At 32.1% G+C, this 288,358-nt stretch overlaps 8 protein-coding genes and 2 non-coding genes across 15 annotated transcripts; 6 read left to right on the forward strand and 4 right to left on the reverse strand.

The window, feature by feature from the left end:
* The first annotated feature begins 8,914 nt into the window (after positions 1–8,914).
* On the forward strand, positions 8,915–8,986 carry TRNAP-AGG (transfer RNA proline (anticodon AGG)). The gene has a single exon. It is a non-coding gene; the product is annotated as a tRNA-Pro (tRNA).
* Positions 8,987–15,834: 6,848 nt separating this feature from the next.
* Positions 15,835–186,322, forward strand: LOC143198310 (uncharacterized). 2 transcript variants are annotated; one of them, XM_076407446.1, is made up of 10 exons: positions 15,835–16,168; positions 103,328–103,372; positions 165,538–166,273; positions 166,334–166,592; positions 168,582–168,841; positions 177,539–177,670; positions 178,710–178,897; positions 184,953–185,096; positions 185,156–185,280; positions 186,081–186,322. In XM_076407446.1, the coding sequence occupies exons 1-10, from the start codon at positions 15,987–15,989 to the stop codon at positions 186,170–186,172; spliced, it is 2,163 nt and encodes a 720-aa protein (XP_076263561.1). In that variant the 5' UTR covers positions 15,835–15,986; the 3' UTR covers positions 186,173–186,322. The 2 variants fall into 2 exon arrangements, with proteins under 2 accessions (XP_076263561.1, XP_076263562.1); XM_076407447.1 differs by lacking the exon at positions 15,835–16,168 and adding an exon at positions 65,920–65,949.
* LOC143198311 (uncharacterized) lies at positions 75,985–78,168 on the reverse strand. The gene is made up of 2 exons (XM_076407448.1): positions 78,032–78,168; positions 75,985–77,929 (listed from the first exon to the last, which is right to left on the reverse strand). The coding sequence occupies exons 1-2, from the start codon at positions 78,048–78,050 to the stop codon at positions 77,064–77,066; spliced, it is 885 nt and encodes a 294-aa protein (XP_076263563.1). The 5' UTR covers positions 78,051–78,168; the 3' UTR covers positions 75,985–77,063.
* LOC143199215 (U6 spliceosomal RNA) lies at positions 120,883–120,989 on the forward strand. Its single transcript, XR_013006388.1, has one exon. It is a non-coding gene; the product is annotated as a U6 spliceosomal RNA (small nuclear RNA).
* Positions 186,323–194,055: 7,733 nt separating the features above from the next.
* Positions 194,056–203,275, forward strand: VhaPPA1-1 (Vacuolar H[+] ATPase PPA1 subunit 1). The gene is made up of 3 exons (XM_076407985.1): positions 194,056–194,444; positions 194,508–194,711; positions 202,944–203,275. The coding sequence occupies exons 1-3, from the start codon at positions 194,198–194,200 to the stop codon at positions 203,135–203,137; spliced, it is 645 nt and encodes a 214-aa protein (XP_076264100.1). The 5' UTR covers positions 194,056–194,197; the 3' UTR covers positions 203,138–203,275.
* A 1,632-nt stretch (positions 203,276–204,907) lies between these two features.
* On the reverse strand, positions 204,908–206,249 carry LOC143198647 (ADP,ATP carrier protein 1). The gene is made up of 5 exons (XM_076407992.1): positions 206,014–206,249; positions 205,695–205,956; positions 205,403–205,637; positions 205,202–205,343; positions 204,908–205,148 (listed from the first exon to the last, which is right to left on the reverse strand). The coding sequence occupies exons 1-5, from the start codon at positions 206,168–206,170 to the stop codon at positions 205,048–205,050; spliced, it is 897 nt and encodes a 298-aa protein (XP_076264107.1). The 5' UTR covers positions 206,171–206,249; the 3' UTR covers positions 204,908–205,047.
* Positions 206,250–206,479: 230 nt separating this feature from the next.
* veli (L27 and PDZ_signaling domain-containing protein veli) lies at positions 206,480–207,679 on the forward strand. Of its 2 annotated transcripts, none has more exons than XM_076407987.1 (4): positions 206,480–206,637; positions 206,705–206,876; positions 206,939–207,167; positions 207,221–207,679. In XM_076407987.1, exons 1-4 carry the CDS (start codon positions 206,601–206,603, stop codon positions 207,374–207,376), a joined length of 594 nt encoding a protein of 197 aa, XP_076264102.1. In that variant the 5' UTR covers positions 206,480–206,600; the 3' UTR covers positions 207,377–207,679. The 2 variants fall into 2 exon arrangements, with proteins under 2 accessions (XP_076264102.1, XP_076264103.1); XM_076407988.1 differs by having other exon boundaries at positions 206,506–206,637; positions 206,723–206,876.
* LOC143198646 (uncharacterized protein CG1161) lies at positions 207,619–208,600 on the reverse strand. Of its 2 annotated transcripts, none has more exons than XM_076407991.1 (4): positions 208,442–208,600; positions 208,261–208,382; positions 207,966–208,209; positions 207,619–207,903 (listed from the first exon to the last, which is right to left on the reverse strand). In XM_076407991.1, exons 1-4 carry the CDS (start codon positions 208,493–208,495, stop codon positions 207,760–207,762), a joined length of 564 nt encoding a protein of 187 aa, XP_076264106.1. In that variant the 5' UTR covers positions 208,496–208,600; the 3' UTR covers positions 207,619–207,759. The 2 variants fall into 2 exon arrangements, with proteins under 2 accessions (XP_076264106.1, XP_076264105.1); XM_076407990.1 differs by having other exon boundaries at positions 207,957–208,209.
* Gmd (GDP-mannose 4,6 dehydratase) lies at positions 208,574–214,829 on the forward strand. Its single transcript, XM_076407986.1, has 7 exons — positions 208,574–208,988; positions 209,066–209,192; positions 209,253–209,432; positions 209,493–209,621; positions 209,677–209,909; positions 214,232–214,447; positions 214,518–214,829. Exons 1-7 carry the CDS (start codon positions 208,935–208,937, stop codon positions 214,647–214,649), a joined length of 1,071 nt encoding a protein of 356 aa, XP_076264101.1. The 5' UTR covers positions 208,574–208,934; the 3' UTR covers positions 214,650–214,829.
* Positions 214,830–227,239: 12,410 nt separating this feature from the next.
* Positions 227,240–246,845, reverse strand: LOC143199199 (forkhead box protein C1-A). 3 transcript variants are annotated; one of them, XM_076409022.1, is made up of 5 exons: positions 246,669–246,845; positions 243,763–244,021; positions 243,533–243,675; positions 238,377–238,489; positions 227,240–227,629 (listed from the first exon to the last, which is right to left on the reverse strand). In XM_076409022.1, the coding sequence occupies exons 2-5, from the start codon at positions 244,002–244,004 to the stop codon at positions 227,447–227,449; spliced, it is 681 nt and encodes a 226-aa protein (XP_076265137.1). In that variant the 5' UTR covers positions 244,005–244,021; positions 246,669–246,845; the 3' UTR covers positions 227,240–227,446. The 3 variants fall into 3 exon arrangements, with proteins under 3 accessions (XP_076265137.1, XP_076265138.1, XP_076265136.1); XM_076409023.1 differs by having other exon boundaries at positions 243,533–243,645; positions 243,763–244,028; XM_076409021.1 differs by having other exon boundaries at positions 243,763–244,028.
* Between the last annotated feature and the right edge of the window lie 41,513 nt (positions 246,846–288,358).

The following is a 288,358-nucleotide window of genomic DNA, read 5'->3' on the forward strand; positions in this document are numbered from 1 at the left end:
TTTCCAGTTCCAAAACATCATCATCATTATATTTATACTTATTTCTAATTATCTTTAAATATTCTAATGTGACCTGAACAACTGCCGTTCCCAATATTCAACTTGTAGTCATATTTTCCTTTTCGATAGGTTAAGGCAATATTAGAATATATTAAAGTGTAATATGTGACTATTTCCTGTTCTTAGATCTCAAAAGAATGCTCGCTGGGAAGAAATTTTCGTCGAATCAAGGCGTGATGGCCGAAACTGAGGCCTATTTCGAAGTAAAGGACAAATAGTACTACAAAAATGGTATCGAAAAGTATCACTCTTGAAGGGAATTATGTTGAATAAGAAAAACTAATTTTGCCAAAAAATGTGTTTTACTGTGGTAGACCGGAGGCTTTTCAATTGACCTGTTATATCCCTAATTATCTTCATCCTAGGTTCCCTGGTCGTTCTGTGGTCTTTTTCCTTTCCATTCTTGCTTTCTTTACCTATTTTATATGGTGTCATTCATATCGTGTAGTAAGTGTCTGCACCAACTAAACTGACTCCTTTCTATGTACTCTTCTACTGATTAAATATAGAAGTTTTTAATAGCTTTACTACTCATTCTGTTCTTGCTATAGTAGGTGCTGATCTGAGGTATTATTTCCACGGCTTTTAGTCCACCCTGACAAGTCATACAATTGAATATTAGAGCTGGTTTATATATTGCTTTATACACTACAATTTTCATCTTGTTTCATATTTATTTTTATTAATGATTTTAATATTTGCAGCGAAATACAAATTCATGGTTTTTCCAATTCTGGCATTAGTCCTCTTTTCCAAGCTTCCATTTATATCTTCAATTTCCATATTTATGTCTTCTGTCTCTCACATAAAAACCCCCATTCTTTTTCTACCATTTCCCACTTTCCAACAAAAGCAAATTCGAAATTATTAACCTTTAATCTTAGTTTGATAATAAGTTATAGGTATTTTTAATTATGTGTACTTTCATGTGTTTGTGTTATTGTTAATGACTAATAAATAACTCCAAAAGCTTGTCCGTGCAAAAATATATCTTAAACAATTGATTATTTCCTAGATAATTCGGTAAGGTTACTTCTAAATCGCTACCTTTCTATTTCAGCAAAACAAATAATAGGTTAGGTAATATTTATTTAAAATAAACCTCATTAATTGTCTTTCGCTAATCGATTTTAATGGGATGAAAAAAGCGCAGCGTTGCTGAATCAAAGTGAAGAAATATTTCTCGATAACATCTTGGAAGAAAATGGATTTTTAAATGAAGGACAAGAACAATAACCGACAAGAATTGATTTAATGTATTATTCGTAGTGTTTTTAGGTGTTGAAAGACGACAATTATGTTTTAATTGCTGGCCAAAAAAGATGAAATTAGTATGCCACGTCTATTATATGACCTTTACCACGTTTTAGCGCGAAAAAGATTGAGATCAATCCGTTATAACCAGGAAATACGAATATTTTTACACTAATTGTTAAAAATATTAGTTATAATTAATCTATTTTTAGCTTTTACGCGTTTTAAGGCTGTATTATAAAAATAATTTCAACGAAACAGATTGCCAGATATTGTTAATAGTTTAGTTGTCAATTTGATAACCTTGGAGACTAATTTAAGTTTATCAACAAAGCCATGCTACATTGGTTTAAACAAGTGATAATCAAAACTTATTATTTCTAGGGAGTACGCTGGGAATGTCGTCGTTATTTTTCAGAGAACTGTTCATTTCTGTATGGCAACCAATATGACCTCGATGTTGAAATGATTGGAAACGAAGCTTTATGGTATCTATTTTCGCTCATTTTAGAAGGATACATTGCTCCACAACATCTTCGGAAAACAGGGAATAATCCGAGTTTCACGCATGCGTATATACAGCTTTATTTACTTATTGTGATTATTAGACTTAATGTTGAATATATTAAGGAGGTAAATAGGTTCAGGAATTAAATAAAAATGGTAAAATTTTAGAAATAACACATTTTATTTGAAAAAACATTGAATAAAACCAAACATATTACACATTATAAATTTTTTAATTTAAATAAAAATACACACAGAGATTTTTTTTATTAATCTCCTAGAACGTCAACTTCAGCAAATCTGCCCATGGGCAATAATTATTATTATATGATTTCAGTTATATAATATAACAATCCTGACATGCAGTAGATCACTACCATCTATACCATTCTAACTTATTTTAAAGTCTATCCAAACATATTCTAAAAACTATTCTAAGTTATTCTAGAAATTACTAAATCTCACTCTATGTTTCTAATAATCAGTTCGTATTGCAATTTGCGTTTGAGCCTACGCACTTCACTGTTATTGCGTACATTTAACTGTTTGGCGAGTGCACTGGGATGCACTAATAGTCTTTCAGAGTACTTCGCACAAACACTCCGAATCACACTCGTTATGGGTTCTATGGGGATATCGAGCTGAATCAGTTTGTTGGACACGTAATATGGAGCATCGACCATGACTTGCAACACTTTATTCTTGAACCCCTGGAGGATATCTCTATTAGATTTGCTAGTAGTACCCCACAGTTCAATACCATAGGTCCAAATGGTCCTAATTATTGACCTATATAGCAAAACCCTGTTATCTAATGATAATTCAGATTTACGCCTTATAAGCCAGTACATTTAGTTTAGTTTAACCGCAATCTGTTTGCGTTTTGTCACTATATGTTTTTTCCATGTCAAGATATTTAACGTTGCTGGTTGCGGAAGTTCATAATTATTCAATTTTACTGTGGGTCATGTTCTTATACAGAGGGTGAGTATCACGTGGTTAGATTTTATCTCATTTGCTTTGATACGCTACAAATATCACACAAATATGATAAATAATTGATTTAATGTTCGAACTATATAAAAGGAGAGAAATAAATATTGCAAATATTTTGAAATAACATATTTTATTTAAAAAATTATTGAATAAAATGAAGTAGTAAAAATAATTTCTATATGCCATTCTCTTTTTATAAAAACACCATATATTACTAAATTTACATATTTGAACAATTAACAAGAACTCCAAGAACCATATAAATAAGCATTAGTACAAAAAAAGCCCAAAATCGATTAGATCAAACACAGCGAATATAGTTAAAAAAAACGAAAAAGCCACCACTATATACGACAGCAGTAAAATTTTCATAAATATCTCCAAATATAATCGCTACTATTCTTGATCCACAAACCCCATTAATGAATTGACTACCTCGAGCTTTCGATTAACATATTGTACATTTACTGGCCTAAAACGAATAGATGATTATACTATAAAGGTGAAAGACATCTCAGCCAATACACCATTATATTTACAAAACAATAATGTATTTACCTATAGTCTCATATAAAAATACATTGTATTTTCCTTGTTATTGGATCATTAGGGTGTCGTTAATAGTTTTATATTTTTTTATTTGATTCAAGTCTACTTTTGTTATCAAATTTAATTGTTTCAAAGTAATACTGTACACTGGCCTTAATCTTAGCAAAATGCTGTCTAATTTCATATTCTCTGAAATTCATATTCTTCGACATTTACTCACAACAAATTCTAGCTACATATTAGCTATAAAATAAAATTCAAATCATGAATGTCATAATTGTCTTATTTAACATAAATGTCTATTTATTACCAGTTACTACAGCTTTTGCTACTATTCTTGATGGTCAAATTTCATTAATGACTTCACTATTTCCAACAGAGCAAGAATAACTTTCTTCTCTGTTCTTATTATGACTTTATAACTTTTAAAAATTTAACCTTAAATTCTGCACTTACCCTTGCTTTTCCATATTTTAAAACCAATGTATGTTAAAGCACCAAGAATAATATAACAATTTAATTATTATTACAACAGAATTATATTGTAACACTATATCTAAATATTCTAGATTTTTTTGTTTTTTTGATATGATCGACCGTACCGATCGACTCGAAAAGAATGGACCGCCATTAGAAAAGGAAGACAATATAGTTTCATATAGTTTATTCTTTTCTATGGTTTATTCTGTGCAGGGGTGTGCGCATGCTCCAAATCCTAAGATGTGGAGCAATGTATCCTCATTTTAGATCCCTACCATGCTCTGTAAATATCTAGAAACAGTTGGTTCAACAGCTCCAGTAAGCAGTTTAAATATTCATCGAGAGCTGAGTTTTAGTTAGATTTTTTTTTAATTTATTTAGTTCTTTGTCGTTAACATTAAAATAAAAACTTTTATATCATTAAAATTAAACCAAATCATTCGGATATGATGAAACAGTCTCATCAAAAGGAAGTTTTCAACAATTGTTCCATTGGCTTTGGTAGCAGTTGAGTTTATGACTATAGTTGACAAAAGTATAAAATGATAAGTTCCATCCAGATAAACAGCATTGGGTGAAGAAGGTATTCTAAAATGCAAATACCAAAAAACAAACGTTTCTCACTGCTAGTGTAATAGTACTGCTATTAACAGCAGTAATCCGCTATCTTTTCAAGAACTCCGTATCAATCTTACACATCTAATATATTTCACTAAAAAATCACTATCACTTACTATCGATTGCTTTTACTCTGCTCTCGAAAATGTCAACAATTAGACCATTTAAGAAAATTGTTAATAATGATTATTTCCACAAGACTCTAGTCTCACAAGCGCACAACCGAGCCAAACAAGACCGACAGTTTCATCAATAGATGGTGTTAAGACAATAACGAAAATAGAATAGAAAGATGTTTAACCTAAGTGCCAAATTTTACTCAAAAAGCTTAATGGATTAACAAATTTATGTTTGAAGATATCTAAAGCAAGCAAATTATATTATAAACGACAAATTTTAGCAATTCCGATTAAATTATCTGGTAAACGATTACAAAGTTTTTAATAGCTCACATGCTTAGCAACTAAAACGGGTCTTCGCTAAATGTTTCTATGATTTTGTTATTATTATTTGTATTCACCATTCTGACCAGTATTGCCAGTATAACATTTAATTGTAGCCGACTTGGTGGCGCAGTGGTAAAGGCGATAGGACGGTCCTCCTACTGTTGCGATAACCGCGGGTTGGAATGCTGCTGAGGCATAGCCGTAAATTTATGTTTGTGATTGTTTACAATCAACCCAGTCACGCCAGTAACCAGACTAGGTAAGACCGGATGTCTTCTGGGGTGATTTCTAAAGTTGGTCACTCGCCAGTCGGTGGGCTTAATGCTGAGGACTATGGTTCGGAGCCCACGTTAAACTGTAGATCCAGTCCGGATAAACCCTCGTTGGTAAAAAGGAGACTTTAAAGGAGACTATCGAAAGTGATTAATAGAAAATGATTGAAGAAATGAAGATGAAATGATGAACTGAACAAATATTTAGGATAAAATATTTCACATAGATGATTACTTGCTGAAATAATCTGCAAGATTATGTATATAATAATTATCATAAAATTAATTATTGACCTGTGTTCATCCGCTAAGAGTAATAGAGAAATATTTCCTTTACAATAGACTATCATATTAAAAAAACCGTGATATAAGGGAAAATATTTTGAGTTTATATTATCTCACAGCACTGCTTAGAAAATAGCACGTATATTAAAACACCAAATTTATTTTTGATCCTGCCATGTCTATGGGAAGGAAATTAATAAACGCTAATTCGTTTATTACATAAAATTTTATATAATAAATAATTGTTCTGTCTGTTTAATATGATCTTCCGCGTTGAGTAACAATATTGACCAAAACCTGCAACAACTGGGGAATTAATCTCGTATTATAATCGATTTTTAATATCGGTGAACAAAACGGCCCATTATTCGTACAAAGATAAGGTGTTCATCATTCTCGGCAAGTTTATCATAGACAAAATCTACCAAAACGGTCAGTTCCGTGTGTTACCTTCACTTCTGCATCAAGCCGTTTTGCAATAAAGCTTTTAAATTCGACTGGGGCAATTTTTATTTAGTCTCGGTAATAAACTGACTTTAACAATGGTAAATATGTAGAATAATTAGCGAACAATTTCGAATATAATTGTTACGACTACCGACTGACCGGACGACCTGGTTGGCAACTGTCCATATCAAAACAAAATTGAAGAAATTCACGAAAAATCAATGCCCGTTGCCTTTGCGATAATAAATTAACACCGTTTTTCGTCTTTGTTTATTATTCGAAGTGAACTTGCCACATTGCTTTCTAATTCCTTTTTAAATACTCTTGCTTAAAATGAAGTATTAGTCGGTATAGTAATTAGTCATTATTTGAACATTGTTGTAGGGTTTCGGTTTCAAAATAATTAGTTAATAATAATTACGCAGGCCAACGATGAAAAAACTTTCAATAATTTCAAATAACTTATGCGTTATTCGATGTGCTTATTCCATTTATAATAATAGAAGAACCATTTCATCTATCAATTTCTCACATTTTAGTATTTTAATATCATGTTTAAAATGTTTGTTATAATATAATGGATATACTTATACTTAATTTCATGTCGCTCAATTAATCAATTCGAAGATAACTTTAAATTAAATCTAAAAACTTTAATAAAATTTCACAAAAAAAAATTACAATTATATTTTAAGTAATTTATGAGTTTCACATATTTCACATTTTTTCTTCTCCATTATTCTTTCCAAATCCAAATCCCAGTAGGTTATCCTAAATCAGGTCATCTAGCATACTGCAATGCTAGGAACTGATATCTTTTCATTGGAGAACCCGACCAGTAGAACACTTTGTATTTGAAGTAGAACGTGACGAGAAGTTGATTCCAAAAAGATATTATTGCCACATAAATAATATCAAAAAGTGAGGTTAATAAAAAAAATCGTAAAAGGTTGACCTATAACCATATAGATTTAGATAACTCAAAACTCTTAATTTTAATAGCTTTTTTGTACAAATAATTGAACAGTTTTCTAAAAGCTGAGGTGGTGTGAGTGAATAGTAACGTATACTGTATTCATCAGATTATAAAATATGTTAAGAAGCGATATCAAAGACCATGAAATATCAACATTATGAATCATTATTGTTAATATATTCATAGAGAAAAGGGAAAAGAAATAAAAAACATAACAGGTCAATTGAAAAGACTCCGGTCTGATGCATATATGGCGCTACTAGAATTAAATCCATATATTTTTTAGTTAGCCCTAACCCTTAAAAGATGCGTGTATAAATTTGAATGCTGTTGGATCATTAGTTTGTTAATTATAGCATTTTGAGTGACTTTTGTTATTCTTATTGTGAAATGGACAAAAAGGAATTTCGTATTTTGATAAAATATTGCTTTTTGATGTGAAAAATACAGTTGAAGCAAAAACTTGGCTAGATGCCGAGTTTCTGGACACTGCTTCAGGAAAATCAACCATCAAGGTGAATGTAGTGGATGCTCAAAAGGGGTTGTTACCGAAGAAAAAAATTAAAAAATACACAAAATTATTTTGAATGACAGTAAATTGGAATGGAATGAAATAGCAGACACTTTAAAGATATCAACTGAACGTCTACATCATATCATTCAAGAATATTTTGGTATGAGAAAGCTCTGTGTAATGTGGGTGCCGCGCGAGCTCACTTTTGACCAAAAACAACGATGAGTTGATGATTCGGAGCAGTATTTGAAGATGACCAAGCATAATAAACACGAGTTTTTGCGTCTTTATGTGACAATGGATGTAACATGGCTCCATCATTTCACTCCGAAGTTCAATCAACAGTCATCCGAGTGGACTGCACACGATTGACCCGCTGCAAAGTGTGGGAAAACGCAACAGTCGGTTCTCAAAGTAATTTTCATTGACTACCTTGAAAAAGGAAGGACCATCAAAAGTTATAACTATTACATAGCGTTATTGGACCGTTTGAAGGACAAAATCGCCGAAAAACGGCCGCATTTGAAGAGAAAGAAAGTGCTACTTCACCCAGACAATGCACCGCGTCACAAGTCAATGAAAACGATGGCAAAAATCCATTAATCCACCGTATTCTCCAGATCAGGCCCCCAGCGATTATTTCCTGTTCTCAGATCTTAAAAGAATACTCGCTGGGAAGACATTTTCGCCGAATCAAAAGGTGATCGCCGAAACTGGGGCCTGTTTTGAAGCAAAAGACAAATCGTACTACAAAAATGGTATCGAAAAGTTGGAGGGTCGTTATAATCAGTGTATCACCCTTGAAGGGAATTATGTTGAATAAAAAAAAAACTAATTTTGCCAAAGAATGTGTCTTACTATGGTAGGCCGGGGACTTTTTAAATGACCTGTTAATATGCACCTAGAATACTAAATATTATGCAAACTTTTTCCCAAATATAATATATAGGAATACTTATTTTTTTTCGAAAATGAAGAAATGTAGACATTAAGGAACTTTATCTTCAAAAGATTGGGTCCCTTTCTTGATTTCAATACCAACTGAAATAAGAAAACAAATAATTCAACAGGAGCTTTATTATATTTTACAATTATTATTTTAACCGACCTTATTAATAAATAATCGCTCTGTAAGTCCCAACACTAAAGCAGAACAATGTTCTATTTTAATACTGCATCTAACTTTACTATCTAAGAAGATTTAACTCTTGCTAATTTATAATTGTCGAAGTTGCCTGGTTATGTCCATCTAAGCTATATTCATGTTGCAAAAATGCATTAGTTGGAAACTGATGAACTGTAAATTATAGTTAGTATTACTTATGATGGCATTTTAATGGGTTTGATAGTAATTTCCTACAGCTAGCAATTAATCTAATGACAAAGAAGATTTAAATCCGGAATATCTAATTCTATTTATCAGAATATTAAAAAAATCTCTGTGGTCTATAAATAATCTCTAATATTTTAGTACAACCAGGAATAGACAGATTAGAAAACGTAGCGGCACGGCTCGTTGGTCTAGGGGTATGATTTCCGCTTAGGGTGCGGGAGGTCCCGGGTTCAAATCCCGGACGAGCCCAGTAACATTTTTGTTACAATAACTTAATATAAATGAAATCATCTTTAAGAATACGCTTTATTTTTCTAGAAAATACCACTGTGACTGAAACATGTTACTCTGTTAGCAGAGAAACATAACTTAATAAATTTAGACCCCAGGACAATACCCAGAGCTGGTTCTCATTATTATGGGCAAATTCACACCAACTGATGGAGTTTGAAATAGAAACAGATATAGGAAAAACACCAACAAAAATAGCATATATAATCAGACAAAGCAAAGAAAATTACCAGGTGTTGATAAAAATCACTCAATCAATACAATTAATCTATTAATATATATATATATATATATATATATATATATATATATATATATATATATATATATATATATATATATATATATATTACGTAACCTCAAACGATTTAAAAAAGAAAACACCAAAACAAAACAAAAACTAGCGGAAACAGTAGACAGGCTCATCATGGACGCATAGCCAACACGTATATAATTACCCGGCACGTGACGTCACTCTATGACCTACGATGAGCACAAGATGATTCTTGAATGGATGCCGCCGGTACTCGTATCTTTAACTGCGGCGCATTGACCCTTGCGTACGACGGCGACGTTGTCACACCTATGTGGTGTAAATCAGTAGGCGTGACACAGTTTCCGATGGCCTATAGGTTGTTTCGCAACAGTTGTCTAATTCGTTGATGATCAATCGATGATCGCTGTTCAGGACGAAGAACTTTTAATATATTACATCAACGTCAGAAATATTGCCAAATGTTTGAATTTTTCAGCAACATTATGTTTAGTTCTGCTTGTTTAAAATTATCATAAAAAAATAAGGAAAACGATTCCGAGGAAATGTAACTGATGAGAAAATTTTATCAGCCTTATTGTTTTGTTGAAAACAATTATTATGAGATAATTTTCTACTAATTTATAATATAAAAATATCAAAAGTCATTCGAGATATAACAAAATTTATATATTTTCACTCATTCTCGAAATTACTGAGAACTGTCTATTTCCAGAAATTATTTTCATATTTTTCATTTAATATATTATCAAATATAATAGAGATTATTTTATACAATATCCTCCATATTATACACAGTAAATGTACTAAAACAATTGTATGAAAACAAAAATCAAACTGAACAAAAGATATACTAAAACTGTGATTAATGATTCACATTAATTAATATTTGTAAAACATTCGTAGTAGTATTAAGAGTTTAAAACACACACAAAAAATAAATATTAATTAAACTGTACACAATCGATTATCTAAAAACGAATAGATCAAAATCTACGCAGTCACAATGGGATATTAATATAAATAACCCACTCACTCTGGCGTAGGCATATTCCGATCACTGTCGAATCATTCCCGATTTCCGTGACGGAACGACAACGCCGCATATCACAGCTGATACTACTTTTATACTGGCCCAGCCACCTGTTAAAATAAAGCCGAGTCCTTACAATATTGGTACTCATAAGTGAAAGTATGGAACAATATCAGGTCCGGATTTTGATATTTCAAATTTTTTTTATCAATTAGCCTTATCATTTGTTATTAGATAATTTTGTTTAATTATTGTTACTCAATTTATTTGATATAGAACTGTGTTAAAAAATATTACCCAAATTTTTAAATTGAACAATTTGAAAAGCTCTTTCTAACCTTTGAAAAACTGGTAGCCTTCTATGGTTCGATTTTCGCCTTCCTAGTCTATGTAAAGCGATATCCCTGAAATGACGTTTGGAATTTAAGGAAGAGACAGAGCTAAATCAGGTAAGTAGGGCTGTTGCGCAATGAAAAATTGTGAATATCCAGTACTGTGTAGGAAAAAATAGTATCATAACGAATAAACCAAGGGTTATAGGTCTATAATACGACTCATACTGTTGTTGTATTATTTTTATGTAAGTATGTTCTAATGCTGCCAAATTCCAGTATTACATAGCAAGAGAGTGTCCGTAAAAGAACAGAAGAAGAAGATATTTGAATGCACTAATTTCAGATGCTAGAAGTGGTGGTATTATAAAAGTATGTAGCTTATTGCGAGAAAATATCTCAACTATAAAACAATTGAAAAGAGTGAATCCTATATACTGAATAATTCATTTGTTGTCATTTTTTGTAGAGAAATCTCAAAACTACATAATTTAACAATCAGGGTAGGTTGTTTAACAGTATTGTATTTTGTATTTTATTATTGATCAAAATATATGGAAGCCATAGTATATGAAATAGAGGATAACAGGACTTCCATCATAACATAGAAGGGTTTCTGGTTAATTGATGAGCAGTCAAGATCAGTGTCAACCATAACATCATTTTTAAATCTTAGTAATTCTAGTGACTCAATGTCGATTAGTTTTATTCGGCATTTGACAGGTAGCTTGCTTAAGTTTAGTCATCTATAGACTTTTATTTGAATATTTGAAGAAAGTTTTCGTAGAAGAAGTTTGAATTCCTAAATATCTTGTCTGACTCTCAAGAATTGGTATAGATTTTATCCCTGTTTTAACCAAACGCCTAGGGGTATTACTTGGAATAGAGTTACTGAAATATGTATGAAATCAAACATTCCCTTGTATCTTCTAATTTCGCCCATAAAAATCTAATAATAATGTATTGCACAACGGTTGCTGGTGATTTTTAATTAAACTGTGATGCATATTCACTTTCTACTTGTACTTCATGTTACCATTTGGTTAAAAGTCCAAAATTCGGTTTATATTTGAAAGCTCTTCCAGTTATCACAATCTAAAACAGTTTAAAAATTGAAGTAGTTATCAAATATATGCTACAAAATAAAACCTTTACTCAAAATCAGAATTTATGATAATTTTTATTATAATGATAATGATAAAAGAACAAATTTTATTCTTTTAACATATTAGGTCCTTCATTATATTTTTATTCGTGATATCTATCGATGAAAATGTGAAGTATTAACGTAAGCAACTGTTCAGTAACCTAGTATAATTTTAAACTTCAAAATGGCAGTTTTTTATATAGAATAACAATTAACCATTTAGTATCGCCAAATTATTCAGTTTAAAGAGATGGTAATCGTGGAGCCTAAAAACTGCAATAGTTCTATTGTTTGTTTTAAAGAACTCTGCTGCAAAATCACATTAAACACTTTAGAAGCAAGTGATGGTAAAACCAAACTCAAATTATTAAAAAGGTAAGGTTTTATAAGCTTAGCAGTTGATGAATAAAATGTTTATAAACATTTACACGCAATGATATGATTTCCGTGTCAATTTACCATCAGGGTTTCATTGACAAGTAATAGATTAGTCCAAGAGAGACATTAACCACATTAACACTGACGCTGGATATGATCATAAAGTCTTGTTGTGCGTATGATGGGATCACCAAGAATAATGGCCATAATTATTTTTAAAAATTAATAAAAGTGTTACTTACATATGACAGTATTTATAAGCAATTTAAAATAATAAGTATCAGCAATAATTTAATTCCGACGCACACTGAATCAAAAATATATTTGATTATATTGTTTATTAAAATTTAGCCCAGAAAAAAATACTACTAAGTATCAAAAATCATTGATATAGCTATTATAGTGGCAATAAAATCATTAAAATGTAGTTGAGCTAAAACTGTATTTCCCCCTTTTTACCCATATATTTTTATGACAGATTTTAATATAAATTAGAGAATCTTTAAAAATATGTATTAGTAATAATTTGATTCACACATCATGGAACAAAAAAGGATTTAATAATTCTTAATATCAATAATTACCTCAGAAAAAATTGCTACTGAATATTAAAAATAATTTAATTAATTAATCAAAATATAATTGAGCTAATATCGTATTTTATGATTTCCTCCTTTTTTATGCATATATTTTTATAGGAAATTTTAATAAAAGTTGCTGAATCTGATATTAAAAATATATATTGACAATACAGGACTTATTATAGACCATTAACATCATTGAACCAAAACTGCAATAGTTCTATTGTTTGTTTTAAAGAACTCTGCTGCAAAATCACATTAAACACTTTAGAAGCAAGTGATGGTAAAACCAAACTCAAATTATTAAAAAGGTAAGGTTTTATAAGCTTAGCAGTTGATGAATAAAATGTTTATAAACATTTACACGCAATGATATGATTTCCGAGTCAATTTACCATCAGGGTTTCATTGACAAGTAATAGATTAGTCCAAGAGAGACATTAACCACATTAACACTGACGCTGGATATGATCATAAAGTCTTGTTGTGCGTATGATGGGATCACCAAGAAGCTGCTAACATCGAACGAAACTGTTAATAAAAATGTCTATTGACTAGGAATAAATTGAACAACATATTGATGCAAACCAACAGCAATAGTGAGTAATAGAAATATAGTCCTCCTCTTGTATGACAACTCTTGACCACACCATACAAGAGGTAGAGACGTAAGAATGCACTATTGCAACTCGAATAGGAAGTTCCACCGCACCCATTGTACTTACCAGACATTACCTTTTGATCATTTGTTAACATTGCTTAAGCATTTTCACAATATTTTAAAACAAAAGCCGTTTTAAAGTGAAAAAATGATGACGGAAACATCCTAATGGACATTTTGGGAAAAATCAAAACTAGGAATGTCATTAGCCATTTCTTTCTTATTTTTACAGCATCAGGTCTATGTCAAAAGACATGATTTGATGCAATAGTTATTAATGTTGTTAATGTGTTTACGATTATATCGATTATTTCCAGAAATAAGAAGTGAAATTCAACCTAACTAAGTTGTAAATAAAACAGATATTAACAGGTCAATTGAAAAGTCCCTACTGGTTATAGAGACCCTCCAACTTTCCAATACCATTTGTGTAGTACGATGTATCCTTTGCTTCAATATAGGCCTCAGTTTCGGCGATCACCTCTTAATTCGTCGAAAATTTCTTCCCAGCGAGCATTCTTTTAATATCTAATTACAGGAAATAGTCGCTGGGGGGCATATCTGGTGAATACGGTGAATGAGGAAGCAATTCAAAGCCTAATTCATTGATTTTTGCCACCGTTTTCACTAACTTATGATACGGTGCATTGTCTTGGTGAAGAAGCACATTCTTTTCATTCAAATGCGGCCGTTTTTCGGCGATATCCTCCTTCAAACGGTTCAATTATGCTATGTAACAGTCTCTGTTGATGGTCCTTCCTTTTAAGGTAGTCAATGAACATTATTCCATGAGCATCCCAAAATACAGACGGCATAATCTTGTCAGCCGACTGTTGCACTTTCCCACGCTTTGGAGCGGGTTCATCGTGTGTAGTCCACACGGATGACTGTCGATTGGACTTCGGAATAAAATGATGGTGCCATGCTTCATCCATTGTCACATATTGACGCAAAAGCTCAGGCTTATTACGCTTGATCATCTTCAACCACTGCTCCGAATTATCAACTCGTCGTTGTTTTTGGTCAAAAGTGAGCTCACGCGGCACCCACATTGCACATGACTTCCTCATACCCAAATATTCGTGAATGATATGATTTACACGTTCAGTTGATATGTTTAAGGTGTCTGCTGTTTCATTCAATTTCAATTTACGGTCATTGAAAATTATTTTGTGGGTTTTTTAAATGTTTTCCTCGGTAACAACCTCTTTTGGGCGTCCACTGCAGTCACCATCTTCGGTGCTCATTTCACCACGTCTAAACTTAGCATACCAATCCTTGATGGTTGATTTTCCTGGGGCAGTATCCGGGAACTAAGCATCAAGCCAAGTTTTTGTTTCCACTGTATTTTTTCCTTCAAAAAGAAATATTTTATCAACACGCGAAATTCCTTTTTATCTATTTTTTTCCAATAACCAAATTAGCTTCACTCAAAATGCTATAATTCACAAACTAATAATCCGACTGCTGTCAAATTTATACACGTATCTTTTTAGGGTTAGGGCTAACTAAAAATATTTGGGTTTAATTTTAGTAGCGCCATCTATGTGTCAAGCCGGGGACTTTTTAATTGACCTGTTATATACATTGTATGGGAAAATTCAAATTTTAAACAAATTCTGTTCTGTAATATAGTGCCATCAATATGCAAACCAAGACAGACTTTTTTACTTATTTTAAAACATATTTTGTCGTTTAATAAAACGTACTATAATGTTTATAATGACGACAAATGCTTTGATTTATGACAAAAACAAATAGCGAAAAATCTAACCGTACTGATCCTGGATAATAGAAACAAACATGTGCGCTAGAAGGTTTTTTAATTGGAAATTGTGTGTTTGGAATGTCGGACATTAACGGCGTTACCGTTATGGTTACAATCACTTTCGATTTTTAGATGAAAAATGGATAATATTTCGCAAGCCGGCTCGTGAGGTAACAATTCGCAAGGTTTCCACCAAATCGCCCTTCTAGTAGGCGTCGGAAACAGTTATCCGCCACGGCGGAGTGACATCTCGATGTACAGTTAAATGTTTCTAACATTGAAAAGTCCCGAATCCGAAGCCGCTAACAAGTTGACGGTTATTAATATTAATTATGCCCACGCTCGGCTAGTTTTAATACGGACCTGATACGCTCAACTACAAGCCACTGTCTGGGTACTCGCAAACCATGGCGGTACCCATTTAGTACCATACTGACTATCATTGAGATCGAAGAATCAGAATCAGTTACAGGTGGTGTACTCGTATCAGAAACATCGCAAGCCGACGACTGGCTTCACCATTAAAGTACGCAACATTATAACGCATTTTTTTTCTTTTTTGTTGGTTTTTTTAAAATTATTTTTTCTCGATTAAAAAACAATATTTTTTTTTAGTATCTCCTCAATTCCGGTCCATCATAAACTCGGCAAATATATACAGAAAGAGGAAGATAGTCGCCAAAACAATTATTAATATCGAACTATTTTTTCCTGACGTTGGATCTCTGGGAAAAACAAACATTTTTATTAACTTTTACTAGTGCCGAGGTGAAAACGGTTCGTCATGGGGTACCAATGGTACCTGTTGACTTTTCTGCTGCTTCTTGGTGTTGTTAGTGTGTTCGGAGTGTCTTCGAGATTACCTCGTACTAGTGCCGCTCAACTAGCAGCTTCGGTATCAGCTCAGAATAAGACTCTCCCTGAATCGAGGGGTAATAGAACGACGAAAAAGATTACCAGACCCAGGTGAGTCCGTTTTATGATTACCCCCTTTTTATGTATATAATATTTTAAGGCAATGTATTTTTATGGGAAATTTTAATAAATAATGGCCATAATTATTTTTAAAAATTAATAAAAGTGTTACTTACATATGACAGTATTTATAAGCAATTTAAAATAATAAGTATCAGCAATAATTTAATTCCGACGCACACTGAATCAAAAATATATTTGATTATATTGTTTATTAAAATTTAGCCCAGAAAAAAATACTACTAAGTATCAAAAATCATTGATATAGCTATTATAGTGGCAATAAAATCATTAAAATGTAGTTGAGCTAAAACTGTATTTCCCCCTTTTTACCCATATATTTTTATGACAGATTTTAATATAAATTAGAGAATCTTTAAAAATATGTATTAGTAATAATTTGATTCACACATCATGGAACAAAAAAGGATTTAATAATTCTTAATATCAATAATTACCTCAGAAAAAATTGCTACTGAATATTAAAAATAATTTAATTAATTAATCAAAATATAATTGAGCTAATATCGTATTTTATGATTTCCTCCTTTTTTATGCATATATTTTTATAGGAAATTTTAATAAAAGTTGCTGAATCTGATATTAAAAATATATATTGACAATACAGGACTTATTATAGACCATTAACATCATTGAACCAAAAATGTATTTAATAATTTTTATTATTAATATTTATCTCAAATAACATTGCTTTTCCATATTAGTATTATTTGTCAAATATCCTATAAATATTTGTATAATTTTAAATAAAAAGGCAAAATATCAAAAATCATTAATATTGATATAAATATATTGACAATAAAACAATTAAAATATACAAAAATAGTCCCCTATAATTACACATAAATAAATAATTAATTAATGTTTTTTTACAATTAAGATTTATTTAAGAATAATATCATGGAATTTTTGGGTTCAGCATTATATACAATATTTTCAAGTAATATTTTCTATCAATAAATATGATTCAACTTGCATAATACTACTAATAGCAACAGCTATAATTTATAACTATATAAATACATTGAAACCGATATTAATGAAACATAAAATTGCCATTGTAGATTATACAAATAATACATTTTTCTGTTCAACTTTCATCTAAGAACGACAATTAATTTGTCAGTATAGCTTTTAAACTATTTGGTAAACGATTTTAATTATTCTCTGATTTTTTAATCATCCACAGGTGCATATAACAGCTTTTTAGAATTACCAGATACTTTCATCAAAACTATTTCAATTATTTGTAATCATATTACACATTATACAAAACTTACGTTAATGAAGAAAAAAACTTCTTTTATAGTACCAACAATATACAACCTATATTATTTATAGTATTTGTAAAAAAAGGAATTTTATTTTAAACATTTTCGAAAGGAAATCATCCAAAGAAAAAAAAATTGTTAAAGGAATTTTTCAAGGTCAGCCAAACATATTTATTTTTAATTTTTTTAGAAATAAGTTTGTTATTTAACTTTTATTTTGTCCATTCAAGCTTAAAGCGCACTTATTCCGTTTTCTTATAATTAATTTCTTTAATTATCTTATATTTTAAGTTCTTCATTTATTTAATTAATTAATTATATTTGCAGCTTTCTTATAATTAATTTATTTAATTATCTTGTATTTTAAGTTCTTCATTTATTCAATTAATTAATTATATTTGCGAATATTAATATTCCCTACACACTAACGATACTAATGATTATTGAAAAGTGTTATTTTGAGACCGATTAACGACAACTTTAACATTTCCAAAATAAATAATGCCAAAATTATCACGAAATGCTGTTATATCATCAGCACACGCAGGCTAACATTGACCCGGCGACCAAACGAAATGTAATTTATTAAAACTACAAGACAGTCGAAATGGAAAGCGGTCTGCATGTTATGCGCAAGATGTTATAACGACTGTTTATTAGTTTAGACGCCTCATCAAAGAGACTATATTGTCGGCTGAGGTTTTTTTTTAAGGTATCAGGGTGCTGTTTTGCTTACTTACATATTATAGATTATGTAAAATAGTGTCATATAAAATATAATAAGGTTTGACAGCGGTTTCATTACTTTATTCATTAAAGATATTGTCTCCTATGTTTTTTCTTCAATATAGGAGAAATTTTTTATAATTGGAATTGTTATTTTTAATTTATTTACTACATTGTCTCTAGTCGTTGCCGACGAATTTGCCTTTAAAATACCTTGAATCCAGGTATATGTCTAGGATCGGCACTATCTTAGCATCTGGGGTAATAATGTTTTTGAATAAACACTGCTGTTTTCTATTAAATGTAACTCGCTATGCTGCACAGGATCAAAGGGTTTGATTCTGTATCATTCTCTGATATTATCCAAGAATTATAATACTTTGATATTAACAAGGGAATGGTGTATTTCTTCATGTATCCTTGTGATTCTCTTGTTTTCCTGAGTGACAGTCGGTATCTGAAAGTATTGGTGTAACTAATCCTCTAGTATCTGGGTACAGCTACAATACTTCTCAGGGCCTTGTTTTGGAAAACTTGTATCGTAGCTATATATTTTTCCCGGTCCTTTAAGATCCCCATAATTGAATTGCGATTTACTTCCAATTAACCATTTTCTTCCATAAACATTTTTCTATATTTTAATTCTAGTTTTTTCGATTTTTTACATATTGCTTCCACCGAAGTTTTGTAATGTATGATTTTAATAGTCCATTGTGTTGTTTCTGTAATATTTTCTGTAGCTTGTGAGCAGGGCTGTCATGCCGTAGCTTATCGAAGGCCTATGCTACATCTAAAAATATAACGGAACATACCTTCTTACCTTCACAGACTTCATTTTACTTCATTTACATCTGTTATTGTAAAAACTTTCTCAATTATTGAATGTTTGTTAAAACGTCGCTTTGTACATTTGTCATATTTAGAATTCGAAACTTACAAATTAACGAATATTTTCCTTAAAGGTATCAATTATTTTCTTATTTATTGTAACCAAATTGGTTCCACATGGTTTACATTAAATAGCGAATATAAGAATTAGTAAACAGGATACAATTGTTGCTCTACCACTACTTCAGTTTCAAACGTAGTACTGTTGCCAATGTCGAAATAATAGGCACTTTATATTAACACCAATATTTTGGTATAAATAAAAAATTATAACCTATTTAAATCGTTTTATAGATATAAATAGTAAAGTGGTATGAGCTGGTTGTAATTTCAATGCAGCTTTTTCATATTTTTTTAATATATTTGCGGTTAGAAAGAATGAGATATCAAAAATTCCCGACAAACCTTTCACAAATATGTAATCAACCACTATATTATTTATGTTCAAACATTATAAACACAAATCTAAGACATAGTCCCTAAAAAATAAAAAAAGTTTTTAGTTTATTAAGTAATTATATTCATATTTCACTTGTTCTGCCTTTATGTATGTTCCATATAACTTTATATTAATACATTTTTGCAGTTTCTAGTATTTCATGAAGCCACAGTTTATAAAACAATTAAAAACATATACATATCAGTTAAATTCAGGAGAATTTTATAAATATATTTCACGATCAGTCTTCCTTCAAACTATGAAAACTTATTTATGTTATTAATATTCTCATGATTTGTTGGGTTCTTTGACCGTCAATATATTTGTCATCAATTGTACTAATAATCAATAGATCAATTTCTTAACTATGTCATATATTTGGCAACTTACCTGAGTAACTCATTATATCATTGTATCTCAAATATATAAGGAAAAAGTTTTCATATCAAAAATTCTTATGTTTTCTTTTGTTTTTATTTGTTGTTGTCTTGTTGTATGTATTTGTTGTAGTAATCAATATCAATGCAGTATCAATATCTTTACTGTTAGTTAGCTTAAGGTGTGACAACAAGAGAAAATTATATGTTGATTTCAGGAAAGTACCCACTTCTGATCTTGAATATTAGCATTATTTGTATTAAATTATCTAAACTTTATGCTTGTGATGTTCGAGCCATTGTTGGAAATCTATTTTGTTATAAAGCTATATTTTTATAGTATCTTACACTGTTAATAGGATATATGGGCAAGGCCTAGTAAGACAGTTTATTAGAATATAGCGAATATTTGTTGAAAATTCCCCTATTTTATTACAAATAATTGACCAATATACTTAAGAAGATATATTCTAATTAATATTGTTATTACTTTTGTGATACAGACTAGAGTTGATGTTATATTGATCTTAACCAACCTACATTTCGATCAAGTTCAAATCAATAACGAACACGAGAGAGAAAGAGACATGGATAGAAAGAACAAGCAGAAATAATTTAGTTTCCCTTCGTTTTTTTAGCATAATGTGCTACGGATTTATATACGAACGGATAAAGGAGCAATTTTTCATGTACTGAAATAAAAGCACCTGTACCAGTTGTCCTTAGGTTGACAAGGTCACACAGAAACTTTTCGATTATCTTTCAATAGCGGAGACCCAGTACGGTCGCTCCAAAATTTCGGTGAAATATGTATCCGATGTTGAGTGCTATTATTCAGATTAGAATTAATTTAAATTTAAATGATTATTAATCGTTTTATTTCATGTCTATATATATGCAACCAAAATTGTTGGATTTTGTTACATAATAATATATACTAGCAGATGAAATAATTAGCGTTAACAGCATCGAAATGAACATGATGCAGTATATGATAGTCCAGTTGAGCGTAGACACATTTAAATTACACGAATGACATTTCAATTTGATTTGGTTATGTATGATGTTCCGTGTGTTTTATTTCGTTGAGAAGCTACAAAATTGATTTTCATTGAAAATAATTCATTATTATGCTATTATGATTTTATTTGAATTATTTATCTTATATTTCACAGTTAGAAAGAGGCTTTGAGTAATATATGGAAAGAAAAGATAAATATAAAAATTGAACTAGGATTTATCAAGTTCAAGTAACCTAAATTTACCAACATTTGATTCGTCGATAATCACTGTACTCCGTGGCCACAACTGAAATAACAATTTCAAAGGGAATAATATAACTTTTATAGAAATGAAGTGTGTGAATATTTCGGATACACTAACTATGAAATGTGGCAGAATATTGAAGAACATTAGGTAAAAATACTATCAGTGTAACACTTGGCAGGAAAATTAATAAATACAGGTCAAAGAGTGAGTAATAAAAGCAGAATCTCTTCAGAACTCTGAGAATAATATTATTGAAATCAAGTGCTCTATATTTGCTATACAAATCAAAACCAAAATTGTTTCGAATGTAAATGTGTTGAAAAATATTATGATATAATAATTTGAAAATGCAGATGTAAATGTATTAAACTGTTACCAAAATATGCATTTTCTATAGTTGAACAAAATTATGGTTAGGGACAAAACCAACCAAATGTTTAAATTATATACATTTGATGATTCAGCTCTGTATTGTATCAAATTACCTTGTAATATTTGGACAAATAATACGCACAAATTGTAATTTTAATAATTGCCTGTCAATTTTATAAGCATGTGGAACTACAATAATTCATCGAGTACAAAATTTGTGTTTAGACATACTTTAACATATCAGTTTTTCACGTTCAGTATTTGACGTTCATATATTTTCTGTACGTAAGTATTGTTCGAAATGTTTCAAATTTGTGATTGCCGTAACGTAGATACCATGCTATAAAACCTTGATAAAATCACATTGTTCAATCGAATATGTATAAATTACCCTTGATCTAGTGAAGTCGAATACATTTGATTATTTCAAATATCAATATTTCTTTCAAAACGATTTTTTTACAGAAATAACTTTCATTCCGAATAAATTAAATACATAGAATTTTTATAAAGCGGGTTTTCAAAATTTTTCGTTCATCTGGCCTATTGTATTAGTGTTGCGTGTAGAATATATTATAATTTATATTCGTTTTATTAAGTGGGCTTAATATATTAATTAATATAAACTCAATTCAGCTTTACTATACTTTCTTCATTTCCTCTATCACCAGTAAAAATAAAGTATTTTATTATTTTTCTTTTATTCCCTAAATTTAAGGAAATTATTAAATTTTCGCAACAATGCATAATAAATTAAGTTGGTAAGAACGTAGTCACAAAAACAGAGTAAATAATAAACATAAGCAGATGTATATTATCAAAATTCTCGTGCACATAGCTAATGAATATTTTACTATATCTTATTAGTTTCCCTGTTATCTTCATTTTGTGTGTAAACATGTCAAAAACATAAATAAATTTCGCCGATCAAAATACATACAAGCACCTAATACATTAAATAATTACCTTCACATCTTAATCTTTTTTAAAATGTTAAAATTTTGGCGCCACCAAAAATTTTGCCACCATACATTGCCACTTCTACCACAATTGTTTTTATGGTTGAACGAGCCGCTGGTATTGTTGAAAAAAAACTGACATAGACCCATTTTAAAGACAAAGGACCAACGGCCACATCTTCATCTAACGTCAAATAAGATGAATGTATTCCGTGCCTGTTTCCATTTCTGTTGCAATCTAACGCAATTACCTACGGGACAATTGAATTTTATACGAATTCTGTACGTTCGCTTCGATTTCGATCGCCGCATAATCCGATAAAGAACAGCCTAAATCCGAGGATGTAAGATTAACATATTAATATTTTAATCGCCGGATATATGCGGCGTTCTAGCTATTTGCATAATTTTCAGATTTACGAATATTTATTATCTAATAGGCTTAAAAGTGCTGTATGCAACTCTTAATGTTTAGACTATATTTGATTGTTTATCGGTTATTCGAAAATAATGCGGCTGGAATAGTGAATACATTTTGAGGTCTTTGCTATACGTGACGTCATTAGTGTTATATTATATAAAATACGAGTACTTCTGAAAACATGTTATCTTAATGACTTTTCATTAAGTATAATATATGAATACTATATTTGTGCCATTTTTTTGGTCTGAAATACGACGGGGTGGTGTCGGCTGTGATAGAATAAGGCTACGAGGAGCCGAATGAGTTATTGGCCTAAAATATCGGCCAGCTCGGTAATACATCTATTGTCCGAGAGACGAAGAGTGGAGAAATATCTCGAGTAAACCTCGGATATAAAATCGTGAACTTGGGGGACGTCTGTTTCTCTATGAATTTGATTGTTCCTGACGAACCAGGGGGCATTGATTATTCTCCTGAGAATTTTGTTTTGAAAGAAAGAAAGACTTGAAGACGTTCCACCTGGCTAGGTGAGACGTATTTTAGATAGACACTGGAGCCGTATAGAATGACTGATCGAACCAGCATCTTGTACAGGAGAGATTTTATAGATAGAGGAAGCCTGCTGGCCCGGTTGATAAGCGGGAACAGCAAATTAACAATACCTTGACCTTTATGGAGGGACTTTTGAATGTGGGAATTCCACCTAAATTTGCGATCGAAGACAAGACAGAGACAGGTGGCTTCTTCTGACCGTGGGATTTCGGCGTTCTCGATTTTAAGACGCGAAGTGCTCAGTGAAAAACGCTTCTTGTGGAAGAAGATGGCCTGGGTTTTCTGTGGGTTGACCTGCGACCTCCAGAAATGTAACTACTGGCCCGTCTCATCGAGTTGTTTTTGGAGTCTGCTTCGGATGTGCGGTGCTACTCTTGAAGAAGCAAAGTAAGCAGTGTCGTCTGCGTAAACAGCAGCCTCAACTTGTGGTCTCCTAGGGATATCTGAAAGAAAAATATTAAATAGAGCGGGTACCAAGGGGGAGCCTTGTGGAACTCCTGCGTCGATGGTTTTCCGGCTAGAGAGAATATCTTTAATCTTCATAGGTAGTCATCAGGTAGACCCAATCGGATGCATTTCGCCACTAAGCCTTCGTGCCAAACCTTGTCAAAGGCTTTGGTTAGGTCCAAGAAGACCGCTCCAAGTCTTTCACGTCGGTTAAAAGCACAGTTGATTTTTGCGGCCGGCCGATGGGCCTACAGGCAAGGATATGGCGTCGTTATCACACCACGCAGCTTGCGGTACATGAGTTAATCGGTCGCCGGGGAAGGTCAAGACAATTTGAAATTAGAGCACGACGGAACAGTGTCGACTGTAATAGAATACGGCCACAAAGAGCCGAATGAGTTATTCGCCTAAAATACCGGCCATACATCTATTGTCCGAGACGAAGAATGGAGAAATATCTCGAGTAGAGCTTGGATATAAAATCATGAACTTGGGGGACGTCTGTTTCTCTATGAATTTAATTCCTGACGAACCAGGGGACATTGGTTACATTGATTAAAAACTTGAAGACGTTCCACCTGACTAATATGTTCTCTTTTGTATTTTTAAATTACTTTGGTTGTGATTGTATTTGAGACTATTTAATTATTAAAGCTGTTTGAGGTTATTTAAGTATATGTTACTATTCGCACAACCCAAAATGAATGATATGTACTTAAAATGATAACATAACTTTACCAATTTTTACAGTTCTTATTCATAGATTAATATATATATATATATATATATATATATATATATATATATATATATATATATATATATATATATATATATTATTAATATATATGGGATGTATAATATATGTATATATTTAATATGTGTTTTTCCACATTAATTAATTTGATCTCCACAATCAAAAGTTACTTTTCTTACACCTGAACACTTATGTTCTATACCAACAGTGAAAAATATTACAATGGCTACATTTGCCGACGAGACTGCGATACTGATTGCTGGAAAAGTCAATCTCGAAAAACAACTGGAACATGACAACTAGCGAGTGACAATATAAACAATTAGACCGAGATATAGAGAATGAGAGTTAACCAAAGCAAATATATGGATATTGATATCATCTTATACAAAAACGCATTATTTGGTGATGTATTCGATGCTGCAAAACTCCTTTGAGAGGAACACATTGAAAAAAAAATTGGATTTGATATATAAATAAATATATGTAACAGATATAATAACAAAATAAATCTAACACAACTAACAATAAACAAACAAATTATCAACCTGATTTTCAGAATTCCTTGACAATATCGCCAATTCATTGCCCATTAAAACATTAACGTCGAAAATAATTATTCAAGATTCTAACAGATAAAAACGTTAAACTTTAATCTTTAGAATGTCTTCAGCGTGCACGGTCCGCTTGCAAAATGAATTTACTTTTAATCTATGACCTACTCTCGAAGATGCGCGCATCTATAAACTACCTATACCATTTAAATCCTTTATGGCATTTAGCAGTTTAGCAACTGGCAGTTTCGTTTTGAAAAAAAAATGTATTAAATTAATCGGAATCGGGCATTCTACATATTGTTCTCGAGTGATTTTTTCGAAAGGGTATCTTTTTAGTGGGTTATATATATCGAGATAGTTTTGTTGGTTCATCTTCATTTAACGCATATATTAATTGTGTTAGGTTTCTAGCTGATATTTACTCATCAAAAGGTTACTTGCGGTGTTTTAGTTTAAATATCTAAATCGTTTGAAATTAAGGCTACAAATTAATAAAATACCATCTCATTTTTTAAAATATTTGGTCAATAGAATATAATTAATGCAAGTGTTGTAATTAGGATCAGTAGTGTTATACAGAGTGTTAAATCATGATAGAGGTGTTGGCCACCGAAAAAAATATCGGTATTTCGATATATCGATATTTTTTAAATATATCAATATATCGATATATTGGAGGAAAAAAATATCGATATATTTAAGAAGAAATAAGAATAGCGAAATATAAGCATAAAAAAATATAATTTTTTTTCTAAATTTCTAAGTATCAAAATTCGCTAAACAATTGAAATTAAGTACCAATTCTAAATATTTATTAAAAATTGTATTTAATTTCTTCGATATATCGGCCAAAACCAAGCCAGGCCAGCTACCAATACATTTTCCTGAACTTGATGTTGAATTCATCGAGCTTCTTTTTTATATTTTCTTTCTACCTGAGCTTGGCATCCGGGCTCGTGCCAGGGTATATTGCTGTGTTGGCATATGGAATTTGGATGCCGTTAATAAAGACACGCTGCGTCGTGATCCTCTTATTTTTTAATTCAATGTGTGTATTCGCCATTCTCCAATCCAGATAACAAGTTTACCGAGAGAAGAGTTTCCGGATTTAACTCTCTACAATCTCTGCTACTGCTAATATAAAGAAAGTTTAAAAGAACATTTTCACATTGACCTGAAATATCTTTCTTCGTCTTTTAGAAATTCCGTTGTTATATCCGATATTGTTAGTGTAACCTCCTTGAATGCTTCGATGTAAAAAGCCTTCGTTTATATGTAAAATAAGACACTTTCTATCAAGTGAGGGCATCTTCCTAACTAGATCAAAAGAAAACTGTTTTAAATCGGTGAATTAAATTGCGAATTCTTTTAAACAACCAGTTTATTTCCCATATTTAGCTCTGTTTGTCATAACGCATCAAAAAGCATGCGAAATTTTTTTATGAAATATATCTTGAATTTATAAAATTAATACTATTGTTTTCTTGTACTTACTTCAATACTCAGGGAAGACAAGTGTGGCGTAACTACATCAGTACGTTTTCTCTAAATTAATATTAAAATACTTAATATGCAATATGCAAGTTCATGTGGTTTGGTTTGGTTCAATCTTCTGACTTCCTGCGTGTTGTCTAGCAGCTGCATTGCTTCTACGTTTCTGCCATTTAGTAACTTTCTTTCATATTTTAGCGCCAAATCTTGGTAGCGTTGTGATAATATCGAGGAATATCCATCCAAATTAACTATGATTTCTCATTATTCGTTAACTATTTTTCATAATGTCGAATGCTTGACATGGAAAAAGTTTTTATCCAAGAAGACATTAAAAATATGATTGTTTTTCATGTGCAAAAGTTCTAACGAAATTTGTATCTATTTTGCACAACATTAACTAAAAACAATAATTTTAGTGTTCCTCTGAACTCTTTATTTCAGTGTAAACGCAATTAACATAGGTTTTAACATTGTAGAACCCTTCCTAATAAAGCAATGATGTTTTTACATTGTTGATATGTTTAACTGGCTCTCTATGAATTTACAAGAGTACCTTATTAAGATAAGAAAGTCAAGACCTTGATATGTCTTTCCTTTTATGAAAATGTCTAAGGATCCAACTTTGTTAGCCTCAAAAGGACTGAAGGGAAATAGAGAAAAATGTGTTGTATTCACGTAATGGGTATCCATACATTGCTTTCTTAATAAATATTGGTAAATCCTTGTATGATCGGTAATCTTTATCATTATTTATAATAACTTTTTCTTTATTAAATGATAACTGAAAAATATATAAATATATAAAAGATAGAATAAATGAAAACTGATACATCATTAGATATTATAGATGGATTAATAAATAGTTCATTTAATCGGATGAAATATATTAAAGTAGATATATTTCAATTCATATGTTACATATATCATAAATATTTTTTTATTAATACATTGTTATATTGGACTAATCCAGATATTGTCATTTATGTTTTTAGATATATATTTTGGAGAACCTATCGGTCCTTACTTTGCATCTACAGTAATATTGTTCTAATTAGCAATGATGCTTTTTTGTTTAAATAACTGAACTATACCACAATAGCAAATGGTTTGATTGTATCCTGCTGTTGTGTTATCGATGAGTTGCAATATTTCGGTATTAGCTTAAGAATGTAACGTCTTCCATCATCTTTGTGATTGTCCTGATTTGCTGAGTAGTATTTGGTATCTGAAGGTCTCGGCGTAAGTAATCATGTTTATATCATCTGGGTAAATCGATCATCATCGTAAATCGTAATTACGATAGTACTTAAGACTATATTCTGAAAAATGTGTATTGTTTTTGTTTGGTTAGTTTTCACCGATCATAACTAAATTCCACAATGAATTTTATATTATAACCAATAGACCAAATAAGTCAACAAAATTTATTTGAACCAACATTACGTAATGGCTCACCAGCCAGAAAATAAAGAAACTAAAATCGATGAATTACACGGGCAATTTGTTCGGAACCAGTGACGCAATTGAAAATTCGGTACGTAAATATTTCAATCGACAGAACGGCAGAATTGGAGCACGCAAGAACAAGAATCAAATTTACTTTCAAATGCAGAGCGCGATAAAACAACTGGTATTGCTTTAACCAGTCGCTGATTGACTGGTCCTTTTGCTTTACATATTTCTGACAGTTTCTCTCGTATATGTGGCTTTTTTTTCAGAGAAAAACTTTCGATACACTCGCTTTGTCAGCGAAATGCGCATAGTTGAAAAATGCTTGAAATGTCTGCATTTAATGGAAAGGTATGTTAAGTGTTTCCGTTCATGTTAGATTGTATATTGTCTGAGTGTGTAAATAAGTTTGACTATGTGCTGGGATGTCATTTTATTTGAAATATTTCATTTTAAACTTAATTTAAAGACTAGTTTGAAGGAAATTGTGTAATACACGTATGCATTCAGAGTTTTTAGAAGAAATCTTGGTTAAAGTAGGAATGTGATCTCTCTTATTACTTCAAGTTTTGTAGTAGTATAATAGTCTTCTACGATCAGATGCCCCATGCCAATGTTATTGTATTGAGAAAAGGTAAAGTAGGTAAATAAGTTCAATGAAGAAGGTTCTGCATTCAAGGAACCAACGGTGGAGTGTGAGGTTACTTTTTCAATAAAAGAAGACATAAATCTAGTACATGGTTCATCTTAAATAGGGCTTTCTTAGCGCTTTTAACACGCCATTTTGATTCGCATTTTTTGAGAAATTATGACTTTTATTAGCTAATTTAATGCTAATTCATATTATACTAGACGATTCATTTCTCAGGTAGATGATGCTTTGTTATTGCCGTGTTTCATGTTGATAACTTAACATAACTCATTTATTTATACTAATTATATAAATTTATACAAATATTCACCTTATTTCACGAATAATAATTATTTTTATATCTACAAGATACAACAACAAAAAGAATGATATCAAAGAATATTACACAGTTACTTCACACTTACAATAGTTGCTTCCCTGTAATTCATATTATTTTTATATTATTATTTAATTTTTACATTGTTACTAATCGTTTCCGACTAACCTACAATTTGTCTTTACGATAACTTAAATATAGGTATATAAATAGGACCCATCGGCCCTACCTCAGCCTCTGGTAAAATAATGCTTATATTATATGCTGTATATTTTATTATATGCACCTCATTACATAACACTACACAAGATCAGATGGTTTGATTATTTTGAGCCTGTGTCCTGTTCTGGTGGTATCTAAAAGCTGCAATACTTCAATATTCTCATAAGAATGGAGTCTTTCCTCATGCCCCCTTGCAATTCTCTTGATATCTTGACTGACGGTGGGTATCTGAAAGTCTCAATGTATGTGATCAGTTCTATAGTATTTGGGTGCGCCCACAATACTTCTCAGGACTATGTTCTGAAAAATTTGTATTTTGTTTATGTTACTATTTGCAGAACATCCGTATGTCCATATAGGTTTTAGTATTTGCTAATTTAATAGCAATTTATTAAGTACTGATAATTACGATTTTCTTCCAATTAGCCAGTACGTTTTCATATATTTCAATTCCAGTTCTATTCTTTTCTTCTTTATATGTTCCTTCCAGCAAACTTTTGCACGAAGGTTCATTCCGAGATATATAGCGTTGTTACTATATGAAATGATAGTATTATTTATAGTATCATTATCATCAGCAAATATAGCCATCGTAATATTCTCCATTTGTGGTATATCGCAAGTGTAGAGTAGATAATGCATTGGCTCTAGTAGACTTCCTTGTGGTACTCCTGTTTTAGCTTCTTTTATTGTAGAGTAAGGTTCTTTTTGTTTGACTCTAAACATTCTAATTTTAATCTGCAATTTTAATAGTAAGATGTGTTATTTCGGTAGTTTATGAGTAGAGCCTCCATGCCAAACCTTATCGAAGGCTTGAGCTACATCTTAAAATATAGCTGAGCATACTTTTACTTCCGTATGCTTTTTCAATAACATCTATTATTCTGTGGACCTGGTCAATTGTTGAGTGCTTGTTAATAAACCCAAACTGGTGTATTGGTATTAAGTTTTTTCTCTTTATGATCGGTTTTATTCTTTTCGACAGGAGTTTGTCAAGAACCTTAGATATTACTAGCAGGACTTTTGGGATCATTATAATTTCCGCCATCTTCCAAATGCCTGGTACATATTTTAATCTAAATGCTGTATTTATCAAGTTGCCTAGTTTTATAATTCCCTTCCTTGGTAGTTTTTGCAGTAATTCTCCTGTTATTAAATCGTAGCCTGGTGATTTCCTGGGTTTAATATCAGTTTTAATAACTTTGGTTAGATCCTTTGGCGTGATCAATTCTATCATGGTCAATCTATCAATTCATCTATGTCCGGCAGATTATACTCAATATTAGTTTCGTTTGGTTTGAAAGTTTTTTTTAAATTTTCAGCAAATGCTTCTGCTTATATGACACTCAAGTGTCGAGGTTTTTTTCTGCATCTAGTCTAACACGAATGGTTTTAATTATGTCGAGTGCTAATGTTTAAAACTATCTTATGGCCAATATTTAGGCGCGAAGCGATATCACAAGTTGAATTATGTCGTTTTACATTACTATTTTAAAGAATATTGTCGACTTTTCCAACGATTGTCAACGAAAATAAACAAACAAATTATGATGCTAGCGTTCCTCACTATAAACACTACACCATTTTTAGTGAGCTTCTGCTTCTTCCTTTTTCGAAAGTAAAAAGCAATATACGGCCAACATCGCCTTCTGGAATCTGCAATCAAAATCTGCTTTCAACATGTAATCACTTCTTCTGACATTTTTAATACTTTTTTAAAAAATTAAAGACGGTACCTTTATATCCATGATATACGAGTACAACACTGTAATATTGCACGAACTTATATCTTATCTTTCAAACGCTCTATAGTACAGCTTCATTAACAATCTAATGCCAAAGATATGAGAATGTATAGGCAGCTGTTAAATAATATATGTTACGTGCTCTATATCTTAAAACCATAGCAAAATATCATTCAGAGTTGTGCACATAATTATAATGTATACAAAGGTTTGATTTAATTTTATTTTGACCTAGAAATCAAGTGGACTTAGTAAGTTATCCAAGGTTTCGTTTTGAAATATTAAATATTCAAATTAAAAAACACAACAGCGTGTCAGCAACATGGCTACTAGATAACACGCATTGAATCAGAAGACTGACGCTAACCAAATCACATGAACTTTTATATGTTAATATATATATATATATATATATATATATATATATATATATATATATATATATATATATATATATATATATATATGTGCTTAATTCTAGCTTTAGCTTAGTTTATTGATGCAAGTATAATATATATTGATGCATATTTTTAATAGGCATACCTAATGAAAGATTTAATTGATTAAAAAAGTATTTAAATCCGAAAAAATGTTGATGACCAAATATGTCATTAGATGTTGTCACCTACCCTCAACATTAACGTCATCTGGGCATATATTTATCGATAAACTAAACCATAGGTGTTAATTTCGTTCGAATTATTTCGATATTATAGACAAAATAAGCAATCCGATACGCTTATACAACTGTAACACCATAAAGAAGTAATTCGAACTCTTTCTCGACTGTGTTTCTTGTAACACGTCGTCCTTGTGATCATTTTACACCGACATCCGGAACTTTTTCTTTCAAGTCAAACGGCTACGCCTATCGTTATCAATTTTTAGTGGAAAATCTAGATAACAATTACATTTTGACAGGTTTTTTTCGCTTTACATTTATCGACACTCTCGACTGCTGATCTGTTTTTGTTAATAACCATGGGTATGTGTAATTGGAAGTTCTCATTGGCTATATTAGAATATAAGATTAATCAATTATCTGACACAAAATCGATAATGTTTTAGACGGGGAATTTAATAACTTATTTTTCAGTTTTGATTAACCGATGATTGGCAAGGTTATATAGTCGGTTGTTTTACAAGTTTTGTGTTCGATAAACAGAGGCACTATTAGGATTATCGTTTTACATTGAGATTATTTAATTACATGAAATGTATATATTCCTCAGAAAGTTATTCAAAGTATTCGTTGATATAGTTAAGTGGAGTTTGTTCAAAAGTATGTTATAGTAGTGCAAGCAACTATCAGAATAGGAAATATTAATTCCTTGAAAAACATCCCAAGTCAAAGAACACTTTGACTTCCAGACACAAGCGTCGTAATTGAAAATACAATTTCACCAAATGCGGCTGATATTTAGAAATATGATATGTGGAAACTTGTGTAAAATCAATGCTACTCAGGAGATTGTCAAAATTGGCGGACAAAGTTACAGGCAATATTAACTAATAATTTTACTGTAACTGTAGCTGTCCAAACTAGTCGTTTCAGGAATCGTGATGACGTGATATAACCAGTGACATGTTTAGATTATAAAGATTTTGTTTACATTGGAATAGTATAGAGCTGACAGTGTTGTGAACTGAGGTCAATAAGTGGCCATTAATTTCCGTAAGATAAAATACTTTCTAAGTAAAATAAAAGTGTTTGTAATTTTTTTCCAAAGTTAGTCATCATTATATTATTCGATTTAGACAATAATTATTATAATTTCGTCAAAGACAACATCGACTTTTCCCAATTATTCCAAATATCGAAAGAATTAAGCTGCGATGAGCTTGTTTTCTTTGCTTTCTGAAGCCGATAGGTATAATATGATAGGTAGAACTCTTGTATAGATTTCTAGGCAGATCGAACTCACCAATATATATAATAATAGCTTGTTGCAACAATGCGGTGATATAGACTTCTTCATTCCCCAGTGTTTTCTCAAGTCCTCGTCTAGACTACAAAACTTTAATATTTTTTTCGCTTATTTTTATTATATTTTTTCCTTTCCTATCAATCACTATAATGTCTGGTCTATTGTGGTTGATCTGTCGGCTTGTTAGTAGGCGCTGTTAGTTGGCTGTTAGTAGTTACCTTTTGTAGGCAGAGTACTTTTCGGAAAGTTCTTGGTATATTATCTTCCGTTTCTGGAATTATCCATCTCGATACCATAGTTACAATACGCCTCAATATTATAAGATATTGACTGGTAAGCTTTGACTAGATGCGTTCCATGAATCTGTGGCCCTTTCAGGCTGCCGTCTTTTCTGCATAATATTCTTGGATATAGTTATCTTTTAGACGTAAAGAAGTGAAGCTATCCACAGCTTGAAAGGAAATAATTCCCCATATTCTCACTCACTGTTTGTTGATCGAGTTGCTTGCCAATATCTATCAATTCCCTTCCTGCTATATGTTTTTGTGTATTTGTTCTTAAATATATTTAAAAGTACCAAAGAGGTTTAGTTCAGAGGATATTAATCGTTGCTCTGTACTTTTTTTTTAATTTCAGGTCATGTTTTATTTCCTAGATTTCTCACAATATGATGCGAATTATACTTTCATTTATCCACTGTCCATTTTTTACGCTTTTTTATAAATTCTCCTGTGACCAATGGAAGAAGGTATCTGTACCTTCTTCCATTGGTTTACAGCGAGAAACCGCTGATATTCAGATATTACTCATTGGTCAGATATTTAATTATTGGTGTTATAATGTTCTATACATATTAGTCCATATAACTAGTTCAAATTCGAGACTAGCACATATCTTCATTTTTGTCTTCAGTCGTGCATTACATAAACCTCCTCATAGTTCATATAGATCAGTATGGATACAGACTCATTCGTACAATTATAATTGATTCTCGTCAAAGGTTCGACTTTCTTTGTTACCTCAGAGTCGAGTGTTGCAAGTCATCGCAGTAATAAACGTCTAATATTTACGATGTGTATCGGTAATTCTACCATTTGTGAAAATTTAAATTGAATTTTATTGCTGTCTGAAGGAACGGAACTTTCATTTTTTTCTCTCTATGAAATTTTATTTATTAAATCGTTAAGCCAACGAGAACAGGATAGTATTTTTCCGAACAGGAAATGTATGCTCGAGAGTTTTCTCCTTTGTAAACTATTGGAAGCAATACCTTTATTGATATTTTCACATATTTTCACACGATAAATATTATTAGATGAATGTGTGTTGTGTTATTAGTTTTATTGGTATTATTTAAAATTTTAATTTTGGTAAAAAAAAAATTAACAATATGTACTTTAGATATAATAGAAATATAGTATAATATAATAGGGAAACAACATGCGCATTTGTTGGGTTTTTGAATTTAAATAAATTGTTTTTGTACTAAATTTTATAAAACGACAACGTAACAATAAATTTCCTTAAAATTAAACACAAAAGTAGAAAAGCTACAAACAAAACCCAAGATGTTTTAGACTTTGTTCTGTTATATCTGAGAAAGAACATGAGTAACATTCGATTGAAGCATATATTTTTGTTTTACAGAAACAATATTACTTATTTTATTTAATTGATGTTAATTCTCATTTTCATATTGTCCAATCAGCTTTCCCTTTCAACGACATTTTTTTATTGAAAAACTGTGTATGAAATATTACTAAATATTGAACAAATGCCTTTATGTTGTAAATTATTGCTGTATTGTTTCTAAATGCTTCATTGATTACCTGCAGAACTTATTTAATGAAATACATGCTGATTTTGAAATACTCATAATTACATACCAACCATGGTGGTTTTCTTCTTACATAAGTTTTTTTTTATTAATTTCAACGAGAAATTTCAGTAATAAATGAAAACAAAAACATTTATATCTGCTTTGCATAATTTTTTGTTGTTTGGTATAACGTACATATTAAATCATATAAAAAAAAGCGCTAAACCAGCATGATACCAGTGTTCCAGATGGTTGACTGACCATCTTATTTAACACTTGGGTATTATTCTGTGAAGGAATTTAGTTTGTTTTTTGTTTGATGCGGTTTAATTCGACGATAATATATATGTTTGTGATATATTTTTACAAAATTGAGTATTTTTTGTTCTTATTCTGTAGATAAATTATATATTCGTGATATTGTTGTACGCAAACTGTTTTAGTATTAGTTTTTATTTATTATATTGTTTAATATAAAAGAGCCATAACTGCAACCATCAGAACTTTTTTGGTAATAACTGAAAAAGGTAAAGATAGATGAAGAATCTTACAGCAGAAAATGTTATTTCTTCTGTTGCTCAATATTACAATAGCTTAAGGAAAAATTAGGTCGATCTTTTCCATGTTTTTCAATGATAATTTATTCAGATAAATTTCTAATACTAATAATTGATATATTTACTATTTGGAGCATATTATATATACATAGATGATTCATATTTCATTGCCCGTAAATCTTGTTTCTTCATCCCCTTCAGAAATTGCTCGCTTTTATTTGTTTTCAGCTGAAACTCATTAAAGGGGACTAACTCTTTAATTTTTTTTACATTCTTACTTTCACATTTCATTACTGATGATATATGGATAATATTAATTAGAAAATCGATTATTTGAACACCAGTAATGTTACAAGAAGAGGCTGAAATTAAGAAAGGGTATATTTTGAATAGAGACTATAAAACAAGTTTGTAGTTAATCTTCATGATGGAATTATTAAAAATCAATAATAACGGGGTCAGTTTCAGCTCTAAATCGTAATATCGTATTTTATATTTTCCGTATACAATTAACAAAAAAATTTAAAAATATTTTTTTTGTAACGTAATGAGAAAAAAACATACAACAAAAAAGAGATATGTTAAAAATATGCCACCAAAGCATTACTATTTGAAAAAATTCATACAGACATCTCTATCTTTTGGTAATCTTTTGAAATATCTGTAAAATCATAAAAGTACAAGCATAAACTTATATAAATATGATTATTCTTCATTATTATTTTTACTATAATCTTCAAACAAGTTCGATTTTCACATCATATAACATAAATTTCCCGTTCTTCCATCTCAATATACCAAATTAGTGTTACTTAATGATAACTATTTAGTAAATCATACCTTACACACGTATTCTCGTATTGACTGTTCCTATTTCTTTTTTCTTTAAACAATAGATAACTATATAAACTAGAGAATACTAAACTCAATTGAAGAATATACTTACAATAATTTTATATAGTACAATACATATTTTGTGGCGCAATGAGGTAAAATCATACAACAAAAAAAGGACCGGTTAAAAATATGCCACCGAAACCACGTGACCATTTCAATATTTCATACAGACATCTTCTACCTTTTGTTAATGTTGGGACAATTGACCCGCGATTTTGGTTCATCAAATAATAAACTGTATTTTGAACAGTTTATGGACTCTATTCACTTATTTTCATTTGTACGACTACATATGTTACCTTAAACGTTTACATTCTTGTTCTATTTTACAATACTTACTGTTTTCCTACTTATATACTAACTTAACCTAACTTTTTACATATGTCAAACGTTACAACTAATTACGTCGAGGACATCCGAACTATTTTAACCACCGAAGAAAGAAATATTACCCATCGACGTGTAAAACATTAATAATAATAAGCGTCTTTACATATAAGGACGCAACAGTTAATCTTTCAAATATCGGCAAAATCATAAAAATACAAGTATAAAAATATATAAATATGATTATTCTTCATTATTAAGGTTATTACAATATCTAAATAAGTTCTATTTTCACATTATTTCACAAAAATACCACCACTAGGCTCTTAAACAAAAACGCATGATTACTTGGCATTCAAATGACAGCTAGAAATACACGAAATTTGTAGGAATTGATTATTGGTTGATGAGGAATACAGAATATTTAACAGTCAGATAAAATAATGTATTAATTATTAAAAATCTTTGACCCAACACCTCATACAAACGATTAAAAAGACGTCATAACTTAAATTCAATCTATTAAAATTCATAACCTGGTTTGTTTTAATTCCAATTGTGATTCCATATTAGATAGTGATAAAAACTTTCTTAAACATTCAATATTAGTAAAATATCATCGTGTAATCAAGACCTATTCTTGAATAACCTTTCTAATATAGGAATGTTATATAACGCCTAATTATACTTGGACCATACTCGGTATCAACTGATTTATTTCGGTTCGAGCCAAACGAGTATAAAACCTCCGACGATATATGCACGTGAAATTGATTGAATATTAAACGTAAAAGACATTATTCGCGTTTTAATAGACCAATGTAGAACCGGTATACTGTCCTAACCATCTATACGTTATAAATGGATCTTGCCCAATATGCGCAACTTTAATTTCATTAATGTTAAAAATATTATTAATCCTTTCACTTTATATGTGTCGAGAATACGGACTGTGCGCTGATAAAACTGTGGCGTTTAGCGTGGCTTTTTTTTAGTCAGATACCGATTTTAGATTCGTCACAGCGAATAGAACTATTCGAGAGAAGCAATGAAACATGAAGGAATGTGATCGCGACACAATATCAATAGTCATGCAAGAAGTTATTTATTATGTATAAAGTGCATTTTTAGTTAAATTTTAATAATAACTAACAACAATAAGAATAGTAAGCATGCTTGCTGATTAAAATCAAACTTATATCTAATCACTCTGAAATCATAGAGAGAAAACAACTTAATACCAACACACCAGTTTGGGTTTATTAACAAGCATTCAACAAGTGACCAGGTTCACAGAATAACAGATGTTATTGAAAAAGCCTACGGAAGTAAGGTCCGATAAGGTTTGGCATGAAGGCCTTGTTCATAAACTACAGAAAAAGTTACCAAAACAACACACCAAACTATTAAAATCGTACGTTACAGCCAGAATGTTTAGATTTAAACAAGAAGCTTACTCCACAATAAAAGAAGCTAAAGCAGGTGTAATACGAGGAAGTGTACTAGGAGTAATACTTTATCTACTCTTACTGATGATACTGCGATTATAGCTGTCGGAGACAATAGTGAAGAAGCCACACTAAAATTACAATAGGCAAGTGCAATATAAATAATTGAACACAAGCTTGGAAAATAAAAATTAACGAAAGTAAATCTGTGCATGTGCAGTTCACCTACAATCAGACCGTAAAAGTACCAATAACATTAAATAATACTATCATTCTATATAGCAACAATGGTAAATATCTCGGAATGAATCTTGATACAAAACTTCGCTGGAAGGAGCATATAAAGAAGAAAAAAAAAAGAACTGAAATTTAAATATAGGAAAATGGAAGAACAATCACAATTATGAGTACATAATAAATTGCTATTATGTAAGCAAATAGTGAAACCTTAATGGACATGGACACAAATGTTTTATATGTTGAGGCTATATATGAATCGAGCCAATTTGGTACATGTTTATGTATTATGACATAGTGGTCACCCAGGACATGCGACCGTCTAACGGCCTAGCCTTGCGAATAAGACTGGAAAGGTGAATAATGCAACCTTATTTTGCCGAACAAAACCTTCATATTTATCCAATAGATCTTCAAATGGTCTTAAATATGTGCTCTGCGGTGGTTATACTTACACTAACATTTCTTTTTTGTTCTGTAAACGATGACTCTGATCGGTTTTCTGTTTAACATCATTATATTATGAAATGTAGAAAGAACTTCTTTTCAGGACAAGGTATTTGATTGCACATCAATGTACTAGAAACAATTGGATCTCTATGTTAACGAATATACTGTTAATCTATCTATTGGAGGAGCTAGTTTTACAATTATAATAAGATTGGATATTTTACCGTATATGTTTTAGAATATTATATAAAAAAATATATTTAAATTCACTTCCGTCGATAAAAACGTATATAACATATTATTTGCAATTTATGTGTTTTTTTAATAAATTACAAGATGACACAATTGAGAATATCGAGGATACAGTTTTTAGTATACTAGATATCTTGTATTGATTACATTTTTATTGTATTAATAACATATTTCTTAATATATACATGTTTATTCATTATCATCTTATTATTCATTGTCTTATCAGTAATGTATATTATTTTGCACATTTAATTTGTAACTTAAAAGAAAATTTTGATATAGTTGTTGCATTCAATTAAGTATTTTCTTTAATTAAATTTTTTGGTTGCCAAATTCAAATATGGTGGGCTTTGTATTCACAAATGCTAAAACAAATGTAACCTGAATAGATAGGAAATAATATTCAAATGATTGTGGAATTATCCATATCAAACTTTTTATAACCATATAAAACTTCTGTCGTTACTGAAAACATGCAGAAATATTAAAATTAATTTTTTATCACTTTCGATAAGAAATTACTATAACTGACATTCTATCTACAGGATTTCATTAAATTGCGATGTTCTTTATGGTGGTTTTGAGTTTAATTTAAATTTTAAAACTTCGGCTTGTGATAATTTATAATTCACTTAAGTTCACTTAAGTCAGTAAGTCAAATTAAGATATAGAAAAGCGCAATTCTTTTAAATATATAATGCAATTCAAAATAAAGGGCAGCAAATACAAAAAAATTATCCTTACACAAATAATTAGTTAATTCGAATTTCTAACTCTGAAATAATTTATTTTGGTTCCATAGATAAGTTTGCTTTATTTATGAAAAAACTTTTTGAAAAGTCTCTCCTTTGGTGTCCGTAATAATATAAATATTATATTAGACCTCCATACGTTATGATTATATATAAAAGACAGATATAAAAGAAATAACATATGAGCCAATTTAAATGAATATATATCCTTGTTTGAATTGTATTATTGTATGAATCTTAAAACTCCATATTTGAGCGGTTTTATATATCAGTAAATATCACAACCAAACTTTAGGTCATTAGTTACATCCTCAATAATTTTATTTTATCAATATTAATGAAATCTATTGTTCATGTGTGTCAATCTATATATTATTCTGTAAAAGACGTGAATAATGTACTGACAAAAAAATTATCCTTAAGATTGAACTGAAAAGAAGATATACACAGCCGGCTTGATGGCGCAGTGGTAAAGACAATAGGACGGTCATCCTACTGTTGCAATATATGCGGATTCAAATCTTGCTGGGACATAGTCGTAAATGTATATTTGTGATTGTCCTAGACAAGAGTGTAAAATCCGACAAGGAAAATGGATTCCAGTCACACCAGTAACCAGGCTGGGTAAGACAGAATGTCTTCTAAGTTGGTTACTCGCCAGTCGGTAGGCTTAATGCCGAGGACCGTGGTTCGGAGCACACGTTAAATAATAGGTCCAGTCCAGATAAACCCATAGTTGGTAAAAGACTTATATATATGTATTCACACGCCATATATTATGACTTGACAGCATACTTTAAGTCATTTGCGAAAAAATCCAACTTACTATAATAAAATAAAAAAGTTAGAATCAAAACCTAATTAACAGCAGTTATCATCAAAAATCTTCCAAATTTGTTATAGATCTTTGGTTTTTTACCAATGAAGAGGTATAAAATAGAATTTCTTAAAAGTATCTTATTTTCAAGAACGCACTTTCTAATCGGAATGTTAGATTCCTATTATATCATTATTATTTGAATACATGTTTTACCAGTATTTTCTTTTTGTGTGCAAGTGTGCAACGACAAATTTCACGCGTGTTTATCCATCGAGACGACAAGCAGAATCGATTTGTCCATGAAATGATATTTTTCCTGTCCGACGTAAGGAAAGGACAACAAGACATAAATAAAAAACCGGCGTTGATTAATGGGAACGATGAAATGACACTCTATCGTTGTTATTTATGGGCGACGTGGTAAATGATACACATTAATTAACAACTTCTTCGGAGATTTTCAATGCTAATCTGATTTAAATGGTTATAGTGATATTATACTATTTTTTTTGCAAATGAAACTCTTTATTGGAACAAAGTGGACGAAATATATGGGAAAAATGCCCAGGCAGCAATGATAATAGACGGAATGAAATGCGGGCACAAATTTTTCTGAAATAAAGCTTTAATCAGCTTTACTTTAAATCATAAAAAATGTTATCAGACCATTTTAGAGCAAAATTGTACACCATATAATGTAATAATACAAGTAAAATAGAATGTATAAACACACGTATTTTAATTGTATTTTTATTGTATCTTAAATACTTCTCTATGACCCATCCTGCAAAATTAGGTGAATTTGTATCTCTATTTTTACTTTATGGAGATTGATGACACACAAATTTGTATATATGTATGACTTCCATATGCGTGATTCCGTATATAATTTCAAAAAATTAGTTGGCTAATCAAAGGCACAAAAGCATTAGAACTCTGTGGTACCTCTTTATTAGATATTGCAATGCCTGAAATTCTTTGAGTTATTCCTTTACACTTCCAACCAGCTAAATATACTTAAATATATCTTTATGAAACTAAATCATCCTAGCTCTAAACTTATTATTATTGTTAATAAGTTTGCTGGTATTATTGAAAATAATTGACTATTTCAAATTTTATACGTATTTCAATTCAATTTGACTGATGATTATCAACCAGTTGCCAGCCTACATTGTTGGAAATACAATTCTCTTAGAGTTTTTCATTATGATTTACCGTCATGTCCTAATCGATCTAATCCAATCTAGCTTGTTCAAACCGCCCAACTTTTATCCCCGCTAGTTAGTCAATACGATTTTAATTTAATGTATTTATTTACTGTTATTTATCGACAATTCGTTCATATTTTCTTCAGTAGAAAGGAATATTCAATATGTATCAAGTTTCACATCGCTTTTCGCTTTTCTTTATTTACATGATTCTATTTTATTTCACATTATTCGTCCAATAATATATCTTCCATATACAGTCGATCTATCCACCTCAAAAATAATTATTGTAGCAACATACGCAGACGACACAGTGAATATCCAGTCACAGCCTCAATGAACCTACAAACCCACCTGGAGCAACCAACTATTGAAGAAATTCGCATTAAAGCCAGTGAAATAAAAGCCACCCATATAATTCTACTCTGCGTAGAAGAAAATGTTTACCAGTGAATATCAGTCATTGTCAGCTCCCCCAAGCAGAGGATGTTAAATATCTTGGTATGCATTTAGATCCACGCCTAACCTGGAGGAATATATATATACCTATAAAATATAAACTTAAGAAATACTTATTGCCTATTGGGCAGATTGTGGAACCATTAAGAGTGATAAAAAAAATTACAAATTTATATTATTGTATAACTCTAGAAAATATTTAACCTATCCATATGATGTCACAAGTCGTTATAATCTCGGTTAGATGTTGAATTTATACCAGTAAACATCAGAGAACATTATAATTAAATTCATTTTAATCATAAACAATTACATATTGACACAGATCCGTTTTTCTCTGCCAATTTTCTTAAACATTTCAAACAGGATCTAATATCGTGAGTTATATAATATCGATAAGTCAGGATGAAATAATAGCACATAGAAAATTAATTCATTCTAAAAAGGGTAATAATAACATTATTGCGTATCTCCGTATAAGTACAGACCTTTATGGCGGTGGGATCATCGGTTATTTAATCGTAATCCATTAAAGAGATACCAAGGCTGGTCACTTTGGAAGAAAACTTTCATTGTCGTTATTTTACACTTACCTGTAAAGTAATTAACATTGATAAAATGCGTTGGAAAAGTTTCAAGTAGTATAACGTAATTCTGCGGTATGATAAGAATAAATTTAGTTTTTTTTTTCAAATTTCAACTAAAACATGCATTTAGAAGAAAAGAAGATGAATGAATTTTATATTATTCTACCATACCTACAACTGAATGTTTGAAATTTTACTGCTTTTTCCGTAAACGAATGTAAATAGATTAACAATTCATTTTTAATCGTCATAATTTCTTTCGGTCAAGATCCCTTTCAATTCCAAATACTGCTAGAAAACATATCAAATTTCTAACCTAGATAAAGTCATAGAATATTTTAAGGTGTACTCAAGAAAAGTTAATGTATAGAGAATGACTTCGTTTTGACGTAATCATAAGTCATATTTCTCATAACTGATATTGCCGTTCAGCTAAGAACGCTTCTATACTCGTCAATGTGCTTTTTAAGTGTGTAGCTCATTTGAAGGCAATCACTTTCATTTAGTTCCAAATTTCACAGTTATATTTAACAATTATACTTAGAAGTATAATTGATTCCTTTCAGTGTTTTCATTAAAACTTTCCGATTGTTCTAATGAATTTAATAGTACCTCGTATTAAAGATGAACAATTAAATTAAAGAATGAGCTACAAACAAATAACGTTTCTTTGAATTTTTATTATTATATTAGAAATTAACATCATCTTAGACGAAACACATTAGAACCAAAATAAAACAATTATACTGGTTAGTTGGAAGATACTCTCAACTTGATCTAAAATTGAAGAGATTCAACATTCATTCATTCAACGCTGCCAAAACAAAAATTCTTGGAAATCAAATGGATTCGCAAAGTTATCCAAGATTTTGCGTTGAAACACGAAATAAGATTACTAACATATATAGTAACATGGAAGCAATACAACTACTTGACAACGCGCACGAAATCAGAAGATTAAAGCGAACCAAACCATACGAACTTATATAAAGTGTATCACTTTAGTATAAACTATAGATTGAGTAATTATAATTTTATAATTGAGGAATATCTATTGATGTATTTATCTCTCGCGTCCTGCTTTTGAATTAGTCTAAGTACAAATTAAGTGTAGTAATAAATTAATTTATAATTAAGATTTTACTCAGCATATCTAATAAAGATGTTATCAAAAAATATATAACTTATAAATTCAATTCAATTATTGATTATCATAAAATACATATTAAAACCAACATAATTACTTTAAAGGTGATTTTATAAATTGTGATAGAATAATTTCGAAGGTGGTTTTCGTTCAACATCATATCATTCCATAAACTGCCTAAATTCCTTCAGGTTTAGTGGTATATATTTCAGATGACACACCTTGAAAGTTTGCAATAGAATCCTTTTTAAGCACCACACTTTTCGTGCAACCATGCTGCAAGAGAGACAGCAAAAAAGAGATTGTTGGTACGTTTACTGGGCTTCAACTAATTATCTTTCAATATATATTTTACTTAGTCTAAATTATCGGGTCTTGAGAAATATGGTAGCCAAGACATTCTTATGTAATTGCGGGTGATAGTAATGTTTGACATTTCAATAAAGGATAATAAATCAATCAACTGCCTGGTCAGTAGTAAAGTTATCTGACTCGTTAAGTTCTACACTCAGCCCTGTTGGATTTAATAAGTGAATCATAATTTTCATTATAAAATATATTTACTTTCTAGTTATATAATATATTATTGTAACAAACAGTTTTCAATTAAAACAAAAACGGATAATCAATTTTTGTGGCAGGCTTAGATCAGGCTAAAAGGGCAGTCGTGGAATGATCTCTATGAGTCAGTGCCCTGTGAAACATATTGATAACAAAAAATATTATGATTTAGTATTTTATTTAGAGATAAACATGGTCATTGAAAACTTGAACAAATTTTTGCATATAGAATGACGATTTGACTTCATTCCAATAATCATTTATGTTATCATTTCTTATATACAAGCCTGTCTTAAACTAATTTGTAATTGTTATTGTGTTCACCTTCTAACAGTACTCAAGGAAATAATATTAAATAATATTATTGCGTAATTCACTTAGATATAGGAAGAAAAAATATTGAATAGTTTTCCTTTTAATTGCTCAGAAAAAATTACCGTACTAGTTCGTTAGTGAATAAGTTGGTTAATAATCCTTCTAATTAGGATTATAATTTCAATATATTACAGAAGCTTGTGATGCTATATAATATAAATTACGCCATCTATTGTGTATCATTAAAAAATAATTCATCTACTACATAAAATTGCGTAAACTACTCATACTTATGCGTTTCTCACGTACATACACGAGTCGAACATTCACGTGAACATGCTTTGTTTTAGCAGAAGATAATAAAGAATGTAATAAATACATAGAAGCTTCATTGGCGCAGCATCCAAGGTGACATGAAGGTCTTCCTACTGTTGCGATAGTCGCGAATTGGAATCCTGCACAGGCATGAATGTACTTTATATTTGTGATTGTAATTGTAAATATCTTGAAAATATCAGTGAAATACTCAACAAGCAATAACCATTCGAGCCACGCCAGGAACCAAGCTGGGTAAGACCGGATGTTTTCTGGGATGGTCTCCAAGTTAGTCACTGGCCAGTAGGTTCAATGTCGAGGACCGTGGTTCGGAGCCGACATTAAAGTGTAGATCCAGTCAAGACAAACCCTCGTTGATAAAAACACATATCATATATTAAAAAATAAATAAATAAACTGTAACTATGCTTGAATATAAAAAGAGTTGAAATTTAAACATAGACTAATTTATCAAACTGGAGCGGTTGCTATTGGCCAAGTAAATATTAAAAATATATCCAATACATTAAATGTTAAGTTTAATGCATGGGGTGTTCTCACAGGAACTTGGATAATAAAATTATAGGAAAGTGTATTTTTCCATATATATATATTTGTTGTGATTGATTTCTTATCAGAAAACAACATATCAATGCAATATAGTAAAGAAATATAGATTTCTATGGTTGTGAACAATTTCCGAAATTAAAGTAAACTTAGATCATGAGAATACGAAATCAGAACGAGTTTACAATTGGGAATTTATAAAATTTGCAAGTGATAATTGATGAAATGATTTCAGCAGAGAGATCTGCTACACTCAGGTCTTTCTGCTTTAAGATCGTTGTTCTACAAACAATAACAGTTGTTTTAAAAACTCAGACGTCTAGGAAAAAAGCAAAACATTTGCTTAAAATAAATAATATCATTTAAAATTAATTCTACATTAATATCATCAACTATTGAAATTATGCTCAGTGAACAAGACCTGCATTAATGCGATTCAGCGTTAGTAGTAATAGTAGCAGCGTTACAAGTATTGTGTGTTTGCATGTATTTTGATCAGCGATATTTATTGATAAGAATTCGAAGTATCATTGTATGTCATTGTTATACAACCTAACTATTAGATTCAATGGTAGTTAAAATTTTTCCATTTAGTATTATTGAGGTATTCACGCTACAAAGGCTCTAATCATAAAACATAGATCATGTATCTCATAGCTGACATTGCCACTCAGCTAAGAAAGTTTTTAAACAAAACAAAAATATGCATTTTATGAGTGTAGCTCATTTGAAATTAATAACTTTAATGTGCCCCTCAAAACTCTAATATTGTGATTATTTGTCCAACAATAATTGCATTTACTTCCAAGTTTAACTGAAGCTTTCAAATTTTTATAATAAAGTTAATAAGACCACATCAGAAAGAAACCATTAAATAAAATTAAAAATAATATCTTAAAGGCTTCTGGCAAAATTGTTCAAGTCTCTTCAACCAAGCAAAAACGTCTAAATTACAAAAGCATTGAATGAACATTTATCTGCATTGTGATTTTTAAATTGTATATTAAATGTGATTAAGCGTAATTTTTGATATAAAATTATTTCCCCTTCCTTTTAGTATTATTAAGCTACCCAATGTATACAAACGCTAATAATGAAACTCTCAAAATTGCATTTGCGATTTTCATTATTTCTGTTCTTTGATTTGAACAAATCTGTTTACGAAACACATCGAACGCTATACCGAAAATGTTGATTTGTTTTTATGGGGCGCCTTTAATGTCCAGGACCCCAAGTCACTGGAGGAACAAAACATTTCAACCATAATGAAATTCGAAACTTATTGGACGAAGACCTAGGTTAAATTATTTCAAACAATTTAGCAGCTAATCTATTAGTACGAATCATCTAACAGACCATTTCGAAATTTGAAGAACTGGGAAAACAGGTCGATGATCAGATGACAAATAGTCAGAATACACATAAACGCCTAATAAATCGCCATGTTATCTCTTCAAATCTATCTCAACGTGATATTAAGATAGAAAAGTCTCGCTTTTCCATTTTGAAACGTCTAACTAGTGAAGAAAAATTCATAAGGCAAAATTTTCATTGACTGTCAAATTTCGATGTTTAGATACCAGATCGTGAGAAGGTTGTTAATTTTTATAGTATAAATTTTCGTAATATTCGGAATATATTTGTAGCGATAACTAAAAAAAAGATATTAAAGGTTTTCGAAGAATTGTCAATCATTAAAAATATTTTCGAAAAAGCGTAGGAAGTTAGTCAAATCAACTAGAAAGTACCGTTAAAGAGCATAAAAATAAGGACTATTAGAGACATACTAACCAACCGCACAAGAATAATCATTCTGACTTAATATGCATTAGTAAGAAAAAAATTATTAATGATTTTTTCGCTCGTATCATTAATTATCCGGTCAGCAATGGCTCGAACGGACGACGATGGTAAAACGTTCGAAAACAGAACAGTTTGGGTTTTTCTTCCGTCTCCGAGGTAAGTGAAACGGCGACGGCCCGTTTTTTTCGAAATCGTATCATTAATTTTACGATAATAGACAATAAAATCGAACGAGACCGACCGAATTTAACGGCGGCCTCCAGTTCGCGATTGAACTTTTGATAAATTAATCCGCCTCAGTTTCGGCATTAACACAACAGGTGTTTCGAGTTAGGAAAGAACATTTTCGAGCTGTTAAACTACATTGTTAATGTTTGAACATTAATTAATTATAGTACATGTTCTTTTCTATATATAGTCCGTTCAATAAAACGGTGAACTCACGTCATCTGAATCAAAACGTCGTAATGTTACCGCATCAACTCTGAGTTTTAGTTCATTTTGGCTTTGACATACAACAAAATTCTAATCTAAATAAAATAATTGTACACAAATAAAGTTATTAAATACAATTGATTTTAAATGTATAATACATCTAATGCATATATTATCGAAGGACTTAAAATTACTATTAATTATACAGATATAATAGTGTGTAGGTTAAGGTTGTGTTTTATTATATATGTACATTGAACTCTTTTCCACACCACCTATGAGGTAGAGTTCTAGGCGGGTTTTTTATGTAGTGATATCTGCTAATCCACCTAATTAACAATTTTATATCGAAGTAATGTATTTTACTGCCATTTGAGAACATAGTCAGTTTTTACGTTTAATTCTTGTTTCCTTCATTGCTGTGTTTTCTTGTCAAATCATTTTAATATAACTGTATTTCTCTTTTCGTATCTTTCGCACTCTGCAATACGGTTTTTATAGTTATTTTGTATACTCATCTTTAGTTGCTTAAATTCTCATCACCCTCTTGGTAATTTTTAGCACTGAATCATAATCCCACATTCAGATATCTTAAATCTGGTTTATTATGTATTTTTTATCATATATTTTATATGGTATGGTGCAATGTCCACAATAATATCTGATGAGCAATCCAAGTCCATTAAGAGCTGTTTTTCAAACCACTGCAAACACATGTTATGGTTCATTTCTCCATGGCAGTCACCCTCGGACTCAGAGAAAAATAGTTATTATGCACCAAGAATAAAACCATTCCTATTTCCAATATAAATATATCTGTAATGATTTGTTAATAATTCACCAAAATCTATATAATGACCAAAAATATATACTACTTGTCCCATAATATTTACAGGTATTAAAGTATTTTGTATATTTATATAAACTACTTAATTTCGAACCCTTGTTCAATTAAGTTGAAAAGAAACAATAACTTAGGTTAGAAACATTAAAATTTAAAAGAAATGTTACAGGTTTAAAAAAGATCTAAAACTACTTACCCATTACTTTTAATTAGCTTACCTGAAATTGCTGACCAATTTTATACGTCAAAAAAATTTAATTAGAAAACTAATATTTCTACCATACCTAATTAATATTGTGGTAAAATTCATTTTTTTATTACATAAGTGCCCTCCACACATATAATACCTGGGTGTTGCAAAATATTTTTACCTATCACAAATATACACAATTACACCAAACATGTGTATATTACTAATGATATTACCTTCTATTACGATTACATATACTATAATATTAAAGATAAATGATTTTTTACTTATTGAGTTTGTTCCACTATGGAGAAACTTAAAACATACCAAAAAAATTCTTGAAAATGATATTGTTTATAATTACAAAGTTCTCAACGATATTATTTTCTTTTGTTCATACAAAATGCATTTAAATATAACAATTATGTTTTTTAAAGTTTGCTTTTTTAATAATATAAACATATGTTAAGGTTTTATAGAAGCTCTTAGATAAAGTTTGCCTCGTTTTTGTTTTTTTTTAGATCGCAGAATTACGATTAATCTAGTTACCAGTGGACAAGATCAAAATGTATATTTATTATTTAAGAGACCTAAGGGATTTATTAAAATTTCAACAACATTTTGTTAGAAATAAGTCACTATATAAATATTAATATATTTATATATTTGTAATATATAGTAAAATAGCTGGGATCAGTATAAAAATAAAACTACAATTATTTATTTTTCTTTTGGGCTCTACCCTGTTGAGACACCTAAATATCTAAAGTGATTCGTCCTTTAAATATCACAACAAATTGTCGTTATTAATTGTTTAATAACCATGACAAAGTAATTATATTATTTATTTAATTATCAGCTATATATTATCGTCTATGAATTAGTATAATCAGATCCTTCAATCAACTTTTCAGTATAAAAATAGAAAGATATAAAAAACATAATGGTTAATCAGTCTCTTTGATTTTAGATCAAGTGGAGTTCAAGCTGGAAGATACCAACTAACTAATAAGTGCAATTCCTTTGTGCTTTTTGTCTAACGTAATACATTTTCATACTTATGATTTAATAAATGATAGTTTGTTAAATCGTTACAATTTTTGTACGTTTTACATTGATTCGAACTCATTAATAATATTACTGTTTTATTTATGTAAATTATTTATATTATTATTTATAAGAATCACTTATAAATCACTTATAAATAATTTACATAAATAAAACAGTAATATTATTAATGAGTTTATTGTTGATATCGGAAACAAACGGTATTTTTTTCCCAAAAATGCTAATTAATCTTGAACTTTTTCCATATTGAGTGAATAACTGTACCAAACGTTGATATTCCCATCGCCCATCACAAATATCAAGGTTGTTTACACGAAGTATTATTAGAACAGTATTTAATTCTGATGGTTGAAGATGCGTATGACCCCGAGCATTTATTTGATGTTTCGCAATATAAACATTGATCCTCCTCCGTTCTGACAATAAGCAAACAGTATAAAACTTATTGTTATTGAGTTGATTGATTCTTGCAAAATAACGATATTTGTTTATAAAAATAATTAAAATGGATTCCCAAATTTCTTCGTAACTTGCTGTATTTTACATACAGCCTTTTATTTAAATGTAAATACACGAGAGTGTTGCGAAATTTTAGTTAAATTTGTTTTTCTATATATATTTTTTCTAGTCTCCTTTTACCAACTATGGATTTATCTGCACTGGACCTACAATTTAAAGTGGAACCACGGTCCTCGGTGTTATGCCTACCGACTGTCAAGTGAGCAACTTAGAAATAATCCCAGAAAACATCCGGTCTTAGCCAGCCTGGTTACTGGCGCAAATGGGATCATTCTCCTTGACGGAATTTGCATCCTTGTCTGGGACAATCACAAACATACATTTACGACCATACCCCAGCAGGATTCGAATCCGCGACTATCGCGACAGTAGGTGGACCATCCGGTCGCCTTTACCACTGCGCCAACCAAGCCGGCTAAATATGTTTTTAAATAGTATTCATTATATTTTATAACAAGAATAATTCTATAATTGTCTCAAGTTTTCTAGAGAAACACTATAATTGTTTAATTCTATAATTGTCTTTGTTTTCAATTTTGATAAATGACAATTAAATATAGCTCTTATGGACTTTATACTATAATATATCAGACCAAATATATCACGACATGATGAGACAAGTATGAATAGCCATTATAATGGTGTACTATTTTAAAATTAAAGAAAATTTGCTAATCCTGTCCGTTGTTCCGAACTAGCCTTCAACCAACATTAATCTTTCTGCAATCAGTTGAAATTACGGAACTATTTTCCATCCAGCAATAAACTAAACCCCTTTAGTGAGCAACACAAGGGCTCCTGTTATAAATTCTATACAGTTTGTAGTTGCTTATCGCTGGCTTTTCCACCGATATACACATCCGAGGATAGATTGCCTCCATGACGACTGTCGCAGGTGATTGTTGATCTTTCCATGAGGATAAAACGATAATTCTGACTCTAGCCAATTTAATCAAAATAAAACTGGGAAATATCCTGAAAACCTTTTCATATCCTCGGACGGTTTCAAGAGCAATGAATATGTGGGGGCAGTATTTACGTCGGTGATATAGGACCATGTACCTGACCTCAGTACATGACGTGCAAGAAATACGATTAGTTATCGCCTCCGATTCAATGAGCTCCTTAAAGTGCCTCCAATCTTTATGTGGCTCCATTCTCTCTCTAGGATCATTGAAAATGAAAGAACAGATCACTAAACCAAGAAAATGGAGGAATCACTTAAATTTCCTCTTCTGGAGTAGATATATGAAGCACCACTCTACTAGAATATTTATACATCTAGACCAACTCATATGTGATCTAACATATAACAACAAGTTTTGGGAGGTAAAAAAAGATTATTACTAAGGTCTTAACACCACCAACATCAGCAGGCGCGACTTAAGCTTATTCTCTCGTGTCAGAATTGGTTACTGTAAACTGATGCATTAAATTCTCATTAAGCGAACAACTCCACCGCTATGCGTCGAATGTGGTTCCTCACGGCCAACCAAACACATACTAATCGAATGCCGAAAATATAATTCGCAAAGACGGTTGGTCAACCTGGGAGAGACTATGAGCAGTATCTTAGGCTGGAGAACCTGGAAAAACTGATTAATTTTTTAACTGTAACAGGACTACTACAAGAAATATAATAGTTTGCATCTATGTAATATCATATATGTTTATTTGAATATTTTGTATCTTTTATCCTTATCACTCTCATGAGATTTACGACCTTTATACTGTAGCATTCATATATTCATGCATCTTTATGCTTATACATATGTTACTTGTCATCTTGCAACATACTTGTAATAACATTATATACTTTAATTGATAACTGATACTTTAAATAGGTTGTATATTATATATCTGTAAATAGACCCTACATAGTCCCGGGGACTGATGGGTCTACAATAAACAAATAAATAAATAAATTGATCCATATAGATATTTTTTTAGAAATTCTTCTTCCGTTTCACTAATTTTTAGTAAATATAATAAAATAAATATATAAATATTCAAATGGAAACAATTCAAACAAAATTTAATTTTAAACTTTTATTGATTGATAGTCTGAATCAATCTGAATAAGAAGTCAAAATTGAGATGCACCTTTTCTTTGCCTCTAACAATTGACATTATTTATTATTGTGGATTGTTATTACGCCCAATGAATTAAAACACATTTCCAAGGCATTCAAGTGGTTATGTTGAAGAAGAATAATATATTTAAGTTTAAAAAACGCGGATTATTTTTTTAAAACGTTTAATATATAGGAAATTAGAATAAGGTAATTAAAATTCAGCAAAAATATGTTACATTTTTTTAACCTTGTATCCAACCTATTCGATAGCTCGTATCTAATGTAATCTTTTTTTGAAATGGTAGAAAAAAAAACGCATATTATTGTTCACCTTGGACTATAAGAAGTCAAAATGAACCGAATTCAGATTTTAATGCTAATAAATCAGTTTCGAGAAAAGTAATAGGAACGCTGGCCTTTTTTCATTATGGGCGGACTCCATGGTAGCATGATGTAAAATTTTGACGAAGTGTTTAATTTTTTTATCGATATTCTATCGGTAGCCGATTTATATAAAGCCGAAACGGAGATCTAAACGACCGGTTTTTTAATATTTTTCAATTAAATCGATAGTAAATATCGAGTCATACTGATGATGCAAGGTCAGGATCATACGAACAACTTCTGACAATATCTCTAACTAATAATATTCTTTAGAGTCAAATAGATTTTTTTATCAATAACTATAATATAATCACGAGTTGTTTACTAAATAATATGTTTAAATAAAGTCGCAACTCGTAAGGTTAGTCAACTTCTTGGGTATCGAAAATTCGCGGGCCTAACAATTACATGGCGCTATTTTTGTTGCATTCACTAGTTTTTCGTTTAGTACTAACCTTGAAGAGAAATCTGTTAAAATGTTATGATATTCTACTCATAACTTTTTGAGTTATCATGCCAAAAGTGACACTACTTTTGTCTTTTTCAAAATCATGGATCACAAACAATTTCCTGTTTTCGTTTTACGCTGCTTTATATTTTATGGGCAAAATACCATTACATCGTAAAAATATCAAAAGAAGCGTATTAGGTTTCTATTGCATGAGCATTTGACTATGAGAAAGCTCTGTTACCCAAAAACAAAAACGTGTTGATGATTCTGTGTAGTGTTTGGCCATGTTTAAAATATTATTTTATTCATCCGTCGAAGATGACCAAGCTGTTCATTTACCAATATGATTTTTGAATAGCGCTAGACCTCAAACTTTCAAAGCAATCCCTAAAAACGTGCATATTGGTGAGAACTCACTGAGTATATCGAAAGTCAGCTATCATGATTTTGTTAAGAGTATATTCTGATCCAGAAGTATCCAATCCAATTTTTTAAGTATATTTTGAGGTGAAATAAGCAAAAGCAAACAATATTTTACACAAGAAATTAAAAAGATAAATTTAAAAAGACCCTACTTTTGTTATTTTCAAAACAATGGATCAAAAACAATTTCCTGTTTTCATTTTAGACTGCTTCTTTATGGGCAAAATACCATTCAAACGAAGCAATGGCTTGAAAAGTATTTCAAAGTCCCGCTCCATTAGAAACATCAATAAAATGTTGGTTTGCTGACTTCAAACGTGGTCGTACAGACACCGATGACCCAGTGGACGTACAAATTGATGGTAGCACCAGAAAACACAAAAACGTCTATTAAAATAATTGCAAAACTGGATAAATTGGACTTCAAATTGTTCCCACGTCTATCGTATTGTCTCTGTAACTACTGGCTGTTCGGAGACCTAAAAAAATTTAAGAAAACACACTTCACCTATTTTAGGCGAAAGATAAATCGTTCTTGTGGTCTTGTATCGTTTTCAAGTGGTCTTGAAATGTTAAAGCTGCGCTGGAATGATTGTGTCACGCGTGATTGAGTTTACGATGATGAATAAAGTCAATTTTAAAACGAAAAAAATCGCATTTTCTTTGTTACACCCGGGACTTTTCAGTTCATGTGTTAGACCATAGGAGAATCTATAAAGAACGCTTGAACGTATTTCAAATAATTCGTTTTCGAGGAACTTGAGATATTATGTCAAAAGCATCGAAAAAATGTTGTTTCGATAAAAGTACGTCTACAATTCGTTTTTAGACTAAAACAAAAAGTTAAGTTTTTTGACTAAAACAACTGTATCTCCACAAATAATTTAAGTTTTCAAAAATCCTCTTAAAGGTACATTCTTGTGGGGTTAAGATTTGGAGAGATGAAAAAAAAGCCCCTCAGGTTAACACTAGTGAAATGAACCGGATAAAAATATACGAATTATTGCAAACGAAATAACCAGAAGAGCAACAATTATAAACGGAAAAAGAAGAACTGATGCATTGCAATGTATAACATCGAACGCTGACATTCTCCAGCTCGATAATTACTGATCTTGATATTTGTTCATACGTGATTGTTACATAGTAGTTCCAATACAACCATAAAGATCACGATCACAATGTTACCATCAAATAGGAACAACCTTGAGCCCATAAAAAACGTTATAATAAATTAATTACTGTTATGCAACAACACACAAAAACCAGCAGTTATTTCTAATTTCAAATATTGTATTCCTTGTATTGTTAAATTATTTTTTAGTAGCGAACGACAATGAGGTGAAAATTACGATGTAGTTTTTTAATTTTTTTCCGATATTATTTATTCTAGTAAAATGCAGCGTATACTTTATTCTATTTATCTGCAGAAAATAATTATACTGAGTAGGTATTTAGTTATTATTAATAAACGGAAAGCAATTTTAGTTTGTACCTAGTTTACTAATAAAATGCAGTTATCATTTATTATACCGACTACTATAAATTATTTTTAACCATCAGGTTTTTATCAGTTTTTGTGTAATTTCTTCAACTTAATGTGGTTATAATTATGATTTATATGATGAAAAATATTTTTCAAATGTACAGGGTGAGCATAAAACAGGGTCATAAGAAAGTTTATTCTTTCAAATTTTAAATATTAATGTTATGACAATGTACATGAGTAATTATAATAACATTTTTGAACCTATATAGGATAAAAGAAATAACACCTGACACATACCTAATATTTATTGATTAATAAAATGTTGAGCCAACATTTACTTTTTTATAAAAATGTGGCAAAAGTCCCACTACCATTTTGTGTGTCTGTTGTGTAGAAGACCAAATTTTATTATGGATAAACATACGCCACAAGAACGAACAGAAATAGTGCCGATATTTATTGAAAATAATCGTTCCATTATTACCACTCAGAGGAAATTGCGTCAAAAATGTCATAATCGTCCATTGCCTCACAAAACTACAATTTATCGTTTACATGCGAATTTTCGACAGTACGGTACGACAGCAGACAACGCTGAAAATGTGTTTTTGGCGCGCAGTAGTGTTGCACAGTCTACAGAAACATTAATTCGGAAGTGTAGTTCCCAGTTACACATTTCTGCACGCAGTTTAAGGCCCATTTTGAAAACTTACTTGAAAATGTTCCCGTACAAAATTCAATTAGTCCAAGAATTGCTACCGAAAGATCCTGATCAACGAGTTCAGTACAATAAGGCAATTCTAAGGCTGTCAGGTGAAATTGAATATTTTTCGTCTAAATTGATAATGAGGAATGAAGCCCATTTTCTTCTCATTGGCGATGTCAATGTTGCAGTTACTGTTGCTGTTGAACGGTACCAAGAGACGATTCGAAATTTTCTTGTGCCTGAAATGGAAGAGCAAGGAATAGAGGACATGTTTAACGTGGTCTTCGAACCACCGTCCTCAGCATTAAGCCAACGGACTGTGACCAACAAGACATCCCGTCTTACCCTGGTTACTGGCGTGATTATGTTACCTAAAAAGACATTTACAATCACAAACATAAAAAACATCCATGCCTCAGCAGGATTCGAATCCACGACTATCGCAACAGTACCTAATTACTCTTAAAATAACTGAATTTCTTCGTAGAATAGCGTTTAATTAGTTTTAAATGGGATGTTATCCAATTATTGTACTAAAATAACCGTCTATTTCTTCAGCGATATTGGAGGTAGAAATCTAGCCCTCACTCTTTGCTCTAAAATTGTTCATAACTGTTCAATTATGCTGAAGTCTGATGATTTTTGAAACTGATGAGGGAAGATTTTTGATGCTTTTTTCATGCTCCTCAAACCAAGACTAAACATTTTGTTTATATATGTTATCACAGTTAGTCATAGCAAAAATGTTTTAATTGAGGATGTCGACATGTCCAGTCTTAGTAACAATGAACAATGATGTGAGGGAGCACCAACTGAATATCACGATATTACTGTCCGTACTATAATGAAACCGTCCCCATGCTTGACTGTAGGAAACAGGTAGTCCGTATATTCTTTAGAGGTTCTGCCCAGCCATGAAGATAATACCATTTTATCCAAATATTTTGTTTTAAATATGTTTTAAAATTATTGAATAATTCTTGAAGAGGAATCTACTTTTTATGTTATTGCCAAGAGAGCACATGAGAGTCCATGGTGACCAGTTAGTGATCAGTCACTGCTTCTCGAAATAACACTGACGTTAGAAATTCAATTAATGCCTACAAAAGTATGTATTGTGCGTTTCTCCTTAGATCCACATTTTGCCAATAGTATTTCTTAACGATTATTAATACTATAAATTCTTGGCTTAAATTGATTGTTTAGAGTTGTTATATATGGCTCGATCAATGGAGGCAGGATGAAATGAAACAGTGGTGGTTTACATGGTGTGACTGTTATTTATTGGAAGTTATACAAAAAAGGTGAAATTACAAAACGATAAAAGGGATAGCAGCGGTGTTACCTGAAGAGGGGGCTTGGGCCATCGATGGTGGAACGTCTGAACTGAACGATAGTCAGACACTGAACGAATGAAAGTACCCTTCAATAATCCTCCAGATAAACGTCCCCAGATATTCGTTATCGTGTACTAGTTGGCGCTGCTGGCACCGTGTTCAACCTATGGGATTATATTTCTGGGTATTTTGTAGAGAGTTATTGCATGATGTAAAATTCGACATGCCCCAAGGTCGCTACAATTGGAATGTTAAACATATCTGTCAATATTTTCAGGTGTAGTTTCGATAAATTTATCAAGAAACCAACATATGCCCAACCCTATAAAATTTGTTTTGGCAATTAAAATAGGACTAAATGACATACTAATTCATGCAAATGTCACTGCTAAACGACGCCTATCTAAGCATATATTAAAACCAATATAACTTCATAAATAGGTCAATGTAGGTCAATTTTCTTTCAAGACATTGAATCACCATAATTTATACTCAGGTAAGACTTATCGGACTATTAAAATATCCACTACCCATATTCCATCGACAACACAATCTATTTCTCTAATTAATAGTGGTTATTTTATTGACCTGATAAGACAAGATAAAAATGTGGGTTACATGATGTAAGATAAATGCTACAATACGACACATACACGCGCGCAATCGTATGATTTGGTGGTATCGTTTAAATTAGCAGCCGGTTCTGTTCTACGGCCTGTCCATTTGTTTTTGTTCGCTGAACACGAGTAATCACCCACATGACCTACAGCAGCGTAAAAACGCTGATTTCAATGTCCTAATAATTAGGCTGACCCCGTGACATTTACGCGGATCGATGTCTTTAAGAACTTATTAATGACCAGGTATTGTTTTTTTAGAGCAGCAGCGAAAACAACGACTGTGGTGATAATTTATTTTCACTTGGAATAGGTCATTGTTAATAGGCGTTAGTCTATATAACCTTATCACTCTAATTTGAATGCTTTAGAAGGATCATATCACCAGCTAAGTTCAAAACATACGCCATTGATTCTGACGTTGAACGAAAATATAATAAGAAAAGAAAGAAACCCAACGTTAACAAACAAGAGAATAGACTGGGAAGGATTTGCTGAAGAACTGAACAAACGAATTCAACTAAGGATCTCTCAAGAGAACTGAACAATTAAATTTTGAAGCAGAAAAATTCGTAGTAGATATTCAACAAGCTGCTTGGAGTAATACTCCAGAAATTACAGCACAATAAAAGGAATTAATTATCTAAAATGAGTGAAGGAAACGGTAGCTGAAAAACGAAAATTACGAAAAAAATTACAACAAAATAGAACACCTGATAATAAAAATAGTTTAAACAACATAACCCAAACACTGGAAAGGGAAATACTGGAAACTAAAAACAAAACCAAAAATGACTATTGAAAGTAATGGGCCGGACATAGAAGCTGTAAATTCGATGATTGCATTAGTCACGCCGAAAGAGCTAACCAAAATTATTAAAACTGACATTAACCACAATAAATCACCAGGCTACGATTTAATAACAGGATAATTACTGCTAGAACTACCAAAAAAGGGAATTATAAAACTCACTAACTTGATCAATATAACATTACTGTTGCGATAGCCGTGTGCTCGAATCCTGCTGGGGCATGGTCCTAAATTTATGTTTGTGATTGTTTAAAATATGTGATTATCCTAGGGTGTAAAATCCGACAAGGAAAATAATCCCTGCCACGCTAGTAAGCAGGCTGGGTAAGACCGGATGTCTTCTGGGATGATTTTTAAAGTTGGTCACTCAGCAGTAGTCGGTAGGCTTAATACTGAGGACCGTGGTTCGGAGCCCACGTTAAACTGTAGGCCCAGTCCAGATAAACCCATAGTTGGTAAAAGGAGACTTTAAAATATATTTTAAAAAAATGTTGGAGAAATATTTGAATAATTAAAATTAAATTGACATTTCACTATAAGTTTTGCGTTTTATTGTTTCTCATAATATGGCATAATAATAACATACTACAGTAAATACATTATAATGAACGAAGATCACTTAGTAAAATATCAATTGTAGTATAAAATATAACTCATAACTGGCCAAGACAACGTAGTGATCCTTCTAGTACCACGTAGTTTTGTTTTAAATCAAGTTCAAGGTATCCGTCATAGTTGTTGTTGTTGACAACATGCTAGTTGATAGATTTAATGCCAAAATGATTGGAAACCTATGTTAACCTATGTTAAGTTATAAAAAGTATCTAAAATATTATTTAAAATAATACATACGACCTTTCAATGTAATTCGAAAGACCATTTATTTACATTTTCCATGTGTTTCTACAAAAAGAACCAATGACTAAGCTTAAAATCGAAAACAAAAGAAGAAAAAACGATCGCAAATACATTAGTGAAAGTTTAAATGAATAATACATGAATTTAATTACATGGAGAAAAAAACTGCTAAATGTATAAGTTCAAATGAGCTGAATAATTTCAAGATCAAATTGGGATACGCTTGTTGTACGCGAAAATAGAAAAGCAAAACAACTAAGTAATTAGAAGGAAATACACGTTGTCATTTGAAAATCGTACAGTGTTCATGACTTAAAACTCAGGTCTTGGAGATTGAAACCTTGGAGATTATTAGATAGGATTTCAATAGGATTTACTTTTTTGGTTTATTTCTTTCGCTGCAATTTCTTTCTTGTGTATTTAATGCAGTTAAAAGTTATTTAACATATGTTCGCCGATTTCTACGTCAATTATGAACCGATTTTCAAAATTATTTTTTTATTCGAAAGAGTGTCCTTTCGAGATGATCCCATTGAAGCCAAGTTAGGACTAAAAGGGGGGAATGGGAGAAATCGAGGGAAAACCTCTAATTTCATACGTACAATGTTTTCACATATTTTTTATCTAAAATAATCACATATTTGTGTAAAATGTTATTGCTGAACTGAGATGACCAAAAATCAGAAGTAGTTAAGTGTTTTACCATTCAGTTTGCTTACCATATCATATGAACAGTCGTAGAAATATGGTAGCCAACTCATTCAATGGTGTAGTAATTAGAACGTTAAGCTTACACGCAGATGTCGCGGGTTCAATTCACATAAGAGCAGAAACTTTCTTTTTTCTAGTTGGTTGAAACATTTGTTAAATCACCTAAACTCTAGACGCGGGCTCCAGTGCCTGAAACATTCCTCATTTTCAATTATTGTTTCTTTATTCCTATTTTTCCTCATTCGGGCTGTACTTATACTTGAGCTATCAATTGTAATACTTAATAAAATAACGAAAATAAGCTTAATTTATTAAGTATTTTTTTTTACAAAAAAAAACTGAACCGACAAAAAATAAATAGGGAACTCACTAAAATGTAAAAAATAATCAACAACTTAGACTTTTAACACAAAAAAATGTTTTAAAATAAAATGTGTACGCAATAATCGTTGTAAAAACTAAATAAAGATCAGTTTTATGTCGGTGCCGAGCCCTCAAATAATACAAAAATAATAATATAAATTTATATCATAAACACGAAACTAAAAATGAACAAAACAAATCTAATTTAATATAACGGGGCACGGTGCCGACTTTGAACTGATTTTTATTTAGTTATTACTAACATTACTACGTACATATTTTATTTTAAAAAGTTTCTTTTTGTGTTAAAAGTCTAAGTTTGATTATTTTTGACATTTCAGTGAGTTCCTTATTTATTTCTTGTAGTCGGTTCAATTTTTTTTGTAAAAATATTTTATGGTTCAAATGTTTCTCCCGTTCGACAAAGGATAAAATTATCTGATATAAAACTCCATATATTTAGATTAGACATCTGTCAATGCGATATCCTTGAAATGATAGCGATTTAACATTAGTATGCTATATATTTTTTCCTTTCATTCTTTAAACATTTTAGGTAATTTGCGTGATTTTTTTTTAATTTTTGGGGATAGGTGATTGATGAACATCAGTTACTTGTAGACATATAAAGCTGACTTAAATAAGTATAAATATGTAAATAAAAATTAGAAGTTTTTGAGTTGAACATAAAAAATAATATAGTAATAATTTCTCTTGGCAGAAAGACTAAAAGTAATTTTTCTCCTTGGCATCATACTACTAGCTGTTGCAAAACTGAATGTACTTAAGCCGTACTTACTATAGTTATAAACACAGATTATTTTGACAAATACCGGAAAGACGTACAAAAGTATTAATTTTGCTATTACTAATAATTTCGTTCTCTAACCATCTAAAAGTAGTTATAATAATAAAAGGTGCTACTTTTTATACTATATTGAACTTTTATTTATCTTTCAATTAGCAGTACAAAGTAATTGATATATAGGGAGTCTTCTGGTCTATTTTATTTGATTCTACAAATCAGGTATACAACATATTTTAGACCGAGGATGCAATATAATCAATTAATATTGATTATAACTTGATTATGTGCAAATAATATTAAATATACACTTCTCTATGAACTGCACACAAAAAATGGTATTTGAAATAAAATAACTAGGTAAAAATATGTACCAATCAGATATTCCCGAAGGTTATAGTATAGAAATTCGCCACGAAACAGATCTCAAAGATCGTCTCTATATTCAAATCCTTTTTCGAATTTCTATCCAAAGCATTCTTAAATATTTGTTAGATAACTATTGACGTATATTGTGTAATTTTCGAGATATTTTGGCTTTATACTATTTTTTTATCCTTTTCTCAAAGCTCTATTAGCTTACATTACCTACTCATTCTACAAGATCAAGTTAAAAAATAATTAGAAACATATTCGTAATAATTAGCTATATATAACCTAGTATTACATTTTTTATTACAACCCATTTATATAGGAGAATCCCGGTGTGCATTTGTATGTATACGGCTAACCACTTAAAAACAAATTGGTTTACACCATTTTACGATTCATCTCACAACAAATGAAAACAGTGACCAACAAATTACGTATCGTTCTCCATTTTCAGATTAAATCCTTCATTAAACAGTAGTCTGAACAATTCTCGCATGTCTAACAAAAACACACATATATAAATATAGAACAGTTCATCGTTAGAATATAAATCGAAAAGAAAATTTCAGATTTATAATAATTTCAACGTGCTTGTTTAATTGAGTTGTTGTTTTATTAGTTTGAATTCACAAATTTCATAAAAAAATCTTATTACGTGTCAAACAATCTGATTAAGAACGATATCCCCATAGAACCCATAACGAGTGTTATTCGGAGTGTTAGTACGAAGCGAAGTACTCTGAAAGACTCTTAGTGTATCCCAATACACTCGCCAAACAGTTAAATGTGCGCGATGACAGTAAAGTGCGTAGGCTCATATGCAAACTGCCATACGAACTGATTAATAGACACACAGAGTGAGATTTAATTATCTCTAGAATAAGCTATATAAGAATTGTTTTTAGAATAAGTTATAGAATATAGAATTTAAGAAGTCTCTACATTTTTCTCCTTATGGGGCGACATTGCAGTAAATATTTATTTAATGAGATAATATCTCGTAATATTAGTAAAGCCTTGTTAATAAGTTCTTATTGTAAGAATAAATAATAATTCATCGAGGAATATTGTTTAGTCCTAAGTCACTATAAAAACAAATTTCCATTAGAATAGTTCGGTTTTCAATAACTAGCTTTCACTACCCTAACACTATTCTCTGATTTGAAATTAATACACACTCTACACCAGCTCAAAAGTTGTTGGTTTGAGCTACGATTGTCAGATCTGCGTTGTTGGACCTGGATTAACTCCTAACTAAAAATCCTAAACTGATTGGGTTAGACATGAAACAGATTTATCATCCTTACAGCGTGTGTCATAGACATTTTTGTTATACATTTAAACTTTCCTCTAAGTACTTATGAACAAGTGATGACGAAAATAATACCACGAGCCCAGAATATGTACAAATGAAAGTGGATTAAAATCAAAATGATATAGAAGGTAAATTGAAGAAGTCAGTCACATTTCTGTTAATAATTGTTACCATTAATTTCTAAACTGTCTTTATTTGTAGGTATCATCGACATTTGAAGAAACTCAAGAAGGTAATGGTACAGTTTGTATTATTTCAGCCAGTATCCCCCTTTCTGCTCATTCTTATCGTTAATTACTTGACCTATTACTTCAGTCCAAATGTTCCTATAAGAACAAAGTTCAGTCCAGATGTTACAATAAGAGAGCAAACAAAGTTTTACGTTGTACCATAATGTACATCTCAGGGTATTTAGTAAAACTTTGAAAAAAGAAATTAAGTGTGACATACAATTATGAATAAATCAGTAAACCTACAAATTGAGACTGATTAGATAGAGGCAAGACAATATCTCGTGCCCCAGACTCAAACAAAATTGTTTTATTATACTATCAGTAGGTCTTTGAGATATGTCTTATTTTATTGAACGATTTTGCCACGTCTATAATATAACAATTTTTTGTCAAATGTAAAAAAAAGTAATTTTAAAACACTTCAATTGTAAATTCCATAATGATATTTCAGATAAAATATTAAAAATAATAACAAGGTGTGCGATATGGTTTTGAGTAAAACAGCTGAATACAATATTAAGAGGGAAAGACTCAAAGTTTGCTTTCAATATAAGAAAAAAAAGACAGAACTCTGGTTGATCGTATTAAATTTATGACACTAAACAAATTTAAAAAAAAGACGGCAGAGATAATTTTGATTTGCAATGCACGAAGGTTTTTTGCTTAGGGTTTTATATATTATATAATTTACATTATATATTTATATTTATTGTTATAGATTATATTTATATTTATTTATTTTTACAGATTATATTTTTATTTATTTATTTTTAAATATTATATTTATGTTTAATTGAACTTTATTTAATAAATTTATTTCAGAAAAAAAAAAGTTTTTGATTTAAATTTCATTGGTCAATTAAACATGACGTCAATGCTGTCACGTGCCAAACATTACTAATGAGCCAATCAAATGTCTTCACAATAAAATATTTTTCTTACAGATGTCTATAATAGACATTTAAATTGACCAATAAAATTACTTGAATGACCCATTATTGCGCCCTCTGGAGGTTGGGCAAAGCAAAACTTTGCGCCAGAGTCCCCTATTGATTTGCATCTCTATTACTCTATGTATATGATCAATAAGTATCTGTTTATGGCTTTTGTTCAGTTATTTAATGGCCTATTTTAATAACACTTTGTTCAGTAACCGTAGAACTACGTATGCTATCTATAATCGCCTAAGGACATTTTTCTACAGAAAAGCTATATTGTACCTTAACAAGGTATTATTTTTCCTTATATATTTTTCTAAATTTGTATCTAAAATGCCCAATGTGGTTCTCAGTTATCTTGCTGTATTAACCTATGGTATCTCCAAAGATGTACTGATTTCTATTATTTGTTAAATTGCCTTGGAGATACTTAATCTCATTCAATTTGACAAGCCATTGTTTAATCCTACTGTTAATTTTGTTAACAAACTGTATTATGGCAACAGGTATTATGGCAATAGTATAAAGTATATATTATATTATATTATAGTAATACAATAATCAAATTAATTAGAATATTAAAGAAAAATAATGAAAGAGACACATTTATATAATATAATTTGTAATCTGTACCTCTATACACCAGAAAAGTTTAATTATTTGTATTTCCTCTTGCTTTAGACATTTAATTATCACCAGCAATTATTCAAAACTGCACTCAAATTTCACTCACCAACCTCGCCAAGTGTTTAAAAAAATTCTTTTCAGAAACACACAAAATTTCTTAAAAATTAATAAAATATGCGTCCGTTTCACCTAATTTGTCAAAGAAATGGTTAAAATAATCTTAGCAATGCCAGAAAATAAATTATTAAAGTTGGAAAAACGTTTATTAATATTTGAGGTATAGTGTGTAAATATATGTATTACACTGAATGAATATGACAGTTTTTAAATTAATAATTTTTTATGTTTTGTAACAATGCTATGACAGTACCAGTACTGTTGAAATACTCCGGTATCTAGTATTTAATAATCGAATGCCTTCGAGCAATAACAAAATAGTATTAATTGATTGTTGTTTTATAACGTGTTATGTCATAATTCAAGTGGTGTGTATTGAATATAATGTGTACGTTATATTGTGGGACGTGACAATATTTATGTTCTTCACGTCCGGGTACCGTATATTTATAACATATATACCTACATTTAATATATTATAGAATATGATTTTATTTGCGATATTTTCATTTTTATTACCATCATTGATAGTTTAAAGTGCTCATGAATAAAATAAAGACGGCACAAAATATAGCAATTACGCTATCGCCACATGTTTGTCGTGAATGAACAACTTTCAGTGAATTTATTTAGTAATTTTCTTTGAATCTAACAGGAAATTTAATACTAAAGAGTATTTAAATTTTTGACATAAGGTAAGGACTTAACAGGGAAAAGACTTAAGAATTTAAGGCATCTTGTTTTGCATAGTATATCATCAAAAAGATAAGTAGCGGTTTGGTTGGCGCAGTGGTAAAGGTGACAGGACGATCCACCTACTGTTGCGATAGTCGCGGGTTCGAATCCTGCTGGGACATGGTCGTAAATTTATATCTTTGATTGTTTAATATTTGTGATTTTCCTACGCAATAGTGTAAATTCCGACAAGAAAAATGATCTAAGTCACGCCAATAACCAGGCTGGGTAAAATTGGATGTCTTCTGTGATGATTTCGAAGTGGGTCACTCGCTAGCCGGTAGGCCTAATGCCGAGGACCGTGGTTCGGAGCCCACGTTAAACTGTAGACCCAGTCCAAATAAACCACTAGTTGGTAAAAAGAGACTTTAAAATATATTAAAAAAGATAAGCGTTGTAAATATCTTGAAATTATTACACTCAGAAATCAGGAGCAATCAAAGTAAAAATATAATAAGTAAAATTAAGTAAAATAAATAAAATTAAATAAGTAAATGTAAAAATCCTAGCGATGTTTCTTATCAATTCCTTACCAATATTTTTTTACAATAATGTATGTGCCAAAAAAAATATTAGTAATATTTTTTTACATATTTTAAAGTCTCCTATTACCAACTATGGGTTTATCTGGATTAGACCTACTATTTAACGTGGGCTCCAAATCACGGTCCTCAGCACTGAGCCTACCGACTGGCGAGTGACCAACTTAGAAGTCATCCCAGAAGACATCCTGGTCTTACACAGCCTGGTTAATGGCGTGACTGGGATCATTTTTATTGTTGGGTTTTACACTCTTGCCTAGGACATTCACAAATATTAAACAATCATAAACATAAATTTAGGACCATGCCCCAGCAGGATTCGAACCCGCGACTATCGCAACAGTAGGAGAACCATGCTGTTTCCTTTACCACTGCGCCACCAAGCCGGCAATAATATTTTAAATTTCTGCTTTATATTTTTGTACTCAATATTATCTTTAACTGTTGACATATTATGACAGAATTGATATTATGATGATAATTTTTATACATATCCCTTTTATATAGAAGGCGTTTCAAACCTAACGGAATATCATCACCGATTAAATGGTTTCAATTTTTTAAATGTCGAAATCATAACATACTTTCTCAAAATTAATAAATTAGTTTCTCAACAAGATTCTACCATCATAAATACGATTTTTATACAAAATGTTCGAGTTTTATGTTAACTCTGGTGGTACCGGTCTCGATTTTTCACTAATAAATATGTGTCTCGGGCAATTTCACAATTTTAACTGTTTTAGTCTTTTTTTATTTTATGAAATCATCGTGCTTACATAGGTGCGTATGATGATGATGCGGCAGTCACACCTATGCTGTGAAATATTTATTATCATTTAGAACGAAAGGTTTGGTCTGAAATTATTACAAAATCTTTAATATTGCTACTTTTTCAGAAAATTAATAACGTAACAATATAGATTAGAAATCTGATTAATTTCATCAATCTGTAATTATTATATATACAAGAAAATGAGATAATACAAATAACATACATATAATTATGAATGACGGCTTGATTGGCGCAGTGTTAAAGGCGACAGGACGGTCCACCTACTGTTGCGATAGTCGCAGGTTCGAATCGTGCCGGGGCATGGTCGTAAATTTATATTTGTGATTGTCCTAGACAAGGGTGTAAAATCCGACAAGGAAAATGAACCCAATCACCCCAGTAACCACGATGGGTAAGACCGGATGTTTTCTATGATGATTTTAAAGTTGGTCACTTGCCAGTCCGTAAGTTTAATGCCAAGGACCGCATTTCGAAGCCCACGTTAAACATTGGGTCCACTCCAGATAAACCCTCATTGGTAAAAAGGAGATCATTGTTTCTTTATTTCTATTTTTCCTCATACGGGCTGCGCCTTTACTTAGTCTACCCATTATAATATTAAATAAAATAACTGCGTAATTGATTGAGTAAATATATAACACTAAAAAGAGAGAAACAAAATGTTTTTAACAGAAAAATTGAAACGATTTCAAAAAATAAATAAGGAATACACTAAAAATTAAAAAATAATCAAACTTAGATGTACATATTTACGATTATTATGTACATATTTTATTTGAAAATGTTTTTTTTTTCTTAAAAATCTGAGTTTTTAATTTTCAGTGAATTTTTTATTTATTTTTTGAAGACGGTTTATTTTTTTGTTAAAAATATTGTATAAAATAAATGTATTAGAATACATGCAAAAACCTAGTGATAAAATAATATTAATAATACCTTTGTTATTAGTTTTGTCTAATATTGATAATGCCGGAATATTATGTGACACAATTTTGAGTATTGCGTAATTTCAAAAGAATGGATGTATATTACTATTAGAAAAAATAGCAAAGATTTTGCAATAAAAATATTATTTACTTTTAAATATATTCAATATTAAAAAGTTGAGTTTTTTTTGTCAAATCAATAAAAACTAACTTCCAATTACAAATTATGTGGAAATATTGACTAATTTATGATAATAGCAAGTGATCATGATGCTGATGAGACATAATAAAAAGTTTAACTTCTAAATTAATTGTTACCATATATTCAAGATCTGGATAAGACGGGATGAACGAAGCGCACATTAAGCTGTAAGTCGTGACCAGATAAACTCTAGGACTCTAAAACACAACAAAGGTAACAATGAATTCAATACAAATATAACCAAAACATTAAAAATAATCAATTAAATTTCAATGTTCATTGTATTTTCTAGTGATATTTTAAGTTTAATGATGTATAAATGATCGTTAATTAAATAAAATAAAAATAATACCACTAGCATAATAAGATCAATATATTCCAGGTTATAATGCATTTGTTGGAGTCTTTGGGTTATCTGTATTTTATTTTCTTTCTGTCCATCAGTCTTACTTACCTTCCATTAAAACGAAAATAATATATATTTCATACTATGTAGAAAGAGTATAAATTTTCCTGAGATTCGTAATCAAAAACAATCATCCTGTTAATTGTAAAACCCATAAATCAGCAGACTTACTTAATAACGGTATTAACTACCTTTAAGGTTAGTTTAATATTAGCAAAACCTTCATTCCTTCAAAACCTTCAAACCACAATTTGTTTTGAATAAAAAATAATGACATTAATATATAAGTATTTCTTATGCAAACATAATTAATCCGCGATAAGTACCGTTTTATTGTCATTTACTTAAAATTTTATGGCTATGATACCAAGAGCTATTTCCTTGACATTAGCCGTGTCCACAAAACAAACATAACCTTACGCACAAAATAATTAACGCTGATGGTTCCACGCATATTACGGGACATAAGGTCAACGTCGACCTCTTCACCATCTCTATCTGTTTTTACCGTTAACTTTCTCAAGATGTTGTTGAGCAATCGAGGAAACTCTTCCACCCCATTGACATTTCTCGACCCGTTAGTTTTTGGAAAAAACCTTGATATATAATTCAAAGGTTTTTTTTGTGTCACATCGATCCGAAATATTATGTTTAATTATGACGTGATGCCATACGTATTCTAATTATGTGTTTATTGTCAAGTTCATTAATAAATTTACGTGTTTTGTTGCTTTTATTTAGTTATTTGGTCTTGACACCTACGGAATAACCGTTGTTTTGCTTCATTTACATATTTATAAAAATAAACTTTTGGACTATTTATGGTTTATGATAAAATTGCATTTTGTGTTTATTACTTATAAAAATTAAGCTAGATTACCCAAACATAATTCAATTTTTGGATATCCATTCGGGATTCCAAATATAAGCAGTGTCTTCTTTAATATTTATCATTGCAAATTATAGAGAGCAATTGTACATCACTTTTTTCTATTTCTTAGAGGTAAATAACCCAAGCAATGCACCGATGCTGATGTTTATAACAAGCCGAAGTGTGTAACTTCCAACGGAGGTGATGTGGCTTCAATTAATTCAATATTTTCTCTAATCTGTTTGTAATTAACGCAATCTATCTATCAAGAAAAAATCCACCAGTTTTCTCAGACTGTTGCTAATATAAGGTTGAGCAAAATTCCTTATAGTTTTTTTTGCTGTGAAACTAAAGTATGTATATTTGACAATATAATTTATTAAGAATTTGTAGAAATGTGACTAATTTACGAACATATGTATTGCTACTGTAAAATGTAAGCATATGGTCTATATAATATAGTAGTACAAAAATTTAAGACAATTTATCTTAAAAATATTCTTAATTAACGTCTTTTTTTAATGTTTATTCCTTTAAAGTTCTTTTGCTAGAAAATTTCCGCGAAATTTAAATTCCTTTTGGTAGCTTGACCGATAGAGCTTCTTTTGTTAGATTTTGGTCATCTTTTTACCAAATAAAATTTATTTGGGCTGAACCTATTGCTTTACGTGTGCTCAAAACCACAGCTCTGGGCATTAAGCCTGCCAACAGAGGATTAGAGATTAACTTAGAGATCATCCCAGAAGATATCCGGCCTTACCCAGCCTGGCTACTGGCGTGATTAGGATGATTTTTCCCTATCGGTCCGATTTTCCTTATGGACAATCGCAGTTTGAAACAATCACAAACATACATTTACTACCATGTCTCAGGAGTATTCAAACCTCTACTATCCCAACAATAAGAGGATAGTCCTCGTTACCTTGTCCACTGCGCCAACCAATCCCAACCCACCAATATTACTTATCTTTTGTATATCTTCACATTATTCTACTGTCATTATTTTTCAGTTTTTAAATACTATATGATTTAAAATAATGAGCAAATGTTTCGAGGTGTTAGGGTATATTTCTTGCATATAGTGTAAATAGTTAACCATATTACCATAAACCATAATGTCCATAATCATATATAACCATAATACCATCTCTTTTACCGACTAAGGTTTACCTGGATTGGATTTGTAAATATATAATTTGTAACACTAAGTATTCACAAGAAACATTTCTATTAATGAAAACAACATAATTTAATAGCTCTATTCTTATTTGTTCAATACATCGCAATTGTGGATATTTATGAGTTGATTTGTTAATATTGTAATATTTAATTATCTTTGAACGCGCACAATTCTTGATGCCATTGGTTCTAAAAATATCTTGAATTACTTATTAGCAAATATTTATGATATGGATATTATGATATTTATTATATACAGGACGTTTTCCAAAATGGATTAACCCCTCAAGCCAAATTAAATAATAAATTCATTAACAATTTGATTCATTAACAACAAAGCACCTTTACAAAAAAGTTATCGTTTTTTAATTTTAATTTGCTGGATAGGCAGTGGTTTAGTTTCACAATATAATGTTTTATTGTTTTTCCAGACAAAATTGACACTGGTACTGGTACTTAATTTATATTTATATAATTCGTTTTCGTACTGAAAGCGAATTATTAGCAGGTCAAGCATTGCATATATACGTTAAAATGGGTAAATTTGCCATCTTCCAAATATAATAATATAAATAATAAAATAAAAGAAGCAAACAATAACAGTACTTTAAATAATATATCTAGTGAGGAAAGATAACAGAGACATACCCATGGAGACAGATATATAAGTCACATAATAATTCATAATATAGAGACAGAGCTCCTTATGTTTTGTAATGTTTTTTCTATTGCTATAATAATTATATGGATCACATTATTTCATATTACTTGCTTAATATTATCATTAATTAAATAATATGTTGATAAAATCGGATATCATTTACATAACTCACATCCGCCTGTTGAATATAAATGAGTGTTACGCTGTATGTTTCATTAGCGGTCATACTGTAACTATTTACTTAATAATAATAATGAGTATTAAATGTTTTAAACATTATTACATCGTCGCTTGTTTGTGGTTGACATACCTTTCTACCTTTACCATTGAAACTAAACCAAACATGAACTCTGCATTGACTATCAATTAACCGAAATCTGATTTTATTTGTTATTAATATTAATTAGTTTTATGGATTATTAATAAAATATTTATACCATAAAAATAGTTGTGTGAAACATTTTTTCAGTGTCTTTTTCTTATGAGTTTTTTTTTGCTATTCTATCTAGGTGATTTTTTATTTAATTTGTGATATCCGAGTTGCATTCAAATAAAACAACAGGTTTTATAAATTATTCATTGATATTTGAAAATGTGAACAACTTTATGGTTTTTCAATTAGATTGATTAAAAAGTTGTCCAATATGGTCTCCATTGATTAGGCCAAACTATTTAATTGAATAGTTTTTTGTCAGGAAGTCAAGGAATTTTATTTATAGAATATTGTAGGCCTAATGGCTGAATGAAATGAAGCCCAGAGCAATCACAAATATTAAACAATCACGAACATAAATGTACGACCATGCCCCAGAAGGATTCGGACCCGCGACTATCGCAACAGTAGGTGGACCGCCCTGTCGCCTATACCACAGCGCTAACCAGGCCGGCAATTTTCAACAGCGCTTAAAAGTCTTCTATTAATTTTTATTAGTTTATTATTCCTATATGCACGGAACAATAGCAACATTAAAAACTATTAAAGTATCATATGTAGTTAAAATAGTTTAAATCCATAGTAGTAACAACAAATTAATGTGTCCCTTTTCCAACAAGCTTATTTATATGGGAAACTATCCTAACAGGTTTAACAGAATTCGAAAACAAGCAGGGCAGATGATCCTCCTTTTTCCACAAGAACAAAATGTTGTTATTTCTTTCAACTTCCACATGCATAATATAAATGTTAAGGAATTGAATTTAAATTTAAAGAAATCTAAGATATTTGGTTTCTGAAAAATATAGGATAGTGGAAATAAACTTTTATTGGTGAAAAATGACAGTAATCAAAATGGAATCTAGTAACAGAGTATAACAACGAACTTTCTGTAAACATTTTGTTTTTATAACTTAATAAAAACTAATTAAGTAATTAAAATAAATTAATTAGTTTATAATAACTAATTGCAGATAAGTATATCTAAGGTTTAGTAAGTAAAAGCATAAAGAACCAACCAAATATCTTATATAGTAAATATGTAGTTACATATTGAGAATTACATACTACAAATAAAAATGGTTAATGGATTACAGTCGAATTTTCATCATATCTTAATTGTACAAATCTTCTCATATGACTATGACTATTACACGTCACTGCCATTTTAGTATTACAGACAAAGAATTTGTTTATTATCAGCATTATTTTCTTTATATCTACAAACTATGAAAAAATAATTAAGTGACATTTTAAAGGAAATTTGTTTTAAAAACTTGCATCTATTTGTGTTACATAACCTAAGTTTTATTATTTTTTGACCAATAGATAGAGTCAGTGAAATAAAAATATAAAAATGGAACACCCCAGTATACTCAGGTGTAATTTACGATAATTTCGAAAATGTTTCCTAACGTAGGTGTGACATAAATGGTATAAATAAACCTAACTGGTGACAAGAAACGTAAACCACAAAAATCGTACAATAAATTGCAAAGATTTCGCGTATATTAACGGTTAGTGTTTACTGTATATAGTTATTTTTTACGTGAGCTGTTTTGTGAGATAATAAGCGAAATTATGGAACGGTACTACGTGATTTTTTTGACATGTGCGAAATAATAAAAATGGGCCAAATTTCACTAGGCAATTTACGTGCCCCTGTATTAATAAAAAACCGAAAATTTCTCTCATTATTACTGACATTTCTAGTATATTAAATATTTTCTAAAATAATTGAGGTTATTTAAATAAATTCATTATGGTATAAAAAACATGTATTTATTTTTCATTGTCTTTTATTTTTTGATATTTCTGTCATAAGATAATATACTTTAAAAATGCTAGCAAATATGTGGATGATTAAACTTGCCTAACTATATAGATATACTATGTAGAATATTTAGAAAATTATCTAGATGGGCTAAAAGAAATATCATATATTTATGGTTTTTAAATTTAAAATTGTTAGGGTTTGACGAATATTGTTAAGGTGTGATAAGAATATGTAACAGTTTGTCTTACAAAATTCTTCACTAGCTGAAAAGATGACAATGTCGCTTGTCTTCAAACACAATTCCAATTAATGCTGCATAGTCTGACTGAGTAGGACTTTTTTAAATATGGATAAGATACCTGAATGAAATCAAAAAATCAAGATTATTCCGGTATCCACTTTTAGTTAAGTTTAGTTTTAGTTAGAATTATTCAAAACTATTTTATTGACGATATTTAGATTAACAATGTTGTACAAAACAAGGCAGAATATGAAGAAACTGACTTTCTGGAATCTCCATTCTCAAAGTATATTAACTTTTTAATAAGTAAAGGAATAAACTTACATTAACTTCTAGAATATTCTATGGACGGTTACCTTAAAACACGCCATATATACCCAGATTAATAAAACAGTGAACTCACGTTATCTAAATTGATGACGTGAAAACGTTGCAATGTTGCGGCATCGACCCTTTTGTCCATTTTGGCTTCAACTTAACAAAATTATAATCTAAATTAAATAATGAAACAATATTAATACTATAGCCTGCTTGGTTGGCGCAATGGTAAAAGCGACAGGACGGTCCACCGACCCTTACGATAGTCGCGGGTTCGAATCCTGCTGGGGCATGATCGTAAATTTATGTTTGCGATTGTTTAATATTTGTGATTGTCCTTGGTCAAGAGTGAAAAATCCCACAAGGAAAATGATCCCAGTCACGCGAGTAACCTGGCTGGGTAAGACCGGATGTTTTCTGGGATGATTTCTAAGTTGATCACTCGCCAGCCGGTAGACTTAATGCCGAGAACCGTGGTTCGGAACCCGCATTAAAGTGTAGGTCCAGTCCAGATAAACCCCCGTTGGTAAAAAGGAAAGTTTAAATCATTAAATATATTAATAACTAGCTGACCCGACAGACTTCGTCCTGTCAAAAAGATTTGTAATGTGGCAGTTTTTGTGCCTACGTATTTTAAAAAATTCTCCTGAACAGAACCATCACCCTGGTGATAGGGCGTTGTGAATAAAAAATAATTAAATAAAACATATATAAGGATTGAAAAGTAAGTAATCGCTTTATTGTTAATCATGTGAATCATAATTATTATTATTATTATCATTATATTGCTTTGTGGTATACGATGTTTTTTGTTTGATTACCTGGCGCATAGATAAACAAATCTGATGGTTTTCCAACACGGGAACAGGCAACATACAATTGACCATGTGAGAAACATGGGTTTTCTAGATTAATACCACAAACACTTAATGATTGCCCCTGGGACTTGTTTATAGTCATAGCAAAAGCAAGCCGTCAACATGTCTATAGGAAATTTGCCATTACCAATGTCAATGAGTTGTTTAGAGAATATGTTTCCAGATTGGTCATTTTGCAACTCGACACGCATATTCTTGCTTAAATGAAGTACTTTAACATGTTTCCACAAATTGGAGGACTTTAGACATGCATTGAGTTCATCAGCTGGCGTTGATCGTGGAATCACTGGCAATGTTTGACGAAAATCTCCTGCTAATAAAATCATTGCACCACCAAATCGGTTATTATTGCTACGTAGATCTTTTAAGGTTCTGTCTAAAGCCTCCAAAGATTTTTTATGTGCCATCGTGCATTCATCCCAAACAATCAATTTACATTGCTGCAAAACCTTTGCCATTGCAGAGTTCTTCGAAACGTTGCAGGTTGGAGTTTCATTGCTTTGCATATTTAATGGCAATTTTAGTGCTGAATGGGCTGTTCGACCACCTTCAAGCAAAGTTGCTGCGATTCCCGACGAAGCGAGTGCAAGTGCAATTTTATTTTGTGAGCGAATTGTTGCTAATATTAATGAAATAAAAAAAGTTTTTCCTGTACCACCAGGTGCATCTAAGAAATAAATCCCTCCAGTTTCATCATTTGTTACTTTCATAAGAGTTTCAAATACATACTTCTGTTGTTCATTTAACAGTGGAAGATTTGTTTGAATTTATTCTTTCAAAGCGTTGAGATCATACAGTCTTTCTCGATGCAACTCTTGGTTAAAAGCGTCATGCATTGGACGATTGGGCGCGGTCAGGCCTAATTGAATTAATAGTTTGTTTGACATTATCAAGCACATGTCCTCAATTGAAATCAATGCTTCATTGTAAATTTCTTCACTGATTTGTATATTTGGATTTCCCATTCTATTCCGTATTTGATACAAAATATCATCACACATATAATCTTTGTACTTCATCCACAAATCAATTGGGTTTGATGGGAAGCATGTAGATATGATTATAGAAAACAATGTTCGTATTTGATGAGCGTGTGATGATATTACAGCATCATTGAGAGTTTGATCCCAATGAGCGTCATTTTCAAGCAATTGCAAACGTTGACAGGCTTCTCTGTAGGATCCACACAATTCACCATCAACAGTTCGTAACTGTTGGAATGATGTTGGGCCACGTACATTGACTAATAGCAGTCGTAAATAAAAACATTCATCATTGCTTGGATGTACTGAATAAATCCGGCCAATCGCATCGGTGGAATATACATCTGTATATCCTGGAACTGGTTTTCCTTGTTTCCGTCGTATAAATCTCCTTGAGGATTGATTCCAGGTATAATATTTTGGCATTTCAGAATATAGCAATGTTTGTGCGAAATCATCGTTTTGGCATGTCTCAAAAAAACTGGTTAATGTAGTAGATGGTGGCTGAGCAGCTCTTTGTACTGCGTTCTGTGCTGTAAAATACACTCTTTGTCCATTTTCTAAATGCACAGCTAAGTGAACAACAGAAGGGTGTCTCTCATGAATAAGAAAAGAAAATATTCGCCAAACTGCTTCATTACTACTGACATAGCGGCCCATTTGGTATTGGGTAACTTCATCATTAGAATTCTCTGCACCAATTCCAATCACAGCCATATCACTCCCTTTGGTTACATATTTGCAAATGTATTTAATCGATTTCACTGAATGGCAAGATTCAACGTTGATGTGTGCTTTGAATGTCTTTGATAAAATGGGTGAATATGGAACAATCCAACGATTATCTATTTCAATATCTTGTTAATTTAATTTGACAATTGTTGATTTTCCATTGTCTGCTGTCGATCTGCGACGATACAATGGATAACCGTCATTACCAGTAATTGTTTCCGATATTAATGTCCGTGGATATCGTTTTGAACATTTACCATCCATCATACACGGTGAATTTTGATTAAGAGTTCCACAGGGACCATGTATCATGTTTTTGATAACTACCTCATGCAATCCAGGATCTACTTGTACATTAGGGATTTCAGCTGATATCACTGCATCAACTTCATTTGGCCTTATCTTTTCAACCAACCAAACCAAAATGTGTGCATGTGGCAATCCTCGTTTCTGCCACTCCACAGAATACATCCAGCAGCGTGTCTCACCAAACACATTATGTTTTACGATGAAATTCATTAAAGATTTCAACTTTTGTCTAAAGACTCTGGCTGTAATATCATGACGATCAATGGATGATTTCCCAGGTAATAACTCCTGCTTAATTTGTATCCATTGCGGATTGCATGTAAATGTGATGAACAAATCTGCTGTACCATAATGACGAACATACGACATGGCATCTTGAGCATATTCGTGCATATGCCGAGGGCTTCCGATGTATGTTGCTGGAAGAATAGTCATCCGACCGACATTCTGTGCATTTCCATCAGTATTAATCGCATCTCGAAGGTGAATATACTCTTCAGATCGGAGTTTGGTTTGATTCAACCTGATGAATGTTAATCTCTCCGTTTCAATTTTAACATACATGTCATCAACATATTTGTGATATAATCGCCGACATTTCAATATGTGATTATCTGCATTTTCCCGAATCATTAGGCGGTATGAATAATAGTTCATTGAACTGACTTTTTTGTTGGTTTCAGAACCTGTAAACAGATTTTGTTTTAATAACATTCAAATATAAAATTAAAATACATAATATAGTGACTGAGATATTATCGCCATAGCTAAACTAATATTTTAGTTACCTGTAATGGGATTTATCATTTTTATTGATAAATCGTAGCCATCTTCACCTTGCCAAAATATAATGGGATATTGCAGTGCATCATATGAGCGGTGTGTTTCCTTTATAGGTTGTAATTGAAAATTCCGACGATGTAAAAAATATCACGGGATTCCAAGTTTTCTCCAACTACAACGATAGCAACTTCATCAATAGTTGGTGCATTAAAACGTCTTGTATGTTGACCTGCAGGTGTTTTATCAGCTCTGATTACAATTTTGTGATTATCGGATGGCATCAGATCCAGGGCAGTTTTAAACAATATAATCAATTGATTGTGTTTCAATTGATGAAATAAAGTTTGTAATTGTTCTACAATAGACCTTTTTACTAAATTGTTATGTGCACAACGCAGATCAATTTCTTGTGGTGAATTGCCCATAAAATAAATTTGCAGGAATTTGTTGTCGCTATCTGACACTGGTAACAGTGAACCTGCTCTGTGATATATTTGCCCTTGTATCTGTAAATAAAAAAAATATTATGGTGTGGTATAAATTAATGGATTGTCAATGATCAAACTTAAATAATATTTGATCTTAAAAAGTATATATTTAGTTTTAACTAATATCTATCAAATATAAAATATAATAAAAGTGTCACTGAAACTGAATCACCATATAATATGATGACTAAGTGATATATTTCGTAATGATTAAGAAATTGAAGATTAGTAACACATCTTAACTTTGGTGACAGAAAATTTTGTTCGCTAAAATAATTATGAGTAACTGCTATAATACATACCTTGAAAGTTGGCATAAAATTTTCCCGAACTGCATTTGTTGCCCCAAATGAAGTCATTTGAAAGCAATTGTTATATTGTTGAATATGTGTCAAAAAGTGTATAGAATCTGTTCCTATTCCTGAAACCAATGAGTACAATGGTTCTGGTGGTGGATCCAATTGTATCAATTTCACTTTACCATTTGCGCAACACAATCCATTGGCTTCGTTTTTGTATTTTAATGCCTTACAGTGTGAGCAAACCAAGTTCATAGAACCAATAACAACACATTGGTAGTTACTGTAGTCAATTGACACATCGTAACTGAAAGCAGCTGGATTCAAACTTGCGCGATTATTAGTTGAATGTCGCGCTCGCGCTTCACGCGTTTGTGATATCCGAATTCTTTCACGTTCATTTCCGTCGTCACGTTCTTGTGCAGTACGATTAGATCGGTAATTAGCTTGGTTTATAGCATTTCTGGTTCTTCTACCTAAATTGCTTCGTCTTATAGGAGGCATATCAAATATAAATTATTTTTTCACTAATCACGAACTAAACAAACACTAACTAACTAAACACTCTGCACAAAACACGATATACGAATTTGTTTCGTGTATCACTTGACAATTCATCTGTCATCTGTCAAAAGTCATCTGTAACAGACAACTTTTTTTTTTAAATTTGATATGACTTGAACTCAAATCCTTTTAAGCCGTACGAATTGTTTTATTTATTTAAAATTTGAATTAAATTTTAAACAAATAAAAAATTTTAAATAAATAAAACAATTCGTACGGATTAAAAGGATTTGAGTTCAAGTCATATCAAATTTAAAAAAAAAAAGTTGTCTGTTACAGATGACTTTTGACAGATGACAGATGAATTGTCAACTGATACACGAAACAAATTCAAACAAAAAGGGCTATTTTTAGGGTTTTTCCAGCAATAATTCTAATTTTTCTCGCCGTAAAAACCATCCCTGAACTTCAACGAACATTTTAAAAAAAGATTTGGCCAAATTGGTCCAGGCGTTGTTGAGTTATGCGCTTAGGAACATATTTTGCGATTCATTTTTATATATAAGATAATGTTATCAAATATGATTTATTTTAACATTACAGTAAATCTAATAGGTATATATTATAGGAGAACTTAGACTAAAATTAAATATACCGTCAAAATAGTTTGTAGGTTCGAGATGTGTTTTATAATATATACATTTAACTCTTTTCTACACCACCTATAAGGCAGATTTCCAGACGCATTTTATCTACTTTTAGTTTTTTATCTTTAGTTAGAACATATTACCTTTACTTCCTACTTCTTTCAGTGTTTGTCTGTTAAATTATTTTCATATAACTGTATTTCTGGTTAGTCTGTTACTACCTGTATATATCTTTCTTCATAAAACCAGATCTAATCACTGCATTCTGCCTAATAAATTTGCTTTCCTCCAAATTATGTACGAGCTGATTTTCAAACCAAATCAAAACATGTTATGGTTTATTTCTTTACGGCAGTCACTCTTGGAGTTAGAGGAAAATACTAAGCCTGCGCCAGGAAGAAAATAATTCTTATTTCCATCATGAAGAAAAATCTATCTGCAATAAATTATTAATAAATGTTATGACAAACAAAACCTAATCAACGTTTACCTTTTTCCATTGACTTTTGTTGCCTTTACACCATTTTTATTATCATCTTGCCAAGAGTAACCCTATGTCCCATTCTGAAATATGGATGTCTCATCTAACTACACAAATGACAATAAGTCTTCTTTCATTTAAATATATGCTTTTGAAAATTGTATTCTTCTAAAAGTCTGGAATTTCCATCAGACCTCTTGGTAAGTTAGACCATTTAAATCCTATATTACCCAGCAGTGTATGAAGAGATGTTCACAACCCTCAAAGAGCTGCATATATAAGTTTTCTGTGGTTACCTTCAGAAGTTTCAGTTTCCTACGAAGTAATGGTGCTAAATTATGTTTTTATTGAAAAAAATACTCATTCTTTTTATAAATTTCATATATTGGATCTTCGATAGAGTTAATATCAAGGTGATCTTGAGTCGTCACCCGCTTCATATGGTTTCGTTTCCAAGATTATATTGTTTTTAATTTTTGATATATTTTTACTAATAAATAAATATTAAAGAAGTTAAAAATATGGACTAGAAAAAACTGATATTATTTATTCACGGAATATTAAAATATTAATGAGTGACATAAATCTTCCTATGTTCCATGTTTTACTAAATCAACGTATGAAGTAACTGAGTCTATCACTAACGTACACAAGCCTATATTCGTATTCAAATATCAACTGCGATTTCTCGTACATCATATCCGATAGGAAAACGCAACATATTTCAACATACCACTCGCAAAGAGATAACTACGCCAGATATTCACAATACATTTAATTGAATACATACTACATATAGATTCGTAATTAGTATAATTTAAAGTCTTTTCCATTTCGCAAGAGATCGTGAGATTAAGCTGCAAATGACCACAACGAATATCTATGAGAATTGATCAATAATATTAATAATTCATGAAATATTATGGTCAGCATGCACCACAAGGAAGTGATAAACTGTAATTGCTCGGCGTTGACTTCGGTTTTATGTGTTCATTAGATTTATCGGCGATTTTTGTTTAATTGAAAATACGATGCGGTGAGCATGTAAGAGGGTAATTATTTTCAGTAATGAAATAATGTGATTAATGTTTTCGAACTAGGTAATAGGGAAGTACATAAAAGTAACATATCTACTGTGACAACTGCGTTAAACTTAAGCTAATAACTAGTGGTGATATACAATCGTAAAGCATTTCATTCTTAAAGTAACTTTTAATAAACACTAATTAACACAAATTAACAACCACAATCCCAAAAAAAGGTTCCTGGAATTGATTTTATTTTACCTGGGTTCATCATGTTCAAATACGCACTCAATGCCTGTTTGAGACTGAAGCATGTCCATGAATGTTTTAAGTTTGCTCGAATAATTAGGCTTAAGACACGAGATACACAGGCAGAACAAGTCGGATCTTGCAGGTCTATTTCGCTGCTACCTGTGATATCAAATTTTTTTGAGAAACTGTTAAAACTTATAACCATTTATAGAAATACCAGATTTCGAGATTAGATTTCGAAACTGCCACTCAAAAATCAATTAAGTGCACAGTGTAACAGCGGTTGTTGAAAAGGTATTCGAAGAAAAGAAATGTTGCTCTGCATTATTTCTGGATGTCTCGCAAGTTTTTGAGCGGGTATGGATTAATCTACACAGTAAGGAAATTGTTACCGTAGAAATACTCTCGACTACTGCAATCATATATTTTCCAAAGAGAATTTAGAGTCCCGCATGAAGGGGTATTCTCAAAACTTAAACCTATTTCGGCTGGGATTCTCCAGGGTCTTGGGACCACTCTTACATGTGTTCTATATTGCTGATCCCAATAATAAAAGAATTAATAGTTGGAACACTTGCCAATGATACAGTTACCATGAAAAAATGTATCTATCTGCCCAAGGTTGTAGAAAAAGTAGTAGTCAATCATATGTACAAATGTACTAGAGACAAATACAGTTTAAGAGCTCTAAATCTGTCGATTTTAATGTTGCGTTACGGCGAAATGACAAAAACCTAGTTATCTCAATTGACGGATGTCCGATTCCTCAAGCATTATTAGCTAAACACCTCAGTATACATCTGTATATCATCTGAGGGTAAGTTAAATTGTAAACATCATATTCAGGCTCAAAGTCAAGTAACTATACCAGATAGTAGAAAGAAAATCTCAACTTGATCTAAAATCAGAGATTGGCTTAACAGTCAAAAATAATACCAATTTGGAGCTAACCAACTAAGAATCTAACGCACCCAATGTTCTACTATTAATATCCAATTCTGCAATGTAATCAACGAAGAGCTGCCGATGACATCGAAATCAAATGGATATACGATGTGATCCAAGATTTCGCCTTAAAACATGAAAAAAGGTTGCTAAAATCACAGTAACGAGGAAACAATACAGCTACTGGATAACACACAGGAAATCATAAGATTCTTTACTTGTTTGGTATTCTTATCTACAGCTTAAGTAGTTTATTCATATTTTTTTATTGAAAAATATATACTGAGGTATTAATCCCGTACTCGCCTTGCTTGTATATTAATGCAACTACAACAAATCAGTAATAAATTAATTTGTAAATTAAGATTGTACTATGCATATCTAATGTAAGTAAATAATAAAAAATACTATATTAATCAAATTTTGCCAATTTTGGGTTAAGAAACGAACATAAATAGAAATATATTTATTATGTTAATTCTAGTTATTTTTTGTTAAAAGCTTATGTTAAAAAAAGGTAGTATTCTACATGTTTTGCTATTGAGGTAGCTGTCTTTCAGCTGTTCTTATGAAAAAATATCCTGAGTATTCTGCTGAAGATTCCACTACTGTAAAAACTGTAGATTGACTATTGAAAATCCTTCAATTTCCATTAGTCAATTTGTGATATCAACTTTTTCCTTAAAATCAGTGCCATGAGTATTTGAAAATTAATTTAGTTCTTCTTCTTCCACACGCTCATCATTTGCTGCCTTCAAACCAAAATTTTGGGCTAGAATGTGGAAATGGTAAAGAGGGAACTGGCAAAGTGCAGGAAAATTCTAGAGGCAGACAAAGGATGAGTCAATTTTTATTGATGATGATGTCTTTACAAATGAAACCAAGAAAACTTTTGTAGGCTCTCGTCAAACCATATACATATTGATCGTTTTTAACTATATAGAAATTGAACATAAGTTTCAACGTATGTGAAATCCATGATTTACCCTGGACTCCTCCATTCATATCAAAATAATGAAAGCAGAAATCAAATTACCTTTCTGTTAAAAAAATGCAATATGAAAACAAAAAATTGTTGATTGAATTTACATATTTCTGTGGTATGCTTACATACCAAACAAGGCCTAGATTATGGCTAACAGTAAAATTTCACTTATATTTCTAATACTATTGTCTAAGAAATGTTATTTACGTTGATCTTTAAATTCAAAAAATGAAAAGAATGAAATTAGAGTAGAATGTTGGGCAGATTTTTATGATAATTGCAATTTTTTACAGTAATACAACAAAAATATAAATCAACAATAAATTAAAAATTGATACTACAGTGAGAAAAAAATCATTAACCATTGCGAAAGCTACATATTTTATTAAAATTTGCCTATAAAATATGCCGGAATTTATATAGAGAGACTAGAACTGTTCTTGTACCTACTTAATCGTTCAGATCAATGCCAGGATAATTAAAAAAAAACGTAATGTAATTCTTATAATGTATTTTGATCCCATTCGAGTAAACTACGTTCTAAAACCTGGTTAAATAAAATGGATAATAAATCATTACCAGTTTATCGAATGATTTGAAAGAGTTTATGAATATTTCAAGGATATTAGCTATTAACTTGAAACTCTACCTGTCTATTAGGTATCAATATTCATGCAATTTTATATATTTACTGTTATGGTGTACTACATTACGTTGCAATGTGCGAGATAATACCTAACGTTTTTTTGCAAGTTATGTACGTACTTCGTAGTAGATATTTATGAAGTTGTTATGAGTTGTAAATATAGAGTTGGGGAAAAGTAATTGTGGACTTTCATAACACATGAGCTTAAAGTAGCATATCTCTAGCAATACTAGATGGAAAATTCAGAAAATTCATAATATAGCACCGTTGAAATGTAACACCCCATAAATATTTTAGATATCAGCCAATACTTTCTTTTGTCATATTTTGCTGTTATAGTTCCGAAAAGAGAAAAATGCACCCCAAGCCCATCGAATATTTTGCGGTGTTTTTATTATAAGTCATTAAGAGCGCCAAACGTGCCAACAATCGCTAAAAAATTAAAGAAATTAAATATCGACCATAAAACGGTTATGGGTAATTTACATTCCAACAGAAGTTCGATACTTGTGTTTAATATCCATTAACGGGGAAAAAATTAATGGACGGTATTTCCATTTGTGAATCACTGCTGAAACAAACTACCATTTTTGAAAGGAATGACTGCGAGCGATGAAAATCGCCTGCATAAGACGATAATGTGTCAGAAACCCGGGAAAGCTTCATAAAGGACTGGAAATCACGCTTTGGTGACAAGAATGTTACATGCTAAGTATTTCCTTGGAATGGTCTCAGTTGTTCATCAAGTTCAATTCAAGAAGAGGGTTTTTGTCTACTTTCCGTCCATAAGCACAAAACATTCTACAAATGCTTCAAAAGAATTTTATCACTGATTAAAACCATTGAGAAGGTTTTGTTTAAATACAAAAACTGAAATTACTTTTCGCCCAACCTGTTATATATAAAATGCTTCAATTAACTGTAAACAATAAATAACGTAAATTATAGCACAAATAATAACTACTCCCATACGAGCTACTGTATTACACATTATTTTACATGCTTCAATTGTAATGATAATATACTAGTAATTACTTAATTGCAAAGAAGTGTTGTATATCATTTGGAGACTCTGTAATTGATTTTAAAATTAATTTAATTAGATAACAATCACCGCTCGTATCGATTAGAATTCGCTCGGTTACTAGTTTTCCTGCTAATCCGTATTTGGTTCTCGTAAAATACGACCTTCGAAGAGTATAACTGTTATAATTGCATTGTATTTAATTAGATTAGTAAATTCATGATATAGAAGACATATTTTTGTATTTTTTTTATTTTAATAGCCATCATTGACGTTTACATAGAAGGGCATTTGCTATACAAAAAGTATAAAACAATTGATTTAGGAAATAGGAAGTAGAAACAGAAATAGGAATCAAGCCAACCCACACAAAAGGAATTTAAAATTGTCCACATTTCGACAAATAGTCCCGACTAATTGTGAAATAGCGTTGATACTTAATTATAATATGCGTGACGCATGTGCTTTTAAATAAAAAATATTGATGTCAGGTCAATTGAAAACTCCGCGGCCTAACACAAAGATGGCGCTATTAGAATTAAATCCATATGTTTTTTTAGTTAGCCTTAACCCTCCAATTACAGCATTTTGGGCGAAGTAACTTATGTTATTGTGAAAAAAAATGGATAAAAAGAATTTCGCGTGTTGATAAAATATTGCTTTTTGAAGGGAAAAATACAGTTGAAGCAAAAAGCTGGCTTGATGCCGAGTTACCGAACCCTACTACAGGAAAATCAACCATCAAGGATTAGCATACCATCCAAGTTTAGACGTGGTGAAATGAGCACCGAAGACGGTGAACGCAGTGGACGCTCAAAAGGGGTTGTTACCGACGAAAAAATCCACAGAATTATTTTCAATAACCGTAAATTAAAATTGAATGAAATATCAGACACTCTAAAGATATCAACCGAATGTTTACATCATATCATTCAAAAATATTAGGGTATGAGTATGTTCTGCGCGAAGTGGGTGCCGCGCTCACTTTTGATCAAAAACAACGACGAGTTGATGATTCGCAGCAGTGTTTGAAGGTGATCAAGCGTAAGAGACCCGAGTTTTTGCGTCGATATGTGATAATGGATGAAACATGGCTCCATCATTTAATTCCCAAGTCCAATCGACAGTCATCCGAGTGGATTTCATACAATGAACCCGCTCCAAGGCGTGGAAAAACGCAACAGTCGGCTGACAAGGTTATGGCCTTTGTATTTTGGGATGCGCATGGAATAATTTTCATTGACTACCTTGAAAAAGGAAGAACCATCAACAGCGACTATTATATAGCATTATTGGACCGTTTGAAGGACAAAATCGCCGAAGAACTCAAAAGAAATTTGCTGGGAAGAAATTTTCGTCGAATGAAGAGGTGATCGAAGAAACTGAGGCCCATTTTGAAGCAAGGAACAAATCATACTACAAAATGATATCGAAAAACGGGAGGGTCGCTATAATCAGTGTATCACCCTTGAAGGGAATTATGTTGAATAAAAAAAACTAATTTTGCCAAAAAATATGTTTTACTATGATAGGCCGGCGACTTTTCAATTGACGTGTTACATCATCAGTTTTTAACTGTTTTGATACTTGAATTCAAGATGTAAAAGACATAGTGTAAGATACTTTAAATTAATTAATATAATCAATAGTTCTTCAAAACGCTGTTAATTACACGATATATAAATTAATACAACTAACGAAATTAAGACAATGACTTATGAAATGTATAAAGACATAACCATTATAGTTCCTAACAATAAGAAGGAAATAGTCGTTGAAAGAATGTTCGAGCTCTTAATTTCACAAATTGTAAATAATTGCCTAGTTAAATTAAAGACAGATCAAGGCCGTCAGAGCACCCATTCTCTATTGACCGGTCTCGATCTAAATCGCATAAATAACCCTCCTTAAAGTTAGGTCGGTTTTGTTTTGAAACAGCAGTAACTCACTTTGACATCTGCAAAACGATAATCCGGTACCGGAGGCCTTGGAGCGAGAAACAAAAGAACTCTAAACCTAAAAAGTAGAACGTAACTCGATAATCTGCGCATGTGAAACAATAAGCTTCGAAGCATTTTATCGATATAAACCTTTTACGTGTTTAATTACAATGCGGTAATGAATGGCTTAAGTTTCCACACGATCGATATGGGAATGATAATATTTAAAAACATAAAAGCAAGTAAATTCAATAAAAAACAATAGGTTTAGATATTTATTTTTTATTCTGAATAAAGGCGCTTTATACCTTTTTTTATTACTCTTCGTGAGTCCACAATCTGCCCTATTGGCAATAAGTATTTGTTCTGTCTATATTATATATACATGGCATGTAGAAAATCACTTCATTAAGCAATCTTCTGTATAAAATATTATCTTAATTAATTAGTCTTATTCTAATACTTATTCTAAAGTCTACATATGTCCAGTAATCAGATCAGGTGGTGTTAAACGTTTTAGTCTACGCACTTCACTATCACGTCGCATATTTAGCTGATTAACGAGTACATTGGGATGCACTCGTTATAGGTTCTAGAGGAATATCGTGTTGTATCACTTTATTTGAAATATAGTACGGAGCATCAACAATGGCACGCAACACCTTCTTTTGGAACCGTTGAATGATGGATATATTAGATTTGCTAGCGGTACCCCATAGTTGAATTCCATATGTCCAAATGGGCTTGAATATAGACTCATACAGCAATATCTTGTTATCTAATGATAACTTGGATTTGCGCCCAATGAGCCAATACATTTGATGTAATTTTAGTCCCAGCTGTTTCCGTTTAGAGAGTATGTGCTTCTTCCAGGTTAGGCGTCGATCTAAATGCATACCAAGATATTTAACATGATCTGCTTGGGGGAGTTGACGATGATTGATATTCACTGGTGGACATTTAATGCGCCATGTCTTCAACCATAATTGTATTTGCTCCAGGTGGGTTTGTAGGTTTATTGATGCTGTGAGTGGATCTTCATGGGATGCTAAGATTGCTGTATCGTCTGCATATGTTGCCACAGTAGTTATTTTTGTGGTGGGCAGATCAGCCATATACAGAAGATACAGTACTGGACCCAGTACACTACCTTGCGGAACTCCTGAATATATGGGATTTAGTTCGGTATGTTCATCGCCTTGATTTACAATAAAATGTCTGTCAATGAGATACGATTTTAGTAGCTGGTAGTCCGGATGAGGGAGAAGTTTCTTTAGATTAACCTGCAAGCCCGTATGCCATACTTTGTCAAACGCCTGAGATATGTCTGCGCTTTATATCAAAAATTAAAAGAGTTATGAAACGCTATCTATTTAATAATTTATTTTTGTCAATTGATGATATTTTGCCCAATTTAATGAAGATGAAGGCAAATCATAGCACACGTATAATTGTTCACATAAGAGGCAATCCTTGATGTAACTTCTGCATTCTACATTTTTCTCCCAAACATGGTGGTAGGAATGGTATCAATCGATTAAGATGCGATTTCCAGTGTAAAGGTGAGCAACAAATCCAGATAATATGCAGTATTTATTAGCTTGATATGCATATCATCGAATTTCTAACAGGTCTCTGTAGCGAAATTGATCTCTTGCATGAAAAGCTTTGTCAGCATCTTCAAGATAGACACTCGAAAAATAAAAGACTAATATTGTCCAGTCACGTCAGAAATATCACTCCTAATTTATTAACAATGGCGAGGTTTGGTGAAGAATATTCGAAGTTTTGGTGCATCAAGAACAACGCATTTATTCAGATGCAGACAATCTTTCCGATTGTTGACGAATGATAATTATGGTAATGATGATAATGCTCATGACAAGTGTCTAAAATAAAAAATTGTGAAGTAAGATTACTGCTAATTTCGGCAATGGTTCAATTTGTAAGCAGCCCTTCATCCATTATTCCACTTCAATATTAAAATATTTTCAAAATATGTAGCAAAATTCGACTATGAAATCAAAAAATATATTGTACTGTATCAAAGTTTACGAATAATCGGTGAAGAGTTTAATGAAAGAAGCATTTACATTATCATTTACATAGACTAACTCTATGAGTTTAATATGTTCTTTTAGTAAATATTTGAAAGTAGGGCTTAATTTCAACAGTTGTTAATATTTAAAACAGTTTACATGTATGAAATCATATTTAATCAACCATTTAATTTCAAATCAATAGGATTTAGTGCAATTAATTCAAATAACACGTGAACTAATTATATTTAGTGTTACTTCCTAAATCAATTTAAATATTAGTGCTCGTAATAATGACTTTATTATACATTATTATACTTGAAGCTAATGTAGTTATAATTGGTAATTGCATCGAAATATTATATATCATTTGGCGACGAAGCAATTGATTTTAAAATGAATTTAATTAAGCAACAGTCGCTACTTATATCCGCAGTTTTCGTGCTATTCCGTATACGGTTTGATTTACATAAAATACGACCTTCAGAAGTACGTAACTATTATAATTACATCGCATTTAATTAGTACATTAGAGTCGTGTTATAACTAATAGAGTTTCTAATATTTCTTTCAATTATTATCATGATTAATTAGAGTGTTTTTTAAAACATTTTTCAATATTTAATTCACTTACACGTCTCAATATCAATAAATAGGAACTCTACATTATTTGATAAAGGTTATAGTTAGGGTTAGTTTTCGAGAATGATTAAAAAAAAAGAGACAAAAATTTGTAAATATTTCTGAAGAAAGATGGACTTAGAAATTTAACATATCCTTAGTATATCCCAGAAAATTTTCTGTGCTTAATTAATATTTAGTTGATCCACAGAATATTTACTCTAATGTAGCCTTAATTAAGCAATTTGCACATCACTTGAATGATAATATATTAAAAGTGTTTAAGCTATAAAACTACCATCTTGTAATGAATGGTGAAGAAATAGTTTATTATTTCAAGGACTGGATTTTATATTTCCGGATATTATTGTCACTGACCCGAGATACTATAATTTCTGTCAAAAGTTTAGCGTTTTAGACTCCGCGTTTTATTCATAAAATTTATTGTGTATTGCGATAGTGCATATGCTTAAAATAACCTATTATAATTTTTCTTATGCTGGAATAACCAGATAAAAACATATAGGCATATTCGCTAATGTTTTGTATTTTACAACATAATTGAAATTAAACTCGTATAAATTAACTAAAATCAATTCATAATACTACAACTTTTGTTCTGAAGGGTTTGAACACCCTTTGTTCTGGATACAGAATAGTTTTTCAAAAATCTTTTAATCGTCTAATCCTTAAAAAAAACCTTAATCCCTTAATCAAAATAACATCCTTGAAGTGTTCTTTTTTAAGTTTTTTAAATTGCAGAATGGTTCTTGATGAAAATGTAGCGAAAAACTACTGTTGTTTTATATGTTGAAACAATATTATAGGGATTTTTCAGACCCTCAGTGCTCGATGCGTTTTAGATAAAATATCAATATTGAATAAAATTAAATAATATATCATATTTATTTACTTCCATACTTTGTAGATGTTATTTCAGTGATTTTGTCAAACCTAAAAGTAGAATAAAAGGAATTCAACTTTATCCAACATTCGATTATTGTTTTGAAACAACTAATGAACTAAAACTTGAATTCCGACCGACCATTTCACAATATCTCATTTAATATTGAAACAATAACCCATTGAGCGTACATAGGCATATTGTTGTTTTCTTTTGTTTTTTTTGTTATATCGCAAAAAAGACGAATTTTCACTTTTTACGACGAAATACCGAAAATGAAACTAATATTAATGTTAGTCGTATGAAATTCCTTGCCAAACCTGTAATAATAATGTGGTAATAATCACGATATTGCATTAATTTTCTTGTCGTAACGATTTGTAGGATAATATGCAGGTGATATGGTGACCTAAACCGAAAGAAATTTTTCGTTATTGATAATGGGTAGACATGCGTAACGCATGACATTTGTTGCTTACGAAAATTCCGATGAACCAAAGGTGAAAATAGCCTTAATAATTTTTTCTAAACATGCAAACTGTATTTTGAAACGACCGCATTATTGCTGGAGGTAACTAATAATTTTCACAATGATATTGTTCACTCCTCAAAGGTTAAATTGCTATTTATCGTAAATTGTGGTATTTGATACTAAATCTACACTCTTTTCGATAATGATGTTGGTTTTGGCACTTGATGTCAAAATTGAGTTGACTTATGTTATATTCCACAATCAATTTATTCGATCTCTTTATAAAATTGAAAAGACAGAATTATTAGTGTTTTATTTGCATAGTTTAATTTAGGGGTGGAATACGTGAATATGTATAGTCTGTTCAAAGTTTATTTATATATGCGTCATAAAAATTTGTGACGTCAAAACGTCGCAATGTCGCCTCATCAACTTTGAGTTTTAGTTCAGTTTAGCTTTAGTCTACAAGAAGATTCTAATCTAAATAAAATAATTAATCAAAATTACTGTTACGAAATATAATTTATTTTAACATTATAGTACATCTAATACATGTATTATCGAATGACTTAAAACTACAATTAAAAACACAGGTATAATATTGTGCAGGTTAGAATTGTATAATTTACATTAAACTCTTTTCCACACCATGCATGAGGTAGAGTTTCTAGGTGAGTTTTTTATGTAGTGGAATCCCCTGGAGGCCTAATCCACATAATTAACGATTATATATCAAAGTAATGTATTTTATTTTCATTCAAGAGCATATTTACCTTTTTACGTTTAGTTCTTGTTTCCATCGATGGTGTGTTTACTTGTCAGACCATCTTGCTATAACTGTATATTTAATTTCTTCTGCTACTATCTGTGTATATTATTCTTGATAAAATAAATCACTGAATTCCTTACCATACATTTTAACCTAATGCTCATGTTTAATTCTGAACAATTACAATCATATCTGTGCACACAAATCTTTCACGCCCTACAATTCCATTTTCTATAGCTGTATACTATTAATTATTTGCATACCTTTAGTTGTCTCCACTCTCATCACTCTGTGTCAGGAATTTCAAGCATTGCACAGCATTATGACATATCCTGAAAGTTTCCTTTAGTCATTTTCACTTTCCCACTCATTATCCAACTCAATCACTAAACTGTTAATTTCTTATCGGCCGTAGTCCATTTTCAGGCTTATGCAAATTTCTTGAAAGCAATAGTGTTAAGTTTTAACCCTTACCTATAAATTATTGTGGCTGTATAATTAACTGTAGTATTTAGATATACTATAATGTTAAAATAAATTATACTTGATAACATTTTTGTTCAATTATTTTATTTCGATTAGAATTTTGTTGTATGTCAAAGCCAAACTGAACTAAAACTCAGAGTTGATGCGGCAATAATGCGACGTCTTGACGTCACATATTTTGATGGCGCATATATAAATAAACTTTGAATAGACTATATGTCTATCAACGTTATATCAACAATGCAAGTACAACAGAATAACAGTAAGAATTAATTTGTATATTAATGTTGTACTAAACACATCTATTGTAAAATGTATTATGGCGAAATATTCAAACGTCTTAGTTTTGATTTTATTATTACTTTTTGTTTTGAGCATCCACGACTGAAGAAAACAAACAATCGTATAATACTTGTAGTAGCATTGGGTATTCGTCCTCTTTAATATACTGCATTTTATATGTATTATTATTGTTTATAGTACAGCCAACAGTAGACCCTGTAAATTTTGAAACATGCAGGAGGTCTATCGAAATTTGGAAACATCAAAAAAACACTGAAATTCAGAAGATTATCGAATGTAAATTGACGATTGAATTCTGAAACTTAAAGATTTCTGTTACAACTGAAGACTGTCCACGTAGAACAACGACCACATATTACCATTTATTGTCTTTTTCAGCTTTTTCAACATACTAACAATTTTTAACTAGTTTATCAAAAAATTTCTATATTTGCAATTAAGGTAATTTTGGATATATATTTAAGATTAGTATTTAAGTTTTCTCAACAAATCACAAATTCTGAACCGACAGAATAATACATTTACTGCTCGCTCAAAAACTAAATTAAACAAATTGCTAAATAAAATAAGGAACAACTAGATTTAAACCAAGTTCCTAACAAAAAAACGAGAAAAAATTCTATTACTTCTAACCATCCTAATATATTATCTAATTAATTTCATCGTAATTAATAATTCATAATTCAAATACAGTTAAATAACGAACATCACAAGTCTCTGGGTCAGTCATCGAACAGGCGGACTATATATAATTCGGAAACTATCATAGCAGTCAGTGTTTGTTTAATGAAATGGAATAATTTAAACATGGACCAGTTCTGATTTCTTCTAATTATCATATTATTTTTGAATTTTAAATTCGCCAGTCGTCGGAGTTGGGGTTTTTTCCTTCTATTCTAGTCGCCGTTCGTTCATCACAGCCATCGTCATCGTTTGGTTCCAAGAGAATACATCGATATCGTTTTCGAATCAGAATGGTCTAAATTCACTCGTAAATAAATCCGCGGGAGATGTGTTAAATTGTCTATATGAATAATATATATATATATATATATATTGTATATCTGAGTAGTGTATTTTACTTTTATTAGAGAGCATATTTATGTATTACGCTTAGTTCTTGTTTCTTTCAATGCAATGTCTCCTTGTAGTCATTATGATATTACCATATCATTCTTTAGTTTGTACTATTATTATCTGTATACATCTTTCTTGATAAAACTACATTTAATCACTGTATTCTCCTTAATGTATTTGCAATATCTGCAAAACAGTTAGTGTTATTTCTCTCCTCATGCATGTTAACCAAACGTTCATGTATATTCTGAACGACACCACACATGCTCATAAAGCTTTCACACTCTATAATACAATTCACTACAACTATATTAATTAATTAATTAATTATACAAGTATATTAATTGTATACTGACCTTTAGTTAAATGTACCATCCTGAAATATTCATGTCTTATTTAAATATATAAATTGATATATTTCTTCCTTGATTTTATTATGTTTTCAAAAATTGTATTATTTAAATGTAATCTCTGGAAGTTTCATTAAAACCCCTTTTGATTTCTGAAACATCAAGCTGATCTTGATTCGTCACCTGTTTCGCATAAACACTGTTTCTTTTTGGCGAATTTAAGGTTATATTGTTTTTTATTTCTTGAGATATATTAGTCTTTGTAGTCTTTTATGATCTCACAATGTTAAATCGCATTTGCATAGTTTATTTTATTGGACATGTTATTACAACTGATAAGTGTAATACATAAAATGAAAATATTTAAACCAAAAAATATATATATATAACTCAAATAATTATATTGTACGACTAATTGGTAAGAGAAAGTTTTTCAAAAACCATTATTTCAATAAGACCTTCTCATTCGACTTTGCACAATATAGAAACCCATTACTAATCAATTATGGAATGTGAATTTTAACACTAATTTCAAGCAATATGTAATTTATTACATACCAAATGTTTAAAACAGCGATATTAATTTTAATCGACTAGTTGTTTGTAAAAGAAATTAGTTGGTGATCGAGTAATAATACGAAAGGCAAATTATATCAAAAATGTTACTCAGCTTCTTATCATTCAATCAGTATCATTGTGTGAAGTTTACGTATTGGCAGGTTTAAATGTAAACAAAATCATCATAATTAGCCTTAAATGAATTGCAGTTTCAACCAATACAGTGTTGTTGAACGATCAGATCATCTTTGTTATAGAACTTCCCTCGCTATGACTTCAAATATTGTTTTAATACATTAATTTTGGTAAATAGTTAATACGAGATTCCAACAATTGTGATAATACAAAAATAATGATAAAAATAAATATTTTATATATATGTTATATATAAAATAATTAATATGATAGGCAGAAAGTAATAAACCTCAAAAAAATAGATCCAATAGTAAACTATAGCTAAAATATAGCCAATATTATTAAAATTTTCAGGAATTAGTCTCCTATCGATTATGAGGAATATGTGTTATTTATTCATTCTGATTTTCCTCATATACATTAGCGAGCATACATGCTATAATACTTCGTGCAGATATTTAGGCTATAGCTTAAAATTTTAAAAAAATGTAAATATAAAGTATCGTAAATACTAACAACATCTGATTAGAGCAATTATATGAGTTAAAGTACTTGGAATCAGTATTTTTAGATTAGATCAGATCAGTTTCGTTCCTCCAAGTTAGTGCGCTTGAAAGAATAGAATAAAATCAATCTAGAGGCGCAGTCCGCAATGGCTTTAATATGATTGATTGAAAGAGAACCCCAAAGCACATATTTTAAGACCGCAAAAGGTAAACTGTTTATAGCGATTGTGAATAGTGGCGAGACTTGAAAAGGAAGTTGAACTTTGAAATTATTTAACCGATTAAATTGTTCAGCAGCACATTATAACGACTGTATGTCAGCTATATGTCAAACTAAATTAATTTACTGAATAAAAAAATAATATTTTTTTAAATAAAATTCCGTTTATAAGTTAAAACCGTACATTAAACTAATTATTTTACGTCTGACTATTATAATACCCATATAAGTGGAGAAAAAAATATTTCACTATACATTACATTAGAAACATAATAGATAATGCATCTAGGAAATAGGTAAAGTAAAAATACCGTAACATCGCGTCTGTTGTTATTTAACAACAAGTTATGTTTAATTATGTTTAATAGCACTTGCTTCTGAGTCCGACAGTACGGACTAAAAGAAAAGAAATGTTTTCAACAAGATCTTAGTGACAGACGGGATATTATGCAACAAACGGTATGCGTATAACTGTTAAAATATTACACATTCCGACACTATTTGCGGCTAAAATGAAATGATTTGCTTTTTTTCATCCAGGCGGCAGCTTTTTATATCGATATTGTCTAAGAGAAAATTTGGTATGGTTACTTTTTTATAGTCTGTCTTTTGTAGTTACTATCTCAATAGTTTATATAAAACTATATATAAAATATAACCTAAGAAGTTTATATATTAATGCATAAATAAAATAAAATAGCAAGCCAACGATTCTATCGTGCTGGTCGAGCTAGAAGTATACGTCCACTTCTCAGCTAGTAAGCTGGTTTTGTTTAAATTTCAAGTTCAACCTCAAATATTATTCAGTCGCGGCCACGAGTCCTGTGACTGTGACTGTTGCGACTGAATATAATATTTTTCAGACCCGTGTACACATAATTTTAATACTTATTTCATATCTTAGCTGATGTTCTATTCAAAAGTTGACTTCACTGTAAAGTAATTATTCCTAAACATACTTGAACCATTGTATTATAATACGTATATTTAGAATTATACTTCTACTGCACATTGACTGGTTGCATCTATATTGGCTGAAAATACAAGGGCTCTGTTTTATAGGTCGAAATTTAAAGCTATTGATCATCGTGTGTTTGCCCCGCATTTTCAAATAATTTATATCTAAAACAATAGTGATCTAATAATGATAGGAATTCTCAGAAAGTCACCAATCTGAGGTACTTTATAAACTTTGATGGTAAGATATATAAACTATCCTTCTAATATTCAGAAAAAGTGAACATTAATACTTAAGCGATCAAGCAACGAACCATAGCAATATACAGTCTTTCTCCATGATGTTTCATCGATAGAAGTCTTGAGTCGGTCTATTATAAAATAAAACTTTCAGTTAAAGGTCGGTTTTTCATATTTTTTTCTAATTCTACTGCAATTAACATTAAATACATTAGAAATTTCAGGTACCGTCTCATCACAGCATTTAACATTGTTTGGAAATATTGAAGAAATTGTTCCAACATGAGTACTAAATTCAATAAATTTTACTTTCATGTAAAGGTAAATTAGAATGTTTACAAACCTTCAGATATGTTAAAGAAGCCAGAGTAATAGCATTATTTTTCTTTGGTTGGCTTTATATTTAAGGGTATTATTATATTATTGAAATTGAGATTTGTTGATTTTTATTCTGTTTTAAGAACAAGCAAGAATCTGAAGATAATCTAAAGACTGTACTTATTATATTAAGCATATATGTTACTCCTAAGAACATATTGTAAAACAAGCTAAATTTACTAGCAACCAAGACTGAAGATGCTATCTGATCACGCGGTTACTGATGTCTGAACACATATATTCATGTCCTTAAACCCTTCTTGTACATATGGTGGGATCAACAAAGTATTGTTCATTAGAAGTTGCTAACACTAAATGAAACTGTTACTGTAACGCTATTTAAACAAATTTAATTACCAAGCTTTCCAAAAAAAACTAATAATATGGAGTAACATACGCAAAGTCATCTTCTGACAGGACAGCGCTCAGTAACATATTACAGGAGTTGTGAAGTATAGATTGTTGCAGCATGCAACGAAATTCTACCATTTTTATCGTGATTACCAAACATAGCGTCTTCTGATTACTACTAGTTCAGATCTATTTCAAAATAGCGAAGAAGTACGAAAATGTATAAACAATTAGGTTATTAATCTTCTCAGCCATCATTATCTAGGAGCTGGAGAACCTCAACATTAATACGGTTATCCACAACTCTCTTGGTTCTCCTACTTGGTTCTTTCATTGATGAAATCAATATGCACTAATTTATTTTAATTTACTATGAAATTGCATTTTTCTCTCCAGCATTGTATTTTTCGCATCATCTGTTTGTAACTTTTTGGTTGATTCAGTGTCGTTATCTTCATTGCAAATATAGCAACAACATTTTCAATAAAGTTAGGTAAGTCCCGAGTGTAGAGTTGATAAAAGACTAATCCAAATACACTTCCCTGTAGCACACCTGCTTGTAAACCTTCCTTGTTGTTTCACTATTTTAATATGAAAAAATGACCAGAGTGCATACAAGCACCTAATAGTTCTAATACAGGAGGAACTATTCAACAATATTCGTTGATCAGTAGAGAGGTTTGAACAAACATATTCCACCAAAATCGTCAAAATAGAATAATCTCCAAATATATAACATAACCCCCGTATACGATACCCCATGGTGTAATTACCAAATAATGGCTTCATTATTGAAAATTTTGATTTGTGAGGTTTCTCTTTTAACGTCGAAATAAATCTCGAGAAAAACTAATTATTGCCCCGGTCTTGGTCGATAAAATATTGCCGAGGAAAGGTACGAAACCAAACACTCTTACAAAAGTGAAGGCATCGAACACAACCGGCAAAAGACATTTTTGCACACATAACAACCTCTCGGATCCTTCCCGAGAGGTGAAAAATATAGATATAATTTATAAATGTCCAAATTTATAATTTATTTGCAAAAAATGCAATATATTTAACATTTCAAATGCTTTAATTTCCTAATTTACGAAATCAATTTTCTAACTCGAATTCTGGGATTCTGGGACGATTCTTGCACCAACTGAAATTTTGATGTATGTAACCTTAGACAAATGTGGGTATAAAACATGGTGTAACATATCTATGCCTAATTACAATACTAGCACGATTCCTTGTTAAAACTTTATTATTCTTATATTCTAACCTTGTACCAGCTTCTTTAAGCATTTTTACTTAAACTCATTGTTGAAAGCTTCAGACACGATGTACTCTAGAACAACTGAATTCCACAATGCTAGGCAACTAATTGATATATCCTGTAACCCATAAGATCTATTTTGGCTATGCAATAAACTAAACAGTAGAATTTTTTTTCGTATCTCACTTTGTTTTTGAATAATTATGGTGATATACAAATATTATTGCTTAATTTTGTTATAGGTATTACATAGCTATAGAGCGTAATTTCTATAAATTCAAGGCTGATAAACTACACGTTGAAGCCAGTCTGCTATTATATTTTGAAAGACTTGAAAACGTTCCACCTGGCTAGGTGAGATGTATTTTATATAGATACTGGAGCCGTATAGAACGACTGATTGAACCAGCATCTTGTACAGGAGAGATTTTACAGAGAGAGGAAGCCAGCTGGCCCGGTTGATAAACGGGAACAGCAAATTAACAATACCTTGACCTTTATGGAGGGACCTTTGAATGTGGGAATTCTACCTATATTTGCGATAGAAGAAAAGACCGAGATACCTGGCTTCTTCTGACCATGGAATTTCGGCGCTCTCGATTTTTAAGACGCGAAATGCTCGGTGCAAAACGCTTCTTGTGGAAGAAAATGGCCTGGATTTTCTGTGGGTTGACCTGCAACCTCCAGAAATGTAACCACTGAACCGTCTCATCGAGTTGTTTTTGGGGTCTGCTTTAGATGTTCGGTGCTACTCTTGAAGAAGCAAAGTAAGCAGTGTCGTCTGCGTAAAAAGCTGCCCCAACTTGTAGTCTCCTAGGGATATCTGAGTAGGCTCGATCGTCATGACGGCCGCTGGTTTGGGCGTTGGCTGGGTAGCTGTCTTAGTTATCGGCTTGGTGGACGTTGACCTGACGGCATTTCTGGAGGTTGATGGTCTTGGCTCTCTCCTGGATGGATTGGGTAAACGGCTTGGCAGCCGGCTTGGTTGTAGCTACCTGTCTAACCTTATCGACCGCCTTCGACAGCTGACTTGGTTTTGGCGGGGTGATGGGACCCCTCTTCCTCTTTCCCGCCACGGTGAATCCAACATCCGGGTTTTCATTTTCCAACGGTCGGGATATGAGTTCATTTGGTGCCTCAGGAGGTTGATGTACTGACTGGGTGGGTTTAGCAAGGGCGTCTCGTATCAACATCCGCATTGCGGAGAGCTCGTCCCCTTGCTTTGTTAGCAATACTCAAACTTGAGTAACCTCAATTTTGAGCTCTGCATTTCCTTTTTGCAGATACTCGATAAGTTCAAAATCCATCATCCGGGTATCGTCAGGACTATCATCGGCACATTTCTCGATTGTTGGACGGCAACTTTCTGGAGGTGGTGATGGCTCTGGCATGCAGGACGCCATTGCCCCGCTTGTAAAACGCTTTTCGGCATTTACAAACATTTCTGATGTTTAGGCGAAGCTGCTGATGGAAGCGGTTTACGAGTCGATCGTTTGGTAATCAGCTGCGTGTAATTCTCGGAAGAGTAGGTAGGCTCGGAGGACCCGACACGACCCTTCCCTTTGGAAGCTAGCACTGAACTGTCTGCGATTACAATTTATTTTTTTCTATTTGATTCAAGATTTTAAGGTGCTAAACACCTAATAAAGAACATAACTTTTTACGAAAACTTTTAGTGGATTCGTCTACCCACTTTGCACAGAGATTTCTCATACCGAAATATTCGTGAATGATATGATGTACACGTTGCTATTGTACTTAATTTCATTTTACGGTCACTCAAAATCATTTTGAGGAAATTTAATTTTTTTAAAATGTTTTCGTCGGTAACAACCTCTCTTGGGCGTCCACTGTGTTTACCATCATCTTGATGGTTGATTTTTAGGCAGTGTCCAGAAACTCGGCATCAAGCCAAGTTTTTGCTCTAATTGTAATTTTCCCTTCAAAAAGCAATATTTTATCAACACGCGAAATTCCTTTTTATCCATTTTTTTCACAATAACAAAAGCCGCTTCATTCAAAATGCTATAATTCACAAGCTAATGATCCGACAGCTGTCAAATTTACACACGCATCTTTTGAGAGTTAGGATTAACTAAAAAAAATATGGATTTAATTCCAGTAACGCCATCTATGTGTCAGGCCGGGGCTTTTAAATTGACCTGTTATATATACTGTTATATAGACTTTTATGTATGTATATAAATATATACCGTTGTTTTTTTTGGACAGTTAAACTATTTTTGACCTTGTTACCAACAAATGTGCGGTAGGCATAATAATATTGGTCCAAAATAGTATAATCCCAAAATATATTCAAACGGACCAATGTTAAAAATATGAAGGTAAAGGTGATTACTAAAGAAGAACATTTTATCTCATAGTCAATCAATATTTGAATAGTGTCCAATTGCATGGTATTTTGAAAATATGCTTATTAAAGTGGTAACAATAAGCGATAAAATATATAAAGAATATATATATATATATATATATATATATATATATATATATATATATAAATATATATATATAAATATATATATATATATATATATATATATATTGGCTAATTATTCATATCAATATCAGTATGTAGTATCAAATAATAGTTAATGAGAGAGGTCCCCGGATGTTCTCTCTCTATTACTATATGAGATTGTCACATCATAATCATAATAGTTTCTACTATTTACTCGTTGTGGTATATTGTCTGTGTATTATTTGTCGATTTCTTGTTTAACTTCGAGAGATAACGAGCTCGAATAATTAACAGCGCTCTGAAACACCACTACCACGCCCAGTTCCTATGCAAAATTCAACATTTTAACACCAGATCGAACCAATTTTCGACCGCCACCCGAACGTAACTGTAACTTTTGACCTTAAACTCATTTTTCGAACATGCAAATCTACGCTAAGGCTACCTAAACTGATTAAAAAACCAAATCTATTAGCCTGTTATCTGATGTATTATTTATTAGGGTACTATTGTTTTATCGTTAGTAGCTTACTTTTCATATTGCTAATCGTATGCGTGTCGTTTCGTAACTACTAATATGTTTAACAATGCTCGTATTTGTTTAGAATACCGGTAGATTAGATGGGCTAATTTTTTTTCTCGTATGGGATGGGGTATGCCTACACTAGCAAGATTAATGACACGAAGCGAATTTTCTTTTGCTTTTGCTAGTTGCTCGTTGCTCGATCATTTACCAGCGTGCTCGTCTCTTAGAAAGTAAGCTACGCGGTAATTATTCAGTTTTACCCATTATGTTAATGATTTTCGGACAGTACGACGTTTCGAAATCGTTAAAATAAACAATACAAGATAGTTTCCTTTTTTAAATAGGTAATAATTGCTAATTGATTAGTGTTTTCTGAAATAACTTTAAATTAAGATTTTGCCGCTATGTTCTTTCATTTCTTTTTTCAATAATTTTTTTAATTATATATGGCTATTATATATAATATTATCTAACTATAATATAGATGACTTATATCTTCTTATACCACAATGCGCTAACACTCTTAGGAGGTACTTAACACAAACCCATTCTATTACACTTCTTATGGGTTCTAAAGGTATATTACGTGTATATCAATTGCACTGAATCATCTAATTAGAGACATTACATAATTGGCACACATTCATACACCTCATTTTGGAAAGGTTGAATGATTGCTACATTAGACTTGCTAACAGTACTCCATAATTGGATCTATATAATATCTTGTATTCTAATAATAAGTTGAATTTGCGGCCGATGAGCAATGACATGTGGTATAATAACTATAAGCTTGTATGGTATAAATATAAGCTTACCAAGTTCCAAGTTAGCTGACCCTGCCTGGGATAGTTAACAAGTGTTGCTATTCACTGGTTTGTACCAAAAATTTGCTTTTCCATAATTATTTTGCAATATTAATTTATTATTTTATTGAGTTGTAACATACTGATAAACATAACTAATAAAAATTTACTTGTTCTTAATATGATTAAAATGAACAAAACGATACAAAAGTTGTTCAAAGACATCCGGTCTTACCTAGCCTGCATACTAGCTTGACTGGGATCTTGTCGGATTTTACACTCTTGCCTAGAACATTCACAAATTTTAAACAATCACAAACATAAATTTACGCATTTTATTTACCATGCCCTAGCAGAATTCGAACCCGCAACTATCGCAACAGTAGGTGGACCGTCCTGTCGTCTTTACCACTGTGCCGACCAAGGCGGCTAAAAAAATTATTTTTAGGCGTCCTATTTATTATAGCTTAATTTATTTTCCAACATATTTAAAAAATATCATACTAAAAATAGACATGTTCATAAAAATACTTGCAGTATATTATCGAAGAATTTATGAAATGAAGATACGCTCTTATGTATTGTTTATATTTATAATTAATTATAACTTTATTGTTTCAGAGCAACAGCCAAGTCCTTACAAACGGATTTACCTATTGAAAGTCGGTAAGTTGCACAAATTCAACGTTTATTTCAAAATTACTTCACTAGATAGTAGAGTGTGAGCTAATGTGAATACACCAAACGAATAAATATACCTTCTAAAGCCATTCTTGGTTCTCAAATATGTAGCGCACATAACTTAGATTCCTTAGGACAAGGAAGTAAACTGAGAACTTATATAATCAGATGCGTTCTCGGTAAAATAAGGTAAACGACAACTAGGCATCAGAGCGCTGTATATCGCAACATATTCTGCAATAAAATAGTTTTTTTGTAAATAGAAGTGTAACATTTGAAACCATTCTAATTTTTAGATTTCTGTAAAATTTGCTAGTATTCCTCTGAAAGGCTTCGAAATATGTTGTTACATTTTTAATTGAAGTATGATTTTAATGAATAACAATTACAAAAGGAACGTTGCATCAAATTTTTGAATGACATTGGTATAATCTTAAATCTATCTCATCTGATAACATAAAATAAAAAAACAGAATGTGACGTAAATAACATCCACTTCATTCAACACTAATAAAAATGTACCATTTTGCTATGAAAATAGGTATAAAATATATGTATATATAATTCTACTGATTTTTCAAATACTTACCTAAACATATTATCACATTTATACTTAGTTCTTAGTATGTTTGGTGTTATACTGTCTGGTACTCTCGTTCAAAATAATCTGCAAAGAAACAAAATGTACATTTTTTACTTTCACACCTCCCCAATTTACTTCCTTAAAAAATACTTTATATTTGTACTTACATCTAATTCATCTTGGGGATTCTAATATACACTGAAAAACTACTAATTCCAATATTGAACTTAGTCATATTTTCCTTTTCAATAGCTTAATGCCAAGGATCTGTGTATATACACATAGATTTCTGTTCAGTTATCAATGTGGATTTTAGTGAAAGACTTACCATTAAAATCAAAAATTTAATTGCATCTTGGTTAAACAATGCTCTTCTAAATTTGGGCCAATAATTTTTCTGGTCTGAAATGTAAACAACAAGCTTTCCTGTCCAGAATCTTGAGCTAAGTATTTCATAAACTATTTTTGCAGTAAAGTTGAATCCTTTGGAATCGAATTCATATCATTTGAACCTTCGAATCAATGCTCGAAAAACAACGCTTTCGTTCTGTTTTTATACTTCGCATATTCTCTATCTTGTGGATAATAATAAATTATCCATTATATCAAAAAAAATGGTTGGACAAATCTTCATATTGATTGATCGGCTTCACTTCAGGTGTTTTTCTCAACCATATATGCTATGATAAAAGCTAAATCGTTAAATAATATACAAACATTTCAAGATGTTGAAATTATAGAAATATTTCTGTTCCTCTAAGTGAAGTGGCCCCTTTTATTCAATTTTAAAGTAAAGCTGAGGTGTAAAGTTTTCTTTACATCAACTTGACTTACTTTTTAGTAATAAAAATAACTTCAATAAATTCGACAGAATCCAAAATTGAGTTACATAACATATAAATAACTTGACTTGTGCTACTACAATGTTATTGTACATCTGTTTCTAGCGTTTGTCAACAATTCAAGGCATTTCTTTATTTGAAGTACCCAAATTCATGTGAAATCTTATACCATTTAATGTTGTAATGATGTTTAATTTGCTTTTAATTTGTGTCGAGTCTAGTCTTTAATAAATTTAAAAATAAAACAACTTGGAGATATTACAGGCGAGGTAATTGATGTGCACTTTTTTTTGGTGCTGTTAATGACGGGGAAAATAGAAAATAGGAAATAGGAAATGAAAGGCCCATCAGTTAAAGTAACTCTTCTAGTTTCTCAAGGCGGTTATGTGGTTACGTTTTAATTGACGTGTTTTTACGTGTGGTGCAAACTGATTGCGGAACATCTTTAAGGCAACAGAAATTGATTGAAGTTTAACCGTTTCTTTTTTCTTGATTCTCTTCAGTCGGTCAATAGTGTTAGTAAACATTAGTATGACTCACACGTAGCTATATTTATTTTTCTTGTTGAATTCGAGGAAAAATACTGATGAGAATTGTTGAGTATTGTTGTATGATTGCTGTGGTAGAAACATAGATTAGACATGTTTAAACGTGGTGATTTCTTTTGATAAAAAGGCATACTGTTATCTGAAAATAAGTTAGCACATGCTAACCGAAACTATCAAATGAGATTGTTATTAGTTATAATAGATGAATTTCACAGAAAGGTCGGAAAAATAGGCTCTATATGAATAGAAAGTGATCTTGCTTATGTCAATGTTATATTTACCAATATCACATGGTCTACTTGCTCGTAAGCTATGCTATCTGAAACTTACGTCTTCAGATCACATAAATTTACATTGATTACTCTAATAACTTCAATAAAAGCGTTACATTTTCATTTTCGACACGAATTAATCGCTTGCAGGAATTAAATCAACAATGATTTTTAGGTTGTTGATATAAAAGCGACAATACCCAAACCTGTTACAGCTTTATTTGACATTTTATGGACCCCTACCTCCATCTTCCTCTCCATCAGCTCTTATATAGATTCTATCAGGCCTTTGGTGTCATGTTTAGTGATAGTCCAACAATCAATTTTATTAGTTCTATAGGTACTAAGGATTTTCATTAATATTAGTTGTTTGCATGTATTCTGGTCATATTTTCCCTCCGAGCTTTTTTTTATTTTTGGCTTTTTTAAGAAAAATTGACCAAATAATGCATTAATGAAATAGTTTTCTAAAACTTTTTCGTCTATATCTCCCATAATATTCAGGAAGCACTGCCTAGTAAGTGGATATAATTCCCTGCAATAGTGTATCCTTATGTCCCCAAACTTTTTCAGTCACTTTTTTGCAACACTGCGTCGCCGTTCCATAGGTTCAAGTGGTCTCCATATTTGCTGGCAACGTGTTTTAGCAGCACGTAATATCCTACACCTAGCAAATTCCAGCATATGGACAACAAGACTTTATAGATGTTTAAAGTTTTCCTAAGTATCCTATGACTCATATGATTCATTATTTCCTGCTCATATATATTCTAATCAATTAAACATAGATATATGCACATGAATCTTTCGCACTCGGCAATATAATTTTCTACAGTTATCCTATATTAATTATATATTCACCTTTAGTTGTTCCTGCTCTCATCACCCTATCTTGGTATTCTCAGTTTTGAATCATATTCCCATATCCAGAAAGTTTCATTCACTCACTGCCACTTTCTGAACCACTATTCACGTGAGCTACGAAACTCATCCAAACAGAAGGCTGTTATTATAGAGAGTGCATTTCTTTTCACATGTCCAAACAGTTCTTGTCTGTATATCTTTCTCGGCCTGCATATCTACTGTAATAATCCTTTGCCACATCCCATAACAATTCGATTTGATTGAATATTCAGTGATAGGAAGTAAGATGTTACACTCTGTGGCCATATAATTCAGCCATCTGATCTACTGTGTACCTTTTTCAGGCCTATTTAAAAAAAGTAATTTATATAAAAGACAATTAAATATTTCATTTATATTTTACCACTTGACTAATTGAAATAATTGACTTTTTAACATGGTATCTCCAAAACTTTATTTATGTTTTGCAAGCCAATCCTTTATAACAGCTTTTGCCAACATTATAAAAATATTTCCAATAAAAACACCAGTAACTTCATATTTAATAGTATTAATACGTACCTTTCTAATGCATTTTACTAGTAAGAACTAACTATTACTATTTGTTTGCCCTCGGAATTTTCAAAAACAACCATGAAAAATATTAGGCAGCGATTTCAAACTTATCAAATCAAGCAAAGCACCAAAACAACCTTTTCCGGTTTATAACCTCTTATTATCACAAATATTTTAAAGAATTTTGTAGACGTTTGACAATCGAACGACTTTTGGAGGCTGATTCAGTTACATGTCCGAATTTTCAGGCAGCATTGCATTTCTTTTTAACTGGAATAAAATGAGAAGCAAAATATTGTCTGGTATTAAAACGAATTTATTAACTGCAACACTCAATACATTATACATCTTGATGACGTAAGTTCACTGTTACCTTGGAGAGATTATTTAGTCACTGCTATAAGGCAATAACATATTTGATACATTAATTTCTCTAGGAGTTCGTTATATGTTACTTCGTTATATTTACTACGGCACAATTTTGCTGATACTTAACACAGTCGCATTAACTGCGAAATTCTTTGCTCTGATATCTTTTTTCATATTAGAATTTGTACTTTTGTACGATTTTATAAATATTTATTGAGTTAAAATATTTAAAAATTAATTAAATGATGAAACTACATGACATGAACATATGAATTAATAGAGTAAATACGTAGATGATATGCTAATAAAACTATTAAATGTTAGAACAAATAATAATTAAATAAACAAAACATTGTTAGGTTTCCTGAAGAAAAACCACAAGTGCTTAGTTAACAATGTCCCCGTAATCAAGTCGACAGTACTGGTAATAAAAAATATCTAGTCTCTAATTACTAACGGTGATCCATACTATAAAAATAATGATGTACCCAATTTTGACAACGAAACTCTATCAATATCGTTTAATGTTCTACAATTCTAAGGAAAAATAGTACGTTTCTTATTTAAGTTTCCTTTTGGGTTGCAACACGTCGAATATAATCGCCGTATAAAATAACAGACGAGTGAAGAAACGATATCATACAAATTAACACGTTAAAAAAGAAGAAAGCACCGCCGGCCGGCAATATCGCCTGTGTGGTCCGTTCGCAAAAGGAAGAAGAAAAAAAGGAGGCAGCGAAGATACGATGAGGCTAATTTGGACTTCACCTTTCCCAGGCACCTGTTTCAGAACATGATAAAACTGATGTAATGGGGGTTATAAATCACGTTCGCCAAATTAATTATGAGGTACGGTTGCTAAATATTATCAGAAAGTTTTTAATATCGCTTAAGTCTTAAAAGAAAACCTCGTAAATCTTTCGGGTGTCTCTTCTTTTTTCTCTTCCTTCGCCAAGAACGGCGGTATGCTGAAAGAAAGTACTCTATTGATTCGCCACACAATCGCGACTTGTCATGTAACGGTTTTTAATAATGACGAAAATAGCCTTATATATTAAAGGCTCATTAATAATCGTGTCGTTTCTCAATAATTTTGCTGATATAATTCGGAAAAGCGTTGTCGAACTCATTCGGTCGGGTTATATAAGTAATATTTCCAAAATGTCTGTCAACGTTCAGATTTTAACTAAAGTATTATTTAATGCGAATAAATACGATAATATTCGAAGAATCAAAGTAAACAACTGTTAAACCACTTAAGTTAATTGTTAAATACAATACAATGCAATGGATTGCAAAACATATTTGACGAGAACCCAGTTCAAACTCTGACATAGCTTTCAGGGGATCAGCAGTTACTGAATAAACTGCTTTTTGATGATTACATGCGATGGAAAATATTGAGAATGAGGATAAATAGCTATAACGAGAATTGAGTGAAATTTTAATTTTGAATCATTTTAACATTGCTGTTTAATTATTGTCCAAACAAAGGAGGTTTTTTTCAGAGGAAAGCGGAAAGGAATAAAAAAACGCTGTTTAAGATGGTATCAGCAAGGTATAATGTATTATTACCGATGTCATTTAAATAAATAATATCTAAGGTATTTGAACAACTTTTGTTGAAAAGAATAAAATCGATTTTAGAGAGAAAATACATACACATCAGTTCGGATTTATTAACAATCATTTAATAATTGACCAGAGTCATAAAATAATACGAGTAGATGTAATTAAAAAATCCTGAAGCTAATGAATTATGAAAGTAACGAATTCTTCAGCTATATTCTTAGATGTAGCACAAGCCTTCGATAAGGTACGGAATGACAGTCTTACTCCTAAGCTACAGAAAATATTACTGAAATAACATACTGGACTATAAAAATCTTATATTACATCCAGAATATTCAGAATCAAACAGGCGGAAGCCTACTATGATATTAAAAGCTAACGCAGGTATATCACAAGGAAATATATTGGGACCAATTATTTACCTATATATCATGATGACTATAATTCTATATAGCATCAACATATCTCGGAATAAATTTTGATGCAAAAATTCGCCAGAAGGAATATGTAAAATAGAAAGGGAAAGAACTGGAGATAATATTCAAAAAAAAGCATCATTATCAGTACATCATAAATTGTTACTATATAGTGTGAAAAAAGTGTTAATAGATTTTAATGGACATACGTAATTCAATTATAGGGATATTCCCCGAAAGGTAATATAACTACAATACTAATTTTCTAGAAAAGTAGTATAAGAAATGTTGAGAATACCGTAGGTGCTTCCAAATAGTACGAGACTGATTATTTACACCAAAACCTTCAGATAGCGACTGTCACTCAAGAAATCAAAGGGAATTGCAAGGGGACATGAAAGAATCAAACCATTCGATTTTGTGCAGTATAATTTACTGAGGTGTATATACGTAAATATTATTACAGCAGCGACTACGGTAGTGCCGATGAATCCCCCTTGTCAATTGTGGGCCGGCAACGACTAGTAACAACGTATATTTAAATTTAATTTGTAAAAAAAAATTAAATAATACTAATGCACACGCAACTGCAGCAGCAGAATATAATGCTCTGCATAGATGCATCACCTAATATTACATATTATTAAATAAATATAGTTCTCTATTCCCACTAATATATAGATACGAATATATTGTTCTGATATACCATCAAGCACAAACCGATAACGATAACATACTGGTAGGTAATTGTTTGACATCAAACATAATTCTAACTGAACAACTACAAGAGATAACAGATTTTTAAAAAAAGTAAGTTGTTGACAATGATAACACCTATAATTATAATAATAAGTATATTAATAAAGTGTCTAAATTATACGAAGAATGCTCTGCTATTCTTCAGAAGATATCCGTTGAAATTTCATCAGTTAGTTGACGAAACTTTACTATGGTTGTTCAAGAATGACCATAAGCAGGCTGTGAAAGAAAAGAAATTGATACAGTTCAATCAAACAAATCATACAACCTATAAGAATATGCTAAAATGATACGCGTCGCGTCCTACATCACTACATTACAGTCTTACAATACAGTTTGATCAATTACTCATAACACCTCATCATCATCATCAACCCTTAGAAAACGCTGAAGGAGAGCGTCTACTTCTCAAACAATACACCGCTTTTGATGCCGCAGGACTTTCCTCACTAAATTATGCCGCAGTTGACGACTGACCGCAGCTGTTCCGGCTGCGGACAATGTTAGCTTTTATTATTTAGATCGTTTTCGATAATACTTATACAAACCTTTTTGGAGCTGTTTACAGCATCTTCCACCCGAACGATCGATTTCGCCGGTCGATATGTGGAATTCGGTCACCCTTCGTTCGACAGACATTCCCGAACCATTGCAATTTTCGTCTCTGATTTTTTTCTTGTGCTCTGTTTGTCGCACCTCAAACAGATGACACGACACATGATGAATGAATCATTTGTAATATCATCTAGGAGAGAAACGTGCAGATTGTGCTTCAAGTGTCGCATTTGAACGACCTCAAACCACATGTAATGTCAGGCTGGAACAGAATTCAACCCTCGGCGCAATATAGAAGAATTGGCAATATAAGCTTTGAAAACATGTAGATTTTCGCCGTCTTGATTGGTCTATTACATATTATTATTACATTTATTACACATTTAATTAGTCTCCTATGGCTTTCGTTAAACTGCTGCTCTCTACATTGCTTTGTGCCTGACATCAGGACCAAAAACTTACCAACAAATGAGAAATTTAAACATTAAGTTTAATTCTGATGCAGAAATTAGTGTATCCATTACATGCAACATTTGGTTAAGGATTTGTTACAAAATTCATTGACTAATGCAACCTTAAATGGGTTAGAAGTTAATACCTAATAAATTTACAGAAAAATGTTAATAAATTTTACAATTACCCATAAGAATTATTTATCGTATATTGATTGATTGATATTTATATTGTAAATCTGAAAAAGCTGCATGCGAAAATATTTACCGATATATATATATATATATATATATAATATATATAATAACCTTGTATACAGAGCACAGAGAATTCTTATTATTCTAGAATTTTGTTGATCTATATTAGCATGCCAGAATAAAGTGTTGCGAGTCATCGTCGATGCCCCCCATATTACGTGTCCAACAAACTGATTCAGCGCGATATCCCCATAGAACCCATAATGAGTGTGATTCGGAGTGTTAGTGCGAAGTACTCTGAAAGACTATTAGTGCATCCCAATACACTCGCCAAACAGTTAAATGTGCACGATGACAGTGAAGTGCGTAAGCTCAAACGCAAACTACCATACGAACTGATTAATAGAAACATAGAGAAGATTTAATCTAGAATAAGTTAGGATAAACTTTAAAATAAGTTAGAATAGTATCTAAAATAGATTATAAGTTGTACAGTAGATCACCTACTGAAGTGATCTTCTACATATCAGGATAATTATATTATATAACTGGAATTATATATAATACTTATTGCCCATGGGCAGATTGTCGATATTCTAGGAGATTAATATAAAATATATGTTAGCATGAAATTTTCGCATATGTTATGTTATTCTTTTACAGCTGAATATGCCTTCCGATAAAACGGACATATGAATTTGTTGTTCCTACAATAAATTGTGTGTGTCCTACATAAAATTTCACTGTCTCATATGGGTCGACTTCAAAGAAATAGCGCTAATTATGCCGCATTAAAAGAATTCTTCTCCGTAAAAGTTTGCCGGTCCAAGAATTATTATCGTTTAATGAGAACAACGACTGAAATATCTCGATGCGCCGATTAACATTTATCTCGGCGCATAATTGTGATAATGAATCGTCCCGCGTATAACGCTGTTGCTTTTGCCGCCGAATTTATTTGATCACAAACGACCCGAACCAATTAAATTGCCCTCTCGTTGGATTTGTTGTTACTGGCTAAGAGTTACCGTGTAACAGTTATCGTGGCGTAATGAGAGAGCCGAGTGCTAAATTAAACGATAACGATTCTTTTGTGTTGGTGTTACGATATCGAGAGTGTATTTTTAGCGTCCTCGCATAACGTGATTGAAGATTTTAAATTAGCTTTGGAAACTATAGACTGAAAACAGTCAAAACAGTCGATAGTCAAAAAACTAGCGACTAAAAATAGCAATTACTACTTTATAAATACACAGTTATAAATATACGAATCCTTTGCTATATAAATTCTGAAAGAAGAAAGGACGGAGATAACTGCTTGGGTAGTTAATTTTATATGTGGTTATATTTTCCAATGGTAGTATAAGAGAGACGGAGATGTATAAATTTCTTCATGAACTAACTTTATATTCGAATGTTCTGTGGATCTGTTAAAAGGAATGGAATTGTTTAATTGTACCACAAATGGTTAATTGTATTTGAATGTGTTTATTGCTATTTTTAACAAATATAGATAATCAATAGAGCTTAAACAAAACCTAAAAACTAAAGATGTACAGTAACCATAAATACTATATAAAATAAAAACATATACCTAATCATAGAAAAAAAAAATCTATGTCATAATTAAAAATGATGAGAATGAGATTATATGAATTCTTTATTTATTATTGAACGGAAATATTTTTAACAAAGATCGAGAGAGTAATCGAAATATTATTGCCATGAAAACATTCAAAAGTATTTTACTATTTATCATTCCAATTTTAATCTTCTTACCCTATTACATTGCCAAAATGCTGCTATATTAATATACAATATATTGTTATTTACATGCAAACTACCAAAAAAATCATAAAACTATATATATATATATATTAAATATAAATGTATGTAAGCATAAATTGGATACATTTTTGTCAAGGTCGCGGCTAGGACGACAAAGCCAGAACGTTAAAAATCAGTCGAATGAGACAAGTAGAACAAAAAATAGTAACTAAAAGTACGACTGAAACAGTCGACAGTAAATAGTAACAAAATCAGTCGAACCAAAAATAGCGACGGAAACAGTCGATAGTAAAAAGTTGTCAATTACTAAACAGTGGATAGTCGATTTCAGTCGATAGTTACCAACACTATTTCCAATGTTTCAAAGTTAGTTTTAAAAGAAAAATACGATTTGAGAAAACAATCTTGTATAGAGATTACAAATGTCTACAAAAAAGTCTCAGAGCTAGAATCTGGAAATTTTCTCTGAATTATCCAACAGTAGTGAGAATTCATTGAGACTCTCTGTTAAACTACTGTTCTGTTGTACTTACATTAATACACAAGCAACGCGAGTACGAGATTAATTTATCAGTATGTATTTGCCAAATTGAAATAAAACTAAACTACTTAAGCTAAAGTTAGAGAATACACTTATTATCTAAACAAGTTCGTGTAGTTTGTTTCGCATCGAACTTCTGATTGCCTGCATGTTATCCAGTAATTGTGTTATTTCCAGTTTACTGTGATTTAGCAACCGTTTTTAACATTTTAAGGTGTAATCTTGGATTACTTCGTGTATCCATTTGAATCCAAGGTCATCGTGCAGCTCTTTGTTGGTTACGTAGCTATAAGCATTGGTAATTAATCATAGAACTTCCTTTTGGGTGCGTCGGATTACTAGTTGGTATGATGTTTTAGTGTGGAGTTGCACCCCATATATCCAAATTGGCTTTATAATTAACTAACAAACCAATCTCTTTGAGTTTAGGTCAAGTTTAGAGTAAATTCTGATAACACAGCTGCTTGACTTTGAGTCTAAACTGTGCTTTTTGTCTAAAATGATGTTTCCAATTTAACCTACCATCGGGATATATTCCGAGGTATTCAGCTGATTCTGCTTGAATAATCGCACACCCCTCTAATGATATAATTGTGTTTTTGTCATTTCGCCTCAACGCAAAATTTATATGTACAGATTAGGAACTATATTTTCCAGTCTTTAGTACATTTTTAAATCTTGTTAACCCCTATTTATATTTTTTTCTATAAGCTTAGATAGAGATACATCTTTCTAAGTACCGTTTCTTTTATTGTTGCGATATCAGCAGTACAGAGTACAAATTTGCTTTGGAAAATATATGATTCCAGCAGTCGACAGTTTGCAAGCAATTTGCCAATATTGTAGATTAATTCCAAATGCCATACCCGATTAAAAGCTTGTGAGACGGACAGGAATATTGCAGAGGTGTACTTCTTTTTTTCGAATGCCTTTCTTTGAGTGGTGATTTAGAAATTCAAACTGGAAACCTGGTTTTTCTGTAAATGGGTTAATTCGTTATAACAACAGTTTGTCAAATAATTTTGATATCGCAAGTAACAGCTAAATAGGTCTGTAAGATCCAACTTTTTCTATCAGTTTGTCAGATTTTTTAAGAATAATTATGCGAGCAACCTTAAGATATTCCGGAACATGCTTCTAATGCTGTCTAATGTCCGGTCCAAAGAGCTGCTTCTGATGTGATGAAAACTTTGAAACTATGTATATTACTACTTTCTTATAAATAATTGCCTATAATAGTGACAATATAAATTTTAAATAAGAAGAAAATTAAGTCTAGGTAAAGTTAATTTTTATAGTTTAAACTCTATGGGGTATAAGATTTTGATTCCTAAAGTCCACAAAGCCCCTATAACTAACAAAATAAGTTAAGAATTTTTTATAGCTATAAATTACAAAAACAAAACTCAAATAATTATAAATATTGAAAAAACTATAACAGAATTTCTATGCAATAACAGAAAACCGAAAACAAATATAGGTATGATGGATTAGCGTTTCATATTAGTGCGATATTTAAATGCTCCGTTCCTGCTCCTATATATCTCAACATAAAATTTTAAAGTTGAAAAAATTGTATCTAGATAAAGTATATCTTTATAGTTTCAACTCTATACGTGATTGTAGCATTGACCTGACTACGTATTCTCTAAAAATACTGAACAGCAATTATATTTTAATTATCTCTTCTGCTTAAACAAAAGCTTAATGCCAAAAACTTCTCAAACTCAAAATATAACTAACGAAGTCGATTAACAAAATATACAATTTATTTTATAAATAAGAAGCTACATGTTTTTGATCACTAGTTCATTATTCAAGGCCGAAGCCAGTTAGAACTTCATATATATACAAGTAGATCCTTGTTGTCGGGTAAACTAACCAAAGTAGTACCTTTTTTCTATAAAAAAAAAGTATATAAAATATTTTCTAAATAAGAAACCACATGTCTTTGATCACTATTTCAGTATTCAAGGCCGAAACGTGCTTAAATCTCATATACTTTCAAGTATGTTCTTATTGTACGCTGGCTCGTACGTTTCTAAACACTTATAATGAACTACTTCCTCTACAGGTTTATGAAGGTGACGGAAATTGTTTATTATTCCATAAACCGAACGAACGCCGCTCAAACTAAATGGCTCTCGGTAATCAAAAAGGAAACGGCGTTCTTTTTTTCTTAAAGGCCACCAACATATAAATGTCTTCTTTGTTGTCCGTTTTTGGTAATATAAATATGTAAAGGTTTAATCAAGTAAATCTTTCAAAGTTCCATACATTCTTCTAAAATTACGAAACAGTTCGGTATATGTATCAAGAACATTTCTTTAATAATAACTTATTCGTTCAGATTTTAATTGAATATAGTTCTTGTTTGTATAAATGAATTTAAATGAGCGATGCAACTTTATAATCAATCAATCTTAACTTTATTTTTAATACGTACAAACGTTACAAGATTTTATACCCTCACTGAACCAGCTATAAAGTTTTTTCAAACAAAAGTATTTTTAATCAATGAGCAAGTTTATTTTCAAATATTCCTGGATTTTTTTTCAACCATCTCATCTTCAATTTACTATGCAACTAGGACTTCTTGCAGCTTCTATATCGCTGTGGTTCCATAAAAATAATCGAGAATCAATCCTTTGATTAATATTTTGTTTGTGGTTTTCGTAATAAAAATGTGTTCATAATACAAGAAAGTAGAACATGCATCAGTAGACGTGAAAAAATATTCATCAATAGCTATATCAAGTACCTACAATAATAGTAATTTTACGACAAAATACAATTTAGCCATTCGGCAATTTGAACAAACTCAGTTACATGTAAAAAATGTCACATTTGTCGCTGTTGGAATAATGGAAGCCGTATCTGCCAAACATTGCTTCTGTCGATGCTATTTAACTACAAGAAATGTTCTCTTTTTTACTTCAATACAATGTGTTCTCAAACAAATTAAAGAAATTATGACCAATTATGGAAGACAGTAAATACATCATATATCAAGTGTCCCATAATTGCTAATTGTATAGAGATGGAAAACAGAAGAAAATATGATGATAATTTTACGGTGTAGGTTCAAATGACAGGGCTATCAAAACGTTCATTTATTCAGCTACTAATAGAGATTACATATAATAGTTATAGTATTTAGATTATAAATATTTGATGACAGATGTTTGATTTTCTTCGACTTAAGCTAACGAAGTTGTACACTTTTAATGAACCACATTTTAATACACAAATTATTACATCAATACAATTATGATTCCAGTATATTTATAAAATCAACTCAAAATTCACTAATCTGTCACTACTTTATCAGACTCAACAATAAAAGGTGATTTTAGAGTTCATTCTACTTGAGCATGATTTCTGGTCCATTGCTACCGCAACTGATATATAATCCAACGCGGACAATCTTCTCTCAAACATGTATCTAACAGAAAATTTAAAATAAATATAATCATCACTCATATTAGTGCCTCATAGACATAACAGAAATAATAATTTGATACCTGAACTTAATTCTTCGTTCTTTTAAATATGAAGTAATTCAACGTAACATATTTTATTCCCTTACAAAATGTAGAGTTAACGCATAACTTATAAACCTTATAAATCAAGGAAACATCGGACGAAATCCGATAATGGACCAACGTTAGTAAGAAACCAGAGTAGAACGTTGCAATTTGCGATGACAAAAACCTCGATAAACCAGAAAACGGTAGCCACCCAACAAAACCAGTTGTATCACAATCACACGATAAAAACGCCCTCGGTCTTTACCATTTTTATATCACTGGTTTAAATAAACGCTTACCTTGTCGACAGAATTACGTCCGATAAAATAGCGTTTATGGTGATTTATGGAACTATTTCGATACGACACAAGTTTCAATACAAATTCAGCAATGAATATGAAATAAAGTTGAGACAGTCTGGTCGATATAGAACAGAATTAATGTACGATTAGAGAATCAAAAGAGGTCGACTTCTAAAGAATTGTATATTAAACCGAACGGTAATGATGCAGACGTATATAGATAGGTTCGCATAGAAAAACAATAGTTGTGTAATTATATAACAATGGAGACGGCCAATTATCTTATTCCGTGACCTTCCTCAGTGTTTATTGCGAACGAATAATACGAACGAGAAAAAAAAGCAGCGGGATCGCCGTATGTTTATATTTTTGAAGTTCACGTGCATCTTTATTTACAGTTTATTGACACTAAAGAATATTGGCGAATGATTATTGTGCATTTTAAAAAATTTGAGTACTTATATTTATATTTACAGAACTGTTTGGATATTATATTATAAAACGTATTGCTGTAATGAGGTCAAAATAGTTATTATAAGGTAAAAAATATATAATACATTATATACGAACACAGAGAACTTATAAAGCCAGAGCGCGCTTTATCGAGATTTATTGCCAAAAATTAGTACAATTATTATATTACATTTTATTCAAAATATTGTCCATCGTTCCCAGACCATTTTTCGTGTGTCTTCCTAAGAAGTGATATGACAGAATCAGTATTATGTTAATATAATTATGTTATTTTATTAATGTTTCCAATATGTCTTTACTGCTCTTGTAACATACAGTCGAGAGTTATGCTGAAGAATAACATCGTTATATCTTTGTTCATATTCCGACCATTTCTCACGCAGTGCTCGATTCAAACGCGATCACCATTGCTGGATTTATTATATTTTAGCAGCTTTTAGTATATTACACCAAGATGGTCTCACCAAATATAGGGCATTTAGTTAATATTGATGCATAACCAGGGGCTCCCCATGATTTTTTCGCCTGTTATTTTCTTAATGGATCCACCTTTCATCATCAGTAACAATACTATACAAAAAGCATTTCCTATTTTGCCGTTGAAGTATCATTTCACGGGTGTCCAAATGCCTTTCAATGTCTCTTGGCTTCAATTTATCGACACAAAATATGAAAGTTTCTGGATCATTACCATGTTCTTCAAGCAATGGTTTATTGGGTTGGATCTCAACAGCGTTGCGTATTGCGCACCAATCCCTTCAAATCTTTGTTTCGAATGAAATTTTTTCTACCTGCTCTTAAAATCTCATTTGGTTTATCGATATATCCATTTTAAAGTTGAAGGAGCATACTCTTGACTCAAACTGTATAAGAATTTGTATTGGGATTAGTAATTTATATTATTTGAATCAATAATCTCATATTTGATGATAACACGTTAATATTTGCAGTAGAAGAAACTTCAGAGAGCTCAACCCGAAAGATTTTGATAAAGTTACCATCAAGGCTAAAAAGTAGCGAACTAAATTAAACGAATGAAAATCCACATGCTTAGCTTTTACAAATTAGAAGATCGCGACATAGCGTGTCTTGTGACAACACAGCAAACTGCCTTGGCATGGCCCTGGATTACAAGCTTAGCCGGAGGATGCAAAAAAGAAACGCGATGAACTCAAGATCAAATGTAAATATAACAAATATAATTTATTTTAAAATTATAGTACTTCTAATACACATATTATACGTTCTAATAACTTATTAGAGAGGTAATCTGTTTCGGACTCTGACCTATCTAATGGGTTCGACATTTTCAATCAGGCTAATAATAAAAAGCGATTTGAAAGTTATCAAAACAAACAAAGCGTTAAAACAACGTTTGTCGGTGTATAAGTAGTGGTTATTATATCAAATATTTGGAAGTATTTTGCAGACATTTGACAACCGAACGACTTTCATAGGCCCATTCGGTTACATGTTAGAACGTATCAGACAGTATTGTATCACTTTCTAACTAGAATAGAATGAGAAGGAACATATTGTCTGAATATTAAACGAATTTACACATTGCAGCAGGAAATATATCAAACATGTTGATGACGTAAGTTTACTGTTATTTTGAATCACTATATGGCATCTGAATACTAAGTGATTCAGCAAAAAATATCCTATAGTCTATCCAAAGTTGCTGGGAACAAATGTCGTAAAATTTTTTTATGTATTACCTGCCGCAATTTGTAAATACAATCTAGAATCAGGCAATATATTCCCTTTTATTATATTCTAGTTAAAAAGGGACTCAATATTGCCTGAGAAATTCTAACACGTAAACGAATGAGCCTGTCAAAGTCGTGGGGTTTTCAAACGTATGCAAAATTCTTGAAAACAATAATGATAAAAGCTTATAACTCTAACCTATAAGTTATTAAGGCAGTATAGTTAATGTAGTTTTTAGATGCTAACAGCGTAGACAAAATAACGAATCGTTGAGAGTGACAAAACGTTAAATAAAAAAACTCACAAGGTAGTAATAGTGCGAAATATAATAGTTCACCTTTATTTATACGCCGATTTCAATTCCTACGTTATCCTGCAAAGTGTATTTCGCCGGTATACATGTCAACAAATATTTAATACGTTATATGTCTTATAAATAAAATATTACGCTCTTAGAATCGAGCGGTAACTATTGCATAACACCGTGCGGCTGTGCAGTTACAATATGTAGAAGGTGCGCCAGCCTCTAATACACGTTACAGTTTGAAAGTCGAATTGGAAATTTTTTCTCCGATGGCGGAATAATTGAAAATATGGTACAATTCAGCTTATTTATGCGATCACGCGCGCGTTTATGAAAATCCGAAGCTTTTTTACATAAGAGAAGTGGCTTTATTAAAGGTAGAAATCGAGCTTTTTAATCTCTCTGAGGTATTGATTGATTTTACATCAACACATTTTCTCCCACGTCCTCCAATAACTTGTCGTAACAATTTTATTTGTTTGAAATGAGTGTTGAGCAAAAATAAATTGCTGGCGGACTGGTGATAATATAGACGTAGTTACAGACAAATTTTTAAAACTAGTGATCGAAATTCGACAACTATTCTAAAATTAATGATTTTTCTCTCATATTATGTAAAAAGTATAACTTAAAAATGATAGCTTAATATTACTAAAACTTGTTTTGACAATATGGACAATATCAGTTGACATTAAAACCAAAGTATCATGAATAACATGGAATATTAAACTAAGTAATACATATTTGTATACTAATCAAGATAATAACGAATGCAATTATGCACTTTATTTTTTATAATATAGAAATTATATTAAAGTAAAGTAATGTAATTATCATATAGTTACATATTCTATTGCAGTACTCACTTCGGCGGTACATATACTAAAATTGGAACGATACAGAGAAGATTAGCATGGGCCCTACGTAAGGTTGACGCGCAAAATCGTGAAGCTTTCCATGTTTTTCTCTATGAGCAATGACTACGTGGGGGCAGCATTTACATCCTCAAACTCTCCGGTTTTTGACGTCTGAACTCATTGCCATGTAGACCCTGATCTCAGTGGAAGATGTGCAAGACAAATGATTAGTTATCGTCTCCGATTCAATAAGTACCGTAAAGTGTCTCCAACCACCTCTACCTCTACACCCGCTAAGAGTGCTTATCCGTGAACTAACCTCTATATTGGAAAGAAGCGGCAAAACCATCACCTTTATGTGGCTTTCTTCTCACTCTGGGATCATTGAGAATGAGAGATCGTATTACTTGGGTAAGAAAAGGGAAGGATCACTTACGGAGAACTTCCTACGGAGATATGAAGCACCACTCTAGTAGTATCTTTAGACATCTACACCAACTCAGATGGGATCTAACAGAAAACAGAAAGCTTTGGGAAGTTAAAAAAGAATATTATCAGGGCCTTAGCACCACTAACATCAGCAGATGCAACTTAAACTTATTCTCGCGTCTCAGGATAGGTCACTGCAAACCGACCCATAAGTTTCTCATTAAGGGAAGAAGTCTACCACTGCGGTTCCTATCTATCAGTTCGCTGTCTATCAAATACATACTAACTGAATGCCGAATATAAATCTCGCAGAGATGGTTGGTTAACCTTTTCTAGTCTCAACCGACCACTACTGGAAACTACTACTAGAAATATAATAGTGTGCAACTATGTAATTTCATACATGTTCCTTTATATTTTTTGTATTTTGTATACTTATCACTGTCATGGGTTATGCGACCATTGCACTGTAGTATTATTTTATTTGTCATCTTGCAATATATATACTCTTAATTCTGCACATTTAACTCTAGACTTTATATATGACTATGTATTCCTATTGTTCTTTGCACTCTATACTTGTATTAACATTGTCTACTTTAACTGATGTAAATGTGTATTGTATATTTGTAAATATACCCTAAATAGTCCAGGAAGCTGGTGGGTCTATAATATATAAACAAATAAATATTGTATTGCATTAATCGTTAAACATCTTAATATTTATTATCGTTTCAAAATATTTACCAAATTACTGTTAATAATTCATAATTTTTTTTGTCCCACGTGTTCACATTATATAGTTAGTTTTACTTTATCTACATATTTTCATTACTCCATTTATGGATCAATATAATTTTCATCCCTTATGCATATTTTTCACCTAAAATATATATTGAAAATCAATAAATTAAATTTGAAAAAAACAAGCTCATTTGATAAAAGAAAAAGTCTTTACCAACATTTTTTAAATAAAATTGCATAGCTCTCAATTATATATTCAAATGGATATATATATATATATATATATATATATATATATATATATATATATATATCCATTTAGAAAATATTTCCATTGATCAATTGATTCTTGTGTAAGACCGCTAGTAAGAATTATGTGTTGCCAATAACCCATATAATGACATGATTGTTTTCATATTTCAAACATAACAATGTAAAAAATGTACAGTATTAAATACTTATATCAACAACAAACTTAATGGGATGTGTAATATACATGAAGTCACCGTAACAATGATGGCAATGAAAGGCAGAAAAAACAGCGGTGCAATTTGAAACAACCGCATGATACTTTAGGCGTTTCTATTGAATGCATCCTCTGCCATTGTTTAGAAAATGAAAAATGTCCGCTTCGTTACAAAACGTGTTTAATAAGCCTTAAGTATAAGCCATCATGTTCAAAGAGATGATATCGATAGTTTGTAGGTCACAGATGATGCTAATAGCGCCTTGTCACCATTTGTTTTCAGTTTCTAAATTGCCTGTTGGTAATTGTATTGCATATTATTATATGTTTGAATATTCTAATATAAAACTTGAATACCGATAAATTTATTGCAAAAAATCTATGGAATATGACAAATAAACATATACCAAGACAATTCAATAAGTGCCTTGCATTCTTAAAAACTATTATAAACTGTTACTGTTTTGCTCTCCTACAAATGAGTAATACGTAATTCTCAAAGTAGGCTATTATTTGAATATCTTTTTGTTTCTTTCATTATCATATTTCACTTTAAAAGTAAGTTATATCCTACTATCAGGTCGGATTGATATTTGAACTAAATTCTTTAAATTTTCTAATAAAGTAATATCATGCACATCTTGTAATATAGAATATTATTCAACTCATTGGCACCAAATACAAAAACCGCAGTATTTTTCAGTGGCATGCTTCGATAGCACTCATATTGTCTGATATTATAAACCAACCATAGTGAATTGTTATTGCTGTTGTGTTGTACTTGCATTAGTACACAAGCAAGGCGAGTACGGGATTAATACATCAGTTTCCCAAATTAAAATAAAACTGAACTACTTAAGCTAAAGTTAAAAGCAACACGTATACACTATACAAGTTTGTGTGGTTTGATTCGCTTCAATCTTCTAATTTCCTACGTGTTGTCCAGTAGATATATTATACGTTGCTGTTATTTAGTAACCTTATTTCACATTTTTAAGGAACACTTCGTAAATCAATTTGATTTCCAGGTCATCGGGCGTTGATTACGTAGCAATAAACATTGGTAAGTGATCGTAGAACTACGTTTTGACAGCGTTAGATAAGTTGGTGTGATGTTTCAGTGCAACCCCATATTTGCATTCCATAGATCCAAAATGGCTTTATGATTGACCAATGCCTTTGATTTTAGGTCAATCTGAGAGTATTTTCTGACTAACCAGTACAATTACTTCATCTTGAGTCTGATCTACTTTGCTCTTTGTTCAAGATGTTGTTTCCAATATGTTCAACCATCGATATGAATGCAGAGGTATTTAGCTAATTCTGCTTGAGGAAACGGGCATAAAATTACAAATGATAAAAAGTTCTTATAAATATTGACTAAACTGTAAATAATTCAACATATTTACACTTTAAGGATTGTTTAAACAGTTCTTACTCGTAATTAGTTAAATAAAATCAATGCACTATTGCCAAAGTTATTCCACTCTAAACTAGGTAATTTATACTCTCGGCACATAGTCGTTTAGAATGTTAAAGTCATCTGTCCTCAGCTATTCCATTCGAATTTTATTGCGCTGAAAATGAAGATGAACGTGTATGTTTCTGTCTTAATTGCGTGTTTGAAGTAAACAATTCCGATTTTTATGGTCGTTCTTCTTTTACTACTTTTACAATCATTGTCCAGTAGGAGCTTCAGGTTCAAGGTGATTTGGCAATGTTTTATACCATCGAAATGTTTTATTCATTTTCACTAGTATTTATGTACGAAGAACATAAATACCATTCGATGCATTCAAAATAATTTACTATCACTAAAATTTAAACCAACATTGAGCAAAATATCTGTATAAATATCTGATTTTGCAAAGAAGAAAATCATTTCGCACCACTAGAATGTTGGTTCCCACACAGATACATTGCCGTTCGGTAAAAGTCAACAAATTGCCGTGTAATTTACTATCACAAGCTCTTATTTACCCGTTTTATGTTCACTTGTTATTTATTTGTTTCTACATCTCGCTTTTCGAGTGGCATTATATCACAGTCAATAAATTAGCGAATATGATAAATAGCATGTATAATTACTCGATCATTGAGCTAATATTTACAACTGTTTTCTCCTTGAAAACCTAAATATAAATACATCTTTTCAATTCATATATATATTTGATCATGTATGAAATCATTATCAAACAAAATTTTCCACCGAGTATTGATATATTTGAAAATATGTTGTTAGTTACGAAATTAAAAAATTATAAAAATATCATTAGCTCTACAAACAATTAATAATGACTGAAAACCATATCTGAAAAATATATTATATAGTCATATCCATCATGTCAATCTATGAAGATTCATATTTTATTTCTGTCAACCCGAAGACATCATCAAATGCATTTTATTAATGTTTCGACAGTATTATAATGACATAACTATAAATATTTTGTAAGCATCAAAATGTATTCCAATGATTCCGCACGAAACAAACATGAACATTATTGTCAATCAAATAACCAATGAAAAATACAATACACAAAATTATAGAAATCTAAAAGGAAAACGAAATAAGGAAACAGATAGTTTTTTAAGCCAGACGATACTTCCGCATATATAAAAGCGGCATATCAGAAACGGAAGAAAAAACAATGAATTGTAATCGTTATAATATCAAATTATTACTTCAGTAATATGCAAAAGCGAAATAATTGTATTGCATAACCTAGAATTTTTGTTCGCGTTTTTTTTGTGCTGATACACTATAGATAAAATGTATACTTCACATAATGTTAACAATTATGCAATTCTAATATGAATATAGAACATCAAATAATTAACAAGGATCTGAGAACAATAATTAGAAATTTATTTAAATTTTTGTTCATATTAAGTAAGTTTTTTAGGATTTATATTAAAAATTAACGGTAAACTATAGTTGTAATTTATACATCACCTGTTATTAATAATTATTTACAGTTACTATTACATTAATAAATAATTAATAAATAATTGCAAAATAGTCCAATAAACACTTTTGCATTATTATTATTTATTTTTAATAATCTAATACTGATTCCGTTTGATACAAGGTTGTTATGTATTCATTTAACATCATATAAGTTTTTAATATTTCTTCAATGCCTGTTTCTTTCTCATAAAGACCACGAATTTTGTTGCTGCCTGTCGTTGCATATACCAGCGTTCCAGAGACATAGAGCAAAAAATTCTGCATAGATATATCCTATCAGTTATAGCAGTCGATGCATTCAAAGGTATATTGCTTGTATTATAATAATAATAGAAATAAATGCTAAATATATGTTTTTGTATATTCTGATAATTCCAAGAAATATAGATTCGTCAGCATTGCCTCTATATGTCAACAAGTCGAGCATTGTTTCAGCCTCCCTCTAATTACTGGTATCCTTACAGTCGAGTTATATGGGCTTCGTACTGCAACAGCTTCAATTATCTTTTGGATCCCCATTCTTTTATTTATGTGTCCTGTATATAGTCCTATCTATTTTTGATGAAAGTTTTATCGGTTTTTGTCTATACCTTCAAGATATACATATAATTAAATATAATATACCAAATATACATATAAATAAAAATAATTTTAAAATATGATGATATAAGCAATTGAAATATAATTTTTGTTATATTTGAAGGATATCAATAAATAAAATATTTAGCCACACTTGCCATGTACTGTAATACTACGTAAAAGAAAAAAAAAAGATAAGACTCATTATTTCATATATTTTTTTTAGTTCCAGCGACAGGGAAATCGAAATAGAAAGTGTATTCAGAACTATTTATTTTACTGGAGCACGTCTAAACAGTAGAGCACTGTAGTTTTGACCCACCTCGAAAACAATAGAATTCATTCTTTACTCAATTGATAATAGTACCCAAATATGTGCGTTAAGATCTTAATTTAATACCTCTGGTTATTTTTAAGACGCCAGAAATGTAACACAACTTCATGTTATGGTCTTCCAAAGTGTTCATTCATCAAAATACTGTTTCGTATAAATTTCATTAAAAAATAATGACCTATACACATTTGAACTTACTTTTCAACCAGTTTGTTGAACACGATGAGTTTAGCGTTCTAGAACAGGAATTTATTGAGAAATGTAAGACAACAAAATAATACCTGCAAAAATACAAAAAAGAACATTTTTCTAAGCGCGGAAGTAAATAAAAATTATTCTTTTAATAAAAGTTATATTTAATGGTACGACGTGATTGAAAACCAAAGAAAGTCATTACGCAACGCTTCTAGTTACACGAACGTCGATTTTCCGTCGATTTTAACGCGGCGGTCTCATTTTTCGATATCCTGTCATAATATTTTCTGTCAAAGATCGTCGCAAATCGAGTGTGCTGAATCCGGCATTTCCTGAAACAAGAGAGCGACGGCGGCGCCTTGATTATTATACTGGTTCTCGTTCGCTCCGAACGTACCCAACAGAACAACAACCAACAAAAAAGATTTATATAAATACATCTCGGGAAAGAAAAGAGATGTTGAGATCCGTCAAGTGTGGGCCGATATTCATTTTTTTTTATTCGAAAGAGTGCACATCCGAGATGATCCCATTGGGAACAATTTTGTTTGTGTTCTGCTCAAATTTCAAAGACACGTACAGAATTATCACATATTTTTTATCTAAAATAATCAGATATTTGCATATAATGTTATTGCTGAGCTGATGTGACTTAAAATCAGAAGTCGTTCAGTGCTAAAGCCATTCAGTGACCGTAGTATCTCTACAAGGTTACATATATTATAGTTAGTGTTTAAAGTGATGGCTTTTGTACTGAACGACTTCTAATTCCCATCACGTCAGCTCAGCAATAACATTATACCCAAATATCTGAATATTTTAGAAAAAAATATGTGAAAACTTTGAGCATGTCTTCGAAATTTGAAACAGAACCTTCTCTTTTTTTTTCGAAGTCGATAAAAAATCATTGACATATGCTGACATAAAATTTGACTTATAGTCTTTATTTAATGCTGTACATAATTTTGATAATAATAATAATGAATCAAAATGTATTATTCACTAATGAAGTAAATTAGATAATTATGCAAATGTAAATTAGATGTATATATTATCACATAAACACTTAGGTCTTAGACTTTGTGGTTTTGTACTGCCTATTCGCTATATGTTTATCTATGAAGAGCAAATTCATCTGGTTCAAAAGAATGTGCAGAGAAACACATGTTGCTTTTTCAATAAACTTCAAGCTTTGAATAATGTTTTGGATTATTTTTCGAAGTTCTAAAACATAAGTGATAAAGAAAAGATGGTAAAGAATCCATAAGCAAAAGTGTTGTTTTAAATATATGTTTTGGATTATTTTAGTAACATTCTCACTAACACTTTCTTGAAAATATAGATGTAAATAAGTATTTTCTATTGTATTTACAAATCTAAATTAAAACAACTGATTAATGTAAGTATTACATATCAGTATCAATATCACTACATAGTATAAAACAAAGTCGCCTTTTCTGTCCGTATATCCCTATGTGCGCTTTAAATCTTTAAAACTATGCAACGGATTTTGACGTGGTTTTTTTCAATAGATAGAGTGATTCAAGAGGAAGGTTTATATGTATAATACATGCATAATATACTACGGCAACATTGCTAATTTTAGAGGTTTCTAACGTGATGTCGTAAATTAACCTATTTTTTTAGGCTTATTTAGCAATTAGCAAAAACGCTGCCTAACCCTACGAGTTAGATCAAATTAATGTACTACAGTATTGTACACCATAAAAAGGTCTACAAAAAAGTCTATCTTTTAGGGATAACCCACATTAACCATTTTTATTGTTTACTTTTTACGTGAGAAAATGGTTTATTTGCGAATCTATTTTAAGCAATACGGCATTAATCCTTATCGAATTAAGTACCTTAAATACAGTGTGCAATTAATATAGATCAATATGGTTCCTTACAGCATGTAAATTAAACAAATATTTTCGGAGATATTACAAATTTAAAATTTGCGTTTAAAAATGTGTAATGTAATAAAAATTGTATGAATTTAGATATTCCAAAGATAGCAGGAAATCTTCATAGTAAGTATAGGGGAAGAGGAATTGTTTTACTCAAAATTTAATGCGTGCAGGCCAAGGGCAGTAATGAATGAACCAAAAATACTGGATCGATTTTAATCATGTTTTCATTGAGTGACATAGGCATATATATTTTATGCCCGTGCAAAGTCGGAGCGGGCCGCTATGTTTTTATATACAACGTTCATATTTTTTCTGTAGTGTATTTAATTTAGTATCAGCATTGCACCCGTGTGAAGCCGGGGCGGGTCGCTAGTATAGTATAATTATAAAATATCAGCATTATTCATGTACAATGAATTTTTATTTATTTTTACTCATTATTACAATACTTTTGTAGCGACTTTGGGGCATGTCGAATTTTACCTCGTGGAATGACGGTCTACAAAATACCCAGAAATATAATCCCAGATGTTGAACAGGGGCGGGGTGCCAGCTGGCAACCTCTAGACGTTTATCTGGGATGTTATTGAAGGGTACTTTTGATCATTGAGTAACCGACCATCGTCTGGTTTAGACGTGCCACCATCGATTGCCCAAGCCTCGTCTCCTGGTAACACCGCTGCCATCCGTTTTATCTATTTTGTATTTTCAATAAGTCATATATCATCAATAAGTAACGGTCACATAATGTAATCACTAATGTTTCATTTCGTTTTACCTCCATTCACCGAAACCCTAAACTATTAATATGATGCTGTAATTTTACATGGCCTTTACAACAAAAACAATATACCTAATGATTCATCACTGTTTATTGCTTTTTATAATTGCTGTTTAATATTAATAATGGGTGTTTAATATTTGTGTATGTTATAATACAACAAACAATTTCTCTGCAATCATTAATAATTACTTATTAATGAAGATTATTAATAGTCTCTTCTAAGATAAACAATAACTTTCTCTAATTCGCATTAATTATTTGTCAAACCGGTTTTATAACTTGCATATTATTATTTATGTTATTACATAATTTTTAATCGGTATACATAGAGGGAACACCCCCATACATATTTAGAAATTCGTAAAATGGATAGGTTAATTAAAAATCAATGAAGGGCTAAAAAAATTTGTTTATCTGGTTTATCGATACCCATAAACAACTAAAACGCCAAATGTTCCATTGATACTCGTAACCAAGACCATACATTGCTAGCTACGTCCATTAAGCAATTTTATTGGTAATAAGTAAGGAAATAATGCAACCTGTTTTAATCCCTAAGAGAGGTTTTAATCCTTAATCCTTTTTATCTATATCAAAGAATACTTGCACAACTATCTCTTAATAAAATATCTTTTCTGTTTCCCATATTCACTATTCTTACAAACAACTGTATATATTATCAGGCAGAGTCAATAAATTTGGAGTGAGAGAATTCTTCTAGACATCTACACGTCGAGGCATTTTGTTAGTTCTACAGAGTATAGTTCATCAGTAAGAGTAGGTGCAGATGTCTGTTCCTTGTCATTAAAGTTGAGTTTCAGAAGCATAAATGTTTTTGTAAAAAAGCTTTTGAGGTTGACGGAAATGTTAGCAGTTTGTATTATGGTCATCACACCCTTAAGAATGATGCATATCGCTTCCAATTTTTCTGAAGAAATATGTGTCTATATCTAGAATACAGATAATATAAACATAAAAAATATGAGCCTTTGTGGTTCTTGTGAAGTTATGTTTAACTATAAGTCGTAAGCCAAAATGAAAACGCTAAATAACACAAATATTTTCAAAACATATACAATGACAACTCGTGATGAAAATTTTCTAATAAATTTTCTCAATAATTAATAAAAAAAAAAATTTCGCAGGTATTGATGTAAATTGGATGAACACCAACGGTAATTTTTACGTTTTTGTAACTCAAAACCATATTACCGAAACCAGACTTGAGCAAATACGGCAGTAAAGGAAACGAAGAACCAACATTATGCAAGAACAATACTGCAGGAAAATTTAAAAAATGATTGGTTGGGCGCATTAGATAGGCATCATCTACATCTAGTTGTATTTATTATTTCTATGGTTATATATTTACTTGCTTATTAATTTGTTTTGTGAAAAATGATAAGTAATGTAAACTATAACTAGTTAACTACTACAGTTTGGGGATGTTAAATTTGTATATCTAAATATCAGTGTCATTGTTTACAATAGTTTAAAAAATATGATATTTGAGATACATGTGATTAGAACTTGTTATGATTGAAAATTATATCGGCTAAATGGTGACCGTGATTCGCTATGCAAATTTTGGCTCTTTTTAAGGCATTTTCATGACATCCTGCAACAACTAAGGCTGAATTTCTTCAATTTCGCGACAAATATTGTCTTTAAGATGTTGAATCGTCTGGGGCTTATTCACATAAACTTTTGATTCAAAAAATTCTGGTGCTGTTAAATCCGGCGATCTGGCTTGTTATGCTAAATCGCCACTTCGCGAAATTAGTCTTCGTGGAAAAGTCATTCAATAATTGAATTTTTGAACGAGCTGTGTGTGCCGTGGCCCCATCTTGCTAGAACCACATGCCCTCTAGTCCTTGTTCTTCCATTTCAGGCACAAGACCCTACCATACAGTTGTTTTTAGTGGATGCAGCAATGTTTCATGAATTTATTAAGGATTCTGTGTTCCCCAAAACCGACTGCTCTGTTAATTGACGTGGCGATTAAGAAGAAAATGGGCTTCATCGCTCATTATCAATTTAGACGAAAAATCTTCAATTTCACCAGATACCCTTAGGATTGCATTACTGTACTCAGGGATCTCTCGGTAGTCTTTTTAGGACAAACTGATTCTTATACGGGAACATTTTCAAAACAGTTTTCGAAATTCGCCTTAAACTGCGTGCGTAAATGTGTAACAGGGAACCACGTCTCCAAATGTATGTTTCTGGAGACTCTGCAATACTATCGCGCACCAAAGCCCCATTTTCAACGTTACGAGACATCCGTTGTCTACCAGAACGAGGTCTGTCTGCTGTCGTACGGTACTGTCGAAAATTCGCATATAAACGATAAATTGTGGTTTATGTTGTGCGGAACTGGACGATTAGAATATTTTTGACGCAATTTCCGCGGAATGGCAATAATGGAACTATTATTTTCAATAAATATTGTCACTAGTTCTGCTCGTTCTCGTGCTGCATATTTATCTATAATAACACAATAGTTAAAGCGAAACCGAGCGACATAACTAAGATGGCATGCAATCAAAATGGGAATTTTGACCCACATGTTCCTACATCTTGTTCGCATTCTGTTAGCCTGTGAGAACTTCAATTTTTAACATTTTTTTAACTTTTGAAAATTTTGTGTCTTGCTACTTTTTACTATAACACTGTTAATCCTGCTCCCTTGAATAAAAAAAATCTGTTGCCGATAAAATAACCAAGATACTAAAACGAGAAATCGTCTACCACCACCACTAAGAACGGACGGCCACAGATACACTAGCATGCACAACTCGAAAGATCAAAACACCATCAGTCATTCGATTATTTCGCGAAAATAACCATCCCGCTCCAAATGTCAGGCTAATCTCTTCCACCGCAACAAATTAATTCTTTCTGCAGATACCGATCAGTAACGATCGGCTAAATAAATCATTTGATGTTTAGAAACGGGCCTATCTCTCGAACGTTTAATATTCCTTTATCTGGAACTTCAATCGTAGAAATCGTTGACAAATATGTACAGCTTCACGTCGTAATCTACCGAGCATTGTCAGTTTATATGACAATATGAGATACGTCGATAACTAGATTGTTTAATTAGACATAATTTGTTACAGCGATTTGTTATATTGGAAGATTTCGGGTAGATAGCAGGAGAAAATAGCAGTATTATTATGATAGCGGCTACTACATCAAGCTGACATGGTTAATATTTAGAAAATCGACTTGAGCGTGTTTGCAGGACCAGACCAGATCGATCAAATTGTGTTGGACTCTTGAGTTGTATAATAGAAATATTAATAGTGGCAATTATGGTTTTTGTGGTATCCATTAATTTTTGATATCAACTTATTTCACATATTATATAGTTATATAACACATTGCCATATTCGTTTATTCATATATGTACATTAAGAGTAATTAATTTCAAATTACATTTATCATTTTAAAATAATCTGTAATTATATATATTTACATTATACAATCACAAATTATGAGTTTTACAACTATAATTCTTTAATTATTAGTTACAATATTAATCTGGATTAGATCTGTGATGACAACCTTAATCTGAGATAACGTAAGTTTTAAATAAATAGTACATACATCAGAATATGTTGTTTATTGTTATATGTATTGAATAATAGGATGATCAAAGGATGATCTAATACTACTATGTTAATATTTTACACTAATAACTTCATATTATATGTAAATGAATATTAATAATAGCATAATGAAACTATAAATACTGCAGCATTATCTTATAATAAATATATGACATTATGTTTCATTATTTAACATACGAATTATAGTAAATGTATGTTTATGATGTATGTCGTTAATTGATTATATTGATATGTTATTAATTTATATAATAAATACTTTTGATAAATTGTTTTGCATTATATGCAAATACAAACAATAACACAAAGCAATCCCCATATCTGTACTAGTAAAACCTAATAGAAATGTTAACTAACAGCACCAGGATTTTAATTCACATGTTAACCAATTTATATAAATCATGGTTTATATATATGTATATATATATATATATATATATACATTCAAAAGAAAAAATCTACTGATAACAGTCAAACCCAGTGAATACTAAAGTTTAAAAAATCACAAACCAATTTGGTGGAATTAACGCCAAGCAACTTTCAAAAAAATGTTTCCTTTTACTATTAATTGTATCAATTTCTTTATAGACGCTTTGTTTATAAAAAAAAACCTTGACCAATTTTCATTCTATTCGTTAATTACCAATCATTTTCGATATTCGATAAGAAATTCCCAGTATTACTGATCAAAATTGAGTAACGAGTCCAATAATTTATTTCCTATTCAGTAAAAAAAAGTATATTTTTAAATTTATCAAGGAGATAAAACCGTGAAACGTTAAGAACTTCAAAAAGTGCAATTTCTTGCTAATCGAATGAACTGAGATAATTGACGCTGTGACAGAGAAATGTTCGATTTTTTCCATTAGACTCTCGTTAAGTGAAATTAAGTAAAGTGAGTAAATTTAATTAAAAGAATACAGATTTTTTATGTAGAAGGTTTGTCTGGACTGGGACTACAGTTAACGTGGGCTCCGAACCACTGTCCACGGCATTAAGCCTACCGACTAATTATTTAATATATATTATATAAAATATATTTAACAATCACAAACATAAATTTACGATCATGCCCCATCAGGATTCGAACCCGCAACTATCGCAACACTGGGTGGACCGGGCAGTCGCCTTTATCTCTACGTCAACCAAGCGGGCTCTCTGAAATTTATTTACTTGGCTTCACATTTTTGAGCAAACCAATTCTAACCCTGGTATTCACTTTTAAGCACTACCTATAAACACCACTGTAATTTTTAAGACTGCGCAACAGTCCTTTTCAGAAAAAGAAACAAAATGAGTAGAAACAGTTTCAAATATCAATAATATTTGGCTCAGTAAACAAACAAGAACTAGTCAAAAAGAAAAGGAAAGAACACGACTTTAAATATAGGAAAATGTTTTTAAATAATATATAATAGATTGTTATTACACAAACAAGTATTGAACCTATAGGAACATAAGGAATTATATACAAGTTATTCAGAACAAACTGCTGAGAAATGTTATAGGTGCATCCAGGTAGTACAGGACTGATTACTTACACCAAGTATTTGCTAAGATACAGGCAGTCACTCAGGAAATCTAGATAATCGTAAGAAGATATGAGGACAGGCTCCATTCTCATGTCAACATCAAAATATTACACATGTTGGATAACACTAGAATAGGACACAGACAGATATAGATATAGCCGCGGGTTCGAATCCTGCTGGGGCATGGCCGTAAATTTATGTTTGTGATTGTTTAAAATTTGTGAATGTTCTAGGCGAAAGTGCAAAATCCGACAAGGAAAATGATCCCAGTCACGCCAGTAACCAGGCTGAGTAAGACCGGATGTCTTCTGGGATGATTTCTAAAATTGGTCACTCGCCAATCGGTAGGCTTAATGCTGAGGACCGTGGTTCGGAGCCCACGTTAAGCTTTAGGTTCAGTCCAGATAAACCTATAGTTGGTAAAAGGAGACTTTAAAATATGTATAAAAAATAATAATAAAGAAATAACAAATGTTGGATACAAGATGTTCCAAGGATTGTAATTTTTCAAACGACTCATGACTTCATCTTTAAAACAATCTGTTAAAAAACTAAAGTGTTATTCTCCAATTTTATGTTTCCAAGATATTACAAAATTACACCTTTTGTGTATTATTTGAACATTCCAAATATTTAACATACAATTTAGGTCAGCCATTGCCAAAAGAAACATTAAAAACCATTTAAGAAAAGGCCCACCCAGACTTTTTCCTAACTCTATGCCCGCGTAACCAACTCCAATTAGCACAATTCATCGATATCGTTAACCGACACACAATAGTTATTTCTGCCGCGTTAATTTCTACTCGAATCATAATGGAATTAAAGTGACGCCATTCCGATGAATTTAATAATGCATAATTGCAACACGCCAACTCGGTTCGTAACGCTGAAACACGTATTATTAAGCTGATAGTTTTACATGTAATTTGTACGCTCTCTAGAATTATATTGCTCGCAAAACTAACTAGCGGCTTTTATTGTCTGGCCTTATACGAGTCAGTTGCCATCGGGGATGAATATCTGTAATGTCACTCGATTTGCACTATGCGAAAAAATGTTTTATTAAGCTCAAGGACTTAGAAAAACAGATTGAGTGACTATGTGTCGAAAAAATGTTTTTAACTTATTTTATTTCACTATCTTGAATTTGAATTCTTATGTTTGTCAAATCGGACAACCAAATGGTAATTGAAGCTTGACAGACGCATTAATGTAATGTTATATGTTAATTTACTTAAAAATAATTTGTTAAATGAGATACATTAACGGGTCAATTGAAAAGTCCCCGGCCTGACACATGGATGGCGCTACTAGAATAATATCCATATGTTTCTCAGTTAGCCCTAACACTCAAAAGATATAAAGCGTGTATAAATTTGACAGCTGTCCAACAATAGTTTGTGAATTATAGCATTTTGAGTGAAGCAACTTTTATTATTGTGAAAAAATGGATAAAAAGGAATTTTGCGTATTGATAATATATTGATTTTTGAAGGTTGAACTTTTTACAGTTGAAACAAAAACTTGGCATGAAGCCAAATTTCCGGACACTGTCCCAGGAAAATCAACCATCAAGGATTGGTATGGTAAGTTTAGACGTGGTAAAAAAAGCACCGAAGACGATGAACGCAGTGAACGAAAAGAGGTTGTTACCGACGAAAATATCTAAAAAATCCTCAAAATAATATTGAATGACCGTAAATTGAAATTTACAGACACTATAAAGATATCAACTGAAAATGTATATCATATCATTCACGAAAATTTGGGTATGAGAAAGCTCCGTGAAAAGTGGGCGCCGCGCGAGCTCACTTTTGGCCAAAAACAACGACGAGTTGATGATTCGGAGCAGTGTTTGAAGATGATCAAGCGTAGTAAACCTTAGTTTTTGCATCGATATGTGACAATGGATGCAACATGGCTCCATCATTTCACTCCGAAGTCCAATCAACAGTCATCCGAGTGAACTACACACGGTGAACCCGATCCATAGCATGGGAAAACGCAACGGTCGGCTGGCAAGGTTATGGCGTCTGTGTTTTGGGATGCGCATGTAATAATTTTCATTAACTACCTTGAAAAAGGAAGGACCATCAACAGCGACTAATACATAGCGTTATTGGACCGTTTGAAGGACGAAATCACCGAAAAACGGCCGCATTTGAAGAAAAAGAAAGTGTTGCTTCACCAAGATAATGCACCGTGTCAAAAGTCAGTGAAAACGATGTCAAAAATCCATGAATTGGTATTCGAATTGCTTCCAAAGTGACGTCCGAAACGAAATTCCTGTTCTCAGATCTCAAAAGAATGCTCGCTGGGAAGAAATGTTCGTCGAATGAAGAGGTGATCGCCGAAACAGGCCTATTTTGAAGCAAAGGACAAATTGTACTATAAAAATGGTATCGAAAAGTTGGAGGGTCAGAAAAGTTGGTGGTATAATCAGTGTATCACGCTTGATGGGAATTATGTTGATTAAAAAAGATCTAATTTTGCCAAAAAAATGTGTTTTACTATGGTAAGCCGGGGACTTTTCCATTGACCTGTTATTTATTATCAGATACATATTTTAATCTAAAAAAATCATTTACTAAACGTATCAGTTTTACAACAGCTTTACCTAGAACCTGCTTTAAAATTTATTCTGTAATCAAGCCAAAACCAGGAACCTGTTTTAAGTTACTGCTATTTATTTTCGTAGGAATTCCTTTTAGAGTAGTTAGACTAATATAAAATTATACTTAAAAATAAAACCACTGATAGAGCATCATTATAATATCAGAATATCAACCTGGCTTCAGGGAAAGACACTAAATTATAGACCAATTTCATAGAATTACGGGTATAGTTGAAAGGTCAAGTAAAATAAATATAAAAAACAAGAAAGAAGATATTGCTATATTGGCTAACAGTCGGACCAATCATTGAAGAATTAACTTGAATAAGACTAAATCTGTCCATGTCAATGGTTTTTTAAGGACTGTTATTAATTGAAATATTTCTGGAGATATAGTATATCATTGTGCTAGAGGTAATTTTAATGGTTGTTAAGAATGTTCTGCAAATTTTAGTGGTGTTAACTTGATTAATATTAATAACTGATTCATTTCAGGTTTCATTTGTACTCATTTGTTGGTGAGTTGTTAGTTCTCACGTGAGGCATAAAACAAAGTAGAAAGCAATAGATAAATGAAAAAAAAAAGATAAGAGAAATGCGCAAGGGCGCGATTAGAGATTGAAATAAATAAACAAAAAACAATGCAATTTTATTTAAACATTTATGTAAAGAAATTAATCTTTTAATCAATCTAGTGTATTTATTGTTTTCGTAATATATATTTTAGGTGACAAATATGAATAAAAGATAAGGACTATATGAATACATAAATGAAGTAATGAAAATATGCAGGAGTTAAAATTAAACTACCCGTAAGTTCATAACTTGCATAGATGAAATACATAGATAAATAAAAAAAATTACTAACATTTTAAAGCATTGATAAATATTAAGGTTTTTAACGGTTAATGCAATAAGATATGGGAATATATAAAATTGCATCAATTATTTTGATTACTAACTCTAAGGAGCTAAGTTTTGGAAAATCAATAGTTAAATGATTGTAAAGACATTCCTTTAATATATATTTCCGAGTTGTAAAAAATAAATTACCTAATTGTGTTCGTTATTGTTTTAATATGCACTCTAAAGTCAAATATCAATTTCGAAATTGTTTAATTCATATGTTCACTGGATTAATTTACAACCATGTATTAGTTCATTTATTATTCCATATTTATGTTTATAATATAAAAATAAATAAAGATCATGTATAGTTATATTTGACGCTCTGAATTTGTTACAGTTCTGAAAATGATCTTATTTATGATACTTTGCCATAATTTTCATTGGCGTAGGAATTTACACTTATTTGTACTTTGCTGATTATTGAAACTTAATGGAAATTATATTTAATTAAATGTAATTACAAAAATGTATCATATACATTTATTATCTTATATCGGAATTATTATGAAATTAAGTTGTTACTCTATTACGAAGGAAACATGATTAATTTAATATATTATAGTCGAATTTCTGCCACAGGGCGGTCCCTAGTCTCAATAAAAGACGATGACAACATTAGGCAATAACAATGATGAAATAACCCGCATAGTACTTATATAAGAAAAATCTTATTTCATAGTACTTAATGACATTGACCAACAACTGTGCTAGGATGAAGTATGACATGCGCACTCGGTATATACTAGTATATATACAATCTATATCTCTATCTATTATGTTCTATTTACTACTTATACAAAATAATTAATAAAATATATAATAATAAATACGACATAATAGACGGAGAAAATTAATAAATGAAATATTTTAAAAGAATTAAAAAGAGAATCTTCTGTAAACAAACTCGCCATTTGATGAAACTCAGCTTGGGCGACACAAAACCCAGTAAAATAAACTGAATACGAAAAAGGTAGTGACTCTGAACGTCACGTCATCACAATAAAACTCTTATGAATTTTTAGCGTCCCTGGAATGTGTTAAGATATCATATTTGGCAAATATAGCCCTCGAACAGACATCAACAATATTACCATTCATGGTAATTGCGAAGTATTCGCAAAGACGACAAATTCTACAACTGAAAACCATTTAAAAAACAACATGAATAACCCAAAAACTACCTGGTTTAACATATCGAACTACCCAATGGAATTCAAAATCGAAAAGTACCATAGATGATTTATGATTTCCTTGAATGGTACGTATCTTTATATCATTTAAGGAAAACCAAAGATCAATAAGATATAAACAAATAAAACCAAGTTCATGAAGAGGTAATTCTATAAGTAATAGCAGCACGAAAATCTTTACAATCCGACTAAAAATCAATTACAATAAAATCCGATAAAATAACAATTAGCAGGCAATTATTTCCGCTTAAACCGTCACATGGAAATATTTCCGAGAGATTGCGAAAACTCTTTCACGCCTTTTATGAAAACCATCAGGGAGGTGACGAAATCGATCAATTGTTTTGATTGATCTTCTCATTAAACCTCGCGACGAGCTCACTCGTCGTATATTCGTCCGCAATTTTTTTAAATTAATTAGCCCATATCGGATTTTATCTCTAGACATAATTGTCGAATTTTTCAGGTTTAATTGCTTTCGAATTCGTTATTCGTTGATTGATTAGGCAGATGTCGATAGAAGAGCGCCCGCAGAACAACGCGACAGGGCATGGGAAAATATAAATTGCAACATCTCGTTGGTATAACTGTTTAAACATATTTATTAACATCGATAACGAAATTAACGAATTAAAAGAATGTAAGAACGAGTTTAAGTTGATGAGCATAGTGTTGGGGCTATGTATTATAATATAATGGGTTGACAAGGAAGTAAATAATACAATAAATATCCAAACAATAAAAAATTTGAATTGGGGGTATATTTGACTTTGCAATATCGCATTTAATATTTTTATATTTTATTATAAATTTACATTTTTTTAAAGTTTTAATATATTTTAAAGTTCTTTTAACAACCAGGGGTTTATCTGAACTGGACCTACAGTTTAACGTGGGTTCCGAACCACGGTCCCCGGACCAACTTAGAAATTATCCCAACAGGCATCCGGTCTTACACAGCTTGATTACTGGCATGACTGGGATCATTTTCCTTGTCGGATTTCTTGGCACTCTTGCCTAGGATAATCAGAAATATTAAACAATCACAAACATAAATTGACGAACATGCCCCAGCAGGATTCGAACCCGCGACTATCGCAACAGTAGGTGGACCGTCCCGTTGCTTTTACCACTGCGTCTACCTAGCCGGAATTTAACAATATTGCTTAGGCTTTTTAGTTTCAGAACGAAAAACAAGTGACCACAAAAAAGTTATCTCTTCTCCTTTGTTCAGCTTTTTTTAAATTTATTCTTATTATTTTTCTTAGTGTTCTGTTTAATTTAAAATGTTAGTGTTAGTATTCTTTAGTCCACTTGCGGTATATTCTTTTTTCATCATTATTTTATTATTATTTCCCTCTTCTCAATTTTCTACGCCTTCGTTTTTTCTATCTTCTTTTAATCCCTTGTTCAATTTGGCTCACGTTGCTTCTCATCTCTCTCTCTCTCTATCTCTCTCATCTCGTACGTATCAACGTAGAGTTCTGACTAGTTTGCTAACCTTACTTAAATAGTTTAGAATATTTAGTTATTATTTACTATATATGGCACGCACTATAATAATTGCTTTGCATTTCCTTTTCAACCGTTTTCCTATTGATCTTCTTTAATTCCTTTTTGATTGTCTAAATGTATTCTCTACTGAAATTTTTATATATTGATCAAAGCTATTATTCTCACTAACATACTACTTTTTCCCTTTTCCGGCCTGCTTCTCAAAATATCTTATTTATCAACGTTGAAATAATAGATTTTTCTATTGGAAGTATAAAATAAAGCATTTCTATACATATCGTCCAAGTCACCTAAATACTATTACCATTTCAAGAATGGCTAAGAAGTTTGAACTGCATTTTAGTATATTCTAGACTTGGTTTCATAATCGAAAATCCAGTACCTGTTTAGATATGACATAATCTTCTGCAGGATTCCCAATGGTTAAAACTAAATAACCCGTGTCTTTTCATTTCAAAATATATATACGATATTAAACCGCTAAATACTAAAGACAACTCAAACTTAGAGAACAGTCCCAGTAATGATATCTCACTCAAAATTACACCAATAACTTGACTCAGAAGCCAGATTCATTGGTTACAAATATTTTAGCTACTATACTTTGAAAATTAGTGCAGGCATAGAACAATCATATTTTTTAATCCACCAGTATCGACTTAGTAACAAGTTTTTGAACTAAGGCTCAGAAAATATGTCGGCAAATTCAATTAACAAACAAATAATAAATGACAAATCTATTAAGTAAATAGACCGTCTCAATTTTATCTCGTAAAATACTACTATAGATAAATATGTGAAAGACTTTTATCGTTTGCACATATTATTTAATATTTATAGCCCAGTCGCTGTCGAAAAAATATATGAAACTATTGGATAAATTTCTACTGATTAACATCGATTTGATTTATGAATACACGGCGAACTATAAATCTTCAAATTTTCGTTAGATTGCAATTTATGGCAATCATTTCAATCAAGTGTTAAATTGATTTTAATAAATGTAAGAGTAAAAAAAACCCATAAGTCAATCAAACGTTTCTAAATTAACAAAAATAACTTAAAAGCCGTTTTTCGTTGTTCTGTTCATTACACCTCCTGATATATCAACTCATTTTAACAAATTTATACAACATGTATTTATTAATAAGGTGTTGAACCACCATTTGCTTTTAAGAGAGCTGCAGTTCTTCACAGAATAGATCCGTAAAGTGTTTGAGCACCTTCAAACGGAACATTGCCTCATTTCTGTACCAAAACAACCTTCAGTTACTGGAATAATCCGATGGAACGTTTGAGCAGGAAACCTACTTCTCAACGGTTCCATTATGTTGAAGTCTCACGATTTTGCTGGTCAGGGAGAATGTTTCGTTATATTCTGATGCTCCTAAAGCCAATACTGAACTTTTTATATGGCTGATATGTCCATCATAACAGGACCTACCTCATGCTTCACTGTAGGAAGCAGACATACAATCATTCTCATCTGGGCACAATCCTATTTAATGTTTGTTGTATTCATTCAATTAACTTTGGGTTTCGCCAACTATTTCTCTTCGCCGATGATCTTTTACCATGTCTTGAGTATTACCGTGGATATTGTCGGAGTTAAATAATTCAGCTATTTTTGTCACAGACACTCTTTCGAAGTTTAAAGGATCCTTCCATTTACCAATCGCTTGTCACAGAACAAAGCACATAATACACTGCAATATAATCTACAAAACTTGACATGTCAACTGAGAAATATAATCTCGTTGAATTATTTACATGTTGTTAACGAACATGTAACAATATATAATACTCTCCATAGTATTCATATTATGTTGTCTATTGCCTGTAGTTTATCTATATATATATATATATATATATATATATATATATATATATATATATATATATATATATATATATATATATATATATATATTATGACATAACTGTATTGCAGCTTATGACATAACAAGTACCATTTCCTTTGTAAAACTTATTTGGAATTTTGTATATAATATACTAATCAGTAAAACAATTAATTATCAGAAGAACCGATGCCTAATTAATAATGTTAGTTTGGTTTTAACTCTTTAGAATTTCTCCAATTTCCTCAGCCTAATAACCTATATTATTCAAAAAAATGGTCCAAACATAACGCCCTTTTAGTCTTTGTGGTCATATAGTACCCAGTTCTTGTTTTTCGGAATTACTTACATAGATCTACATGTTTACTTATAACTTTTTATCTATACCACATATGTGGTTCAACGTGACCGATTCGCTAATATTATTAATAAGGAACTACCTAATACATTAAAATTAATGCTAAAATTAAATGGTAAAATCCTATTAAAAAATCGATTGTTTACTGTTATATTCCCTGACCGAAAATTAATTATACTATTCCCATGTCCTTACCCACATGTTTATAATATTATAATAAATAAAAATATTTAATAAATAATTAATTATGTATCGCAGCATCTATAAAAAAAATCGGAGAACTTTCATCCAATTTAAGACTATTTATGGGCGTAATATATTGCTGGTTTTCAAACCTGCTTGGGATCAGCACCGCTGAAAATATTAACAACTAAAGATCAGAGATCAAAGCAATAAATGGCATAATTTTCCTTTACATCGCCAGACCGCTGCAACAGATGGGAGTTTAAACGAAACACCAACGATATCACACGGTACCTATTTATATTTAAATAAATTTAAATAATATTTTAATCGAAATATATATATATATATATATATATATATATATATATATATATATATATATATATATATATATATATATATATATATATATATATATATATATATATATATATATATATATATATATATATGTATATATATATATTTATATATATATATATATATATATGTATATATATATATATATATATATATATATATATATATATATCTATGTGTGTATGCGTATGTGTGTGCGTGTTTGCATAAGTCTGTATTTTAATAGATATTCCAATTATAATATATTCATCCTTGTCAGGTCATGTATTGTTATCAACCACATTTTTACCCATATACAATTTTATTCAACTTTTCCATGTTTTTTGAATAAATCTTGACTATTAGGAATAATATTATCAATTTAAGTGTCAACAATATCTCTATATTACTGCGATAAAAAATAGTGAGACATTATAAAGTCATGGCACTTATTACTGTCCCCAATGAACATTATTTCAGTGCCAAGTATCGTTCTGATGAAGTTATTCATAACATATATTCCTAACCATTATATTTCTTCTCAAAAAAGCTCACATTTGTCTGCTCTCTGCCCTAATTACCTAATTAGCCTAACTATTTCCTAACCTCAAGAAAATAAGTGCAGGGCAGTAACCCTGTTAAATTAAAAGACGCGATTAAAACCAAACTGAATAGGATTTTAAAAGACATTATTATGAAAGCGAATATAATTTCAAAGGAAACAAAATAAATAAAAAAGAATAAATAAATAAATTTGCATATTATATCAATATTCTTCAAACATAGTCAAACCAATTTTTCATCATTGATATTCCCAGTGTTATGTATTATTTTATAACTATGTGAAGAACAGTCTATAGTAACCGTACTATCTATAACAAATAGATCTTCCCACACAGCCTTATAATTAGTTTAGATTTAAATAGTGCTTGTGAATTGATGGAATTGAGAGCTAGTGAACCCCTGGACAACTATAACCAAATATTGTATTAAAAACGAGGTCACTTATCTAAGATTCCGCACTATCTTCGCTCACTAATTGATCAATCCAAAAGGGCAAGTACTCATATATTTTCTAAATATTAATCTTTACCCGTTACAAAAATAAAATTTTTATAAAATGAACAAATACTATCATAATGAATATTATTTTTTAATTAATTTAATTAAAGTTAACTTTAAAATATAATAACTTTTACATAAATTTTTTCATGCGGAACCAAAGAGTCTAAACTAACTGTAAAGTTCTATAAATATTGGGGAGTCAAATGAATGAAAACATATTTGAGGTTTCATTAGTTATATGTGACTAATTACACGACATAATAAAAGAAGCCTATAGAATAATATAAAGGGACTGGGTATATAAATATTGTATAACGTTGAATGAGATTATTATAATACTGATATTTTTACGGTGACGGCAGTTCCAGATACATCAATATTGTATGTTCTTCGATTTTATTCAATTCGTCTAAAGTTAAATTCTCGATGTTTTTTTACTATAGTTTTCAGTTCAATGTCGTACTTAATGCGTAGATTTCAAAATACAAACTATACATTTCCAAACACACCACAATATAGTTTATCCTTCTTGTTAGACCCATTAACACTTTCCTCCCAGTCACTTAAGAAATTAATACAGTTTGAAAATCAATGATAATGAATTTCGCTACTTAGAAATTTGACAAACGATCAGAGAAAATAATATATAGATGAACGTTCAATAATTTCAAACTGATTTTCTATTCATTGGCGATTTTTATGACCTCACGCTTCATAAAATAAATAAAACATCAGTCATTAATAATTTATTTTGCTTCATATTGATGTCACGGTGCGTTTACTTTTGTAACGAAAGCTCTTTCAACGAGAAATTATTGTCGTTTCCTATACGGGATATTACAAAATTAACATCAATAATTTAGTGTTAGTCCCGTTATAAGGCAAAATATAACCAAGTAATAAAAAGAGTTTTAGGTCAAAAACCCCACGGCCTTAATAATTAAAACTCGACAGTGTGGTTTTAACAGGATGAAGCTATCTGTCGCACGCACGCCTAACGTCATCAATATAGATTCACCATCGAAAGGAATGATATTCAGTTACCACCAGTGTCCGAACCTGCCACTGACAATTGTTTATTAGATTACAAATGTAACATACCCCAAAAAAATGGAACATCAAACTTGCAAATGTCTGGTTTACATAAATATATTATTGCTGAAGGTATAGTCTCGATCTCATGACTATTTGACCAGTTAATAAACGTATAAACTTTTATTTACTTTACTTTGTTTAAGACAAAACTTTCAAAACATTTTTTAAGCGGACTTTTATAGCCCACCCTGTATAAATTACAAGAAATTATATAAATTTTTATTAAAGTTTTATTAATTTTTCAGAATTATTAAAGTTTCGTCTAAAGCTTTCAGAGTTATGTATGAGGATCTTATTTAATATTATGAATTGAAAGAAATATAAGTTGGTATGCCCCTGGAAAGTGTGTTAGAACATTTTTACCTGATGTACCCAATGATATCCTGAGTTATTATACCTTAGCTGATGACTCTAGAAAGCAGCAATGAAATTGTAAACATCAATAAACTACAATTAGGAACACAAAAAATAAAAATTGCACCAAAGAATGGAGAGTTAGTTTAAATGATAACGAACCCTGTCAGAACAAATAATATCCAAGTATCAGGTCGAAGAAAGGAAAAAAATAACTGGATATTTATTTAGAAGAATGAATTTTCAGTAATTCTGTTCTGTCAACATACAATAAAGTGCTGCTGTATAAGACATCCTTAAGCCAAGAACAACAAGAACAACACAACTATATAGAACCAAGCAATCTGTACAATCTGTAATTTAACGGTTTTAGAACAAAATATAGAAGAGAACTCCAGGTAATTCAGAAATAGTGAACTCCATAGTGGTTTGCAAATGGGCACAATTAATTAGGGTATAACAAAGACTTAACCAGGGTCATGAACAAAGACTTTTTAACCATGTTAGTGTCAATGGTATAGGTTGGAAAAGTCTACTTAAGAGGACTTAAGAAGCCTTTTGAGCTGCTGTATTAGTGCAAAAGCAGATTAGGGTGCTAGTGTACACGTTAGTATTAATGTATGTAAGTAAATTGAACCTTAATTAGAATTTTAAGGTGAAAATCGTCAGATTTTGTTGCATCCTATTACTCACTGAATAATTAGTTATTTAGATTGTAGAATTTGTAATCACTGAGATATTGTTTAGTTAAAAAATGCATCCCTTGAAGAGCAAGAATTCTTTTGATTGGTTTGTTACCCGAAAGATGGGAAAAACTAGTAGCAATTAGTTCATATTCACATACTTGAAATACATATTCATAACAAATATTGTACAATATACTGATCAAGTTGGTTCTCCGTAAATTGTAAGCCGATTTTCAAAAATATTTTTTTATTCTAAAGAGTGTACTTGAGATTTGGTCCCATTGGAACCAAATCAGGATATATTGAACGGAAGGGGGAGGGGGGGGATGATCGATGCAAGCGCTGGCATTTCAAAGGCACGTACAATGTTTTCACATATGTTATATCGATAACAATCAGATCTTTGTGTATAATGTTATTGCTGAGTTGATGTGACGGAAAATCGGAAATCGTTCAGTGCAAAACCCATTTAGATTACATTTTAAGCATAAACTATAGCATACATGACGTCGTAGAAATATTGTACACAATTGCTTCTATGATGTAATGGTTAAAGCGTTTAGCTCCCGAACAGAGGTTATGGGTTCGAATTTTTATTTAGTTATTACAACGATTATTATGTACATATTTTATTTTAAAATATTTTTTTCGAGTTAAAAATCTAAGTTTGATTTTTCTTTAATTGTTAGTGAGTTCCTTGTTTATATTTCGAAGTCGGTTTAATTTTTTTGTTAAAAATATTTTAATTAATTACTTCAGAACATAAAATAAAAAAAACAAGATCTGAAAATCTGAATTCTCGGTAGTAAAACATATTTTCAGTTAATTTCAGTTAATTCTTGTAATTGAAAAGCTGAAAAAGTAACAAAACATTTATGGCAGATACAACCAAAAACGTATAATGCTAATGTGTGTTATTATTCTTTTTTTAGTTCTCCATTCTGTAATTTCACATTACTTTCATCAACCCATAAATTAAATTTCTCTTTCTATTTTTTCATGCAATTTGATTGCAAGCGTATAATTAACTATTCAATTATATTCAAAAGATAAATGACAATGTCCGATTTTTTTATGAATACTCAACGGTATCTTTACTCGTATTAATTTTCGTTTAATCTGAACGATTAGCCGCAAAGAAACATTGTCGTCGTGTTTAATTCCTGCCTATTATTTCATAATTTAGATAGTTTTTCAGTAAATTGCACTATCTGAACTATTAATCGCCGGTACAAGTACAATTATGTGGCAACCTCAGAATTCAAAAACTATTAATATTATGCGTTCGATTTGATATTGTTGCAACTAAAGCTTTTTCCTTTTTTCTTCGCCTGATCGATTAGCAGCTAGTAGTTAACATGTTCTAATTTAGATTTTATCAAGTTGCATTTCCTCAGCAGTTCAGTTATTTTCATAATTTAAAAAATATAAAATTTCATTTTAAAATTACATTTTATTATATATTTAATAACAAATCTTTTAAAATATTAGTTCCTTGTATATTTTATATGGTGTATATATATAGTTTATGTATGTATAACACACCATTCAGTAGACGTCAATCTAAAACCATTTTCTTAAATATTATTCAACATACCTACAAATTAATACACTAATATCAAAAATCCTCTATCTGTCTTCTTGATATATTTTAGTAGAACTATTTATTTTCTGCCACCTTGGAGATCTTTTACTGATTGTTATTAAAAATTCCAACGAAATTTTCATGTACTTTTGTATAGCTCTAAAGAACACTGTAAATTATCAAGTTATTATCATTTCAGTGAGTTTTGTGTGATTTTCTGAAAATTGACAACTTTGATCGGTCTTAGCACAATAATTGTTTATATAACCACGTTTAAATTCAGCACACTTGTTAATAGCAATTGATGCGGACTTTCAATAAAGCTTCAGCACTATTTTTCCTTATAAAAAATAAGATTATTTGTCCGTTTTTTAATAAAAAAAAACTTATTCCGTTACAATCGTTGCTATTTGAATAAACTGCCAGATATAATATAATTGCACTGACATAAAATAAGCAGGAGTACCCTATACTTATTAGTACTTAAGTACTGAAGAGTATGTACTCATTTTCCACACAGCATTTTATACAAGTAATACAGCTTCCTTCTCCGCCGGTAAAAGTCCCAACACCATCCGCGACTAACTGAAATCTAACTGAATTAGGCTATGGCGTGGTACCAATTCTGGCGGCTGCAGATTAACCCAAAAACTCAGGCTATTCTGTTCCAACATAAGGAGTTCCACGCGAGGAGAAGTTAAAACGGTCAGCGAAGAAAGAAAAACACTAAGCATTTTATATATATGCTGATAAAACTGGATAATTGTTGAGTAGCCACTTATGCTAAGCTGTTTAGTTAATATATTTATTAAAAATGAAACTAACAGGCAAGAAGGAAGCAGCGTGTGCGTTGATAATCTTTTCAGCTCAAAAAGAAATTTATTGAGAAAAAATGGTACATTATGTATTAATCACAATATATCCCATCGTTTTCTATTGATTTTTCTCGCTTTTCTGGCAACATAGCAATATAGTATCATAGGAATGCATTATGCTAGTTTGTCACTCGATCACCATCGATCAACAGTAAATCCGTTGCAAATGTTGGTGACCATTGTCATGTAAGTGGATGTATTTGCTATTGTTGATGTTTTTGCAACAACCATAATTTATCTCGGTTTTAACAGCACATAAGTCACTACACCTTGCTGATCTTACTATATGCACAGTATACTTCGCAACATTGGTAAAGCCCCGTGAAATATTAGAAATAAAAATATCCACAAAATTATAAGGTTAGTAATGGCCACCGAAGAAATAAAAATGTTTGCGAAAAAGCATCAGAGATCGCACGAACATAAAAACGGCTTAACGACAGGGAACTTACCCTGATGTCGAAGAGACAAAAATATTTCAAGAACTAATCTAGTTAAATTATGTGTGAAAAATGCGCCGTATTTTAAAGTTTTGTAGAGTTCACCTGTTCAGGACTGAAATTTTAAACCGGGACCAGGAATATGAAGAAAAAATTACTAGATAATTGTATTTTATAACAAGTTGTGTGCACTTTCTAAGTGAAAAATTACTATTTGTTAGCATATATATTATTCTAATTTACTAATAAATGTTATCTATATTTATTGTCTATGTTTGCTCGTAACAATAAACCTGACATAAAACTGTATCAATTAAATATTTTTAAAAATAAAAAAATTAGCACGCCACTGCCATCGTAACAATTTAATTAAATTTGACATCAGCCAATTTGTCAGTGGCAATGTCGCATCTATCACTGTAAAACAGAAAGTAGCCATTTCATTTTCTAATACGGTCGCAGATAAAGAACGACGAGTCGATATGGAGCATTTAGAATCATGTACGATTTTTTTTCTCCGATGATTATGAACGGTCAAATTAAGAGACACAGAAAAACCATTAATCCTTAACATGAAATATTGCCCGAAATTAATTGTCAAGATAGTGTCATATAGAGATTCATAAAAAAAATTATATATATATATATATATATATATATATATATATATATATATATATAATGATTTATTTTTAATTATATTTAATTATATCTTGTATTCTATAAACAATTTTTGCAACTTTAATTTAAAATCCCGAAATATAAAAGGTAACCCCCGTATAAAAACAAAAGCGCTAATATTCATGCGCGTTATCAAAATATTTGGCAGTATATGTATTCGATGCACATATCAAACAGTCATCTGATTACATATATATAATACAATGCGAAAGCGATTATAAGCAAGAAGAATACAAGTTCAAAGACATTTCATTACAATGTTAAACAATCGGAAGTCACGGATTATTAAATCGAAATTATACGATGAATTTTAAGAGGTCCCATTGTTTCGCCATTTCCAAACGCAGAACATTGCCATTACTTTTGGTCTTCGTCGTTTCCTACGGATAATTTCCTAAGGATTTTTTCATAAGGCACCAATTATGTACGATCGAAGTTAAAGATGCAATAAAAATCGACAATAGAAAAAAAGACTACTCTGGTACCTTCGTTCTGTATTCATGGCAGGTTTTTAAAAAACAAGGCATTTAAATTAAATGATCGAGTGTAATGAGGTTGGCTTCCCGATTCCCAATTTAAAATATATTGTTTGTTTATATAATGTTGTGGGAGAAAGTATAGTAAAACGTTTTCTAATCAAAACAGTTCAGTTTTTACATAAATACCATTTGTCTGATAATGTTAAGTTCATCAATCTGAATTGGTTAATGATATTTCCAAATAAATCATTTATAAAAGTACCTAAATATCAAAGAGATTCAGACTCTTGTTTGTGAACATATTTCTCCGTTATAAAACACTTGTAATATATTAACAGATCAACTAAGTTGACAATAAATAAAAAAGTTTCAAAAGATTTCACTGATTCATCTGTCAAAAAAAGACTTTTATAATAAAATGATTAAGCGTAATGATGTTGATTTTTCAATTTCCAATTTATAAAGTGTTGATTATTTACACAATGTTTTGAAAGAAAGTATTTTAAATTGTTTTCTAGTAAAAAATCTACAGTTTTTATAATAATATAATTTTCATAGTGTCGAATTGGTCGGCGCAGTGGTAGAGTCAACGGGACGGTCCACTTACTGTTGCAATAGTCGCAGGTTCCTGCTGGGGCATGGACGTAAATTTATGTTTGTGATTGTCCTAGGCTAGTGCAACATCTAACAGAGAAAATTATTCCAGTGACGCCAGTAATACGATTGGGTAAGACTCGATATCTTCTGAGATGACTTCTAAATGTGTGACTCGCCAGTCGGTAGGCTTAATACCGAGGACCGTAGGTCAACCCACGTTAAACATTCGGTCCAGTCCAGTATTTTAAAAGTATTAGTACAAAGGAGAGTAAAAGCAATATTTCCAAAAATATCACTTATAAAAACAGCTCAATATTGAATAGATTCGATCTCTTGTTTATGGCCATATTTGTTCGTTATAAAACTTTTGTAATATGTTAACGTATCAACTAGAAAAGCTTAAAAAACTTGGAAGGTGGATCTCATATGTCCAAAACTGAATACAAGTTAGAATAAGAATGACCACGTACCTTACACTGTTTATCTAACAAAATAGACTTTTAATTTGAATGATTAGGTGTAATGATGTTAATTATTCGAATCCCAATTTAAAAAGGGTTGGTTGTTTACATAATACTTAGGGAGAAAGTATAGCAAAACGTTTTCTAGTCAAAATCCTTCGGTTTTTATATAAATACCAGTTGAACGATAATGTCAAGTTCATCGATCTGTATTGGTTAATGACATTTCCAAAAATATTATTTATAAATACACTTAAATGGTGAAATAATCTTATTTCTAAACATTGTTTTTTCGTTATAAGTGACATTAGAAGTCACATGTTAATAGGTTAACTAATACTAATAAATGAAAAGATTCGAAAATATGTAAGGTGGGTCCCCATATGCTCACCTTTGATCATAACCTAGTTACATATATGAATACGTGTCTTTTATGATCCAATGAAAAATGGACTTTTTATGGAAATTGGAAGTGGTAGTCCGAAAGTGGAAGAGAAACTGCTTGACAATATCTGACCTCATGAACCTTTTGATCTTCTGCCGTACGTAACTTATTTACCAGATCTTACTCTGTTTGATTACCATTTATTCTAATGAACGCACACCGCACAATATTCTGGATAACTAGTTCAAAACACTGAATTATTAGTAACTTGAGAGTTAAGTATCCATAATTGAAGAAATAAATACTGGCCAATATTTACATTATTGTGTATTATTTGTATGAAATATATTTACTAAAATAAATAAAGTTCAAAAGTTTTACACCTAATACTAAAAACCATTCAAATCATCATCATCAATCCAAGTCTACGTTCTGGAAGTGTATTTATTTCTCAACCAATACGCTGCTATTGGTATCTAAGGACTTCTAACATTCTTGAAGTAGTATGTACAGTTGGTAATCGTCCGCATTTGTTCTTGCCTTTGACAGTGCTGGTCTCCTATTTTTCTCATCGTTTTCGATGAATTTGATCTATGTTTCTCTTTTCTTCCATCCGTTCCTTCTCTTCCATGCCCATCATCTTAGGTTCAGCTTGCTATTTCAACAGTAGATGCCACTTGTTTCTCCAGTTTTACTGACCTCTGGTATTTGAACTCCTGCACTTACTCTAACTGGATCCTGTTGAAGTTTGCAATACCAAGCGATCCGTCAGTTGTCAATACTTTAGCCTTTTCTTTATTCATTCTCAATCAATCTATAGTACGAACTATATCATGAAGGATTTTATAAAACTCAATATATGTTTCAGCGAGTATATCAGAGAGCATCAGATCGGTTCAGATATTTGTAGCATCATATTGAAATTAACAAAAACCAGTCAAATATTTCGAGGGTCTACATTACTTTGTACGAAGGCACTTTTATGGTTTCAGTCAGTCTTACTCAAAGATTTGCTTTAGGAAATTAAAAAATCACACGTCAATATGTCGCGTCAGTATTAAGGATTTACCTTAAACATCGCATTTTAAAAGCCTCAAGTTTACTGATGTCAGAATATAATATTATACGTCGTATACATTATAAGTTACAAGTCAGTATGAGTAATAGAGAAGCGTTAGTAAAATAAGCCTTCGAAAGAGGAATTTTGGTCTTTATTATATTATTTCTTCTCTTCCATACCGATCATCTAGGTTCGGCTTACTATTTGCTTCTTCTATATTATTGACCTCTAGTATTTAAACACGTGTATTTGCTCTAACTGGATCCTGAGTTTACAAGACCAAGCGATCCGTCAGTTGTCAATACAGAGGTCTTTTCTTTATTCATTCTCAATCAATCTGCAGTACGAACTATATCATGAAGAATACTATAAACCTCGACATCTGTATCAACCAATATATCAGAGAGCATCAGATCGGTCCAGATGTTTGTAGCATCATATTGAAATCAACAGAAACCAGTTAAATATTTCGAGCATCTACATTGATCTGCAAAAATGCTCTTTTATGGATTCTATCATTCTTAATAAATGTATTTCAGTCTTATAAAAATCACAGGTCAATATGTCGCGTCAGTATGGCGCTCATCATTCATGATCGTGCCAGAAACACTTGACAGGACTGACACCTTTCAGAATCGATTGTTTTCCAATAAATTATTTACATTCTTTATCATTGAAATTACTGGGCATTCAGATATCTATTACGAAATAGTATCAATGATCCGTATAATTACGCAAGCGAGATGAAAACAGTTAGTTGGTTCGAGACAATATCAATGCTGTATATCGTTAATGTGGTACTACGATTCGCTCTATTTAGTAAGAATTCGAAGCGAATAGGTCGTACCAACGCTGGTTCTAGAAATGGCCTATTTATAAATTAATTGAATTATTGTGGTAATTGATTAAAATTACGCGAGAACATATGCTGATAAAATTGGATAAATGTTAAGTAGCCAACATGGTGCCATGAAATATATCATTCAGCTGGTGAGTTTACATATTTAGCGTAAAAGGAAAAAATAACACAAGGCGAAATTATCCAGTAGCTATAAAACAGTTGTTCGAGATGATTTGGGTAAATAAGAAAAATAAAAATAGGTGGGGTAAAAGAGTGTGTTAGATGTATATCTCCTAATCGTTTTTCGCAATGCACAGCATTTTGAAACCGTGTGCCACGCAGGTGTATTCTTCACAACTCTTACAATGTATAGCCACTATTTCTGATATTTTTGACAACAATGTAGTCCAGTTTGTTCAACACGCGTCCGTAGATAACTGCAGTAACAATTTCATCTGGTACACCTTCTAATGCCAATCCGAATATTCCTCTTTTACGTCTCGATGTAATAATAAGAGTTCTCTTGGACTATGACATTCCTTCTTAGGCTTGGAATTCTCATCGTAGATCAATTTTTCATCGACAATCGCTACAGAATTTCTTTTTTTCCTTGAGCAAGGTTTGCATTTTCAGTTACTTGGTGTAGTAACCATTCGAATGTAAACATCTGGAAGAAGTTAATTCAACAACTGGTAAGCGGTCTAAAATTTCTTTAAGATTTTAGACTAGGTTTTTGTCCAATAAGTCTTGCAGTTCATTATCTATTTCGTGACTTTTTAATGGTATCAAAATTACTACCTTTAAGTCGTCGAAACCAGAACCGAGAGAACATCATCATCTTAAGCTTCTAAATGTGTTTGATGAAGTTCTGTAACATATTTCTTCAAATCAAACAATAAACTCTAAAAACTGCATTTTTCGACTTAATATTAAAATGGTACCGAAACATAATTAAAAAATTAGTATATTTGTTTTAATTTCAAAGTTTCAAAAATTAATTTTTAATATGTTTTTGTTTTAAAGGAATTGATTGTAATTTCTGTAACATAACTAAACATCCTCTATTAAGTTGTTTCTTAATAGATGGCATCAAGATCTTAAATCTTCTTTTCATTCCTTGCGATCTTCAAGAGCTATTAACTTATGTAAAAATATAAACAATACATACTCCTTTTCATACTAAACAATACAAATTGCAATTACGAATAGTATTATGCTAATAACGTTAGTAAAATGTTAAGAGGAAAATAATGATCGATGAATAGTAAAAGTCACACTTTTACTCTTCCATACTTCCTTGTTTTTGATCTACGATTTTTCGCGTGCATTATTTATGATCGGCATTTTGTTTAAAGGTCTCGGATGAGCATGTCTGTTATATAACTAAACCACTTTAATGACAGTGATCTTTTGTACTACAAGTTTTATAGTCGTACGTAAGTAATGAGTATCTTGGTAATAGAATATATTAAAAAATAATTATGGTTAGAAGTACAAGTGAACTTAAATTTCGAAAAATACTTTTAAGGATATAGGCTGAAAGGGTTAAGCTTTGAAAATATAAAAAAAAATTCTTCAAATTTCTACACAAAAATTGGAGTGAGCGGATTGTTTTCAAATTTATAGTACATATTATTTGGACAACAAAATTACGTCAAAAATTGTTTAACTATTTACATTTACTTGTCATTACAATAATAACTGTTATCTAATGTATTCAGAATACCATACATATAATGATCATAAATAACAATATATTCCAAAAAGTTGGCGCAAAAAAATTGTTTTTTATGAATTACATGTATATCTTCCTCCAATAAATCCTCCTTGGATACATTTATATCAACAGTTTTTTCAGTTTTTAAAGCAGATGTTCATTTGGATTTCTGAAATGACATTCTAAGCATTTTTTATCTAGTTCATCTTTCGACAGCAAATGTAATTTACTTAAAATTCATTTAAAATATTCTTCGGAATTTCAATAGCACTAGACCACATACATCTTTAAGAATTTATCAAAATTGAGACTAGTTGGAAAGTTTTGATACATCTTCATTTCAGCTCTGATCTTTCCTGTCAGACTATCATTTGTTTACGGCACCTGTATTAAAGGTTGATTTATGACTGAAGAAAATAATTAATGGCAAATGAATATGAACAAATCCTTTTTGCAAAATATTTAAAAATAAGAAAATAATTTTTCTTTACCTATAAGTATGGTTTTAAAAAAGGATGAGTTCAAATCAGTTGGTAAATATACCTTGACCAACCCAAAAATTTCGAAGAGAAATAAATTTAAGCTTAAACCAAATGAAATGAAATCAAACATGAAACAAATTATCCTTCTTTTAACAAAATGATCCGAAATTATCAAATTACGAGCCAATAAAACAAACACCATTTAACAATTTTGCTTTTCTTGTTTGATTAAGGGAAAGTACAGGTCATTCTTGTTTACAAGTTTTTACCATATAAAGAATAACATATAATTTGACTGACTTTATAATGACACTAAAAAGTTAGATTTTACAATTATCAAAAGACTTATTTTCTTGCTGATGTTATTATAGGACGTGTCACAATTCGCATGAATCTAATACAAATAAATTAAACCCTAAGGATAGGTCAAAAGCGTTTGTTAATTTCTTGACAAAATTAACTCTGGAAGGGTATGTAGACTTTTCTTAATTGCAAATCATAATACTGTTGCAAATTGTGACATTGCAACATGACTACCCTAGCGACTCGGGATTGAAAGAATTGAGTTGAATTGATTTATATATCTTGGAAATTCCTTTTATACATGTTTCAGTGATTTAGTATGGATTGTGGATTTAGAAACTAATGACAGCCTCGCTTCTCAATGTATTTAATAATTTCTGGCATACCATGAGACATCCAGAATCATACTCTAAATCTAATTTTGAAATATTTAGTTTTTGTTATCTTGGATGGTTTGGGGAATCGATACTTGATATATAGAATTTATAATATGTGAAAGGATATTAAACACAAAACTATTATTTTACGGAATGAAGAGGCGACTTCCTAAACAGGACCCAAAGCGACACTGACGGTTCTTATCTATTAGAAAACAGACCCCTCGGCCTTACTCGTTCTCCATTCAGGTATATTTAACACAGATAACCAGATAGTCAGGTCCGTATTACAAAACACCTCTCTCCTAAAGAAACGGACATCTGGACGGCTTATTATTACTATAAAAATTGTTTTTGTGTAGTGAAGATCTTCAAAATGCCTCTGTTTCAGACCAAATGTCCATGGTATCCCTATACAGAATAGTTTTCCTAATTTTGGTGAATCCAGATTCCAGTAGCCTTTAGTAGCCGTTCACCCTGAACTGCAAGCTTCTGTCCAAATTCGAGTAGACTATTTCATTTTGCAGCAACCCCAGGCAGCCTTTGGTGGCCTTACACTTTGAACAGTGATGCATGTGCTGAGAATCCACGGACTAGGGGTGTTTTTAAAGCTTGAATGTTTCTTACTTCGAATAGTTTATGGCTAGCGGTCGTTGAGCACCACCAATCCACCTCTTGTGAGCCTTTGGCTCCAACAGCGATACTTTTGCACGAATTCCACTTGATAATAATTGGTATAATTTGTGACAAGGAATCGTTGAGCATCCCCAATACGTCTTTTGTGGTTTCAGAACTGCAGCTGCGATAATTCTTCCCGATTTCCACGTAATTATACCAAAAGACACTTCGAGTAACTGCGCAAAGATTGCCAAACCAACGTCAACCGACATTCTTTTCTTGATAATTAATTCGATTTCCGGTTATACGAATTAATTCAAAAGAGAACATCTTTATGGTCTCTCCGCAATCGTACCGCCTGCGCCAGTTATAATATGTTAAAGTGTTTAGAAAACAAAATCTATTAATTTACTTCAAAATATTATTTTATTTCAGTGAAAAAAGGTGAACTTATTGAATGGCAATACTAAGTTATACTGAGGGTTCTTATTTATTAGAAAAGAGACCCCTCTGTCTCCCTCATTTACAGGTATTTTTTAAACAGATGGCCGGCTAGTCAAACCGCTATTATATAACACATACAGCTTGATATACAAGAATTTTATTTCAGATTGGTAGTCAGCTTGAAATACGCAGCAGATTTGCTAGTTGCCTTTGTGTAGGTATAATTCTTCTGGCCAAGAATTTTAATATTGACGCTTTGCAAAAAAAAGTAAATATTTAAAGCAATTAGTAAGTTAAATTTTATTAACAAGGAACTCCAAAGACAACAAAAATTTTATCGATGCAGTTATTACAGGAGATGTCAAAATTGGCATGAAGCCAATAAAATTTTAATTAAACCATTAACGATACTGTGATGGCTTGGACAATTTTACGAGACCAACAACGCCTCCGATCATTTACCAAAGGCTCTTGCAGTAGCGTTACGCGTAATGCAGTTATTGCATTTTAAGCTGTAACGATACGGGACTTCGTTATATTACACAAAATGTCAGATGCTCATAAACGTTTTAATTTACGACCGGTTAAATTGTTTCGGGTGACTTTTACATTTATTAAATAAAAATGTTGCACTTTTTACGATGTGCCAAATCGCCAGGTAAACATTCGGTCGCAATTCGCTCGTAAACGTTTTATATTCGTCAATTGAGCATACTCTCGTTAAATTATGTAGAACAAGAATGCAATAAAATGGTGATAAAATCAAAATATCATACAAATATATCATTATATTAACTATATGATGTCCAATCTTCAATCTGTCCAATAAGTTTCTCATAAGAGAGTACACTTTTAAAACCTTACCAGAAGGTTTGAATTCTCTTTCGACAAGCCTAGGTTTTGAATAAAATCGCTCAGTTCCGCTAACTCAATCTAGTTTATAAAATAAAATTTAACCATCTAACCAAAATCAATCTCAAAGATTTGTTAGGCTCTTCCATTATGTAATTTCGAAATAATTTTGAACCTCATTATTTTCCGGGAGCGTAGAACTTGATAAAGATTTTCTTTTGTTCACTGGCATAGAATATGTTATGTTTTATTTCTTCCCACAAAACGAAATGAAGAGAAGAAGCTCCTTTTTTCTTGTCAAATAACTCTGACAACATCACTGTTCGAGTTTTTATTGCAAAATAATTCTGCCCTAAATAATCTGTACAAAATCGAAATGTTATTTCGTACAATTTATGTACTGAATTGAATATTTTCTTGGCATTTTATATAAACGTTTTCTCTCAATTCAGAAATTCAACAATATTGTGAATATATAATATAGTAATGCGATCATAAACATATGAATAATTGTTATAATCTATAAACATATAATTTGATTGACCTATAATATATGTTGCTTCCAAAAAAAATTCTACAACAAAAAAAATTTCTGTGATAAATAAAATATTTTTTAAATTGTTGTCTTAACAGGAACCAACAGAATACAAAACAAGCCCTAAGAATATCATTAAGCGGTCTGATCAATATTTTGATTTAAATTTAAAAATAAATAGTTAAAAGCTTGTCAAGGAATTAAAAACATTTTGTTCATTGGTGTATTACAATTACAAGCTTTAACCAAAGTTGGTGAACCAAGGTATATTTAATCCACTATGATGTAAAAATTAATTTTCCCTGAAGCAATAAACATTTTTAATATACCTTTTGGGTCAGCTATGTATAAAAAGTAATACGACAAAATTGACTTACTGAAGGAAAATAAAATAAGCATTATTCGCCATATATAGCTACTTCTGACATTCAAATGTTTTATCCATTTACTTACTTCTCACTTCTGTAACTGCTTTCAAAAACGTGTATCCACCAGGCTGTATTATATCGATTTCAAAAAGTGATAATCCCAAATAATGATACTATGGTCGTTCACACTACCTTCAATGTGATGCTGAAAATGTTCATGCGACTGTTACTCTTTAGTACTGTGGGACAACAGCTCTTCATTCAAATTCATCAATTTAGTTTTGGAACATAAACAGATACACCAAATCGAATTTTTAAATGTTTAAAAGCTCAAAGTTGCAATTTTGACCTTCATCGCGTTTGTTGTTTGATTTAGAAATATCTGCCGCTGAAGCCAATCAATTGAAAAATCATTTTGACGTCGATGGCAAAGAACCGCCTGGAGGGTCAAAGTTCGTAGATCACCTTGACCTAGTCCAGATTGTTAAATAATTATCACACAGTTTTATAGATGATGAATTAACTATTTTCTAGCGGTAACATGGGTGATTTAAAGCTGTTTCAACATACTGATTTTATTGGTTTCCAAGAATTTCGGATAGATTAGTGTGATTAAAAGGGGGTCTATTACAATGATCTGAAGCTCAAACAGGCACGATTCAGGTCCAAGAGAGACCTACATCGACGCCGAAGCGGAATATTCATGGTCATATGGTGTTTACATATGGTTAGATCAGTGAGGTGCAATGATATCAAAATAAACTGCATATTGTTGCTAGAAAGATATCTTGCAAGAGTTATAGACTATAACACTACAGCCCCAAAATTTAAAAAATATATAGTATATAAGTCTAAAAATATATCGGAAAAAAATATCCAACAGCTCCAATATTATATAAGGAATCGTCATTTATTTTACCCGATCTATCACATTTATATAATAGTCGTTTTTAAAAATTACTATATTAAAATGTTACAAGTACCGCGACTAGAACTCCAACTTATTCAGGAAACGTAACAGCCATCTAGTTTTAATTTAATGAGAAAGTTTAATTTATACACGGTCGAGTTTTGACATTTTTTTAGTCGAACTCAACACACCTATTTCGGGAAACTTAACGAGCCGTTTATGAAATATTTTTAAATTGACTTCTAAATCGATAAATTTCGCCGATATGCACTACAACAATTATCGGTAGAAAGTGCCATGTTACATGTGGTCACATAATATCAAGGAACGATATTACATGGCTTAATTTTTGTTATCGATGGTATTTACGAGCATTAGTTTGTCAGGGAATATGTATACTGTCGGTTAGTAAAGTTTATAGCGTGTTAGAAATTGGATAATATTTAACAGAAAGAAAATTATGGTATTAAATTTAAAACATTTTTATTGTTAAAAATTTCACCATTTTAATTTGATGTTTCAATTAAAATAGATCAAGTTTTCCTTGGACTAATGTCCATAGATGTCATCACGACAATTTAATACTTAATTTACAGATGCTTTAGTAAAACGAATTGTACTTCGAATTGCTTTGCTACCGACCGTATACACCTGATCTAGTCACCGGTGACTGCTGAGGGCATAGAAAAAATAATATAAACACCATACAATATTGTATATCTTCTTGCATATTGGGAACACTGCTTCCGTTCAAGTCTTGTAGGATATATTTTAGCGTATTATACGCTTCATTTGAGGTTTGTTGTTTCGCGAGCTTCTGTATCCAAGAAGAACAGTGTACTACCGAGGACAAGTAACCGCAGAATTCAAAACTAACTTAAGTAATTCTGTTTCGACAAAAACAGTACGTGGAGTTCCACAAAGTTAACGTCCATGGAAGGGTTGCCCTTTCTAACAGAAGCCAACGCTAAACTGCGAGAAAAGTGGCGAAACGATATGCTCCAATGAACCATCGTTTACCATATATTATTTCCTACAAAAGGTTGGATCTATATATGGAGTACATATAGCCATACAGAACATACAGTCGAGCATGGGGAAGGCGTTGTTATATCGTGGTATTCAGCTGGTCCTCCCAATCATATCACTGGCTGGATTACCGCGAATTATTATCTCAACATCATCAGTAAAATTCTTATTATGACTAACATATTGCGGGAAGACCTCAACGTAATTGAACAGCTATGAGCATGAGCAGCATGAGTTCTAAAAGAGATAAAGTGAACAGACTTTCATCTCCAACATCACTGAAGCGGATATTTTAATATAAGAATGGGACATCAGACTGCTCAAACCTTTTCCGCCCAGAACTGTAGCTATTTTAAAAGCAAATAGCGAGTCAACACCATAATTATAAATATCCCCTGTAACTGTTCGAAAACTTCAAAAGAACGCTCCAACGTTCTATCAAAAATGGTATAAAAATTAGAAATGCCTTGGACTGCATGTATTAAAAAAATACTTTGATGAATTTTGAAGTTGAATTTTGTTTAATAATTGTTGTTTTGTTAGTGATTAGGATAGTCTTTAGGACTTACTAATATTTTAAATGAATCTTAAACAATGTGTAATAAGGGGCGTCATTTAGTAACAGATGCCTCTATTAATATATTAAATCTCCATTACCTCTTAATCCATGATATCTCAGCTCTCTCGAATTATTTATGGACCAGTAAAAGCAAATAGAAGAAGTGTTACTTTTTCCATTTTTATAGATTTCATTTAATTATGAGTATGCCGGATAACATAAAATTTGTCTTTACAATAGCTTAAATCTAGATATATATCTAGGAGGACCAATAGATCCTAACTTAGTCGTGTCTCGAGTTTAATAAGGTACACAAACATGTACAATAACTACATTATACTACTCAAGATCAAATGGTTCGATTATTTTGATTCTTTGTTCTGTTCTGGTGTTATCCACGAGTTGCAATACTCGTCGATATTAACTTAAGAATAGATGTTTCCTCATGTCTCCGATACTCTTGATGTCTTGAGTTAGTCACCATCTGAAGGTTTCGATATTAGGATTCAGTCCTATAGTATCTAGGTATATTTATTATACCCCCTAGGACTTTACTCTGAACAACTTTCTTAAAGGATTTTGTTCCAATACATTATCCTACATTTTCAGTTCTTTCTTTTTTTTAATTTGTTCCTTCCAGAAAAGGTTTATATCAAGTGTCATTTCGGCATACCTAGCATTGTTCATACATGGATTAATGGCATTATTTATTGTTGTTGATGTTTGTGCAGTCTAATTGTCGATGAACTGTACATGGACATATGTACTTTGATTAATTTTTATTTTCCAGGTTTGAGTCCAATTATTTATATTATCACTATCCTGTTAGAATTTTCGGTTTGTTTCTTCCCAACACCAAGTATCAGAGTATCATCAACAAATGGACCCATGGTGATATTTTCGATTAGTGGTATATGAGTAAATCAAGTAAATAATTGGCCCTGATACACTTTCTTGTACTGACGTAATTTGTTAAACATCAAAGATAGAATATAAAGACAGAATATGAAGAAAATAGTAACTATCGATGTACACTAGTTTAATAAATAAAGAGATACAAAACTGATTCATATCGTACAGTACAGTTTCACAGAAACCTTAAAAACCATCTTTTAACTATTCGCTCAACTCAAACAAAATAGTTAAATACATTATATAAGCCCATAAAATGTTCACTTGAAGCACTAGGTGGAAACATTTCAAAGATCGTGTTATATAGTTTTTATTTCGAACCATATTGATTCAATAATCGATGAACTCACGCAATGACGCTGATATTTCGCAAAAGCGCATCTTCTCTCGCTTCGATAGCGAATTCGTGTTCAACGATTTCTTCGGCGTTCTATTTCACACAATAATCGTGACATCTAATCATCCGAAAGCAAAACACAACTCTTTGACGACACTATTCGTCTCTGTGTTAGATAACGTTTTAGTTTTCTGAAATATCTGAAAATGTAAGCAATTTAGCCGTTATTAACTTGACACTAATTAACGCATCACTCGTAAAGACTCTGTTTGTAATATAAATGGCGCCACTGTTGCAAAATATATGATGAATACGATTTATGAATAATAGTAACCTCCGAATAATTGGCATCAAAATTACAAGTAATTTCAACTGTTAGTTTACACATTACAATTGTTTTCACAAATAGCGTTTCTCGTTTTCGCGATGGTTCAAATTGATCATTTGTTGTCGGTAACGATCACTACTAACTGTTTTACCAGGTTTAAACAGTCCGTCATACACCACCCCGTGTAATTCGATTTTATGAACATTGTATTGGGACCAAAACGATATGCTTTTAGAGTCGATAGGCCGGCTTCGCCAGGCGACTATGATTTTGATGATTTTGTTTCACGTAGAGTTTTCAAAATAAATCCACTTTTCATCACCCGTCACTATTCGATGCAAAATTGACTTCCGATCATACTTTTGATGCAGAATTTCACAGACGAATTTCGATTTGTCATGTGCCTGTTATTCAATTGATCTGACACCCATTTTCCCGTCTTTTGTATTTTCCTCATGGCTCGTAATCGATCGCTAATTGTTACTTTTACTAAGGTTTAGTCCAATAGCTCTTGTAGACTCGCATCTTCAAACTTTCTCGGACTACCAGAACTTTCTTTATCTTGCACATCGAAATCACCACTTTTGAGTTATCAAAACCATGCCTGACATGTTTTTAGAGTTAGAGCATGTTCACCGTAAATTTTAAAAACAAACAATGACTTTTGGCAGCTTTTCTCTTTTGATTAAATAACAAAAGTAATGCGTGCTGCAAATGGATCTTTTTAGACACGAAACTTGACATTTTTAGAGATGTATAAATTTATGACGAAATTACTTTCATAAAATATAACATCTATAGCTTTGAAACTTGATGGCAGTAGAGTAAAATGGCATTGGTACCAAATCATAACATTTATTAACATTACCTAAGCTTAGCGATATCTGTTATAAAAAGCGGTAATAATTTTCCAGTACATCTGGTATTATTACTGGTGGATTAATAAGTCGAACCGGTCAAGCTCAAGGAGCTTTCTCCTCTCTAAAATGACACATGTGGGAAAGAAAAAATAATACAATCAAAACTAAAATTCACGTCCTTCGAACGCTTAAATTATCAGTCCTTCTGTATAGTTACGAGATTTGAATATGGTTACAATCTGACATATATAAGTTTGACGGTTTGCAAATACAGTGCTTAGTATCAATACACGATTGAAATCCAAAGAGGTAGATTCTGGTTTAGACATGTCTGTCGAATGAAATATGATCAAATTCTTCATAAACTCCAGTGACAATATCAAACTTTTAGAATCGAAAATGTAAAAACAGATGGATCGAATACAAATGATCGGAACGGTTGAACCAACAGTGACTCCAACAGCAGCGAATCGGATGCGAAGTTTACTTTCACTCCAAGCACCGGCTATAGAATCGTGAAGCACAGTTGCTCTGGCAACAAGAACCAATGACCACATACTATATGTTCAAATTAAACCTGACAGCAAAATGGTTGAATTGGCAATGATGGTTAAAGAAAATTATAATAATTACGCCTCAAATTGCTCCCAACCAAACAAATCTCAAACGCTGTCAACAACTAATAATTGTTTCATAGCTTCATAATCACATAAAAATGTTGCTCTTCGCTTCAGAACATTTGTCGTATAATTTTTTTAAAGAATCATTTGAACTATGCTGTTTAATGCCACATAACAATGCAACTGCAAATTCAACTTATTTTTTTTTACAAATAACAATATTTAAAGTTATTTCTTGTATTTCAGGGAACAACACCTATTCGATGTCTTCGAATCCATCATATCCACGCTGGAATCCAAACTTCAGCGCATCGAAAACCTGGACAAAGCCGTAGAACACCTGATGCGCCGCGTGGAAAGCTTGGACTCTCGAGTCAACAACAACATCGACAAAACCGAATCGGTCATTTCGAAACTGAGGAATTTGGACGTGAAGCTGTTCCAGTCCACCAACAAGAACCAGTTCGAGATAGTGACAGATAAAAGCATCGCGCAAGGAGATATGATCAATTTAAGCACGAAACTGATATCCTTAGATCAGAAAGTCAGTGATATCGATTCGAAACTCAACTTGTTGAAGAACCAGCTCGACCATAACTATCTACAAACCGATGATATACACGTGGAGGCTAGCGAAAAGAAACCAGTTAGCATGAACATTTTGGAAATATCCAAAGCTCTGAACGGAGACATTTTAACGCAAATGTCGAAAGAACTGGACGAATTGAGGGAAACTACCGATTCGGTTGATCGAAAACTTGATTATCACATCAATTTTGTCTCGGAAAAGATGAGCCAAGTGTTGCATATGATGACCGATGTACAAAACGCTATCGTTGATGACACCCCAACTTATATGAAGATTAACAGAAGTACTACAACGACTACAACATCTAGACCAGAAACTGGTCGATCGAGTAAAATTGACACCTTGGTAGAACATATGAAACCAATTATGTCAGTATCAGAAAAAATGGATGAGGTAAAATTAATAATAACTCTGATTCTCTGTATATTTACAAGTTTTGTTATCATATCCTAGGTATGGAACGTAGTAGTAGGCACAAAAAGCTCAGTAGATGACTTGGTACCAAAATCTGACGAACTCCTCACTCAAACTCAACGTCAGGAACGCGCCATCGGCGAAATTCACAATGATCTGCGCTCTAAAACCAATAAGATCATAGCTAACCTCGACAAAGTGGAGAAACGTCTCAAGAAACAAGAGGATGATGTGGCTACCCTCGCTCAACGACCCGTTCCTGCGGAAATACTTTTAGCAGAAACAAATTTAACACCAGGTATACAAGATAGTTAGAAATGAATTTTAAAATTTTATTTGAAATTTTATTTTTATTCTCCTTTATTATTTATCTAAACTAAAATAAGTATGAACAACTAAGAACGTGTCTTATCAGCATGTTATTGACCTCATTCGGATGCCTATAGACTTATTTGCTTGTCAAGCCTTTAGTTAGAACAATCCAGCTGATAAATGACCGCATACAATATGTTTTTTGAGAAAATATTGGCGATTATTCTTATTCCTAATTTGATTTCTGTTTCTTTACATTTTCTTTATTCATTCATATATTATTACAAGCCATTGCCGACTAAATTAGAATTTATAATTTATCACTACAGCAACACTTATCTAAAAACCCACTGGCTGATACTAACGTCTATAATAAAACAAAATATAGCAGCACTTATACAGCGTTTTTACCATGTAGTGCACTTCACTGCACAGCTACACATTAAATGATACATTACTTATATTATGTTGATTATAATACTTCTCGCATCGAGAACATCCCCATAATTGAATTCCATAGATCTCCAGGGTTTGTTTAGAGGGCGGTAACTTATTATGTACGGATAATTTCAATTGTTTTCCAAATAATCAATACATTTTTTGTATTTTAATTCCAGTTATTTAAACCATTCATTCATTCCAGTTATAACTATTTACATTTGATATAAAAACAAATATAAGAATAGTTCTTTCAATTTATTTTTGGACAATTCTTTAAAAAGGCGATGTTATTTTTAAAACAATACACCTTGTATCTGCCCAAAAAAAATGCATTAAACATGTTAAGTGATAATTCAATTGAACCAGATAAATTTAGTAAAACAACACCCAATAACAGCAACATGATGCTTTAGTGTGGCTTTAGTGTAACTTCGAAGTGGCCTCCTACCACGGCTATACACGTGTTTAAATGTGACTTTAAATTATCGCCAATGGGCCACAGGTCTTCTGTTAAATACCGGTCTCATTCTCAAAGCAATAGTTGCTTCAACGATTCCAAACTTTTACAGTGTGTGGCACAGATACTGGCCTTTAAAACTGACCACGCGCTGTAGTCCGTCGAGTTGAGATCCGTCGAGTAGGGAGACCCTTCTGCCGATATGATGAAGTCCATAAAATGGACTCGACAACAGTCTTGTGCCGCTTTTGCCGTATGGGCCGGAGCAGACTCCTGTTGGAACGTCCTATTCGCATCGCCGAGGTGCTGCTGAGACCATGGAAATTCGACAGCCTCGAGAATGTCGCCACGATACACGGTCACCAGTTTCTCTTCTGTCAATAGGATGGGAATTGGGTAGCGGTCCGACGCTTGAGTTGACGACATCTTTGGAGCCGTACCTGCTTGTTGTCACTTGTGAAGAGCTAAACTTTTAGAGCTTATATGATCAAACCGATGACTTGCTTATAGCTCCAAAATGGTACTACGTTTGTTTGGCATCCTAAAAACACGACAGAATGAGTTAGCAGAAAGTCGAAACTTAACACAATGATACATAAACACATGAGGAATCCAGTGAGAAAAAGTTGGTTTATCAGGATACAATACTTTCGTGTTAGTATAAATTAAATTTTCATGACACCCTGTATAAAAATTGATTTGGCTTATTCATTAAACTTTGCTTATTGATAGAGGAAATACTGTTGAATTCGAGCAGCAACCCGATAAGTATTCTGGATACCCTACTCCAGAGATATAAACAGTTACTGACTAGTACTCTGGCTATAATTGAACGATCGTTCAAATATTATCAGATGAGTGCCGCTAAAAGCTATCAAAACAAAATAGAAACAAATTGTTTTACAACGAAGGTATCGGATCTTATAGAGAATCATTTCTTGCTTTTTACATTTTAGCGTATAGCGACAGCATATTAGTGATTATTTTGCAAGTAAAATTATTATTACTTTTATAGAATAAATTTAACATCAGAATAAATCAATCTTAAATATTAATAACGTGTAATATCTTAAATAGAATACGAGTCAACTGGAATAGCCGAAGAATACGCAACAGACACCACCCTACCATTCACGACCCTGCCTCCAACAGTCATCACTCAGACCTCGTTCTCCATCCAGAGCGGTAACAGTAGCGGCACGGTGGCGACCACTACCGAGAAGCGGCAGGAGAAAAGGAAAGGCGGCGTCATTTTCCCGAGTGTGAAAAACAAACCGGTCTTAAATAATTCAACTTTCGTCACGTCTGACATCGTCTCGAACGTACGAGACGTAAAGGTAAGCTAATTTATTTATGACGCGTTCTTCTCGTTGTTTTCGACGGTTCGCCGACAAGAAGCGGACGTGATACTTCGCATTTTTGGCATCAGCGCATACCGAAAGTAAGTTTAATAATTAAAAACTCGGTATTTTTAAAAAGGAAAAGCCGAAAATTGTAGAATATTGGACTTATATGTGACTTACTAGCTTATTCAATAAATAAACATATAGCCGTATCACTACTTATTCGTCAAAAGTAGACCTGGACATGTTAGCGTTTCATATTTCATAATATTACAAGTCAAATTCAGGATGAATTAAATAATTATCCATAGAGAAGCTCTTATTATTATTTTTACATATTTTCTTATTCTATCTCCCATTTCTATTCACACAAACCATGTTCAATTTCCAACCATCTCGACCTTGGTATCTTTTTCCTGTTTCTTATCATCCATACTGTGATAATATTTATATATTTTTGGTCATTTCATAGCTCATCATCTTTTTGTTCTGCTGTTTTGGTTAATTTTAGTGTGGCTTTTAATATTTTTCTTTCTTCTAATCTCGATTTCTTTTTATTATTGCCATTATTTTTTTCTCATTGCTATTGTTTCTACGCCATATGTAAATAATCAAATATTTAATTTTAAAATATAAGAAAACTCCAAGCATTGTACACGATTGTTGCAACTTTCGCTAGAAATAAAACAAAACCACTTATCATTATGTCGAGAATACATCATTTTATTAATGAGACTTTAAACAACCATCATGATAATCAAACCAAAGAAAGGGCGTAATAGTGTGAACTAACTTTAGGCTCATTAGGCTTCATACATTTCTAAAGAAAATATAATGAAAACCGTTAGTTTTATTATATATAGCCAAAGGAAGTTTGTTCCTTGGTTATTCTCACATTGGTCAGACAATATATAGATTATTGTTATTATGATGTTTCAGACTTTTTTTCCTTACGATAAAAGCTAAAGGAAAACGTGGAATAAGCAGGTATAATAAAGGAATTGATTTACACAAGTTATACAAGTTTTACTCTATCTGTTATAAGACAAGTATTGACAAAAATCTTCTTGATTTACCCAATATAAGAACTGTGCCGTTCTTTATTACGTTTCTCGTCAAGATAAACAAATTCACTAATATGAACTTCTTTTCACAACCATACACCCGTTTCTGTTCTTTTCGCGGACTTATTAAACAATCTAGTATTCCTTCTGTTTGAATAATATTTAAACAATAAAAATCACTCTCTATAATATAATTTCTGAGATTAACTGAGAAACTACGTATCATATGTAAGAGTTTATTGGCACTGAATAGCCACCGATATGTTCATAACAAGCCCTCAAGGAAAGCCGCCAAAGAAGTGCTTATTATATATCACGCGAAAAACTGGTATCTCCGTATATGATACTATTTTACAATCCGCAAAATTACTTCTTTATGTATGTTTATGTCTCATAGTATTGCTATTTTAAGTGTTATCTCTGGTTAAATCGCACGTTATTTATGTACAAGGCATGTTAAATCTTACACTTTTATTTGTTATAATAAATTTCCAATAAGAACGCTTGCACATTGATACAAGGCAGTCACCATATTGATGAACTAGTAAATTTAAAAATTATACTAACTGTTTTAAGGCCAATCTTCGTGGAAGCTTATAGTGATAACCTATTAATCAGTAAGTTTCTTTTATACTTCTTCAAAACATAAATTTCACAGAAAACATTAATACAATAAACAACAGCCACCCTGGATAATCCGTCCAAGAATTTGGTCACTCCCAAGTCTCAATTTGGAGAAAGAACTGAAGAAATGTTTTAAAAGAGCTGAATTTAAAGAGCAAAATAATGCCAATCTTATTAGGCGAAAACCTAACCCAAACACCCAACGAGCTTAACAATAAAAAAAATTTTAATTGATGAATTAACCAATATTACATTATCTGGATTAGAAATGCTGAAGAAAAGAACTTAATAGAAAAGGATGATTTTTAAGCTGATTCAATAGCTGAATTCCATAGGTCCACATGGGTTTTAATATATGTTTCTATACTATAAATACAACTTACTGTGTACGGATAATTTATATCTTCTCTCAAATAACCAATGCATTTTTATGAATTTTAATTCAAGTTCTTTTCTTTTCCTTCTGATGTGCTCCTTCTAGTGTGCTAAGAGTATTATTCATATTTATTCGTACAAAATTTTGGTTGTAGATGAAAGTAATATGTACTGATTTCTATCCATGTCTAACTCAACTTATTTATATTATCACTTGCATGTTGCAGTTGACTCTGGTTCTGTCCGTTCTTCTTCGGTCTCCAACAATAAGTAACGCATTTAGCAACATTTTCTATATTCCGAGGTATTTAACTGATTCTGCTTGAGGAATCAGGTTATTTTTAGAGAAAAATATTTTGATTAATATATATTGAAACGTTTGTTCACCGTAAATGTTTTTGAGGTGAAAAATGATTACATTACATGCAAACATCTAATATATAACACTTTTACATAAACAAACAGTAAATAGAGATGAAATTCTGTCATGAAAATCAAAATAACAAACGTCAGATAATTAATGGAAACCTATTTACATTGTTCATCAGCCTTCATTGAAACCATTAATTATTCGCGATGACTATAACTAATTACAGCCAATGTCAGTACTACAATGCCTAATAATTTCAAGAAATTGCGTAAAAATCCTGAGAAGAAAAATCAACGTTTCGTGATCAATTATCCTTGTAATTTTTCTTCAATTCTTAGCATTTTAAACTGTGACCTAACTGATGCTTCAACGGTTAATGTCATGATCCAATTTAACACAGATTATGTCGTTAATTCAAGTACGAATGGTGTAATTTAGCAACTCCGTTAGATTCATAAAAAATAAATGTCTTGTATTGAGGGATTTTTATGTCATATAAAATATGATAAATGGCATAGTATCACTGAATTATAACCACAAACTATAGTGAATAGCCTACATCCCACAAAGGAACTCTATTAGGTCTAATATCTGATAAGAATTGGCGTGCCGCAGAGTTTCAACAAAGAGGTGATACTATATTTCCTTTCTATCTTTTTGCGATTGGAATTTTTTACCGATTTCTGATACAGATTTAATTTCTGTACAATACAATGGACATGCGAAAGACAATTACTTATTATGGTTTACTGACTTTCTTCCAATTTAATATTGAAATGTTTAAGATTGATAACGCAGATCTGATGTTTTGTAGAGTAATCTTTATGTTTATTACACTATTACATTGAAATAAAAGAAAATAAATTACGTATTTTTATATTCCAGCCGGCGCTTAGATCGAGTTGATGTGTTTCTAACAGGTCAATTGAAAAATCCCCGACCTACCATAGTAAAAACCATTTTTTTTCGCAACATTTTTTTTATTCAACATAATTCCCTTCAAGAGCGATACACTGATTATAGCGACCCTCCAACTTTTCGTTTTGACGATCACCTCTTCATTCGACGAAAATTTCTTCCCAACGATCATTCTTTTGCTACCTGAGCACAGAAAATAGTCGCTGAAGGCCATATCTGGAGAAAACGGTGGATGAGGAAGCAATTCGAAACCCAATTCATGGATTTTTGCCATCATTTTCACTGACTTGTGGCACGATGCATTATCTTGGTGAAACAGCACTTTCCTTTCCTTCAAGTGCGGCCATTTTTCGGCGATTTCATCCTTCACACGGTCCAGTAACGCTATGTAGTAGTCACTGTCGATAGTTATTTTTGAATGAAAATTATTCCATACGCATTACAAAATACAGCTGCCATAACCCTGCCAGCCGACTATTGCATTTTCCCACGCTTTGGAGCGGGTTCATCGTGTGCAGTCCACTCGAGTGACTGTCGATTGGATTTCGGAGTGAAATGATGGAGCCATATTTCATCCATTGTCATATATCGAAGCAAAAACTCGGGTTTATTACTCTTGACTATCTTCTAAAACTACTCCGAATCATCAACTCGTCGTTCTTTTTAGTCAAAAGTAAGCTCGCGCTGCACCCACTTTGCATAGAGCTTTCTCATACCCAAATATACGTGAATGATATGATGTACACGTTCAGTCTATCAATCTTTAGAGTGTCTGCTATTTTATTCAATTTCAATTTACGGTCATTCAAAATAATTTTGTGAATTTGTTAAATGTTTTCGTCGGTAACAAACCCTTTTGGGCGTTCACCGTCTTCGGTGCTCATTTCACCACATCTAAACTAAACATACCAATCCTTTATGGTTGATTTTCCTGAGGCAGAGTCCGAAAACTCGCCATCAAGCAAAGTTTTTGCTTCAACTATATTTTGTTCCTTCAAAAAGCTATATTTTATCCACACGCGAAATTCTTTTTTTTCGATTTTTTTCACAATAACAAAAATTGGTTCACTCAAAATGCTATAATTCACAAACTAATGATCCGACAATGTCAAATTTATACACGCATCTTTCGAGGCTTAGTGCTAACTAAAAAACATATGGATTCTAGTAGCGCCATCTGTGTTTCAGACCGGGGACTTTTCAGTTGACATATTATTAGTATTTTGTTTTATATCAATCATAATAATCCATCATGAGGCATCAAGAATCACACACTAAATAATAAATTAGGTTTAAAATATACCACCAATACTATGCCCTCCAATTGTCAACGAGGAATGTTTTCCTTATTATTAGTTATAGCTGATTAACAGGGCCAATGAAAACGATATATATGGATGAGAATAAGAATATTCGTACGGTACAAAGGCTCAATTTTCAAAATGATTGAACGCATCAATAAAGTAGCTTCTCTCAGGAAAATGATACAATACGACAAATCGACTATTTAAGAAACATATGCGGATGAATGGTTACCTCGCCTTGATTGCCCATTAACGGCTTGAACTAGAGTTAATTGTTTAACGTTAACGTATATAACGCCTGCAAGAAATATTTTTAACAAACGTCTTATATTATATGATGAGTGCTTAAAAAGCAAACTGACTAACTTTACACTGAACTACTTCCGATGTCACTTCACGTCAGTTCAGCAATAACATTATACACCATTATCTGATTATTTTAGATAAAAATTATGTTAAAAAATTGTATAAAATATATATATATATATATATATATATATATAAAATGGCTTCAGTTTTATTGTCTGATTTCTAGAGAATTTCTAGCCCAATTTTAAAAATTTCTGGTCCTCTCCATTCTAACCGAAAACAAAACCAATAAATAATAACAAATAATACACGTACTCTTCATGTTTTACCTAGTCTTCTGTAAAACCACGTTATATAAACGGATATTTAAATCCGAAACTCTGCAAAAGTTGGCGACAATATACCCGATATACGCATGTAGTTATTGTCGGCTTCTTTATACCATTCGAGATCTTTTTGTCGAGCCAAAATATTACGGGTCTTTATGCCTTATTAGGTAAAGAAATGATCACGCCTTCCAGTACTTCAACCATAAATTAGATAAGATCACCGAATCGTTATCGCACGCAACAATCGCCGCATTATATTCGCGCGGGTTATAAATTTCTTCCTTGTGCGAAATTATCATTAATTTTCTACATATAAGCACGTGATATAAAAAAACTACAAAGCAAACTCTCTACAATGGTGGTGGAATGAAATGATCTACTATGGAATGGTGAAGGGGTCGACCTGTTCGTGTATCCACCAATTTGTTTAATATTTTTCTCATTACATAATTAATGAAATATTTTAATGTGAATCTGAAACATTATAACATATTTTAAAGTGTTAATATTTTATTTACAATATCCTCAGTAAAATATGCTGACTTAGGGCAGATAAAGCTAAACTGAACTTGGTTCCATAACAGTTACGACTACCATACATGGAAATAAACGAAATGTATCATTTCGATAATCTACATCTTGTTATGTTCATCATTTGTTAATTATATTGTTATGTTTTTAATTACTTATTGTATTTTGATATATGATAGCAAAAATTTGTTCAAATTCAGAAAGAAATAAAACTTTATTGTATTGTTAATAGAGCATATTTCAAAAATGTATTGGTTACAGTAAGTATTTGTTAGTATATTATGCTTTACCCGTACAAAATTAATAGTAAAATGTACAAACACTAAAACTGAAATATGAATGAAAATTATAATACATTCTAGATGTAACAACATGAAGAAATTACATAGCGAATGTAATGTATGTATGGCAGAGAATGTAAACTGTAACTAGTTACCAATATTAATGTCAACATTCGTAGAGGTTATTAAAAAATATATGTTGTTTAACTTAATATTTGATAAGAATATGTAATAAGTACGACACTGCTACAGGCAATATCGTACATGTTTGGAGAATATGAAATACATATAGTGTATTCAATGTTATTTTGTACATACGTCATGTAAATTTATAATCTCAAAACGTCGCAATGTTGTCGAATCAACTCTTAGTTTTTGTTTGGCTTTGACATTCAACAAAATTCTAATTTAAATAAAATAATGAAACAAAAATGTTATCAAACTTATATAGTTTATTTTAACATTATATTACATCTAATGCACGTATTATCGAAGGACTTAAAACTAAAAATAAAAATACAGGTACAATTGTTTGTAGCTGAGAGTTATTTTATTATATTTACATTGAACTCTTTTCCATACCACCCATGAGGTAGTTTTAGGCGCGTTTTTTATATAGTTGTATCCCATTGGAAACCTAATCGTCCTAATTAATATTCATATATCAAAGTAATGTATTTTACTTTCATTACAGAGCATATTTATTTACCTTCTTACTAAACGTTCTAATTTCCTTAGATGGTGTGTTTACTTGTCAAACCATCTTGATAACACTGTATTTTTTATTTCTTTTGCTGCTATCTATGTACACCATTCTTGATAAAAATAATCACTGAATTCTGCCTAATGCATATACCATATCTACAAAACAGTTAGTATTCATCCCGTCCTCACACATTCTAACCTAATGCTCATGTTTAATTCTTAACAATTACAATCATATCTATGCACATAAATTTTTGACACCCTACAATACCATTTTCTACAGTTATACTATATTAATTATGTGCATACCTTTAGTTGCTTTCACTCTCGTCACTCTGAGATAGAATTTCCAGTAATACTACATGAAAAATATCCATTGATAAGTTTCATTTTATATTTAGAACAAAATTAAAGTTTAAATTCCAATTGTCCTAAAATATTGATAATTATGAATAGTTTTTCAAAGAGAAACCATATTGTTAACTTAATTTGTTTCTCAAGAATATACGAATCTGTAAATAATTAAAACGCCAAACGTATATTTCATATATTTATTAAGACAAAATATAATATTTCCATGTCAGCTTTCTTCTACAAAACTGTTATAGGTTGATGAAGTACATTTTCCCACCTAAATAAAGACTAACATACTTAAAAATCAATAAAACAAATATAATTTCCTGCTAATGCAAGATTTATAGGCTATAATTACTCATTTGAATGGGACTGGAAAGCTGAATTACGCTATATAACGAAAAGTTTTATTGATAAAACAAAAACCAATAATATTAGCCCATTCTAAAATGTAAATCTTGGGAAACGCTGATTAATGGGTATAATAACTTCATTAAAATAAATAATAGTCTTTTAAGTTTCGTATTTATATGCATTTCACTTATAAAATATTTAAACTCATTTTATTTGACTTCCTACTATTTCCTATAGTGGGAAAAAGTAGTTTTTGCGCTATTTTCATTTCTGTTTAATGAGCTTGAATACAATTTTAAAACAAAAATAATATATTAACAGGTGTATATCTTAATTGATTTAATGTAGATAGTTTTTCTTTGTTTAATTAGTAACACAGGATATTGGTTTTAGTCTACTTTTTTAGTACAAAGCGTAAAGAGATTAAAAAGTTTTAAATTATTATTTATTTCAGTATATTTTGCTTGAGGAACATTCCTATTTAATGGCCAATAGCTAATAGCCAGCAAAAATATTTGGATTTTATTTTCACTAATCAGATTCGTTTTCAATTATGAAAATAGTATTTGGAATATCTGGCGATGACACAGTCATCATTTCATTTTATGGCAAAAAATCCTCTACCTAGGGTTATAGAAATAGTACATGGTAATCAGTCAACAACATCTACGAATGGACTGATTATTGAAAAATGTAGCTCAGTAGCTCGAAATATGACCAATTTTGCGTTGTTGTGAAATGACAAAAACCTTATTATATCGCTTGAGGAATGAATACCTTGGTGTTCATCTCGATGGCTTGTTAACCATATTGTTGGCCAAAAAGCAGAGTAGATCTTAAAATTCAAATGAACTTTAACTCACTTAGTCTAATTTAATTTCAATTTTGGAAATACATATTGATGTATTCATCTTGCGCCCGTTTTGCTTGTGTATTGCTGCAAGTGCAGCACAACAATAGTAATAAATAAATTTATAAACTAAGATTAAAATAGATATATCGAACATTTTTAATTAATTATAATTTTAACAAATAATGTATGATAAAACTTTTTATCCAATATATCGTGGTTCACAATCTTTTCTAACCATGTAGCAAATATATAGCAATTGTAATTGTAATTGTAATGTAGTTTTATGCGATTCACTCTATGTTCTTTTCTGGAATTTCCAGGGATATTCCTGTGCTGATCTATATTCTGCCGGAATGAGAAACTCTGGAATATATTATCTACAGATACGTGGTACCACTTTCTGGTTCTTGAAAGTATTCTGCGAGCAGGAAATAGCTGATGGTGGATGGATTGTAAGTATAAAACAACAATAAATCTATTAATTACTCAATTGGGTGTAATATTCAAAAAATATTGATATCCAATACTGATATTAAACCACGACATTTAGTAAATCAAAATTAGTCATTTCAGACTTTAACGCTTCCATTCAATAAAATTTAAATTGATTTTTTACACAAAATTAATAGTTCTAAGATGACCGAATTTAATTAATCAGGTAGAAAAATAGTTAAATGGAATAAAAGATGCCAACAAAAGAACCTATTTACCAAGATGTTACTGCTGATTTATTCCAGTTCAGTTCAATGTCGCAAGCGATTAGTGAAGCTATTACATTGATAAATCAAAGGATGAAGTCATTGAATATCCGAAAAAAATCAACCATATTAAATTCAATTTATTCTAGCATCAATGACTATATAATTTGCAGTTCGTAAGATAATAAAAAACAAATTAGCAAACTGCATTAAATTGCGATTACTAAATATTCAAAATTGCCTGTATGGTCATATTTGAATTGAGCTGTTCAGTGTTTTATTGTTAATTCCAAAAATGGAGAATACCCATACATTTTAATAAGCTCTGTTAATGTTATTACTTCTTTTTTTATCATATATTTTCATTCCGCTTGATATTTAATGTTTTAAAACAGAATTTGTGTAGTTTAATTAAAATTTTAAAATAACAAATTATAATTACACACTTCTACTTCACAAATTAAAAGGAAAATCACTTGTAAAAACTACCAGATATGGTATTCGTCATACAGCTAGTAATATGAAAATTAGATGATAAAACTTCACATGTTAAGTTAAGTATTAGACAATTTTTGATGATTAAAACTAGAACAAGAGGTTTATAATAAACTTATTACCCATTTACATTTCTAATGTCTTCCACACCAATTCGTGAAGAAAAATAGCAGTTACTTTCAAAAACCAATCAAAAATTTTGTTAATTAAGTCAAATCAAATAATAAGCTTTTAACCTTTCTGTGAAAATGATATAATCCCTTATGCTTTGTGAACGATCATATTTCTGTTTATTTAGGTAATTCAAAGAAGAAATGACTATGGCATTCCGCGAGAAAACTTCAATAGAGACTGGAATGACTACAAAAATGGATTCGGCGATCCATCGAAAGAATTTTGGTTGGGTAATGAGAACATCTACATGCTGACTAATAACGAAGAATACGCTTTAAGAGTGGAACTGGAAGATTTTGAAGGAAATAAACGGTAAGCTAGTCGGGTTATGTGTAAAAAATCGAAATAATTATTTCAGTCATGCCAGTAACCAGTGTAATATCGCCGTTGGTCATTCTACAATTATTAGCGTCAAATCTTGATAACATTAACGGATAATAGTAGTAAATATATAAACGATAAATCGCTTTAAACAATCCAATAAAATGGGATTTTAAATAAATTGTTTTTTTTTAATTTTGGAAATTATTAAATTTAAGAAAAAGTGAAAGTATTAAAAGTTTATTGTCAGAATCGAAATTTACATCATGACAGTTTCTAGTCAAACTTTTTTATAATAAAAATAACCCATTGAAGTCCTTATTCGAGAAAAGGTATATATTCATTAGTTTAGTATATAAGAACTTCCATTACTTGAGGAAATATTATCAACATTCACTACATTAATTTCAAAAAGCAATAATTCTGAGAATTCTCCTAATATTATATCTAGTTTTTATGTATTTATTTAATTTATTTTAAAGTTTGTCTTATTATGATTATGATCTTTATTCTTATTATTTTAGAACTTATATGTTTAATAAACTGTAAAATCTTCATTTGGAAGTGTTCTCTGTACAATCTACCAACATTCTTAACGTCAATTGCAGCGGCATATCATCATGCTTGTCCCATATAAACTTCTGTACCACTACTTATAATAACCAATACCTAAGAGCCGTGACAAATTTTTTCATTTTACAGGGATGTTCCAAACTAGTAATTTATTTATGTGATTTCGATTAAACCTTTTGTGATCATATATTATAAATTTTTCTTGCATGAGTCGTGAAGGATATTCGTTACTTTTCGAATTGATGATTGAAAGATTTAAATATCAGCGCGTCAGTCATAACATATAACAAGTCAATTTAAAAGTCCCCTGCCTGAGACATAGATGGCGTTACTACAATTAAATCCATATGTTTTTAGTTGGCCCTAACCCTCAAGAGATGCGTGTAAAAATTTAACAGCTGTCGGATCATTAGTTTGTGAATTATAGCATTTTGAGTGAAGCAACTTTTTCGAATTTCGCGTGTTGATAAAATATTGCTTTTTGAAGGGAAAAAATACAGTTGAAGCAAAAACTTAGCTTGATGACGAGTTTCCGGATACTGCCCCTGGAAAATCAACCATCAAGGATTGGTATGCTAAGTTTAGACGTGGTGAAATGAGCACCGAAGACGGAGTGGACGACCAAAAGGGGTTGTTACCGACGAAAACATTTAAAAAATCCACAAAATGATTTTGAATGACTGTAAATTGAAATTGAATTAAATAGCAGACACTCTAAAGAAATCAACTTTCATAATTCTCAATAACTGCTTTGGAAAAGGAAGGACCATCAACAGCGACTAGTACATAGCGCTATTCAACCGTTTGAGATACGAAATCGCCGAAAAACGGTCGCATTTGAAGAAAAAGAAAGTGCTGCTTCACCAAGACCGTGTCGCAAGTCAGTGAAAACGATGACTAAAATCCATGAATTGGACTTTGAATTGCTTCCTCATCCGCCGTATTCTCCAGGTCTGGTTCCTACCGACTATTCCCTGTTCTCAGATCTGAAATGAATGCTCGCTGGGAAGAAATTGTTGTCGAATGAAGAGGTGATCGACGAAACTGAGGCCTATTTTGAAAAATGGTATCGAAAAGTTGGAGCGTCGCTATAATCAGTGTATTACCCTTGAGGGGAATTATGTTGAATAAAAAAACTAATTTTGCCAAAAAAGTATGTTTGACTATGGTGGGCCAGGGTCGTTTCATCCTGTCATCCTTTCCACTTTGGCAATACATCTTCAACTACCGAAATCACAAATGCAGGTCAATATACAGACGAAATAAAGTTGAAATTATTGATGAACAGCACTATTTAACATGCGATTGATAAAAATATTAAGAATGAGCATCAACTATGATTAAATATTTAACATAAGATCATCTAAAACATTTAATCTTTTTCAATTGATAAATGATAAATCATTTGTATTATCAATTGATAAAAGTTATAAGGTCTTAGGCATACAGTACATATGGTACAACGAATATAATTGGCAATTAATAATATTTGTCAACAAAAAGCTTCGATAGAAAGCTGCAAGCACGATGATTGTTAATTAAAAGTGACAAATTTAATTGATGCTAGATATAAATCTAATATAACTATTGCTTGATGATGTTGTAGAAAGCTGCTGAACTACAAGGTGTCTCAAAAGAACGATTATATGACATTACAGCTTATAATGTCACTTCAGCTACTCTGTTCTCTACTGACAGTAACGGCAGTCTTTAAGAGTCTATTATGGGTGAGATATTGGTAAACGATGAAGAGCCCTCAGCGACCTGGTTGTCTGAGTCTAAGCATTGGTACTTTAATTTTTGCAACAACTATATTTTGAGGAGCACTTAAGTCTTGTAAGTTAATATACTTGTGCAAAATGCGCTGCATTGATGATCTACAAATTTAAAATGTTTGCACGTTTACAGTTAAATATTTTCTATGAAATCTTCAAATTCATTACGTTTTTTCTATGTTGAGGCTTCTAGTAATCTTTATGAAGTAAATTAGAAGAAAAGGCTAAAGATCGCTTTTGATCGCTGTTGTAAATCTTAATGGAATTAAGGAGAAACCAGTACAGGAGTAAACTTGAGACTGCATTAGAAATGACGTCATTCTAATTCATTTAAGATGTGACAATTGAATTTGTCTATCGAGGGTATATAGGTAAACAATTCCTCACAAGATTCTGTGGTGTAATGGAGCTGTTGGATGGAAAACGTAGTGAACAATCCCGAAAAAGAGATGGAACTTGATAACAAAAAGGGATTTAAAAAATGAGAAACTAATATCGTCAGTTACTGCCGATCGCCAACCGTGGCGAGACTTAATGAAGTCATCGGGCGCTGGATTGATTAAGGACACCACCTTATATTTTTAAGCACGAAATTTTGAAAAAAAAGAAACATTTGAACACACCTCGCTCGCTGTATACGTATTAATCGCAAAGTTGGTCGACCAGAATTCAACAAACACAATCTAAGATCGTACATTATACAAGATTCATCACATACCCGTCAACAATAAATTTCTCAACGAACAAAATGCAATAAACGAACAATCGTTTCTGTTATGGGTTTGATGATGATCGTTAAAAAAGTGTCGGCCGCGTTACGTAACGACCGCAGATCGGTTCGTTCTTTTCGAGTTTGATTCCTGTTTGTCAATTTACCTTCTAGTTGTCGACAAATTACGTGTCGATTACTCCGGTACCTATCCGAACAATTCATTCTGCATTTATACGAGAGAACTTTCACAATAAGGGAGATACCGACGAATTATCAATAAACGAATGTTACGACAATCGTTTTGGTTTCTTAATCGAGACCAAAAAGCTTCCTATTTTTATTTAAATTTAGTTATTTGATCACCTCCATGTCAGAACTGATTTTCTGGAGCAAACAACTAATTTAATAGCTTGATAATTCTATATATGCTGTTTTAATAGATAATATTGTAGATATTTTTTAATTGAGTAGCCTGTTTTGAAGCCAACTTTACACAAAAAATAGAGTTTTCTAGAGACCAGAAGAAATAGTAATCTGACGGGGCAAGGTCTGGGGTATATGGTGAATGTATCAAATCTTCCTAACGAACCTGTCCAACCTAGGCGTGTGACTAAAAGCGTACGTAGTAGATGATGTATAAGAAGCTCTTGATGAACACTTCGTTTCCAATACCACCAAATAGTTAACAGTACCTTCCTTAGCGTCAATGCAATGCGGGTAACTGTTTGTCTTCCAGACTTTAACCATGATTTTTTTTTGTATGGTGGTACGTGATTCATTCTCCGTAATCATTCGTTTCAAAAATCGCTCGAATTCGTTTAATTTCAAGAATAATTCACAAATTACAGTTGTCAGTGGATATGGTCAGTATTCCGTTGTTCAATGTTTCTGACAACCTAATTTTACAGTGAAAAATGTACTACGTTAGCCAGCCAATGCGAGGTCCAACCAATTCTCAAATTGGTGTTCACTTAAGTGTCCATCACAATAAACACTACACAAATTTCAATGAGCTTGCGCTACATTCTATTACGATCTTTATCTTTTCAAAGACAATATAAAATTCTAGACATATACTTAGCACAGTTAATATAACGTGAAGCAACATAAGTACCACAAAATATTCGCCAACTATACAGAATTTCTATGATAGCTCGCAGGTAGACTGCCAAATAGAGCAGTTCAGGCATCATCAACAGAAGTTCATTAAATCATGTTACAATTATCCGAAAAGATCGTCTTACGTAAGTTGGGAGACGAGATGATCAACAAACCGATACCAAACCTCATAACACCTATTGAGTTAATTAAAGGAATTTTAACATCTCTAAACCCTTAACAACTTCTAGATGTTGATTAATTTTTGTGTTCAGTTTGCTGTTTTGTCAGACGATAAGCATGTAATATCCTCTCAATTGACACCTTTTTTCACTTACTTACGTCTGCGAATGACAACCCGGAATCGTAGAGGAATATTTGTAACGAAAAATACATACAAATTCGTAAATTATTTTAAAAAATTAAAAAATTGATTTATAATAACATAAATAAGTGTAATATAAATAATAATGTAATATAATATTAGGCTCATAAATTAATTTTTTAAAAGTTCTTGAAGCCCTATTTTGAGAAATCGGTTTTGTCCATAGATAGCCGCTATTCCGTCTCAAAAGACGATGTATCTTTTGAGGATGTCTAGGAATCGACCCATATTTTTGGTAACTTCATAAATGAAAACCTGCTGATTGTCTGATTCTTGTCTGATTTTTCGTCGTTTTCGGTGTCTAGAACTCTGTTTGTCTTCGGTCTCAAAAGCACCACTTTTAAAACGTCTAAACCAGTATTCATATTTCGAAAATTATGAAGCATGGTAGCAATAAGTTTCACATGGATCTTCAGCCATCTTTGTCTTCCAACTGAAGTAAATATATAAAACTTCCCGCAAATGCATTTTACTGGGTACAAATTCACTCGTTTCACATCAGTCAAAATATTTTATAATGACATACATAAGTGTAATATAAATAATAATGTAATATAATATTAGGCTCATAAATTAATTTTGAAAAAGTTCTTGAAGCCCTATTTTGAGAAATCAGTTTTGTCCATAGATAGCCGCTAAAATATGTTGTTCATACTTGACTTGACGAAATGACTTGATGAAATGGGAATATACCGACATTTTTATTCTTTACGACATTAAATATAACATATGTAAATAATATTATCATCACTCAACTTTCATAAAAAAATGCAACACAAAAATACTGATGTGAATAAAAATCTAAATTATTATTATCACATTTACACTTAGTTCTTGATCTTTTTGGTGATGTACTGTCTGGTTTCAATCCAATTCAGGTTGAAGCTACGGATTCAGCTGTTTCAAAAGAATCTGTGGAGGAACACATTTTCGGTTTTCAAACCTCTGAATTTACGTTAAAAAAATTTCTACTTGTTTCTAATTCTTTTTGGATATTTTAATGTGGACTAAACAATTTTTGCTGATTACAATATTGAACTTATGTGTCTATATTTCCCTTTTTAATAGATTAAAGTAAGTGGTCTATGTATATCTCCCAGTTCCATCAGGTACATTAAGCATAGCGATAGACTTACTGCTTAAGTTATAATTAAAAATAGCACGTGCTTAAGAAATACTCCACATTTGCATCTGTAATCATCTCGTAGGAAATTTCAAATAACAAATGTAGGCTAGAGCAGGTTAAAAGATTCAGAAAACAGAAAGAAAAGAATAAACAAAAACAGAGAGAAAGATAAATTTAGTCAGAGATGTCTTAAAGACATTTTGCTTTTTATAATGGAATATTTGAAAATTGATTGTAATTATTGACTTGACTATTAAGCTGGAGAACAGGATTATTGCCTTTGTTCAGAATTATTCATTTTCTTGAGAGAGTAGTTTAGTTATTAAGTAAATTAATGAATACTATAGTCTTTAATAACATTCTTTCTTTTTTTATAGCTACGCTCAATATTCTCATTTCAAAATATACTCAGAAGGTGAATACTATAAGTTGGAAATCGACGGTTACGAAGGAAACGCTGGAGACTCACTGAATGATCCATGGTACGGCAGCAATAACAGCCCATTCTCAACGTACAACAGGTATACAAGCACCTATAACATTCACTAGTAGCATAATACAACCAAATTAATCATTTCAGAGATAATGACAGGTCCAGTCTGAACTGTGCTTCGATGCTGAAGGGGGGTTGGTGGTGGAAATCGTGCGGCAGAGGACTGAACGGACTCTACCTGAATGACCCACAAGATTTAACGGCTAGACAAGGTATGTTTACTATTATTGTTTATTATTCGTATATGGATTGGGCCAACGAAATGGCTTTACTCAATAAATGCCAAACCAGGCATATAGATGACGCCACCTTCAAACACAATAACAATAAAATGAATATAAACACTTCAATACATTGTCGTCAAACATAGAGTAATATATAGAGTGTTAATATGGGTGTCATAATATGACTCATTTTGATTTTAAAGTTTGGGTAATATTTTCATGATTTCTTCTGTTCTATTCCTGTAAATTACAATATATATGAATACAAATGCTCTATACGAAAACGACGTCTGATTTTTTTATTTCCGCACATATACTGGACACAACACTTTTGAGAATGAAGATACATTATAACCAAATAGTGATTATAATTAAGGCACAAAAATACTGATCATACTCAATGTCAGACACACAAAAATGGCGTCATTACAAACTATAGAAATAAGCAATCGAGTTATAGAAATTAGCCAATCAAATGCCCTTGTAGGGCAATTCAAACGAACCAATCGAAAAAGTGGTCTCAGAGCCAGCATTAGTTGGAGCGCACAAAACATTTCCTCGAAACAATGAAACAATCTGAAGCAAACCATAGAACCAAGCAATCGTGCTATAGAAGTGAAATGTCTTTGTATGGCAATTCAAACTAACCTATCAAAAAAGTATTGGTGTACTGGTGGTATCTCTATATAATACTCTATGTCGTGTAACAACGTCTTTTAAATTAATTCCTTGGTCCATTTATTAAGCGACTCACTTCGTAAATTTCATAATAATGTATATGGTTCTAGGTATCGTCTGGTTCCGCTGGAGAGGATGGGACTACACCCTGAAGAAGTCAGTCATGATGATAAAACCGAAGAACTTCTTGAACGGCACTTAAATCGGGATCAATCATCAAAACATTCTGTACAAATTGTAAATGTTTTGTGTAATATTTTATTCGAATCAGAATCAACGAAAAATCCAATTTATAATCAATCGAAATTATATACACTCTTCTCTTTCTCTCAAACATCCGCAATCATCACTATGAATCACTATTTCGGTCAACCTAAAAAAATATTATGATAACTCGCGAAACAGACCGGTTTTCTTTCGTTAAATTCTAGGAGGTTGACTTGATCAATGAGAAACATCAATGGCATTGTAGAAATCACTATATCTCCAGCTTCTGTCCTTATTTTTCTAACTTATTCCGCTTTATTATTATATCTACTAACAATAATTCGTTGAATAAGAAACATCAGTATTATATATACGATATATTTAGAGTTAAGATTTAGGATATTGTTCTTCACTTTAACTATTTAGACCGTCTCCCTCGGATTGCTTGATTATAAATTGGAAACATTTGATGAAAAACACCAACGACAAAGATTTAACGTAATTTCACCGCTATCGAAATGGAAAATTTTAAGGAAAAGGAAATTTTAAGACTGCAAAAACCTTATAGAAGTTAAAATTTAGAAAAACGAAACGTAACCTTTAACAATAAGCTTCTTCTAAACATTTAAGTATTTAAGCGTTATTTTTTGTATAATAAAATTGCGTACGCATGAGGCTTAGGTTCATGAAGGACACTTCGACGTTACCAAGTTAATGTGTTTTATGAATTTAGGAGGATTATTATATATATATATATATATATATATATATATATATATATATATATATATATGTATTTGATTGAATTTTAACTTATATTTTGTTACTGTAAATAATATTATATCAGAAAATGTATAAATTTTATATTTACTTTAATAAAGTTGATTTAAAATAATGATTTTTTATTATTTTATATATTTGCTGCCCCTTGTATGCTATAATTCAGTATTTAATGCGGATGTATAATGTTAAATTCTACATAAAAATGTATATTGACTGGACACAGTTACAATCCCTTTTGATCTTTTAAAATATAACTAGATTTCAAGGAAAACTAGTAGAGATGAGAAAGGTATAGGGTATTTTTTATATTTATTTTATGTTTTTTAATACTAGAAGTACAAAATAGTTTTCATATCTCTGTAACTAAGTCACCAAACGAAATAAAAGCCTATAGACCTATATCACTGCTGCCAGTAATATCTAATGTTTTTGAAATACTCCAGTTGAAAAGAAAAAAAACTATCATAGAGAGAAAAAACCCTATACAACAATTAACCAAGTCCACAGAATAACAGATGTCACTGAAAAAGTCTACGAAATTAAAATGTATGCTCAGCTATATTCTTAGATGTAGCACAAGCCTTCGACAAGGTTTGGCATGAAGACCTTGTTCATAAACTACAGAAAATGCTACCAAAACAACACACCGAACTATTAAAATCATACATTACAACCAGAATGTTTAGAGTCAAGCAAGAAGAAGCTTACTCTACAATTAAAGAAGTTAAAGCAGGTGTACCACAAGGAAGTGTACTGGGACCAATGCTTTATCAACTTTACACTTCTGATATACCACAAATGGAAAATATCCCGATGGCTACATTTGCTGATGATACTGCGTTTATAGCTGTCGGAGACAATAGTGAAGAAGACTCACGAAAATTACAACTGGCAAGTGACAATATAAATAATTGGACACAAGCTTGGAAAATAAGAATTAATGAAAGTAAATCTGTACATGTACAGTTCACCTATAAACAGACCGTACAAGCACCAATAACATTAAATAATACTATCATTCTATATAGCAACAACGCTAAATATCTCAGAATGAATCTTGATGCAAAACTTCGCTGGAAGTAACATATAAAGAAGAAAAGAAAAGAACTGGAATTGAAATATAGGAAAATGTATTGGCTAATTGGAAAAAAAATCACAATTATCAGTACATAATAAATTGCTATAATATAAGCAAATACTGAAACCTATATTGACATACGGAGTTCAATTATGAGGATGTCCTGCAAAGAGCAACATAAATATTGAACCTACAAATTTTTCAGAACAAAGTCCTAAGAGGTATTGTGGCCGCACCAGTATCTACCTCAGATATCCATAGCCAGTCAAGAAATAAAGAGAATTGCAAGGGGGCATGAAGAAAGACTTCATTCTCATGAGAATACTGAGTATTGCAGCTTTTGGATACAACCAGAACAGGACACAAAATCAAAAGAATCAAACCATTTGATCTTGTGTAGTGTTGTGTGGTAAGGTGCTTATAATAAAAAATACAGCAGTGACATGTACAAACATTATTTCACCAGAGACTGAGATAGGGCCGATGGATCCTTCTAGTTATATACCTAAATTTATGTTATCATAAAGACAAATTGTAGGTTAGACGGAAATGACTAGTAACAATGTAATAGTTAAATAATAATAAAAATAAAATATCTCTGTAAATGTACTCACAACACTATATTGTAAAATTCCTGAACTTTTGACGACATCCATGAATCTTCTAATTATTATATTATTAATCTTCATATACTGTATTATTCAGACAGGTCTTGTGACATCATCAATATAAATAAGTACTATTCAGAGGGATAATCTGAGTCTAGTAAATAGGTTTGATGAGGTAGTGTTTTCCATGTAAATATTCTCACATTCTTTCAAATAAGGCCCAATGTCCTCTCACACTTTTAAGCTTTCAACGCCTTCTCATGATGATTTACTTCCATTTAAACTTTTATCTCGATTTCTCCATACGGTTTAAGTTTCATAAGGTTTCTTCAAATTAAAGTCACACTTGACTCAAAATTTGAAAAAAGTACCAAGGGCAAAATCTCTAAATATTTAAATTTACTTGATTTGTTACCAGTACCACATAGTTGGATTACCTATGACCAAATAGACCTAAGCATTGATTTGTATGACAATAGCTTGTTATCTAAGGATTTGTATCCAACAAACCAATAGATTTGGTTTAGTTGAAGTCCAAGTAGTTCAAACTTGGCGTCTATCTAGATACTTAATATAGTTAACAAATTGAAAATTGAATTTGATATAAAACATTCAGGAGAAACTACTTAATTCTACATAGTACATTTTGACACTAAAATAGAGAGAGCTCTATCGACTATTAGAAACGCATTATTTTTAATGACTTAAGAAGCCTTCAAACAGATTATTTCTAAAACATTTAAGAAATGGATTAATAAACCTTGAAAATTACTTTTGTTGTTATTACTGGTGGTGTGTTACAAAACTAATGAGTAGCTGTCACACCTAACCTAATTCACTCAAAAATATTAAAATATATAGACCCATAAACGCACCTAATTCCATATCGCTAATTTAGTTTCCGTAATATTCGGCTGTTAGCTGGATCTATCCAGCAGTACCAATAATGAAATGATAAAAAATTGCTAAAACAAAATACCAAACCAAACTAATCATCATTATATATTCCAAGGCTATTTTATAAAGAAGTAAACATATGGAAAAACAATTTAATAAAATATATGAAATAAACCCTCTTCATTATATTGTCAAGAAACCAAATAGTTTCAATTTTTGGTAACATAATGTAAATTAAATTCGCTTAAAACATATTTTAAACCATTTTATTTGATAACTTTATAATATTCTCCTAACAACTGAACGTTTGACATATCACTCGAAGCTCATGAAACGAAAAATCACCTAAAAAAAATTAAATAACTATTGTAGAAATGTTCGTCTGGTCGGTCGGTCAAAATGTGTGGCTTTCGATGCGATTGTTTGTCCCAACACTCACTACTATATTTGGAAGAAATTTGCACGAGAACTAAAATCACTGATTGAAAAAATACTTGTTTATTGTGATATTAAACGATACATGTGGTCGACAGGAGAATTGACAGGATATTAGATTAAGATGAAGGAAGTACAGTAGCGCTGTGGAAGTGGTACTGTTACAAGGGGGTAGAGAAAAGAAAAGAGAGCGAGACGTCGTCGTGGTGGTCTTTTATAGCCGGAAACCGCATGGTACCAATCCACCGGCTTTGCCAACCTTTGAAGTTGCTGTAGGTGAATGCGTGGTGGCCTAAAGGGTGGTAGCGGTCGCTACACTATGTATCATTTTAACCACTGTTTTTCTGTTGTAAGTATTGCAAGTATTGAATAAAATATGAATCAACTCGTAAAATGTGTGAAGTAGAGGTACTTATATAAATAAGAACAAAATAAATGGAAGTAGACCATTCACCTGATTTAGCTCTAATTCACTATATTAGCTATATGTCGGAACTAAAGACAAACTAATTTTAAAAATATATTTGGGGAATTAAATAACCCTTTCGTGTTTAATTAGATACATTAAAAACTCTAAAAACGCATTTATTAAAAAAAATTATATATATATATATATATATATATATATTAATAGAAATGTAATATCTCAATCAGGTCCACCATCCATCCATCCATTTTTGGACTTCTTCAGCATTTAGCCATGCCACAGAGGCTCTTATATTAATGGCATGTAATAAAGAACATTCAACAAATGAGAAAATGTATTAGTGATACAGACAAAACCACATTTATGCAGGTAGTAGATGTATATATTACAAAATTGCAAGAGATGACATGCAAGAGATGAAATTGCAAGAGAAGTTGAATTTTTAAATTATTTGTACAATTATGTGCTAGTACTACTTTATGGACAATAACATTATGGTTATAATGTTTTCACAAATATTACTTATAAGATAGGGCAAAATGAAAATGTGAGTCCTTGAACACTCCCAAAACCAGATACTCTGTAAAATATTTTTAACAAAAAGTTGAACCGACTTCAAAAAATAAATAAGGAACTCATTAAAAATTAATAAATAATCAAACTTATAGATTTTTAACACACAAAAAAAACATTTTCAAATAAAATATGTACATAATAATCGTTGTAATAACTAAATAAAAATAAACAAAAACCTTATTTAACCTATCTACTACACGCATTTTATATTCTACTGTATATATAATTTGGCTTAATACCTACCTAAATCTATTCTATTTACAATATTATTTTAACTATTACCAACTGATCAGTTTGAATTCGGTGCCAAACTCAAACAGTTATATTAATTTAGATTTGTTTTGTTGGTGATTTAATTTTTTTGTATATCTCACAAAATTATATTATTATTTTTGTATTGTTTAGGCTTAGTCCCTTATTTACTATTTGAAGTCGGTTCAATTATTTTGTTAAAAATATTTTATTTTTCTCTTTTTAGTGTTAGATATTTATTCAATAAATCACGCAGTTATTTTATTTAATATTATTGGTAGGCCATGTAACGGTGCACCCCGTATGGTGATTTGGCAAATGTTCTAGCTAAACAACAACAAAACGCTATTGTACCCGCCGGGAGTCGAACCCGCGACCTCCGTGTGTGATTTTCTCTCCTTCCATCAAATGCTAATAACCATAAAAATAAAATAATTATAAGAGACTATAAGAAAACTCACAAAATATAATAATCCATACAGTTTTACAGCATTCTGGCAAATTTGAAGTAAGATATGAGAATAAAACGATAAAATATGTGTTAAAGTATGTCAATAAACAAAATAATCTACAAACTTAGTGTGAAAAAATTATAACATTTTACTAATAATTCATACGTTATTAACTTATTTTCGCATTTTTTTGCCACCAATTTTCTCTATTAAATATTAAACAATTATATCACCTCAACAAAATTTTCTATATATAAAATAAAGCTTAAAATTATTTCCTGAAACCAACTCTCGTCAACAACAATGGGTGATAGACCAATTGCTCACACTAAATTTCAAAAAGTGTTTGATGGGATTCCTGGGCAATTTCTTCCAAACAACCAATTAACCAGAGAAAAATTAATATGAAAAATGCATTTGAAATAATGTGTGTTGTTTGCTGTTTCATGATTTGTGTTTGTCTACATTTAATAACTCAGTAATACTAAATAGAACACTATTGAAAGTAAATTATTTTATGCAAGGAAATGTTAAAACCGAACCAAATACTATAGTTAGGTTATGTAGTTTAAATATTGCTTACAGTGATATTTCACACTTTAATCAATAGCTTGACGATAGTTTTTTTTTCTACGGACAATACGTTGTTACCAAATCAATATGTAAAGCAATAAAACTGGTGATAAAGCAAATTATTCTGATTGTATATTCCATAAATATAGGTATTATTAGGAAGACTGAAACTTAAAATAGGCAAATGATATAAGAAACTATTGTCAAACGATGACGCTTTGTAGTACGTAAAATAAATGAAACACGAAAATGCACATTTACGATATCTCTACAATTAAATTAGAACAGTGAATGTATTCAGCATCACCCGCAATATCTTTATCACTCTCGTGATGTAAGTACGGACTTTCATAATTATGACATAAATTAGAGCAGGCAGAACAATTAATTAGTTGAATAACAAAACAAAAACAACAACATTTATACCGCCTACCATTATCTTCACGACCTGAAGCCATCAAATCAACGAATCGAACACAATCAATCATTTCGTTTGGTTTGATACGATTTAGACACCGGTTAATGTCGCTACGATCATTTAAATGTATGTAATCCGAGTTTCACTGCTGGCGATGCTCTTCATTTACGGTTTAAAGGGCCGATTTTTATATAACATCCGTTACATTATCGCCGATACGTAACCATAAAGCCACCGGTAACCCGAAAAGCGAGTTTATTTGCATACTGACCCACTAACTTCACTCATTTTTTTTTCTTTGGTTCATTAAGTCGCTCTTAATGATATTTATTGATGGAGGAATCGTTCTGAACAATGAAAGTCCGAATTACGGTCGCACAGTTGAAAGCTAGTTTATTGTGATCTATTAAACTCGAATCTAAGTCTTAATATTATGATTTAAAAGTATAATTTTGATGTATGAGAGAAATTTAAAAAGGAGTGACATATCCCATAACATCTACTATACGTATATTTAAATAATTTGCAAAAAATACTGTATTTAACAATAAAGTATCAATAGAAAATAAAAAACGCCAAAGTGACTTATGGCTCCATCTGCACGGAAACATCATAAACTTTCTGATATAGCGTACAGTTTTCTTCATGTCGGTTCACAAATACATAAAATTAACTATCAAATTGTAAATGAGAAAAAGTTTAAAAAATATATTATAATATATTTTTTAACGGAAAATAAGCTATCAATAGAGAGAAATGTGTCATGTGAAAAAAATTAAACAGATTGCTCTGCAGACTTCTATAATATCGGTACTTTTTTATTATTAGAAAAATTCAATAAGTATCCATTAAATAATGCGGTAAAATTAAGTAAATATTAATAATTAATTAATGAAATAAATTGATATGTATAAGCGGAATTATGAAATATGATTTATTTTATTAAATTCTAAATTATATGGTATTATATACTATCTTAACTTTTATATAGGTCGAAAATTTTGCAGATTTCTATACTGTCAGTGCATTTTTAGTTGTCATGAAAATTCAAATATTGTCATTTAAAAAAAAGGCTCTTAAGTTAAGTAAATACTATAAATTATTAAAATAATTTAAAACATAAAGAAATAACTCAAAATAAATATATATTGGGATGATAAAAATATATGTGGATAAAGATGTGGTAATATTATTTAACGGTATTAACATAACTAAATCATATGATTATACATGTATCTAATATAATTATATACTTGTAACGTTTAGTAAAAATAGTTTCAGTTATAGGACAAATTATATAATATTAATGTCATGCCGGTCCTGTATATTGTCTGACGCTTTCATCGATTTTCATCCATACTAACTTTTTCGCGATAGTCCTTTGCGCAAGCTTATGTTTTGGCTCGTAACAAAATAGTAGAAGTTTTAATCCCAGCGTATATATTTAAAAATATCTTTAATATATATCAGTTTAGTTGATTAGTTACAAATTAATTAATAATATTATTATCTATAAACAGAATGGGTAAAACCAGCTTGAGCACAACTTTAGGGGTGACATTTGTCACCCTATTAACATCGGTCGTAAGTGTACTCGTTTTATATCATATATTGACACATAGAGGTGAAAGAATTAGTATAGGGTGGTTTTTGGAAAGCACTTCTCCGCATATGTGGGCAACTTTGGGCGTAGCCCTATCGGTATCTCTGAGTGTAGTTGGTGCAGCGGCAGGAATACATACGGTAGGTGTCAGTATTATTGGCGGAGGTAAGTCCAGTAGTTTTTTGTGTATATAGAAGATAAATGTGATGATGTAACAATGTATTCTAGGCGTCAAGTCTCCTAGGATCAAGACTAAGAATCTTATATCAGTTATTTTTTGCGAAGCAGTCGCTATTTACGGTCTTATCACCGCTATCGTTCTCTCGGGGTACCTGGATGATTTTACGTGGTCCCTGGTAGTCAAGAATGACGATCTGAAATCAAAGAACTGGATGGCAGGGTATTTAATGTTTGGTGCTGGTGTGTCTGTAGGTAAGTGGTATTTGAACTAATAAAAAAACGTTTGTGGATTTCGTTGGCAAGAAAATATTTTCGGGTTTGAAACAACACGTCCCCGAACCAACAGGTTTTGTCTATTTATTCTAACTAGGGATCGCCCTCAGGTCGAAATTCGACCACCATTTATTAACTTAATCATGTTTCTTTCATAACAGAGTAAAGGGAATAATTTTAAAATGAAATCTTACTTAAACTTGTTTTCACAATATTTTCTATATAAGATCTATATAAGATATAAGGAAATTCATTTGTCTGTTTATTCAAACATATTAAAATACATATACCAAGAACATAACACTAACATGTTTAAATTGCTTTTAATTAAATGTAATTTCCATTAAGTTTCACTAATTAACAAAGTAGTGGTAAGTTTAGATTACTACACAGACATTATTTTCAGAACTTTAACTTTTATGTCATAACAGCGGCCGTTCCTCAATAAGTGCATATGTGCACGTGCACCCCTAAATTTAATGCCTCCTCTTGGAAATAAATAATTAAACTGAACTAATTAAATTCGGACCTGTCATTATTTTAATAATTCTTTTCATTTAAAAAACGATTCAACATAGACTTCAAAAATTAACACAGAAAAACTGACGAATTTCTTATCTCACGCTGAACGAAAAGCTTAAAAATATAAAACAATTATAAACAAAAGTCCATATCTCCAAATCGCAAGACGCTGATTATGCGTAACATGAGAAATCCAGCGATCTTTTTGTATCGCGCTCGTCGCGGAAGTCTTCGTCACTCCACATCGGAATGTTATATCTGATTGGTCAATCAAAAATTCCTGCGACAAAATATAGAGATATTAGAAGGGTAAGCAGTAAAAATAATAATAATGAAAGTTTAAAAATAGATTTTATTTACCTATATGTAAAATGTATATTAAAATTATTATTATATATTATTTCAAAATAGAATTCATAGAATTTTCTATGTTTAATGACAATATATTATACTAACAATATTTTAAAACGTAATATAAAAAACTAACAAAAAACAAATTATACTTTTAAATATACAAAGTTATTTTTTATTATCTTAAATATAACCGAGCCAAATATAGAGTACAGTACAATATAACAGGTCAATTGAAAAGTCCCCGACCTACCATAGTAAATAGTATATTACACGACCAAAAGGACCGAAAGTTGAATTTTCGCCTGTGTGATGTATACTATTTTATTTTCATAGCCGGTCGAAAGTACGTTATTAACAACATTCAAAACAACGTTGATGATTATTTTTAAGGTTAGAGTTAGAGTTAATGCAGCGGTAAACAATTTGTTGTAGCAACAGAATTAATAGTCCCTAGTTACGAGTATAAATACGAAATTCTTTCCTCCCGCCGTTATAGAGGGCGCGGGTGTACATCTCGTAGGGAGTAAATGTTTAACTTTCTTCCCTGTTATTAGAGACAAAAGTACGTACTTTCGACCGAGGTATGAAAAAAACACATCTTTTGCCAAAATTAGTTATTTTTTTATTCAACATAATTCCCTTCAAGGATGATATACTGATTATAGCGACCCTCCAACTTTTCGATACAATTTTTGTAGTATGATTTGTCCTTTGCTTCAAAATAGGCCTTTGAAGTATTGTAAGTATTGCTAAAAGCCATTTCTAGCATAGAACAGGATCCCTAACAAAGCTGTGAATTCTATTTGAAACGGTACTACATACTGAGACGGAATACCTGAGATGTCTTCAGATTTAAACTAATCATTTTATCTAAAAAATTGATACAAATATTGATACAAATTGAACAGAAATGTTATCACATATAATTTATTTTAACATAATAGTACATCTAAAAACTACATTTAACTATACAGCCACAATAGTTTATAGGTTAGAGTTATAACCTCTTATCACTATTGCTTTCAAAAATTTTGCATAGACCTGACAACCGGACGACTTTGACAGGCTCATTCGTTTACGCGTTCGGTCGGAATTGTGTATCTTTTTAACTAGAATAAAATGAGATGGAAAATATTGTCTGATACTAAAACGAATTAACAAATTGCAGCAGGCAATACATTAAACATCTTAATGACGTATGTACAAAAAAACCTTGAATAGACTATAGTCACATATCTTATTACATTAATCATTAAATACCTTAGTATGCATATCAACTGTTTAAAATATTTACAAATTCTTTTAATATCTATTCGAAACTACTGCTGGTACAACGCTGTTAGATTTTAAAAATTACGCATCCGTAGTTCATACGTACAACAATCCTAAAATATTTGCTTATATATTTTGTGTCACCGATCTGACCTCTGATAAGCATTCCGTGCTTGCATGTATTCTGATCATTTTCCCCTCTAAAAAGGTACTCGTTGAGAAAAATTCGTTGAAATTTGGTCGATTGGTCGAAAGACCAATCAACATCGTGGTTTTAATAGCAATCCAGTCATAGAGTCAATTGAAAAGTATTGCGTGCTGGTATGTATTCTGATCATTTTCCTTTCTAAAGAAGTAGGCGTTGAGAAAAATTCGTCGAAATTTGATCGAGTGGTCGAAAGACCGATCAATATCGTGGTTTTAGTAGCGATCCAGTCATAGACACATTTGAAAAGTATTGTGTGCTGGTATGTATTCTGATCATTTTCCTCTCTAAAAAGTAGGCGTTGAGAACAATTCGTCGAAATTTGGCCGAGTGGTCGAAAGACCGATCAATATCGTGGTTTTAGTAGCGATCCAGTCATAGAGTCATTTGAAAAGTATTGCGTGCTGGTATGTATTCTGATCATTTTCCTCTCTAAAAAAGTAGGCGTTGAGAAAAATTCGTCGAAATTTGGTCGAGTGGTCGAAAGACCGATCAATATCGTGGTTTTAGTAGCGATCCAGTCATAGAGTCATTTGAAAAGTATTGTGTGCTGGTATGTACTCTGATCATTTTCCTTTCTAAAGAAGTAGGCGTTGAGAAAAATTCGTCGAAATTTGGTCGAGTTGTCGAAAGACCGATCAACATCGTGGTTTTAGTAGCGATTCAGTCATAGAGTCATTTGAAAAGTATTGCGTGCTGGTATGTACTCTGATCATTTTCCTTTCTAAAGAAGTAGGCGTTGAGAAAAATTCGTCGAAATTTGGTCGAGTTGTCGAAAGACCGATCAACATCGTGGTTTTAGTAGCGATTCAGTCATAGAGTCATTTGAAAAGTATTGCGTGCTGGTATGTACTCTGATCATTTTCCTTTCTAAAGAAGTAGGCGTTGAGAAAAATTCGTCGAAATTTGGTCGAGTTGTCGAAAGACCGATCAACATCGTGGTTTTAGTAGCGATTCAGTCATAGAGTCATTTGAAAAGTATTGCGTGCTGGTATGTATTCTGATCATTTTCCTTTCTAAAGAAGTAGGCGTTGAGAAAAATTCGTCGAAATTTGGTCGAGTGGTCGAAAGACCGATCAATATCGTGGTTTTAGTAGCGATTCAGTCATAGAGTCATTTGAAAAGTATTGCGTGCTGGTATGTACTCTGATCATTTTCCTTTCTAAAGAAGTAGGCGTTGAGAAAAATTCGTCGAAATTTGGTCGAGTTGTCGAAAGACCGATCAACATCGTGGTTTTAGTAGCGATTCAGTCATAGAGTCATTTGAAAAGTATTGCGTGCTGGTATGTACTCTGATCATTTTCCTTTCTAAAGAAGTAGGCGTTGAGAAAAATTCGTCGAAATTTGGTCGAGTTGTCGAAAGACCGATCAATATCGTGGTTTTAGTAGCGATTCAGTCATAGAGTCATTTGAAAAGTATTGCGTGCTGGTATGTACTCTGATCATTTTCCTTTCTAAAGAAGTAGGCGTTGAGAAAAATTCGTCGAAATTTGGTCGAGTTGTCGAAAGACCGATCAGCATCGTGGTTTTAGTAGCGATTCAGTCATAGAGTCATTTGAAAAGTACTGCGTGCTGGTATGTATTCTGATCATTTTCCTTTCTAAAGAAGTAGGCGTTGAGAAAAATTCGTCGAAATTTGGTTGAGTTGTCGAAAGACCGATCAACATCGTGGTTTTAGTAGCGATTCAGTCATAGAGTCGTTTGAAAAGTATTGCGTGCTGGTATGTACTCTGATCATTTCCCTTTCTAAAGAAGTAGGCGTTGAGAAAAATTCGTCGAAATTTGGTTGAGTTGTCGAAAGACCGATCAACATCGTGGTTTTAGTAGCGATTCAGTCATAGAGTCATTTGAAAAGTATTGCGTGCTGGTACGTACTCTGGTCATTTTCCTTTCTAAAGAAGTAGGCGTTGAGAAAAATTCGTCGAAGTTTGGTCGAGTTGTCGAAAGACCGATCAACATCGTGGTTTTAGTAGCGATTCAGTCATAGAGTCATTTGAAAAGTATTGCGTGCTGGTATGTACTCTGATCATTTTCCTTTCTAAAGAAGTAGGCGTTGAGAAAAATTCGTCGAAATTTGGTCGAGTTGTCGAAAGACCGATCAACATCGTGGTTTTAGTAGCGATTCAGTCATAGAGTCATTTGAAAAGTATTGCGTGCTGGTATGTACTCTGATCATTTTCCTTTCTAAAGAAGTAGGCGTTGAGAAAAATTCGTCGAAATTTGGTCGAGTTGTCGAAAGACCGATCAACATCGTGGTTTTAGTAGCGATTCAGTCATAGAGTCATTTGAAAAGTATTGCGTGCTGGTATGTATTCTGATCATTTTCCTTTCTAAAAAAGTAGACGTTGAGAAAAATTCGTCGAAATTTGGTCGAGTGGTCGAAAGACCGATCAATATCGTGGTTTTAGTAGCGATCCAGTCATAGAGTCATTTGAAAAGTATTGTGTGCTGGTATGTATTCTGATCATTTTCCTCTCTAAAAAAGTACGCGTTGAAAAAAATTCGTCGAAATTTGGTCGACTGATCGAAAGACCGATCAACATCGTGGTTTTAGTAACGATTCAGTCATAGAGTCATTTTTACACTTCTTCGGCATATCGAAACCACTTTCCGGTCAAGTCATATTGTATCGATTTGAAAAAATTGTTATCAGAAGGCGCCATATCTGATGAGTACGCTGGAGATCGCAGAGCTTCATATTCAAGCTACAACAATAAGAGGACAATTTTGCCCCTATTAGTCGCCATTGCTGGTCTTTTTGGGACAATATGTTATTTAGTTTGTGTTTGAACAGCGGTTCAATCATCTATTTAATTTCGCACTTCTTTAGTATTTCGAACTCAAGTTGAAACAGTGAATACAACACGTCGTTCAATTTATTCAACTGATATCTGTGGCTATGTGCAGTAACAGTTTCATTCGGTTTTAGCAACTCGTAATACCCTACACCTTGTTGATCCAACTATATCCAGAGCTGGAACTTTATGGCCATAAATGTTTTACTTCAGCATCGATATAGATGGCTCCCCTGGACTAATCCATGATTCCTTGCATTTGAGATTGTTGTAGAAGATCCGCGATAAAAACGCCAGTCACAATAAGCCACAGGAAACTCTTCATTTTTTAAATGGCAATCGATGAAATCGCGATTTTGAAAAGGTTCCAAATATCCAATCAATTCGTGGAAGATTCATTTTTCTCTCTTTTTTTTTCAAAAACTATCTTGGTTAAGTAGCCTCAAGCCAATATATTTATTCGAATAATTACACATTTTCTTTATTTAATGAAATGAACCCCCTCAAGATAGTTTTTAAATTTTTAATTGATGGCACCTAATAGATTTCTTCCTACTTGGGCAATAAAATGTAAGTACTCTAAGTCATGAATGGCTTTGCACCAAAATTCCTAGTGTACTGATCTTCGGTTAATTATCTCTTAAAAGGTTTGCATTCAGTGGCAGCCAAATACTTCTTCAACGGAAAATGATTCTGCGTTTCTTTACTGTCTGTGCATCCGGATACACAACACTTCCTAGATCGAGAATACACTTGAATCGTGAACATTTTCGTGTGATGAGTTTTTACGATTTTCGTGGATTATCACAACAAGAGTGCACCAATCAACTTGATTTGACTTTTGGCGATGAAGTTCCATCAAAAATCACCGTGTATCGCCGGTTTAGTGAATTCAATCGTGGTCGTAGTTCGCTGTCCGACGAGTTTCGTGAAGGTCGTCCAAAATCGGCTGTTGTACCAGAAAACATCGATGTTGTGTAGGAAATGATTAAGCAAGATCGTCATGCCACCTATTATGAGATTGAGGCATCCCTGAGCATTAGTTCCACTAGCACATAAGCGATTTTACATGAACATTTAGTTGTGCGATAGTTATGTTCGCGTTGGATCCCACACAATTTGACAATCGTTCAAAAAAGGCTCGTGTCGATTGATGCAAAGAAATGCTTAAGAAATTCAATCGCGGTGCTTCGAAAGACGTTTATAAAATCGTGACAGGTGACGAATAGTGGATATATTGGTATGAGCCCGAAAGTAGGCAGCAGTCGACTGTGTGGGTGCTCCAATATGAACCAAATCTAACAAAAGTTGTTCGCGCACGAAACACTTCAAAGAAAATGGTGGCCTGTTTCTTCGGGAAAACTGGTCATATTGCAACAGTGCCTCTAGAGGATCGTAGAACAGTAAATTCTGATTGGAACTCAACCATTTGTTTGCAAGAAGTCTTCGGTGAAATAAGGAAAACAAACAAGATATGCCGGATTGTTCTTCATCATGACAATGCGAGCTCTCACACATCGGCTCAAACAAGACTATTTGAGTACTCAAAACATCGAATTGATGGGTCATCCGCCGTACAGCCCTGATTTGGTACCCGACGACTTCTTTTTGTTCCCATCCGTGAAGAATAAACTGCGTGGCCCACGATTTTCATCGCCCGAATTAGCTATTAAAGCGTTCAAAAATCATGTTTTGAAAATACCTCATTCGGAATGGAATAAATGCTTTGAAAATTGGTTTAAGCGTATGCAAAAGTGTAAGTGTCGATCATCGTGGCGAGTACTTTTAAAATGAATAAAAATATATTCGCAGCTTAACTATAAAGGGACCCTCGTAGAAATGAAGTGAACCAATTAGACCCCGTCGAGGCTCTTCTTAGCATAGCGATTAAAACAAGTAATAAGTTAAAAGTAGCGACATCTAGATGTTGGACGTCGTGAAACATTTCTCCAAAATTTCCTATAAAGTTAAATCTCTATTTCTCGGTGGTTATATTTTGCGAAAGTAACACAGTAATAGATTTATACCTCTTTGAAAATGTCATGTTTCGTACCTTTTGCGGCACGCATATAACCTTAAAAACATTACGATGTTCGAGACAAAAAACGTTCTAGTGGACCGAAAAAGTTTGAATATGCGAAACTGCAAGAATTTTTGTATAAAGACAGTCAAAATCATTTGGCAGAATCGTTAAATGTGGCACAAGAAATATAACGACTGATTACGAGTAATGCGGATAATCTAAAAGATGGGAAGAGCGGTGCCACATCAATTGAATGACAGGCAAAGAGAAATCCAAAAAATCGTCTCTAAACTTCTGCTTCAAAGGTATGTCATTCCAAAGTTATTTCTGCATCAAATAAGGGCAAAAAATCATAGTATCAGCTGTCAATCGAGTGTCAAATATCACCCAGCTCCAATGCCAAATCCTGTCTTTCGTGGGACTAGAGTGGTGCAGTGTACAACGAACTGTTGAAACAGTTAATAGTTATCGTCAATCTGAACCGTGCATTGGTTGAAAAACGACCAGAACGTCCCCGAAGACACTAAAATGATTTTACAGCACGAAATGTGCCATATCATAAAGCAAAACCGGCCAAGAAAGCGTTGAAAGCACTTTGATGGGACATATTATCGCACCAGAAGATCTTGCCCCGTCTGACTATCAACTTTTCACATCAAAGGGACATAAATAATAATAATATCGCTAATTTCTAAGAAGTTAGAAAATGGCTCGATGAACGGTTTTTTTTTAGACATACAATTTTTTTGGGATGGCATCCATAAATTGCCTGAAAGATGGGTACGATGTGTAAAATCATATGGACAATACTTTGAATAAATACATATTCCATTCTCTTAAAATTGTATAGTTTTTTGATAAAAAAAAACAGTAATGACTTTCCGGTACACCTGGTAAAGGGCTGGTATGCTAGCTTCCTCAAAACACACCTCAAACATAACTAAAAATATTTTTCGTGCCAACATAACAAATCCTCATCAATTTAACAGCAATTTATAACTTCCATCATTAGTACTGCAACATTAATATTTGTTTTTCAGGTTTAGTGAATTTGTTTTGCGGAATGTGCGTCGGTATAGTGGGTAGTGGCGCCGCTTTAGCTGACGCTGCCAATCCATCCCTTTTCGTCAAGATCCTCATCATAGAAATCTTCGCCAGTGCTATCGGTCTTTTCGGCCTGATAGTGGGAGTTTACTTGGTGTCCAAGGTACAGATGGGAGATAAGATTCACTAAACCAACTGGGCATAAGGACACATCACAGTTACTATCAGTACCAGTTAAATAAGAAGGAAAAATAAGAAGCTATTGTTGTTAGCTGTTTCAGTTTAAGCTTATCTCCTTTTCTACTGTTAAGATACCGTAAAAGTTATGTTCCTGTGGCGTAGATGCGACAGGATTGTTGTAATTCACAATAACTATAGGTGGATCCCAGCGAACCAACTAAATAAAAAAAAACTATAAATCTCTGTATATATGGCATTTAAGCCATAAAAGCCCAGCTGTAGGTTATAGGTGGAATTCAGAATATAATGAAATTATTTTATTGTAAAATTAACTTATATTAATGAACTTGTTTAATTATATATAACTATAGTCAGTTTAATTTGTTTTATATAATGTATAAAAAAATATTCACTGTACAAAGCTATTAAATAAACGTAATAAATTAGGATGCTTTCAGTTTCGTTATTCCTCTGACAAAATGAATTATATTGAAAAGCAATTACAATACTTTTAATTAATAGTATATTACTTGATATTAGAACTAATTCTTATTTAGTTTAAAACATTCTCATCGATTTTAACTACTTTTGATCTATAGCTGCAAGGATATATGTTCGTATAATTAATGTGATACCAATAAGATTTTAAAAAAATAAAAATTAGAGATATTTTAAAAATTGTTGATATCTTTAATAAACCTTTTAAATTAAGTTCTTGATATTTTAAAAGTTTTCAGATTTCTAATAGTAATATTTAAAAGATTTATTAAAAAATATCAATAATTTTTAGAGTGTAAAGAAATATCGATATTTTTTAGGCCGATATATATTCCGATATAAATATTGAAGATGTTATATCAATGTTTCTTAAAATATCGATAAATATCTATCCGTCACCAATAACCCAAGCTTAAACATCTAAAATATTTGATATATATCAGAGGGAGAATTAAGTAATTTAGTACGTTTACCGGTATTTTTTAATATTTTCTAAAAATGATCGATATTTTTCCTAGCTGTTTCAAAAAAATTTTGATATTCTTTATTATCCGATATATCGATATATTTTTTAATATCGAAGCTACTCTATCGATATTTTCTTAAATAAATCTAATTTAATTCTAATCTAAAAAATGCAATGTGGGCTGAGCAATTGCAGATTGCAATATTTATTTTCCGTTTCAATAGGTAGGCCTTGATCTGTGAATAGACACATGCTATGTTTTCCAATTCAATTATCGATGTAGATTTTAATAAAACAATTGCTATTAAAAGTATAATTAGGAATTGTATCTTATTAAGCAACGATATTCCACATTTGGGTCAAAAATCATCTGGTCGATCTGAAATGCGGGGATGAGACCTTCCTGTTCGAAAACTTCATGTAGATCATAAAAGCTCTCCTAAAGTTTATAATTAAGTACTTTTAAAACCCGTTTCTCCTTTGGAAAATAATTTTATTTGAATCACGGAAAATGGCACTCATATTATGATTCTGCATTTAAATAAATAACATTTACCTTAAATGCTACAAATATAACGCCATAACAACAAATTTTCTTAGAATTACATTACATAATTATACACAAAAATAGAAAAAAAGAAATCTGCAACCTTTTTAACGCCTGCCCTCTAGTGATTCGGACGCACAAAACATGGTTGCCGGTTATTCCCATTCTATATTTCTGTTTATAATACACTGCTCAATATATGCTCGCGTTGCTTTCTTTGTTTAATTTTTTAACAAACAATTAAATTCCATAAATTAAACTCCCTAACATACTGTTGAAACTTTATTTATTAAAATACACAAACATATTTTGTTGAGCAACAAGAACTTATTTTAAAAACTATTTCTAGAACGAATACAAAGACAAGAAAAATTTATTTTTAAAATCCTTAATCATAAGATCAGACAGTTTAAAGTAGGGCCTTGAATTCGTCATAGAATACAAGTACCAAGGCAGCGCCTATACCTCTGAAAACATTTGACAAAGCTCCTTTGAAAAACGCGGATGGGCCTAAAACAACGATATTAATCTTAAATATTAACTACTGTCCCTTGAAAACTAACCTTCTTGTTGGGCTATTTTAGCCCAGCAATCCAAAGTGTTCTTGTACAGTACATCTTCTTTTTTCAAACCTGATTGCATCATCATGCGACGCCTGACTGTATCGAGAGGATATGATATCAATCCAGAGAATATTGTAACTGTCTGGAGATCAGCAGAACTTTAATTAATACAACTTAAAGTAAGAAAATCGATCCACATACCTGAGCGATCAAAAACGATATTAAAACAGGCGTGTTCTTTGGATCTGGTAGCATGGCCTTCGCTGTATCAAAACATCCAAAATACGCTGCCCTATAAATAATAATTCCTTGCACGGAGACGTTAAATCCTCTGTATAACCCAACAAAGCCATCACTTTTGAAGGTTTTTACCATACAATCTATCATGCCAGTGTACTGGCGTTCTTTCTGACTTTTACCTACATCAGCTGCTAAACTGTATTAAAAAAACAAGGAATAAACTCATGAAAGATAATAAAATGTTTTACTTTACCGAGTTCTAGCATAATCTAGCGGATACACAAAACATAAACTGGTAGCGCCAGCCGCACCTCCTGAAGCTAAATTACCAGCAAAATATCTCCAAAACTGCGTCCGTTTATCGATTCCTTCCAAGAACATTTTTTTATAAACATCTTTAAAAGCGAAATTTAAAGCTTGCGTTGGAAAATAGCGTATAACATTCGCCAAATTTCCCCGCCAGTAGCTCAAGAATCCTTGTTCTTTTGGAATTCGAACGAAACAATCAATCATCCCTGAAAATAATTGGAAAGTGCAATAGTATCTAATTAATTAAGTAAATATATAACTACCTTTATATCTATGCTCTTGTGCAATTTGCTTCGAAACTTCCTGCACTTGCAGAAGTAATTTTACACGTTCTATAGGGGCCACTGCAGTTTTTGCAACTGCAGCTGATATACCCCCAGCCAAGAAATCTTTTAGGAAACCCTTCGGATCAGTCGGCATTGTTAAAACACAAAATTTATGAAGACAAATAAACTCAACGCGTTTTGACGGTTCAAACTTGTTCGGCAATGTCAGAACAAGTAATAATTTTGGCGGCTATATTAACCAATCACCAAAATTCTATCATCTTTTGTTATCCAATAGGATATACTCAACAGATTGCGCGGTAAATTCAAATCTTGTAAAAGAATATTTTTTTACCATGTTTAAAAAATTAATTATTACTAAACTATAAATCAAAAACAAAAAATAGCAACTATTATATTATTTTCCTAAATATTAATCTTATTTCTGAACATATGGGATGTGGCAATTGACAGTTACTTTGACTTTTAGGGTAGTCTTGTATTTATATTTGTCCAGTATAGATTTTTAAAATAACCATATAATTACTTAAGATACGGTAGTGTTATTAAATATTAATTAAACTATGGCTCAATTAGCTGAACCCCTAACTCTGTCAAAAGGTAAGTCCAACTGAGTACATCTACTTAAGACTTGGATATATAAAGCAAAGGTAAATTATTTTTATAGACATTAAACGTTCTATAGAACTTCTTGAGAAACTTCAAAAAAGTGGTGAAGTTCCAGCGACAAAATTAATAGCATTACAGAAAGTTTTACAAAGTGACTTTCTAAATGCTGTTCGAGAAGTCTATGAACATGTGTATGAAACTGTTGATATACAAGGATCCCAAGATGTCCGGTAATTTTTTAACATACTGTGAAATTTGTTTGTGGAACGAATAAGTTAGTGCCGAATTTTAGAGCGTCTGCAACTGCTAAAGCTACAGTAGCTGCATTTGCTGCCAGCGAAGGTCACGCTCATCCAAGAGTTGTTGAGTTACCTAAAACTGAAGAAGGCCTAGGTTTTAATGTAATGGGTGGTAAAGAACAGAATTCTCCAATATATATCTCAAGAATTATACCAGGTGGTGTGGCTGATCGTCATGGTGGTCTTAAAAGGGGTGATCAATTGTTAAGTGTGAATGGTGTTGTAAGTTATGTCCACATTTACTGTACTGTAAATACATTTTAATTATATTTAAGTCTGTGGAAGGTGAAAATCATGAAAAAGCTGTAGAATTGTTAAAGCAAGCTCATGGATCTGTAAAATTAGTTGTTCGCTACACACCAAAAGTTTTGGAAGAAATGGAATTAAGATTTGACAAACAGAGAGCTAGGAGGCGACAACAGTATAACTAAAGAAACATAGATGTTGAACTGGACCTGTATTGTGTGGCACATTATGAATTGATTTAATTTTGACAATTGTTGAAATAATATTTGCATGTGTCAAAACCTTTCTGATTATTAGTTTATATTAAATAATTGTTATCAGTATTTAAATCTAAACAAAATAATGGCTTCGATATATGCATGTATAGTTGGTCGATGACCTAGATATTTATGCAGATCTGTTGTATGTAAAAATTATTTCAATACAATTTTGAATTAATTATGTTTATTACCTTTATTTATTGTAACAAAATACACATATTGCTAATACTTGTTATCTTATTTTTAACACAATTACAATTAGGGTCTTTACAGTATAAATTATAGTAACTAAGTATTTTACACTAATACTAATTAAGCATAGTATGTCTGTCATAAATATTCCTTCTTTGTTCTTTGACCTGTCGTTTCCATTTATCTTGTTGATTGCTAACACGGTTCAAAACATTACCTCTGACACTCATGTTATGGGATGGGCCTGGTTGTGCATCTTCCTACAATAAATATGCTATACAAGAAGTATCTAGACCTTTAATATTATCTTTACTAAAATTACTTCTTCATTAGTATGCTCCTGGTAGCTTCCTTTCACTCTTTTGTTTAAGAATGGGTCCAAAATAATCAAAAACAACATATAGACAACCAGTATGGATATAACCCATATTACTATTATAACTACATATCGTATTATGGTTGTATTTCTATTTTCATACTTGCATTCACATCTTGGACAAAATTCCTTTATTTCATTTGCGCTTAATTTATCGGCTACTATTTTTAACATTACAAACTCGCAGTTACTGAAAGGTTTATTATTATGAATCTTATTTTAATATGAATATAACAGTTACCATCTATTAGGTGGATCATTTGTGGTTTGCATAAGTCTGGATGTGTGAGATTTCTCGGTTTTATTTGTTACAGAAGACAAACTTGGACAAATACATTTACATCTTTTGTCATCGAATTGTCCCTAGAATGAATAGGTTTATATATATGAACGTTTTGAGATGAGTGATTAAATATATATACCTTAGTAAAAGCAAAACAACAAAATATTAAGACAAAATATGTTAGATGTTTCATGTTTTGTGTATGTAATACTCAAACTTGACTTTATTAAAAGAAAACAAAACGATGACAACTGACAGCAATCAGCTGCTTTAGTTGTCGGTGTGTTAAGTGTAAAGTTGGTGTATTAAGTGGCAATTTTAAATTATATTCATTATAAACATTTTAAAATTATAACAATTATATTCTTCAATTTGTATATGATCTATATTTTAAAACAAGAAATAATCAATGTACATACTGTATATCAAATATATTTCAAAATATTTAAGTTTTAAGTAGATCAAATGTATTGAATAGATAAATTATTGACAATCCGGTGTTTATTTTGGCCCGGCTTTTGCTTACATGGCAAGGTGATAACAAAAGTAATAAATGTAGACGTTCCTATTTTTATGAAACTTCGCTACCGTGTATAGATTAACGGCATTACTATATTTCAGTAGTGTTTAGGATGGCTAGCGGTGACAATAAAAAAGTAGCTCTTATTACTGGAATTAATGGGCAGGTAAATACCTTGTATTTCCTTATAAATGCTATTTTACAAATATTAATAATGTATCAAGATGTTTTTGTTCTTCTTAGGATGGATCTTATTTAGCTGAATTCTTGTTGAATAAAGGTTATGAAGTACATGGGATTATTCGAAGAGCAAGTACATTTAATACCCATAGAATTGATCATTTACATGCTGATCCTTATGCTCATAAAGGTAATTACATATATTATAACATAACTTACATGAGCAGGACATAATATTAGCATATTTTAGGAGGAAAATTGCATCTGCATTATGGTGATATGACAGATTCTAGTTGCTTAGTTAAAATAATTAGTCAGGTATCTCCTTCAGAGATATATAACTTGGCAGCCCAAAGCCATGTTAAAGTGTCATTTGATTTAAGTGAATATACTGCAGAAGTGGATGCTGTAGGAACTTTAAGGATACTAGGTATAACTTAAAGCAATTGCTCAATCAGAATTAGTAGTAATTTTATTATTGTATTTGTAGATGCAATCCGAACTTGTGGCCTAGCCAACTATTCAAAATTTTATCAGGCCTCAACCAGTGAGCTCTATGGTGATGTTAAAGAAACACCACAGAATGAAAATACACCTTTTAATCCACAATCTCCTTATGGTTAGTGTGTTTTATCAAATTTATAAAATTGGAACTTAAAGATTTTTTGTTTTAGCTTGTGCAAAACTGTATGCATATTGGATAGTGAAAAATTATAGAGATGCTTATAATATGTTTGCTTGTAATGGAATTTTATTCAATCATGAAAGTCCCAGGAGGGGAGAGACTTTCGTAACAAGAAAAATTACTAGGGAGGTTGCAAAAATCCATTTAGGTTTAAACGAATGTTTAACACTAGGTAAATTAGATTCAAAAAGAGATTGGGGACATGCCAAGGATTATGTTGAGGTATGTAATATTCATTTTTGTAATAAATCAGTACAAAATTTTTAAAAAATAATTTTATACATCCTGTAATACTAACAATAGTGTCAAGGATGAAATTTACATTATATAAATATTACAATACAACATACTTATTTATAGTCATGTTAATAAAAGAGAAATATAAAATTTTGCTCAGTTAGGATATTAATATTGGGTTTATCATTGAAAGATATTACAGTAATGATTATGACAACAGCATGAAACAAAAGGTTTGTTTTAGAATTCTGTTGATATAATATTAAAGTTTCAGTATTTATTGCTTTATCTTTTAATTTTTAGGAATAAGTAATTTAAAACACTGAGGTAATTTAATTTCAATTGTTAGTTTCAATCTATCATAATCCAGTCATCTTTGTTTTTGAGCTTTAATATGTATTTGATTAAAAAGTATATACATATTTTTGTGTGTATATTAGTACTATTAATTAAATACCAACCTTTATTCATTTAATCAGAACATATCTTACATTTTCTGAAGATGTGGCAGTTTTTTAATCAATATTTAAATAGGGTAATGCTCATATATTTTGTACAGTTTTGATATTTTATGAAGTTTCCTTAAAATACCGAGATGATCATTTTGGAAACAAAATGCGTTTATTGATGTTTATTAGTTTCTAGAATGATTATTTACAAAAATACTATTACATATGATATTTATTGAGCATATTTGAGAGAGTCAGAATAGTCAGTCAATAATTTAGTACAGTTCAGTGGATGATTCATTGTGTTAAAAAGACTGCTACAAAATACACTCTAAGTCATCCTGAGATAAATAGAGTAATTTCTTAACTGAAGAAACAAGCAGTTCAGCTATAAGGCTATGATATATTTGAACCTGGACTGGAGATGCTGACACTAAGTTCCTTTACTTTACTATTTCTCAAAGTGGTGTTATTGGAAAATAACAAAAAATTTTGAAGTAGTAAGTTGACCTTGATCGCCATTGTAGCACATCCTTAAAGGTTTATCCTGCCAATTTAAAACAGAAATCCAAAAATAGGACAATCGAATTGCTGTACTTACAATTTAATCATTTGAATAATCAATATTTAATTTAAATTCAAGATCATCCAGTCTGCGTTCATATTACTTGTGTTCATATGTTTAATTATAGCGCCATAGTTAAAATGTGATTATCCTTTTTGTCTTTTTTTAAGGGATCGTGGAAAATAAATTCACTTGAAGTGAAATCAATATTATAATAAGAAAAATGATTGATTATGATAGTATTCTACTGTATAAAACCTCAGTTTCATCTGTATATTCATCACATAGGTGCGTCCTACCATTTTAAAACGCAAAACCAAAATTAAGGGATATCTGTGTTTATATTAGGATGACCCGAGTATTTTTTGAAGTTTCCTTGTTTATTTTTATTTGAATCAATAAATATATTCCTTCCTCTCTTACTGATTTTAAAGGGTATTATATCAAAAAGAGAGATTGATATTAACTTGAGATTAGTGATTTCTGAAGATATAGATTTACAGAAAAAACGTATAGAATTAAATTATTTCAAAAATAAAACAAGTTAATTTAATATATTTGTTTACTGTTGCCTTTAAGATTTCTCAATTTGACTTTTAATCCAATTGAAATCTTTTTAATCCTTCACGTCCTTTTAAGTATCTGGCTTGGAGAACATAGGAAATGTTGGGTAAAGTAAGTCCACCGAAATAAAGCAGGTAAAAAACCGTTCAAGCGAATGTTTACAATCGGAAAAGGAGTAACTATGTCATTTCAAATTAATCATAAGTATGTTTTTGGATAATATATATACAGATATACAAAAAAACTGTTGCTATCTCTTGGCAATTTTTAATAATAAGTTCAAGTCGTACAAAATATTCGTCGTGCCGTTTGTTTGAATATATTTGATATGGAACTTGAAGCAAATTTTCCCTCCTATATATCTCTTGCTTTTTTTGCCTCCTCGCTTGCTTTATTACATGCAACAGATTTTAGGAAGCGTGTAAGGAACAGCGCGACACTGAACACTGTACCGTCTTTTCACGCTTTTGCATTTTTACATTAAGTTCATATGCGAGACATTCTTCGAAAATGTTTCAATATGGAGAATTTTTTTTATGTTTGTACTTATATGATATATGTTATATTATATATATCTATTAGTTGTTTCACACTATTACCTTAGATTTTCTTATCTTTTTCGATATTTTCGTGAGTCACAGATATGGATATCAAATTTTTTTAGAAATATACATTTTCAAACGGAGATATCAATGTTCAACCATAACAGGTCAATTGAAAAGTCCCCGGCCTACCACAGTAAAACACATTTTTTGGCAAAATTACTTTTTTTTATTCAACATAATTCCCTTCAAGGGTGATACACTGATTATAGCGACCCTCCAACTTTTCGATACCATTTTTGTAGTACGATTTGTCCTTTGCTTCAAAATAGGTCTCAGTTTCGGCGATCACGTCTTCATTCGACGAAAATTTCTTCCTGAAGCGAGCATTCTTTTCAGATCTGAGAACAGGAAGTAGTCGCTGGGGGTAGATCTGGAGAATACCGTGGATAAGGAAGCAATTCGAAGCCCAATTCATGGATTTTTGCCATCGTTTTCACTGACTTGTGCATTTTCTTGGTGGAGTAGCACTATCTTTTTCTTCAAATGCGGCCGTTTTTCGGCGATTTCGTCCTTCAAATGGTCCAATAACGCTAGGTAATAGTCGCTGTTGATAGTCCTACCTTTTTCAATGTAGTCAATGAAAATTGTTCCATACGCATCCCAAAATACAGACGCCATAACCTTGCCAGCCGACTGTTGCGTTTTCCCTCGCTTTGGAGTGGTTCATCGTGTGCAGTCCACTCGGATGACTGTCGATTGGACTGCGGAGTGAAATGATGGAGCCATGTTTCATCCATTGTCACATATCGACGCAAAAACTCGGGTTTATTACACTTGATCATCGTCAAACACTGCTCCGAATCATCAATTCAATTCAATTTAATTTACGGTCATTCAAAATCACCTCTTTTAGGCGTCCACTGCGTTCACCGTCTTTGGTTCTCATTTGACCACGTCTAAACTTAGCATACCAATCCTTGATGGTTGATTTTCCTGGCACAGTGTCCGGAAACTCGGCACCAAGCCAAGTTTTTGCTTCAACTGTATTTTTTCTATTTCCGTTAAACTTAGCTTGGATAGAAGTAGCAGATTTTGTTGACGTCTTTATTACAAAAAAAAGTAGCTGATCTTGTTGACATCGATAGTGCTTGGAGACTCTGACACTATTCTGTAGAATTATAGTTGCTGTAACTTTGGCCCAAAAAGTTTCGTTTTCTTCTGTGATCAATCAAGATCTTATTTAATTCATACATCTTCAATCCACTCATTTAATACGGAATTTAGATGACTTGTTCTTGATACATCCAATTTTATTTTTACTGAATTTATATATTTCTGTGTTATATTGACGTAAAATAACATATAATTCAAGGTTATGAGTGCTTCATTTTCGTGCAATGCCATAAACTACATTTTTTGGAGAATGACTCCCAAGAAGATTTTATATTCTTGAAGACTATATGCAAGTTTTATTATAGGTTCTTCTTTTTTCTCTAGGAAATGAGATTTTTGCTTGAATGAGAAAAACGAAGCGTAAAAAAATATTTGTCGAAATCTCCTTACTTCGTTTAGCGAACGTTCCCCGTTATTTTTCCAATATTTGGAAAATGAAATACATTTAAATATCCATCCCCTTCTGTGTAACTGCAGTTATATAGGTGCCCGAAACCTATTAAAAGTGGATTTGCAAGATGCGGACTGTTAAACTGAAATTTTCGTGCGATAGTGTGTATTTTATGACACTCGAAAAACTCACAATGTTGAATATTTCCAAAGTTATATCGTACACCTTCGGTTTTATGATTTTTCGTATTGCGAGTTTGACAATACGTGAGCAAAGGTGGTCATGAATCATTCATCAACCTGTGTATAAGGTGCTTGAAGAAATAATTCACGGGTTTAAAAATGTATTTCGGTGAGGTCAATCAATATTTTCTTGAATTGCGTGAATAATGATTGAAATCGTTTTTAATATCAGTACTTTTAAAACGTTGACGAAAAATTGTTCAGGAATCATTTTATCAGTCCATGTTTAGGAATCAATTTATCCAGAGTAATACTATACAATAACATACTAATACAGGGTTGGCTAAATAGCAGAATAAATGTTAAATCATGGATTATTTCTTCATTTACCAAATAAAATTATTGTGTATCTACACAGCTCCTTGTATTTTGTTCTAGGCCATGTGGTTAATGCTTCAACAAGAAAAGCCTGACGATTTCGTTATCAGCACGGGAGAAACGCACAGCGTCAAAGAGTTCGTTCAAGAATCATTTAAATGCGTGGGAAAAGAAATAGTATGGAAAGGCGAAGGCGTTAATGAAGTTGGCGTGGAGAAGGACACGGGCATGGTGCGGGTGAAAGTTGATCCCAAGTACTTCAGGCCCACAGATGTTGTAAGTATCTCATTACTACATATTCTGACTACTAAAACAAACGCGAACGTTATTAATGTTGTTCTTTCAGGGTTTCTTATTGGGCGACGCGACTAAAGCCAAAGAAAAATTCGGATGGTCACCGAAGGTAACCTTCCTCGAACTGGTGCATGAGATGGTTCAGTCTGATATTGAGTTGATGAAACGAAATCCCTTGGCATAATTGTTCAGTTTATTTATGGTTACTCTGTAAAAGTATTGTTACAAATCATATATTATTAATTTAATGAACATTCCATGTTACATGGCCAGATTTTGTATATAAGTGTCATAAATACATTTTCATTCTGATTTTCCAGATGGAATAAAAGTGTACAAAAATAATAAACGCCAATTAAATTGAGTTTTGTTTTTTTATCATATGCTTGCAATTTACTGGTTTGTTAAGTTGTTTGTATCTTCAAGAAACAAACTATTTAAATAAGTTTGCTTGTTTCACCTCAGACATTGTAAGGGTACAAAAACTATAAGTAATTATATTATACAATTGATAAATTAATTTAAATGTATTTAGATTTTAGATATTATGAATTATATATTATTTATTTGTGTAACAATGATGCATGGCACCGGATAATGTTAATTTAAAAGAACAAAAATGTTAATTATCTAGTGCAGCTGGATTAAACTTTGATAGACTTACCCTAGTTTTGAACCCCTTCTATTGGTTTCTCATGTTCTCTCCACTTGCATTTTCTAATTTCCTACTAGCAGAAGCTTTAACCTATCATACAAAGAAGCACAGGCTCGTAGCAGTCTAGAAAATATCTGTACACTAAGGAAATCTGCTCTAAATTTAGGACTTTTCATTATACATTGCATAGATTGCTTTGATATCCAAGCTATATCTTTCTGCTATCTGCTATCCATAGCTTTCTGCTAGTTTTACTTCTACCTTGTCTATTTATCTTATTAGTTGTGTTTTGTTGTAGACAGAATTGACAACACTGTTGGTGTAAGTAACACTTTAGTGTAAAATGCACTATAAACTAGGTATAAGCTAACAAACTAATTTATAATAATTAAATCATTGTGTTTACTTTATTATCCTAAAAGAGAGTAAAATCATAAAATTGAAATATTTAAAAACATTATATATGGTAATATTATTGCTACATGTGATATTCAGATGAAGTTAATCTAAAAATATAGTAACTGCATAAACAACAAATGGTGATTATTGTATTATGTTTATTTTTTCTCCTTCTAATATAAGGAATATTTCTAATTAGGTTTATAACTGATGTGCCATATATTGTCGATTATTTTGATTAAGGGGGTTGTAGAGAAATTTTTAGACAATTATAAAGACCCTAAACAAATCGCCAACATACTGTTGCGATAGCCGCGGATTCGAATCCTGCTGAGGCATGGTCGTAAATTTATGTTTGTGATTGTTTAAAATTTGTGAATGTTCTAGGCAAGAGTGTAAAATCCGACAAGGAAACTGATCCCAGTTAGGCCAGTAACCAGGCTGGGTAAGACCGGATGTCTTCTGGGATGATTTCTAAAGTTGGTCACTCGCCAGTCGGTAGGCTTAATGGTGAGTACCGTGGTTCGGAGCCCACGTTAAACTTTAGCCCCAGTCCAGATAAACCCATAGTTGGTAAAAGGAGACTTTAAAACATATAAAAAATTCGCCAACAGAATATTAAAACCATTTGAAGCTTAACGAGTCTAAAGTATATTCTCTTCATTCCCACTTCCACCGTTTTCCGTAAAATTTGGGAAAGGTGAAGTCAAGATATCACCAAAGCACTAAAGAGATGAAGAAAAGATCCCATGGAAAATGAAACAAAGATTCTTTCCACAAGCGAAAAAGTACAAATGAGAGTCTCACAGCGAAAATGAAAAGGTATTCGTTAATGGTTTTTAGTTAAAATATATATTTCAAGTCTGTTCTCTTTTATTTTAATGTAACAACTTGTTTAATATACTTACCATAATTGTCAAGAAAGGTGTCGCCCTATGAAAAATAGGAAGTCATTTTTGGCCTCAGCACAACCAAGAACATAAAGATTACGTCACAAAACTTAAATAGCTCTTGGATTTTTTTGCAGACCTGCATAACGTGCATAATTTAACTGCATCAGTATGTTGTCTAGAAGGGCAGGGAGTTTGTACGTCCTTTTATTGCTTTTAGAGGAGGAAAGAAGTTCAGATTGATAGCGGGATTAATAAGGCACTGGATATTCTAAGAAATATGTCTGGTGAATGGTTGGTTTTTCCTTGTTGACGTATATTTTTATTATTTTCTACCACGCATATTTTTTTTATAAAATATTAAGTTTTTACTATGGCACACCAAATATATTGTATTTAATTGGTTTACTAGATAAATAAATTATTGCGTTTACGTTCCTATCATAACACGATTAGCAAAATCAAAGTATTGGTTTCGAGTGAGTCATTAATAAACACTGAGACACACGGAAATATCTCTTCACAGGAAAATTAAACGCGAATTTAATGAAAACTAGCCCATTAATCTGAGGCACGAAAGAAACCCGCCGCAGGAAGTATATTTATAAATATTGGCGCACCTAATTTGATTAAAAGCGTCTTATAATACGGGATCTAGGCTTACTCCAAGTAACTTTTTTACGCACGCATAAACATTCGGGATATTTAATATTTAATTCAACGGATAAACACTCGGAGCGTTTAACAGGTCGTAAAAACTGCCTCGGGATCTTTGATGAAATATGCTTTAAAAACTTTTATGCTGTTGTATATTCATTACGGGTGAGATATTGCTGTTTTTAATAGGGACGTTCGAAAATTAACGTGTATTCCAGCTAATAGAAAACAGCAATGGATGGCGGCGAAAACAAGTTTTAATTCGATAAGTGGGCTCTAAAACTGAAGATGTTAAACTATGATTTGTTATTATTATTATTAACAAAAAGATGAAGCATTCGCCGATTATTTAGAAGAAACCTTCAAACTAAATGAAACTAAGTTTTAACGTAATCTATTGATGGAGAGCGACAATTTTTTGAATAAACTTTATCAAAAATTATATCAATCCAAAGAAAAAAAGGTACACCGGAAAGTCATTACCGGTTTTTTCGACAAAAAAAATTACATTATTTTAAAGGAAATTGATTTATGGATTAGGGAGGCAATTTATGGATACCATTCCAAAAACACTGTCCTTTGAGCAAAACCATTCATCGAGCTATTTTCTAAAATTTTCGAAATTGATGAAGTGCTGGTCTGAAGTGCGCTAGGTGCGCGTCCTATTGATGTGAAAAGTTGATGCGGCGGGTGCGGTAATATGTCCCATCCAAGTACTTTCAACACTTCCTTGACCGGTCTTGCTTTATGAGACGGCGTGTTATCGTGCTGTATAATCCCTTTGCCATGTCTTCGGGCCCATTCTGTAAGTTCCTCGGTCAATGCATGGTTCAAGTTGATCATTTGTTGTTGGTAGCGTAGTATTAAGTGTTTCACCAGGTTTCAACAGTTCGTAATATATTACTCTGGTTCCACCAACTACAGAGTGTTGTCTTGTGACAAAAAGGATTTGACCTTGGAGCGATCGACCAGTTTCGTCAAGATATATATAACCATGATTTTTTGCGTTTTAGCGTTTTCAGAATAAATCCACTTACCATCACCCGTCACTTCGAGGCAGAAATGACTTCCGATCATACCTTTGAAACAGCATTTCACAGACGATTTTTAAAAAAATAATTAAAGGTAAGCTAACGGACAGGTGATACAAAAAAATTATTAGAACTATAAACTATACCAATAGGTTAGATGAAAAACTACTTTATGAGAATTCTATGTATTTACTTTATCCGAAATAGAAGTTATATTTGCAGAATCGATTTGAAAGAAATATTGTGGTTTGAAGTATTGAAATTTTAGGTGCGCGCTAATACGCTCCAAAACTGCGCGAGACGTAGTTGTTTTGGTCGCACCGGACGGTTTGTATGGGTACTGGTTTTATTTATACATTATTTTAATAATTTTGTGTTCAAAGGCAGAAAGGAAAAAGGGAGACCTGCTGCATACCGGCAATTTATTTACAGAAATATCATTCTAATGTAAGTATTTATTATTTTAGGTACCATTAATTATATGGAGGTAAATATCACTGTTGATAATATTTGAGGTTAGTTTGTCTTGTTTATTGTGTATTTATCTATATATATATATATATAAATGAATCGTTGTTCGTCAGTCTCGAAAACGGCTGGACCGATTTGAATAATTTCGGTCTTGAATTATTTGTGGAAGTCCAGGGAAGGTTTAAAAGGTAAATAAATATGAAAATACTCGAAATTAAATAAAAACAACAATTTTGTTTTATCTTTGATGTCGAGGGTTCTTAACTTCGGTGATCCTTTGTGATAGTGACATTTCAAATTATGTTCCCTTTTTTTGTTGATTTTTTGCGATAGTGCACTTTACTATTAAGTAACTGCGATCTTTTGAGAGTGACGTCGACATCGTCCACAACGAGTTCGTCCACATCAAACACAACAACAGCCAGCACGACATAATGAAATTGAGCGATTCCGCAGACACAGTGCTCCTTTGATCCTGGAATGAGCTGCATTCTACTATGATGCGGCAATAGATTATTATGCCGACAAATCGGTAACAATTGGGGAAATGACAATCATTTGAAAATATTGTAAGGCGTTAAAATACAATGGTGATTCACTACTAGAAAGGAAAATTGCTACAATTGGTCCCACCACCAGATCCTCCACGCTCTTTAGTTTCTGGGATTAGAAATGATTCTAAACACTGCTTGGCCAACATTCAGAAATATATCAGCTGTTTCTAGATGACATAGTTTGGCGCTACACATATTATACAGGACAATTTCATGCGCACTTTCCCACAGTTGACCCAAAATTGCATGCAGTAGTTATCAAACACATGATACATGGACCTTGCTGAGTTCTCAACTACAATTCACCCTGTATGGTTGACGGCAAGTGTTCCAAACGATACCCAAGTGACCTGATTGCTGAAACCATAACGGGAAATGATGGATACCCATTGTATCGTCGGCGATCAGTTGCGGACAATGGGCGATCGATAGTTGCGAAGGTAAGAGGACAAAATCGTTGGATCGTGCCATACTCGCCAATATTATCTAAAGCTTTTGAGACTCACATCAATGTGGAATATTGTAATTCTGTGAAGTCGAAAAAGTACATATGTAAATATATTAACAAAGGTAGCGATATTGGCGTCTTCGCTGTAACCAATGCAAATGACGAAATATCACAGTACCCGATGGGTCGTTATGTAAATAGTAACGAAGCAATTTGGCGTATCTAGTAGGATCAGTTGTCAACATGCAGCGTAACATTAATCAACCTCGACTGTGCAATGGAACAAGACTGGCTGTGAAAAAGATGATGATGAATAACGTCATTGAGGCAACAATCATAAAGGGAAAATACAGAGGAGAGGATGTCTTGATCCCGCGTATATCGATGATTTCAACGGATTTACCATTCGATTTTAAACGTTTACAATTTCCAGTACGTCTGGCCTTTGCGATGACCATAAATAAATAACAAGGCCAGTCGTTGGAAGTTTACGGAATCAACTAGGAGTTTCTCTGTTTGGCGCATGGACAATTATACGTCGCGTGTTCGCTCATGGAAAAACCGTCATCTTTGTTTATTTACGCACCACAAGACAAAACAACAAATTTAGTTTATCAGAAAGCTTTAAGTTGATTAACAAACTGTATCATAACTGTGTGTGTCTGTAAATATCTAATTGAAACTTTATAAATAGCCATTATTTCAGGAAAACTCGGTTTTTTAAGTATAAAACATCATGTGTAATTAATTGAAAATAATAATAAAAATTCCTTCATACCGAGTATTTTTTTTATTAATTACGGATTATTAAGTTTTTTATTTATCAATTGACGCGGTATGAAGTCTGCTGGATCAGCTAGTATTTAATATAATTTGACAGGTTTAGACGTACAACTGTGTATGAAGTCAGTATATGTTTCTGCAATATTCAAATGCTAACTAGACAGAAGAAAAGACACATAAATCTAACAGAACTCACTGAACATATATTCCCAAAATACAAAGAAAATTATTAATTAAATTCAAGAATTCAACAGGTGTCAATTAAATCCAATCATTGTTAGATTTCAATACTACTTCACTAAGTTAAGGGCAAGTGACACATATTTGATAGAACACTGTGGTTTTATCAAGTTTTTACAATCTGGTTGTGGCAAACAGAAATTTCAAACAATTTGAACAATACTTGTACAGACATTGTATGAACCAAATGTTGTCACAGAAGTCAAGTAAGGTAAAAGAAACTAAGCAGAGATCTACTTTAAGAATTCATAAGAGACCTTGATATGTTAAGGTATGTCTAAACAGATTTTATAAAGTATGTATTAACATGATTTATTAAAATTAACAACTTCAACAACAAAAAATGAACTTCAAAATTACAATTTGTGCATTTTATTTAGTTAAATATTACAAGGCAATTTGATAGAATACACAGTTACTAAAAGATCAAAGGAACTATTTTGCTATCCTGTCAAACACCAACCATCTGTATCTTTAAATTATCTTAATAACATTTTTAGTAAGTTTTTCATTGGTATAATTTTACTTTATCTTAGCAAATATAGGACGCTTGATCTAGTATTCATAGGGCAAAAGTTCTAGAATTCTTTTTAAAATTACTATTCCACTTACGGTGACAAAGTTCAGTCAATATCGACAAATACATTATGGGCAAATTTAGATTATTTGGATTGATAAATCCATTGATTATTCATGTTTAATTTATATTTTCTTTTTGTTCGTAACTGTAAAATAGAAGATAAATAATCCAAGTAAAATTGAAGAGCATTAAAAAATTTAAATGTTGAAATGTTAGGAAACGGTAAGTGACGTCAATGTTTCGTAGCGCTTGTGAACGGTGTTTGACTTAATATGGCGAATTTTGAAATTTTGTATTTTTATTTCTGGTAATATCTTAGTAATTCCATTTTTAATTTTTAAATAAATGTATTTCTAATAATCTCTCTATAATACATTATTATTATAAATCAATATTTTTGGTAAATTTTGTTTTTGTTTTAGGTAATATCTTAGTAATCCCACTTTTAATTTTAAATGTATTTTTAATAATATCTTCATAGAATATGTTTGTTATTATTACAGTTATCTTAGCCTATTACGGTCGACTTTCTAACCACAGGCGATCAGTAGTTTGAATTACTGGGGCGTCTGCAATAAGAATACTGGACAGCTATGGTTTTATTTTAAATTTTAAACTATATTCATGTTGGATACACTCATCTAGGTCGGAAATAAATATTTAACGGATGCTATTGGGTGTATCGATCTGTTTTTGTCAATATTATTCAGCGGCTGTTTTCTTTCGGTTTTATTTTAATCTTTTTGCTGCAGCCAATATATTTTTAAATGAAACACATTAACTTTATAGCGTGGCGGCTCCTCTGTTGTCGTGTTTGTGTAACTTCTATTAATGTTCACACGCAGTCGCACAAACAAACACTTGGCTTTCTAGAACATTGACTATTTACTTATTTACCGCCTTTTATGGCCAGAAAAAGAGCGGCGGTGACACGGTACTCTCTTGGGTGGTCCGGACCCATGGAGAGGGCGTTTTAATATCTTTTCCGATAATTGAGATCAGACCGCAAGGAGTTTCGATGAATCCAGAACAGTTCATTTTTTTGTTTAGGTGTAATTAACTTGTGTTAGAGCCCGGTGTGAGACCTCCTGAATATTCCTGAGTGTGTGAGTCTGTGAGATATCCTGACCGTAGTAGCAAGATTTTAAAAACGGTTGGTACATCGAGTTTTTATTAAATCAATTTTTATCAACATTAGGATGATATGTAGAAAATCATTTTCAGTTGTAATACTCCACAGAAAATAATTTTGTTTGCTTGGCACTTAAACTGTGATGTTAAAACGGTTGTAAATGCCAAGGTTTTAAATTTGAATTGACATTGAACTTGTGTGGCAGCAATTTTCCTACCTTTTGGAAGTTCATCGTATATTATTGTCTGAAGACAGTTGATTCGTTAACTGTTAAGCTGTCTGAAAGTTCCTTGAGAGTTTGAACTGGGTGATCATCTAATAAATTTTACAATTTTTGTAGTTAAATAATTAAATTGTCTTCGCATATTTTTGATTGTCCATATAGTTCTTTGTCATTAATATCAAAATCGCCACATTTAAAATGTTGGCAGCAAAATCTATGATGAACCAGTACAGTCATATAAGTAACAAGTTTCTAAAAGTATTTGGAGAGCTTTGCTAGCAAAATTATTCAAATAGGACTCCAAACAAAGGAATTTAAAGCGTTCCATGATTATCGTCTGTATACTATTATGATAACTATTATTAAATGACATGTGAAAAATCAGTTAATTTAGTAATTTCCGATGTAAAATATCTTATTTTAATTCGTACTTTAACGTCTATGTCAGTCCATTGATCAAATCGGATGATATTAAACGTTTTAGTCGACGCATTTCTCTATTATGTCGCATATTTAGTTGATTAGCAGACACAGTCAGATGCACTAACACTTTTTCGCATTATTTGAACTAAAACGGAAACACTTTGATTTGTACAGCAATACCTCGTTATTTAATGATAACTTGGATTTGCGCCCGATGAGTCAATAAATTTGATATAGATAGTTTAAATTCAAGATGTTTTCGTTTAGTAAGTATGTAATTCTTCTAAGTTAAGCCTCGGTCTAGATTTATATTAAGATATTTAACATCCTCCAACTGGGGGTGTTGAAAATTGTTGATTTTCGCTGACGAGCTAAGCAGAATAAAAGTTACATGCGTAGTTAAAGTTATAATTTAGTATTTAAGGCTATATTTATTTTGTTTACTAATTTATGCACGTGTTCTATAGTTAATATTATTTATTTTTTCTATTGTATTGTTAAGTCCTTATTTCTCAAAAACTTTTGAAATTATCGGCAATAAACTTATAGGCCGCTAGGAAGTGACATCTTCTGTTTTTTTTTAAATTCTCGTATAATTATTTTAGCTACTTTAGAAATTCTAGAAGGACTTGACTTCCAGTAAATCTTAACAATCATGAACTCTCGCAAGCAGGTAATGTTAAATATCGGGGAATAGAACAAAACATGTCCTAATAAAGCGTAAGAAACTTGGGCTTAAGCTGAATCAGATGTATTGACTTATAGGGCGTAAATTCAAATTATCTTTGGATACTAAAATATTGCTGTATAAGTCAATTCTTAGGCGCATGGAGACGTATAGTGGGGTTTAGTAGTACCCCAAATCCAACATAGTTATTCTTCAGAGATTCCAAAACAAAATGTTGCGTGCCATCATTGACTACGCCCCATATCGTGCTAGTAACAACCTTATTCAGCGCGATATCCCCCTGGAAATCATAACGAGTGCTAGTGTAAAATATTCTGAAAGAGTGTCAGTGCACCCGAATGCACTCGTCAAACATTTAAATGTGCGCGATGTCAGTGAAGTGCATAGGTTAAAAGGTTTACAACCATCCGACCTGATTAACAGGCACACAAAATAATTAAATGAAGTATAACACTATTGAAGCCATCATTCTACATGTCATTGTGTGCCCTAAATATCGTCAAATACTTATTGCGAGATTATTGGCATGAATATTGCCTTTATATATTTATATAATTCTTCAAGGATGAAAACGACTATTATAAATTGATGATTCTTGTTTGGTACACATTTTCACTGTTGCCCCAGTCATCGGAACGCTGATTATCATTTTGATAACCAAGTAGGATGCAGGTTTTAGTATGCTTCGTATTAATTAAATTAGTGTTTAATTTTGTTATTTCTTGATATGGGTTCTGGTATTTGAATTGTCTATTCAAGCTCGTTGAACGTTATTTTAATTGGTTTTGTTTCCTTGAACTGAGAATATCAAATTTTCTGCAAAGTTTCTAACGCCTGGATTTGATTTATTTCAGTGTTTTCGATACGTTCCAGTCGTGTTTATATCTGAGTTCGGAAAACCGTAAAAGCGACCTCGTTTATTTTCGGTTATAACACGAACGTTTAGAGACGGGACCCCGTACGGACCAGTCGAGGGTGTAAAAAACACGCTGACAATGCGAATTTTCAGATATCTACGGCGAAAATTTCATAGCGACATTCACCATAACACCGGATTATGTACACGTTTATTAAAAAGTTAAATGGTGCTTGAGAATACCGTCCCGGCATTGCAAATTTCTCGGGGAAAAAAGTTAATTTTCTTGTAATATAAAATTATATTGCCTAGTACGAAATTTTAAGGTATTAGATGGTTATGATTCGATAAAAAAGGCTAATTAGAAATCGATATTTTACCTGGGTTCATGAAAAACATCTTACCATCGTGTTAAAATTATTGGAAATCTATATATTAAGTGCTTGTATTACTTATATACTTGTATGCATGTTTTCTGATAATTTTTTTACATAAAAAAATGTTATTATTATTCGTAAAGTGTACACTATTTATTCATAACTCAATCAAATAAAAAACTTTAAAATGTTTAATCAAGACATCAGAGCCCTCGAGGTTCCCCGCTGGCCCCAGCCTTATTTAAGCTCTTTATTTCAGATTTGCCGGGAAAAGAGTGCACTGGCGTCACGTTTTTCTCTGATGACACTGCTTTCTCAATGACCTCTGGGCTCTAAGTTACAAGTCAGGAATGTTTACAGAAGCAGCTCGATCATGCGGTCAAGTGGTTCAAATTCTTAATTCTTCAATTCCTCTTTCAAATTAGGCACGGCGCGTCTCGCCACTTAAGATCGACATCATAATAATTCCATGGCTGGATAACGTCATGTACCTAGGTCTTCACTTCGACCGACGGTTCGGTTGACATCCCAAAGCCAGAAAGCAATCCAGGAAGGTTTCGGGATGACAAGCCTGCTATCTTCTCTGATCTGCCCGTCTACCAGAGTTCCCATCTCCAAGTTTTCCAAAATCAGTTCCTCAAGAGAATCTTAAACGCTCCATGATTTGTCAGAAATAATCAAATTCACAGGGAAACTGACACTCTAGAAATCAAGCACTTCGTGTCTCAATCCTTCCACAAACAACAACTCAGCTCAAGTTCTTCTGAAAACGCGCTTGTTCGCGAGCTGGTCGATAGGCTGGGAGCTTAGCATCGCGTCACCGCTAACCTCCCCTTTTACAGGCTGAAACGACCTAATCCGTCACTACAGTCATAACTTTTGCCCCCACATGACAGCATCCAGTCGTGTGTTAATTCAAGCTCGCGAATCTATAGTTAATTTCACTATCGCCGGGTCCTCGTGCCAAATAAGGGCTATCCGGTTAGCGGGTGCCATATCCCTAAATTTAATGCAATTAACATCTTGTAAAATAAGCATTTGATGGAGATGGGAAGTTTGTCAGAAGGACAGATCAGAGAAGATAGCAGGTTTGCTATATCCGAACCTTTCTGGATTGCTCTCTGGATTTGTGAATACTACCGAACTGCGGGTCGAAGTGAAGACCTAGGTACGTGACGTTATCCAGCCATGGAATTATTGCGGTGTGGATCTTAAGTTGCGAGACGCGCAGTGCGTAACGCTTCTTATGGAAAATGATGGCCTGGGTTTTCAGGGGATTGATTTGCAACCTCCAGAATTTGAATCACTTGACCGCATGATCGAGCTGCTTCTGTAAACGTTCATGAATTTTAACTTCGAACCTGGCGGCTGTGAAGAAAGCAGTGTCGTCAGCGTAAAACTCGACGTCAATGTGCTCTTTTCTCGGCAGATCTGAAACAAAGAGGCTGGGGCCAGCAGGGAACCTTGAGGTACGCCAGCATCGATTAGTTTACGACTGGAAAGAGATCGGTTAGGTCTTCTAACTGCACGCACTTTGCGATCAAACCGTCGTGCCAGACCTTGTCGAAGACTTGTATAAAATGCATTTATACTATATATATATATATATATATATATATATATAATATACTTTTATTATATTTCTATTATTATTATTATTTTTAATATATTTAAGGTCTCCTTTTTTACCAACGATTTTATATATAACGGTTTATCTATATTGGACCTACTGTTTAACGTGGGCTCCGAGCCTCAGAATCGGCATTAAGCCTACCGATGGGCGAGTGACCAACTTTGAAATCATCCCAGAAGACATGCGGTCTGGCCCAGCTTGGTTACTGGCGTGACTGGGATCATTTTCCTTGTCGGATTTTACAGTATTTCCTAGGAAAATCACAAACATTAATTTGGGACCATACTCTACTATCGCAACAGTAGGTGGACCGTCCTGTCGCCTTTACCAGTGCGCTAACCAAGCCGGCTCCTCTACTATTATTATTATTGTAGTTTAAATTTCCCGGTGTTCATATAGCCGACTCTCGCGCCCTCTAGTGCAAATAGAGAGCTAAACTTTTTCACGATTAATACATGGGAGATTCCCTTCTATACTGTAATAAATGTTTTGTGGTAAATACGAAGACATATCGATTTTATAGACTTATATAATGATGCAAATAAAACATAACAATAGTAATAAACAAATTTTTAAATTAAAAAAGCATATTTAATGGAAGGTTTAATAAAAGAATCACTGATTTGTCTTGTTTGTGGGTAAGGAATGTCTTCATTAAAGATCTATGTTGGAAATACTGATCAAAAATTCAATAATACTAACTAGGATTTTTATATTGATCTGACAACATGGAATGAATGGATATCATAAGTATCATAATCCGTTTATTTATTATTAATGTACTAAGTACACACGTTAACAAAAATGCATTTGGTAAGTCCACAACATCACTATAAAACACGTTCATTGTAACATTTATACAATATAAGGAACTTAGTGTATAGTTTATACAAATTCATTTGATATAAATAATATTTACAATTCTAAACAACTAAACGTTATCAACAATGACTCGTTTCGGCTTCGGTTTTTACGGAAACCTCGCTAACGTCGCCGTTCGGATCGGTTTTTATTAAATTCTCGATGGTAAACAAGCTGGAATTCTTCAGACGGACCGATTCGGCGCAATTATGCTGATTTTCCGAAGCATCTGTCGTTCTGGTAACCAAAGACAACGCTTCCTCCTGAAATATAAAACGAAAAACGAAATTAGCATTTTGTATTTCAATTTGTTCGATTAACTTAGGTTCGGATTTATTTCTTTTAATTCGAGGTTATGTAATCTTAATCAAAACTTATTAATATAGTCTTAGAGTTTTCATTTTATTTAGGTATCAATGAAGAACTATTTCGTATAGTCAATGCCTTAGAAGCGCTATGTTGAGATGGTTATTTTAGACTAGACATTTAGAAAATTCGATTTTTTTATATTTCGAAAGGCTAAACCTTTAAGAATTTAAAATATTTTCGGAGATATATCCTCTTGAATTATCTTCAAATTTCTAAACTACAATTTTTTTTGGACCTTGATTTACTTTACCCCGTATAAAAGTTAGTCCTGCAAAAAATGAATTTAAAAGAAACATTGGCGTTATAAATAATGTAACCTTAAATATGCGCTAAAAATTAAAATATGTGCATGGCATAGTTGTTTTGGTCGTACTGGACGCTTTGTATCGATGGTGTGAGGGTCCCTAATATAATCGGTAATAATTCCAAATAAGTTGTGTATATTCGTTTCAATGAAGCAAAATGTTAGAGAAATGTGAATGTAAAGAAATTTAACAACTGCTTCTCGAGTTCTGCTCACACGCGGAGGTCACGGGTTCGATTCCCGGCGGTGGCAACGACTTTTCGTTGTTATTCTAGTTTGGTTAGAACATTTGTCAAATCATCCAGGTTAGGTAGCGGACCCCGGGGCATGAGGCGTTCCTTATTTTCAATCATTGTTTCTTTATTCCTATTTTTCCTCATATGGGCCTCATATCTTTACTTGGCCTACCCATGTTAGTACTTAGTAAAATAACTGCTTAATATATTGAGCAAATATCTAACACCAAATAGAGAGAAATAAAATATTTTTAACAAAAAAATTAATAATTTAAAAATAATCAAACCTTTCTAAATAAGACATGTATATAATAATTGTTGTAATAACTAAATAAAACTAAACAAAATCCTTATTTAACCTCTCCACTACATGTATTTTATGTTCTTCTATATACACACAATTTAACTTACTACCTACCTAAACCTATTTGTCTATTTATAATATTATTTTAACTATTATTAATTGATCACTTTCAAATAATAATATAATTTTGTGACATATACATAAAATTAAATTACGAACAAAACAAATCTACATACACAGACATATTCAGCAGCGCCATCTACGAAATTGTGAACATTCTCAATGTCACTGTCAACTAATGAAATTGTTTTTCAGGTGATTATTTATCTTTATTGAGATACCTCTATTTTTTTCATCAAGAACGCAAAACAAATAGACAATTAGCTATAGGCAATAGACAATGAACAGAGAAAGTACTATTTAATAATATAACTATAACTAATTACCCTATCGGTATATTTAGTGGCGCCATCTATCGAATTAAAAACATCGTCAACGTCAATGTCAACCATTGACAATGAAATTGTTAAAAAGGATTTTTAGTGGTGATTTACTTTTGTTAAGTATTCCATTAGGAAGAAAAAACAAACAAACAATAAGAGCAAGCTGAAACCTCGGCGTTTTGTGCGGTGTAACAGGCAAATTGGCGCAGAGAATACCGAAACTAAAACGAATTAGAGCCGCGTGGCGGAACAAACTAATTAAAAAAAGAGATCCGAGAAACTCAAATAAAACTTTTATGCCAGCAGACCGTTACAAAAATGAACTTTTGGCATTGTGGAAATTTGTGCAGCGTTTATGGATTTGTTTTTAACGAGCTGTAGTTAAGCATCAAAGTTCTTGTAGAGGTTGTTTAGCATTTTTGGCTGAAATCCGTGCGGCCATTGTTCGTTTTTTTTTTTTGTAAAACGGGGGCCGCCATCTATGTTTACTTTAAAATTGTTTTTGGTGAAACGCGTCCACGAAATGTCATTTTAAATTTTGTTTTGATATGGGTAAAATTAAAAAGAGATAATTAATTTTGTGTTACGTTTAATAACGTTTAATTACAACGTTACTTGACCTTGTAATCAAGGCCATCTAGATTTGAGGCTTTATTGTTTTTCCCCGCATATTTCACACCTTAATAACAGACACATACTCATATAGTTGATAAAAAGTACTCTCATACTGAAGGAATAGAAAATATATGTACATCTCCAGAGAATATCTTGAAAGTTAACCAACTACCTATTTATCTTACGTAGAACTCTAATTCTAGTGCCCAGAACTCTAATTCGCCTTAAAATTCATCTTCTGTATGTAGATAGCATTGTTCCTTATGTAGATTTATATTCTGAAATAATTTTTGTATTTTTTTGACGCCGGTTTTTCATATACATCAAGTTTCTTAAAACGCGGGTCTTACACTAAGCTACTAGGCCACTAAGCTCAATGATTCAAGATTGTTCTTCGCCAGGATCAAAAGATGTTAATGTCATGTAATACAAGATAAATTGAAACAATATATTTTCGTTGGTCTTCGGATGATTTTTGACTCCAACTTCGAAACATCAATGAGTGTAGACATTCGTTTAGGCGTCTAATGTATTTGTGTTTTGTGATTATACTCGAAATATATATTCATTAATTCTGAACATTCAGATAAGCTAATCTCTAAAATATCGATTTTTTAAATATATACATTTTAGGTGTGAAGCCAGACGTATTTGGGACCGAACAAGACACTTCACATAAAGAGAGTGGGCAATAGCCAAATGGAATAAGTTAACATTTCAACCTCCGATTATCTAAATAAACAGATATATATGGAGAAGCGTATTGACCTTGGATCCCCTTGGATAGGTAACTATATTAACTGATATTTTTGGGTATATTTTATATCGAGACAAAAAAATCATAGGACTTTCCTTCTCTAGAAATAAGCCTGCAGCCTATTTTCCCAATACTAGGGCCCAAGGGACGAGCAATGGTGGATAAAATGCGATGTAACCGTCCAATTAGACGAGTCTTCACACAGTCAACACAAATATATACAGCCTTCACATAAATCACACAGTCTTCACGCAGACTTTACCTAGGTCTTTACGAACCTTCAAGAACATTTAAACACCTGGTCAAAGGAGTGTACGTGTCACTTGATAGTTGAAGGTTGTCGTCATTAACCATGTGTACCCGTCTAATCTTTGTGAGTTAAGTCCTATTGTAAATAAAATCGTTTTAACTTTGCCAGGTTTTCTCTTGTAATCGGGAGGAAAAAGAGACTCAACATGAGGTTTGTAATTAAAGAAGCCGTGAATTTTATGGAAAATGTAAATTTTCCTAGCTATAAACTTGTCTTGGTTAATACGACAGATCAGATCAAAAATCTTTCAAAAGTCTTTGGATAATAAAATATAGCTATATAAGTCAATTCTTCGGCCCATATGAACGTACAGTATCGAAATGTGGGCTACTACTAGCAAATCCAAGATAACCCCCTACAAATCATAACGAGTATGATCAGAAGTGCCAGTTTAAAGTATTCTGAAAGAATGTTGCACCCGACTGTATTCGCCAAACAATTAAATGTGTGCGATGAGAGTAAAGTGTTAAAACGTTTACCACCATCCGATCTGATTAATAGACACAAACTGGTTTTTAGAATAACATGGATCAGTAATTAAATTAGGTTTAATACTAGTTTTTAAGTTTGTACAGGAGATTGAGGCGATCTTCTAAATGTCATTATATAACATAAATTTTATCATATAACAGGTCAATTGAAAAGTCCCCGGCCTGACATATAGATGGCGCTACTAGAATTAATTCTATATGTTTTAAGTTAGCCCTAACCCTCAAAAGATGTGTGTATAAATTTGACAGCTGTCGGATAATTAGTTTGTGAATTATAGCATTTGACTAAAGCAACTTTTGTTATTGTGAGAAAATGGATAAAAAGGAGCTTTGCGTGTTGATAAAATATTGCTTTTTGAAGGGAAAAATACAGTTGCAGCAAAAATTTTGCTTGATGCCGAGTTTCCGAACACTGCCCCAGGATAATCAACCATTAAGGATTGGTATGCTAAGTTTAGACGTGGTGAAATGAGCACCGAAGACGGTGAACGCCGTGGACGCCCAAAAGAGGTTGTTACCGACGAAAACAGTAAAAAAATCCACAAAATGATTTCGAATGACCGTGAATTGAAACTGAATGAAATAGCAGACACTCTAAAGATATCAACTGAACGTGTATGATGTACATTTACGAATATTTGAGTATGAGAAAGTTCTGTGTAAAGTGGGTGCCGCGTGAGCTCATTTTTGATCAAAAACAACGACGAATTGATGATTCGGAGCAATGTTTGAATATGATCAAGCATAACAATCCCGAGTTTTTGAATCGATATGTGACTGTGGATGAACATGGATCCATTATTTCACTCCGAAGTTCAATCGACAGTCATCCGAGTGGACTGCACACGATGAACCCGCTCCAAAACGTGGGAAAATGCAATAGTCATTGACTAACACGAAGTGCCGCTTCACCAAGACATTGCACCATCTCAAAAATCCTTGAATTGGGCTTCGAATTGCTTCCTCATGCACCGTATTCTCTAGATCTTCCCCCAGCGACTATTTCCTGTTCTCAGATCTCAACAGAGTGCTGAATGAAAAATGCATTTTACTAGGGTAGGCCGGGGACTTTCAATTGACCTGTTACTTATTATCCATTGAGCAGATTATGAAATGCTAAGAGAATAATAAAACATAAAAAATTGATGCAATACAGAAATGTTCAGAAAAATTCAGAAATGTGATGTGAAAATTATTTTGTTAAAATATTTTCTGTATTGACTAGTACCCAATGTAAGAAGTGCATGTACTGTTTCAATTAATAAAGAAATCCTGCAAAGGCCGTTGCCGTTTCTGCTGCCTCTACAAGATTGAACTTCTATCGTTAGAGGAATGTTTTCATAAAGTTTGCGAGTTTGTTCTTAATAGGCGCTAGTTAAACAGGAATTCTTCTTGTAAAAGTTAGTTTCCGTTTTGAACAAAATTCAGAACTTTTAAGTGTTGTTTCATCGGTTTAAATAAGCCGTTCCGGTAATAAAGTTACCCAATTATAATTCTAATCATATAAAGTCAAATATTATTTTAGTTAGGGAATATAATAATATTTACAATAATTAGTATAGAACTCAAGATACCCCTAAATGTTTAAAAAAATAAACAGTTAGTTATTTAATATGTCAATTATTTAGAGTATATAAAATACTGTATTATATCTAATAATTCGTGTTGGGAACAATCGACTGAAATCGACTATCGACTGTTCAGTAACTGACTACTTTTTACTATCGACTATTTCAGTCGCTATTTTTGGTTCGAGTGTTTTTACTAGTAACTTTTCAGTCGCTATTTTCGGTCCGACTGATTTGGACTGGTATAATAGACTTTTTTGATAAACTTTTACGATTTTTGTCCAAGCCTCTTGTTTGTCGAAACTTTTTTCCTAAAATCTTGAAAACCAAAATTAGGTTCCAAAGGTTTCAGAAATTGCATAGATCCAAAAGATTTGAAAAATTGTTTACAGTAGCAGTTGTTAAATTTCTTTTAAAAATATTAACCGCAAAGATATATAAAGTAAATTAAATATTTGCAATAAATACATTTTCTGATAGGAAAATTCTACTTTAATATTCAACAATTTATTTTGTTAGCTATTAAGAAAAGCACCACAGTTTTTATTTGTTAACGAATGGACTATCTTAACAGAATGTTTTCAACTTTTAAAGCCCATTGAAATAATGACCACCGAGTTATCTCGAGAAAGATATCCCAACGATGTCTTTAATTATACGGTTAATAAGAGGACTGCAACATTCCATCAAATCCAGGATTTTAACAAGTGGATGGAGAAATAATCACATAATTGTCTATTAGATGTCATCAATAAAAGACTGGCAATTTTAGAAATGAATACGATATGTGGGAAATCCACATTTTTAGATCCTAGATTAAAAAAAAACAGGATTTGGTATTACAAATAATGCTGTTGCGACACAAAAAGTTATCACAAAAGAGGTATCTTCCATTCTAACTTCAAAAAATACAAATATAGTTCCACAACTCGAAATTCAATACAAAAGTACTGATCAAGAATGTATTGACATCTGGAGATATTTTGATAAAAAATGGCTAGAATGAATTAGTAATTACTCCAAGTACTGCAGCAACTTTACAGATTTGGCAGTATTTTGAAATTCCATTTATTAGGCGTTTGGAGAAAACACATTGGATTTTTGGCAAATACATAAAATGAAACTACCTGAATTATATCAGTTACACGTAAAATATTCCTCTATACCCGCAACATCTGTCCCCTGGGAACGAGTTTTTTCAAAATCTGGGCAAATCATTAACGATCGAAGAGATCGCCTCACGGGAGAAAAGTTGAACATGATAATATACAGTAATTTAAAAATATTTCCGTTCAAAAGTGAATAAAACTTTTATTTAAAAAGGGTGTGGTAGTTAAGGTGTGTGGTAACCCGACAACGAATAGCTGGCGGCAACCCCAAGACGTTTATCTGGGATGTTATTGAAGGGTATTTTGGTCATTCAGTGCTCATATATATATATATATATATATATATATATATATATATATATATCTGTCTTGTTTATAGTACCATTAGAGAATATAAAGACACTTAAAATTAATTGTTCCCAGCATTTATCTCCGTCCTTTCCTATCTCACATTTTATACAGACAAGAATTCGTACATCTTGGTCTGACATCACGAAGGGAAAAAAACAGTCGAACTGTGCATTTGACTGAAAATAGTGATTACTATTTTCAGTCGGTATTTTTTTGACTATCAACTGTTTCGACTGTTTTCAGTCGATAGTTCCCAACGCTACTAATAATATAACTACCGCAATATAAAAGATTCTAGATTTGAATTTGAAGCTTTGTAGCGGGTAGTTATTGCGGCTAGTTTAGTCCTTCAATCTATTGTCAATACTGTTATATTACCTTTGATATAGGTACAATAGTTGCTATATATCTAAATAAAACTTTCTAATAAGCTTTCTTCCTCTTTTTTATTCCGCGCCATGGCAATCTTCTTCAAAACAAAAAGCCACTGTGTTGTCTAACTTCTAAATTGTCGGTCTGCTGTATTTTTTAGAGGCTTAACTTATGCTTCAAAGGTTTATGTTCTCAGGCATCTACTGATGACGTCTATGTTATCATTGCGATATACTTGTTCAATCGTTCTAGCATCTTTTCGTAATGCCAATTGATGACTGCTATGTTTTTAACAAAATATACGGTAAATTTTGCATAGCATTTTGCATTTATATACACCAGAACTACTCGTAACTATTATCAAAAAAGTTTTAGTACACTCGGGCTATAGTTAAAAAGAATTTCTGGAACTGGACGGAATTGGCATGAAGAAAGGACTAAATCTTTTACATCAAATAGAAATCTGGCACTTTAATCTGATTAATGGTGATCTGGTTCCAATCAAAGTCTTACGGAAATAAAATTGTCAAAGCAAAAATGGTGTGTTTTAAATCATATTGGAATCAAGCATGACTTGCTGTTGATAAGTGTCAGCTGAGAATATTAAATCAATTAATTGAATATATTCATGCAAATAGTTATACAACAGGTTATAAAATTGTTGTGTAAAATTTAAGTATGTGTTTGTGATAGATTATCTTGTAAAATATATTTCTCTGATTTTTTATATTTTTGCAATTGATTTGGACATTTCGTTATACAAAATAATTGTATTATTGAGTTTATGCATCACGTTAGACAAAAAGCAAAACGCATTAGAACCAAAATAAAACAACTATACTGGTTAGTCGGAAGATACTCTCAACTTGATCTAAAAACAAAGAGGTTGATGTATCATACGATTATAAAGCCAATTTAGACCTATGGGGTGCAAATATGGGGTTGCACTAAAAATTCAAATCAACTAGTCATACAGCGCTGTTAAAACAAGGTTCTTCGATTGATTACCAATGCCTATCGCTATGTAACCAATGAAGAACTGCACGATGACCTGGAAATCAAATGGATTGCGAAGCTATCCAAGATAGATTCGCCTTGGAACACGAAAGAAGATTACTAAATCATACTAACGTGGAAGCAATACAACTGCTGGACAGCGTGCAGGATGCCTGGAGATGGAAGCAAACAAAACCATACAAACTTATATAAAGTGTATACATTTAGTGTAAACTGTAGCTATAAGTTAATAATTAATAAATAATTATAATTTTATAATTAAGGAATACATACTGATATATTTTCTCGCACTCGTCTTGCTTGTTAATTAATCCAAGTACATAGGAAAAGTAGTACTAACAAGACGTAACATCTTTTGATTACCGCTATTTCTGTTGATTGTAGTATGGCTTGGATGGCATATGCTTTGGAAATTCTGAATTTACGTTAAAAGAGATCTATGATTCGACCTCATCCGAATCAATATCTTTCTTTTGATATGGTAGCCCAATACGGGAAATGTTATTGGAATGGTGGAAAATGATGAAAATATTATACCAGTTTTTCTCAACAAATGCCTTCTTAAAGTAGAAACATAACGAGATGGATATTTTAGCATCTACTACCCAGATGTTTGATTGTTTGTTCTATTAATTTGACATACATATCCTTGATATGTTTAAATGATACAATTTATATGCATGAATCCATATAAATTGGATCTCCCTTTTGTTCATTTGTGAGTCCTATCTCAGAAGGAAATATGCAAAGTTTATATAAAACGTTTCAATTGGAGTATGCTATATCATAGCAGTGTATAAGATTGTTAAAATAAGAAGTGTTAAAATAAGCGTCGCGAATTTTTCGAATTAAATATTTTGATCTTACCAGTTTTTATGATATTTAAAAGCAGACACCTAATATTTAATTAACCTGAATAATTAGCACAGGCCAGTGAATGAAAGCGGAAAGGACTATCCGAACTAAGCTAATTATAGAAACTGTTAAAAAAACTACCGAACTCAAATAAAACTTTTATGCTTCGACCTTTACTGCATTGAAGTTTTAACGTTTACGAAACTCGTGCAGTGTTTAGGTGAATTTGGCGAATTTGTTTTGAATTTAACTTTAGTTTCATCTAAAAAGGAGTAAATTTTATATTTTATAGTGCTAATCAATAATTGTGGTTTGTCTAACTAAAAAATCGATTCCATTTTAATATTCCAGGTTTCACAAGGAGATGACCAAAATCTCCCACTAGCCCAGTTTTTGTAAAGTTAATATTAATTTAAAATTATGCCATCCAATTGACGTTTATTGGAATGAGATATCAACCAGTATTATAAGCTAGAGAAGATGTTACCGAAACAACAGACTGAACTATTAAACCTTACATTAGAGTCAACATTTTTACATTTAAACAAGAGGAAGCTTACTTTACCTACGCTCTCTTCTCTTTTCTCCATCCCCCTGTAATAGTACCACTTCCACAGCGCTACCGTACTTCCTCTACCTAACCTAATATCCTGTCAATTCTTCCGTCGACCACATATATCACTAAATATCGAAATAAACAAGTGATTATTAAACTAGTGTTTTTCAGTTCTCGTGCAAATTCCTTCCAAAAATAGTAGTGAGTGTTTTGACAAATAATCGCAGCGGCAGCCACACATTTCGACCGACTGACCGACTCGACGAACATTCCTACAGATAGGAATTCATATTGGTTAATTGGAAGAAATTCCGGGGAAAGTAATATAAATACAAAACAAGTTTTCCAGAACAAGGTTCTGAGAAGCTTTGTAGGCGCACTCAGGTACCACAGGACTGATTACTAATACTGATACCTTCAGATATACCAAGAGAATTGCTATTATCCAATGCCAATATCGAGGTACTAAAACTTTTGGATAATGCCAGAATAGGACACAGACTCTAAAGAATAAAACAATTTGATCCTGCGTAGTAAGTGAAATGTGGTTGAAAACGTGGCGTATTAAAGGAAATGGGGCAAAATCCACCCAGGAGACATTCACCATTTGTAGAAGAACTTGTCCCTCAGTAAAATTGAATAATCATGAACTTCCGCAAGAAACATATAGTAATAAAACGCAAACAGCTTGGGCCTAAACTAAACGAAATGTATTGGCTGATTTTTAGCGCAAAGTACTCTGTAAGACTATTAGTGCGTCCCAATGCACTCGCCAAACAGTGAAATGTGCGCGATGACACTGTAGTGCATAGGCTTAAACGCAAACTACCATACGAACTGATTAGTAGATACATAGAGTGAGATTTAATATTCTTTAGAATAAGTTAGAATAGTCTTTAGAATAAGATTTAGATTAAGTTATAGAGCAGATCACTTACTGAAGCGATCTTCTACCTGTTAGGATAGTTATATTATATAATGGAAATCATATAATAATACTTATTGCTCCTGTTGTTACATAAATATTATAACAGCAGAGTCAAAAATAGGGCCGATGGGTCCTGCTAAATATATTCCGAGATTTAAGTTATTATCAAGTCAAATTGTAACATAGGCTAGTCTGCAACGATTGGTAATAATGTAATAATTAAATTATAAAACAAAATCAATATTAATTATAACGGATAACAAATGTGAGATTCTTTGCCCATATACCACAATCTACCGTATGTACGTTTTTGAAAAACGTAAACCTATCGGAGCATAACTCTTTCGGATACGAAATTATACTATAATATCTGGAGAAAAATGCGGCCCTCGCTGCGTTCGTACGTTTGTTCATATTTTACTAACCTGGAAAATTGAAGTTCCACACTCGGAAACTCTCTGCCGCCTGGTTTTGCGTCTTCTGTAATTTCCTTTCTCGAACATGTTTGCGGCTTTGGGATCCAGCATCCAGTAGGAACCTTTAAGATAATAAAATGCAAAATGTATTAGCGTCGTAGCTTGCGTAACGGCATCGTTTTTAACTGGTTTCGAACAACAGGTCGTCGGCTTGAATGTCGGCGTTTATTCGTTATTTTTTGTTTAAGGAAATTGCTCTTCATTAGCTGGTGACATTATTTGAGGTGAAACAGAAACGATTTCTTTTGTTTTAATATTCTTAGTTTCAACTTTTGGAAAGTTTTAACGCATGAATAACTCATTTACAAGCGTAAAAAATGGTATTGTAGCAATGCCTTGAACTCCAAAACCTTTGAATATCAGCGATAATCCAAAGAAGAAGAAAAATGCGAGATTTTACGTTTTTACAAACTGAATTTAACCATACGATCGACGGTGTTGATGACGTGCATTGGAAGGACTATATGTAATACTACGATACGAAGTGAAAAAATACAGTTGAAGCAAAAACTTCGCTTGATGCCGAGTTTCCGCACACTGCCCCAGTAAAGTCAACCATTAAGGATTGGTTTGCTAAGTTTAGAAGTGGTTAAATGAGCACTGAAGACGGTGAACGCCGTGGACGCCCAAAAGAGGTTGTTACCGACGAAAACAGTAAAAAAATCCACAAAATGATTTTGAATGATCGTAAATTGAAATTAAATGAAATAGCAGACACTCTAAAGATATCAACTGAACGTGTACATCATATCATTCACGAATATTTGGGTATGAGAAAGTTTTTGCGTCGATATGTGACAATGGATGAAACATGGCTTTATCATTTCACTCCCAAGTCCAGTTGATAGTCATTCGAGTGGACTGCACATGATGAACCCACTCCAAAGCGTGAGAAAACCCAACACTCGGCTGACAAGTTTATGGCGTTTGTATTTTGAGATACGCATGGAATAATTTTCATTGACTACATTGGAAAAGGAAGGACCGAAAAACGGCCGCATTTGAAGAAAAATAAAGTGCTGCTTCACAAAGACAATGCACCGTGTCATAAGTCAGTGAAAACGATGGCAAAAATCCATGAATTGGGTTTCGAATTGCTTCCTCATCCACCGTATTCTCCAGGTCTCCCCCAGCGACTATTTTCTGTTCTCAAATTTCAAAAGAAAGCTCGCTGGGAAGAAGTTTTCGTCGAATGAAGAGGTGATCGCCGAAACTGAGGCCTATTTTGAAGCAAAGGATAAATCGTAGTACAAAAATGGTATCGAAAAGTTGGGGGGTCGCTATAATCAGTATATCACCCTCGAAGGGAATTATCTTGAATAAAAAAAACTTTTCAATTGACCTGTTATATTGCATATCAAAGTTCTGTCAGTATATTTTGTTATTCGAATGAAGTGTAAACATTTGATGATGACAAGAGAGTCAAATTTGTATTCACTAGACATTGTCCCTTTGGATTATTATTTCTTTCAGTAACCCTTTCGTTGAGCTTCACTTCTTTTGCAAAACTGAAATGAAAAATTAAAAACAATTTAAATATATTTTGTTTCCATATCAAGTTGACTGATGATTAGATTCGTTAAAGTAATTAAACACCTGAGTTACCGATACAAATAAATAATTCGACGGAAGAATAATTACCGCACATGGCTACCGTGTTTTACCTCTGGGCATTTGAAAATAGCTGAAAAAAACAACAGAGGTTGCCCGGTGAATAATCCTGTAACATTTTATATTTTCGGCATTTTATTTTATCCTGTCTGTCTCTCGGCGTGTGTGTAGTGAAGTGAAAAGGTCTCATCCCTTTTTTGTGCCCGATAATCCTAATAACGTTACATAGGAGACGAAGCCAGTTTAGAGACAAATAAATATTCCTGTTGACTTTTTATTTGCTATTTTAAACATTTCAATTTCTTTTATCTATAGTAATCACAGGAAAATTTATTTTTGCTTAACATTGGATAGTTATCTACATATCTTTGATAATATTAATTACACTTTATTTCATCAAAAATATATGCATTAATTATTTTTTTAACATTTAATATATTGTCAACACAATTAGCACATGTTAACTGATTGTTTATGGAGTATTTGATTACCCAAGTATTTTATGTGATTTATAATATGTAAAGAACTATCTACACCTTGTCATTATCTCAAGGTGTTGTTATCTAAGGATGGTAATATAGATTTAATATTTATATATTTATTATATATATTTAATATAGATTCTTATTCAAAATGTTTATTACGTTAAATGTTACTATTAAATGTTACGTGTACGTATGGTTACGTGGTACGTACGATATGGTGTACGTATGGTTATTATTAAATGTTACGTGTACGTTTTATTTTTATTTTTTCAAGATAAGCGACAATCCAAATAAACTCCGAAATATTTAACATTCTGTTCTTGCGAGAGTTCATAGTTACTAATGCAGGGGAGGCAATAAGTACTGTAGTTTGTCGGCAATAGTTTTGTATCCGCTATGCTTTCATCCACAAATGGATATTGTTGAGGTAAAGTTGAAAGTTTCTTGTGGTTAATATTGAATACTTCTGATATAAAATCATCGTTTTATTGCCAGCTACCGTAGGGGTTCAGGTAAGGGCTGTTTGCAAGAGGTATAACAATGGTCCAAAGACATGGCCTTGTAGACAAGACATGTTCGCTATATGGGTAGTGCAGAATCATTTTCAATTCAACTTGGACTCTAAAAGATCAGGCCTTATCAAAAATTGCTATATACAGAGAAACGTACCCGAGGCATTTTTTTTATTTTTGAAGTTTTTATTTATTTGGTTGACTAATATGTGTACTTGTTCTATTATACTGTGTTTGTTACGGAAACCAAATTGATGGTCTGGAATTATTTTTTTCCTGTAATTCTTTGAGATTCTAATATCAGAAACACATCAATGAATTATATTATTCCCGACATACTTTATGTAAATAAAAATGAATGTTGTTCTTTGAAGTATTGACCCAATATAGCTTAGGAATGCTAAAAGATATGCGATTCTAGTTCAAATGTTTGAAGTTTCCACTGCAAATCATATTTACAATTACCACCAATAACTCTCAACAACAACCACTGCAAGAATATGAGCTAAGCCGGGAAAACCCATGCTTTCTGAACAAATCTATCAAACATGCACAATCGCCTAGCTTATTCATACACACATCAGACAATAAAACGCTAAAAATATTGTACATCCAATTAAATTTCAATAAGTAAATTACATAATCAAATGTCATTTTATGTAGTATTGCAACATACACTGGATACAGCTATATGTGATATTTTACAATACTATTTCAAGCAGCGCGTTAGTAGTAAATTGTAGACAAAAAATATTATCAATCGATAGATTTTGTTTCTTTCAACGATTGTTTCTCTTTTCTCTGACGAAGTCACTCAATTGCATGTTAAGTTTAAACGTAAGACCATTAAAAATATGGACGATCTTAAGCCGCTAACCCAAAATAAATTAAACAAATTCGGTCTTCTGCAAAGAAGTTATCTCAACATCAAGACAAAAATCAGAATATGAGGTAACTTACACCATTGAAATTAGGGAATCGAAAAAAGAAAGGCGAAAAGCTAGAAGAGTATGGCAAATAATCAGAAATGCTGTAGACGATACAATATTTAATATATATATATATATATATATATATATATATATATATATATATATATATATATATATATATATATATATATATTTATTTATTTATATATAGATACAATAGATACAAATCATGTTTATCAGAAATTCACAACCTCAATCTTAAAAAGATATCTGGACTTGATGATATTTCACCTGGGTTATATATTCAATGATTGTTTGAGACTGAAGCATGTTTCAAAATATTTTAATGTTGCTGAAGAGTGTCGCATGAAGGGCCATTCTCAACTCATTTACCCCTATATCGGCTGGAGTTTCCCAAGGTAGTGTCTCGGGGCCACTCCTGTATCTACTACACACTGCTGATATCCCAGTAACAAGAGAAACATTTGCCGAGGACACTTTTGGTTGGATTAAAAATTACCTTGATTTAAGTGCGACTACCTTTCTATTAATATTTTATTTTATTTTTATTTTCAAAGCAATATATCGTATCACAAGTGGATGAAAATATTGGTGATATTGAAAAAATCCTTTTCAAATACTTTACAGAAACTCTTTAGCCCAGATCTAAATTTCAGTGATAGGTTTTAATAAAGTAATAAAATCATTGACGAAGTTAAAGCATATTTTGAAAGCAAAGACACATTTTTCTCAGAAAAAGTATATGAATATATTATTTTTGGTCGAGAGTATCTTGTGAGCAAGAAGAGTTGAATTTTGTTTAAAAACTGTTTTACTACGTAGGTTTTGGACCTGTTGAATGATGTGTTAAAAATGTGTGTGTGTGTGATTAAAGTAATAAAATGACTGACGAAGTTAAACATATTTTGAAAGCAAAGACATATTTTCGTCAGAAAAGTATATGAATATGTTATTTTTGGTGGAGAGTATCTTGTGAGGAATAAAAATTGAATTTTGTTTAAAATTTTGTTTTGTTTAAAAGCTTAAAAACAGGTCCAAGATCTAAATAGTAAAACTACTTAGGTCTTGGACCTGTTGAATGATGTGTTAAAAATGTGTGTGTGATTAAAGTAATAAAATGATTGACGAAGTTAAACATATTTTGAAAGCAAATACATATTTTCCTCAGAAAAGTATATGAACATGTTATTTTTAGTGGAGAGTATCTTCTGGGGAATAAAAATTGAATTTTGTTTAAAATTTTGTTTTGTTTAAAAGCTTAAAAACAGGTCCAAGATCTAAATAGTAAAACGACTTAGGTCTTGGACCTGTTGAATGATGTGTTAAAAATGTATGTGTGATAGATTATATAGATTCTATAATTGAAATAATTAATAAATCTTATTGATTAGTAATTAACACTTGCTAGTACCAAATACATTTAACTTGGATAATAACTGTTTAAAACGCGATAGAGACCTATCACACCCAAACGAGCCGACATCCCATTAATTTTAGAGACAAGAAACAAAATAAAAACAGGCCGTGGCCCCTTGTTTTCATACCTTTGCCGCCGCATTCCGCGCCTCCCGTTATTTTGTCTCTGGGAACTTTAACAAAACAGTCGTTCAGACTTAAATTGTGCCGTATGGAATTCTGCCAGCCTTGTTTGTTCTCTCTGTAATAAGGAAAGTTGTCCATAATAAACCTGAGGAAAAAAAGAAGATGACGGCGAGAATTAGTTTTTATCCCGATACGTATACATCTCGTGTTGGTTTTTGATTGTCGTCCGTACCTGTATATACCCGAGAGTGTCAGTCGCTGCTTGGGACTGGACGAGATGGCCATGGCGATCAGAGCGATGTACGAATATGGAGGTTTCTCCGGTCGGGGCTGGGTGATTTTCAACGGGAGAGGAAAGAACAGGTGCGGGTAGTAGGGGTTGGCTATTCGGTGCGTTAGGAAATGGCTAGTTTGGACGTCCAGACAGTAGCAGTTCGGGTCTAAAATGGAGGACGCCGTCTGTATGTGGAACATCTTTCAATGACCGGTTGCTGAAAACTGAAACAAAAGAATATTGTGAGAAAATAAAAATTCAGGTTAAAATTTGATTATTTTAACATTTAACAAAGTGATGATTACTCAGTAAGTTTGTAGACATTAAAGAACTGGTTTTTAGTTCTAAAAAAATCATTATTTTTTAATGTTATATTTCTCAACTTTGAAACAAAACAACCAAATTGTTTTGTACCGAAGAATTTGTTGATGCGAAAGAGGCAGTTCAATCATTTTAGTGAAAGTATTAATAGGGTACGTCACGTTGATGTAAAATGTTTATACCTGTTCATTAAATTGTTTCTTTATTTACGAATTTCTGAATATAACGATAATATTAATGATTCGAGAATATTGTTTTATCAATTTGGAGTCACTCCACATAGAGAATGTCCTTGACATCTCAAAAAAATCGACGTTTGTGCTTTCTTGATCGATTTCTCAACATGAACTGGTTTTGGAACCAGGTTAAAACCTCTCTTTTTGTTAAACTTAGTATCATTATAGTGAAGCCAGTATAGCGACCTTGAGGCATGTCGAATTTTACATCGTGGAATAACGGTCTACAAAATACCCAGAAATATAATCCCAAATGTTAAACACGGGCGGGGTGCCAGCAGCGCCAACTAGAACCCGATAACGAATAGCTGGCAACCCCGAGACGCTTATCTGGGATGTTATTGATGGGTATTTTGATTCATTCAGTGCTCAACCCTCGTTTGGTTTAGACGTGCCACCATTGACTGCTCAAGCCTCGTCACCAGGTAACACCGCTGCCATCCGTTTTATGTATTTCATATTCATTTCGTTTTACCTCCATTCACCGAGCCACATCATTTACCTTAAACCAGGTTTAATTTATAGCGATAAACTCATGCAAAAACCACTTTTGTTCACCTATGTATTGGCTGAACTATTGGCTTCCCGATTGGAAAGTGTTTATTGACTGAATTTCAGTGAGTGAGCACTTTCTGTTGTGTTTCTAAAATGTTCTTAAAATCTCTAAACAAAACATGAAATTTTAATTTACTTTTAAGGAAATAATATAAAAATATGCCGAATTTTTCAAATTTATTAAAAAACCCAGTAGTCACTTTAATTTTTACTGTTAATTAGTATTAGGATATTTAAAATTTCTGATATTTCCAACATAAGGGTAAAAAGTTGCGGTAACGGTAAAAGTAGTAACCACAGTTACTTCAGTTCTTCAATGCTGTAATTGAGAGAAAAATATTCAAGTGGAGTTTATACTAAGACGTCTACTGAAGCTCGCTATCGATATTGGCGAGCACATTTTAATGATATACTTAGATATATAGATTTTAATATCAAAAATAACTGAAACATGTTGCGATAACAGAGGATGTCATGTTGAAGAATCTTTCAAATGCAGAATATTATATTCATAATAAGGGAAAGAAAAATTGTAATAGTACTGATGGTAAGTGTTAAAAGTTATTTATTAACATTATTACAAGAAACTATTAATTGATAAAGTACGGTAAAATATGGCAAATTAAAAAAAAAATTATTTTAGTTTCAAGTTATTCTATACATTTTTTTGTCTTTATGGCATATTTTATATTATATTTACCATAACTAGAATAATTGAAAGTTAACAAAATAATTCAAATGTCATACATTAAATTGTTTATCGCTTTACTATAAAATTATTTTTATAATTTGGTATAAGCAGTTACAAGAATACTTGTTTGACAATATGACATCGTTCGCCATTACTGGGTATTATTCGGATATAATTTTTATTTGTGCTTATTGGATATTTGTATAAATACTACTATACTTGTCTATAACTTCTTCAAGCCTCTCACAATGGTTCCTTTAGTAGTGAAATGTAAAATTTATTTGGAATTCAGGGGGTGATGTGATCTCTCCAATACTTTCAACTTAATAGTGGATTGAATTACTCGAAAAGCTTTTAAAATATATATACATCTGATGTAGATCTGATCTGATATTCGCTGATGATGATAGTTATACGTTATGTTCGGTTATTGAAGCTCCTGGCGTGCTTCATGGTATAGTTCACATTGAGAGAAATACGGTTTGAGAACTAGTAAAGGAAGGACCAAAGTATTGACAGCTGGCGGATATTCTGTTATTGCAAGCCTCAACCGTAGAAATTCCATAAGTTGCAAATACTTCAGATTAGTAATAAATGAAAGAAAAAAGTGGAATCTTTTGGTGAAATAAGCCGAATCGGCTAAATTGAAGAAAACCTTTGTCCCTTTCAGATGTCAGAGGAGTGGAAATGTTGTTGGAGAGGACAAGTTACAGTTTCATATCCATAAGTTTGAGGTCTTTCAAATGCGAGGTTCAATATTAGAAGTCCTATGGCATCAATAGCATCGTATTAGTTGAGTAATGGACACTTCACTCAAGCGCCGGCTACGGATTGATGATGGACATGACTATACGTTTTAGTATTTTTGTAACTAAATTTTACATAAACCTGACATTATCAGGATAAATACAATCTTATATATTCAAATGTTTAATATTTATGGTATAACTTACATTACTATGTAATGATATTGTTATATTTCATGGACTTTTTTGTTTAATCAACATAAATAATAATTAATATATAACATACTGAGAATTCAAATCATGGTGAATACTTACTGATTAATGTTCAATGTAATCACCACTTAAGCCTTAATTTAAAATCAAAATTCTTCTTGGCAATTGTTTTCTTATAAAACAACACGAAGCCACTAAACTATATCCAGTTGGCGTCACTACACCAAACACGTCCCACTTGTCAAACGCCTGACGTCCAGATCATCAAATAACCAAACTAATCACTGGAAAACTAAACGGCTATCCCTGTTTTCCAATCTGCATCGGTCGCATCCAGACTTATCCCCACCGCGCGGCTTCGGTACGTCCCATCGTCGCGCTAAGCCGCCTTAAAATCCACTTTTGAGGCGTGGGTTCGTCGAAACAACATGCGGTTGGCGGCCAGGTAATAACCGGAGCATTCTCTAAACATTCGCGGTTTGTTGTTTGACATCGGTTTTTAATTAGTTTTTGCTCCTGGAGGTGGGGTAGGTTTCGTGAGAGTTTTTTTCTTGATGATGATATTTCGGGATACGTTTCTTCCTGTTGAACACGATCTGGATATAGTAAGAATTTATTTATGTTAATTAATTTTATTGTTGACTAATATCATAATATTTTTAGAATAACAGGTCAATTGAAAAGTCCCCGGCCTACAACAGTCAAACACATTTGTGTGCAAAAGGGTAATACAGTGATTATAGCCACTCTCCAACTTTTCGATACCCTTTTTGTAGTACGATTTGTCCTTTGCTTCAAAATAGGCCTCAGTTTCGGCGAACACATCTGCATTCGGCGAAAATTTCTTCCCAGTGAGCATTCTTTTGAGATCTGAAAACAGGAAATAGTCGCTGGGGGCTAGATCGGAAGAATACGGTGGAAGAATATGAAGAAGCAATTCAAAGCCAAGCCATACGTTTTCGCCATCGTTTTCACTGACTTGTGATACGGTGCGTTGTCTTGCTGAAGCAGCACATTCTTTTTCTTCAAATGCGGTCGTTTTTCGGCGATTTAGTCTTTCAAACGGTCCAATAATGCTATGTAATAGTGGCTGTTGATGGTCCTTCCTTTTTCAAGGTAGTCTATGAAAATTATTCCATGAGCATACCAAAATACAGACGCCATAAACTTGCCAGCCGATAGTTGCGTTTTCTCACGCTTTCGAGCGCTTTTTCGGAGTGAAATGATGGAGCCATATTTCATCTATTGTCACATATCGACGCAAAAACTCGGGTTTATTACGCTTGATTATTTTCAAACACTGCTCCGAATTATCAACTTGTCGCTGTTTTGTCAAAAGTGAGCTCGCGCGGCACCCATTTGGCACAGAGCTTTCTCATACCCAAATATTAGTGAATGATATATGCTATTTCATTCAGTTTGAATTTGCGGTCATTCAAAATCATTTTGTGGATTTTAAATTTTTTTCGTCGGTAACGACCTCTTTTGGGCGTTCACCGTCTTCGGTGCTCACTTCACCACGTCTAAACTTAGTACACCAATCCTTGATAGTTGATTTTCCTGGGGCAGTATCCGGAAACTCGGCATCAAGTCAAGTTTTTGCTTAAACTGTATTTTTCCCTTCAAAAAGCAATATTTTATCAACACGCGAAATTCCTTTTTATCTATTTTTTCTCACAATAAAAAAAATTGCTTCGCTCAAAATACTGTAACTCCCAAACTAATGATCCGACAGCTGACAAATTTAAACGCGCATCTTTTTATGTTTATGGTTTATTAGTTAGCATATGGATTTAATTCTAGTAGCGCCATCTATGTGTCAGGCCGGACACTTTTCAATTGACCTGTTATGTTGTGCCAATTCTTGTTTATTTTTTTATAAATTGTAAATATTTTAACAAACATGTATAAAGAAAAATTGAGTTAATATGGGTTATAATATGAGTGAGATTACCTCGTCTCGACTTGGCTCTAACAACAATGTATTTATTTTTTAACGCAGGCTGTTTTCATATAGTCTATTCAAAGTTATTTTGTATCTAAATTTGCGACGTCAAAGCGACGCAATGTTGCCGCATCAACTCTGAATTTTAGTTCAGTTGGGTTTTGATATACAACAAAATTCTAATCTAAATAAAATAATTGAACAAAAATATTCATCATTCAATCATTCAAATATAATTTATTTTAACCTTATAGTACATCTTAAAAAATACAGTTAATAATACAGCTAGAATAGTTTATAGGTTAGAGTTATAACCTCTTATCACCATTGCTATATCAAGAGTTTTGCGTACGTCTGACAATCGGACGACTTTGACAGGCTCATTCGTTTATGCTTTCGAACTAATAAAACAGCACTGTGTCTCTTTTTTACTAGAATGAAATGATCAGGAAAATATTGTATGAGTCTGAATCGAATTCACAAATTACGACAGGCAATACATTAAACATCTTGATGATGTATGTGCAATAAAATTTCGAATAGACTATAGATTTTTGACTCTATTTTTGTTATATAGTTTGCATTTGCTGAAGGTTGACACCTTTTTTATTTCCTTTAGTTGTTCAAGAACTTCACTTCTTTTTATATGTTCTCTAAAATCTTGCTTCAAAGTCTATATATGTCCATTAATTAATTTGAATGACAATAAATGTCTTGATCTACACACTTTACTACTTTAGCCAATTGGCAGGTTCGTTGGCACCCCCCCGTTGACACACACTGACACTCTCTTGAATTGCTTAATACTTAACATTTAGAACTTAGAAGGGATGATGAAATAAAGCCAGCAATACTTGCTGTTTTTGGAACTGTTGGATGATGACTATATTAGATTTACCAAGAGTACTCCATAGTTGAATTTCGTAGGAGGAAATGGATCTAAATATCGATTTGTATAGCAATATATTGTTATCACAAGTTAACTGCGCCCGGTAAGTCAACACATTTAGTTAGTAGTCGATAAAGATGTCATTTTAGATAAATACAATGAATATATTTAGCATTAACCGTCTTCTACACAAGATAAAATTTCATGAGCAACTTTTGTTTCATAGGCTCTAATTCACACACAGCCACAGTTACGTGTTCTTAACGTGTGTGATTGTCAATGAAAATAAGGAAGCATCAAAATATTTACAACTGAGGGATCGCTTGCTATTATAAATCTCAACAGTTAGAATAAGTGCAGGAGTTCACCAGGAGTGCACCATCAACACTGGGAGAATATTTGGTTTCTCTTTTGAACGCTTATTCCCAATTCTTCCGTGTGCCTGGGAGAGTTGTAGACAGTTACAGCCAATTATATACATCTTGAAGTCCTTCAAAGGCTATGGTTGAGACAAACTTATTAAAAAACTTCTGTTTTGAATTATTTAATTCTGTGGTAACACTTTTTGTCTTCTTCTCATTTTCAATGTGTCTGTAGCCCTTTCTAACTATTTCTGAAACATAGTTGTTTGTCCGGTACATTGTCGTGTTATTTGGCCGGTATAGGTAAGTTTGAAGAGAGATAGCTGCAGGATCAGATACACTAGAGTAAGTTGTTTTGAGGCCGCAATGTGTTCTCGGTTCTCAAACAAAAATGAATATTTTCGCCAAGTATAGATGCAGAAGAGCACATTGTAGATTAGGTTGTGAAACATAAACGGTTTTACCCTATTATACCTGGATATTCGATGTATCTCATTCGTTCATTACATTTATTCTGATACAGGTGATCTTAATTTTGTATTGACAAAAAGTTCTTGGTGAGCGAGTTACACCATTTGCTTTAAGACTTACCACAAGTTCGTTTTTGTCTTGCGTTATTGAATGGTATTTTTAACATTAAATATTCACTAACACTGTAGCTATTATTTCTATAATATATTTGCTGATGATACTGTGATTATAGCTGTCGGAGAGAATACTGAATAGTGAAGCCGCTCTAAAATTACAACAGGCAAGTGACAATATAAATAATTATTAAATAATACTATAATTCCATATAGCAACAACGCTAAATATCTCGGAATGAATCTTGATGCAAAACTTCGCTGGAAGGAACATATAAAGAACTGGAATTGAAATATAGGAAATTGAATTGGCCAATTGGAAGAAAATCACAATTATCAGTACATAATAAATTTTTATTATATAAGCAAATACTGAAAACTACATGGACATACGGAGTTCAATTATGGGGATGTTTTGCAAAGAGTAACATAAACAAAATACAAATTTTTCAGAAAATGGTCCTGAGAAGTATTGTGGGCACACTCAAATGCTACACGAAGAAATCAAGAGAATTGCAAGGGGGCATGAGGAAAGACTGCGTTCTCATGAGAATATTGAAGTATTGCAACTTTTGGAAACCACCAGAGCAGGACACAGACTCAAAAGAATCAAACCATCTGATCTTGTGTAGTTTCATAAAGACAAATTGTAGGTTAGTCGGAAACGATTAGTAACAATGTAAAAATTAAATAATAAAAAAATAGCGTTAAAATGGTTTTATTATCAATACATCTTACACTCTGTATATTATATATTAATAAAGTATTTTCTACTTTTCTACTATCATTTTTTACTTATTTACATCTTACATCATAAAGTAATATTATAATTCAGTTAGCAGTTCGAAATGCACTACATCCTGCTGATTTCATTCGTCTCTCTTGGACTAACTCATGACATTTTGAGCTTGAGATTTTCAAATTAGATCCATTTCTTTGTAAGTTACAATACGCCATAGAAAACTCTTCCTTTTTGCTTCGCAAGCAACAAAACTCCGATGTTACAATAAAAGGTCCGCAATGGCATTTTCAGCCAACTCATTTGACACTCGTAGTTTTGAGCTAGGATCTTGTCTAATAAGTCTTGCAATTCATTGTCCTCGAACCTTATTGCAAGATGCAAAGTGGGTCTTCCATGATTAGCGACTGTATACCCTTAACAACTCAATAATATTAAATGAAGAACCTATTTTCCACAGAGAAATGTTAAAATCATATAATTTAACAGTTAGTTTAGTTTATTTATTAATAATTCATAGTTCGCATTTTCATTTAATTCATTAGTAGATTGAAGAATTATTATTATTTTACTATTTACAAATTATGAAAGGCTATATCCTAAACAAATGACAATGTACTTTTTAACAATCACGGTTTTGTGATATTTCTATTTATGGAAACCAATTAAAAACGTTGAAAAGGTGTTTCCTATTAGAGAAATTTCGAAAATGCCACTGTGTGTTGAGAGAAAACATAATAACTGAAAATTTCTCCGGCCAAAGCCGTATTAAGGCCACCCTTAACAAGACTCTGTCGGTCATTAAAGCTGAGTAAACAGGCGGGAAATTTGTTTTTCTTGTCGTTCGGAAAATAGTGGTGGTTGGAATTCTTTAAGGGGACGGTCCTATTTCGTACCATCATATATAAAAAACTCGTTGGAACTTCATCGTTTTTGTCCAATTAACTGTCGGGAATCAAGCTGCTATTAAATTGCTACTTATATGTTGTTAGGGTAGTCAGTAAAAATATATAGATTGTATTTGTTTTATAAGAAAGGCTTCAATTATCGGTAGGAACAACATAAGCTTTAGTCGTGTGGAAAAATGAAAATCTAATAGTTCTCTTTTTGAATAACTTATTAATTAAAACAGGAAGAACGAACAAAGCAACATTCAGTGCTTTTATTTATTTGGTAATAATGTTATCGAAATATTATTTATGAAGTGCGAGAAAGTAGTTTGATGTACAAATCCATGACTAAAGAAAGATTCTTTCAAAGTTTTTTAAATAAAATAAAAATCGGTAGTTTCATAATTGCACTTAGGCCAAATACACTAGAAAAAAGCCAGCTTGGTGGCGCAGTCCTTCTACTTTTGCCATAGTCGCGGGTTCGAATCCATGATTGGACATGGATGTGTTTTATTTTTGTAATTGTAAATGTAAACGATTTTATAGACAAAAGTAGAAAATCCGAGAAGGAATAACCATTCCATTCAACCAGGCTGGGTAGGACCGGATGTCTTCCGGAATGATCTCTAAGTTGGTCACTAGTCAGTTCGGAGCCCATTTTAAATAGTAGGTCCAGTCCAGATAAAAACTCGTTGGTAAAAAGGAGACTTTAGAATATATCGAAAAAAAAAATAGAAAAATAAAATACATTTTGAAACTGTAAAAATATTTTTATTTATTGTAGAGTGAGAATGTAAGAACAATTGCCTTTTTATCTATTTGTGTGTGGTGCATATATTTTTTTGGTGAAATTATGTACCTGTATGGAGAAGAAACAACTTTACTACACAATCCAGATCAATTATTAGTCAAAATCACGAAATTCGCAATTTATGGTTGAGTGAAGTGCGTATTTCCATTCCAATGCGTCATTCATTTAGAAAATTGCACAGTCCTCATGTTATAATATGTTGTGGCGACCGCCACGACCCTTTAGGCCACCAGGAATTCATCAACAACAACTACAAAGGTTGGCAACGCCGGTGGATTGGTACCATGCAGTTCCAGGCTATAAAAGACCATCACGACGACGTCTCGCTCTCTTTTCTTTTTCTCTTTCCATCCCCTTGTAATAGTACCATTTCCATAGCGCTACCGTACTTCCTTTACACAGACAATGCAGACAGTAAGACAGACAATGCACATCATCAAAATTTATGACGTTAGCATAACAATGGACTTTTTGTTTATAATGTTTATAGCTTCTAAATATTATCACCAACCTTTTGAAGAATTGTGTATACAGTGAAGAGTCGACCACTTCCAACACAAACTGAATTTTAGAGATTCGTTCGGTTACGTGTTCCGAGGCATCAGACAATATTCTCCCTCTTTCTATCGCTCGACGTCACCTATCATGTGCTTTGACTGTTTTATTGGAAAGACTACATATCGTATATTCCCTTTTTTCCTATTACGGTCATGACAAGTAATTAATCAATAACTTAACCTAACCTTTAAAGGCTATAAAAACCCGAATGGCTAACCAGTCAGTAATCCGAATTTCTCTTTTGTTTTTTAAATTATCAGTCTGTGTTGAATGGAAAGCTGCAAGTGTATCCCTTGTCATGATGCATCAATATGTTTAAGAAATATTTGTATCAAATTTACCTTATATTTTTTTAAATATATATAATATAATCATTAAATAAATTGAAGACTTATGTAAGCCTAATAACCAGCAGTTATTCGGTTCTCAAGAATTTTGCTTCATCTAGTTAAAACTTTATGGTGGTGATAAAACAGCCATAAAATTTCTGTTGTTTGCGCTTTATGAAGATTCTTCGTGAATTAGGAGAAAGGGCAATAACATGTCGAAAATGGGTGTACTTTCTTGTCTGCCAAATTCTTATGAGGCACTTTTGCTTGTTGTTTTTTTATTTATATTTTGTTATGCATTGTGTCTGACAAAAATCTGTTTTTAACTAAAGAAATACTCAGATTCTTATTTAAATATAAATATACTTGCATACATTCATCAGCTATAATGGACTTCGATAAAGTCTGGCATAAGAGAATCATGTATGAACTCTATAAAATGTTACTAAATAACATTGAACTCTTAATTTTCTACATCTCAACCAGGATTTTTAACATTAAACAAGAAGAAGCTTACTTAACAATGAAAGAAACAATACAAGGCAGTATTTTGGGCCCTGTTATTTACCTATTTTGTACATGTAACGTACCACAAATAGAAAATGTTAATATGGCTATATTTGCTGTTGACACTGCGATACTTGATATTGAAGATGTAGCGATTTTGAGGAATGTCGAATTTTACATCGTGGAATAATGGTCAACAAAGTGCCCAGAAATATAATCCCAGATGTTGAACACGGGCGGGGTGCCAGCAGCGATAACTGGAACATGATAACGAATACCTGGCAACCCCGAGACGTTTATCTGGGATGTTATTGAAGGGTATTTCCATCATTCAGTAACCGACCATCGTTTGGTTTAGACGTGCCACCATCGACTGCCCAAGCTTCGTCATCAGGTAACACCGCTGCCATCCGTTTTATCTACATTGTATTTTCCACATTTTTATATTACTTCAAGAAATAACGGTCACATAATGTAAACACCACTGTTTCATTTGGTTTTACCTCCATACACTGAGCCACATCATTTACCCTAAAATATGAAGCTGGAGGTTTCTTGTGGCTGATAATGGATGCTATAGCATATATTGCAGCAGTAGTGTTTCTTGAGGTCGGTAGGTCAACTGTAAACAACAGATATAACAATGGGCCAAGAACACTTCCCTGTGGAACACCCGAATATATTGGATGTAGGTCAGTTTATTCGTTACCCTGAAATAAAAAACATTTAATAAAAGTAGTAACGATATATGAACAGGAAACCATTTTATTCGGACTTAATAATTTATTTTTGAAATAACAGAGGTACCGTTGATGTTTTCCTAAATAAGTACCTAATTTTGAGTCCCTGTAGAGACAAATTGTAAGTTGGTGGGCAACGACTAGTGATAATGTATTAATAAATAAAAAACATTACAAAACAGTATAAATTAAATATGAATATATAAAAGATAAATTTGAGTATAATAAAATGTGTGTGGAATGACTGATAATATTACTACAATATATTGATGTGTTCATTTTATATGCTTCAGAAAAAATATTTAATAAAAATAGTAACGAATCACTACCATGAAACAATTTTATACGGAATTAATAATTTATTCTGGAAATAACAGATGTACCGTTGATGTTTACGACGATAAATATTTTTTTCTCGGAACCTGGATGTAGTTAACTAGTAATAATCGTGGTAGGTCATTTCCTGTACGTTGTACAGACATCCGAATAACTTCAATATCGATTTTCATCGAGCGAGGCTGAAAAAATAAAACGGATGTCCATAAGAAGCCTGTCTCCAATGAGATCGGTTGTCATTAGGGTTGTCATCGCCGCCCGGGATCGGTGCCTGTGTGGTCCACGTCAAGAAATATTGTGACAAAACATTTATTTCGGTTTGGTGCTCAAAAGAGCGGCACCGCACATAAATATGTCACGTTGTCATAATTTTGTCATTTTGAAATTTATGCCCTGACGGCCGTTAAGTTTGTGGTCGTCGTTTTGTTTTTGGATGCAGATAAAATCGATGTGGGTGTCTTTGAATTTGCCATTACTCTTTAAAAAGCTTCCAGGATTGTTGTGTACATTTTCTTGTTGGAACTTCACTTTCGTTGTTCTTATTTTTTTACAATATTTATGGACTTTTAGGGATTATTTTCTTACTATTTGGACTTGCAGTGATCAATAGGCTTGATGACAGTAATAAGAACTTATAAAATGATAACACCTTTTACATTTTAAATTATAACTGTTAATGATGATATTTTAGTCAGAAGCTATAACTGAAAGCTGAACCTTTCCTAAGTATTATTTCTGCTTTGCATCATTTAAATATATTTTTTATTATTCATTATAGCAATCTAGTAAATTAACACTAACAAGCTATTTGTTTTTATCCTAATTGACTACGGTTTTAAAATTAAAAAGCACTTTTTCTACCATAGGCACTTTGGGCTCAACATCTATGACATTGTTTTTAATGTGTATTGAGTTTGATCAATAAATTCATTAAACCAGATCATATGGGTTTACTCCATTTAATATTCTGACTAAGCTATCATCATCTAGGATTCTAGGACCTTGATGAACTGATGGAGCTTCTTTTCATGTTTTTGGGATAGTCATTTTCAACAGTTTCTACTTTTATCAACGATGCCTCGTAGTACCTTCTTTTTGGAATATTTATATAGAATTTCTTTGGTTTTGTTTGGTACAACGCCTGAGTTGAATACCATAGATCCACATTGTTTTCAGGACTTGTTGGTAAGATAAAAATTTATTATATAATAACAGTGCTGAATATCTACTCAGTATATAGTACTTTTTGTACTTTAGCTTGAATTCTTCATAATTTATCGTAGCATCAAAGGTCATGCCAAAATATGATATTGTTGATTGATATTCTTATTCATTTATAAGTACTAAGAAGTATTTGGTTGTTTTGTTAGTGAAATCAGTATATACTGATTTATTTTGATTCGTTTTGATAGGCCATTTTTCTCTCCAACGCATCATTTAGCGGTGCTATTGCAACGAAGTTTTCTCTTTTTAACTATGGTAAATTGTTGTTTTTTACAACTGGTAAAATCGATGAACTTTAGAATACCCTTTAAGCAATCTTTTAAAATTACTTACTAATTTCGCGGTACTTACGGTAATATAATGAAATATTAGATGAATAAGAAAGTACTTTCTATGTTCTTGCTCTATGTACTTTTTCGAAGCTTCTCACTGCCTTTGTGAGGAATTCGTTGACCTATCATTCAAAAAACATGTCCAAAGCTTAGTAATCTGCGTCTTTAGATTTGTTCTTCAACTATGCACCGATTAACCTGGAGTAGCAAAAGCTACTGCAACTATTTAGTTAGACTATTTGGCTTATTTCTTTAATTGATTCAAGCAATTAAACTCTTACACTTGTTCTAATTGCTGCTGCAATTTTCCGTGGGCTGTAGTACATTATTATTTTCTTCAATAATTTTCAAACCATAGAGCTCTGTAAGTAGCTACAAAGAGAGTCTACATCCACTTCGCTAACCTTCCTTCATTGAACGTTAAAATAATTTCGCACTCGCAAGCTTTTAATGGAACCATCCTAAGATGGCTGAAGAAATTCAATAATATTTAGGGAAGGTTGCTAGTTTTATGGTTGCAAACAACAATTTTATAAACCAGAAACTAAAGCCGAAGCGGTCAAAATAACTGATGTATAATTATGATCTGTCGATTATTTGAAATATGTATAAACAACACTGAAAGTGGTTTCTGCTGGCTCTTGTTGACAGCGCATCTAACGTGCGTCTTTTTCCCTTATGGGCCCTGCACATTTATCGTAACTGAAGCTGGAGAAGGGAATGTACAAGAGCAAGAATATTGCTTATTTATTGTTTTGTGTTTTTGGCTTAATCCTAGCGATCTACTAACTTTAATTGCAGGATCTCGTGTGTTTGCTTTCTTGTTCTTATTGCACATAATTATTCTTGGTGTTAGGACAGGCTGATACGTCGTGCTTTACCTTCCCTTCGTACCATGTTCACTAGTTCACCCTAGGATCATTAGTTGATTATTTATTAATTATTTATTAATTATCCATTTATTATTTTCTATTAATTGTTCTTTATTCATTATTTTCTATTTATTATTGTCTGTTCATTATATTCTACTTATTTATCTATGTATCCATCTACCGCTGTATATTTTACTCTCCTCTATTTGACTATTTCTTCATATTTTTCCCATTATTCTTAAACTACGGTAAATTGCAGTTACTAGTTTTATGGTTGCAAACAACAATTTTATAAACCAGAAACTAAAGCCGAAGCGGCCAAAATAACTGATGTGTAATTATGATCTGTGGGTAATTTGAAATATATATAAACAACACTGAAAGTGGTTTTTGCTGGCTCTTGTTGACAGCGCATCTAACGTGCGTCTTTTTCCCTTATGGACCCTGCACATTTATCGTAACTGGAGCTGGAGAAGGGAATGTACAAGAGCAAGAATATTGCTTATTTATTGTTTTGTTTTTTGGCTTAGTCCTAGCGATCTACTAACTTTAATTGCAGGATCTCGTGTGTTTGCTTTCTTGTTCTTATTGCACATCATTATTCTTGGTGTTAGGACAGGCTGATACGTCGTGCTTTACCTTCTCTTCGTACCATGTTCACTAGTTCACCCTAGGATGATTAGTTGATCATTACTATCAATTTTCGCTATTATCTATTGGCAGGATCTTGTGCGTCTGCTTTCCTTGATCTCATAGCACGTCCATTATTGTTAGTATTAGGGTATAAGCTGGCTCGTCGCACGTTACCTTCCTTTCGTACCATGTGTACATATCATATTCATCCTAGCATAGTTTGTCATTGCTATCAGCAATCGTAATTATCTGTTGTGTTATGATTGACCTTCAATGTAATTGACCACTATGGACTAAGATTGTTGTTATTGATTACTATTGTCATCGTCTGTTATTAATATTATGAATACTATCCGTTATCAGTAATTTTCAGTACATGTGATCTGCCAACCCATATAAATACCCATATTTTAACTGTCAGTACCGTTTTATTTCAATATTAGCTCTCATTAGAAGTGGCTATCGTAATTATCACTGATCCCTGTTATGTATCATGTATATTTTTAATTTTATCCTTGCCATTGAAAATTTGTTAGTCAGGTACGTTTTCAATATGTTTTTAGATCTGTCACCCGACCACATCGACATCAAGATCTTGCAGGCTTTATTTATTTTTTCATTTATTGTGTAAATAGTTGTTGTATCATTTATTTTGATTTATTTTTTTGTTTATTTAAGATTTTAAATTGTTTTATTAAATGTAACAGGTCAATTGAAAAGTCCCCGGCCTATCATAATAAAACACTTATTTTATGGCAAAATTAGTTTTTTTTATTCAACACAATTCCCTTCAAGTATGATACACTGATTATAGCGACCCTCCAACTTTTCAATACCATTTTTGTAGTACGATTTGTCCTTTGCTTCAAAACAATCCTCAGTTTCGGCTATCACCTCTTCATTTGACGAAAATTTCTTCCTAGCGAGCATTCTTCTGAGATCTGAGAACAGGAAATAGTTGCTGGGGGCCAGATCTGGAGACTACGGTGGATAAGGAAATAACTCGAAGCCCAATTCATGGATTTTTGCCATCGTTTTCACTGACTTGTGACACGGTGCATAGTCTTGGTGAAAAACTCGGGTTTATTACGCTTGATTATCTTCAAATACTGCTCTGAATCATCAACTCGTCGTTGTTTTTGGCCAAAAGTGAGCTCACGCGGCACCCACTTTGCACAGAGCTATCTCATACTCAAATATTAGGTAAATGATATGACGTACACGTTCAGTTATTATCTTTAGAGTGTCTGCTATTTCATTCAGCTTCAATTTACGTTCATTCAAAACCATTTTGTGGATTTTTTAAATATTTTCGTCGGTAAGGACCTCTATTGGGTCCTCGTCCACTGTGTTCACCCTCTTCCGTGCTCATTGCATCACCTTGATGGGTAATTTTCCTGTTTTTTCAAGTTTTTGCTTCAACTGTATTTTTCCTTTCAAAAAGCAATATTTTATCAACACGCGAAATTCCTTTTTTTCCATTTTTTTTCGCAATAACAAAAGTTGCTTCACTAAAAATAGTATAATTCACAAACTAATGATCCGATAGCTGCCAAATTTATGCAGGCATCTTTTGAGGGTTAGGCCTAGCTAAAAAAGATATGGATTTAATTCTACTGGGACCTATCTATTTGTTAGGCCGGTGACTTTTCAATTGACTTTTTATGTTTACAATTTTTGTTTTGTAGCTTGGGTTTAAAACTAACTCAACACTTTATCCTTTTATAACGTCACCTAATAAGGTGTTACAGCGCCAACGATGTTTAATCTTTTTCCCCCGGGACTCCCCGTTTATTTTCAAACATATTTCCCGGTATATCAAAGCTGTCCGGGAATTCTACGTCGAATTCGTACGCGAGGAACCACGCCAATGAGATAAAAAAACAACAGAAAGAACGACGAGCGACGACACATGGCACGGTTACGCCGCACTCTCGATTACACAGGCGTTCGATTGTTGTAGTTTATTTATCCTAATCAGGGCCTACTAAATTACGTGTTATAAAAACAGCGGGTGCACCAAACAAAACATTTAAAAATGCCATGAAACCGGCCCCGGTGTCGGGATTTCGAAGAAGCGAGCCGCATCGAATCAAACGGCCGCTAAGAATAACAGCGTGATGACTTCAATGGGCGCGTTATGGCTTCGGGGAGTATCGTAAAAAAGTTAATGATTATTAGGGGGTTTCGGTTTCGTTAGCGGTAGGAATCAGCTGGTGCGATTTTTTAGATATTTCTTTCGTAATTTATTAATTATCATCGATATTAAATCTTTATATTCATTCTGACATGATTTTGGTAATTCTGTAATGTAGACTATCATCTAAATTTTTGGAAGCACATTATTTTAATTGATATAACAAGTTAATTGAATTGGCAAAATTAGTTTTTTTTATTCAACATAATTCCCTTCAAGGGTGATACACTGATTATAGCGATCCTCCAACTTTTCGATACTATTTTTGTAGTACGATTTGTCCTTTACTTCAAAATAGGCCTCAGTTTTGGCGATCATTTCATCTTCATTTGACCAAAATTTCTTCCCAGCGAACATTCTTTTGAGATTGAGTAGCTGGGGGGCAGATCTGGAGAATACGGTGGATGAAGAAGAAATTCGAAGCCCAATTCATGTGTTTTTCCTATCGTTTTGACTGACTTGTGACACGGCACATTGTCTTGGTGAAGCAGCACTTTCTTTTTCTTCAAATGCGACCGTTTTTCGGCGATTTCGTTCTTCAAACGGTCCAATAACGCTATGTAATAGTCGCTGTTAATGATCCTTCCTTTTTCAAGGTAGTCAATGAAAATTATTCCATGCGCATCCCAAAATACAGATGCCATAACCTTGCCAGCCGACTGTTGTGTTTTCCCATGTTTTGGAGCGGGTTCATTGTGTGATGTGCAGTCTACTCGGATGATTGTCGATTGGACTTCGGAGTAAAATGATGGAGCCATGTTTCATCCATTGTCACATATCGACTCAAAAACTTGGGTTTATTACGCTTGATCATCTTCAAACACTACTCCGAATCATCAACTCGTCGTTGTTTGGGTCAAAAGTGAACTCGCGCGGCATCCACTTTGCACAAAGCTTTCTCATAACCAAATATTCATAAATGATATGATGTATACGTTCAGTTGAATCTTTATCTATATTAGTTTTTATGTTTTTATCCGTTTTTTTCACAATAATAAAAGTTGCTTCACTGATGACACTGAACTTCGAATACTTAAATAAGTTAATAAAAAGAATGAGTAAAATTTGTGAACAAAGAATTAACAATGAGGGTGGTTTTTTTGAACGGGATTTGGTCGGAAGAAAGAATGAATTAAATATTTTTTATGATGTGTAAAATAGTATTATTTATTTGCTTGTTTATATTTTAAAGATCTAGGCTTCATCTTAGTGAGTACTGCTATCCCTAGTGGTAGAATATCGTGCGTTTGCTTTCCTTGATTTCATTGCACTTTCATTACTGTTAGGGTAGAAGCTGGAACGTCACGAATTTCTTTGCTTTCGTACCCTGTGCACATATCATAGTTCATCCTAACATAGTTTATAATTGCTATTAGCTATCGTGATTGTTTATTGTCTGTTGTAACTGCCCGTTATTATTGTTGACTATTATGGACAAAGAATGTTTTTAACCATCATCGTTATTCCGTCATTATTTTTGACTACCATTGTTATTGTCTGTTACCGATGTTATCAATACCATCCATTATCAGTACTTGTCGATGCTATTAGTTGTTACTTACGGCTATTCTTGTTTTCAATTTCCCCTTTCTTTCATTTAATCAACTTTTACTTAAGAGCTAATTTCTCATTTCATAGAATATGAATATATCAGTTTTTTTCGTGGAATTTATACAAATTATAACGGAGAGCATGCCGGGTGGCAAATTTATGTTGATGCGAAGTTTCTTTGTTTTCGGAACTTTCCGGCCGCAACTGCTTGCCTTTGGTTTTCGAGCTGATTTATCATTATGGAACTAATTCCAATCCTAAACTAACTTAGATGGAAACCCGAATAATAGTGGAGCGGCGTGATTGATGTTACAGACGGATTTGGCTTCCAGCTACTCCATTATTACCTTAAATAATAAAAGGTATTGTAGCTTCTGATATTTATGGCGAATGCGAAAAAGAGCTATTAATAAGGCAATAATGTTAGATAGCGTTTTCATGGGTAGTTTCTTTTCAGCTTTATTTTCAATTTATATATACTACTACTGGAATAATTGAGAAAATTAGAGCGAAATAAAAGAGAAACTTGCATATTATATTTCTATAGGAAATAGTTTTTTTTTTATTAATCTTGTAGCGAATTGAGGCATGTCGAATTTTACATCGTGGAATAACGGTCTACAAAATACCCAGAAATATAATCCCAGATGTTGAACACGGGCGGGGTGCCAATTGGAACCCGACACCGAATAGTTGGCGGCAACCCCGAGACGTTTATCTGGGATATTATTATTGAAGGGTATTTCGGCCATTCAGTGCTCAACCCTCGTTCGGTTAAGACGTGCCACCATCGACTGCCCAAGCCTCGTCAACAGGTAACTCCGCTGCCATCCTTTTTATCTTTGTATTTTTCTCATTTTTTATATTGTCAATAAATAACGGTCACATCATGTAAACACCACTGTTTCATTTCGATTTACCTCCATTCACCGAGCCACATCATTTTACCCTAAAGTGGTGACCCCGACGTGATCTTTCGCAAAATTGGGTTTGGACTCGTGAATGGAGGGTACGTAGAAAATGGTGTATTTTACGTGACCGTTATATATTTTTTTTTGTTGCAAAATTTTAAATATTTTTAATTCGATTCGTTTTCAATTTTACCTTCAAGGCTCATTTTCATTTTATTCCGATTAATTTCATTATTTCCAATTCATTTTTTAAAATTTTTTTTTGTCAAAATTTTTATTTCACAATCTTTTGGAATATTTGTACGTCACTGCTTAATCATCAGCGTCTCGGCTAAACATTTCTTTCGGCACTATGTTTAAATCATAATGTCTTCCTTCGCTCGCCGTCTCCGTCATAATGGCAGATATTTTGATTTAAAAGGCTTTGGGCAGCTTCGGTCGGATACCGTCATCATTTGTTTTTTTCTGAATTAACCTAACGTATGTGACTACGGATTAGTCACAGAGCAGCTCCAGAAGCTAGGTACCGATTGCAGTCACCGTAGACTCGTTATGTCTTCGCCGAAGTACCAGAATTGCTAACGTCTCGTCGTCGAAGAAAATAAGCTACCACGTCGTCGAACAGTCGATCCTCCCACAGCGTCGATTACGGGAGCCCTGTCTGAAGAATAGCTTGTTTTCAACGTCGTCGATGGACCACATTCAAGTGCCAAAGCGACGATGATGCAGCGGTATCTGTAGGACCGGAAGATATCAACAGCCGTACCAGATCACAACCGTTTCGAACTATCATATTTTTTCAAAGCCCAGTTTACACAGCACATTTTGTTTGGTATATGTTTTTTTTTTTTGTATTTGATATTTTTTGCAAACATTTTTGTATTTTTGTTGAAGTAATTTTATGTAAAATTCTGGCAGGGGAGTATTGTAGCGAATTGAGGCATGTCGAATTTTACATCGTGGAATAACGGTCTACAAAATACCCAGAAATATAATCCCAGATGTTGAACACGGGCGGGGTGCCAACTGGAACCCGACAACGAATAGCTGGCGGCAACCCCGAGACGTTTATCTGGGATATTATTATTGAAGGGTATTTCGGCCATTCAGTGCTCAACCCTCGTTCGGTTAAGACGTGCCACCATCGACTGCCCAAGCCTCGCCTTCAGGTAACTCCGCTGCCATCCGTTTCATTATTTGTATTTTTTATATTGTTTTTATATTGCCAATAAATAACGGTCACATAATGTAAACACCACTGTTTCATTTCGATTTACCTCCATTCACCGAGCCACATCATTTACCCTAAAATCTCTTGGAACTTAGAATAAGCATTGTTATATGTTTTCCGTTATATAAATAACCTGACATGTAGAAGATCGCTTTAGTAGCTTATTCTAAAAACCATTCTAACTTATTGTAGAGGTTATTAAATCTCACTCTATGTGTCTATTAATCAGTTCGTATGGTAGTTTGTGTTTGAGCCTATGCACTGCACTGTCATCACGCACATTTAACTGTTTGGCGAGTGCATTGGGATGCACTAATAATCTTTCAGAGTACTTAGCACTAACACTTCGAATCACACTTGTTATGGGTTCTAAGGGGATATCGCGCTGAATCGGTTTGTTGCTACAAAGGGTCAATGTCACATGGGTAGATTTTGTCTTATTTGCTTTGATACGCCACGTTCTCAACAACAATTCGATTTTAAGATGAAGTTGGAGGTTTCTTGTAGCTGTCATGCTGATATGTTGCAATAGTAGTGTATCTTAACATGCAGTCTAGTGTGCCACACCCTGTCGAAGGCCTGAGATACATCGAGTAATGCAACGGAGCAATATTTTTATCGTTTAAGTTTTTGTTCATTTGGTTGACTAATCTATGTATTTGTTCTGTTGTTCATGTTTGTTAGGGAAACAAAATTAATGGTCTGGGATAATATTTCTCTCTTCTGCGATTATTTTGAATCTTTTAATGTATGACTTGACTATTGTGCCAACCAAGCCTAAGCTTTTGAAATCTTAATGAAAATTCTTCATGTCTGTTTTACTATAGATTTTTATAAAATAGTGTTCACATTTAATTAAAAATAAATGAACCTCCTCAAATTGCAACGATTTTTTATTAAACGGTACCCCGAAATAACACCATAGAATTCTGCACCTAAAAAAAAACCGTCTCGAGATTAAACGAGCCATTGAAAGCCACATTAATTTTAAAACGAACGAACGACCGAACATGAACCACCTGGTTTTTCCGATGGAGGGCATTCGTACAATGGACTTTTCTTTCGACGACTGAAATGGAAATTAATGAATCGGACAAATATTTAATATTGGGGCGGGGCGCCCAGAAAGAAACTGTCTATCAAAAGTCAAATGATAATTAATTCCGCAGCGTGGGCCCCGACGCGAGAATGAGTATAACTTCTGGTTGTGTTCTTTATTTCGCGTGTTGGAAACGGTCGCTAATTGATTTTAAATAATGGATTGTTAATTTCTTCGTCGTTGATAACTTTCACGTGTACGTAATAGAATCAATATAATCAGGTTGAAAGGTTTTGCGTTTCGTTACGGTTTTACTGTGTTTGGGAACTGGTGCCTTGTTTCCTTGTAATTTAAAACTTTTTTTACACATATTTAATTTCTGGAGAAGGAGATTATTAAATAATTATAGATATGAAGATAGTAGGACTGATGTTAAAAACTACTCCACGCTGATTTTAATGATTTATTTTGCTCTCTTGATTTGATTTGTGCAAAAGTTTTGAATAATACATTTTTAAGTTTGTTTATAAAACGTAATGTCTATAAAACGTTATAATTGTAATGACGTATATGCATGATCTTAAGCTTTAAATGTTTAGATAAATTATTTTTCAAACTGCTGTGAATAATTCATAATATCTTCTTATATGTTTCATCTATGTAAATTATGTAGTTAGTTCAATTTATTCTGCATATTTTCGTCTCTCATTTTTTACCTAAAATATTTGTAAATATTTCACAAAATTCACAAAATATTTTTCAAATAAAATTGCGTTGTTCTCTACTTATTTATTCAAATTTTAGGCCTTTAAAGCATTTATTTAAAAAATAGCTTTAATAGCTTTAAAATTATTTTAAGCTAATATTTTGAGCAATATTCTGGAACCTTAGTCATTTAATTTGTGTTCTATGGCTTTCGTTAACCTACTGTTCTCGACTACAATAAAAATTTCGAAAAAAAAAAAAACTCGAAATACATACAAATTTAATTATATTTCTGTATTACTGTTCTTAAATCTTAGCAAAATGATTTTCTGAATTTCACATTCTTCGACTTTCACTCTCAGTAAGTTCTATTAGCTATAAATCACTACATAGTATAAAACAAAATCGCCTTTTCTGTTCCTATATCCCTATGTGCGCTTAAATCTTTAAAACTACGCAACGGATTTTGATGCGGTTTTCAATAGATAGAGTGATTCAAGAGGAAGGTTTATATGTATAATACATGCATAATATACTAAGGCAACATCGCTAATTTTAGAGGTTTCTAACGTGATGTTGTAAATTAACCTATTTTTTAGGCTTATTTAGCAATTAGCAAAAACGCTGCCTAACCCTACAAGTTAGATCAAATTAATGTACTACAGTATTGTACACCATAAAAAGGTCTACAAAAAAGTCCGCGATGGTATATGTTTATCTTTTAGGGATAACCCACATTAACCATTTTTATTGTTTACTTTTTACGTGAGAAAATGGCTTATTTACGAAGCTATTTTAAGCAATACGGCATTAATCCTTATCGAATTAAGTACCTTAAATACAGTGTGCAATTAATATAGATCAATATGGTTCCTTACAGCATGTAAATTAAACAAATATTTTCGGAGATATTACAAATTAAAAATTTGCGTTTAAAAATGTGTAATGTAATAAAAATTGTATGAATTTAGATATTCCAAAGATAGCAGGAAATCTTCATAGTAAGTATAGGGGAAGAGGAATTGTTTTACTCCAAATTTAATGCGTGCAGGCCAAGGGCAGTAATGAATGAACCAAAAATACTGGATCGATTTTAATCATGTTTTCATTGAGTGACATAGGCATATATATTTTATGCCCGTGCAAAGTCGGAGCGGGCCGCTATGTTTTTATATACAACGTTCATATTTTTTCTGTAGTGTATTTAATTTAGTATCAGCATTGCACCCGTGCGAAACCGGGGCGGGTCGCTAGTCTCTTATAGAATAAATTTTAAATTATTACTAAAATATATTATGTTTAAAATAAATGGACATTCTTGATGGACAAAGTTCATTAATGACTTGACTACTTCCAACATAACAAGAATAATTGTCTTCTCTGTTCTTGTTTTCATTAAATTTTGGCATATGTTGATACCTAGTCGATGTCGTTGAAAATGACCTGTTAGAAATTTGGCAGCTAACATTATCACTATAAATAAAATTGATGCGGTTTGGATTTTATAACTTTTAAAAATGTAATCTTACATTCTGCACTTATCCTTGTTCTTTCATATTTTAAAACTAATGTATGTTATACCACACAAAATCTAAATATTCTAGTTTTTTTTTGTTGTTTTGACTTGATCGACTGTACCAATCGACTCGAAAAGAACGTACTGCCTTTCGAAAAGGAAGGCAATATGGTTTATTCTTTTCTATCGTTTATTCTATGCTGGAGAGTGCGCATGCGCCAAATCCGGAGATATTTGTGGAGTAATGTATCCTGTTTCACATGGGTACAAACAACTGACTATAAAATATGGAATTAAAATTATATGAAGCCATTTTATAAATGATGATATTCCTTACAATTTATTTCAAAACTTGATGTACAAATTAATGTATTTGTTATCAGCAATATTCGGTTAGTGATTTGTTAAGAAATACCATTAATTTGCTACTGAAACCAGAAATAGATCAAAAATTAATACCAATAAAATTTAGAAAAAATATTATAATTTTTACAATATGCAATTACCTCTAGTAGAATGATACGTTTTACCTCCAGTACCACATCAATTGCCATCAGTTCTTTTTTCAAAAAATTTTTCTAGCTGTTTTGTGTTTAACAATAAATGCACGTGGTAGAGGTACATACAAGATTGAATGACATCTGGCACTGTTGAGTTTTCCAACAGCCAGGTAAAATTTTGTCAACATTTTTCGATTATTATAGAATATGAATCAGTAGTAACAGAATATTTGCCTCTAGATAATGAAGACATTCACGAAATGACAAATATATAACATTTGTATGGTATAAAGTGTGACATTCGTAAAATTTTTCCGCAAGGGTTTTTACTCCACCATGTCCATTATGCCGTGAAATTTCACCCATGTTTCCCACCGTGGAGGATGTTTAAGCACTCAATCACCTTGATGACAGTCTTTAAATGGGGAGGTTAAGATATCATTCAAGACTATTCCTTACGATTTTTAACGTCCATTAATACAAGATGCTCTAATTGGAAGAATTTGTTTAGTATGTTCTAAATACTTTGCATCGAAAAATTGCAACTTCATAACAGTATTTGCAATATTGAAATCAAAGCAATAGTCAATGATTTTTAGGTCAAAACTTGGCAAAACTCATCTTACGTAATAATTGGAAGCATCACGCTAGACAAAAAGCAAAACACATTAGAACCAAAATAAAACAGCTATACTGGTTAGTCGGAAGATACTCCCAACTTGATCTAAAATCAAAGAGGTTGATCTATAATACAATTATAAAGCCAATTTGGACCTATGGGGTGCAAATATGGGGTTGCACTAAAAATGCAAATCAGTTAGTCATACAGCGCTGTCAAAACAAGATTCTTCGATTGATTACCAATGCCTATCGCTATGTAACCAATGAAGAACTGCACGATGACCTGGAAATCAAATGGATTTGCGAAGTTGTGCAGGATTTCGCCTTGAAACACGAAAGATTACTCAATCATTCTAACGTGGAAGCAATACAACTGCTAGACAGCGCAGAGGATGTTAGGAGATTCAAACGAACAAAACCATACGAACTTGTGTGAACATTTAGTGTGTATTATTAGTGTAAACTATAGCTATAAGTTAATAATTAATAAATAATTATAATTTTATAATTGAGGAATACATACTGATGTATTTTCTCGTACTCGTCTTGCTTGTTAATTAATCCAAACACATAGGAAAAGTAGTAATAAATTAATTGTAATAATAATAATTAAGATTGTACTAAGCGTATCTAATAAAGATGTTATAAAAAAATCTTACGTAATAAATGAATGGCGTCTTACTATGTTGAGAAATATGTCCTTGGAGACCAGAAGGTTTGTTGTAATTAATAGCCAGTAACATAAATTCGATTATCAAATAGTTGCTTGTAACAGAAAAAAAAAACAAAACTTATTTCACATTAGCGAAGAAAAAAAATCCCGAACATATTCCGACAATCGGCCTTCGGAGAACGTCTCGGGCAAGTGACTTCGAACGAGAGCCCTGCTAAAACTTTCAAAAGTACATTAAATTATTTTCATATATCTTCGAAAGTCGTTGTTGAAGTGTCCTACCCGATAGCGAGGAGACGCGTTTCTCCCCGGGGACATGTCAGTTTATTGGGATAAGCACTTAATTGGGAAGCTGACGGGGAGTCAGCTAAGTTCGTTATGGCACAGTCTTAATTCATAAAACGGCTTTTGTTTCGGGCAAAAGATATTATCGATAACAAGTGGTTTCTCGAGTAGAAAAAGATCATCTTATTTATTATTAAGGGCGGGGTTTCCGGGGGAGGTTGTCCTTGTCCCCTCTTAAAGGGGGTTTAAAATATTGATCGGTAAGATTATTATTTTTTTAGAAGACTGGTATTTCGGAAATTGTGAATTGGGGTTTACTTATCTTAACAGGGCCTTCAACAATTGATACAGCATGGGTTTGATAATTTTTATAATGTAGAGTAGGTGACCAATTATTAGGGACTGTACACGTATTTATGTAATAAACTTTAATATTATATTTGTTTGAATAAATTATATTATTTTTTAAAAGGGTTTCGTAAGTTAGGGATTTATCTTAAAAAGGTACTGCTGTCATTATTATTGTTTTTGTGGAGTGGTAACACAATATGCGCGCATAATTTATCACTTGTGTATGTGTTGGACATTTCTTCTTATTCAATTATTATCAGTTAAAACGCACGCTATGCACTATTGTTGCTATATTATCTAAATACTTTAGTTTCATTACTTTTAACCGAAAAAAAGGTAACTAATATTCTGTATAATAAAGCTTTTGCTATGTTTTGTCTACGAATTTATATATAACCTCAAATTTTTAACTTTTTGAGATGGGTAAGGCTTTTAACACGTCTCCAAGAAAATGTTGAGGGATATAAATATCGTTAATATACTCCAATTCCCAGAGAGAGATAGCAGCTATTGCAGTGGAGCTTCAAAGTGTAACGTCAATTGGATTAAAATTAAAATTGATTATAAAAATCCTCTTGAGTTAAATGGTATTAGCAAATGTGACAGAAAAGGAATTACCACATCTCGTACCGATCGAAAAATCACTAATATTTGCCTTGAAAATCGTAAAAAGAGCGTTGTTGATTTGACTATATTAATAAACGACGAGGGTGTAAAGATTGTGGACAGGGCAATGCGGGGCCGATTGGGTGAAGACAATTTAAAAGGACAGCGGCCTTCCAAAATACCACGCCTCCAATGGGCTAGACTACATCGAAATATGACTAAGGCAGACTGGAGTTTAGTATCATTTTTTTAAACATTACAATTGGTCAATAATGATTTTCTAGTATTAATTCTATTAATTTACAGATGTGTTTTTCCGATGAATCAACCTTCCAAATTTTGATTAAAAAAAGTTCTTTTAAAGTTAAAAACCCGGTTAGTGTCATGGTGTGGTCTCAGCCAAAGGCACATGACGCCTGTACCTTGTAGAAGGAACAATGAAACAAGACGAATACAAGAGAGTATTAGAAACCCTTTACTACCGCATATAAATGGTTCCCTGATGATTATAACTACGTTTTAATTCATTATTAGGCACCGACTCACAAAGCCGAAAGTGTTACGGCATATTTGATGTCAAAAATCACTATTTTAGCAAAGCAATCTGTATTTTTTAAACGCAATTTCATATTGACTGCTGATAATTTCCTTCAAGATAAGATAAACTTTCTAAACGGAAATTGAATCATACGTAAAAAGTCTCAAAAATAAAGTAGCGCGATTTGATGCTAATTATTACAAAAGTAATTGCAAAAATACACTCTTGATATGTTTTCCTTCCATTCTTTTACATTCCTCTCCAAAGCCTAAAAAACGTGAAATGCACCAAAGAGTAAGCCTTGTATTATGGGCTAGTTGAAGAGCATGAATGAAAATGAAGAAAAAATTTAGCACGATTTCTCTTAAAACACAGTCATTTTCCTTCAGTTTCAAGCTTGTACTACAAGATTTTTCATATAAATGTATTTTTTTTCATAACCAAGTGAACTAGTTGAATGATTTACAACTTTATAACAATAATAAATAACGCACATAATTATAAATAAATATTACCTTTAATTTGTTTTTAAAAAAACTAACAATATTTTTAATTATTTTACTTTCTGTGATATTATATTTTCTTTGAATTGCAGTAGTTACAGTCCTAAAAGGAGCCTTTTACGAACTTGAAATAAAATCATAAAACAATAGAATCATAGTAGACCTCGTGTGGTTGTAAACTGAAATAAAATTAAAACTCGGATTATATAAAGCCGTAGCAATAAATATGGATAGCCCCTTATAATACTTGAAATATAATATTCAAATCCGTTGAATTTGAATGGTGAAATTCTGTTGGTAACAGCATTATGTCGTGTTCCATGGAGTACATGGCGCTTCGAGCTAGAGGAAACCCACCGACTCTTCTTAATATATGCACTGAAAGATCTTATCGTTATAGCAATAGGCGTGCATGTGTAGGAGCCGTATCTAATTCATTAGGTATTCGCGAGCCTTGGGTCGTTAGAAACAACTATTAAACAGATAAGTGGAGTGTTCTAAAATGGCCGGATCGAGTTTAGGACGTCTGCAAAGCTTTTAACTTTGATTTATGGGATCGTTCTATAATAAAATAGGCACAAAGCAACAGTTTCGTATACATTTTTCAAGCGTTTTAAATACGTCCGTATCAGACTTGTTAAACAGCTATAAAATTAGTCTAGCACTTTTTAAAAATAAGAATATCTATTAAGATATAAAGTAGGGAAAAATATTTTCGGTTTTGTTGTTATAATTAATATAAGTTATGTTGCTAAAATTTGTTTTTACAGTATTTTCAATAGATCAGAAGTATATTTGATATATAACGTTAACTAAAATAATAAAGTATATTTGATATATAACGTTAACTAAAATAATAAATGTCTGTATATTAAAATAACTATCTCAAGAACTAATACTCACTAACCTTTCTTAAATTGTATTTATTTATAGCTGGTTTCAATTAAGTTTCAATGGTTAGCATAGTATGGATAAGTTTAATTTACTACAGCACTGAACATTATAACAATAACATCTTAAGTTTAAGTCATCATATTAAAAATATCTTTATTATAACATCATAAGTTAGATGATTTTCAGAGCTGTATTAGCTTTAGAGCATCAAATATAATTATGCATGATCTTTCTTTGCTTTTATATTATAAATATAAATATGGAACAAATGAAGTAATACATGTTTACAAACACATATTAAAAACACAGATTTATATTTGACTTTAGCATATATATTAAAGGAATGTACCATATTTAAAATCATAAAATTAACTATTTATTTTTCAAAACTTTCATAACTGATTTGTATCAGGAATACAATGTCATATAGTCATATATTCTATAACGTTAAACATAATAATTAATCGTTAAACACCTTGATATTTGTTAATATTTTAAAATGTTTACAAACTTATTGTTAATGATTGATAATTTCTCCTATTTGCTTTTTGTGCTCCATCTATGTTAGTATCATTTCAACTGCTGTATATTTTAATTGTTTTATTTATGTATTCTTATAGTCTTTATCTTTTATCTATATTTCTTCATCAATAATACACTAAGCTTATTTCATAAAAGAATAATTTCTTTATCTACATTTTTAAATAAGGTTGCATACTTCTTTGCTTATTTATTTCACTCATTGATATCGCCTTGCAGATAGATTTTCTTGGGCTTCTATGGCTTTCGTTTATCTCGTTTATCGACCCACCAATAAATGAAGACTTAGGATTATGTGAAGCTATATTATAATTATTAGTATTCCTTGCAACATTCATTTTAACTCTTGATGCATAAATTAACACGTTTTTTATCAGTCATACTCGGTTAGTGCTTTGTTAAAAAATGTATTTACTAAAGAAGCCCGAAATGAATGAGAAGTTAATACCATATAAGTTACCTCTGTACTATAATACTATATACTACAGAACAATCACCTCCAGTCTCCAGAACCATATCAATTACTACCAGTCCTTAAGCAAGAACAATTTTTTTATATATTCTCTGTTCACCAGACATAAAATTCTCTAAAGTCTTGTCAACGATGAATGAACGAAAACGAAAAAATGAACGTTGCCAGATTTTTATAAAAAAAATTGCGTGTCCCTACTTGGTTTACGTATAACAGAAATGACGAATAATCTACCGTATAAAACATGACAGCTCGTCGGCTAGGACCAATGAAAATAGAGCCTAAAATATTTGTTTATAAATTTTGTGTCACCGATCTGAGGGCAGTTGGTTGCTTCATTTAGCCGCATTTGGTGTGCGCATTGGAATTTTTCTATTTGTAACGCATATTACGCAAACATTTTAGGTCTAAATATTCTTTCTCGATATAAACTTCAACCGTGCCAAATTTCAAGCCCTTCTCCTAAAAAAAACCCTTTAATATATATATTCAATAAAATTTGCAATGATAATATAAGATTTTTGAAAAGTGGTTAGGTTGGTAGTGTTAAACCTCATCTGTTAAATTAAATACTTACCCTAGAAGCCGACTACTTTTTTTTTCTAATTATAACATTAAAATATTCCTAATAACGTTTTTTTAACGTGTGTCCAGTCTAGATTTTTAAATTTTTTGATAAAAAATTTGTTTTTCTGTCATGCGCCAGAGCCTGATCGACACTGAGATCAAATATTATTGCCGATGGCCGAATAACGCGCGAGCGCGTGGCGAATGAAAATGGACAGAATAGGAAAATACATCGTTGATTAGACGATATAATTTAATATACCATAACAAAATTATATATATATATGTAATGGGAATTAATCAACTACTAAAATACGACAAAAAAAATATTCAACAAAAAAAAAACGAAAAAAAAAATATCCATTCAAGTAAATTGAGAAGTCAATAGAAATAAATTGAACGACCATAAGCTAATACAAATTTTCACTAAAACAAAATAAATAAAAACCATATTCGGATAAATCATAAGAGGTCACTCATGACTAATTTTTGCGCAGTCTAAACAGTAATCACCATATCCAGGCCGTGCACTGCATACATAAATAGTGCCTTTTCCTTTTTTTTAATAATATTTTTTACATTGCTTTCTCTTTACCTTTCCTGCTTTCTTTTCCTCTCATATTTTTACATGTTCGCTGATAAACGCTCTATAAGTAGGTTTAGACGGAGCCTTTAGTAATCTTTTTATGACAGACAAACGAAAGTCGTAAATTGGAATGCGATTGCCTGAATATTTATTGTAAAGTTAGGGCACATTTCGTATCTATTTTTGCACGTTTAAGACGAGAGGGCCCTGACATATCGATATTTTTTTCCGCCATATGCAGTTCTGTAATAAGTATGAATCAAAAAGGAAAAATCGAAACCAAGCATGTAAATGACTCACCTATAGTCTTCAGATGGTGCCAATACAACTGTACGGGCTCATTGCTAATGACGAATTAGAGGGCTTAGACAGACCACCGCTCATATAACGCGCTGGAGCGTAATTGGCGTCCAATGAAGGTAACACATTACGCACGAACGCGTTATTGGCAGCGAATGCGTTATTGTCAGTGTACTGATGATCAGCGAGAAGCAGAAAATGATAGCAGTTGTAGTGATGTGTGATAATTGCATTTGAGAGTGACTGGAAATCTGAATATAGAAATCGATAGTCGCTGTGCTCATAATCTGACAGGTTAATTGAAAAGTCCTCGGTCTACTATAGTAAAACATAATTTTTTGGCAAAATTAGTTTTTTATTCAACATAATTCCCTTCAAGGATGATACACTAATTATAGCGACCCTCCAACTTTTCTATACCATTTTTGTAGTACGATTTGTCCTTTGCTTCAAAATAGGCCTCAGTTTCGGCGATCACCTCTTCATTCGACGAAAATTTCTTCCCAACGACCATCCTTTTGAGATCTGAGAATAGGAAATAGTCGCTTTAGGCCAGATCTGGAGAATATGGTGGATGAGGAAGCAATTCAAAGCCCAATTCATGGATTTTTGACACGATGCATTGTCTTGGTGAAGCAGCACATTTTTTTCATCAAATGCGGCCGTTTTTCGGCGATGTCGTCCTTGAAACTGTCCAGTAACGCTAGGTAATAGTCGCTGTTGATGGTTCTTTTTTAAGGTAGTCAATGAAACTTGTTCCAGGCGCATGCCAAAATATAGACGCCATAACCTTGCGAGCCGACTGTTGCGTTTTCCCACGCTGTGGAGCGGGTTGATCGTGAGCAGTCCACTCGGATGACTGTCGATTCGACTTCGGAGTGAAACGATGGAGACATTTTTCACCCATTGTCATATATCGACGCAAGAACTCGGATTTATTACCCTTGATTATCTTCAAACTCTGCTCCGAATCATCAACTCGTCGTTGTATTTGGTTAAAAGTAAGCTCGCGCGGTACCCACTTTGCACATAGCTTTCTCATACCCAAATATTCGGGAATGACTTGACGTACACGTTCAGTTGAGATCTTTAGAATGTCTGTTATTTCATTTTACGGTCATTCATGGTTGATATTCCGGAACTAATGATCCGACAGCTGTCAACTATTTATACACGCATCCTTTGAGGGTTAGGGCTAACTAAAAAACATATGGCTTTAATTCTAGTAGTGCCATCTATGTGTCAGGCCGGGGACTGGGACTTTTCAATTGACTTGTTAATAGTGAAGCGAATTGTTGTCCAAGAACTTCAGACATTTCTGCATCAGAATTATTAGAGTAGTTAAAATGTTCGAAAAGGCATTGAATCGGATACCATCTAACAAAATTTATATCGTTATCAGATCTGACATCTGCCGGTGAGCATGTGTAGAGGTTTAAACAGAGCTACACTGAAAATCAAAAAGTGGCTGCTGTTATTATCAGAGAAAATTTGAAGGATATATTTAAGTAATACGAAGTTCAACGGGTGATCTAGTAAAGAATATTTCTTTTCATGTTTGTGTAAAATTAGATTCTGTTAAATTAAATATAGAAATAGTAACACTCATGGAAATATTTTATTATAAAAGATATTTTTTGCATAGAATTAAATTAATTCTACATGAAAGACCTTTCAATTTTATATTTCTTTGGAGTGAAAATAGGTTAATTTATCGAAACGATTGTACCGGAATATTGATTTTAAAATATTCATAAGCATATAATATTTCCTTTCCGAAAAAAAAAGAGGAAAATGAAAGCGAAACATAAAAGGCATCATCCGCGATACTAGCAACTCGTTGAAAATTCTATAGGTATATAGATATTTATATTTGAATATGAGGCGATCAAAGCAAATATATTTGAAAATGCAAATCCAGACTTTTATTTGTGTATTCAGGAAGGTCTATAAAAAAGCAATATAGTTTAGTACGTTAGAGAAAAGTCATATATGTTTATTTTAACTGGGATGATGTTCTATATAAAATGTTTTAGGTTATGAATGGTGGAATCGAGTGGCAATTCACGTTGAGGCTTGATGGAGGATCGAGAGAGGCTGTGAATTAATTTTTGATGCTTTTATGTTTAGATATTTTTTGTATTAAGGATTGTTGTATGTGAAATATTAATGAAACTCTATTTTTATTTCAAATATTCATGGCATACATAACACAACAGTTATATAAAGTGGCCTCACCCATAGCTGGCGCTAGTTTTATTGCATTCATCGCTTTTTCAGTTAGTACAAAGCTTCAAAAGAAAGCTGCTAAAATTTCATGATATTCTACTCATAAGTTTGTGAGTTATAGTGCTAAGAGTGACACCACTTTTATTACTTTCGTAACAATGGAGCAAAAATAATTTTCCGCTCCATCAGAAGCAACAATAGTTAGGTTGCTGACTTCAAACGTGGTCGTAGAGATATCGATGATGCAGAACGAAGTGGACGTCCAAATGTGGTGGTAACATCAGAAATCCACAAAATCGTTTTGAATGATCGAAAGTGAAGTTGCGTGAAATTTCTATCATAGTAAAGATATAAAAAAACGTGTTGGTTTTATATTGCATCTATAAAATTCATGCGGAAGCAACAAATTAAAGTGAAACGAGCAGAACTTTGAACGAGGCAAAGAAAATATGGTGGTTGCTTGGACGATAATACGGATTAACACTCCACGATAAACTGTTTGTTACACAAACAAATATTGTAGAAAGTGATCAAAGCAATTTAATATTAAATATTAATATTAAGTTAACATTCCGTGGTACATTAGAAATAAGGACATCCACAAAAATCTAAGAGTACCAATGGTTAGCGAAAAAATTAAATGGTTTGAAAAAAAAAACGTACAGATATCACAAAAATATCGAAATAGTACAACTGCTCGACAACAGTGGATCTCACTGACTGTCACTTAACACATTACAAAGAAAACGCCTTTTTTGTTCAGAATTGACTTTATTCATCAACACAATCATTCCAGCTCTAACAATTCTATACCCCTTTTGTAGATTTACCTTTTTCCTCAAAATAGGTCTGTCACCAGTTGCTGTCCATTCAGATGATGATTGTTTTGACTCAAGAGTGAAGTGATGGTTCCCTTTTTCATCAATTGTCACAAATTGATGCTAAAATTCCAATTTGTCATGTTTAAACATGGCTAAACTCTGTTCAGAATGATCAACACGTTCTTGTTTTTGGTCAACAGTGAGCAAACGCGGCACCCACTTTGAACAGAGCTTTCTCATAATTAAATGCACATTATTCGACCGAATGTGATTGATTTCTTGGATTATGTTGAATATAGTTTATTTGTAGTTTGTTGGTATGGAAGACTACAGAAAATCACTTATAAGCGATACCAAGTTCTCAAATCATCAGAGTGTAGCATATAGTGCAGTCCTGTTGGTCGACCATCGATGGTCTACGTCCATTATGATGAATTTGAGACTAATTGTCTATCAGTATTTGGTAGCCGTTCCGATTTAAGCATACATACAATTAGGTTTTTTATCATAGGTATTCATTAAAGAAGTTGTTACCGTTCCGTCAGTTATATGGCAAAAAGTATCCGAAATTTTCTTGCTCCCATTTTAATATAACATTCAATTTGTTCAATTGACTTGAATAGACATCTGCAATAACAGTTTAATCAGGTTTTAATATCTGACAACACTGAATCGACACGTCAACGTATTGAGAACGTTCTAAATGGAACTTTAAGCCAATTCGCATTTACATTACTAGTTAGTAAAAAGGAGTAAATAAAATAAAAATTTATTGATGATTGTTAGAAGAGCAAATTGAAAACTCAAAATTCAAAGTCTGGAAAACCGCTGGAGTCAAATATAAGAATATACTCGTAAAACTAGCTGTAGGTCTAGAGAGATTTGTATTTTTTTTTGTGAATCGATAAAATGTTATCTTATATTTAAGTTTTATTGAATTTATCACATATCGTACATCACATATCTAGAAATAATTTTTTGGTTCGTATATTCTAAGTACAGAAAGTACTATTTAATTTTAAACAATCAATTAATTATTTCTGTTTTTGTAATAGAGATCTAAGTTTTTTCTCTTTTTGGGATATTTTGTCATTACCGAATTTAAAATTCTCGAAAATTAAAAAAAACACTCCTACTTGAAAGCAACATCTTAGAATATAATGTATATTCATCACCATCGTCATCATCAACCCTTAGCGATTGGCCTCGGCTGTTCTGGCCTCGGACAATGTCAGTATCTTATATTTCTGATCGTTTTCGATGATTTTTATTGGTGTCTTTTTCAAGACTATCCACTGAGAGAGTTGAAGGAGTTCAAGGAGTTTGTAACATCATATTGCATCTATTATTATGTTGAAAAGAAGTGGACAGATGACATATCCTTGGCAAATACTGACTTGGACTTGGTTTTGGTTTTGAAGAATTATTTCACATTCTCACACAGTTAACGGGACCATTGTACGCCGCTTCAAGAGGTTTTAAGGCATCTTAGGCAACTTTTTTGGACATTGTTAACAACATTGGACAACAGTTGTTAAACTTCATATTTGGAAGTTTTTTCCAAGTCGATTTTAATGAGCTCGCTTTAAGAAGTGACTGAAAACGCAACCGATCGAAATCAGATACAATTCGATTTGTTATTTAGTTAAAAAACTGAGAGTTAAAGTTGGGTGAAGTATGTTTCTTTGACGATTGATTTCTTGACGACGCACCTTGGCTATATTGATATGAAGTTATTAAAAAAACATTATTCAGTTTTCAAACACACATGTTAGGCATGTTAAACTTGTACATTCCAGTGGGGAATTAGATTTAGAAAAAAGTTTTCGGTCAACACTGGTAGAAAGAAGTGGCCGTCGTTTCGAGGAGAAATCATCGAGCCAAAGACAAAACGAAAAACAAAACTAACTATTTATTTCGGCGAACAACAAAAGAAAAAGTAATAAACAACTGTTGTATCCTCCCTTATTTCGTCCTATCTCCTAAACTGCCAAATCCACGTCCATTCCACGATAAATCACCGAAGATTCCCCTTTTTTTCCCTTCGAACGGCAATCGGGAACGATGGGCAACCATTATCGAAAACGCCATTAGTCAGATGGCCTGCCACCGATTAAATTACACCCGTGACCCGCTCACGACGGTTTCCTGAACTTGATTTTTAATTTCCGAACTTCTAGAAATGGTGAAATTTACTTTTTTCTTCTCCAGTTCAATTTTCAACTCCCACACTAACCGGTGCAGAAGTACGTACAATCGTATCTCAAACTAAAATCATTTGTATCGATTGTCATTGATTTAGTATGTAGTTCTAAGTACGAAATTTAAATATTGAGGTGTTATATAACCTTAAAGATATTTTCCTTCAAAAGCTCCTTAATATTTACGAAATAAATTTTAAAAAAATATCAACATACCCTATAGTGCATGTTTAGACATTAAAATTATTAATTTACATTACTTCTTATGTAGAAATATCCTGGGAATATGTATTGTTTTGTTAAATATATAGTTCCACAAGGCTCCCCCCTGTCACCCGCTCTATTTAATATTTTTCTTTCAGATATCCCTAGGAGACCACAATTTGAGGCTGCTTTTTACGCAGACGACACTGCTTACTTTGCTTCTTCAAGAGTAGCACCGCACGTCCGAAGCAGACTCCAAAAACAACTGGATGAGATACATTTCATCTTCTTCATTTTTTTTTGAGTTACATTTCTGGAGGTTGTAGGTCAACCCACAGAAATCTCAGGCCATCTTCTTCCACAAGAAGCGTTTTGCACCGAGCATTTCGCGTCTTAAAATCGAGAATGCCGAAATCCCATGGTCAGAAGAAGCCACCTATCTCGGTCTTGTCTTCGATCGCAAATTTAGGTGGAAATCCCACATTCAAAAGTCCCTCCATGAGGGTCAAAGTATTGTTAATCTGCTGTTCCCGCTTATCAACCGGGCCAGCAGGCTTCCTCTATCTATAAAATCTCTCATGTACAAGATGCTGGTTTGATCAGTTGTTCTATACGGACAATAGATGTATTACCGAGCTGGCCCATATTTTAGGCCAATAACTCATTCGGCTCTTCGTAGCCTTATTCTATCACAACCGACACTACTCCGTTGTGCTCTAACTCCAAATTGTCTCGACCTTCTCCGGCGAGCAATTAACTCATGTACCGCAAGCTGCGTGGTGTGATAACGACGCTACGTCCTTTCCTGGCCCTTGTGCCTCTTAACGGTGTTACCGATTACGGGCACCCTCCTTACTAACAGTAAGAGGTATCAGTTAGGGTCATTGGATCAGCTGATAGGGTGGGGTTTAGTGGGTATCCCAAAGGCAGTCTCCACATAACCAGTCCAACTCGCTTATTCCTGCGGGTCTTCCCGACCAGGTATTCAGGCCAAAAAAAATTGGTCAAAAGTTATGACTGCAGCGATGAGGTCGTTTTAGCCTGGAAAAGGGGGGAGGTTAGCGGTGACGCGATGATAAGCTCCCAGCATGTCGACCAGCTCGCGAACAAACGCGTTTTTAGAAGAACTTGAGCTGAGTTGTTGTTTGTGGAATGGTTGAGATATGAAGTGATTGTTTTCTGGAGTGTCAGTTTCCCTATGAATTTGATTATTTCTGACAAACCAAGGAGTGTTTAAGATTCTCTTGAGGAAGTTATTTTGGAAAACTTGAAACCGTTTCACTTGATTGTGTGTAATAAACTTTAAGTAAACATTAGATCCGTAGAGGAGTAGCGACCGAATTAACATATTGCAAAATAAGTATTTGATGGAGATAGGTAAGACTTGACGAGAGCGGTTAAGTTTTCTGGGAGGCCTAACCGCACGCACTTTGCGATAAAACCGTAGTGATAGACATTGTCGAAAGTTTTGGTTAGGTCCAGAAGGACTGCTCCAAGCCTTTTACGTTGGTCAAAAGCGTGATGGATGTGTGCGGCCAGACGAGTAGCCTGATGGGCGGATGAGTGGTGATCGCGAAAGCCGAATTGTTCATAAGGAATGATGTTGTTTTCTTTTGTGAAATATTTGAGAGCGTAAAGTATTGCCCTCTCAGCAAGCTTCGAAATGGCACTGAGAAGGCTGATGGGCTTGTAGTCAGATGGAGATGATTTAGTACCTTTCATGGGAATAACCGCTATATGTGCGTGTTTCCAAAACGTCGGGAAATGTTGCAGCCTCATGATGGAGTTAATGATGTTTAATATTACAATGCCGCACCAACTTACAATTTCCGTTTATAATCTATTATCATTATCACAATTAGCGATTACTGCTTGACCCTAATGCGTAAAACATTGATAGGACTCAACCCCCCAGTTACCTTATAAAACAGGTTTTGGTTGCTTAATTCCAAAAACCTTGCGTTTTATTAATATTGGTTAAATTTTTATTTAAAGCATAACTGAACATAAGAGTTGCTGTCGGGAATTATATCAAAATTATATATCAGTTTTGCCTCCATAAATGTGAAGAATTATACTTTAGTTGTGTATTATGTGCTGCAATACATCTTTCAAACTATTTAACTTAAAAGGGCCGAATCAGCCATGGCACTATCGTAATTTCGGGTATTATCGAAACCCCCGATTTCGGCTTAAAAGGCGAGTTATCATCAGTCCCGTCCCGAACGTATGAAAGTTAAATCAAATATCGCTCATATAATAGCATCAAGCAAAACTTTTCCATTAGGCATAAATTTCGGGAAACGGTTTCCCGGACCGTGAGCGAGTGCGGGAGGAAAGGGAACGGGGGGTTTTTAGCGGGCTGGAAATCGGAAAATCCCCCCGAATGCCGAATTCGCCTCGATCGGAATTTAACGCGCCCAAATAAGTTTTCTTAAGGATCGAAAGAAAGCAATAAATAACATTTTGCGGTCGAATCGTATAGCCGGCGTTGCGCCTCGGGGTCGACGCTTAAATGGGACGTCCGAAGCGCCGTCGGCAACGTTCGATCCGCCGCCATATCTGATCTATAGCGGGATTAGTTTATCTTTTGTATTTCGATACTGTCCACGGACGGGGCCAATTCGGTGGCCGCTCGACGATCCGCTTTATTTCTGGATATCGTTTCGAGATAATGCTTCAGTTAGAAGACGAAACGGGGAGAGTTCTATTATCATGGGGGAGGGAGATGGAGATCGTTACCGGGGGCAAGAGACGAGTGGAAATATAATCGAAAATATGAATTGCATATAGTTCTGCAATGTCCGAAATATCTTGAGTCCTATATTGTTACATTCTCATGTATTTTCAACTTATTCGTGGATGTCTCACATTCTTTTGACTGGGCTGGAATTTGAGACTAATCTACAAGATGAGCAAACTGTAACTGCGGAGTCAACTGCTGAAGTCATTAAACTTATTTCGGCTGGAGTTCCCCAGGGAATTGCCTCGGGGCCACTCTTATATCTGCTCTATACTGCTGATATCCCAACAGCAAAAGAAACAGTACTTGGAACATTTACGACGATATAGTTATCATGGAAAAAAATGTATTTCTGTCTAAGACTGTAGCTAAAGTACAAGTAGGAGTCAACAAGATCTACAAATATTCTACAGACTGGAAAATATAGCTTAATAGCTCCAAATCTGTCCATATTAATTTTGTATTGAGCAAAATGACGAAAACCTAATTATATCACTTGGCAGATGCCCGTTTCCTCAAGTAGAATCAGTTAAATACCTCAGCATCGGTCTTAATAGTAGATTAAATTGAGATCATCATATTACATAAAAAGTAGATCAGATAAGGCTCAAAATTAAGTAACTGTATTGGCCAGTGAGAACATATTCTCAACTTGACATAAAATATAAGAGATCGGTTTATCAATCAATAATAAAGTAAATTCGGGCTTATAGGGTGCATATATGGAGTTGCACACTAAAATATCAAACTAGCTATGCCTAATATAACTCCAAGTTTAAGTTAACTAATAATAATATAGTTAATAATGTTCACAAAGGTCAATTACCCAGGATTTTGGAATATTTTAAAGATACTTATTTATGAATTAGTTTCTTGTATGTAATATTATTATTTGTTTACTGTAGAAAAGTCAATTATTGAGAAAAAAATAATCAAAATATTTTGGATTATAATCTATCACTTTTGTGGTTGTTACTGTATCAAAATAACGATGATGGTTTTTTCGTTAATATTTAGGAACCGTGTTCCAGTCACTCTATGCTGCATGCATCTGAACAAATGGTAACTAAAAGGCGCTATATCTGTGGGGTATGCTGAGTATGACAGAACATCCTATTCTAAAAATACATTAATTAATTTCTTCAATTTATGCTTGTAAATATCTGCAGAAACATTATTATTATTAGGTTTTAGCAGCTCATAATATACTACCCCTTGATATACACAGCAATACTTTATGGTCATGAATATCCTGCTTCAATATAAGAATATCAATCTTCCCAATTGGTTGATAACTAAAAGTCTAAAAGCTTGACGCCTTTCAAATAGCTATCCGAATAATATTGTCGAACCAATGAGAAATTTACGAAAGAGGTTGCGTCTATTAGGCTAGCCAAATGGTTAGTTTCTGATGGTGAGTGATTTTTCATATAAAAATAATTTATTTAATTTACTTGAAATATCTTAGTATTCGATAAACCCTAGGGAATTTTAATTGAATATGGAGGTAAATTGTCTAATAAATATAAATAATAATAATAAATACAGTGAGAGAGGAATTAACAAATTTAGAGTCGTTTAAAACTATAAATGAACCTCATATATATCTCAGTTAAAACTTGTTCTATTTAAGCGAAAATAAACCGGAGGAAATTTAGCACAGTCATTAAGATAATTGATAATTAACGACATTATCAGTAGATGGCAAAGAAATTTCAACTAGGGCAAACAAACTAATTACTATGATCTGCATGAAATCTAATTAATTCGGGAAAACACCGATTTTCTCTAACTTTGTACCTGACACGTTAGAAATATGATACGTTGTAGTTGTATGTCGGCACGGCGAGCGCGTGTGTGTCTAGGTACGTGTTTCTGAAAAACAGTTTCACGCATGTCCTAACAATCATTAGTGCTTTCCACTATGTGTGCCAAAACTTGAGATCCGTAAACAGAAACACACGCCTGCGTTTCGGTGACAGTCGCTGAAATATTATCGTTAACGCCTGTCTGCCTTCCTGGCCCTGACTAATTGGTGAATTTTCCGCAAGGTGGCGGAGCAATGAATAAAAATCCCTTCGGGGCCCTGGCGTCGAGTACAAAGGAAACTCTAATAGCGAGAAAATGAGAGATTTCGTTTCTTTCTAAATAAGGGCGTTTTGTTATAATAACTGTAGAGTTATCCATGCACAGTGTTATACAGGGCTCGCCAATAAGGGACCGTCGATGTTGAATTAGAGTAAAATTAGACTGATAAACTGATTAACTATAAGTTAATTGTTAATAACTTATTAACCAATAAATATTGTGTATATGTCAGACGTTTATGTTATTTTGTCCATGTCCTGCAAGTGTTACTCTTAAGTTTAGATTGTGTAGTCCATCTTAAAATACATACATATAGGAAGTACGTACTAACATATTTATCCTGCACTAGGTTTGCTTGTGTATTGATGTAAATATAACATAGCAATAGCGTGATGATAGAGTCATGTTTTTTCTGTCTGGGTATTGTTGACATTTGGCGTAGTAAAATTTGCGCTCTACAAGAAGGCGTTCTCTACTAGGTCTGACACGCTTCGTATAGCCTCGGCACCTGAACCCCCATTATCCGGAATAACTACAACTACCCGATGGGACATCCTTTTTGCTAGACACGTGTTTTTAATTTGCTCCTTGTCTTTCTTATATTGGCTTAGTTTTATCAGTTATTCGATACAATTCCATAAAAGACGATAAAAGGAAGGCCAACGAGACATCCAGCCAAGTCCGTGAGGCAGTCAAAGTCTAGAGAGAGGAGAAGTGGGACTTACATCTCTTCAATCAAATACTGGCGCGCCCGCAGACAGCTGGAGAATCTCAAAAAGCCTAGCGAGGAAAGTCAAAAAAGAAATTCCCCTCCTCCCTGAAATCTGAGTGGTCAGGAAATTTCGCAGTCTTGGACAGCGAAAAAGCCAAGCTCATGGCCGAATCTTTCGAAAAACAAATGGAATGCCTACCATTCAAAAAAAAAGCGCGCCATTCGAAACAAAAAAGTCATGAGAGAGACCAGCGATCTAGTGCAAATAGCACCTCCAAACTATCTTCAAAACCATCTAGTTTCACTAAAAGTTCTACAAAATATCATCAGTAATCGTAAATCCAAAAAGGCACCTGGATACGATGAACTTCCAGTATTCCAACTCAAAGCGTAGTCCTGATTACAAAAAGGAGTAGATTCTTAATCTTCAGACTGCAGGTCCGTCAACCTGCTTAGTTCAATATCCAAGATTGCTGAAAGAGCGATCCTGTTTGCATTCAATCATTTCACCGAGCAGAACCACGTCATACCAGACGAACAACACGGGTTCAGAGCCAAAAATTCATGTGCACGTCAGACCACTGAATTGGCCGCAGAAATTATATGGATCTAACATTTGGTATCGGTTTGTCAGGCCGGAACTAGTGGAAAAGCTTCAGGTAATGCAAAATAAACTTCTCAGGCAAACTCTGAACGTGCCATGGTTTGTCAGAAATACCCAAATTCATTAAATTTAAGACGGTTCGTTTTCTCCTTATACAAGAAATTCCATGCAACCTGAACTCTCTCCAAGAATTCCCACATCAGATCCCTGTCAGAGACGTTCCCAATATGGTAACCCCGAAGACTATTTCTCTAAAAGCGGCTCTTCAAGCCGCTCAAGGTCCTCATACCGCAAATAAAGAGTCTTCGCATGCACTGATCCCTTCTAAATTGAATTAAAATCAGCCAGATAACCTCTTCTGCTGCTAAATCAGGCCCAAAAAAACAAAATGCGATATTTTATACTGTCTCAAGTCATAACTATGTTCCCATGTCACAAGTGTTATAAAAATCAGTCAAATGGTGTAATAAATTTGACCTCTAAACTCGTATATAGGAAAAACATTATAATTTTCGTAAATTTTAAATTAAACAAGTTCCTTAGATATAAATAAATGTAATTACGTCTCAAAAATATCTAAAGGTAATTTTAAGATATAATATAGTGTCAACATATTCAAAAGCACGCTCGTTGTTTCATCATTATTTCAAAACACCCACTGATGGGATCAACGAGATAGATTCACCTAAACAAAACCTTTCATATATACAGATCGAGACCCTGACAGCGAATGAATATTAATAGAAAAACAACTGCCACTCTTTAAACGTGTGTCATCGCGTTTCGCGACCCGTCAACGCTGCCCCCCCCCCTCTTTTTTTAATTAATTTTTCGCATTAGTCGGCGATAACCCCGAACCGGAACCTGACGCCAATAAAAATATCTACAATATTAAAGCCCCACGTCGTACGAACAGTTTCATTAGACGTACAAAAGTGTGTCATATAAAAGGGATAAAGCAAGTTTAGTTCCTTACATATCATCTATACAGAGTCCTAGATAATGTTTATAGCACATTTAGAAGCCACTAAAACCAACGCTTTATTTCCGAGATAAGGGCTGGGAACGAGGGGGGAAAATGACGAGGTCGGGGCGGAAGAGGGGGGGGGAGATTTAGAGACGAACCAGGCGGGGTGTGGTGGTGTCGCTGGTGGCGGAAAACCCAAGGCGAGATTTTATTCTTTTCTTTCGTTGTTGGGTGGACGCGGAATGGCCGGCTTCTCTTGGACTTTTTATTATCTGCGGTATTTTGTTTTGTGGGAGAGTCCATTTTGTAAAATCCGTTAGCGGTTTAGTGCAATCATTGTAAAATATAACAGGAGAAAAGAAGAGCCTTAAGTATGATGCTCTTTTATAGTTGCGGTGCTTAGAATGTTCTAAAAGCTTTGGGCGAACTTTTACAATAAATATTTTAAAATTACCTCTAATGCGCGTGTTGGAAATTATACATTCTAACCGTCTATTCTTGTTGTTGATTATTATCTTTCTACAACCTTAATAATATGTACTTTGCAAAAACTACATATAGTTTATACAATAATATAGTGAATTCACGTTATAAATATTTACGACGTCAAAATGGCACATTGTTATTGCAATAACTTTGACTTTTAGTATATTTTGGTTTTGGTATATAACAATATTCTACTGTAAATAAAATAATAAAACAAGAGTAATTTTTTTATATTGAACTCCTTACCATATCACTTTTGAGATTGAGTTATATGAGTGCTTTATATAGAGGTATACATCTGGAGGCCCAGTCAACCTACTTAACAATTATTTGAATAACAGTATATCCTACTAATGTATTTAACTTCATAAGAGAGCATATTTAACTTTTATATGTAGTT

This window comes from Rhynchophorus ferrugineus, unplaced genomic scaffold (genome assembly GCF_030347505.1).
Source record: "Rhynchophorus ferrugineus isolate W39M unplaced genomic scaffold, kcgeb_rfMv2 rfM6, whole genome shotgun sequence".
NCBI classification, from domain to species: Eukaryota; Metazoa; Arthropoda; class Insecta; order Coleoptera; family Curculionidae; genus Rhynchophorus; species Rhynchophorus ferrugineus.

What these genes read in the sequence shown, in the direction of transcription:
- LOC143198310 (XM_076407446.1), top strand. Translation starts at nt 15,987, where the DNA reads ATGGGGTACCAATGGTACCTGTTGACTTTTCTGCTGCTTCTTGGTGTT. An exon ending in CGAACGTACGAGACGTAAAG is followed by an intron (nt 168,842 to 177,538) that starts GTAAGCTAATTT and finishes TGGAATTTCCAG; the next exon opens with GGATATTCCTGTGCTGATCT. An exon ending in CCATTCTCAACGTACAACAG is followed by an intron (nt 185,097 to 185,155) that starts GTATACAAGCAC and finishes TAATCATTTCAG; the next exon opens with AGATAATGACAGGTCCAGTC.
- VhaPPA1-1 (XM_076407985.1), top strand. Translation starts at nt 194,198, where the DNA reads ATGGGTAAAACCAGCTTGAGCACAACTTTAGGGGTGACATTTGTCACC. An exon ending in TGTCAGTATTATTGGCGGAG is followed by an intron (nt 194,445 to 194,507) that starts GTAAGTCCAGTA and finishes AATGTATTCTAG; the next exon opens with GCGTCAAGTCTCCTAGGATC. An exon ending in TGGTGCTGGTGTGTCTGTAG is followed by an intron (nt 194,712 to 202,943) that starts GTAAGTGGTATT and finishes TTTGTTTTTCAG; the next exon opens with GTTTAGTGAATTTGTTTTGC.
- LOC143198647 (XM_076407992.1), bottom strand. Translation starts at nt 206,170, where the DNA reads ATGCCGACTGATCCGAAGGGTTTCCTAAAAGATTTCTTGGCTGGGGGT. An exon ending in ACAAGAGCATAGATATAAAG is followed by an intron (nt 205,957 to 206,013) that starts GTAGTTATATAT and finishes AATTATTTTCAG; the next exon opens with GGATGATTGATTGTTTCGTT. An exon ending in TATCGTTTTTGATCGCTCAG is followed by an intron (nt 205,344 to 205,402) that starts GTATGTGGATCG and finishes GCTGATCTCCAG; the next exon opens with ACAGTTACAATATTCTCTGG.
- veli (XM_076407987.1), top strand. Translation starts at nt 206,601, where the DNA reads ATGGCTCAATTAGCTGAACCCCTAACTCTGTCAAAAG. An exon ending in ACCCCTAACTCTGTCAAAAG is followed by an intron (nt 206,638 to 206,704) that starts GTAAGTCCAACT and finishes TTATTTTTATAG; the next exon opens with ACATTAAACGTTCTATAGAA. An exon ending in CAAGGATCCCAAGATGTCCG is followed by an intron (nt 206,877 to 206,938) that starts GTAATTTTTTAA and finishes GCCGAATTTTAG; the next exon opens with AGCGTCTGCAACTGCTAAAG.
- LOC143198646 (XM_076407990.1), bottom strand. Translation starts at nt 208,495, where the DNA reads ATGAAACATCTAACATATTTTGTCTTAATATTTTGTTGTTTTGCTTTT. An exon ending in GTTGTTTTGCTTTTACTAAG is followed by an intron (nt 208,383 to 208,441) that starts GTATATATATTT and finishes TATTCATTCTAG; the next exon opens with GGACAATTCGATGACAAAAG. An exon ending in AATGATCCACCTAATAGATG is followed by an intron (nt 208,210 to 208,260) that starts GTAACTGTTATA and finishes TAAACCTTTCAG; the next exon opens with TAACTGCGAGTTTGTAATGT.
- Gmd (XM_076407986.1), top strand. Translation starts at nt 208,935, where the DNA reads ATGGCTAGCGGTGACAATAAAAAAGTAGCTCTTATTACTGGAATTAAT. An exon ending in ATGCCAAGGATTATGTTGAG is followed by an intron (nt 209,910 to 214,231) that starts GTATGTAATATT and finishes ATTTTGTTCTAG; the next exon opens with GCCATGTGGTTAATGCTTCA. An exon ending in ACTTCAGGCCCACAGATGTT is followed by an intron (nt 214,448 to 214,517) that starts GTAAGTATCTCA and finishes TTGTTCTTTCAG; the next exon opens with GGTTTCTTATTGGGCGACGC.
- LOC143199199 (XM_076409022.1), bottom strand. Translation starts at nt 244,004, where the DNA reads ATGTTCCACATACAGACGGCGTCCTCCATTTTAGACCCGAACTGCTAC. An exon ending in ACACTCTCGGGTATATACAG is followed by an intron (nt 243,676 to 243,762) that starts GTACGGACGACA and finishes TTTTTTCCTCAG; the next exon opens with GTTTATTATGGACAACTTTC. An exon ending in GTGGAACTTCAATTTTCCAG is followed by an intron (nt 227,630 to 238,376) that starts GTTAGTAAAATA and finishes TTTATATTTCAG; the next exon opens with GAGGAAGCGTTGTCTTTGGT.